The sequence below is a fragment of the Leptodactylus fuscus genome, chromosome 10, assembly GCF_031893055.1.
Source record: "Leptodactylus fuscus isolate aLepFus1 chromosome 10, aLepFus1.hap2, whole genome shotgun sequence".
NCBI classification, from domain to species: Eukaryota; Metazoa; Chordata; class Amphibia; order Anura; family Leptodactylidae; genus Leptodactylus; species Leptodactylus fuscus.
In genome coordinates this window covers 8583218-8871575 of record NC_134274.1, presented here as the reverse complement: position 1 = coordinate 8871575, position 288358 = coordinate 8583218, and the positions used below count along the sequence as shown (strand labels likewise).

Below are 288358 nucleotides of genomic sequence, written 5' to 3'. Positions count from 1 at the left end.
TGCACCCTTTCTTATATCTATATTGCCTTTTCCAGGTCTCAGTTTCTATTCTGTATACCCCCCACCACCACTATAGGCCTTCCCTTGCTATTATGCATACTCCTATATAGACTCACAAAATATAATTTCTGTACAAGAGAACATTTTAGTACCTTGAGATTATTTTTCGTCGCCTTTATCCAATGTCGCCCACCCGAGTACTTTGCATCACTACCGCCACGTCTCATGTTGCTATGTTAGGTAGGACGTTGTTGTGTCCACTTTGTAGGTTTTCTATTGCTCCCGATTACTGTCTGGATTTACATTACTGTCTGCGCCCGGCTCTCGATCAGACAATAGCTGCATTCTTATTTGTGCCGTCTTCATTAAATGCATGTCAAGGTTGTGCGCTATGAATACTCCCAGTTTCTATGGCGAACCACTTTTTAATATCATTGAACACTTTTTTTTTATTTTTTTTTTTTTTTTTTCTTCTTTTGAGTTTCTAATCATTTCGGCAAATCACAAAAGGTCAGAAATATTTTGACAACTGTACACTGACTAGATTTCCTAATGCCTTCCATAAGGTAGGATGGAGCTGTAGGGGAAACTCATCAGAGCGGATTTTTCTCTCAAACCATGTACAATATAATGATTTTCTTCCTTGCCTATTTTGTACATTATATTAGTCTTGTAAAATCTTATGTTTTGTCTTAAAAATGACATCGTAATGACCATTTTCTTAATGATAGAGCTGCAGTAGCTATCCTTGCAGAGAGGGGGCGATACAGACTTTTGAAATTACATGATCTATGCAAAAGTTATCAGAACAAAGCACAAAAAAAAAATATTAAAGGGGTTTCTCGTGACCATTAGGAATGGAAGCCAGTTCAATAGGTCATACCGTAATCCACTTATGTCAAAGGGGTTTGTCCCTACACAGTCTAATATTGTCAACGTGTAGAAACTCCCCACTGAGCCATTGGAAGGATACTTAGTGGTCCGTGTATACATCTGTTTATACATGTAGTAGTATATAGAGGATCTCTCCTGTGTGGTGTAGTATATAGAGGACCTGTCCTGTGTGGATAGTATATAGATTTTGGCAGTCTTTGGCTCTCCAGCTGTTGTAAGACTACAACTCCCAGCATGCATACTTGCTCTGCTGTTCTTGGAATTCCCATGGAAGTAAATGGAGCATGCTGGGAGTTGTAGTTTCCCAGCAGCTGGAGTTTACAAATGTCGCTGACCCTTGATGGAGAGGATCAGTCCTCTCTCATACACATTGTAGCAGATGACCACACATCAGGCCGTACACTTAGACCACAGGGCACACTGACATGTATGCGGAGCACTGAAATGCAGTTAGGTCGGGGTCACGTCCTTTTCTAGAGACATGTGGAGATCTGAGCAGGAAGTAATAGAGCGGCAGGGAAATGGCCGGAGTGATTATGATAATGTGTAACTGCAGACCTGGCAGTACGTATATCCCTGTATATAATGTACATACATGCATAAAGATATATACATGAGGTACACATTTACTGCCATTGTAATATTGACCATCTAATGTAAAAATGATAGAAAAACTAGCACATTCTTAAAGTGTAAACCAAGTATTTTCCTGTTCTCTACTCCCTCGCTGTCATGTACAGTAGTTACCTCAGTGTTTGATGTAATTCTGCAGGTTCTCACCAAGCACAATGGGTCAATTAAACAGCAAGTGTACACAGGTGCCATCTAGTGGTTGTAAAGTAGTAATACACAGGAGGCTTCTTTTCTTGTGTCAGTAAAACCAGGGACTTATTACAGGAAGGGCAATAGGGGCAGGAATCTGGTACGATCTATCATTTTGTAGGGATGTCTTAATTATACTTTTTGACTCTTATCCATAAGCGATAGAGCAACACAAATGTGTGTCTGCCTATCTGGCACACTCTCCCTAAGGGCTTTGGGGGCCGTTGTCATTCGGGCCCCATGTCAGTGTTTTAACCACCAGAGATGGGTTATTACACATCTGTCAATATATCCAGTGCCATCACATGCCATTTATTGCTTGTTTTAAACACCAATGTATGTGTAGTGATACCATATACAGTATATTCAACCTGCTGTTTTGGGTTCCCTGAATTTTATTTATTTTTTTAAAATATCTTTGGCGGTTTAGAACATGGCAGGGGGAGGGTATTGTCCTTCCATTTATCCCGGTCATCGATTTAGGAGCCTCGCAATGGAAGGCTGAGATGTCTAGATGGACATAATTTACTTATAGGGGGTTATGTAATGGAGTCAGTGTCAGCACAGGGGTGATAGTTCTGGCCACTTTCACTGCATAGGTAATTTGGTGTAAGTTTTGCTTTCTATCAATTCTTTTTGGTACTTGCAGACTCTTTTGGGGAAGGAGGTTGTTCCCACCCTCTTGAAGAACTAAGCACAGATCCTCTGATGTTGCTTGTGCCAATTTTTCAGTCTCATGTCATCACTTCCAGGACTCCACCTCCATTGGGTACATTAAATAATGATGGCTTTTCCGGCTTATTAATACCCCAAAACTATTAACCCTTCTATTTCTGAAAGCACTTTTTGCAGGGTTTTCCCACACCTGCCTAAAACTTTTGCAACACGAAAGAGTTTGTTGTGTTATAGCATCATGATGACTTTCTGTTGTGTTTTTTTTTTTTTCTTTCAAATTGCAGGATAAATAACTTAAGAGTAGTTTGGCAACCACTACTGATACCAATTGTGGATTATGGTCATGTGAAAAACTGGGTGTTTTGATTTTACTCAAAAAAAAACCAAACAAACATGCTTTCCTCATGTAGACTTAAATCTCCAATAGTTTGATTGCTGATCCATAGAGTATTACAATGTGTTGCACCAGAAACTTTTTTTTTTTTTTTTTTAAATGGTACTAGAGTTGTTAAAAAAAAAAAAGTGATCTGTGGGTTTTTTTTGGTGGTATATGTCTTCATACATTATTAGTAGCAGAAAACTTGATTGGACATACTCACACATTTTCTCTTGTCTCTCAGATGTGGCAAAGTACAATAAAGAGCAGTCTGAAACCTCCCCCGTTACTGGTTTCTTCATATGTGATTTTGCCAAGGGTAACTATACAATAGGAAACTAGGAAAAGCCCAAATGATAATTATCTATGAGCAGTTATTGATTGTTGTTTGAACATCATACTATCTGTAATCACACACAGCCAAAAGTAGATCATGTTAAAGCCCATGTATTTGTAAGCTGTCCGATTTGCAGAATCTTAGGTCCTTTGCACAGATCAACAGTTTGCAGCTGTGTGTAGTCTGTGGAGAATCTGCCCCTCGCATCTACAGTCACTGTGCCAATACAAAGTAGAATCTCCCTCACTGTGATCCTTTTACCTAATGAATCTATTGTTGAACCTTAAAGGGGCTCTATCACAGGGAAAAGTCATTTTTAACTAATCACATCCTTGCATAGGCTTTAGAAATGCTATTCCACACCTTAGTATGTAGATTGCCTCAGTGGTTTCTGAAGAAGTCTGTTTTTATTCATATGCTAATGAGCTTCCAGCCAGCACCAGAAGTTCCCAGCAGCACTCGTCTCTATTATCTCTTATGTGTGTGTGTGTGTGTGTGCAAACAGGAAGCTGAGTCATCATCAGCAGTCTCCCATAGGAAACAATAGCAAAGAGGGTGCACGATGCATGGTGCACCAGTCTAATTAGCATATGAATAAAAACAGACTTTTTCAGAAACCACTGAGGCAATCTACAAGGAAGGTGTGGAATAGCCTTTCTAAAGCCTATGCAAGGATGTGATTAGTTAAAAATGACTTTTCCCAATGATAGAGCCCATTTAAGTGGCAACAGAGAATTAGAGAGGTGAGACACCTAGTGGCAGGACTGATAGAGATTTTTAATTCCAGGGCATGTGTTTTATGAAAGACTGTTTTCTTATTCTGCTTTCAGTCGTTTAGGTTGTCCAGAACTAAACAGTGTGTGTAGCTTTGCTAGCAACAAGGTGAAGCCTGTGCAGAGGTTAATTTCCAGACAGCAGGAATTGCATTACTTTTAGGGAAGATCGTCTCCCCCATACCATATGGAGGCATGACACAACAGTGTCAGTGTGTGTACACAAGGGCCTATAGGATGTGCATTGTGCTCCTTGTAATCTTATCAAATCAAGTACTGTATGCCAAAATATCACTGCCACCTGCTGGCCAAATATTTTTCAGCAAGACAGATGCTCACTTCCCATGTATTCCTCATCCATACATTACACCAGGACATTCGGTAATGACCAACTCTGCACCTAAATGATGACATACAAGGCCTTAACGGGTATTATAGATTTATTATTGATCTGCATAGTGATTTGTCATATCGGCGCAGACAATCCCAGAGTGCACATTAAGTGCTGTTAAATAGGTTAGAAAAACAAATGCTATTTTAAAAAAAATTGAACTTTTTTTGATTATTTTTTCTCATTTATTTAACAAAAAAAAATAATAATTCAGCACTTCCCCTGATGTCAGAGGCTCATGCTTGTATTTAGTGAATGGCCTTGTATCCAGTGTCTTGAGGTAAACTTGTTTGGTTATACATAATTCTACTGTATAGACGGCTAGGCGTGGCGTTACCTCCGGTGACTCTTCTGCGCTTGTTTTAATAAAGTGTCGAAATCTAGAGACTCAAATTTACTTCTAACAGGAGCCGGATCAAAGTCGTCACGGTTAGAATCTGGAAATATGGGAGGGGGAAAAAAAATAAATGAATAAAATTCAGATCAGTGGGTCATTTTAGCCACATCCACTGTGCAAAACATCATAACATATAGTAAAGCTGGGTCAGTGACTGGCAACATGCAAGGTATTACTATTACCAGGCAACCTGTGAATTTTATCTTGTAATACACCCCATATAAACAATGCTGACATCTGCTTTACAAATGACTATTACGGTCGCTACTTACCAAGATCGGCGTAATTACTTTTACAAAACTGTCTTCTGCCTCCAAAGCAGAGATCAAAAGGCAGCTCATCGGGGAGGCGCAGTTTGTGGCCATTCTCTATAGCAGCAAAGGCCTCTCTGGTGCAGCGGTACGTCACAAAACCATAGTTATCACTGGGGGGAAAAGAGAAGAAATACACCTTAATACAGCAACTACAGAACGTAGAACAGGTCAGGAGCAGAGAGGCCTCATCAAGCATCTAGAGCGCTACTAAATTTCATGGTTTCATGTTAATTTAATGTCCAGTCAAGTCGCTTTATGAGATGTTGGGTCCTGTGGCGACTCTGATAACCCCTTTTATGAGCTATAGAAACCAGTGTATGTAATGTGTAGAGGCCTGACGGCACTATCTCAGCTCCACCTCTACTCAAATGAACAAGAGCTGATCTGTAACAGTCTCCACCAGCCAGTGTACAGAGCTGTCAGTCTGTGGCTCCATGCACAATGCACAGACTAGAGCTCACATGTAGGACAACTAAAAATCTCAAATTAAGGACCAATCCTAACTCTAATCCAAATTAAATCCACTATAATGTCCTACACAGTCATCCAGGAAAGTGGCAGATATTTCTGTGACTATTCCCTTCCTCTGACTGCCTCCACGTGCCAGTCTCCAAAACAACCTCAGATAGTGGACATTGATTTTCAGGTCTCAGAGGTTTCCACTACAAATCTGCCACATGTGAATCCCCCCTCCTCCATACTTCAACAGGAGCTGTAAAATAAGAATACTCACCCCTCTTCTCTGAAGTGAATGGTACATTCCTCTATCTCCCCAAAAACAGAGAAACGCTCTTTCAGCTCCGATCTGGTCATCTGACTGTTGATCTTGCCGATGTACACGACTCTCCTCTCCTCCTGAAATAGCAGAAACGGTCATTAACAACGGCCATAAGTAATAGTGACTTGTTAGGTTCCCCATCAGGGGTGTTTGACACCGCAAAATACACCAGACTTCAGAGCAGCGCACTGTATGACGGTATAATCACTTCTATAAAATTCTTACAATATTTAGATACTGCAAGTATGTCTGAATTATTACAGGCCAAGTAGAAATGGCTACACCCATAGCTTATAAATACACCTACAGACTGCAATGGCTGATAACAGGGAGCAACAGACTGTACGGCAAAAGTAAATCTGCTAGACCTTACATGCTGTGCTCACTACAAGGTGGCACTACATTACCCAGCCAAGGTGCCATCACCCCCATAACTAAACGCAACTTTTACTTATGCAGGTAGGAGACCGCCTTCAATTTAGGCATTAAAGGGGGTTGACCAGAATGTTAAATTTACTTTAGTTGAGCCAATGGCTTCTTCAGGATGGGCACAGGAGATCTGGAATGGTTCCATTCCCTGGGTCACATGATCAGAACCTAGGTAGGGAGGCAGGGGCGGAGCGACACATGAGACAGGGACTGATCACGTGACTAAGTGTTCTGAATCAAGGCAGGACACCGGAGTCCATTATGAAGAATCCACCAGATGAAGTAAGGTGTAACTCCGCAAAACCCCTGTAAAAGTTAAGTTCATCCAGTATAGGACTAGTAACTTTTGGAACTCCAGCAGGTGTGAAACCACAACTCCCAGCATGCATACTGATTCAGCTGTACAGGGGAATGCAGCATGCTTGGACTTGTAGTTTCACAACCAGATGTTGCAGATCCCTGCTCCAGTAAAATAGTGAAGAGTCTGCTTTTAGGAGTAGCGCCACTTTTGAACCTGGACAGTGACTGGTATTACAGCCATGACCAAGTCAATGATACAATAGCAGAGTATGGATGAGTTTGGCTGACTTTGAGCAGATTTGTAATCTGACATGCCATGGCTCTGAAGCCAATTGTGTATGGAAACCATAAGCAGCAACTCCTTTACTGACATGGGAGAAAAAACCCTGTATGTAGGAAGGACCATGCAAATTCCTAATGAAAACAAATGAATATTGACTTGCAGTGTGAACAGACCCCAAACTGCAAAGATGATCCAGTTTTGTAGATTGTGTAGTATTAGCCAAAGCCCTATTATGACCTTCCCTGACTGCCAGTACTTACTATGGCTCGCTCTTTGTGATACATTCGCCTCCTGTTGTAACTTTCCCTGGATTCGCACCTGTCAAACAAACGTCACATCAGACAGATGCAAAATATAAAGACTATCGCCTCATATCTATGTATACAAGCAAACAGAGGCTGTAAATCTCCTACAGCCATAAACCTACCTCCGGCTTCTGCTCCGGTATCTCCGCCTGTAGGGTGATCTGGATCGTGACCTAGATCGACTAGAAGAAGGAGAGTACGACCGGGATGAATAAGAGGAAGATCGAGAGGAGCAACTGCTAGCATAGCTAGATCTGGAGGAGGATCGGGACCGACATCTACTTCTAGATCTATATCTGGATCTAAGTAAGAGAAGAGACAAGATAAAGCCACATGGAACAGAAGAGAACATCAAAAGTAAGACAGTGAGGAAATGGATTGCCGACTGCCATAGAAATCAGTTTTACAGTGTCATAATGCAAGCGATATATAAGCTGGTTTATCCTCCTTGCTCCCTGTAACGACTCTTTGCACTTTAACCCCTTATTGCCTCCAGTAGACCATGTCCGAAGACCAGCCCACAGTGATCCATCAATGGCATCAAACTAATAAGGGGGTGGCAGGGTGAGGCAACCCCTTAAAGGTTTAATTTGGTTTTAAAGAGCTATACTACAGACTCTTCAGGACACCATCGTATTTGTTATCAAGCTGTCCATACTTGAAATTACTAAGTCCCTCACACCAAAACTTCAAGCACCTTTACAACTCTTTAAAGGGGCCAGTCTACATAAAACCTATTAAAAAGTTAATTCTTCTTTCTAAGTTACATTTTTCAGTCCTTTTCTGCTGAGTCTTCATCATAACACAAAACACACATCTGACTCTGCAGTCATATTTAGTAGGTGAACTAAGATATAAAGGACAGTAATGTCTGCATGGTCAGACTACACAAGTTCAGTTTGTTTTACCATGAAACATGTTATCTCCATAGAAGTTGTAGAAACAATATGAAAAGTTTAACAACCTGTTGCAAAATTGCCTTGTTTTAGACCCAATTCACAACTGTGTTCAGGTTTCCCCAAACTGAAACCTATATGCATTAAAAAGCGGTTACCTAAGAATCCACACGGACCCCATAGACTGTAATGAGGTCCATGTGGTTTCCATTTGTTCCCGCAATTATAGTCTATGGGGTAATCGCTTTTTAATGCGTATAAGTTTAAGTTTGTGGGGTTCTCAAGTGAACTTCCTGAACGGAATACGGAACGCAGATGTGAACCGGGCCTTAGATGCATACCATGTCGTCTTTTACATCAGGTAACAAGCCAGTGAACCCATTCTTGACAAGTGCCATATAGGAGGTAACACGAAATATACAGGACATGTGCAGTATTACTACTAGCCAACATGACATGCACATGTTAGATTAGATAAAACAGAAGTGATACAATAATTTGACAAACTATAAATACAAAGTAACAAACCCTAATGTTAAAAACATGACAAGAGTCGCCTCCTCCAACCCATAACACTGGGGACTATTGTTACACCAGTGACCTTAAATAACCATCTTCTGAAGTGACCGAGACTGAAAGGTCTGAAGTCAGATGGAAATATTGTGGGAAGTAATCTGCACCCTGTAGTCTGGGCCGTCCGCCAGCACCGCTGCCAACCAACTATGTATGTAAACAGTGCAGAAGTCTTCACATCTACATTGTCACAGACTAGTGTACTGTGCACAGTCTAAAAACAGAGCAGCCCCCCTCTCCTGTGCCCCAGGGTCTGCTGGGTAACCCTAGCCAGTTACATCAGAGTTCTTGGCTCTTACATTTCATACCATCTTTTTGCAGTTACCAGTACAGATGTATATTTAAGGCTCCGTTCACATCATTGATAATCTGTGACAGTACAGTATAATAGTAATATCAATAAGGAGAAGTCGGCATGAGCAAGACAACTATTAGCACTGACTACAACTCCCAGCATGCATATTTACTTTACTATTCTTGGAACTCCCAAAAAAGTGGATGGATCTTGCTGGAATGATAAAGATTGCCAACCCCTGCGACACTCCATATCACCTGAGGAGGCGCCGTCTGTGACCTGAGCACTGTAATCTATAGATAACAGCTGATCGCTGGGGATCAGAACTGCTGCAATATACCATGTGACGTGCTTAGAGACATGGGGTACTAAAAGTAGTGATCAGGAGAGTGGGGCCTCCAAATGCCCCATGTGAAGAGAGCAAACAGATCATATTGATAATTCTGGATCCTTTCATGTAGAGTGAAAGTGGTAAACACCAACTACTATAGTCTCTGGTTAGTTTTGTAGCTATACATCCTGTATGTGGATGTGGTTTGGGTGTGGGAGATTATACATTAGCAATTCTATCAATTGTAAGAGCATATTCACAAAGATGTAATGCAAAGATATCTGCAATGGTTCTAGTCATACGACCGAGGTTTGCAGAAATCCATGCATCTGCTGTAGAGATCAGCCTGTTCACAAGTATGAAGAAGACGTTATAGCAGTAAGTGTGTTTGCATGCAGCAGATTTGGTGCAGAAATTGGATCGCGCGCACAGCTGAGCACCGGCCTGTACAGACTTACAGAGCAGAGTCAGCAGTGTTATCTGGCCTTACACTAGGATTTGACACATGTCGCACGCTCTGCTTTAATGCGATCACCCAGCCTGTGGTATAGACCGGTCGGATGTCAAAACATTCAGCAAGTGGTGGCAATAGAGGGGAAAAAAAATCTGTCCGCAACTGTAAACTCCATTACCTCAGAGGATGCCACTGCTATAGAAACCAATCCTATGTCTACAAGCTACTGTTCACATACAACATTAAATGAGATTGTAAAGGTTGTAAGATTCTGTTCCACATTCCTTCGCGGGTCACATGACCACTAAAATTGGTAATTGCTGGAGAGGGACCAGTGATGTCACAAGTCACCAATTCTTTACCAGCAACCACTAAGACCAGTGACTTGTCTCAGTCATAGGAATTTATCGGCTTGTGGACCAGGACTGTATAACAGAGCTGGGGATAAAAGACTTTGACGTTTACCAAAAATGAACAACCCTTAGAGATTGTAAGCACAAAGATTCCAGCACCTTCAGTAGGATTGCCGCTGTTATTTTAGGCCTCTTTTCGCCGCTTCAGCTTTTTAGACAAACCCCAATATTACATGACAGAATTCAGCAGCAAAGTAGTCTCATGTAAATGCTCTTATAGAAAACATTCACATGTGACGGCATATATAGGATTGCTGGAGATATGACCTCTGGGACACCCCTTGAACCTGAGACCATAAGGTCACAACCCTGTAGTCACCCGGCCTTGTAGGAAGTGAATAGGGTTGTACTGCAGGTTCATGTAAAGCCAGGTGGTAGGCACTATTACCACCGCAAAGCTGTGTACGCATCATTGTTACATCTCCAAAAGTCGTCTTATAAAATTTGCAGGTTTTCTGCTTTTTCAAGATCTCTGCTTGCAGCCAGTGAACAGGAGGCTTCAGATTACAGATCAGCGAATTATGATGAGCGAATAGTATTCGAAGCTCTAGTTTCGAATACCTCGCTCCCATAGGAATGAATGGAAGCAGCTGAAAACTAAATGGTTGAGCGCCGGCCACTTCGATTCATTCCTATGGAGCGAGGTATTCAAAACTAGTTTCGAATACTATTCTCTATTCAAGATCAATTTTTATCTTGTGGAAGATGGCAATAGATGCAGATCAGAAGGCCATTTGGTGGACACCAGCAAAGAGTGGAACATCCCACTGAAATCAATGCAGGACGGAAGGCAAGATGTCATCTGAACCCCTTCCTAGTCCACACAAGGGTTCCCAGGAATGACTGCAGACAGAGACCTTGAAATTTGTCACAATTTGATATAAAAAGAGCCCCCCCGGGAACCAGAACACAACTGGACACTTACGTTCTTCTCCTCTTTGAAGCAGGTGACCCTGATCGAGACCTTGAGGATGAGGAGGATCTAGAGTCTGATCGGCTACCGCTGGACCTGCCCCTCCAGGAGGATTTTTGGGGACTGGGGGAACGCTTGTATTTCCTATAGCAGCGCAAAGCCCTCCGTGAGGTCGAGGAGCTTTCATTTTTCAGATCAGTTCTACTCTGTTCATTCTCACTACGGCAAGGCGAGGAATCTGGAGACATTAATACTGAATCTGGTGGATCGGTGACTGCAGACTCTGCCATAACATTAGTCCTGTGGTCCAGGGGATTGCTGCTAGCATTATGATTGCTATCACAAGGTGCAACTGGAGTGGCAGGGCCACTAATGGTACTTTGGTTGGGAACAACTGAAGGTGCACTTGGCGCAGATTGCTTAGGGCAGGCTTTGTTTTGCGGACGCTTGTTGAATTGCACAATAGGTTTGATGGTGATATTCTGATGGTGCTTCACGTTCCAGCGAGAGCCTTCCTCACACTGAGCTGGTGCGGCAGGAGGTGCACTGGTAGGGACAGGCTTGTTCTCTGTTCGCTGGCTGGACAATATGCAATAATCGTGGTCACCAGAGGCCACGTGGATAGGAGGCAACACCACGGCTGGTGTAGAGGCAAGATTGCGGTTTTTCAGGCGGCTTTGTGGTAATGGCTTGGGCTCAATGAGCTTTGTAGTCTTCGGAGGTGAACACGTCTTCTCTTGGCCATGCAAAGACTTGGACTTGCCAGTGACTGGCCCAGGTACCACAGACTTCCAGAGCTGATGCGGGGGAGTTGCAGGAGGGGTAAGACCTTTGGGATAGAAATGACCTAGAGTCACTTTATACCGATACAGTATTTACTACAGACATTTTTAAGAACTTTATATTGTAAATTCTTTTAGTAAAGATGAATACTTTGCACTCCTAGTATATACCTGGCTTATTTCACAGCTCATCTCAGTATCATATTTCACCTCCCACAATGCACTACTCCAGCTGAATATGTTATTACATGCCCTACAGCCTCTCCAGGCCCCAGACAAATCGGGGGAATATAGTGGGTGGCTCCAACCACCAGCAGGGGGCGCAAGGCACATATTATACAAGGGACACTCACCAGCTGTATTCACCAACTCCGGTGCCAATAGTTTGTCATGAATCTTTTTCTCCAATGTTTTCCCAGTCCTGTTAAAGAAACAGAAAGAGGCGCAACATTAGATCATCGCTCAGAAAAACCCCAACTACACGCTGCAAGCTAAAGAGTTGCTTAATGGGTTCGCCCAAGAAAATATAAAGTGCAGGCAGCAGGGGAGGGTTAGAAAATAAAACCCTCTGATGTTTAACTGCATCCTCCTCTGTTCCTGGGCAGGTCTGGCCATCACCTCCAAGGCGGTGTTTGTATACAGAGTGGCTTCACATTGATGGGACTGCGGCAGTCAGACACCGCTCTTGGCTGTATACTGCTCAGAGCGGTGAATGGCTGCGGCGCTCCCGACAATGCCGTGTCACTCTGTACACGCACAGTGGCAGTAACAACCAGTGCAGGAACAGCAGGGATCATGCAGGTAAATGTCAATGAGTTTATCATTTCTACCACCCTCCACACACACTGCATACATCTAATTGCAGAACCCCCAACAAGGAGGTCAGACACATTAGATGTCGGCTGAACCCACTGACCATCTAAATGCTTATAGAAGTCATCAGGCTCTTCACCACTAAGATTTCACCATGCCCAAGAGGCAGCACCCGAATCTCCACCGAGGACATATGCAAGCTCAGCCAAGCTTGCAATTTTTTTTTTAAGGGGTAGTAAAAATCTTGTAGAACTTAGTGACAGCCAATACAGACCAGGTATTTTGGAAAGTTGTAAAAATGTTCCATGCATGGGGAGTAGCAAAAACAAATCTAATGCAAGCTATACAGCCATGATCCCATTTACAGGGGCTCTTCAGGACGTGTCCTCTCCTGTATAAGCGGCAAGGCACTGGTATTGTTGGCAGTCACAGACACATGAATGGCAATTACAGTAATTTAAGGCAGGACTGCTAGTAGCAGTATAAAAGTATTACAGAAGTATTTCATATTTACTCCAATGTGCAATATGGCAAGTACACGTCTGCATATTGTACCGCAGGCCGCAGCGTGTAGCTGTAGGGTAACTCTTCTACTTACCCGGAGTTTCCTACAGCCAATCTATCAGGACATTGAGGGAGTCGCTCCTCCTCTTTAGCTGCAAAGAACCAAATGTGTTAAACTACTGTAGTTAGGTATGGAGGGGAGGGGGTCAAACAAAACATACTACATAATAGGAAATTTAGAATTTGCATTGTGCTCCTGAATATTACTATGGGGACATTCTAGTGCATGAACGGGTCCCTGCAGTTGTGTAAGAATATTGCCGATACGAAACTTGTGTAATGATCAGAATATATATATATTTTTTTAGGCCAAAATAAGTAGAGGAAATTAGAAACCATTTATTTATTCTTTGCTTTTCAACCACTCCTGACTTTTGGCATAAATATAATATAGATGAAGACAGTTCTAACCTGCAAGTGTGTACCGAGCCAAAGCTAAATGGATGTACACACGGCTGCCTACAGATTATGGCTAGCTAGTCCTAGTTGGGGCACATCTCTATTTTAGAATAATATACTTGATCCCTGTAAGTGCTTCCTGCAGAGCAAGCTGTTCCCAGTAAAAAGGGGCCTGTGCAGACTAAGCACATTCTCCCCCCCAAACAAAGAGGCAGGGAACAGCCACTGGTTCAGTACAAGAGACGTGTGTATTTGGGGTGGTGGGTGACACCATAATATAAAGGGGAAAATAAACTGTAAAAATATAGTGCCACACTTACCTTCAGACTGCTCAAACTGCTCGAGCAAGCTGGTAAGGTCCGAAGCCTCAATACCTACAAGAAAACAAGACCATTAACATTCTAGGCACTAGTGACCCTAGTCAAGGATGCTACAGGGAGAGTGTAGTGTTACATGGCTTATATACAGAGTAACTGCAGTAGTGATGTCATAACTATTGCAACCTAACACTGCTCTCAGCTGTATACTGTGTCTGGCTGCCGTGGTCCCTCAATGTCACGTTACAGCTGCCGCTGATCTGTATATAATAAGCACAGCAGCAGAAGTGACAGGGGGGAGGATGCAGGCAAGTATCCATGCATTTATATTTCTAGCCCAAAGAACCATTTGCATTCAACTCGGTGATCTTGGACAATCCCTTTACTAAAGGGATATTTGACTGGCAGGGGTAACAAGGTCATTTTGAATCTGTGTCACATTCTCTTCGACTCCTAACATTTTAGGCTTCAAAAGACAAATTTAGTAAAGGGGGACTGTCATAACAGGGGGTCATTTATATATGTGCAAATCCAGGAGATCACAATGGGAAAGGCCTTCAATTTTGTAACATTTATATCCCCCACAATGGTGCTAAAACCAGGCAAAATATGCAGAAAACTATTGGAGCAGTTCCTGCCGTCTCTGCCACGATGTAGCTCCAGAGCGGCGATGTATTGATTTATTTACCTGATTCACAAGTAAGACTTTTCTCGGTCTCCTTCTGATCAGATTCGGCCATCATCTGGAAGCTTTCGGCAGATGCACAGAGAGTCTCAGCACTTGGAGGGAGGACAGGACCTTTATCTTCTTGCTTCTTCACCACCCAGGCAGCTGATGGTTTAACCTCTACCACTTCTGGGGCAGGTACATTTCCTGAGGTTGGAACCTTCTCAACCAACGATGAGTCGTCTGCTTTAGACACATGGACTTCTTGTGTGGGAACTTTGTCCACCATTTGCACCTTTACATTTGGAAGCACGGCCTGCTTTGGCTGCACGGATGTTGAGGCTGCTGTAGATGGCGGCACCTGAATGCCCAGCTGGGTGTTAGCCACAGCAGAGGCAGAGGCCGGCTTTACTTGAAAACCTAGTTTATGGGCTTTTTTCAAAATTTCCATAATTTTTAAGACAACTTGGTTTGCAGATTTCAGATCTGGTATAGGAACATTTGCCGCCTTAGCATCTGCAAATGGTGCAGTTTTAGATTTCATAGCTGCTTTCACTGCCATGTCGGACACATCAGACTTGGGGGCAGTGGCTAATTTTTTGTCATGCTTGATAATTTCAGGTTTTGGAGCAGTTTTGAGCGCCATATTTTCAGACTTCAGTACTGGTGTCTTGTTGATAGGGGGAGCAGTTAGGGGTCTGCTGTCTACAGGTGGGACTACAGTTTCTTGCGGTATCTTCTGATCAGACTGTGCATGGATATTGGTTGCATTGAAAGGAACAGACTGTTCAGGCAAAGCTTCAGGCATCCCTGGTGCCATTTGAGCATTTGGCCAATAGGGTGGCCCTGCAACCCATCCAGTAGGATGTACTGGTGGCACTGCAATCGGTGGAGGCGGGAATGGAGGCCAACTCATGACTGGTGGTGGCTGTACAGGCAAAATTGGCGGAATACCACTTGGATAATGAGAAACTGCAGGCAAAGATGGCATACCAGGATAAAAAGAAGGAGGGACAACAGGCCATGCAGGTGGATAAAATGGGGGTGGCATAGTAGGTGGGTGTGTCATCATCTGAGGTGGAGCAACATCCAAAACAGCAGCACATGGCTTTTCATTTAAAGAATCTTGACTGGCCACTGGCGCTGGGGTCACTGTGGCTGGAACAGCAGCTGAACTGGCAGACACATCTTGTCCAGGAACACTGCTAGCTTTGATCGGTGGGCATGCCTTTTTGTCTATGGATGGCTTATTTGAAGGTGTAGGTACAATTAAGCAAGGCAGCTCTGCCAACTCCGTTGGGGGCTCGGGAACTGTTGGCCATTTGCTACAAGCAAGTTTCTCATTGTCGCGCTCGGGGAGCGTTTTCCGGAGCTGAAATCGCTTTCTGTATTCACTTAAGCTGAGCAACTTGGGTTTTGGTTCCTTTGGTGGCTGTGAAGAGTCTCCATCCTGGACATCTTCAACCTTCGAGGAACCAGGTTCTTCACTACTAGATGGCTCTTCTGCATTGCTCATTTCAGAAGTGACAGACACATTTTCTTTGTCAGACTGTAAACCATCAACAGCAGAATTTTGAGTCTCTTCAGATTTGGGATTCTCATGACTTGGGTTTTGCTCTACATCTTTAGCCGCCTCATCAGCTCCTATTGTATTTTTTGCTTGTTCGTCTCCTTTATTAACAGGTTTTACTTTCCTGTCCATTTTTTTCTCAGGGTTGGAAGTTTCCAAGGTTGCACGAGTTCTTGCCTTGTTGCGACCGACTCGGGATGAGCGAAGCTCCATCTGGGACTCCTTTTTCACCTGGTCCAATGTTTTTGTTAAAAAGTCAGACTCCTGCAAGGAAGGGTTATTAGGCCGGCTTGCCGGAGTATGGGCGAGACTTTGCACTGGTACTGGCTCTGCTGCATCTTGAGATTTGTCTTCAGTCGTAGATTTTGTTTTAGTTTTTGACTTTGATTTAGAGGACTGCTTGTCTTTACTCGATTTCTTCCCTTTTTGTGGTATCTTCTCCTTAGCGACTGGCACAGTCGTGATTTCTGGTTCAGTATTCTTACAGTCTTGATCTGGCACCTCCTTAGGGGCTTCATCATTTGTAGGCTTTACATCAGCCACTGGAGGTTGAGGGGATGCAGCTTGTAACGGAGGCAGAACCTGGTAGTTTACCTCCATGGGTTCATGGTTAACTTCATCAGATTTTTCTGTGCAATCCACTTGTATATCATTATTCATGTCTTCCTCTGGATCACCCAGCTCAGTTAAGGGCAGGTGGTTAGGTAGATTTTCACTTTCAATGTCCATGTCACCTGTAGACAGCAACATGTTCTCCGGTGTCTCCACCACAACAGGTAACTTTATACATTCTCCTTGGTCAGACACAATCTCGAGAAACACTGCGTCACTCAGAAGGTTTTGTCCCTCCTCGGACTCTAGGCACACGGTTATGGTAGGTAGGCAGTAATCGTGCATATACTTAACCAAGTCATTAATGGCAACGTTTTCAGTATTAATGATACATGGAGTGCCCTGCTGTAACATCTGCTCATCTCCATCATTAATATCCGCTTCTGGGTCTACACAGAAGGTTTTGTCAAGTGCAAGTAAACTAGAGTTTTTATTTGTGATATTTTCTGGACACGGCACTTCTTCATCCTCGCCATCACTTCGTTGTAGGATTTCCCCGGCTTCTGTCCTGCGAGTTAAACAACCTCTTACACTCCCATATCGGTTACGTCTCTTTGGTGTAGAGTTGAGGGTATCTGGAAAGAGTTCCCAGTTTGGCCCAGAACAGCGCCCATCAACCTGTAATGGAAGAGTGAAAAATTACCAAACTTAACGCCATTGACTTACAGCACTACAGAACACGTCTGAGAGACCTCAACAGAAAATGCAAGTTAAAGCTGTTTGACCCTATGCACATAGAGGAACACAGGTCGGTCCATACTTTATCCTGATTTCTCAGTCCGTAAGAGACCTGGACTCCCTGCACCTTAGTCATCTATGTCACCGCTGTCTGTATATATTATAGACGCAGGGAGTCTGGCTCTTCAGACTGGGAAATCCGCACAACTGGATTCCTTCAAGTTCATGAGAACTGAAAAAGGTTGTTCAGATTTTTAAAAAATAAGTGGTTTGTTTTTTTACTCAAGAAATACAGTCCTATGAAAAAGTTTGGGCACCCCTATTAATCTTAATCATTTTTAGTTCTAAATATTTTGGTATTTGCAACAGCCATTTCAGTTTGATATATCTAATAACGGATGGACACAGTAATATTTCAGGATTGAAATGAGGTTTATTGTACTAACAGAAAATGCGCAATATGCATTAAACCAAAATTTGACCGGTGCAAAAGTATGGGCACCTCAACAGAAAAGTGACATTAATATTTAGTAGATCCTCCTTTTGCAAAGATAACAGCCTCTAGTCGCTTCCTGTAGCTTTTAATCAGTTCCTGGATCCTGGATAAAGGTATTTTGGACAAACAATTCAAGTTCAGTTAAGTTAGATGGTGGCCGAGCATGGACAGCCCGCTTCAAATCATCCCACAGATGTTCAATGATATTCAGGTCTGGGGACTGGGATGGCCATTCCAGAACATTGTAATTGTTCCTCTGCATGAATGCCTGAGTTGATTTGGAGCGGTGTTTTGGATCATTGTCTTGCTGAAATATCCATCCCCGGCGTAACTTCAACTTCGTCACTGATTCTTGAACATTATTCTCAAGAATCTGCTGATACTGAGTGGAATTCATACGACCCTCAACTTTAACAAGATTCCCGGTGCCGGCATTGGCCACACAGCCCCAAAGCATGATGGAACCTCCACCAAATTTTACAGTGGGTAGCACGTGTTTTTCTTGGAATGCTGTTTCTTTTTGGACGCCATGCATAACGCCTTTTTTTATAACCAAACAACTCAATCTTTGTTTCCAAAATGAAGTTGGCTTCTCCAAATGTGCTTTTGCATACCTCAGGCAACTCTGTTTGTGGCGTGCTTGCAGAAACGGCTTCTTTCTCATCACTCTCACATACAGCTTCTCCTTGTGCAAAGTGCGCTGTATTGTTACCGATGCACAGTGACACCATCTGCAGCAAGATGATGCTGCAGCTCTTTGGAGGTGTCTGTGGATTGTCCTTGACTGTTCTCACTATTCTTCTTCTCTGCCTTTCTGATATTTTTCTTGGCCTGCCACTTCTGGGCTTAACAAGAACTGTCCCTGTGGTCTTCCATTTCCTTACTATGTTCCTCACAGTGGAAACTGACAGGTTAAATCTCTGAGACAACGTTTTGTATCCTTCCCCTGAACAACTATGTTGAACAATCTTTGTTTTCAGATCATTTGAGAGCGGGCTGTCCATGTTCGGCGACCATCAAACTTACCTGAACTTGAATTGTTTTGTAGAAAGAAATGGTCCAAAATACCTTTATCCAGGATCCAGGAACTGATTAAAAGCTACAGGAAGCGACTAGAGGCTGTTATCTCTGCAAAAGGAGGATCTACTAAATATTAATGTCACTTTTCTGTTGAGGTGCCCATACTTTTGCACCGGTCAAATTTTGGTTTAATGCATATTGCGCATTTTCTGTTAGTACAATAAACCTCATTTCAATCCTGAAATATTACTGTGTCCATCAGTTATTAGATATATCAAACTGAAATGGCTGCTGCAAACACCAAAATATTTAGAACTAAAAATGATTAAGATTAATAGGGGTGCCCAAACTTTTTCATAGGACTGTATAATGTATAATATATATATTTATTACAATTGGCCTCCCATTATGTTTGTGTATTTAAGATCTCAGTTTGACTGGATCGATGCGTTGACTCTTAGGCACTGTTCACACGATGCTTTTTGTAAAGGTATAATTTTAGTACTGTCTGCCTGTCCCAAGAACTCACTGCAAATTGTACAGCGCTGCGGAATATGTTGGTGCTATATAAAAATGTATTATGTAATCTGCTTAATTTAGTGTTAAATATGACCCTACACCCAGACTGAGCTTCCTGGATCATCTTGTAAAAAAAGCTTGTTTTACACAAAGAGATGCTAAATATCTGTGTAAAACACTCAAGGGGTACCAGTGTTCATGGATCATATACCAGTGTTCATGGATCCCCATATATTTCAGTGTATGGAGGGGGTTCAAACTATATATTGATGGTCTGTGACAATGGACTGCCAAAATAAGTGAAACTGATGTGGCCATGTGACATCCGGCAGCATGTCAGGGACATCACACAGTCAGTATTTACAATCGTGTGACTGCAGTCTTAGGGTTCCTGGCCATTTCAGTTGAGAAACAAACCTGCTCCAAGCAGACTGACGCCTAAAACTTGTGAATTGTCAGTAAGAAGTTAAAACACTAGGTCTCTTACTTTGTTGGCATTGGCCCTGCGCTGGCTGTCCACCGAGTACATCTCATGATCAGGCGGGGTACGTGATAAACAAAGTAACCGCTGTAACGAAAGACAAAACATAAACTTTAAAAACAGAACTTCCATAATAGTCCACAAAGAAGGTACAAATATCTTTTTGGAACCCCAGTACAATGGGCTCAAAACTTCTAAAGTACTTACTGCGCTGCCATCTTTATCCCTTGGTGAAGTCAATAGTTCCGTATCGGGAATGGTGTCAAACGGAGACAAATTCTCATCATCCGCATTATCCAGTATCTCTGTTATCGCATTCAGGAGAGACCGTTCATTTTCTTCATCAAAAGGATCGCTGAGCTGCAAAAAGAGGAGATACAAGCATTTATATGGGCTGTACATGGCGGCTTTCTTTCAAAAACAGCACCACATCTGTGCACAGGTGGCGTTTGGTCTCATAGCCCGACCACATTTACGTTAATGAAGTCATGGACTGTGTCATGTTTTACCAATCGCCAGTGTGAGATAGAAATTGGTGCAATGCAAACACAGATCAAATCTCTGGGTCTTACATCATCAGCCTGGGCTCCAGGATCGTCAATGATGGAAATGATGGAATTGTCTATGTAGCCCTGAAGGGTTCCCAGGATTCCTCCTGCGTCCAGAGATGACAGAGTCAGATCCGAGAGGCCATCACAGGTGTCATCTTCATCCAGGTCTGGACACTGCAAAACAATGCACAAGAATAATGTACTAACCATTGCACCCAAACACACATAGCAAGGATGGACTATATACTGTAGGGGGCACTAAAGAGACATTTCTTCCTGCTGGGGCACACGTTTTGCCTCACTGCTTGTAGGACTTTTTGCACCAACCGAATATCGATAAATAAAATATTCAGCAATATGAAAAATCCAAAAACTCCTAAGCACAATGAGCTGTGAGGCCCCTGGGATTTTTCAAGACCAGTATGTGACACCCCAAAGTCGTTTTATAGAATTAAGATAGGTCACTGACAACTGGGACCTCATGAATCATCTGGTTGCATTTGGGTATCAAGCACAGCATCACACATTGTACAGTGACTGTGCTGGATGTTGCAGCTTAGCCCCATTCACTTGAATGGGACTGAGCTACTGCAGCATGTGACTTTACCAGCACAGGCAAGTAATCGCTCACAATCACCAGCCAACTGACATTGCTTCTTGTAAGAGACAGCGATAGACCAAATGATATTGGCGACTACTTGTCACACAGTAAACATGGCCGACAGCATCAAATAATAGTCCTGCTATTCTTTACACCAGTCCTGTAGTGCCACAGAGGACAAAACTAAATGCAGCACCAGGGCAGGAATCCTTGGCAACCCAGACGCTCCAGATATATCCCAAGGAGTAATTCTAGATAAAGCCCAAGACACAGCGTCCTGGGAGCCGAGACAAGAAATACAGGTCAGACAGGAAACACCTGAAGAAGAGAGACAGATGTAGAAACCCCCGCGCTGAACATCACACAGTAAGGTAGACGAGTGAAAACAACTGGGTACATGTACTGAAGACTCTGCCTCATATGGAGGAGCTTTCATTTCAAAGTTGCTCCTGAAGATGACAGGTGGATTCTGACTGGTTACTACAGGACACCGCTCCACTTGATCTTGTCGTCCATCGCTGTACTGCAATTGTTTGCAACAGGCAACCAGACCACCTTAGCCATTTTGTAGCCCAGCGCTAGGATTGTAAGAGCAACATCCAAATCATATGTCCATGTCGTGCTCCTATAGCACCGCCATACCGCTAGCACAATTCTAAAATTCACCAGTTTGCAGACAGTCATTACCTGACTTTGAATACTGGTTTACTTACCAACACTGCTTATCGTAAGGTATAGCTATTGGGGGCAAAGGTTACAAAAAAAAAAAAAAAAAAAAAAGAGGCCCCTAGTACCTAAGGCCAGAATCCTGCAGGAATGCAATCTATAGTCGTTGACCTTCGCTCAGATCTACCCAAAAACAATGGAGATTATCTGGAATAGCCGAGGAGTAAACGGAGACTACAAACAAAACCACCATGACCTTACTGTGGGTCTGACACCAGACCCTGAATCATATCATGTATCCCAACAATACAGTATTCTGATGTGACACACCGTGTATATTCTACACCTGAGAGGGCAGGAAATGACTTATAATTACTTACCGGCAGCCATATTAGGTCTCATGGGGCTGATTTCTCTGCCACTGACACCTAAAAGCCTCTACCCACGTCCTCTCACTTCCCACATGTGCAGAGACAACAGAACAGACGATTACCCTAGAAGAGCCTGAAGAACCCCCTCCATATTTTACATTCACAAACTGCAATTTCAAGAAGAAACCTGAGGATTACACACATCAAGCCTTATTCACACGACCACGTTCCATCCATGAAACAATCCAGGTTGCGTTTTCCAGACTGTGATTGCCAAGTTATGATGAAGTTAACGCCCGAACTGCTATCAAGCTCTGTGCACATGACTGCGCACCCATAAACGTATCAGGGGCCAGGACCCCAGAAAGGTATAACAGGACAGGCAGCTATTTCTATCCATTTTGCAGCCATGGCTCTTCTAGAATTGTGTCAGATGGCACCTGCACATGCTCTAGAGCTACATACATGACCGTTGATGTGCACCAGTCTGTGAAAAATGTAACATATAACACTTAGATGATGTCACTTGAACATGCCCGGACTACAAAACAGAGAAGTAAGACATGCGCTAAATTTCCAGGTTCACAGCCCCACCCGATGCAAGGGGCAAACAGCTAGCACACTGATGAAAAACACAATTGTATGCACGAGGCCTAAATGTTGCAAAAAAAAACAATCCATTCAATGAGATCACAATCTGTAACAGCCTATGGCTCAGGATAAGCGGCACCAACAAGCCTCCCATTGGAGATAGACGTCAAACATATCTCTTATATACAAAAGTGCCCTATGTGTGTTATTATGAAGTATTTCTATAGTTGGTGAAGTTTCCTGGCCCGTATTAAGTACCGCTTATCTCGTGTGAGCTTCTTTGTATCCAACACTAACAGGGCACAAGTGATGGTCATATCAAGTGCAAAATTACACATTGCTGCAAAAGCCTAAAAGAACAGTGTCCCTTTAAGCAGGCCTAAAAACCTGAATCCTAATCCAGAGGAGCGAGCGGATGATTCATTCATTACCCGACCATGATTCATATAGAGTACCGGCTATTACAATGACTCAGGGATCCGCGATTACTATTACAAATTAGACGCGTTTAATCTTCATGGGACAGCACCAAGTAATGCTTCACTCCCTCCAGTGGTGGCGCTGCATGGAAACCGAAAACTTCTCACCAGATCCCTCCTTAAACTACAGCTGATCGCTGGGATGTCAATTAGCAAAATCAACAAAAAAAACAAACATTTTCTACAAATTGCCCTAAAGTTGGAGAAAAACAAAACAAACACCACCACAATAAAGCAGCGAATGCCAAATCTGAACTAACCCGACCTGCTGTTTCATCCAGCACACTACTAGTTAATTGTGATGTCAACAAGAGGCATGGGAGAGAAGCCACCCGCACCACCACGTGTGTGCAGCCGCAGCGCTGATGTGTACACATGGCCGGAGCCTCCTCCTAATACAGGCTGGGAGCAATCCATACACATCAGCAGTCCGTGCAGCTCCGCAGCGCCTCCCCTCACACCACCGCACTGCCACTGCTATAACATATGGACCTATTATGGACAAGTAGTAACTGATATACTAAGTCTTTGTATACATGTGTATATATGCCCTGGTAGCAGCTGTCACCCAACCAAGACTGGACAACAACTCTCAACATCACAGCAGCCTGGGAAAGTAATCAGCAACCTGTGCCACCCAGGTCACCGCTGATCAGCTGACTAAAATGGCCACACAAGTCACCAATATACAAGCTCAGAGGTTCAGGCAAGCAAACCCCCACAATCCCATCCAAGTCTTGTAATGAGACGTGCAGCGCCCCTTTATTCCAGGTCTCTTCTACGGTATGGACCTGACCACAGAAGACTCCGGTAGGGGCTCATGGACCTTGTCCCCAACCTCTGCTGTAACAAGTCCACTGCTAGGGTAGGTGGAAAACAGTCACAGATTGAGAGGGCATTGATATACACTGACTGTATATGGTCCGTGGGGGCTGTATATCCAGGACTGACCACCGCCGGGTATATAGTACATGATGCAGTGACCTCCCACATGGCCCAAATCACTACTGTACAGAAAGCTGTCATTGTAGTCCAGTAGTGAGCGGAAGCTCATTGCATCATAACCATGGCGGTTTCAGCATAAGGGTGGTGGTCCTAAGACCCCCCAATGTAACTGTATATACAGTCACGCCCTTAACAGAAACTCAGCGCTTCACCAGCTCCACAACTCCCATAGAAATGCATGGAGTAGCCACAGACACAAACACTAGTCCAAGCAGGATATTCAGGACCCCATTGTTGTGATCAGCAGGGGGCCTCAATGGGGATGACCAGACATCTAGCACAGTATAGGTGTATATGGCTGGGGGAGGGGGAGAAGGGATTTGTGGGGGATTCAGTTAAATTCTGGAGGGTGTCGCAAAATATAAATTACTCCAGTTCAGGGGACAAGCAGAACAGGAAGGAATTATTAGGCTTCATGTACAAGACCATAGTAATGACTGTAAGTCTGTGGAAATAGAAAGCACATGGCAGTGTCTGATCATCACTGACCCATCAGAGCAAGGGACGGAATGAGCGACAAATATTAGCAAGACTAGGACATGCTTAAGATTATGTGAAGGGTCTCCAGAAAAACTCAGGTCATGTGCACGGGGTCCAAGTGCAGAGAGATTATAAAGAGAAAGCAAAAAGTTATCTAAAGTTATTATAAAGTATCTCAGACCGGGAATAAGAAGATTATCAGTGTTAATATGGAGGGGGAGAGATGTCCAAAGTTGTTATAACACATTATGGGGAGGAGGGACATTATTATTATTAGGGTTGGGGGGGTCAGAGTTGTCCATTACTTATCTGGTACAAAAAATTAAAAATTACTTGCAGAAGAGGCAACAGATAGAATAAAGTCTTAGACACCAGGAATGGTGCAATAACATCCCCCCCCCTGCCCCAGGAGATTTGGTTATTATACAGTGTCACAGGTCATAGTGATGAGATTATACATTATGATATGGGATTATAATCTATAACACTCCAACCCACCTGTAGATTCTAATCTCTAGAATAGTCTGTAATAACTTCTGATCCTATACAGTAATAATAATGCTCTATTACTGATAGGCAGTGACACTGTATAGAGGGGGTGTGTATATACACACAGTATACAGCTGCCAGTGCAGCATGCTATATTACACAGCCCCCTTGCAGATATTAATATTGCACCCACTACACACGTTACAGCCTCCCCCTACAGCATTAGCCGCTGCCCCAGCCCAGCCCTCGCTCCGCGCTCCCTGCCGGCTGTTCCTGGGGCGTCTCCTCAGCCCTCCACAAACCCCCGGTCGCCTCCACGTGTGCCCCGGCCTCAGACACCCCAAGCAGCCCCGTGTGAGGACGTGTCAGCGGCCGTGAGGGAGCGGCGAGAAGTCCCGGCCTGGCCCCAGCACACACACGCGTGTCTCTCCCATCCACGTGTCACATGCAGCCGGCTTCTGCAGCGCCCTGCTCCCCTCACAGCGGCCGCACCGGGTCCGGACCGCCTCAGCCCGCTGCCGCCTCCCTAGCCACGTACCTGGAGAGGGCCGCCAGCGGTGAAGAGCTCCATTCCTCCGATGGTTAACGTCTCCTCGCCCGCTCCCCACCGCGCCGCCATCTTGGCCTCTCAGCTCCGATCCTGAGCCGGCAGCAGCAGCAGCTCCACAGCCGTCCAGGAACACGTGGTCCTTGCCGCATGGGAGGGGGCGGAGCTACGAGGCTCCCACTGCCCGGAATAGAGCGGCTGCATGGGAGGGCGGCCATCTTGGTGGTGGCAGAAGGGCTGACCATAATTTATACTGTGGAGGAATTTAATGAGGTGTCATGGAGGAATAAAACCTATTATACACGTGTGGATGTCATAGGGTGTAATAAGTAGGTAGTAGGAACATGCAGAACAAGACCTAAAGAGATTAAAGTCAAGGCACAGCGCCCCCCATAAGAATGACAGCTAGAGTGCCCCCTAAGTGACAGCTGCAGTGGCCACATAAGTGACATCCACAGAGCTGCCATAAAGTTTCAGCTGCAGTACCCCCCATAAAAGTGACAGCTACAAGGCTCCTATAGAAGTGTGACAGCTGCAGATCCTGGTACAGGCTCATGTAAGAGTGACAGCCACAGTGATCCCAAATGTGAACTACCATCACTATGACAATAACTCCTGTAAGTCTCTTACACTATTACCAGCCTCAGTCCTCCACCCTGGGGGGTTAACGGGGCATCTGGTGTCACAAAGTCACTGGTGGTTCAGTGACGACTGCAAAAACAGCCATCGCCAGGAGAGACGCCATCTCTACCAGCGCCCCAAGAATTCCTCCGCATATTACAGGACTGGGCACTTTTATATGAATAGAATTGGTAACAAAATAAAATATTACATTGATTTTTTTTGTGGCCATTCTATGATGTTTGCTTTATTTCATCTTATGTCACCTCATTGTACTGGGGAGAATAAACCCAATCTGTACAATGTCATCAACGCTTCTGGCACAGGCGACTCTGTAGGAGGTGCAGAAGAAGAAATTATACCCGATCCCTGGGGTTTGGGGGCCCAAACACTTTTCTCCCACAATTGAGGACACTGTGAGTTGGATGGGGCCCTCTGATATTGTGTTTTAGGATCCAGGAGCTTCAGCCTCTGTCCCTCATTTCAGAGCGCCCACGACTCCCGCCCGGAGACCTGGGTGTAATTATACACAGCATTTATGTGTTTGAGTCCTATATTATAGTAGGATAATTGCCACATTGTTGCACACAAGGCTCTTGTACTACACCGCACCTTGTTAGGCCGTGTTCACATGTCACCACATTCTGAGTTTGGCATCAGCTTTCCAAAATCACTTTTGGAACATTGTGGCACAACCAGGCACTGCAGCTGCAATGTGTGCACACACGTGTGATGTGTGGTGTATACAGCCCTGACCCCCTCCATACGGAGCCCCTGTGTGGCATATACAGTCTGACACTATAACACAGCACATTAGTCTTGTGTATCTAAAAATATCTGAAAAATAACTCTTAATAAATAAAGTTTCAAATATTGTTTTTTTCGATAAACTTTATTTCATACACTAACACAGCGCCGTTACAAGTGAGCCATCCCCCGAGTCCTCCCACGTAGGCGAGCATCAGTCTATCCGTGACGTCACTTGGCGCGAAAGCCTAGCGCGCACTCGGCGCTGATAGGTTGTGTCGTGCCGAAACCACGCCCAGACGCTTGTTTTCGCGCGAATTCAGAGAGATGCGTGGTGTCCCCGGGCTGGGGCTGAACACGTGGTCTGCACAGGAGGACATGAGGGGCCCATGTGACGTCACTGCTGAGTGCTGCAGCAGAGGGGCGCAGTAACCCTTACATGACCACAGTAGAAGCCTGTACAGGGGCAGCAGTACTGTATAAGATCGTGTTATGTGTAGTGCAGTGTACATCTATATTGTATATGTGTAAGATAGATGGATGGTGTGTAGCAAATTTAGCTCCGCCCACTTTCATATTGACTCCGCCCATTCTCATTAATTTTTCATGTGCCCGCACACAGTATAATCCTCCTACAGTCACCCGTAAATTATATGTCCCCCCCTCCATCTCTGCCCACAGTTTCATGTCCCCCCTCCATCTCTGCTCCCAGTTTCATGTCCCCCCTCCATCTCTGCTCCCAGTTTCATGTCCCCCCTCCATCTCTGCCCACAGTTTCATGTCCCACCCTCCCCCCTTCATCTGCCCCAGTGTCATGCGGTTCTCCCCACCAGTTTCACAGACCCCCTACATTATGTTCCCTTCAATGTTTAACACACTAAAACACTTATTCTCGCTCTCACTCATACACATAGTTGTAGGCGCGATGTGATGTCATCACATCGCGCCTACATATGCGGAAGCCGAAACTCAGCGTTAAAGCATAAGCTGAGCTGTGACAGCTCCTGCTTTAATTACCTATGTATTCAGTTCACCGGCGTCCTCTGGATGCCAGTGAGTTGAAACCAGGACATGCCTCCCGCTAACCGGGACCGCGGCACAGAACACCGAATCCGTAAATATCCCGCGGAATTCAGGTCGGTTGGGAGGTATGTGTGTGTGTATATACTGTATATATTTATGTTGTGTGGGGTATATGTATATATATATATATATATGTTTATACATAACTCCCAACTTTCAAAGCATAGAAAGGATAGTATGTGCGGTGTGTTATGCACGACACAGCAAATTTAGGTCCGCCCACTTGAACATTGACTCCGCCCATTTACATCCTTATTTTTCTTTGTGCCCCCCCTCAGTATAATGCTCCTACAGTCGCCCTAATATTATATGCCCCCACATTATAATGTTCCACTCCAGCTTGTCCTGGACTGGCTTAGGTAAGAAAAAATGCCGCCCTCCCTGGGGCCCTGGCATAGCGCCGCCTGAAGCGGTCGCTTCAGGTCGCCTCATGGGAGGTGCAGCGCTGCTGGTGTGACAGTTTAAACTGGGGGCAAATAGAGGCAGACATGTCCCCCTCCAGCTCCACAAACAGCTTAATCTTACACTCTATCTGCCCCCTAGTTTAAAGGGATCCTATCATTGGATACCCTTTTTTTCTCCTTAACTCTTAGGAATAGCCTTAAGAAAGGCTATTCATCTCCTACGTTTAAGATAAGATAAGATAATCCTTTAATAGTCCCACAGTGGGGAAATTCCAGCATGTTACAGCAGCCTAGTAATACAGGTACAGGATAATACACAGTAATATATTACAGGACACACATATGCTGAGAAGAGAAGATATACTAGGAGTCCATAGCAGCTAAGGAACAGAAGAAGAAAGAAGGAAGACTTCATCGTCATAATCATTAGTTCTCTGTGCGGAGTGATCTTCGCTTGGTCTGATGTAGATTATACAGGCTGGTCGCGGTTGGAAGCAAGGACTTGTGATAGCTCCTTCTCACACTTGGGGTGAAGCAGACGGTCACTTACAGTGCTGCCAAATCCCATAAAGGTCCCATACATGGGGTGGGAGTTGTTCTCCCGCATGGAACTCACCACAAACAGTATCCTTCTGTCACCCACCACCTGTACTGGGTCCAAGGGGCTCCCCAGGACAGAGCTGGCCCTCCTGATCAGCCTGTCAAGTTTATTTCTGTCCCTGGTTGATAAACTGCTCCCCCAGCAGGCTACACCGAAAAAGATGCCACAGAGTTGAAAAAGGCCCTAAGAAGTGTCCCCTGGACTCCGAAGGCCCTCAGCCTCCTGAGCAGGTAGTGTCTGCTGTGGCCCTTTCTGTGCAGCGCCTCCAGGTGATCAGCCCAGGCTAGTTTATTGTTGAGGAGCACACCCAGATACTTATAAGTTCTTTAGATGTCTTCTCCGCACCGCCGTTCAGTAGAAATCCTGGTTTTCCTCGGTATGCAAATGAGTTCTCTTGCAGCACTGGGCACGGTCCCCAGTGCTCAAACAGCACTGGGGGCGTCCCCAATGCTGCGAGATAACTCTCTAGCACCACCTCCATCTTCTTCTGGAACGCCCTCTTCCTTATCTTCTTCCATCCTGGGTTTCAATCTTCTAGGCCTCGGGCAGAGCCGACTGCGCATACCTGGGCCACAAGAAAATGGCTGTTTACACAGTAAGCTGGTGCAAGCGGCCATTTTATTGTGGCCCAGGCATGCGCAGTTTGGGCCATTACCGATATCTCTTCACTGTCAGAAGGGCGTTCCTGATGGTCTGTCCATAGCTCTATACTGCCAGAGGAGGCTTTCCTGACGGTATGTCCATAGCTCTATACTGCCAGAGGGGGGCATTCCTGACGGTCAGTCCGTAAATCTATGCTGCCAGAGGAGGCGTTCCTTACCACCCAGCCATGATATTGATCTGTGAGGAAAGCTCCCCCACCCAGTCCAGTACTAATCTATTGACGAGTACTATCAGGGTGGGTGGGGGGCATCATGGCTGAACAGTAAAGAATGCCCCCTCTGGCAGTATAGAGCTACGGACGGTATATCAAACCGCATGTGCCCGAGAACATGAAAAGTGCTCTTTAACCCTTTTTTTTCCTTGAAGTATTCTTACTGCACTGCATTTTGTCCCCACACACCTAAAACTTTTGCACAGGCCTGTAAGTATGCCGCGTAAAGGTCAGTTGTGCTGAGAATACTTGGGTTCTGGGCACATCACTGCCTGGCTGGTCAGGTCATCGCTGGTATATACCGCTTGTGGTGTGGAGACATCGCTGGTATATACTTGTTACCTATAGATTGTAGGATTGTGTAGGGTGAACCCTTGACCTACAGATTGTAGGATTGTTACCTTGACCATTGACTGTCTATACACTGTAGGATTGTTAATCCCCATGGGCTCTGATTAGACATGTTCTCTGTGACTTTACAATGACCCTCAGACATTACTGAGCCCCCTCCTCCTGGGATACTATGGAGTTCTGATGTCACAGCGTGGACACAACAGGCGGTTACACATTTATTACATGCAGTAATGTAAGCATGTGAACATGTTAGCCACAGGAGAGAAGGGTCAGCGAGGAGCCTCCGCCCCCCGAGTCCTAGACACAGGACAAGCGTCTGCAAGAAGATAGACCAATGTCAGTACATGTATATATAATGGATAGGGGTCATTTTGGAGGTGTGACAAGTGCCGGGCGGTCACTGACGAGATATTTATAAAGGAAATGGCACAGATGCAAGTAAGTGGCACCAAGTACCTCTACAGCCTACAGATGCTGGACAGGGGAATATACTGTACAATGGGGAGGGGTTCACAGATAAACCCACCCTTTACTCACCAACGCAATGGTTACCAAGCCCCAGTATTACTGTTGTGGCCAGGCATAGAGCAGTGAGTATTGTGCTCCATACTCGCAGCTCCCTCTCCACTTCTTGTGCTCCAATTTAATGTGCACCAGAAAAGGAAGGAGAGAGCAGTGAGTATGGGGCAAGTAATAAACACCCTCACCTCTCCGCGGTGCCCCCGTAGTGGTCAGCCTTATTTCCCGGGTGCCTTCAGGCCTCCTCTGTGACGTCAGCATCCAAGGGTCACCACTGAGGCCTGTCAATGTGCCTCAGCATACACCACATGGGGCACCGCAACGTCATCAATCACAATCCGGAGTTGAGACCTGATGTCACAGACGAGGACACAGGGGGAGCCCAGGAGTGGTGAGGACATCTGGGTTCAGAAGAGATCACACCACTTGTAAAAAACCAGACTGGTTATGGATGGGTCTGCAGCCCCTCTCCTGAATACTCTCTCTGTAAAATGCCCTGCCAGAGGGGCCCAAACCAAATATGTGTTATGTACCTGTCTGTCATAGGCATACTGCAGCGTCACAGATGAAGAGTTTATTGTAGATGGTTTACTCACAGTCTAGGTGATGGTCATAGCCGAGAGAGGCCCCGACATTGAGACAGCGAGAATACACGCCGTTACCAATATATTCACTACAGAGAAAGAAGGCGACAGATTACCAAAGAGAACCGCCAAACCTCAACGCCGTAGGGGTCTCATCTACTACTCAGAAGAAGACTGTATGTCCAACGCCTCCTTGGATGACGTCAACCAATATCAGGCACTGTGATGAACCTTGTGTAGTATAAGATTGTCTGGTCTGCATTGTTTATAACCTAGACAGTGTTAGCGCTCCTGTGTACATGGCAGTAATATAATCAGCATCACTAAACAACAAAGGATGTGATGTATATGACGTATAGCCCTAGTACATATATACTGCCCCTGGTCAGTGACTGTGAGTCAATATTAGGAGACTACACAGAGATCACTCAGCCTAAATAAATAAATCCATCCTGTCCCCCCAGTAATCTTCTAGGGGGTGTGTGTGTGTAGGGGGGTCTTGATCTTGGAGCTCAGTCACTTATGAGTATGTTGTATTCAGGAGATGGCTCACTAGGTAGGTGCTCTGGGGGAGGGGCTGGCATTTGTGGTAAGTGCACCCATTTGCAGAGGATGCTGGACAGGTCTGTGGTATCGAAGAATGTTGGGGAGGGGGCTATCTGTTATCTATACTATCTGTTATCAGCCATGACAAGAGAGGAGAGGCCGACTGTAGGACAGGAGAATACAATCTATTACTATCTGTTATCAGCCATGTCGGGGTGGGGTGGGGTGATGCAGTTTGCACTTGTACAGGCTGGACAGATTCGGACGCAGATTTGCTGCCCTTTTCTGTCTGGGCGCTGCAGGCTGTGGATACGTCGGCGATGCTGATGGTGCCATTGATGCTGTGGTTGGCTGTGAGGTCAATGGTCACTTGGCTTCTCCACACAGTTATTGCACATTATATAGGACAGTATACAGTGGTCATGTGACACCAGTGACATCACAGATTTATACCATTTTGCCTTTATCAATGTTCCATGATGGTGTCGCAGATAGAGCCCAAAAATATTCACTTAATACTAAACACCCGCCAGACGTGAGAGAGCGCAAACACCAGCCAGACGTGAGAGAGCGCAGACACCAGCCAGACGTGAGAGAGCGCAGACACCAGCCAGACGTGAGAGAGCGCAAACACCAGCCAGACGTGAGAGAGCGCAGACACCAGCCAGACGTGAGAGAGCGCAGACACCAGCCAGACGTGAGAGAGCGCAGACACCAGCCAGACGTGAGAGAGCGCAGACACCAGCCAGACGTGAGAGAGCGCAGACACCAGCCAGACGTGAGAGAGCGCAGACACCAGCCAGTCGTGAGAGAGTGCAGACACCAGCCAGTCGTGAGAGAGCACAGATACCTGCCAGACGTGAGAGAGTGCAGACACCAGCCAGACGCGAGAAAGTGCAGACACCAGCCAGATGTAAGAGACCGCAGACACCAGCCAGTCGTGAGAGAGTGCAGACACCAGCCAGTCGTGAGAGAGTGCAGACACCAGCCAGATGTGAGAGAGCGCAGACACCAGCCAGTTGTGAGAGAGCGCAGCACTAGCCAGTCGTGAGAGAGCGCAGACACCAGCCAGTCGTGAGAGCGCAGACACCAGCCAGTTGTGAGAGAGCGCAGCACTAGCCAGTCGTGAGAGAGTGCAGACACCAGCCAGACGTGAGAGAGCGCAGACACCAGCCAGACGTGAGAGAGCGCAGCACCAGCCAGATGTGAGAGAGCGCAGACACCAGCCAGATGTAAAAGAGCACAGACACCAGCCAGACACGAAAGAGCGCAGCACCTGCCAGACGTAAGAGAGCGCAGACACCAGCCAGAAACGAGAGAGCGCAGACACCAGCCAGACGTGAGAGAGCGCAGACACCAGCCAGACGTGAGAGAGCGCAGACACCAGCCAGATGTAAGAGATCGCAGACACCAGCCAGTCGCGAGAAAGCGCAGACACCAGCCAGAGGCGAGAAAGCGCAGACACCAGCCAGAGGCGAGAAAGCGCAGACACCAGCCAGAGGCGAGAAAGCGCAGACACCTGCCAGTCGTGAGAGAGCGCAGACACCTGCCAGACGTGAGAGAGCGCAGACACCTGCCAGTCGTGAGTGAATGCTTTAATACTAAAAAGTTCAGTGCTTATACAAAAAATAGACAACCAAAGGTGACATAAACAGGCAAACAGTTTGTAAAATAAAAAGGAGAAAAAAAATGAAAAACCTTATAAGTTATAGTCCTTTTGGTTTGGTTTTGGTAGGAGAAGGCTCGGAAGGTTTGGTAGCCAACTGCGCATGCGTAGAAGATTGAAAGCCAGGCTGGAAGACGACGCATAGAGGACAGTTCCTGAAGAAGATAGAGGTGGCGCTGGAGAGTTATTTCTCAGCATTGAGGACGCCCCTAGTGCTGTTTGAGTGCTGGGCCCCTCCCCCAGTGCTGTGAGAGAACTCATTTGCATAAAGACGGAAAACGGAATATCTACCGAACAGCGTCGTGGAGAAGACATCTAAAGTTAGGAGAAGAATAGCCTTTCTTAAGGCTATTCCTACGTGTTAGAAAAAAAGGGATTCTAATGATAGGATCCCTTTAAGAGACCAGTGTTACTGTTTGTGTAATGAAAAGTTTCTCCAGTATATTTTCTGTATCAATTCCTCAGAATTTTCTAGATCTCTGCTTGCTGCTGTTCATGCTGCTTACTGACCGTCAGTAGAATGAGTAACAGCAGGCAGAGATCTAGAAAATTCTGAGGAATTGATACAGAAAATATACTGGAGAAACTTTTCATTATACAAAACAAAAATATTTCTCTCTTAGACCGGGTTCACACAATGTCTTTTGGCACGTAATGTGCCACGTAAACGCCACGGGATCTTTTGCGGGCCGTATACGCTCCCATTGTTTTCAATGGGAGCCGGTACTGTATACGCAGCGCTATTTTGCGGTCGCCGCAAAATCACGGCCGCAAAATAGCGCTGCGTATACGGTACCGGCTCCCATTGAAAACAATGGGAGCGTATACGGCCCGCAAAAGCTCCCGTGCCGTCTACGTACCACATTACGTGTCATAATACATCGTGTGAACCCGGCCTAAATCCTAAACGAATACAGTGAATAACAATGTATGCATGTCTCCACTAGATGGCGATATACACAAAATATAAATACTATGGGGCAGAAATTAGTCAGACAATGAAATTTACCTTGTGTGTTTTGTAATTTAGCTTATATTGTTATACATAGTTCTTTATTTTTTTTCTGCAGTGTAACCCCAAGTCTAGGTCAGTCATAATAGAAGAGAAATACTGGGGCGTCACTGGACTGAGAGGTGCAGCATGCTGGTTTCAATGAATAATCTGTTATCCAGGCTCTTCTATTGCTTTACAGATATTGTCATTAAGGCTCACAAGTTACATTTCCCATCAGTAGGTCTTTGGAGTCTGGAAGGAAATCCACACAAACATGGGGAGAACCATACAAACTCCTTGCAGACGTTGTCCTTGGTCGGATTCTAACCCAGGACTCCAGCGCTGCAAGGCTTTAGTGCTAACCACTGAGACACTGTGCTGTTCTGACTTTGAAGCGGACATTTTTCTTGTGGCCGGTGCATGCGCAGTCGGCTCTGCCCGAGGCCTTGAAGTTTGAAACCCCGCTCCGGAAGAAGTCGCGCAGAGAGGCTGTTCCTGAAGAAGATGGAGGCAGATCTGGAGATTTCTCTTGCAGCATTGGGCCGGCCCCCCAAGTGCTGCGAGAGAACTCATTTGCATACTGAAGAAAACCGGGATTTATACCGAACGGTGGCGCGGAGAAGACATCTAGGAGACAAATAGCCTTTCTTAGGCCGGATTCACACGGAGTTACGTGCCGCGAGATTTGGCACGTAGACGCTGCGTGACCCTTTGCGTGCCGTACACGCTCCCATTGAGTTCAATGGGAGCGGGGAGCGTATGCGCCGCGCTAATTTGCGGCCGTGCATTTATTCACGGCCGCAAACTAGCGCGGCGCATACGATCCCCGCTCCCATTGAACTCAATGGGAGCGTGTACGGCACGCAAAGGGTCACGCGACGTCTACGTGCCAAATCTCACGGCACGTAACTCCGTGTGAACCCGGCCTTAAGGCTATTCCTATGTGTGATTGACAAAAAATTAGATTTTCAGGGTAATTGGAATCTCTCTAATCCTTGGTTTGAAGGTATAGCTCACCATTAAAGAGATCCTCTTGTTTTTGAAACTTTCCTGTTCATCTGAAGGTGACTTAAGAAACCCACGTGTTTGCCGCCAAAACAACCTGATTCAGATGAATGGAGCTGATTTTCACTTGTAGAAATTTCTGCACCAATTCTGCTCTGTGTGTATATTCCTTGTAGATTCCTCTTCAAAGCAAAAATCTTAATAATTCTGAGCATTTCATTATACAAAAGTATATGATAGTCTTCTGCTTCTGGAATACCCCTTTAATGTAGTCTAGCTTGTAGCACGCTGCCGCTCTGAGGGTGACATCTGGTCAGTGTATGCCTTCGGTTTCGTGCGGTTCTCCTGGCATCCTCCATCAGTCTCTGGTTTCTGGGTCTCCCCATGACACGGCTGCTATCAGTCTGCTTCTATTTGCACATCACCTCTGTATACTGATTGTATAGGATGGAACCCATTGTCATTCTGCACCATGTGCCCATTAAATGTGTATTGATTGCCGGGTGTCACTTTGCGGTCACAGTCTTATGAAGGCCCAGGAACATACTTGTAGTTGTGTCTGAGTCATTGTACTTATATAGGACATGGCTGGTGATTTGAGGCTGGATATTGATGGTCGCTGTGATGAATCACATTATATTCTATTAGAAAATGTCAGCACTATGAGATCTGCTCCACGGATTCCCTTGTTGGGGATTACTACTTCCTTACAGTGCACGTCTAGTGAATATTAGGGAATATTGTACAGATGTTCTGCGGTCTGTACGTAATGGGACCCTGTTGGGATGTCAGGCTGCCTGTGGTTCATGCAACTAGATCCATTTTAACTAGATCCTACACTCCCGTACTTAGCAACACTATAGGGGTATACCATGACAAGTAATAATTGCTGATCGTGGGGGTCCGACCGCTAAGACTCCCCCACCAATCCCATGAATAGAATCTGTACCTCTGCTCTATTCATTTCAAGGGCCATAAAAACAGCACATTGGACTATTAGCCCTATTAGACACTCTGGCTAGGGGATGAACCCCTAGGGAAAAAACCCTTTAAAATGTTAGCCTAGGAGGAGGAGGAGACTCTAGTGTGGACCACGTCTTAAAGAGGCTTTTCCATCACATACAAGGACCCCCTGGTGAAACTATGAATGAATTAATGAATGAATGGGCCTCAGCGCTAGTTATAGGGTAATGATCTGTACAGTATTTATCATTATCAGGTGGGGACGGCTTTATGGTTAGGCAGTATTATTGGTCCAGAGCAGTAAGGGTTTAGTGTCAGTAACTCTAGTGATTTAGAGCAGTAAGGGGTTAATGTCAGCATCACTGGTGGTCTAGAGCAGTAAGGGGTTCTTGTCAGTATTTCTTGTGGTCTAGGGGTTAATGTCAATATCTCTAGTGGTTTAGAGCAGTAAGGGGTTAATGTAAGTATCTTTGGTGATCTAGAGCAGCAAGATGATAGTGTCAGGATCCCTGGTGGTCTAGAGCAGTAACAGGTTAATGTCAGGATCCCTGGTGGTTTAGAGCAGTAAGGGGTTCTCGTCAGTATTTTTGGTGATCCAGAGTAGAAAGGGATTCTTGTCAGTATCCCTGGTTATCTAGGACAGAAAAGGCTTAATGTCGGCATCCCTAGTGGTCTAGAGCAGTAAGGGGTTCTTGTCAGTATTTCTTGTGGTTTGGGGCAGTAAGGGGTTAATGACAATATCTGTAGTGGTCTAGAGCAGTAAGGGGTTTTTGTCAGTATCCCGGGTGGTCTAGAGCAGTAAGAGGTTCTTGTCAGTATCCCTGGTGATCTAGGACAGAAAACGGTTCATGTCAGGATCCCTGGTGGTCTAGGGCAGTAAGGGGCTCTTGTCTGTATCATGCTGGTCCTGTGAGGTCTGGATGTTACTAAGAGATGATTCAGATGACAGACTTCATCAGCTGCATGGCACACATGAAAGAAATAGAGAATGCAGTGAATGGATTTGCGACCCCCCCCCCACGATCTGTCAGTTGTATGAATAGGCTCTAACTGCACTAACCAAAGGGATGGAGGTGACATTGTGATACCCGACCACTGATGTCATACCAGCACCAGCCTATTGGTACCAAATACTAGACAGCCCAGTTACTCATGAGCCGGATGGCGACCTCCAGTACCAGTGGATATACCCTTGTGTTCTGTATATACAAGTCTCCGGAGTGAGGTTGGGTTCTGCTTTGAAGCATGTGAAAGTGAAATAGCAGCCATCACCATCTGACTAATATTGGCGTTTTATGCAGTTATTCTTACGAGAGCTGACAGATTCCTGGAGCATCGCAGTGACTGACCATGCATACCGCCACACTAACAACCTCTCTTCATAAACAACCGCAAACCGACAAGGTCACCCCATAACACACCATTAACTATGTGTACGGGCAGCACCGTCAGCACTTCTTACACCGTACGCCAATGTTTACAGATGCCACGGCTTTATTACCAGGTTGTGTTTGTTTCACTGGAGGGATATAAAGTTAATGTTAGGGAGCTTGAGGCTGTCACAACCATGTGCGCAGGATTCGGGAAGTTGTGTGATGCATTACTAATATTTTGCGGCTAGTTGGGTAATATCTCTAGCAGATTAACCTGTCAGAAATCCTATATCTTACCTTTCCTTTACTTATGGCCTATGTGCCCCACCTCTAAATCTACTGGCCACACACCCCAGTCACTTTTTAATGGGTTTCTTGGGATAGGTGGGGTCCAAAATGTGGCACCGTCGTCGATCTGGAAGTGGTTGCGGCACTTGATCAAATACTGTCGCTGCTTCACATTCATCTGTTGCATACTCTGTTTGCAGCTCAGTCCCATTCAAATGAGCTGCAATACCATGTACAGCCTCTATACAATGTATGGTGCTGTTCTGGGTATGCAGTGAAGACAGCTCAGCACTTGTCCAAGCACTGTAGTCTCTTCTAAGAGATGATCGATGGTGGAGCCAGGGGTCAGACCTGAATCAATCTGATAATAATGACTTATCCTAAGACTAGGTTATCAATATCAGGGACCTGGGAATAAAAGGCTTTCAATTTTAGCTTGACTTCCTCCAGGGGTTTTTAGATGCCGTCCTAAGGGGTTCTAGGCCTGTTCCAAGCATGGTTCATGTGATAAGAACCAGAACTTGGTCCCCAGGTGGCTCTGCCCCCTCCCTCCTCTCCCATGTTCATCACTAGTTACATGGGGGCTGGCTTTACTATAGTTTGTCAGTGCTTAATTTTGACTCCTTATTGACCCTGATCCTGACCTCAGCCTTGTTCCAGGATATTGCCTTGACATTGGCCTTTGCATTATTTATCCAGTACCCAGGGTCGGACTGGCCCGCCGGAGCACCGGGGGATCCCCCGGTGGGCCCCCGGGCCCGGACTATACTACTAATCATTTTAGCATAGGCAGGGGCCCGATCGGGCCCCTGCCTATGCTAAAATGATTTCAATCGGGCCCCTGCCCATGTCAGAGGAGGATTAGGGGAGGCGCTTAGGGCGCCTCCCCTAATCCTAAGAACCAGCGCAAGGAGAGCTACTGATCTCCTTGCGCTTGTTCAGCCATCTACGTATCAGCGTAGGCGGTCGGACGGTAAGTATAATAACTTTTTTTTTTTGTTTTATAATAGGCCGCTGCCTGCTGGAGTATCTACCAGCAGGCAGCGGCCTATTTACCAACCCGGACCTGCTCACTGCCGCCCCCGCTTCCCCTTGTACTTTAGGCCGCGGCGGGCGGTAGTGAATAGGCCCGGGCCAGGCCGCGATCCCACTGCCGCTAATATTATACTCAGGGGTCTTTTCAGACCCCCGAGTATAATAATCGGGGCCCCAGGGGAGGTGAGGGAACATAATAAACAGTGTTACTCACCTCTCCGGGATCCGGTGTTACTCCTAGCTGGCTTCGGGGCTATATGTTAATGCCCAGACGTCACGTGGTCTGGAATATTACCATATAGGCCCGAAGCCTGTTCTAGCAGTAACATATAGGCCCGAAGCCTGTTCTAGCAGTAACATATAGGCCCGAAGCCTGTTCTAGCAGTAACATATAGGCCCAAAGCCTGTGGTAGTAGTAATAACCTGTTACTGCGAGCACAGGCTTTGGGCCTGTATGGTAACAGGCTGTTACTGCTACCACAGGCTTTGGGCCTATATGTTACTGCTAGCTCAGGCTTTGGGCCTATATGGTAATATCCCAGACCACGTGACGTCTGACACATTACCATATAGGCCCGAAGCCTGCTAGGAGTAACATCAGATCCCGGAGAGGTGAGTAACAGTGTTTATTATGTTCTCTCACCTCTCCTGGGGCTCCGATTATTATACTCAGGGTCTGAAAAGACCCCCGAGTATAATAATAGTTCATGGGTGTGCAACTGTGGGGCATAATAGAGCTTGAAAGGTCCACTGTGGCCCCTGTAACCTCTATTATGCCCTACAGTGGCCCCCCTGCAACCTCTATTATGCCCCACAGTCTATTGTGCCACCGTGGGGCATAATATAGGCTGTAGGGGCTGCTGTGATATATATATATATATATATATATATATATATATTACTGTGTATATATATATATATTACTGTGTGTGTATATATATATATATATATATATATATTACTGTGTATATATATATATATATATATATATATATATATATATATATATATATATATATATATGGTGTGGATGTGTGGAGAAGTGAGGAGTCAGAGATGTCTGTGTTTCAAACTTTACAGAGTCAAGTCACAGCTGGAAGAAGTGGTGATGGCGGTCCAAAGGGAAGAGACGGGAAATGTGGGAAGACGTCTCCTGTGAGTATTACTGCACAAAATATGACTGCATTGTATTTATTGTAATGTTGTGATTTATTGTAATGGTACTGCTAGCACCCCCAATCCCCCCGCTGTCTGAGGTGGACAATCGAAAGATGCCCCCAAATCTTTCAATTACTACAACTCCCAGCAGCTCCAGATGCCCTGGAACTGTTGAGAGTAGTAGTCCACCCACCCCATAGATGATGTCCCACTCTGTTGTTATGCTGGTGCCCTTTTCTAGAGCTCCAGCATAACAATATCCAAGTTTCAGAAACGCTGAGGACTTAGGGTATGTTCACACATCAGTATGCCATCCGTCCGTTTGAATTCAGTTTGACACTTCAAAACGGACTGATACACATACTGATCTCTACACTGTTTACAATTGCTACTTGTAATCCCCTTATCTGTCCTCTAGGGGTCGGAGAGCGTTTGCTATCAGCATAAAAAGGTGTCAGTATACAATCAGTATGTGCCTCAGTCCGTTTTGAAGTGTCAAACTGAATTCAAACGGACGGATGGCATACTGATGTGTGAACATACCCTTATCTGCCTGAAAATGGCTGACACCTGGCGGACTTCATTATGTTAATGAGGTCTGCCACTGTCTGTGTGTAACCGCCATTTTAATAGTCCACCTCTCCGTCATTCTGGTCCCATTGTGGACCTGTATGACGGAGAGCTTGCCGCTGTTGCTACACTATAACTTTTGTCATACAACCAAAGATGTCGCCCTGTGATTCTTTCACTCATGTTAGTGAATGGAGTCACATTGCAACCTGAGGGACCCAATGCGACTCCATTCACTAATGTGAAAGAGTCCCAAAGGGACACTGCGATCTTTGGTTGCATGAAGGAAGTAGTAGTGTAGCCATAGCTGTTTTGCACACTGTATTGTGCGTGAAAATGCACTTTAAACGTGTATAATGGCAAAAACTGGACGGGCGATATTACATATGGCAGTAGGATGGGCCCCTGGAAATAATCCCACTGGTGGGCCCTAGGCACCCCAGTCCGACCCTGCCAGTACCTGTTGTTCTACTCCTGGATCTGAACCAGACTCCATCATGTACTGAAAGTGAAATAATTATACCCAGGGATCTCTTCTGGCCTCCTGTGATTGGACCTCAGTGGTCACATGGGGCACATCAGTGTCAGAGTCATCCTGTGGGTCATCAAATCACTCAGGAGGCCAGAAGACCCAGAAGAAGCACCGGACGCTGCAAGGAAACCCAGAAGAGGTACAGAAAGGTGAATAAAACTGATAGTTATATTTTTACACCACCCCTGAGCCTTCACTTATTATATGTTGGGGTCTGAAGATATCCCAGAGTATAATAATTTCACTTTGAAAGTTTCAAGTTTAGGTCGACCCTGAAACTTTTGTATAATTTAGGTCAAATCTGCTTTGATCCAAACTGTTTTGCTCATCACTAGTCACAACTTTCTTAGTCAATGTTCACATTGTATCCAGTCGACCTATAGGCAGAAGATACCTACCAGCATATAGGATCATTTCTCAGTAAGTCCTTATACCCTATGGATGCTAAAAGAGTGTCCTCTGACACATCTCAAGGAGATAAATGTGAAAATCCAGGGGTTTTTTTTGGTTTATGGGAATTTACCATATAAGGTTGGAGCTTTGCGGTTGCTGAGGGCTCCTGTTGTGCAACCAAAGATGAATGAAGTTGCATTGTGACCCCGAGGAGGCTGCAAGCGCCGCTTCTAGTCACAAATAAATTGGGCACTGCTGGACTTTTTGTGACAAAATGTAGCACTGGCGACATCCTTGGGTGCAGGGGTCAGAGGGTGACACAGTGATGCTGGTCACATAACCAGAGTCGCGGCCTAAATCTCCCGCTTAAATTCATTATCCTAACGCCCATGCCTTCAGGGGTGCGCACACATACAGTATGGGCTCACTATGGTTGTGTTATTAGAGATCCGTCTTATACCGTGCACATGAGCGCTTATGATAAACAACATTATCATTATATAAGCTGCAGTCCCAATCTCTTCCTCCAGGTGGCAGTCCTGTTGATTACATCTTACATGACCCCTCCGTACATATAAAACTTCTTATTATGGCGCTGATATTATCTCCTAAAAGCCCATTACCTGCGCCATGTCAGCGATTTACTTTTATTTACCGAAGGCTAATGTGAAACACATTCCCATTGATTTGGCTGTTAGACGTGGGATTTTTTTTCCATTACTTTTTTGCTGTTTGTGCAGTTTTGCATTAAAAATAGTATTTCTGGGAAATGATATAAAGTTGTTTTAGGCCTGAGATTAAAAGTAATAAACTTTTCAATACACATATTTTTACTAAGTCGTTGCTCAGGTCTCCTCCACCAATCCTTGTTTGCGATGGTACTTGTGGATGACAGGTCATGTGACATGGCTTTTTTATCCACCGCCTACACAATGTCATGTATCGGCGGTATATAGTACATCCTTCCGATGAATATCTCTGACTTGAATGCGCCCGTATACTTTAGCAGCTCCAGTAGTGAGCCATTAGTATGGTCCTTTATATGGTACAGATGTAACCCCCACCCCCACCCCAATTCACTGATGATCATGAAGTCTACGCTTAACCCTTTTGCAATAGGAATGCGTGTAAGTGGCCGAACACCAAAGGGTTAAGCGCATCAAATATTCACTGTGTGTTCGGCCGCTTACACACATTCCTATGTGAGCGAGGTATTCGATTGAATACTATTCGCTCATCTCTAATCATAAATTCTCCAAAATGGTAAGAGGAACACTAAACGGAGGTCTGACACTAAATATGATACAAGGTATCGATTGTTTTTCCTGGAGTGTTCCTTCAAATTTGCAGATAGGTCTACATATAAGAAGATGGCAGTGATATGAGCAATGCTAGAATAGCGGGGGTGTTGAGGTGTCATCATTTGGGCAGGTGAACAGATGCGGGGATGATGTGCAGCCCTATATACCGTATTGTATCTCCTGCTGAGCTCTATTATGCTTCCTTTTAATTATTTAGGCTTCTATCTGCTTCATTGCTGTTTATCTCCACTCCAGATTTGTTTGCAGAGATTGTGCTGTCAATCAGACCCGCTCTCCTACAACACTCATTGGAAATGTTTTTTCTCTTTTTTTCAGGATCTCCGGGATAGGATAGGATGACGGGAGAATTGTTTTTCACTTTTAAGTTAATCAAGCTTAATTCTGCAACTTTATACAGTTTGTGTTTCACTTCCCAATCAAGATCTCTGCTTGTTGTCAGTAAATGAAAATGTTCTTGTTTACAACTATATGTATAACAGCTATACAGACCTCACTAGTGATAACTGTAATGTAGAAGGTGTGGACCCATTGTTAGTGACAGCCGACCCAGATGGGTCAAGAGATGATGGTGCATGAAACAGGCAGATGTGTTCAAGAGACAAGTGGAGGTTAGGGCAGGCTGAGTTTGTTTATCACAGTCATCTAGGCAGAGGTCAGGGCAGACAGAGTTTGTTCATCACAGTCATCTAGGCAGAGGTCAGAGCAGGCAGAGTTTGTTCATCACAGTCATCTAGGCAGAGGTCAGGGCAGGCAGATTTTGTTCATCACAGTCATCTGGGCAGAGGTCAGGACAGGCAGAGTTTGTTTGTCACAGTCATCTAGGCAGAGGTCAGGACACGCAGAGTTTAGTCGTCACAGTCATCTAGGCAGAGGTCAGGGCAGGCAGAGTTTGTTCGTCACAGTCATCTAGGCAGAGGTCAGGGCAGGCAGAATTAATTTGTCACAGTAATCCTGGCCAAGGTTGGGTCATGCAGGATTTGTTTGTCATTGTTTTCCAGGCAGGAGCCATGGCAAACAGAGTTTATTTGTCATAGTAAACCAGGTCGAGATCAGGGCAGGCAGAGTTCATTTCACACAGTAAACCAGGTCGAGGTCAGGGTAGGCAGAGTCAAATTATCACAGTAATCCTGGCCAATATTGGTCAGGCAGGATTCATTCACCACAGTAATCCAAGAGATTGGTGGGAAGCAGACTGTAAGGTTTAGAGTTATTGGAAGAACCAGTGCACCCTACAGACAAGGACTGGAATACAATGGCCATGGTCTGGGAGAACAATGCGGTGGGCAGATAGAGGATAATGACGGTCATGGCCAGATGATCCTACAATAAAGTTATTCAGTTTTCATAGAATAGAAGTAATGAAGATTAGTGACCCAGTAGTGCTACACAGTAATGCCCTTGGCCACCTGGAAAGTTTGCATGTGCATGCCATGTTGAAGAATACGGCTCAGATTGGATCTGGATCTTGTGCTGTTTTCCGTCACATTTCCATGAGATTTCTCAATAATTTACACATTGGGACATGCAGGATATCAGTAAGGGCTTCACAAACACGGCGTTCAGACTGTAGACTGGTACATTGACAAATCCAGCCCAATTACTCCTATATAAAACCTGTCATCAGTATAACCAATGACTGTAGTAACACAGACACGGTCTCTGCCCCCCCTCTGATCTGTCATACATGGGCGCTGTCTGGCAGATCCAATGACACGCTTTATAAATGTGCCCTATAGCCCCAATAATATTTCTTCTGTAGGACAAGTGCGACTCTTCTTCCTCCTCTAATAAGTCTGTTATTACATTTCCCTGGTGTGAGAATATTGATCGCCGGTGACGGTTTTATCAGCCATGGAAGCTCATATGCATTTAGTATGAAGTATCACACCAGCCTCCACCGATTAGCTTGTGGGCAGGTTATCAATAAGACAGTAGGGAGCCGTTCTGCGGTATAATTATACATCTGACTTCCATGATATAAATCAAACATCTTAGATCCAGGCTGCCGACATGGTTCCCGGGCAGAGAACACTTTCCAAGAGCATAGCATATGTCTCTTCTATAATGTAGGCCATGATTGGCCTGTAGGCAGCGCTCTGGTGCTGCTTTCCATTATACACCCCCATCCTGATTATGCCTCGCATCCATCCAGGACACAAGGTTGGTGGGGCACATAAGAGTTGCTTGTATGCAATTTTTTCTTTATCTGCAAATGCTCCCCTCCCCACTCCCATCCTGATGGCCGCCATTGGGGCAATACTATTATTGTTTTGGACTTGGTAGGAATGGGTGGTGTCAAAGGCCACATAGGTGGGATTAGGGGCATGACAACACAAAAAATGTAAAAAGAGTGGAATGCTATGATTTTGTCCTAACATATTACCACTTAAAAAGTGGTTTTACTTTTCCCAATTACTTAATAGGAGAGTATCTCCCTGTTAGTATCTCTCCCTTAGTGTCTGTGTGAGGCTCACGCTGTGAGAGGGAAGAGGGGATCCTTCTCAGGGTCGGACTGGCCCATCGGGGAACCGGTGAATCCCCCAGTGGGCCCCGAGCCTGACTATTAGTTTTCATTTAGCCTATCCAAATGTACTTGTCAGGGGCTCGATCGGGATGTTCAGGGGCCCTGTATGGGTAAGTTCGCATGGGGAGCGTAAGGTCGGAATTTGGCACCGAGAGTGACGCGGCCAAAACCCACCTGTCACGACTGTCACAGCTTCCGACAGTCGCGGCTTCCCCCTCCGGAGTAGGCTCAAATGAATGGGACGACTCTGGAGGTTAGTGCCATGAGACGGATGCCGCAGCTCAACGAGCTGCGGAATCTGCCTGTAGGAAGGGCAGCTCGCAACATGCCGCTCACGAAAAACAGTAACCTGGTGGTCTCCATAGACCACCATTGTGAGGGGGCGGATTATGACGTGGATTACATGCCATAATCCGCCCCCTCTATGCCCGTGTGAACTAGCCCCAATCACTGGGAGTGTGTGAAACCATTAGCAGGCCCAGGGTCTTCTGCTCCCTGCGCTGTACATTGCCGTCATGTAGCAGGACCTGTGCCGCCCCTCCCCCACACAGATCGGAGTGTGCAGGGGGAAGTCTGCCGGCTGCTGCAATGAACCAGAGCTTTCACCACTGTCAGACAGGACAGAGCTGCACATGAGCCTCCTCCATACCCAGTGCACCCAGCAATTCAGCCAAATGTAAGTTAATTTTTTGGGTAAAATATGTATATTTAATGTGTGTTATATTTGTGTAGTGTCTGATATACTGTGTGGGTCCTGTATGTTTATAGATAGGTGTATGTGTATGTATGTATATTGTATATGAATATATGTGTGTAAATATATGTTATATGTATTAGACCTGGTTCACATCTGCATTCGGTATTCCTTTTGGGACTTCACAAACAGAAACCTATACGCATTAAAAAGCGGTGAGCAATGAAACTACACGGACTTCATAGACTATAAGACTTCATAAGACTATAATGGGGTCCGTGTTTTTTGCCGTGCAGTGTCCACACGAATCACGCGGAGAGAAAAGTAGTGCTTGAAGTTCTCTTCCCACACGATTCATGTGGACACTGCACGGGAAACACACAGACCCCATTATAGTCTATGAAGTCTGTGTGGTTTCATGTTTTGGCAGATGTCATCGCCACACGTGACTGCTGAGGCCTAAGGAAAGGACACGTGACATCACAGGTGACATCATATGTGAGTGATATCCCGATTCCTTTCCTTAGGCTGCTGAGACGGATGATTGGTTTCAGTGTTTACGTGTGGCGACAGGGGGAGGAGAATCAAGGACACGTGAGTGTGGGTTTTATTTTTTTTCCTTGACCTCCTTGTAGATACCTGTAATTCCTGGACAACCCCTTTAAGGATTAGGCCTAACAGAGTGAAACTCAGCTAAAAAATCAGGTACTTATGGCCTATCCTGAGGATACGCCATAAAAATAATTAAGCCTGGACAACCCCTTTAATATACCACACACAATTTAATGTCCCCCCCCCTTCCCGCTAGGTTTTTAGCCCCCACAATATAATGACCCCATCTCTGTTCCCCATAAATAAATTAGGCCCAGACAGCCCCTTTGAAGAGGTTGCCTAAAGCATACTCATCTTTCTCCGCCTGTGTCAGTTTGGTCTCATGGTGTCGCCTCATTTCTCTACAAAATCCTCTACATAATTGGTCTCAGCGGTCACATAATGTGCAGGACTCCCAGCAAGGAGGTGCCAACACGAGGCAGAATGGACACTGGTGGCGGAGCGCCGGGGACAGGTGAGTATGCTTCTCATTTATTTTTTTTTGCTTACACCTCCTGCTCTCCACATGGTTTCCTCCAATTCCTGGACAAGCTCTTTAATAGATTCATCCATGTTTCTAATATTGATGGCCTGTCCCTCTTGCCCGACCTCTTAGGACTTCACATGGCCTACTTACATTGCACCTGCTATAGAATCCGTCCCATTTACTTGTATGGAGTGAATATTTCAGATGTACTGAGTCCTCCAGAGTATTATTTTGGCTGCAGACCTTGGTGTACTACCTCTTCCAGCAGGTGCAGACACCAAGTAACTTTTGCTACATGATGTGCCATCCTTGCCCCTCCATACTGCCAGGAATGCCCATAGGGTGGGTGCATGCCCTCTTCCTGTTTCTTAAAGGGTCAGTGAACACACCTGCAACCCTTTCCCAGCCTATCTTTGTCAATCAGAGTGTCTAAAACTCAGCTACACTAGCCACGGCCTGCTTGAGGTATGGGTCCTGCCAGATGGTATATTTGGCTCCTGATCTAACCTGTGTATTGACCTCCATCTTATTTCTTGGCTACATCCCTGTCTGCTAACCTGATCTGCTTGGTATCTGTCTCTGACCTTGGCTTGTTCCTGACCTCACTTCTTTGCTGCTTGCCCTGACAACTCACTTGTATCTGACTACACTTGAACTCTACCAGTCCTAATCTTTGGCCTGTAATTATGCTATTTCCTGACCCTTCAGTGCTGTGAACAGATGTCTCCTGTGGCCCTTGGCTGGATGTCACCTATATTAGGACCACTCCGAAAGGTGGCATACTAGTAGCTTTTCCACAGCAAACACCAGTTCCCTATAAAGGGGTTAATGGATGGTTACTTAGTAAATGCTCTTATGAGTGACCCACAGCCAAACCCGTTAGATGGTACGATGGTTCACAACCTGCTAAGTATCACAAGCCGCACTCCAGAGCACTTGTACATAGAGGAGGAGTGCCAAGAAATGGATCCATCCCAATGTGATTCCTTATGGACAGGGACTGCCTAATGGGACAACCCCTCTAAGAGATTAATCTGGGTCAAACTGAAACCTAGCAGAGATGGAAGCGCCCGTACAACGGGCAGTGAAAGGGTTACATTGCAGATATTGTATATTAAGTATGTTCATGTATTGTTATGTTGCCTACAGCAGGGTAATGTTCTGCAGATCTATGGAACGCTTCTGTAAATTAATTATCTGTCTCGGCTGAAGAAGAAGAAACAGAATTGCCCCAACGTGAAGACGACGATGCAAGTTAATAAATCAATAATATATTCCGTTTTTGAAAGATACTTCAACATCTGCAACTGTTGTGACGACCGACAGACATACTTGTTAGCCGCGATCTCGGTGATGGCATGCAATGTGTAAAGATCGCGTACTGCAGAATACACCATGTGATACAGCGCCCCAACCTGGATAGAACTGCAGTTACATAAATGCCCCAGTGGTCGCCTCTAGGCTTTGCTTACTTCCGGGCCCCAGCGGGTCAGTTTTTGCACGATTGTTGATGCCAGTGATTGACCACGGCAGTCATATGACCATAGCAGAGATTGCAAAGGACCATTGATATTTTCCATTGGAGGTTTTATTTTTTTCAAGGATTGGTTGTATTTTTTAATAGTGTCATTTAGGAGGTGCATACATGTAATGTATAGAAAAACTCATTATTTGAAGGGGGGATTGAATGGGAAATAGCTGCCAACTGGCCACATGATGAATGACCATGATATAGCCAGTGGCGTAACTAGGAATGGCGGGGCCCCGTGGAGAACTTTTGACATGCCCCCCCCCACCGAAGACCTCGACCGACCCCCTCCTACGCATTCCTGCGTGCTCTATTATGCCCCATAGTGGCCCCTGCACACAGTATTATGTCCCTTAGTGGCCCCTGCACACAGTATTATGTCCCTTAGTGGCCCCTGCACACAGTATTATCCCCCATAGTGGCCCCTGCACACAGTATTATGTTCCATAGTGGCCCCTGCACACAGTATTATGCCCCATAGTGACCCCTACACACAGTATTATGTCCCATAGTGGCCCCTGCACACAGTATTATGTTCCATAGTGGCCCCTGCACACAGTATTATGCCCCATAGTGACCCCTGCACACAGTATTATCCCCCATAGTGGCCCCTGCACACAGTATTATGTTCCATAGTGGCCCCTGCACACAGTATTATGCCCCATAGTGACCCCTACACACAGTATTATGCCCCATAGTGACCCCTACACACAGTATTATGTCCCATAGTGGCCCCTGCACACAGCATTATCCCCCATAGTGGCCCCTGCACACAGTATTATGTTCCATAGTGGCCCCTGCACACAGTATTATCCCCCATAGTGGCCCCTGCACACAGTATTATGTTCCATAGTGGCCCCTGCACACTATTATGCCCCATAGTGGCCCCTGCACACAGTATTATGCCCCATAGTGACCCCTACACACAGTATTATGCCCCATAGTGACCCCTACACACAGTATTATGTCCCATAGTGGCCCCTGCACACAGTATTATGTTCCATAGTGGCCCCTGCACACAGTATTATGCCCCATAGTGGCCCCTGCACACAGTATTATGCCCCATAGTGGCCCCTGCACACAGTATTATCCCCCATAGTGGCCCCTGCACACAGTATTATGCCCCATAGTGGCCCCTGCACACAGTATTATCCCCCATAGTGACCCCTACACACAGTATTATGCCCCATAGTGACCCCTACACACAGTATTATGTCCCATAGTGGCCCCTGCACACAGCATTATCCCCCATAGTGGACACCCATAAACAATTATTATACTCTGGGGTCTTTTCAGACCCCAGAGTATAATAATCGGAGACCCAGGGGGGAGAAAAACATAAAAAACTACTGTTACTTACCTGTCTCCGGCTCCTACGCGGTCTTCTCCGCTGCCTTTCCTCTGCCGCCCATATGGACACCCATAAACAATTATTATAATATATATATTATTATATATTATATATAATAATATAATAATCGGAGACCCACGGGGAGAAAAACATAAAAAAAACTCTGTCACTCACCTATCTCCCATCTCCTACGCTGTCGGCTCCGCTGTAGTCCATCTTCAATGACGTCAGACGTCACATGACCCGGGACACAGGACGGGGTCATGAGATGTCAGATGACTAGGCCTGAAGCCTACCCGGATCGTGGAGAGGTAAGTAACAGTGTTTTTTATATTTCTTACCTCTCCCGGGTCTTCCCCGAGTATAATGATAGTGCTTGTGGGGCCCGCGGTGTCACGTACTGATCCCGGCCTTGCCTGGATCGGTAAGTAAATAGGGCCCGTTACCAGCCTGAAGTAACTCCAGCTGATAAAGGCCTATTAAGAATTTTTTTTAAAAAAAAAAAAAAGCAGCGGTAGCGGCTGTCGCCGGGCTCCCTAATGTCCCGGGCCCTGTGGCAGCTGCCTTTGCTGCTATGGCGGTAGTTACGCCACTGGATATAGCTAGACTGTAAAGTGGGAGCGGCTCCAAGCAGCTGGTCTGTGGGGGTCCTGGGTCTCAGACCCCACTGATCAGTTACTGACGACTTATCCTAATAATGGGTCCTCAACATTTAAGACCTGTGTGATGTCACACGATGTTGCTCGAACAAAGTTGCAAGCTGTGTTTTATTGTTATCTTTTTCGTAACTAAACTTTCCCCCTTTAAAGTGATAGTGCCCTCACCAGAAGCAGTCCCTGTATATTTTCCTGGAGCGTCTCCAGTGTCTGAAAACGTTACATTCCTGTCCGAGGACGCCAACAAAAATGTCCAGTCGTAGAAAAAAAAAACGCTTTATGTGATTGGCTCGAGCGGAGCCCTCTTTGACCCCAAACACCCCACCCCTACCCCCTGCAGTATATTGCTTCTCAGCCCTGCACGATCTATTGATTTTGGATCTCATGATTAAATTTGATGATTGGGCGACATTCCTGCTGGTGTTACGTGGACTGTACCCATGGGGGCGATGGATATTAAGCGGTTAAAATGAGTGATAAACACAAGTCTCCAGTGCATGGAGTGTCTGCCAGACGGAGGATCTTACAGGGGGGCAGGTTTATGAGGTTTTTTTTTTTCTGATTTCCCGCACAGAAAGAATTTTCTTTGTAGACATCTAGACATAAACTAGTTTCAATGGCCGCGTTTGAAGCCTCCATATAAAACGACGGCGGGCTGCGCGGCGGCTACAGGAAACAATGCACACTTAATTTACTCCAGCATTAATGTGAAATGTTGCTGTTCAGCACTCATGCCTCCTGTCGGCTCTTGATAAATGGCCCCCCACTATGTGTTTTACCTGCAGTCCCTTCTTTGCTCAGCATCCCAGTCTCCATGGTTACTGGGATCTGATACCCACAAGGCGCTCTCTGTAATTGTTAACACTTTCTGTCTTTGAGGAATCCGCTGGAGTTCTCCTCATCTGCCCAGAACTTAGTTCTTACAAGGATTGTGTACGATGCAGGCAACAAAGGGTTAACGTATCACCTATCACAAGTGAGCAGTATTACCGTATGGATCGTATAGGAACAACTTGTTGCCATAACAATAACAGATCGGCCCGGGAAGTGATACCACGGTGCGCCTTGTATTCCCTCATATGTAGTGGGGGTGGTATACCTCTATTATACCTATATATGGGGGATTCTATAGTGCATGACCGCATATATCACCTACAAAGTAATGTCATATATCAGGACCATCCAGCCAGACTATATAACATCTATCTATCTATCTATCTATCTATCTATCTATCTATCTATCTATCTACAGTGTTGGCCAAAAGTATCGCCCCCCGCAGTCCTGTCAGATAATCCTCGTTGTCTTCCAGATAATGATTACAAGCACAAACTCTTTGGTAATTTCTTCAGTTATTTTGCTTGCAATGAAAAAACATAAAAGAGAATGAAAAAAAAGTCACATCATTGATCATTATACACAAAACTGCAAAACTGGTGCGGACAGAAGTATTGGCGCCCTCAGCCTAATACTTGGTAGCACAACCTTTAGACACAATAACTGCGCACAACTGCTTCCGCTAACCAGCAATGAGTTTCTTACAAGGCTCTGCTGGAATCTTAGACCCTTCTTCTTTGGCAAACTGCTCGCGGTCCCCCCTGAGATGTGAAGGGGGCCTTCTCCAAACTGCCACCAAGAGATCTCTTCCCCTCCCCCACAGGTGTTCTATGGGATTCAGGGCTGGACTCATTGCTGCCACTTTACAAGTCTCCAGGGCTTTCTCTCACCACCATTTTCTAGTGCTGACCTGAAGTGTGTTTTGGGTCCTTGTCCTGCTGGAAGAGCCCTGACCTCTGAGGGAGACCCAGCTTTCTCACACTGGGCCCTACATGATGCTGCACAATGTGTTGGTCGTCTTCAGACTTCATAATGCCATGCACACGGTCAAGCAGTCCAGTGCCAGAGGCAGCAAAGCCACCCCAAACCATCAGGGAACCTCCGCCATGTCTGACTGTAGGGGGCGTCTTCTTCTTTTTTTCCTGTAATCTCTATGTTGAGGCCTTTTCCTACTTTTTTCTCCTCTGACCAGAGAACATTCTTCCAGAACAGTTTTTGGCTTTCTCAGGTAAGTTTTGGCAAACTCCAGCCTGGCTTCTGTCTGTGGGTAAGAAGTGGGGTCTTCCTGGGTCTCCTACCATACAGTCCCTTCTCATTCAGACGCTGACGCTGGATAGTACGGGGTGACACTGTTGTACCCTCGGACTGCAGGGCAGCTTGGACTTGTTTGGATGTTAGTCGAGGTTCTTTATCCGCCATCCGCACAATCTTGCGGTGAAATCTCTCGTCAATGTTTCTTTTGCGTCCACATCTAGGGAGGTTAGCCACAGTGCCATGGGCTTTACACTTCTTGATGACACTGCGCACGGTAGTCACAGGAACATTCAGGTCTTTGGAGATGGACTTGTAGCCTTGAGATTGCTCATGCTTCCTCACAATTTTGCTTCTCAAGTCCTCAGACAGTTGTTTGGTCTTCTTTCTTTTCTCCATGCTCAATGTGGTCACACAAGGACACAGGACAGAGGTGGAGTCAAATTTAATCCATTTCAACTGGCTGCAAGCGTGATTTAGTTATTGGCACCACCTGTTAGGTGCCTCAGGTAAGTAACAGGTGCTGTTAATTACACAAATTAGAGAAGCATCACATGATTTTTCAAACAGTGCCAATACTTTTGTCCACCCCCTTTTTTATGTTTAGTGTGGAATTATATCCAATTTGGCTTTTTCACTATTCTTTTTGTGGTTTTCCATTGAAGACAAATTAAATGAAGATAATAATACCAAAAAATTTGTGATTGCAATCATTCTCTGGAAGAAAATGAGTATTATCTGACAGAATTGCAGGGGTGCCAATACTTTTGGCCAACACTCTATCTATCTATCTATCTATCTATCTATCTATCTCCTATCTATCTCTCTATCTATCCCCTATTAAGGCTTGGGCTCCATGGTGACTCTTGTAGGCCAAGCCTACAACAATCTATACCTATATATAGTTATATCATATTGGTTGTATCCTCCAGGATAGGGGATAAATTGTCTTCATGGTCAAACCCCTTTAAGGTCAGATTAACATTTATTGATATATTCATGGCCATCTTAAAGGCAATGTTCACCCTTGAATATCGTCTTGTTTAGATTTATTTCTGTGCCAAAAAGTTTCTTAATGGATCTTTATAGCAGTCAGTGCTCCGTTTTTTTTTTCTGATACACTGCTCCAAATCCCCTGCAATGTTGTAGATCTAAAAGATAGGCCATACCTTGCTGATCAGTAGAGATCAGCTAATCACGGGGGCCCCATTAAACTCAAGATGGGATGGAGAAACAAGTTGCTCATGTGCATTACTGACCCATTCACACGGGGTTCAGACCCCACTGACCTAGCCTATGGACGGGTTACACCTTGCCTTGGTCACACAATCCATCTGTATAGTGCCACCTGTAGGTCAATGTTTGACCCATTAAGGGGATTTTCTGGGACTTAGGATATGTCATAGATTGAGAATCAGCGAAGGTCCGACCTCTGGGATCAACAGTTTGAAGTATAGCGACAGTCCCTGTGTTACTTCCTCTTCACAGGCCATGTGTTGTCACATTTATTGGTCAAACAGTTTGGGACACCGTCCCATTCTACTGATTGAGCTGAGTTGCAATACTAAGCACAGCCACTACACAATGTACGGCACTGGTAAGTAATAAAGAGGCTGTGTTGCCAATCTTTACTCTATGACCCGTCTTTGCGACGATCCATTTGGTGTAAACAGATATCTGCAGAGGAATCTGGTTTGGTTAATATCATTGGTCATGCTCTAAGGTTCTTCATTGGGTTTGGACCTTTCACCAACTCTTTGCATCCTTCAATAAGCACTGTTCTGCTGGTTCCCTATTCCCCACCATTCCTGAGCAATCGGTGCTGTTATTTCCAGCACCCAATATGCTCATTAGGCTCTCTACTGTCAGGTGGGTGGTCCTTGGCCAGAGCAGATATAAAAGGGCCCGCCTACTTGACAGCAGGGAGCATATTTGCGCTATAACTAACAGAAATGATTGCTTGGGAACAGTAGGGACTAGAGAAAAAAATCCAACTGCGCCAGAATCAGCGGAGCGACGGCTATTGATGATTTCACAGAACTGGAGTGGTGAAATGTCCCCTTTAAAGGGTGGCAACCTATAGGTGGCAGTAGAGAGAAAGTTTCCTTCCTTCTGAGCTAATCTGCATACTTTTTTCCCATGGACTCCCCAAAGCGGCGGCTACTCCACAAGGAGAAACATTGCCTCCCGTTTTATGTTCACTAGCTGCAAGCAACTATTTGATGGGGATGTGCTGGGCCTTGTAGTTGTACAGTCTAGACTGTGAAGGTTATAGGTAATATATTTAATGGCCTAACCAGCTGTTACACATGACTTATGACTAAGCGCAGTATGGAAGCACCTGTTTACGGACATGTGTGTTCTTCACCCATGAGTAGTGCCTTCTGCCGCATCCCTTGTTGTGTGCCATTCCCGATGCCCGCTCCGGTGCCCGCTCACCCCCTCTCCTAATTGTGATTGCAAGACTGACAAGAGCTGTGTTTGTCAGGAAGCCCTCACCCCGCTCTGTCCTATCAGATCTAGTCGTGCTTTGTGCCAGTTAAAACAGGTCACTGGACACAGTTTTGCTCTAATTCTCTCAATCTGCCAGATACGAGGCGGTCGGGGATTGCTACACAGTCTGCACCGCTGCTAAAGGGTTCAAGTGCAGACTGGAAAACGTATATATATATGTGTGTGTGTGTAACGTAAGGACGCTGAAGTACATGAGTATTCCAGCGCCAGGCTCACTGATGACTAATTGCGGCCATTGTCTTCCAGTCTCCGGCATTGGGTACACAACGTCTTAATGTCACCAATGACAAACAAAAAAGCCAATGCGACACATTGACAGATACAATTTTTTTTTTCTTCCTTGTTTCTATAATTGCTCTCATGAGGGAGAAGGAGGGGAGACGTCTACTGAAATATCTCATTGGTCTCCAGCAGAAACCTCACCTCAAAGCTGGCGAGGCGGCGGGGGAGTCATACAATGATTAGCCCTGCCTTTTCCCTATGAGATAGCGAGGCAGAGGGTGCCTTTAGGGATTTACAGAGGTGGCTGACTAAGTAACACAAAGCCCAGGCGGCCAAGTGCAGATGTTCAGAGTTATCAGTCCAGCCAGGAATTTTTTTTTTGCTTTTTTTTTTCTTGTCCTCGCGCACACACAGTCCATCTTTATGCAGTTTGTGCAGGAATGTAATGTTCTCAGCAGCTCGACATGCAGATCCAATCCTGTAGCCAGATCTGCTCAAATATGTAGCCACGAAGGAGTCGGGTTTCAAGAGTTTAGGAACTGGGCAGTTCACTGAGTCAGAATCAAAGAATTTTTTTTTTTTTTGGGAAAAGAGAAGTCAGCGAAGTTACTCTTAAAAATAGAGGCAGCTCGAGGAGGAGGTAACAGTTACTCCCGGGTCCCTGGTACAATAAAGGGGCCCAAAGGTTGTTCAGTCAACATTGAAATGGCACATGGTTACAGATTTTAGCTCTGAGGCCCAGGAGCTTCAAGTTCTAAGTTATATAGTTGGCCAAGTTCAAAAGGGGAACTAGAAATTTTTGGGATAGGATGTTGATTTAGTTCAAGTGCCATATTTGGAGTCATGAAGGAATTTTCGCTCTGGTGAGGCAGTTAGCATCAGCCTCATGGGGTTTATTTTTACCCTCTGGTAGGTTTGGGCTCCGTTTACACGGGGCAAGAGGGGGCGGAATCCACATCCGAATCGGCCCCCTCACAATAGCCGCTAGCATTCTTTTTTCCGTGAGTGGTGTGTTCCCGCTCACGGAAAAAAGAAGCGAGCTGCCCTTTCTTCAGCATACTCCGGTCTAGGCCCACTCAATCGAGCCTACTCCGGAACGGGAAGCCGCGAGAGTCGTATTTTGGCCCTATTCTGACACGGCTTACCGCATCAGAATCAGGACTAAAATCCGCCATCACGCCCCGTGTGAACGGGGCCTTATAGGTTGGACTGAATGAACTTCTTTATCTTGTATATCTTAAAGACATTGTCCAGGACTTGGACAAACCCCTGTGGAGTCTGGGGGAGGTTATACTTACCTGTCCTCAGTGCTCCGTTGTCTTCTGTTAGCGTCCATTTTATCTCACGTTGTGCCTTCATTGCCAAAAGAGACTAATCCAAAGTGCGGGACTTCTGGTGACGCATGGAACGAAACGAAAAGAAAACTTTCAGCACCCTCTTTTGTTTTTATTTAGGTTACATTTCCCTTGGCCTCTATATGAGGTTGTCCAATTTCAAAATAATGTTACTATTATAGACTGACCATTTCGGGTGCAGTCAGTATCCTTGGAAAATTCTCCATGACAAATGTGCACCCCAAGAAGAGCCCAGTCCAAGACACTAATCAGGGCAGAGAGTGTCTCGAACCAGGACAACCCTAAGTAGGATAACTAAGAAATGGATCAAGGGGCCAAGAAAAAAAATGACTGGTTAGGATGAAAGTCGTCCACCAGGCCTCATAGACATTAGATTGTCATTGGATCCCATCCATGGCCAGTTGTAGGCTAGCCACATGAACCACATTCCTATTTCCAATAATAAGATCTCCCGGAATACATTTACATTAGGTGACTGGCATTATAATCTAATAATTGTAGTCTCTGGCAGTCTGACATGATGAGTACTGAGTATGACTAATGCCGAGGAAGCAAGCAGACAGTCAACGTGATTGTTTTGGGCAGCGCTGTGGTTGTATTTGCAGCAAATGGGCTAAGGGTTAGCATCAAAGGCACAATCGGTACGCATGTTTTCACTCTGATCATCTGGACTGAAACTTCACAAAATCTTGAAATCTTCCAGTTCTTCCCTAACATAACATTGTGCAAAAACAGAGCTTGAAGCATTACTCAAAATTCTGTCGTCTTTTGCTACACCTCTCCTATGACCCGCCCAGAGGAGCGAGTGACAACTGCCCAAAGCTCATATCTGGTTTAGGATATTGGTTGTCCTTAACTACTTTAATTGTAAGAACTTATTTCTTTTGTGACCACAGGTTTTCGGATATTGTACAAGTTCATTGCCGATAATGGGCATCTTGCCTTGTATCACATTTTGCTCAGGCTGAAAATAACGTCAAGACCAAAGACGAGTTGCTGAGCGATCAAAAACTTTGGAGCAATTGCTAGATAATTTCACAGAATAGTAGATGGCTGGGGTCTGGGGATGCATCTAATTTGGCCGCCCTCCAGTTGTCTACTTGGTTTTCGGTGATGCTCTTCTTTTTGGCAGCTGATGTCATAAACAAAACTGATCGCGAAATGTATTTACAAGTGATAGGAAAGAAGAAACAAGGGAATTTAATTGAAGCATTGATTTATATAACAGGTCTGGCAAACACTTATCTCCCAGTATAACAAAGCTTCAGACAGGTTGAGTTTCAGTCCTGCCTTCCCTACAATGGAAGATGGGAGAGAAAAATCATTCCTTGTATGAATTAGATTATTGGGTGATTCCAAATGAAACTATAATTTGATATCATCAATATACCCGAACACAATGGATGGTCTCATACAATATTGGAGCCATGCAATGGATGAGAATTGAGAATGAGACTGCTAGGCCAAAAACACTAGGAGTAAGTTAGCCAAATTTGCCACAGGCGATCTAATGTGTTTGGCGGCTTCTCAACTATCCAACCAATGTCATAGTTTCAATTTTTGCAAAAAATTGGGCATGTCTAACCAGGTTTTTACCAAACCAAGCATCCATGTTTACAGAGGAGTTTACAGGGAGATTGTGATGGCCAAAATGACTGTTCAGTTATCTAACGTATGTGGCCAGCTTTGGATAGAATAGGGTACAGTCGCGTAAATAAACAGATTTTGCCAAGATTGGCTTTCTAAACCATAAACTAGCACCAGATTCTTATTCAGACTTAAGCCACCATTACTGTGGCCGTACACATTAAGCTGGCCATACAATTGAGAGACAAGTTGGCTGGACCCACCACAGATGAGCTCATTGTAATCACCATCCTCATCATGGCAGAAGCGATAGAAAGAGGGACTGGACACAAGATTATTCCCCTTCCCCCGGTATATCTAGCGAAGTGTACAAGTTTATGGTGAAGTCGGAGAGGTATTTTTTGGGTGAATGATCAATCGTAATTGTGTGGAAAGCTTAAAAGTGCCACTAGGGGAAGTCTATACCCATCCAACATGAAGATCATGACCTAGATTTATGACATCTAGAGCCATTTACCCATTATTGTCCTTTCTTCAACTCCATGCATTCTCGATTTGTCTTGTAAACCTACTTTGGGAACACCACAATTCGAGAATTTTTAGTTCGTAGATGGGGAGATATCCATCTTTCACGCCAAGCAGCAAGTGACTTTGCTGCAAAGCACCAGACGACCTTTCCAACCCTACAACCAGAGAGATAAACAAATTGGTCACCCCTGACGATGACAGACGTCAACCACCCTTGCCATCAGAAGACAACAAGAAGCAGTTGACGTTGATCCTCCCCGAGTGCTCTTTCGATGGACTTTTTTGGCATATCGCACCTTGGGCCCTCTTTTGGCTGCCAAGCTCCTCTTAAAACCCTTTAATGTGGCGTACATTAGCGATGGGCAATGCCACTAAGTCTACATGCCATCAGAGCCGCTGTAAACCTCTTGGATGTCACCCAAACTCTGCATTAATTTTCTGCCTTGTTACAAAACAGATATCTCTATCGAGTGTTGTGCGGCGGAGCCTTCCTTTGCTCTTTTTTTTGCACGTTTCTTATGTCTGCGTAGCGCTGCTTCTCCTTGGCTTTGCTTCTCCCCCCCCCCCCTTCGTCTTTGCTGTTACGTGTGCGCTGCCTGTCTGTGTCTGTCAGCCTGTGTTAGAGCACAGTATGGAACTGAGGAGAACACACTGTGATGCAGTACGCCTTGTCTCAGTGCAGGACACCTACAACCACTTCTCCCCGTCTGCCTGTCGTCCTCTCCAATCAAACATGTCTTACTTATCAAGGGTGCAATCAGCATGTCAATGCAAGCCCCCTCCCCCCCATATTACCATATATGTATATAGCTATCTTTATATGTATGTATGTGGGTGTGCGTCACATGCTTGTTATTCATTGCACCCATTCTATCCTCTCTCTCTCTTTCTCTCTCGCACTCTCTCTCTCTTGCTTTTCTCTCCCTCTCTCTTTCACTCAGGTCACTTTGACAAGCTCTCTCTCCTCCCACTAGCATTGCAATTAGCATATTAATAAACCACAGTACTGCCAGCAGAGAGAGAGGGAGCGAGAGGGAGACACACACACACACAAGCACACATACAGAGACAGAATAAAATTCCTTCTGCCTGCTTCCTCTGAGGCCCAATTTCTGCCTTTTAGGGGGGCTTGTTTTTGTTCTTTGAGATTCTCACAAGGGCATTTTATGCCAGGAGCCTTAGCGGTGGGCAACCAGTACCTGCTCGTCTCCACACCAGGCATGTGAAGATGTCAGTGGGTTGCGCATGTCCTGGTAAGTGCTCCTTCTTCTTCTGCTTTTTCTTCTGTTTTTTTTCTTAATTAACTTGCAATCAATGAAGTCGGGTTTTGCTGCAGGAGTCGGGGCCTTTGTATTTTCTTGCAATGGAGTCCATTGAATTTTGCAAAAAGTACCTGCTTGATTTTTTTTATTTTTTTTTTTAAACCTGGTGGGGGCGACGGATAAAAATTCCCAGAGTTCCTAAATGTCAGCCAATCAGAAGTGCCTCTGGACTTTTGACCTCGGGTCAGGGGTTTAGTGTGATAGGTCCGTTTTTTTGGAAGCCCTGACAATGCTAATTGAATGACGGTGATGGATACTGTCGTAGGGCTGGTTATGGTCGCCACTTATTTTCCCATCTCTGGGCACTTAACCGTACAAGTCTAGGTTATTATCCACCCCCCTACAAATCAGGTGCCCCCCTAGGGGTTACTAAAGGTTATTGGCAGTCGTGCTGTTAGTAAAAGACCCATTTTGGACTCGGTTTGAATGACATGCTTGTGCATTTCTCTCTTTGCTATTCTAAGTTAACTCCTACAGTGCTGGAGAGGCAAGGTACCTCAGAGTCCTCCAGTTGTCGGAGTTGCCTGTTGATCACCTTAGTGTGAAAACCCTAAAAGGGTGATCCTATAGGTATTATTGTAAGGCGGCTGTTATTGCAGAAGGATTGTGGAGATTCAGTTTAAGTCAATGTAGCTTTGCTGTCTGGATCTGAGGAAGCGGTGGAGTTACTGCAGACTGGTGCACATATTTCTTGCCATGTTTAGCAAGGACACCTTTCCGGAGTGGTGTGCACTGCGCTCAGATCTGCAGGGACTCATTAGCAACGTCTTAAAGGAGAGACATTAGCGGGTCATATAATGGGGGTGCAAATAGGGGACTTTGCGTCTTTCACAATACATCCGCCTCCCTTAGGAATAAACTCTATAGCAACAATGTTACGCTGTGTTTGTTTTGGAGATCAGATGGATACATTGTATCACCTCTATGGCTGCATGCAATATCAATGTAAGCAAATAGGTTTCCTGCGTTCATGTAAACAAGTGCAACTTTTTGGTTATATGGAGTGTTTGTATGGCCCCGGATGGTTTCTTCTGATCAGAGTGAAGAGATGGTAACTGATGTGTGGTCTCCACATAATAATACCACAATTGGCTGGGGAAGACTTTGCATAATGTTATGTTGATAGGACCTATCGTGGTTACGTCTGTCTCAATAACAGTAGATTTCTCACAGTCTTTAATGTAATGTGTTCTTGTTTCTATAGTACTGAACGTCCAGGCTACAGGGCCATACGTATAAATACTTAGAAGGATTTGTGTGCTGCAAAATGGTGAACAAACATCTGTGACGTCTTACAGGAATATCACATGTAGGAATGATAGATTGTGCAATAGTCATCTCATGTAACATATGTCATGGTGGCGCTACAACAGACATCAAATACATGATAATAATAATAATAATAATAACAAAAGTTAGTTGCTAGTTTCTGGGTGTAACACAAAAGGTATTGCCCAATTTTTGGATATATTAGAAAGTTAGTGGCAATCTTTTGAGTGTATTAGACAATTAAAAGCAAATTTGGGGGCATATTAGTAAGTTAGGGGCACTTTTTTATGTATTTGATGAATGCAAGTTGCAAATTTTAAGGTGTATTAAAAACTTAGTGGTAGAATTTTGGGTTTATTCAAAAGTTAATGCCAAATACTATAAGGTAGTGGCAAACTTTGGGGTGTATTGGAAAAGCTTATGGTAAATTTCGGGTGCAATGGAAAGTTAGTGGCAAATTGGGTATACTATAAAAGCAAGGGGTAAATTTTTGGGTGTGTTAGTCCGGCTCTTGGGATATGATGCAGTGTGCCTAGTACTGTATATAAATATATATATTTCATGCAAACAACCGTAACCGCATCACCATCTCCGTAAATGAATGGTCATGTTTAGTAAGGTCTGTATTACCTGCTATAAATTTGGCTCTGCTCTCTTTCTATGTTGCCCTTGCAGCAATTTGTGGCCCTATGATTTTTAAACATGCCCCTATTATGTATTATTAAATGACTAGGGGTCCATAAATTGTCAGGTTTAGAGAACCCATGTTATAATAGACTATTAGGGAATTTGGAGGGACCTTTGGAGAAGGGACATCATCTATTAGCCAGTACACAGAGCACTGTAATGCTTCCTTGCTCCTGTGGTGGCGCTGCAGGGAAATTAAGCAGCAACCTATATTTTGCGGATGGTGTTCTTACTGGGGCATTGGTGTGACTTCTAGGCTTTCTTACGGAGTTTGTAGCTTTTATATACTGAATATACTGTACAATAGCAGAGACAAAAGAGACGCCAAAAGCAAATCTGACTCCATGTGCAAGATATCGAAACTTAAAGGGGTATTCTGGTGATATGAAATTATTCCATATCCACTGGATAGGGGGGTAACTACTAGATTGGCATAAATCCGACTGCTAGGGCTCTCAAGAATAGAGGTGCCTAATCGCCCATTTGTATAGACCAGTGGTCATGGTCGGGCATGCATGTTGCCACTCCATTCAATTCTATGGGACTACCAGAGATAGCCGAGCACTGTGCACCACCCCATTCAAAGAGGGGGCCTTCTGAACCCCATTCTGGTGACCGTAACAGTCACACCCCAACCAGTCTAGGAGTGATCCCCATAAAGTGTATAGAGGACAACTTGTTATGCCCACGACACCCATTTAAAGGGGATATTCACATCAACAATCCCTTTTGAGATAATAGTGACCTTACACACGTTGACCACTTTTACAAAAAGATTTACTACTGGGACTCCTAGAGATCAGTTGTGATCTCTCCGAACCCTACAGCGCCACCACAGGTGGAATGATGCATTACACAATTCCCATTAAAACCAATGAGCTGCCCATGTAATGTGATGACGTGCTGGGTCCGATGTAGCCACTTTCTGATGAGACATATTATTCTGTATATGGGACCCTTCTATTAGATAAAAAAAAATACCCTAATAGGGTGCATGTAAATGGTTGCACAAAACCAGAAACCCACCTTCATGTTCAGAGAGCAGTGTGGACAATGGTGTAGCTATATTGTCATATAAAATTGCGGCTCTATTTGTGGATTGTTGTCTTTTTTGCTGGCTTTGTGTCAGATAAATAAATTGTTAGAAGTCGTAGTAACACTAAGGACTCGGCACACAAGATTTTTGTTATTTTTAATGGGAAAAAAAAGATTCATTATTCTGCGTGAACTTCACACCCAAAACACTGTCTGTCACCTCTGGCTGAGATTGCTTGTGTAAGTGTTTATCTAAAATAGGACACAGAGTAAATAAATTGCTTCATTCCACCATTTGCTGTGAATATACCGAACGCTAAAGAATGTCTCATGGATCAATGGGTTATCTCACAAAGACTGTGCCTTGCCATGCGCATTATTAAAGAATGCAGGGTGCCGCCTTAGGGCCATCTCTCTGGGCAAAGGTGGGAGCCACATACAGATAGTGGGGGGACCTAACCTGTAACTATTACATGGACCAGCATGCAATACCATATTTGCCCTGTAGTGGCCGCTGTAGGAGAAATGCATGGCTAGCCCAAGTGTGATCATTGGGGTTTGACATCGATCAACTGATCATGGGGGTGGATTCTTTTTTAAAAAATAGGTTTGTTGAAATGAGGCACCCACTTTATCATTCATGTTATTAAACTGATCAAGGGGTGACAACGTCGATTCTCTGCCATAGATTATAAACCTGTATTTGAATAATCTATCTATCTATCTATCTATCTATCTATCTATCTATCTATCTATCTACTATCTCCTATCTATCTATCTATCTATCTATCTATCTCCTATCTATCTATCTCCTATCTATCTATCTATCTATCTATCTATCTCCTATCTATCTATCTATCTATCTATCTCCTATCTATCTATCTATCTATCTATCTATCTATCTATCTCCTATCTATCTATCTATCTATCTATCTATCTATCTATCTATCTATCTATCTATCTATCTTCCTGTCTATAAGGCAGTAATGTGACCCGGGTAAGGACATCACTTAGCTATTTGCTGCCTATACATTGCTATCAGTGGACTGCGACGTCTGCTCTTCTATACAGGACCCACAGACGCCTGCTCTAAAAAGCTCTCTTCTCATTGTCCCAGGCAGAGTGGCCTTTGCTTTACCTGCAGTTCTGGCGGAAGCTTTTACAGATTCTATTTTCAATACTGTTTACTGCGTCATCTTCAAGGATATGTGTCTGTAACCATATAAAAAACTAGAAGCGCTGTCTGTAGAGAGAAACTGGTGGCCAGTATAGTGCTAAAGGAAGAAACTTCTGAGGTTACCACAAATTGAGATTTCGGTATTATCTTCCTTGGATTGCATTTATATTAAAGGGTGTTTCTGGGGCTTATGTATTGATGATCTCTCCTCATCAATTTGTGATCAGTGGGGGTCCGACACCTGGGAATCTCACTGATCTCATATTGATGACCTGTCTTATGGATAAGTTATCAGTGTGTAACTCCTTTAAGAAACCACAGGAATATGCTGTATCTATCAGATTCACGCAGTCCTTTCATAGAGCAGATGTCATATAGAATGTGATGATAATTGTACTGTGCAGAATCAGTGCCTATACACATCCTGGGGCACGGTTATAGTAAGTGTCATCTCAGCAGTTTAGGAAAAACACAGGACAAATTCTGTACCAATCCGACTTTATTAAGGGTTATATAGCGCCTACCTATTCTGGAGTGCTGTACACAGATTGTCTCTACTGAGGCTCATAATCTCAAATTCCAAATCCCCTGCTTCCCTGTTTATATGCTGGCAGGGGGGCAGGCATAACAGGAAGTGTGTGTGGTGAAACTTCAGCCAATGGCTGCAGAGCAGGAAGTGATGTCAGAAAAGGAAGTATTGGTAATAGGCAGTCATTTTTATTATTTCCTATGATGTTAGGGACCTACAATGTATCCAAGAGAAAAAATAAGCGGCCCTGGTACAATGTGACTACAGTCAGAAATGTGCTGGGAGTTTCACTTTAAAAGGAGTCTGTTACCAGAATACTGCCTCCTTACTGGCTCAACCATGAGTAGGAGGCCATAGGGTGGGCAAACTATATTATGTAATTGTATTATGTGTTACATATCCACCCAGGCTCACAGATAGATAGGGTCACCTGAATCAAATGGTGTTTTTCCATTGTGAATCATTATTGACAGAAATGGCGATGTCTCGGTAACGGAAGAAATGATTCACAAGGCAAAACACCATTTGATTCAGGTAACCTATCTATCTGTGCTCCGACTTGATATGTTGGGTTCTGGTGACAGAATCCCTTTAAATGACAACTATATATTTGCCTCCTATACACGGTGGAGCTGTCTGCACAGAGCTAGTGAGGCGGCCGTATTCCAGTATTTTTTTTACAGATATTCACCTACTTTTTTACCAAACAAAGGCCCGCTGTTTATACTGAACTCTGCAACTTTATTAAACCAGATAAAAGTATAACTAAACCTATTTCTGCTGGGAGAAGTCAGGTCCAATAAGACAAAGACTTCATTTCCAGTTTATTGTGGATCCTCCTGGAGGGGGGCGCGTAGGAAAGAAAATAACCGCTGCCAATTTAGCACCGAAAATCTTTTCTTTTTTTTTTTGTTGTTGTGTGAAAGACAAAACAAGCTGATCCAGTAGAAATTCCACGAAAATCGCTCACTAATCAATCCCACCGGGACTCGGCATTCAAAGAGCCTCACGTCACAGGCATCTCCTCGCATATTGTTTCAAATCGCATTTTTGTCTGCAAGCGGCGGCCCATCTCTGATGTCTGAAACACAAACGGTTTGACTCTCAGGACGGTCGGCACAAAAACAACGCTGCTGCTTCTTCTTCTTCTTCTTCCTTTTTTTTATCTTTTAATTATTCATCTGGAAGACGACCAGGGCATTAGACTACATCTGGTATCAGACGTATTGGAATAGCCCGGCCCATAGAGAATAGTGTGATCATTCCAGGCCAGCAGTCTTAAGAGCGGGGCATCTGGACGCCGTTGCTAAGTTAACACGTTATTATGGTATACAAGTGGTGACAAAAAAGGATGTAAGGCTGAAAGATTTGATAAAAAAATAAGAGTTTTCACATTACAATGAATAGAAGTCAAGTGACAGAGAAATGTGATAGATTATTACAGTCTACTGGACAGGATAGGGAATGCTGCCTCCCTTAGAGAGCTGTATACAGAATTTTCTCTGTGTTTATATAATGTATAATGTTAGCACCCATGTATCTAGGCCTCCCTAACTTGTATGCCTTTTAAAGAGGACCTTTCACTGTCATCACCAACTCCATCTCTTGCCATCCTATAAGCGCTTCTCCACTGATTCTGGCATAGTTGGAATTTTTTCTCTAGCCCTCACCATTCCCGAGTAAGAATACAGTTATATTCTCTGTTGTCAAGTGGGCGGTCCTAGTCTGGAGCAGACAGACAGGGACCACCCATCTGACAGCAGAAAGCATAATTGTGCCGAAACTAATAGCAATGATGGCTCGGAAATGGTGGGGGTTAGAGAAAAAATTCCAACTGTGATATAAAGATCTTGAGATGGCTCTGCTAATTCTGTCCCAATCTATTGAGCAAAGCTGACAAGTGAGTAAGCAGGAACTTTAAGCCTGCAAACGGAAAAGAATAAAATATGACTCTCTCTCATTGTCACGCCAGAAGAGAACATACATGGTGTGATACCACACAACCACAAATAAGGTTCAACAACTTTTAACATACTCACAAAATTTCTGTACAAAAAGAACTCAAAGTGAAAGCACACCCTACTTCTGCCCACGTGGGGTTTTGTCCCCCTGGCTTACATATCTGGTGTTATATAGTCCACTAACTTTCATATACCGCAGTTGAATTTGTTTAAAAGCAATAAATTTTATGACATGCCTCATATACAAAATCTATGCACAAATGCTGTATAAAATTATGTGGTTAAAATACCATTGAGAATACCTATTAAAAAAGAAAAAAAAATACATCCATAAAAATATGCGCATTGCCAGCAAACTTTGCAGTACAGTTTTAACAATTTCTCTCTCTGTACTTTGCATTTCTCTCTGAGCTAGTGGTAGAGACTAGCTGGCTACTAAGTAGATGAAGCTCTGCTCTATAACGTATAACTTTGCAGGACATATATAGAGAAGTACTGTCCTATACGGATGTTAGTAAAGTAAATTGGTTGTGATAGAAAGTTCCTATTTAGCTCCAGCATCATAGTAAGCCTTTCATTCTTCTCTTATTTCCTGCACTTCCTGCTCACTCCTCCCTCTCCATAGACTTCTGTAGACATGAGTCATCTGAGTCACGTGTCCTGCAGACCATCTTGAGATGGATACAGCAAGGATTTTCACAGAGAAAATCATTTTATCAGAGAGATGGGGATCAGGGAACCAGCCCTGGCAATGGAGGCCCTAACCTATCTATCTGCAGGGCTTGGTTGATATGCTGGGTTCTGATGAAACTCCCTTCAAAGAAAACCCTCATGAGTATAATTTGCTCCATATACATGATTATTTATGTACTACCCACAGACAGAAGTGAAAGCTCATATCTTATTCTCTGGGCTATTTCCTACTGGAAAACAAAACCCCAAACCTGTATATGAGAATTTTATCGGAGTGTTTTACTGGCCAATGTGAAAACTGCAACGTTCAAGACTGTTTCCATTTAGTCACATCTAACATATGGCTCGTGATGTCACTGGTCCTGGACAGTGACTGTCCCCACTGGGTGCACGTCCACCATGAGATTTTCGATGGTGTCAGCAGTGATCAGTTTCCCACAGTCATGGCTCTTGGTAAGATCAGATTAGATATACGGGCAGTCTTTTCACTTCCTAACTTCCAGTATTCTCAGTGTGCTGAATAGGAAAGGGAAAGCTCAGTTCCCAGTGTCTATATATATCTCCCGAGCCGATGGTGTGTGAGAAGAAAAACTAGACTTTCTGATTCAGTGCCTGGCAACTCTATAGAAGGATCATTACCGTGAAAAGGATTTAAAGGGCAACTTCGTTTATATATATAAAAAAAATCTTATACCTCCGCAGGTCCATATCCATAACAGTAGTGAGTATTATAGTGGTGTAGTCAATGTGCTTGAACCACGACAACCATTTCTCTAAACCTAGATGGTGGTCAGAGTCATTGTCACTTGCCTTCCCCCACTCTTCTTTGGTAGCCTTTACAGGAAGGGGCATTGGATGATGTACTGTGGTTGTGTAGGTAGGACAAGTCTTTTACAATGTAGGTTACCCATTAACCAGCAGATCATCCATTGATTTTGAGAAAAGGGGCATGGTTCACAACTGGTGGGTAAATGAGAGATATATGTAGCCAACTGAGCTAAACTTCCCAAAGAGTCTAAAGGTGGCTATATGCTACTCCTCCTGACCTCCCTATATGAATGTATGGTGAGCTGAGCTGAGTGTATATGTGTTCTCACAGGGGAGCAGTGTATGCCATTACAACAAAGGATTGGTCATTTTGAGGTCCAACATGCCCAGTGTTGGATTGAGATTCCTGATAAAATGACTCTTGGTGCCCACCCTCCAACAAACCCTAGAAAATAGGCCATATTGAGGTTCAAATTTGGGTCTCATATGCTGGCCCATCATTCTTTTAGAGCCTGGACCCCCCAAGAAGATCCTCCGGTACTCTGATGGGCCAGTCCGACATGGCGTCAGGACTCCTCAAATACATAAGATGATTGTCGAGTCCTGAGGAACATTTAGGGGCCAGGAAACAGCCTTATAGTACAGGTGCTGCACTGTATTTGGAATACAGAAATCATGTATTTCTTGTCCAGGAAGACCCCTACAAACATGACTTGCAGAGATACTGATCTGCAGTGAGTGCAGTTTTGGAGGTTTTCTCTCTTTGTCAGTAGAGTAGGGTCTTGGTTGGCTGGGTGAGATATCTCATGTACTGACTCTTGAGCGTAAGCAATGCTCCTGGTGGAAATCCAGTTAGTAGAGTCTTTATAGGTGGAATTAGAGAGATAGATTTGTCTCCTTCTGTATAACAGCAGTCCTGCAATCCACTTGGCACTTTGAGGCTGTTTGGTGGGTACTTTGGGGGTGTGATGAGGACAGGTTGACTCCCCTAAGTAGGGACCTCTACATGATCTACATCCCACTTGTTTCCTTATGTTATAAATGTTCTAAGTGGAGTTGGCCCGAATTCCGACATCTTCATATTTCTTCACTCTAAGTATTGCTGTCTTTTCATCTGACGGTATAACACTGTTCCAAGTGACTGGCGGAGGAGCCCTGGCTGATCACCCATGTAAATAAATACGTAGTGTGGTAGCGCTGTTATGCTTTTTAACCATGTAAGACACGCCACCGGATCTCATGTATCTGAAGTCTGATGTACCACCTGTCATCTCTATACGAGCTAAGGGGATTATCAAATTCTGCAAGCTATGCCAGCTCCTTTCCTTTTCCGATCTTTCTGAAATACTGCCAACAAGTATTGGTTGTAATGAAGTTTGAAGGCTTACGTGTGGCCCCAGCAGAAGCGGAGATGATACTTATATCCACCTGTCAGCACACATACCTACGTATCACTTTTTAAGAATCTTTGGGCTTTGGCGCGACATAGTTGACCACACGTCTGACGGCACACAATATGGCCGTAGGAATGAATGGCTTTACGTTTATTGTCGGCAGCTTAGGCATGATGTATTCACGTAATACAGTCGGACGGTGAGCGAGTGGTAGGATCAGACTATGCTCGGAGATTGTTGGTAGTCTATAACCATGAAAACATACAAGTCTGTATAGAAGCTAGAAGCACAAAATAACAGGAGGTTTTATTGTTGCTTTATTTTCTGACTGTAGGTGACTTACCTCTATCATTTATCACAAAGATTGAAGGCACCCAGGAAACCTGGGCCTATAAACAGGTCCATTGGGCTTGTGGGGCGTATAGCATTCTCTGGAAACATTCCCTGTGGTTGTCAAGCGAACAATAGGGTAGATAAAAGAAGGGTAATTTTTTGTTTGTTTTTACTCGGTGTCAAAAACAGATCAAGATGTTAAATGGAAACCATCAGCAAGCTGCTGAAGATGGATCTGTTAGGTTTTATCACTTAGGGAGTATGTCATTAACACTTTCATACCCAAAGAATTGTGTCTCTACTATTGCCTTTGTTTACATATGATGACTCCACATAATAATCGGGGCGGTTACCTGCTTGCTGATGGTTTCTAGTACAAAATGACATATGTGTGCAGGGCTCTTGGGGTGAGGAATTGGGGTCCCAAGGTTGGTATGGTCTCAGCAATCATACCAATCCAAGATGTAACATATTGTTAAAGGGGTTGTCCAGGCTATGCAGGTATTGCAGCTTATTTGTAATTTAAAGGGAGACCCCAAAATCTCACCCCGCAGATAGGCTAGTGTCACCTGAATCAAACATTGTTTTACCCTTATGATTTGTTGCCTCCATTGTCGAGATATCGCTATTTTTGTCATTATGCAAATGAGCTCCTTGTAGCATCGAGGAAGCTGTCATTGCTCCAAAGAGGCTCATTTGCATATTGACAAAAAAAAAAAAAAAAAGCCAATACCTGGAAACAGAGGCAGCGATTCACAAGCAAGTGACCCTAACCTATCTATCTGCGGGGCTGGGGTGATATGCTGGGGTCTAGGGACAGACTCCCATTAAATTAGGAATAAGCTGCAATACCAGACACAGCCACGAACAGATGTGGCGCTGTTTCTGGTAACACTACATCCTTTGTCCTAATCCACAAAGATGATAATCTAATTCATACTGGGGTGACGACGGCTCTTATACCGGGTAGTAGTCAAAAGAGCTGAGCGACATATGAAATATATTTCCGCACAAGCTATTAAGGGTTTGTTGCCGTCAATTAAGTGGGAAGATAAAATTTACCTCATCAAGGTCAAAGCGAGAAGCTACTAAATCAAGCAAGTGAATCTGCAACGCCGGAACGCAGGATTGTCCTTATAATGCGGTTTCATGTCTCTTTGGTACTTATGTTTCTTCAATGGACGCCTTGCTTTAACCCCGTGTTTGCTGTGTGCGCTCACCTCGCTTGCGGTATAACGCCGGCTGCTTCTATGAAGTCTGGCGGAAATCTCATATCGAGGATCAGATGACATTATTTGTCTATAGGAAATACCGAGAGACGCGAAACAATAAGCCGAGAGATTTAAGGTGATCCCAGAGATTGGGAGATCCTGATTTGTAGTTGACCTCACCGCCGCGGCACGTGACGGATACATTAGTCACTCGGAAAATCTCTTCAGAGCATCAAGACGAGTTTACAATACAGGGCGACATGTAAGGTGTTCATAAGTGTTACTAGATAAGACTCAAGATCCGTACAAAGCCTAAGAAGACTTAAACGCACTCTTACACTAGGAAATGTCCTATTTTTAAACCGTATTTTTATGTAAAACATATTTTTAAAGACTTTTTGATATTTTTTTTTAACTATATTCTGCAATTTCCACTTTGACCACTAAGCCTAAAAATAGTCTGACACTTGCCAATTCTGTAGATTTTTTTTTTTTTTTGCAGCAGTCACCTCATTTACATTACAGATAGGATTACAATAGAAGATAAACACCTTTATAGATTAGAGGGCTGACACATAGTAAATCACTACTGATGACAATAGATGATGTCACGGTTTATCTCCTCCCCCTCTGTCCACAGAACATGTTTAAAAAACTCCCCCATAGACCTCAATAAGTTGACTTAAGTCTATTGAAGCCTAGGACGAGGAGACTGCTGTAAAGCAGATTACTAAAAGCTGTTAACAGAGCAGAGGAAAAGTTCAAAATGGCCGTCTCCATAATCATGAATAGAAAATACAATAAAAATAATGTGAAAATTAAACAGATTAGATACAGTTATATCTTTGTAGTAGCTGGCTATGTTATAAATGGACAGGCTGGGACAGAGGCATCCCAGTCAGCCATGTTTATTATTTTCCCCTTCCCTGCCCTAGACCACCAGGAACATTACCATCGCCTTTCACTGCCCTAAAGATGTTAACATTAACTTTTTACAACTTCAGCAACCTACCAAGGATGTAATCATTAGCCCCTTCACTGCCCTATACCACTAGGTATGTTTTTACTATCCCTTTCTCTGCCCTGCACCATCAGAGATGCTGTCACCAACCTTCATTACTCTCACGACCCACCAAGGATGCTATTATTAACCCCTTTGCTGCCCTAAACCATCAGGTATGGTATGTTTAACCCTTTTTCTGCCCTAGACCACTAGGTATCATGTTATTATTAATCCATTTTCTGCCCTAGACCACCAGGGATGCAACCATCAAGCATTTCACTATCCCACATATGTTATAATTAACCCCTTCACTGCTCTAGGCGACCAGCATGTTATTATTAACCGCTTCTCTGCCTTAGACCACCGGGATGCTACCATCAACCCTCTCACTATCCCATAAATTTTATCATTAACCTCTTCACTGCCATCACCCACCAAGAATGTTTTTGCTGATTCCTTTGCTGCCCTAGACCATCAGCTATACTATAGTTAACCCCTTCTCTGCCTCAGGCCAACAATTATGTTGTTGTTATTATTAACCATTTCTATGCCATAGACCACCAGTGATGCTACCATCAACCCTCTCCCTCACCTACAGATTATATCATTAATCTTTTCACCATCACAACCCACCACGGATGTTATTGTTAACCGCTTTGCAACCTTACACCATCGGGTATGGAAATATTAGCCTGTCTTCTTCACCTCTGGACCACCAGGGATGACACCATAATCCAACTCACTACCTTGAACCACTTTGTTGCCCTAGATTAGTACACCCCTTCCCCTTAGTAGCTGACATATCTTTACGTCTATGACGAGATCCTGAATAATTAGAACGTAAGATAAATTTGATACATGTCTTTGTCTACATATTATCTTTTGTCGCCGTTGATGAGCGTCTCGTTACAATGTATTTATGTCCGGCTATTCGGCTATGACTTACTGGATAAATCTATGAGCCATGAAGTCACATATCTTACTTTGCTCATTAGCTATAGGACGTGAGCATCTAGGTTGTTCCCCTGGGCTCTTTAGTATGGATTCATGTTGATGATGGGATGTTGTGCATCATCTTGACAGCAGTAAACAGACAAAATGTAATATGATAAAAATGAAAGTCAATGTAGAAAGTATTACCAGCGACGCAAACATCAAACGGGAAGACGTCAGGAATAATCCAAAACTAATTGGTTCGGGGTTTAATTTAACACAATTGACTAAACGAAAATAAATGACTGATGCCGAAAGGATAAAGTCGCTTCATAAATCTATGTCCTAATGTGTTTTATGTGGATACAAGATGACAGTAGCCGCTGTCAGGACCAAAATATAAGAAGGGCAAAGAGGCAAATGCTTCAGGGTCTCCATCCTCTCCGCCATCTACTTGGGGTTGGAAGGTTTATATGTTTCTGATCCTTAGCAGTATGGCGGTATTATTACAATACTGTATGGGATTAAAGGAGTTGTCCAAGACTCAGATGTTTTGAGGTTAGTACAGCAATAGTTTAGTCATTTAGTATTGTCATGTTATCAACATAATGGCCCGAATAGCAGCAGTCACATGACGTTCCTCCGCTCTTCCGGTGCTATCACGTATACCAGGTACTTTTGTTTGCACTTCACATTGTCCGGGCACGTCATTGTCTTATTGAGGGCTGGCTTCTCTCTGCAGTCCCCCTATCTCCTATCTGCACTATGTGATGCCACTATTACGCACTTCATAAGCACTATATGATGTTATTATTTGGGGACTGGATGGTGGTATTATTTGGGCACTGTACATTTCCATTACTTAAGTACTGTAGGGTTGTATTATTTGGCCACTACATGATGGTAATATTTGAGCACTCTATGGTGATATTATTTGGGGAATGTATGGCGGTATTAATTATCTGACTAATTTTATTATTTAGTTATACTATAGCTTTGTTATTTGAGTGTGAAGGTGCCTCTATTTGGGTACTGTATGGATGTATTATTTGGACAACGTATAGCTGTATTATTCGGACAATGTATGGCTGTATTATTTGGACAATGTATGGCTGTATTATTCGGACAATGTATGGCTGTATTATTTGGACAATGTATGGCTGTATTATTTGGACAATGTATAGCTGTATTATTTGGACAATGTATGGCTATTATTTGGACAATGTATGGCTGTATTATTAGGACAATGTATGGCTGTATTATTTGGACAATGTATGGCTGTATTATTTGGACAATGTATGGCTGTATTATTTGGACAATGTATAGCTGTATTATTTGGACAATGTATGGATGTATTATTTGGACAACGTATAGCTGTATTATTCGGACAATGTATGGCTGTATTATTTGGACAATGTATGGCTGTATTATTCGGACAATGTATGGCTGTATTATTTGGACAATGTATGGCTGTATTATTTGGACAATGTATAGCTGTATTATTTGGACAATGTATGGCTATTATTTGGACAATGTATGGCTGTATTATTAGGACAATGTATGGCTGTATTATTTGGACAATGTATGGCTGTATTATTTGGACAATGTATGGCTGTATTATTTGGACAATGTATAGCTGTATTATTTGGACAATGTATGGATGTATTATTTGGACAACGTATAGCTGTATTATTCGGACAATGTATGGCTGTATTATTTGGACAATGTATGGCTGTATTATTTGGACAATGTATAGCTGTATTATTTGGACAATGTATGGCTATTATTTGGACAATGTATGGCTGTATTATTAGGACAATGTATGGCTGTATTATTTGGACAATGTATGGCTGTATTATTTGGACAATGTATGGCTGTATTATTTGGACAATGTATAGCTGTATTATTTGGACAATGTATAGCTGTATTATTTGGACAATGTATGGCTGTATTATTTGGACAATGTATAGCTGTATTATTTGGACAATGTATGGCTGTATTATTTGGACAATGCATAGCTGTATTATTTGGACAATGTATAGCTGTATTATTTGGACAATGTATAGCTGTATTATTTGGACAATGTATGGCTGTATTATTTGGACAATGCATAGCTGTATTATTTGGACAATGTATAGCTGTATTATTTGGACAATGTATAGCTGTATTATTTGGACAATGTATGGCTGTATTATTTGGACAATGTATAGCTGTATTATTTGGACAATGTATGGCTGTATTATTTGGACAATGTATGGCTGTATTATTTGGACATTATATGATACTATTATTTTGTCACTTTATGAGATTTGAGTTGTTGAATGACTATTGATGTGTTTTCGCTATTGATTGTAACCCTTGAATACATTGTATCTGTATAATATTCATCTTTGGTCTCCCACCTGACAATATGATCCTGTTATTCCCGCACAGAGGCCGTATCTATGACAAAGATTAATAGGGTTTTATTTTAACAATAGCTGTCCTGATAAAGTGATAAACCGTCTTCTACTAGTGGGTCACATTCACATGGAAGATCTGAACCCAACAAAGGATCCTCTAGATAATGACATATAGAAAATCATTCAACCTGCGCCGAAATTCTGCCAACTGCATATAAAGGAGGCAATTCCTATAACAGCATTGTATCGGGGAATTGCTCGCCGCTCCAACCTTGAGCTGTATGTGTTGGGAGATTTGTACGACAGCGTCTTCGGCTAACAGTCCTCAGCTGCTTTATTTATCTGGAAGGTCCTGACTACGTATTTGTCTGGGGACAGCTCTATGAAAATATCCCACCTGTGTTTAGACAGACTATAAATAGGCACTAAACTACTTGTACTAAAGGGCAGCGCTGGGGCTACGAGAAGTTCAAGCCTAGCTCGTAACCGCATCATTTCCACAGCAACAGAGTTGTGAGGTCACAAGCAGAAAATCATTAAATCATGGAGGATGAACGTGAAGCAGCAGTGATTCAGATGTTACAACACGCTGCAAGGGAAATAAACCCAGCAGATCAGTATAGAGCCGCATCCCTCTAATGACTGCACCGTCTAATGCCGCCGCCGCTCCGCACTCCGCTATTGTGTCATGTAGACGGGAAGGATTTGACCCCGATTCTGGGGAGTGCGTAAATTTTTTTTTGGAACATTCGACTGGAAAAAAGGCCACATATGCATAAAATGTAATTTCCAGAGTGGTTGCAAATTATAGTAGTCAAGCTTCATGTAAAAGGCCAGGTGCAGGAGACTGTACAGCGCAACGTGGAGTGACTCCAGCTCCATAGTACTTGGCGTGCTGCCATGTGCTACTCCATTTTCTACCATATTTTCCCATCCATCCGCGGTTTGTTTTCGTACAATTGGATGGGACTGAGCTGCCAACCCCATGAATGTAATGGGGTAAAGAGGAATTGGGGCTCCGCCAAGTTAAAAACTGCTAATCTGTGGGTGTCAAACCCGCCACTGATCTATATTGAGGACCTCTCTTTAGGATAGGTCATCAGTATTTTAGTCCCAGAAAACACCTTTATGTTACCTATCCCCAGATTAATATATAACTACAAGGTAAAGGGGGCTCCAACACTGAACACATAACGCAAGTCCACATTCATGCTGCCACTCCATCCAATTCTATGGGATTTTTAGAGAGCTTTCACACGGGGCAAAATGGCTAGGAATCTGGGGCGAATCCGTGTCTGCGCGGGATTGCCGCCAGAATCCACGCGGTTAAAAAGCCTCTCAATAGAGTTCTATGGGGAGGCTTTTTAACCGCGCAGATTCTGGCGGCAATCCCACACGGAATTTTCGCGGACACCAAGTGAATTCCACACAGAGTCGCACCAGATTCCGAGCCATTTTGCCCCGTCTGAAAGCCAAGTACAAACCTATCTGGACTTTCTACTCCGTTAAATTCTATGCTGAGTACAAACCTACCTGGACCTGAGCCTGGCTATTCATACGGGGGACTGTAGATCACTATTCTTGTGACCGATGGGATTCCGAGCACTGAAACCCAACCAATCTTGCAGTTCTCCCCTATGCTGTGTGTAGGGTATAACTTTTTTTTTACTGGAATACCCCAATAAAAAAGGTATGAATATCACTTCTTTGGTTGGAACCAAGTATCATAGATATTATAGAAGTTATACCATGTAAATTACGACCTCTTAGACCCCACCGATTCTGAGATTGGTTTTTACAACCATTGAGAATGTAAACACCCCCACTGCATTCATTTCAATGGGGATGCCAGAGATAGCCAAAATGAATGGAGCAGAGGTGCAGCCTATGGGTAGAAGAAACTTATTTCTTTGATGGAATAACCCCTTTAAAGAGGACCTTTCACCACCTCCACCTCTTTAAATCCATCAACAGAAACACCTCCATTGATTCCAGGGCAGATGGAATTTTTTTTCTAAAGCCCCCACCATTCCTGAGCCATTGCTACTACTGTCAAGTGAGTGGTCCTGGACCAGAGCAGAGAGACGGGGACTGCCCATCTGACAGTAGGGAGCCAATTGGATGCTGAATTTATCGCCTCTGATTCTGTAGGAACAGTGGGGACTAGAGATAAAATTCCAAATGTGTCAAAATCAGAGGAGGAGCGGCTATTAAAGGATGCAAAGAGTTGGAATTGGTGAAAGATCTTCTTTAATGGTTGTTTTGCTAATGGTAGAGGTCTAATTTGGGCCCCTCTTGTGACCACATGAGATCTCTACAAGGACATTGAGACCTGTGGCTGAGAAGTTGCTCAATATTACAGCTGTGGTGGACGTTATGAGTTTGGGGGTGTCACACCCCATAAATATATTGATATTTAGTGGCTGGCAGTAATAAAGCTTCTATACTACACCGATTCCCACCTGAAAAAAGAAATCTCCAAGCCACATCAATCAGTAATTAGCTGTAATTTGTCTTGTGCATATTAAAGTAAGAGTCTAATTGGTTGCTATGGTTTAATGCAAAATTAGATTCTAAGTGCAATGTTTGCGTGCAGAGTAATGAAGGTGTAACAGGAACACACAAGAGACAATTATACACCCGACAAAATTATACCGCCCATATCTATTGTATGCCTTGTCGCTATAATAGGATTACATGGGGGTTCTTTTTTAACTTCTGCTTCAAAATCACAGAATTTTGCATTAAAGGAGTTCTCAAAGATTTTAACATAAATGACCTGTCCTTAGAATACAGAACTCAAATCCCCTGCAAAGTCCAAGTTAATGTAGCACCGCAGGGCAAATAATGGACATATAATGGTAACTCACCAGCAATATTCTAGCAAAGTGATTTGTTCCATCCCATTTATACATCCCCTTAAATCATGGGCAACAGGGTCATGTGATCACCAGTTTGAGCACCAGCCCAGAGCTTGTTTGCCTATGTATGTCCACTGTGTGCAGAGCTTCCTGTGAACTTCATCCACTGCTGCTGAAGATATCATTTCTGCCTAATCTATGGGAGAGGGAGTTTATTGGGACAGCAAATGCATCCACATAATGGTTACATGCAGACTTCAAACCTCCTGACTCACATTGCCTATCTGTGTTTGCTGTGTGCACAAACTCCAGTGTATCTTCACATTCTTCTGGCATAACTCGTACTATCTTGCTCTATTTATGTGAAGGTTAAAGAATCTTCTGTGTATCCTATCAGACATTATTTGATTCTGCTTTCCACTGACTCACTATCTTGCTTTGTTTATGTGTGTTTGTGTGCCCAGTGTGTCTTTACACTACTCAATTCACACTGTTTATACCATTGGTGTGCTGTGTGCATAAACTCCAGTGTGTCTTTGCCTATACCACCTGTGTGTGCTGTATGCAGAATCTCCAGTGTATTTTGTTAGATGCAACTTCATACTGTAATCACTTCAATTACATTGTCTATACCATCTGTATGTACTGTATGCAGAATATCCAGTGTATCCTATTAGACGTAGTTTCAAACCCGCCGTAGTGCATCCTATTTCTCATAGACTACTTGCTGAAAAGAGACTTTTGCATGAAATCTTTCCTACATGTTGGGCAGACTCACTAGAAAACAGACCCAGTATAGAACAGGAAGATCCCTGGGGGCCCAGGTCCTGACTTGGTAAGGGGCCCCAGTAGGAGAACTTCTCCTGACATGTCTAATTTAGTAAATAATGGTTCCTCTGTTATTCTTCTTGGATATATATGGATAAAATAACAGCTGTGCAATACCAGTTGGTGGAGTGTATAACTGTACAGACAGTGCCACACTGTATTCTTTTGAGAATAAGAATGGTAACACCCAGTTGTCAATTTATTCATGAATTTCCAGTATACGGAATTAAATTCTTTTTTCATGAGTAATACGAGTATTTATTAAAACAGACATGTCAGGAGAGGTGACAGGTTGTCTTTAAGATGCAGGACATGCTTCGGTTCAGTTCCAAATTCCTGTGTGACTTTACCCTTAGTCTTATTTCGTCTAGTTTTGGTGCTGAATATCAGTTCCACCTGAATGGGTCGTATTGGCAGCACACTTAAGGATTTCTGCAAGTCTCATACAAATGAATGGGACAGTGGCAGAAATTTCTGCAGCCAATCTAATGTATGTGAATTCACCCTTATTCTATACTGTATTGTGCTAGTGTCAGTCATCACTGTCATACTGGCATAGTATTCATTCTTTCTATGTTGGTAACTATATTGTGATAAGCCAGTTATCTATGTCAGTGATCTCTTTCCAGATCCCATAACAAAATGTCTGCACGTTCCTGTCAATCTCGCCGTCGATGGGCAGCGGTACAGTCAATCTCATCGAATAGATAGCTGGAAATCCAGGCAGTATCACCGCTAATTAAAAACTCCTAAGCTCAGATAGTTAAGATGAAAACCAGCCCGCCGCTACCGCCTTCCTAAAAACTAAAATAAGGGATGCATTTGGGACTCGGACTTAACCCTTCGTCGTCCGGAAGGCCCTGTCGCCCCGCAATAGGCTTATGCACCTATCCGTGACCGTCCTTGACTAATATCCCCTTTATAAAATTCACAGCAGGAGATAAAAGCGATGGTCGAGTGCGACAAATAAACAGCGCCGAGGCTCACGCCATCTCGCTTATTTTTCTCCTTGCGCTTTAAATTTTTGGCCTGGCTCACGAGAAAAGTCATGTGACTTTCTGCTTGAGGAAGCAGAGCGCTGGCAGCTTCCAGAGGGAGAAAGAAGTAGGAGGAAGGTGGGGGAAGGGGCAGCTTAAGCTTAATGGGGAGCAGAGCAATGCAAAAAGGAACAAAGCACAGAAAAAAAAAAAAAACAGGTTGTGTTACAGATAGGGATGCTGAATCATAGCAAAGCCGCACAGATCCGTGCAAGGAACGTGCTGCGTGTCAAGGGGGTCAATAACACAAGCCAGTGCGCTATTCCCCATAGCTTTGTATTGGGGTCAGCTGGATAGAAAAATGAGAGGCGTCGAGGGTCCAAGTGAGGGCGAGATCTGCACATGTACAGAGCGAGGGAGGCCGGGCGACCTGGGAATAGCAGCTGCTGCATACATTCTTGTAGCCTCGGTTTTTTTTGTCCTTTTTTTTTTTGTCTTCCAGTAAACTAGCACAGCATAATAGACACATGATACAGGGTTTGAGATTTGTGTGCAATGTAATCAAACTGTAAGGGGGTATTCACACACGACAAATTTGTTGCAGAAATTTATGTGATTGAAAATTAGCCCCGGTTCATCTGAATGGGGTTGTTTTGGCAGCAAGTGCATGAAATTTTGCTAATCTGGTTGAGATGAATGGAGGCGCTGCAGAAATTTCTGCAACAAAAATGCTAATGTTAATTCAACCTAAGACGCTACTGATCTGCAATGCACATCTCAGTCTGTGACCTATTCTAGAGACAAATCAGCTGTCATGGGGGGTAGGTGGCCCCACTAGCTACCATTAGGCCTATACAATCCTTATGATGGGATGATGGGGGGGGGGGGGGGTAGTTATGGCACGTGCAGGGCCCTCTGCTACTTACAGTAAAATATACCACTATTCTAAGCATCACAAGGTACGTAAGGGCCCCTAATCCTGTCACCCCTCGGATTACTTGCCACCCCATGGCCCTCAAGCTTGGTACTGCACTTGAATGGGACTGAGCCGCAATGAACTGCACTACTAGATACAGCCACAACTGGTTTTGTAGCGCTATTCCTTGGTTAACAATGAAGAGGACACGGTACTTGTTGCATGGCTGTGGCCCTTTTTTATTGATGACAACCCTGCTATCAAATATTCATGACCCATACTTAGACTATGCCGTTAATGTTAAAGTCGTGGAGAACCCCTTTAAGCCACTGGTGTAACTTTAGTGGCCACAGTTGCACTGTGGAGCCCACGTTGCCTTGAGCACACTATGACTACATACACTCCTTTGATATCTACTCCTATAGCGTCTTTCTGCTGCCGTTTCTAATAATTATTTATTTATTTAATTATTTATTTATTGATTTACCACTTTGCTTTTGCTTCCTCCTCCATTAAAGGGAGTGTCACTGGAACTCGGCATATCACCACAGTCCTGCAGATAGATAGGTTAGGGTCCCCTGACTAAAATGGTGTTTTCCCCTTGTAAATCGCTGTCTCCATTGCCTAGATATTGCATTTTTATCGATATACATATGACCTCTTTGTAGCAATGGCTGCCTCCGCATCCTCCAACAGACGTTGACAAAAATAGTAATATCTCGGCCATGGTGGAACCAATTCACAAAGGGTAAACACTGTTTGAGTCAGGTGACCCTAACCTATCTATCTGCATGGTTGGTTTGCTATGCTAGGTATTTGTGGTAGACCTTACTACAAAAGTCACCTGGTCCTTGATTCATACAGTAACTGTTATTGCGAAGGTTGCCGTAATATGGTGCTCCATTTCAATACACATTTAACGTGGGTCACCCAGCTTTCCCAGAAACAGATATAAATGTTGCAGAACAAAATTTCTGGGTCTAGATGGATGTAAAGAATAAAATGCTATGGCCAGCCTATACAGCGAGGCGTGGATGGCTGTAAGGAATGGGTTAATGACAGGTCATCAGTGCTGACAGCCCAGGCTATGCTGCATGTCCCTGGTGCTCCATCCAGGGCTCAGGCTTGGCCGCACATAGCTCAGGCACTTCAGGGAGGGAGCTAGGCTGACTGTGCAGCAGAGAAATTGAATTTAGTCTGACTTGCGGGGGGATAGTTGTACAAGATCAGCGGCGCGGGGGCTGTAGATGAAGCAGTGACCATAGACCGGACAAAGTCTTACTACAGTTACCAAGATGGACGGTGTCACTGCTCTTTATCCATCTGTCTACAGGTGCTGCAGGTATACAAGGCAACACATACAGAGCAGATCACAAGGATATTGATAGCTACACCATGCCCATTGAAACCAATGAAACATGAACAGCCAAGGTTTGGGGTAATCGTCACCTCTTACTAATTTTATAGATCATCTCTTTATAGTGATCTGATACAGAGCTCCAAATCTCCAGCTCAAACTAAATAAATGATAACTTTTTGGTTTCCTGTGGCCACCACTAGAGGGAGTTCCGAGCTGCGCACTGTTATGCATAGAGCTCAGTAATAAACCTGCGCTTGAGCTCCCCTAGAGGTGAGTGCAAGAAACAACAATCCTACAATAGAATTCTATGACTGTGCAGAGGATTTGGAGCTCTGTATCAGATCACTATATACTGAGAAATCAAACTGGACGTAATGATGAGATGATGATAATAGGATGCCCCGGCCTCTCATGTAGTGCATACAGCACAGTGTACATATAGTGGTATATATTATCTGATATAGCTTTCAGTTGCTGCTCCGCATACTTATATATGTACAATATGACATATTTTACAGCAGCTTAAACTGTACCTGGAGGTCTGGATTCTGATTGTCATGGCAACGTCCCCAGACAGATAGATTTGGCTACTGTATTAGCATTACTTTATATTAATAATACATATTATAGCGCTTCACACATGTCAGAGAGTATTTGTAGATTATATTTTTAGTATAGATTCCAGCACAGAGTATAATTGTTTACTGCAGCATTTATTAGGGACAGGCTCCTTGCAGTATTGCTCTTTGGGGCAGTCTGCTGGAAGAATTTTTTAGGGGTGATCTGATGGCAGTGTTTAATGGGACAGTCTGCTGGTAGTATTTATTGGGGCAGTCTGCTGGTAGTATTTATTGGGGCAGTCTGCTGGTAGTATTTATTGGGGCAGTCTGCTGGTAGTATTTATTGGGGCAGTCTGCTGGTAGTATTTATTGGCGGCAGTCTGCTGGTAGTATTTATTGGTGGCAGTCTGCTGGTAGTATTTATTGGGGCAGTCTGCTGGTAGTATTTATTGGCGGCAGTCTGCTGGTAGTATTTATTGGTGGCAGTCTGCTGGTAGTATTTATTGGGGCAGTCTGCTGGTAGTATTTATTGGTGGCAGTCTGATGGTAGTATTTATTGGTGGCAGTCTGCTGGTAGTATTTATTGGTGGCAGTCTGCTGGTAGTATTTATTGGGGCAGTCTGCTGGTAGTATTTATTGGTGGCAGTCTGCTGGTAGTATTTATTGGGGCAGTCTGCTGGTAGTATTTATTGGCGGCAGTCTGCTGGTAGTATTTATTGGGGCAGTCTGCTGGTAGTATTTATTGGCGGCAGTCTGCTGGTAGTATTTATTGGGGCAGTCTGCTGGTAGTATTTATTGGGGCAGTCTGCTGGTAGTATTTATTGGGGCAGTCTGCTGGTAGTATTTATTGGGACAGTCTGCTGGTAGTATTTATTGGGGCAGTCTGCTGGTAGTATTTATTGGTGGCAGTCTGCTGGTAGTATTTATTGGTGGCAGTCTGCTGGTAGTATTTATTGGGGCAGTCTGCTGGTAGTATTTATTGGGGCAGTCTGATGGCAGTGTTTATTGGGGCAGTCTGCTGGTAGTATTTATTGGGGCAGTCTGCTGGTAGTATTTATTGGGGCAGTCTGCTGGTAGTATTTATTGGGGCAGTCTGCTGGTAGTATTTATTGGGGCAGTCTGCTGGTAGTATTTATTGGGGCAGTCTGCTGGTAGTATTTATTGGGGCAGTCTGCTGGTAGTATTTATTGGGGCAGTCTGCTGGTAGTATTTATTGGGGCAGTCTGCTGGTAGTATTTATTGGCGGCAGTCTGCTGGTAGTATTTATTGGTGGCAGTCTGCTGGTAGTATTTATTGGGGCAGTCTGCTGGTAGTATTTATTGGTGGCAGTCTGATGGTAGTATTTATTGGGGCAGTCTGCTGGTAGTATTTATTGGGGCAGTCTGATGGTAGTATTTATTGGGGCAGTCTGCTGGTAGTATTTATTGGGGCAGTCTGCTGGTAGTATTTATTGGGACAGTCTGCTGGTAGTATTTATTGGGGCAGTCTGCTGGTAGTATTTATTGGTGGCAGTCTGCTGGTAGTATTTATTGGTGGCAGTCTGCTGGTAGTATTTATTGGGGCAGTCTGCTGGTAGTATTTATTGGGGCAGTCTGATGGCAGTGTTTATTGGGGCAGTCTGCTGGTAGTATTTATTGGGGCAGTCTGCTGGTAGTATTTATTGGGGCAGTCTGCTGGTAGTATTTATTGGGGCAGTCTGCTGGTAGTATTTATTGGGGCAGTCTGCTGGTAGTATTTATTGGGGCAGTCTGCTGGTAGTATTTATTGGGGCAGTCTGCTGGTAGTATTTATTGGCGGCAGTCTGCTGGTAGTATTTATTGGTGGCAGTCTGCTGGTAGTATTTATTGGGGCAGTCTGCTGGTAGTATTTATTGGTGGCAGTCTGATGGTAGTATTTATTGGGGCAGTCTGCTGGTAGTATTTATTGGGGCAGTCTGATGGTAGTATTTATTGGGGCAGTCTGCTGGTAGTATTTATTGGGGCAGTCTGCTGGTAGTATTTATTGGGACAGTCTGCTGGTAGTATTTATTGGGGCAGTCTGCTGGTAGTATTTATTGGTGGCAGTCTGCTGGTAGTATTTATTGGTGGCAGTCTGCTGGTAGTATTTATTGGGGCAGTCTGCTGGTAGTATTTATTGGGGCAGTCTGATGGCAGTGTTTATTGGGGCAGTCTGCTGGTAGTATTTATTGGGGCAGTCTGCTGGTAGTATTTATTGGGGCAGTCTGCTGGTAGTATTTATTGGGGCAGTCTGCTGGTAGTATTTATTGGGGCAGTCTGCTGGTAGTATTTATTGGGGCAGTCTGCTGGTAGTATTTATTGGGGCAGTCTGCTGGTAGTATTTATTGGGGCAGTCTGCTGGTAGTATTTATTGGTGGCAGTCTGCTGGTAGTATTTATTGGGGCAGTCTGCTGGTAGTATTTATTGGGGCAGTCTGCTGGTAGTATTTATTGGGGCAGTCTGCTGGTAGTATTTATTGGGGCAGTCTGCTGGTAGTATTTATTGGGGCAGTCTGCTGGTAGTATTTATTGGTGGCAGTCTGCTGGTAGTATTTATTGGGGCAGTCTGCTGGTAGTATTTATTGGGGCAGTCTGCTGGTAGTATTTATTGGGGCAGTCTGCTGGTAGTATTTATTGGGGCAGTCTGCTGGTAGTATTTATTGGGGCAGTCTGCTGGTAGTATTTATTGGGGCAGTCTGCTGGTAGTATTTATTGGTGGCAGTCTGCTGGTAGTATTTATTGGGGCAGTCTGCTGGTAGTATTTATTGGGGCAGTCTGCTGGTAGTATTTATTGGGGCAGTCTGCTGGTAGTATTTATTGGTGGCAGTCTGTTGGGAGTATTCTTTATTGGGGCAGTCTGCTGGTAGTATTTATTGGGGCAGTCTGCTGGTAGTATTTATTGGGGCAGTCTGCTGGTAGTATTTATTGGGGCAGTCTGCTGGTAGTATTTATTGGGGCAGTCTGCTGGTAGTATTTATTGGGGCAGTCTGTTGGGAGTATTCTTTATTGGTGGCAGTCTGCTGGTAGTATTTATTGGGGCAGTCTGTTGGGAGTATTCTTTATTGGTGGCAGTCTGCTGGTAGTATTTATTGGGGCAGTCTGCTGGTAGTATTTATTGGTGGCAGTCTGCTGGTAGTATTTATTGGGGCAGTCTGCTGGTAGTATTTATTGGGGCAGTCTGCTGGTAGTATTTATTGGGGCAGTCTGCTGGTAGTATTTATTGGTGGCAGTCTGCTGGTAGTATTTATTGGGACAGTCTGCTGGTAGTATTTATTGGGGCAGTCTGTTGGGAGTATTCTTTATTGGTGGCAGTCTGCTGGTAGTATTTATTGGGGCAGTCTGTTGGGAGTATTCTTTATTGGTGGCAGTCTGCTGGTAGTATTTATTGGGGCAGTCTGCTGGTAGTATTTATTGGTGGCAGTCTGCTGGTAGTATTTATTGGGGCAGTCTGCTGGTAGTATTTATTGGGGCAGTCTGCTGGTAGTATTTATTGGTGGCAGTCTGCTGGTAGTATTTATTGGTGGCAGTCTGTTGGGAGTATTCTTTATTGGTGGCAGTCTGCTGGTAGTATTTATTGGGGCAGTCTGTTGGGAGTATTCTTTATTGGTGGCAGTCTGCTGGTAGTATTTATTGGGGCAGTCTGCTGGTAGTATTTATTGGTGGCAGTCTGCTGGTAGTATTTATTGGGGCAGTCTGCTGGTAGTATTTATTGGGGCAGTCTGCTGGTAGTATTTATTGGGGCAGTCTGCTGGTAGTATTTATTGGGGCAGTCTGCTGGTAGTATTTATTGGGGCAGTCTGCTGGTAGTATTTATTGGTGGCAGTCTGCTGGTAGTATTTATTGGGACAGTCTGCTGGTAGTATTTATTGGGGCAGTCTGTTGGGAGTATTCTTTATTGGTGGCAGTCTGCTGGTAGTATTTATTGGGGCAGTCTGTTGGGAGTATTCTTTATTGGTGGCAGTCTGCTGGTAGTATTTATTGGGGCAGTCTGCTGGTAGTATTTATTGGTGGCAGTCTGCTGGTAGTATTTATTGGTGGCAGTCTGCTGGTAGTATTTATTGGGGCAGTCTGCTGGTAGTATTTATTGGTGGCAGTCTGCTGGTAGTATTTATTGGGGCAGTCTGCTGGTAGTATTTATTGGTGGCATTCTGCTGGTAGTATTTATTGGTGGCAGTCTGCTGGTAGTATTTATTGGTGGCAGTCTGCTGGTAGTATTTATTGGGGCAGTCTGCTGGTAGTATTTATTGGGGCAGTCTGCTGGTAGTATTTATTGGGGCAGTCTGCTGGTAGTATTTATTGGGGCAGTCTGCTGGTAGTATTTATTGGGGCAGTCTGCTGGAAGTATTTATTGGGGCAGTCTGCTGGTAGTATTTATTGGGGCAGTCTGCTGGTAGTATTTATTGGTGGCAGTCTGTTGGGAGTATTCTTTATTGGTGGCAGTCTGCTGGTAGTATTTATTGGGGCAGTCTGCTGGTAGTATTTATTGGTGGCAGTCTGCTGGTAGTATTTATTGGGGCAGTCTGCTGGTAGTATTTATTGGGGCAGTCTGCTGGTAGTATTTATTGGGGCAGTCTGCTGGTAGTATTTATTGGTGGCAGTCTGCTGGTAGTATTTATTGGGGCAGTCTGCTGGTAGTATTTATTGGGGCAGTCTGCTGGTAGTATTTATTGGGGCAGTCTGCTGGTAGTATTTATTGGGGCAGTCTGCTGGTAGTATTTATTGGGGCAGTCTGCTGGTAGTATTTATTGGGGCAGTCTGCTGGTAGTATTTATTGGTGGCAGTCTGCTGGTAGTATTTATTGGGGCAGTCTGCTGGTAGTATTTATTGGGGCAGTCTGCTGGTAGTATTTATTGGTGGCAGTCTGCTGGTAGTATTTATTGGGGCAGTCTGTTGGGAGTATTCTTTATTGGTGGCAGTCTGCTGGTAGTATTTATTGGGGCAGTCTGTTGGGAGTATTCTTTATTGGTGGCAGTCTGCTGGTAGTATTTATTGGGGCAGTCTGCTGGTAGTATTTATTGGTGGCAGTCTGCTGGTAGTATTTATTGGGGCAGTCTGCTGGTAGTATTTATTGGGGCAGTCTGCTGGTAGTATTTATTGGGGCAGTCTGCTGGTAGTATTTATTGGTGGCAGTCTGCTGGTAGTATTTATTGGGGCAGTCTGTTGGGAGTATTCTTTATTGGTGGCAGTCTGCTGGTAGTATTTATTGGGGCAGTCTGCTGGTAGTATTTATTGGTGGCAGTCTGCTGGTAGTATTTATTGGGGCAGTCTGCTGGTAGTATTTATTGGGGCAGTCTGCTGGTAGTATTTATTGGGGCAGTCTGCTGGTAGTATTTATTGGTGGCAGTCTGCTGGTAGTATTTATTGGGGCAGTCTGCTGGTAGTATTTATTGGGGCAGTCTGCTGGTAGTATTTATTGGGGCAGTCTGCTGGTAGTATTTATTGGGGCAGTCTGCTGGTAGTATTTATTGGGGCAGTCTGCTGGTAGTATTTATTGGGGCAGTCTGCTGGTAGTATTTATTGGGGCAGTCTGCTGGTAGTATTTATTGGTGGCAGTCTGCTGGTAGTATTTATTGGGGCAGTCTGCTGGTAGTATTTATTGGGGCAGTCTGCTGGTAGTATTTATTGGTGGCAGTCTGCTGGTAGTATTTATTGGGGCAGTCTGTTGGGAGTATTTATTGGTGGCAGTCTGCTGGTAGTATTTATTGGGGCAGTCTGCTGGTAGTATTTATTGGGGCAGTCTGCTGGTAGTATTTATTGGGGCAGTCTGCTGGTAGTATTTATTGGGGCAGTCTGCTGGTAGTATTTATTGGGGCAGTCTGCTGGTAGTATTTATTGGTGGCAGTCTGCTGGTAGTATTTATTGGGGCAGTCTGCTGGTAGTATTTATTGGGGCAGTCTGCTGGTAGTATTTATTGGTGGCAGTCTGCTGGTAGTATTTATTGGGGCAGTCTGCTGGTAGTATTTATTGGGGCAGTCTGCTGGTAGTATTTATTGGGGCAGTCTGCTGGTAGTATTTATTGGGGCAGTCTGCTGGTAGTATTTATTGGGGCAGTCTGCTGGTAGTATTTATTGGGGCAGTCTGCTGGCAGTGTTGTTTATTAGGGGAGGTCTGCTGACAGTGTTGTCTATTGGGGACAGTCTGCTAACAGTATTTATGGGCGCAGTCTGCTGGCAGTGTTTATTAGAGGAAGTCTGCTGGCAGTGTTGTTTATTGGGGCAGTCTGCTGACAGTGTGGTTTATTGGGGACAGTCTGCTGGCAGTTTTGTGGGGACAGTCTGCTGACAGTGTTGTTTATTGGGGCAGTCTGCTGGCAGTATTTATGGGAGGGAGGTCTGCTGGTAATGTTGTTTATTGGGGCAGTCTGCTGGCAGTGTTGTTTATTAGGGGAGGTCTGCTGACAGTGTTGTCTATTGGAGACAGTCTGCTAACAGTATTTATGGGCGCAGTCTGCTGGCAGTGTTTATTAGAGGAAGTCTGCTGGCAGTGTTGTTTATTGGGGCAGTCTGCTGGCAGTTTTATTGGGGCAGTCTGCTGACAGTGTGGTTTATTGGGTTAGTCCGCTGACAGTATTGTTTATTGGGGCAGTCCGCTGACTGTTGTTTATTGGGGCAGTCTGCTGGCAGTTTTATGGGGCAGTCCGCTGACAGTGTGGTTTATTGGGGCAGTCTGCTGGCAGTTTTATGGGGCAGTCCGCTGACAGTGTAGTTTATTGGGTCAGTCCGCTGACAGTGTAGTTTATTGGGGCAGTCCGCTGACAGTGTAGTTTATTGGGTCAGTCCGCTGACAGTATTGTTTATTGGGGCAGTCCGCTGACAGTGTTGTTTATTGGGTTAGTCCGCTGACAGTGTTGTTTATTGGGGCAGTCTGCTGGCAGTTTTATGGGGCAGTCCGCTGACAGTGTAGTTTATTGGGGCAGTCCGCTGACAGTATTGTTTATTGGACAGTCTGCTGGCAGTATTTATGGGGGAGAGGTCTGCTGGTAATGTTGTTTATTGGGGCAGTCTGCTGGCAGTGTTGTTTATTAGGGGAGGTCTGCTGACAGTGTTGTCTATTGGAGACAGTCTGCTAACAGTATTTATGGGCGCAGTCTGCTGGCAGTGTTTATTAGAGGAAGTCTGCTGGCAGTGTTGTTTATTGGGGCAGTCTGCTGGCAGTTTTATTGGGGCAGTCTGCTGACAGTGTGGTTTATTGGGTTAGTCCGCTGACAGTATTGTTTATTGGGGCAGTCCGCTGACTGTTGTTTATTGGGGCAGTCTGCTGGCAGTTTTATGGGGCAGTCCGCTGACAGTGTGGTTTATTGGGGCAGTCTGCTGGCAGTTTTATGGGGCAGTCCGCTGACAGTGTAGTTTATTGGGTCAGTCCGCTGACAGTGTAGTTTATTGGGGCAGTCCGCTGACAGTGTAGTTTATTGGGTCAGTCCGCTGACAGTATTGTTTATTGGGGCAGTCCGCTGACAGTGTTGTTTATTGGGTTAGTCCGCTGACAGTGTTGTTTATTGGGGCAGTCTCCTGGCAGTTTTATGGGGCAGTCCGCTGACAGTGTAGTTTATTGGGGCAGTCCGCTGACAGTATTGTTTATTGGGCAGTCTGCTGGCAGTATTTATGGGGGAGAGGTCTGCTGGTAATGTTGTTTATTGGGGGAAGTCTTCTGACAGTATTCTTTTTTCGAGGTGCAGGTAACAACACAACACAGAAGACAAGGAATGGATGTGAGCTGCGTGTGACTTTTTGTCATGTGACACGTTGCATGTAGTTCTACCACTAGACTATCACTACAAATCAGGGACATATATATCAAAGAGAAGACAACTTAGCCAGCAGTTAAATGGTCCCTTATCATCTTGCTGGTTCACCCCACCACCCCCATATACTAACGTGGGAGGGCCTGACACTTGTTTGTTTATCCCTTGGGCAAGTTCCCCCTCCTTGGTTTTCTAATGCTGCAGTCTGCAGATACAGGGATACATTTGAGGTTGAGGCCGACTATGGGGGCTTTTCTGTCCTGGGGCCCCACTGTTCACTCACTTGGTGAGAAGAGTTTGAAGCAGTTTTATGTTTGAGTTCCATGGCAGAACATCTGCGCTCCATCTGACCTAGCCTTGTTTACTGCCGTGTCCATCTTAGCTGGCCCTTGTCACATCTTCCAGGGCTGATACATTCCATTCACCTGATAGCATATGGACAACATGATTGTTTCAACACGCTGCAATGCAGGAAACTCGGGCGGCACGGGCACACTCACAATAACAATACAAGTTACTTCATGTCAGAACGAAATTCATCAACCCGTCACAGGGCGCTCAGAATCATATCTGTATTACGAAACTACAGGGCTCTCCTATGGTAATAAGAATATACTTCGGCCAAATGACCTAAACCATGATGTAAGGTGGGGCGGGGAGTGACAGCAAAGGGCCCTTGTGTAAGGACAGTGGGTTGTGGACCACTGTGTCACCAAACCAGTCTGGTTTAGGACCACTCCTGAAGGTGTTGTATAAATGGCCCCCCCTGGTGTTCACTAGAGAGGAGCGAACTACTTGGTAATGAGCCAGGTTCATAACAAATTTTCCAAAAATCTCATGTTTGTTACCCACGAATCATTTTTATGCTCTACAGTTTCTTGTGAGGTGTTATCAACCTCACACAAACATACAAAGGAATCAGGCAAAGATTCAGTGTGAATATAGGCCAAGGTCAGCACAGGTTTAATAGTCAGCAAACAGGCAAGAGGTCAATACCAGAAGATTAGAAGAATGTGGACAGCAGACTGGGATTAGGTCAGGAAACAGGCCGAGGTCAAGCACAGTAAACCAAGCACTTAGCATGCAGGTTCACATTTGACAGACATTAGTGACTTAGGAACCTTTGCTCAGACAGGGTGTGACAGATAAAACAAACTTTTATACCTACAAACTGACATTGACAAGGTATGATCATGCATGCTGGCTGGCTCTTTAGGTCTATAGGTATACCCAGCAACAGAAGCAGTGTGTGAAGTGGGTAATGGACAGCATGTGGAAAACGTAACTTGGCCACCATGCCTGAAATTGAAGCAGATGCACCAGGGTCCTCATGGGCGTTTAGGATCCCCTCCGCTTTGGGGGGCCCTGTACTAGATTTTGCATTTGGCCCTAGACCTTCAAGAAACACCCCGACTGTTGCACAGAATTCACAAAAATCTTTGCATCGTCTTTGTGATATGCACATTTAGATAAAGCGGGAGCATCCTCCATAGAAGATCTGTAAAACCCTCTCCTACTTTTTTTCACCAATTTTACCTTTGTTTTAGGAGCGGCGGCCATAATAAATAACCCAGCCGAAGGTAGAATCTGCATAATGGTTATTGGCAAAACAGTCGTAAAAATCTCATGCGCTGAGATTTTTTTTCCCTCCCGGAGTCACAGATTAAATATTTAGCCCTGAAAAGTCCTTGGAAGGAGCACGTCAGCGGCGGCGGTGGATGCTACTCGCCGCTGCTTTATATTCCGCATCTTTAATTGTCCTTCAGTAAATGGCGCTCGTCCTGCACATGGGTAAATAATCAATGATTTACAGGGAAGGAGCAGATAATCTGCTGCTGAATTATTTACAGGACTTGTTTATGTCAGGTATTATCCAGATTACACCATTATATGAAAGTGCACATCTTGCTGCCCGCAGAAAGACCTGGAGCCTTGTGGGCCCGTGTGCAATAATATGGAAAATGCAAGAATTGGAAATAGAAGGAGAGAGTCTGTAGGCTCCGGGCACTTTGTAGAAAGAAATATGGTAACATAGTTATATGGGGGTGCAAAACAGAAGTGACACCCTGACTCTGGTGCATTAGGGCACCCAAAGACCTCTCTGCTATTGCATTGGTACGCAGGAGCGTCACATTACACTTCTCGCTTATGATTCTGTATTAAAGGGGTTATCCGGGGAGTGTAGAATCACTTACCTGTCCTGGTCATCTCTTGATATTGACTCGGGACTTCTGGCCTAATCCCGCCTTCCCGGGTCACATGATCAAAGTAGCTCCAATCCTTAGGTCGCACCGCCACCTCCCTCCTTCCTTCTCACAGGACACCATATGCACATGGTAGTGACGGTGCATGGTATACAGATTACTCTCATTCAAGTGAATACTGTGTGCAGGGGCCAGTAAGGGACATAATACTGTGTGCAGGGGACCCTAATGGACATAATACTGTGTGCAGGGGCCACTATGGGGGATAATACTGTGTGCAGGGTCCAGTAAGGGACATAATACTGTGTGCAGGGGCCACTATGGGGCATAATACTGTGTGCAGGGGCCACTATGGGGCATAATACTGTGTGCAGGGCTTACTAAGGGACATAATAGAGTGCGGAGGAGGGGGTCGGTCGAGGTCTTCAACGTCGGTGTCGGTTGGGGGGGGGGCATGTCAAAAGTTTGCCACGGGGCCCCGCCGTTCCTAGTTACCATATGGGGTAAATAGTAAAGGAGATCTTTAAACAGCTGATTTTCAGTGCCCAGTTGTAGGACCCCCTTTCTAAGGAGAGCCTAAGTAAGCCTGCAAAACTCCTTTTAGTGTCTTTCTTGATTCCGCCCTTCTGGCGAAGTGGGCGCTCATTTCCAGAGTTGGGCAATAGGCAAACACTGTATTTTGTTTTTAGTATAACCCCTTTGATGTAGTCGTGGTCAGGACCTGCTGAAGAGGAAAGCACCAAATTTATAAATTCTGCCGCTTTTTAAGGAATAAGGTTTGTTGGTCTCCTATACCTGGTTTTCTATGAAGTTGCATCAGTCACAGCGCTTAGTACCTCACAGGGTCAGGGTCCTCTCTGTGGGATCACAGGCAGTAAATAAGTGCCGCAGGTGTATGTTGTATAAACCCCGGGGACCGCACGATAATCAGGTGATGGTTGCGTGTTATCGGTGGTAAAATGCACACGACTACCCGCTCAGGTCATAGGGAAAACATGCAGGGGCGACACATGTACGATAGTAGCCATGGTCTAAGCTGTGCCAAAATGTTGCTCCATTTTTCTGATGTAAACAGTTTAGATTGACAGTCTAACATTGCAGCAGAATTATCTTTCAGCATCAACTACTGTGATAAATCTGGTGTAGTATAAGACTGTCTAGACTAACTTTGCACTTTCTAAATTGTAGACCATATTAGTAAATCAGCCAGACTATGTAATTACATGGCATTATATACCCATGAGAAGGATTTAGGATTTATAATGGGAAGCTAAGCCCCTGACACCGAATAGACAAGGTGTTATTCCTTCCTTTGCAATTTTTATATAGTGCAAATAATAATTCAGACTCTTCTTCATAGCAGGCGTGGAGATATTCCCGGTGGTGAGATATGTCTCTAGTGTTCTTCACTTGTCCTGTGATTATCCGTGTGTCGCCAGGTGATCATGACCTTGAAAAAAGGAAATTATATCTTTAAAGAAAAGATGTCACCGGCTTCTTAGCTCCCAAGCTGAGAGCTATGTGCTTTATGCTATGGGGCACGTCTCAGAGGAAGATCACTGGAGACATTAGGGGTAGCGAGAGACATTGGTACATGAAAGAACGGTGCGATGGCTGTGGGTACATGAGCTCATTATTTAATCACACGCCCACGCCTTGAGGATCTGCTGGAATAGGAGCCTGAGTGAAGAATAAAACCCAGGTATTGTGCCTGGTTCACGTCACAGACAGAAATAAACCATAATAGGAAGTAATAGTCTGGAGATGACTCAGTCACTTCTATTGTCGTGGGCATGCTCTGTGACCTCCTGCAGAGGTCATGGTGCAGGGAGGGGAAGGAATGTGCTAAGTCCATCAACTATTGGTGGATCCTGGGTTATCTATAATCTATCTTTCATTGTATTCCTGCCTGTGTTGAGAATGAGATAACTGTTGAGAAGTGATCTCTACAGAGCAGGAGGCGCCAGCTGTGCCAACAATATATGCTGGTATTACGTGAACTCTCAATGGTGGCATTCACTACTACTACTACTTACTCCTTTAATGGGGGAATAAAGCTATAGTGTTAATATATGGAATAGTATTTTTGACATTTGACACTATATCACTTTTATTTGGACACCAGTGTGTACGGCACGTATAATAAAACAGTACAAGATCTCCGGGCACAGTTATCATAGGATCTCCTAGTTGAGGAATAAAGCCCTGTTATTATGGCTGCTTCACACCACACACAAGCCATAATAGGCAGCAATGGTCTGGAGATAATTGACTTGTATGGGAGAGTGTTGTGAGCATGCTTTGTGACCTGTACAGAGAGAGGTAGGAGGAAAGCTGTCCATTAACTATTGCCAATGATGGATCCTGATTATTGATACATAGTTGTTACTTGTCATTGTATCCATACCTGTGATAATAATGAGATGGTGACTGAAAAGTGATCTCCACAGAACAGGATGCTTAGTTTATGGTGGCAGTGCTAATTGTATGGAAGGAGTATTTGGATAACACATGGACACCGGTCTGTTTGGGGACCATGTAAGGCTCACCCTGAATATTTTTCCTATAGCTTAGTTAGATAAGGACCCCCCTGAAGTTTGGCTTTCCAATTGTCAGCTAGAACGGACTACTGCTATTACATTACTTTGCCTTTATTAGACCATCTAGCAGATAATCTGGTGTATAAGGGCCAGTCCGATGATTTTTTTTTAGGCTTTCTCATCTCAAGTCTATTTTGCAGATTCTCGTTTTTGTACAAACAGATAATAATACTAATAATAGTTTTCCTGCCATGAAGGGAAGATAAGAAATCTCCGAACGTTACAAGTGGCCAAATTACCCCATTATGTAATGAATATTACCGAATACAAGAAATTAACAAATCGAATTTCCTCCTTTAAAGTCTTTTCTATCAGCATTATAGCGGTGACTGTACCAGCGGTAATAAGACTTTAATCTACGGAATAATTAACTACAATTGTGGCCGATAACAGCACAAAATACATGTTTTTAGCTTCACGTTTCATAAACTGAATAATAAACAAACGATGCTAATGAAAATGTATACAATACGGAATGCTAAATTCTTAAAGGAAAAGTGTCTTAAAGGTTTTCTTGCTCTTCTGGGAGGTCACCCTATTTTTTTGGGAGACTCTGACATACTGGCACGTATGGTATTACAATATGTATGTTTGCTAACTCTTAGGGTGCATTCACACTGAGTAAACGCTAGCTTATTCTGAACGTAAAACACGTTCAGAATAAGCGGCGTCTAAAGCAGCTCCATTCATTTCTATGGGAGCGGGGATACGAGCGCTCCCCATAGAAATGAATGGGCTGCTTCTTTCACTCCGTGCAGTCCCATTGAAGTGAATGGGGAGTGCCGGCGTGTACGCTCCGGCATGAGCAGAGCTTGCCGTATACGCCGGCACTCCCCATTCACTTCAATGGGACTGCACGGAGTGAAAGAAGCAGCCCATTCATTTCTATGGGGAGCGCTCGTATCCCCGCTCCCATAGAAATGAATGGAGCTGCTTTAGACGCCGCTTATTCTGAACGTGTTTTACGTTCAGAATAAGCTAGCGTTTACTCAGTGTGAATTCACCCTTATACTGCAACTCTTGGTACCATTGCAGGTTCCACTCCGCTACACCACATTCACCACACTGTGTTCTGTCTGAGGAGCACAGTATATATTTACCAACATACTAGTTCAGCTGGGCCATGTTGCATTTGCTAAATGTGGCAGATATATGTTTCCCACGTCCAACACAGCCGTGTGTAAACCAATTGGTTCGGGGTAGCTTCTTCCTGTCGATCAGTTCTAGCCCTTCTATGCACCTGTTCAAGCTTGTCTCATTGCAAACTCCTCTGTCCTACACAAGGCAGGTTCCAATCTGCACAGCTGTTCCTTAGACTCTCTCTGGTCCAAGCTAAGACTATTACATGAAATCTGCACAGTACAGAGAATGGGCAAGAATATGCTAAGAAGTTCTCCTTAATGGAAAAAGAATAAACTTGCTCTAGTGCCACCTTTTAGAAGGTAGTTCCCTATAGATCAAAGAATCCTAGTGACATGATCTGGGATTTAGGGCAAACCAGAATATCTCCTCCAAATGAGAGACCCATCCGCAATAACCTCAAAACAGCTGCCTGTGAATGGGTCTCTCTTCCTCTTGGAATATCTCAAACTAGAATAAATCCTCCAAAGGGAAGAGAGCGCCCCATCCACAGGCTGTTGTTTAGGAGTTATCGCTCCTCATCAGTACTAAGCAGGGTATGCGGACGGGTCTCGCTTTCATTTGGAGGAGATATTCTGGTTTGGCTTTATTCCCAGGTCATGTCACTAGGTCTCTTGAAAACCAGGCATGATTGTGTAGGGAGCTACATTCCAATAGGTGGCGCTAGAGTAAGTTTCCTTTTTCAATCAACGAGAACTTATTGGCATATCCTTTTCCCAGTATTCTTAGCAGAGCATGTATGGTCTATAAGACTCCAGTAAAGTCCAGTAAAGGAAGTCTCCTCAAGGAGAACTAGTAACCCAAGTATCCTAAGCAAAGTAGCTCCCCCAACAATTTTTAGACAATCTTATAGGGTTAATCATTCTTTCCCTGGTGGTCTAGGCCAGGGAAGAGGTCAATGGTCAATTCAGGTGGAGCTAGATAACAGAGGGTTTAACTTTGGACAATTGCCCATTTGCCACCCTCTATAACAAGCCTTGTGTCTGTGATTTTCACTCAGGAAGTTTAGAATTGCATTGAAGTGGAAAAAAATAGTTTAAACAAGCCATCAAGATGTAAGCCGAGGCATGAAACGACACAGTGCTACATACATCCAGAGCCGGCCCCAGTCACCTTACTCCTCTAGAATAAATGCATTATCTGGTGTAAGCATTGCAAGGAGCCAGCCTCAGCACCAGATGCTTCCCGGCTCTCAGACTCGCTGGCTCCAGACTCATGTTACTACTACAGAGAGTGCACCAGTCTGGATTCCAAACTTGCCAGTCATCATCTGTAAGTTATATACAGTATCACGGGGGTGAAGATATGTAGGCAGTGTCAGACTGGCCCAAAAGAGGATCCACCAGTGAGCCCAGGCCCTAACACCATAATGATCCACCATTAGACACCTACATTTGAAGGGTTTATTTCCTAAGGTTTGGGGGCTCCCAAAATCATTTTATCTCAGAGGCCCAAGGAGATCCAGTCCCACACTGTCTGTAGGAGCTTACCCTATGTACCCATCAGGACAATTTGGAGCTGCTTACTTTCTTTATGGTCATTCAAAATACCTGCAAAGGTCTAGTGCAAGAAGATTTACTTGCTAGTGGAGACCCTTCATAGGAGTCCCGAAAGTCGGACATCACTTGGCCCCATGTAGGCTGATACCATCTGATAACAACTCAAAGAGAACTCATAGACTAAAAGTTGCAGTCTGTAAGCCAATGTATGCTAGAGGATCAGGAGACCTTCATGTGTTTGATATAAACTAGCAGGGTCGGATTTAGGATCCTTGGTCCCACCAGATAAAATGATTCTGGGTCCCTTCCTTCAACATCCCTAGGAAATAGACTATAGTGACTTTCAGATTTGGATGTCTTTTGCTGGACGACTATTATGTTAGAGCCTTGGCCCCCTGGAGGTCCGATCCTGTAAGCAAGCCCCTTGAATTACAGGGACTATAACAGCTATTGCGACTGCCATGGTAGCGCCACCTAGCTAACACAAGCATAACGCACAAAATAAACATGGACTCTTGAGTGACCCAAGACTCATGGTTTCCTATGTCAGTCCCCTGCCAAAGCATGATGCCCTGAATTATTGAGAGACTCTAGTCTCTTAAAGGGGTTTTTCAGGTAAAATATTTGATGACCTATCCTTAGGATAAGTAATCAATTGAAGATTGCTGGGTCTTACCAAGCACAGTGCCATACATTATCTAATGGTTATGCTTGCTATTGCAGCTTACGTGAATAGGAGTGAGTGGCAATCAGGCAATGAGAATTGGAAGTGGCCCTCAGGGGGCGCTGCTGATGCTTCAAACACCCTGGGTGGCAAACCCCACAGATCTTCAGTTGACCTATACTAAGGATAGGCCATCAATTAAATAGTCCTGAAACTCCCCTTTAATAATTCGGGTGCACTATGGGAGGTGGCATCAAGCCAGACATTAAACCCGGCAGGTTTTGGCACCAGCATAGTTACACATATGATAGGAAATGCCGGCCCCAGCTATGAGCCATGACAGGAATTTGCTGCTACTGTGTTTTGACACGCAGCTGTACCCATGGGGCAGGGTCTCGAGTTCTTGCTTTTTTGGTATGATGACGCCATTACCATTGCTCTCAGGTCAGTCTAAATTTAATACATTACATCTTATATATGAATTACTCAGCATGCAGAGTCTTTCTGACGCGTCCATAATTGCAGACATATTTTATACCTTGACAGTCACTGGGCTCATATAGACGTCTCCGCATCGGACACAAGATGCTGTCAGTGACTGAAGATGATCAGTGACAGATCTGTAAAACATTACATCCAATTCATGGTCTAATGTAATGCAGCTATCAGCAGTGCCGGACATATGGCAGTACTTACTTCTTATGAAAAAAAAATATCACAATGTATTGATCACTTAATGGCCATGGGTGACTTGGATTTGTGCTCGGGGCTGGGCTGTTATCTGCATCAGACTAACCCCTTTAAGATATCTGTGGCAATCTGGGTAAAAATGTTCTATACTTGTCAAACCGAGAGCGGGGAGGCTTGGTGTCTAATGTGACACTGGTGCACAAGGACTCACATACCCAAAGTCAGCCATGTCTATAGGGGCAGAGTTAAAAGAAAAGCCTTAGTGACACCTCTGACCTCAGGCGGGCTACAATTCATCAGATATATCATTTCTTAAGACTTGCATCTCCTATACCTCTCAGCTGAGTATACATGTGATTTCAAAAGGAGAATGGGGAGCTGCGGCCAGACACCGGGTAGTGGAGATCTCCCCAAAAACAAAAAGATTGAGGATATTGAATTCTAACTACTCGATCCTTTTCTCCCTGATCTCTGTTTTGGGGGAAAGTCAGGAGACAATCACATGAGATGACTGATCGATCCTGCATAAATCTGCCGGCTCCACTGATATTAATGTAATGTGTGTGGTCACCTTTAGGAGTGTGCACCCTGTGCAGTTGTGTGTTATCTGTCTTTACTGGAAGGGGCGCCACTAGTCTTCATAGCCTGGGTATGTCCTGGAGGAGGCGCCGTTGGCTGGTCGGCCTGGGCACCTCTTCTGGGTAGCTGTCCTTACTGGAGAAGGCGCCACTGTTCCTGATGTTCTGGACACCTATACTGGGCTGCTGTCTTTACTGATAGGCGCGCTGCTAGTCCTAGTCTTTATGTTCAGGGCGGCAGGCAGCTGTATTTGCTGTTTGACTGGCCCTGATAGTCCGGGTATTTCTTCTGAGTAGAGGTCTTCTCTGTAGGAGGCGGGTCCTGATGTCCCGGGCACCTGTCTTTAATGAAAGAGGCACTTGTCATGATGGCCCGAGCACCTGTCCTAGGCAGTTGATGTCCTAGGCACCTGTACTGGGCTGCTGTCATTACTGATAGGCGTGCTGCTAGTCCTAGTCTTTATGGTCTGGGTGGCACGCAGCTGTATTTGCTGTTTGACTGGCTCTCATAGTCTGGGTATTTCTTCTGAGTAGGGGTCTTCTCTGTAGGAGGCGGGTCCTGATGTCCCGGGCACCTGTCTTTAATGAAAGAGGCACCACCTTTCTTTATGGTTTGGCACCTGTCCTTGCCAGCTGTCCTTATTGGAGGATTCCCCACTTTTCCCGGTCATCTGTATCTTACCCTGTTCCCATGGAAAGCATGTAGCGCCATTCTCTGACTGGGCATTGTTATTTGAACACCACATGGCTTTAATTTGGTTCCTATTAGAGATGAGCGAACAGTGTTCTATCGAACTCATGTTCGATCGGATATTAGGCTGTTCGGCATGTTCGAATCGAATCGAACACCGCGTGGTAAAGTGCGCCATTACTCGATTCCCCTCCCACCTTCCCTGGCGCCTTTTTTGCTCCAATAACAGCGCTGGGTAGGTGGGACAGGAACTACGACACCGGTGACGTTGAAAAAAGTAGGCAAAACCCATTGGCTGCCGAAAACATGTGACCTCTAATTTAAAAGAACAGCGCCGCCCAGGTTCGCGTCATTCTGAGCTTGCAATTCACCGAGGACGGAGGTTTCCGTCCAGCTAGCTAGGGCTTAGATTCTGGGTAGGCAGGGACAGGCTAGGATAGGAAGGAGAAGACAACCAACAGCTCTTGTAAGAGCTAAATTCCAGGGAGAAGCTTGTCAGTGTAACGTGGCACTGACGGGCTCAATCGCCGCAACCCAGCTTTCCCAGGATCCTGAATGGAATACACTGTCAGTGTATTCCCGTATACCCGATATATACCCCGATACCCGTTCCAACGGTGTGCCCCCCCCACCTTCACCCCAGAAATACCCTGCAAGTCCCCTAGCAATAGAATTGGGGCTATATACACCCACAATTTTTACTACTGGTATACAGTGCCATTCTCTGACTGGGAATTCAAAGAATATATTGGGAATACAAATACCCTCATTTCTTGCTACTGCCATATAGTGCCAGTTTCTGACTGGTAATTCAAAGAATATATTGGGGTTACGTGCACCCACAATTTTTACTACTGGTATACAGTGCCATTGTCTGACTGGGAATTCAAAGAATATATTGGGAATACAAATACCCTCATTTCTTGCTACTGCCATATAGTGCCAGTGTCTGACTGGGAATTCAAAGAATATATTGGGGTTACGTGCACCCACAATTTTTACTACTGGTATACAGTGCCATTGTCTGACTGGGAATTCAAAGAATATATTGGGAATACAAATACCCTCATTTCTTGCTACTGCCATATAGTGCCAGTGTCTGACTGGTAATTCAAAGAATATATTGGGGTTACGTGCACCCACAATTTTTACTACTGGTATACAGTGCCATTGTCTGACTGGGAATTCAAAGAATATATTGGGAATACAAATACCCTCATTTCTTGCTACTGCCATATAGTGCCAGTGTCTGACTGGGAATTCAAAGAATATATTGCGGTTACGTGCACCCACAATTTTTACTACTGGTATACAGTGCCATTGTCTGACTGGGAATTCAAAGAATATATTGGGGTTATAAATACCCTCATTTCTTGCTACTGCCATATAGTGCCAGTTTCTGACTGGTAATTCAAAGAATATATTGGGGTTACGTGCACCCACAATTTTTACTACTGGTATACAGTGCCATTGTCTGACTGGGAATTCAAAGAATATATTGGGGTTATAAATACCCTCATTTCTTGCTACTGCCATATAGTGCCAGTTTCTGACTGGTAATTCAAAGAATATATTGGGGTTACGTGCACCCACAATTTTTACTACTGGTATACAGTGCCATTGTTTGACTGGGAATTCAAAGAGTATATTGGGAATACAAATACCCTCATTTCTTGCTACTGCCATATAGTGCCAGTTTCTGACTGGGAATTCAAATAATATATTGGGGTTACGTGCACCCACAATTTTTACTACTGGTATACAGTGCCATTGTCTGACTGGGAATTCAAAGAATATATTGGGGTTATAAATACCCTCATTTCTTGCTACTGCCATATAGTGCCAGTTTCTGACTGGTAATTCAAAGAATATATTGGGGTTACGTGCACCCACAATTTTTACTACTGGTATACAGTGCCATTGTCTGACTGGGAATTCAAAGAGTATATTGGGAATACAAATACCCTCATTTCTTGCTACTGCCATATAGTGCCAGTTTCTGACTGGTAATTCAAGGAATATATTGGGGTTACGTGCACCCACAATTTTTACTACTGGTATACAGTGCCATTGTCTGACTGGGAATTCAAAGAATATATTGGGGTTATAAATACCCTCATTTCTTGCTACTGCCATATAGTGCCAGTTTCTGACTGGTAATTCAAAGAATATATTGGGGTTACGTGCACCCACAATTTTTACTACTGGTATACAGTGCCATTGTCTGACTGGGAATTCAAAGAGTATATTGGGAATACAAATACCCTCATTTCTTGCTACTGCCATATAGTGCCAGTTTCTGACTGGGAATTCAAAGAATATATTGGGGTTACGTGCACCCACAATTTTTACTACTGGTATACAGTGCCATTGTCTGACTGGGAATTCAAAGAATATATTGGGGTTATAAATACCCTCATTTCTTGCTACTGCCATATAGTGCCAGTTTCTGACTGGTAATTCAAAGAATATATTGGGGTTACGTGCACCCACAATTTTTACTACTGGTATACAGTGCCATTGTCTGACTGGGAATTCAAAGAGTATATTGGGAATACAAATACCCTCATTTCTTGCTACTGCCATATAGTGCCAGTTTCTGACTGGTAATTCAAAGAATATATTGGGGTTACGTGCACCCACAATTTTTACTACTGGTATACAGTGCCATTGTCTGACTGGGAATTCAAAGAGTATATTGGGAAAACAAATACCCTCATTTCTTGCTACTGCCATATAGTGCCAGTTTCTGACTGGGAATTCAAAGAATATATTGGGGTTACGTGCACCCACAATTTTTACTACTGGTATACAGTGCCATTGTCTGACTGGGAATTCAAAGAATATATTGGGGTTATAAATACCCTCATTTCTTGCTACTGCCATATAGTGCCAGTTTCTGACTGGTAATTCAAAGAATATATTGGGGTTACGTGCACCCACAATTTTTACTACTGGTATACAGTGCCATTGTCTGACTGGGAATTCAAAGAGTATATTGGGAATACAAATACCCTCATTTCTTGCTACTGCCATATAGTGCCAGTGTCTGACTGGGAATTCAAAGAATATATTGGGGTTACGTGCACCCACAATTTTTACTACTGGTATACAGTGCCAATTTCTAACTAGGAATTCAAAATGCGCAAGGCTCCCGGAAAGGGACGTGGACGAGGCCGTGGGCGAGGTCGGGGGAATGGTTCTGGGGAGCAAGGTAGCAGTGAAGCCACAGGGCGTCCCGTGCCTACTCCTGTGGGGCAGCAAGCATTGCGCCACTCCACAGTGCCAGGGTTGCTTGCCACATTAACTAAACTGCAGGGTACAAACCTTAGTAGGCCCGAGAACCAGGAACAGGTCTTGCAATGGCTGTCAGAGAACGCTTACAGCACATTGTCCAGCAGCCAGTCAGACTCTGCCTCCTCTCCTCCTATTACCCAACAGTCTTGTCTTCCTTCCTCCCAAAATTCCGAAGCTTTACAGAACAATAACCCAAACTGTCCCTGCTCCCCAGAGCTGTTCTCCGCTCCTTTCATTGTCCCTCAACCTGCCTCTCCACGTCACGATTCCACGAACCTAACAGAGGAGCATCTGTGTCCAGATGCTCAAACACTAGAGTCTCCTCCATCTCCGTTCGATTTGGTGGTGGATGACCAGCAACCCACCCTCATCGACGATGATGTGACGCAGTTGCCGTCAGGGCATCCAGTTGACCGGCGCATTGTGCGGGAGGAGGAGATGAGACAGGAGTTGGAAGAGGAAGTGGTGGATGATGAGGACACTGACCCGACCTGGACAGGGGGGATGTCAAGCGGGGAAAGTAGTGTGGATGTTGAGGCAGGTGCAGCACCAAAAAGGGTAGCTAGAGGCAGAGGCAGAGGTCAGCAGCTTAGGCGAAGCCAGGCCACACCCGGAATCTCCCAAGATGTTCCAGTTCGTACCCAGCCCCGAAAAACTCCCACCTCGAGGGCACGTTTCTCGAAGGTGTGGAGTTTTTTCAAGGAATGCGCCGAGGACAGATATAGTGTTGTCTGCACAATTTGCCTCTCGAAATTGATTAGGGGCTCTGAGAAGAGCAACCTGTCCACCACTTCAATGCGCTGTCATTTGGAATCCAAGCACTGGAATCAGTGGCAGGCAGCAACGGCAGGACAAAGGCCGCCTGCCGTTCACGCCACTGCCACTGCCTCTGCCACTGCCTCTGCCTCTGCCACTGCCACTGCTGACTGTGCTGGCGATGCACTCCAGAGGACGAGCCAGGACACCACTTCATCTGCCTCCGCCACTTTGTTGACTTCTACCTCATCCTCCCCTGGTCCTGTCTTATCTCCTTCTCCTGCACCATCAAAGGCACCATCAGGCGTTTCTTTACAACAACCCACCATCTCTCAGACATTGGAGCGGCGGCAGAAATACACTGCTAACCACCCACACGCGCAAGCCTTGAACGCCAACATCGCTAAACTGCTGGCCCAGGAGATGTTGGCGTTCCGGCTTGTTGAAACTCCCGCCTTCCTGGACCTGATGGCAACTGCGGCACCTCGCTATGCCGTCCCTACTTCTCCCGGTGTGCCGTCCCCGCCTTGCACCAGCACGTGTCACTCAACATCAGGCGGGCCCTTAGTTCCGCGCTTTGCACAAAGGTCCACTTGACCACCGACGCGTGGACAAGTGCATGCGGACAGGGACGCTACATTTCACTGACGGCACACTGGGTGAATGTAGTTGAGGCTGGGACTGCTTCCCAAACTGGCCCGGTGTACCTCGTCTCCCCGCCTAACATTCCTGGCAGGGACACGAGAAGAACACCCCCCTCCTCCTCCTCCTCTACCGCCTCCTCCTCCGCCACCGCCTCCTCCTCCGCCACCGCCTCCTCCTCCGCTGTTAGATTGACCCCAGCTACGAGTTGGAAACGTTGCAGCACTGGCGTTGGTAGACGTCAGCAGGCTGTGCTGAAGCTGATCAGCTTGGGGGACAGACAGCACACTGCCTCCGAGGTGAGGGATGCCCTCCTCGATGAGACGGCAATATGGTTTGAGCCGCTGCACCTGGGCCCAGGCATGGTCATTTGTGATAACGGCCGGAACCTGGTAGCAGCTCTGGAGCTTGCCGGACTCCAACATGTTCCATGCCTGGCCCACGTCTTCAACCTAGTGGTGCAACGTTTCCTAAAGAGCTACCCCAATGTTCCAGAGCTACTGGTGAAAGTGCGGCGCATGTGCGCCCACTTTCGCAAGTCGACAGTAGCCGCTGCTAGCTTAAAATCTCTCCAGCAACGCCTGCATGTGCCACAACACCGGCTTTTGTGCGACGTCCCCACACGCTGGAACTCAACGTTTCAGATGTTGAATAGAGTGGTTGAGCAGCAGAGACCTTTGATGGAATACCAGCTACAAAACCCTAGGGTGCCACAAAGTCAGCTGCCTCAGTTTCACATCCATGAGTGGCCATGGATGAGAGACCTTTGTGACATCCTACGGGTCTTTGAGGAGTCCACAAGGAGGGTGAGCTCTGAGGATGCGATGGTGAGCCTTACAATCCCGCTCTTGTGTGTTCTGAGAGAATCCCTGATTGACATCAGGGATAACTCAGATCACACAGAGGAGTTAGGGATAGCATCCGATCCGTCACAGCTGGAGAGTAGGTCCACACATCTGTCCGCTTCACTGCGTTTAATGGAGGAGGAGGAGGAGGAGGAGGAGGAAGAAGAGTTGTCCGATGATGTGATGGTGATACAGGAGGCTTCCGGGCAACTTCGAATCGTCCCATTGTTGCAGCGCGGATGGGTAGACATGGAGGATGAGGAGGAAATGGAGATTGAACTTTCCGGTGGGGCCAGAGGAGTCATGCCAACTAACACTGTGGCAGACATGGCTGAGTTCATGTTGGGGTGCTTTACAACCGACAAGCGTATTGTCAAAATCATGGAGGACAACCAGTACTGGATCTTTGCTATCCTTGACCCCCGGTATAAAAACAACATCTCGTCTTTTATTCCGGTAGAGGGGAGGGCCAATCGCATCAATGCTTGCCACAGGCAATTGGTGCAGAATATGATGGAGATGTTTCCAGCATGTGACGTTGGCGGCAGGGAGGGCAGTTCCTCCAGTAGGCAACCAAGTTCTCACCGGTCCACACAAACGAGGGGCACACTGTCTAAGGTCTGGGACACCTTGATGGCACCCCCTCGCCAAAGTGCCGCCACGGAGGGTCCTAGTGTCACCAGGCGTGAGAAGTATAGGCGCATGTTGCGGGAATACCTTTCCGACCACAGCCCTGTCCTCTCCGACCCCTCTGCGCCCTACACGTATTGGGTGTCGAAGTTGGACCTGTGGCTTGAACTTGCCCTATATGCCTTGGAGGTGCTGTCCTGTCCTGCCGCCAGCGTCCTATCTGAGAGGGTGTTCAGTGCAGCCGGTGGCATCATCACTGACAAGCGCACCCGTCTGTCAGCTGAGAGTGCCGACCGGCTCACTTTGATAAAAATGAACCACCACTGGATAGAGCCTTCATTTTTGTGCCCACCTGTGTAAAGCACCCCAACATGAAACTCCATGTCTGTACTCAACCTCTCCAATTCCTCCGCATCCTCATACTCATCCACCATAAGCGTTGCACAATTCTGCTAATACTAGGCTCCCTCCAACATGATTTCCCCCAACTCTGCTGGTTAGAGGCTCCCTCCACCCTGATTTCCACCAACTCTGCTGGTTAGAGGCTCCCTCCACCCTGCTTTCCCACAACTCTGCTGGTTAGAGGCTCCTTCCACCATGAATTTGCCCAAACTGGGCTGTTTAGAGGCTCCCTCCACCATGAATTGGTCCAAACTGGGCTGGTTAGAGGCTCCCTCCACCATTAATTGGTCCAAACTGGGCTGGTTAGAGGCTCCCTCCACCATGAATTTGCCCAAACTGGGCTGTTTAGAGGCTCCCTCCACCATGAATTTGCCCAAACTGGGCTGTTTAGAGGCTCCCTCCACCATGAATTGGTCCAAACTGGGTTTTTTAGAGGCTCCCTCCACCATGAATTGGTCCAAACTGGGCTGGTTAGAGGCTCCCTCCACCATGAATTGGTCCAAACTGGGGTGGTTAGAGGCTCCCTCCACCATGAATTGGTCCAAACTGGGTTTTTTAGAGGCTCCCTCCACCATGAATTTGCCCAAACTGGGCTGTTTAGAGGCTCCCTCCACCATGAATTGGTCCAAACTGGGCTGGTTAGAGGCTCCCTCCACCATGAATTTCCCAAAACTTGGCTGTTTAGAGGCTCCCTCCACCATTAATTGTTCCAAACTGGGCTGGTTAGAGGCTCCCTCCACCATGAATTGGTCCAAACTGGGGTTTTTAGAGGCTCCCTCCACCATGAATTGGTCCAAACTTGGCTGTTTAGAGGCTCCCTCCACCATGAATTGGTCCAAACTGGGGTGGTTAGAGGCTCCCTCCACCATTAATTGGTCCAAACTGGGCTGGTTAGAGGCTCCCTCCACCATTAATTGGTCCAAACTGGGCTGGTTAGAGGCTCCCTCCACCATGAATTTGCCCAAACTGGGCTGTTTAGAGGCTCCCTCCACCATGAATTTGCCCAAACTGGGCTGGTTAGAGGCTCCCTCCACCATGAATTGGTCCAAACGGGTTTTTAGAGGCTCCCTTCACCATGAATTGGTCCAAACTTGGCTGTTTAGAGGCTCCCTCCACCATGAATTGGTCCAAACTGGGGTGGTTAGAGGCTCCCTCCACCATTAATTGGTCCAAACTGGGCTGGTTAGAGGCTCCCTCCACCATTAATTGGTCCAAACTGGGCTGGTTAGAGGCTCCCTCCACCATGAATTGGTCCAAACTGGGGTTTTTAGAGGCTCCCTCCACCATGAATTGGTCCAAACTTGGCTGTTTAGAGGCTCCCTCCACCATTAATTGGTCCAAACTGGGCTGGTTAGAGGCTCCCTCCACCATGAATTGGTCCAAACTGGGTTTTTTAGAGGCTCCCTCCACCATGAATTTGCCCAAACTGGGCTGTTTAGAGGCTCCCTCCACCATGAATTGGTCCAAACTGGGTTTTTTAGAGGCTCCCTCCACCATGAATTGGTCCAAACTGGGCTGGTTAGAGGCTCCCTCCACCATGAATTGGTCCAAACTGGGGTGGTTAGAGGCTCCCTCCACCATTAATTGGTCCAAACTGGGCTGGTTAGAGGCTCCCTCCACCATTAATTGGTCCAAACTGGGCTGGTTAGAGGCTCCCTCCACCATTAATTGGTCCAAACTGGGCTGGTTAGAGGCTCCCTCCACCATGAATTTGCCCAAACTGGGCTGTTTAGAGGCTCCCTCCACCATGAATTTGCCCAAACTGGGCTGGTTAGAGGCTCCCTCCACCATGAATTGGTCCAAACTGGGGTTTTTAGAGGCTCCCTCCACCATGAATTGGTCCAAACTTGGCTGTTTAGAGGCTCCCTCCACCATTAATTGGTCCAAACTGGGCTGGTTAGAGGCTCCCTCCACCATGAATTGGTCCAAACTGGGTTTTTTAGAGGCTCCCTCCACCATGAATTTGCCCAAACTGGGCTGTTTAGAGGCTCCCTCCACCATGAATTGGTCCAAACTGGGGTGGTTAGAGGCTCCCTCCACCATTAATTGGTCCAAACTGGGCTGGTTAGAGGCTCCCTCCACCATTAATTGGTCCAAACTGGGCTGGTTAGAGGCTCCCTCCACCATGAATTTGCCCAAACTGGGCTGGTTAGAGGCTCCCTCCACCATGAATTGGTCCAAACTGGGTTTTTTAGAGGCTCCCTTCACCATGAATTTGCCCAAACTGGGCTGGTTAGAGGCTCCCTCCACCATGAATTGGTCCAAACTGGGGTTTTTAGAGGCTCCCTCCACCATGAATTTGCCCAAACTCTGCTGGTTAGAGGCTCAATCCACCCTGATTTTCAAAACAAATGTTGGTGCCAACCTCAACTTACTACAAGGGCCAAATTCACTGCTGGTGACAAGCTCTCCTCACTGCAAGTGCCAAATACACATGTTTCAAGGTGTTTTCCTACTGTCAGAGAGGTGGTATTGAGTGTGTAAAGTGTGTAGTTGTTAGGCTCTGATGTTGGGGTAATAGAGGGTCTTTGGTGTGTTAGATGCCCCCAGACATGCTTCCCCTGCTGTCCCAGTGTCATTCCAGAGGTGTTGGCATCATTTCCTGGGGTGTCATAGTGGACTTGGTGACCCTCCAGACACGGATTTGGGTTTCCCCCTTAACGAGTATCTGTTCCCCATAGACTATAATGGGGTTCGAAACCCGTTCGAACACACGAACATTGAGCGGCTGTTCGAATCGAATTTCGAACCTCGAACATTTTAGTGTTCGCTCATCTCTAGTTCCTATATGGCACACTATAAAAGGGACGTATCAATAGAGGACATTGCACAGGGTGCCAGCCAACCTAAGGGCAATCCTGTATCTATCACATTGGAAAAGTGACTATATCTATGGAAACAGTCTGTATTGTTTACCACATTAGCTATGCACCCGTAAGCCACTCCTCCATATACCAAACCACACCCATAGCCCGTAGACCACACCCAGCCACTGAGCATCCTTAGGCTCTGCAGTGTGACGGACACAAGCTGTTTGAGGCCTCTTTCTCCTGGGTGTAGTACATTTCCACTCTTGTTAAACCTGAAAAGAACAGGATGGAAAGTGGAGAAGTGTGCGGCTCTGCGTGAGTAAACAAGCTGTTTGTTAGCTGGCGGCTTAGCGCTGCGCTCTGCCGGTACAGTAAGTACAGTAAGCGTCTCTATACCGCGCACACACAATTACAGGTTACCTTCTGCACGGAGGCGTGACGTTCCTGGCAATGTTATGACTTTAGTTAATGGGATAACTGCGCCTCTCACAGACTCCTGTAATGCTACTCCACTTAATACAGCAACGGGGTCGACACCTTCTGCACACGACTGTTTAACCCACAACGCTCCACCTCCAGGATCCTGATCTCAGGGATCACTAGTTTTTTCTTTACATATGTAGCTGCAAATCATAGACCGCCACCGATACTTCAAGCTGAAAATGGTCCCGGGCCAAAGAAGGTAATAATAGTTCTCGTGGAATTAGGATAGTGCCCATTTAAAGGGGAGCTTTCACCACCTTCACCAACTCCAACTCAATGCATCCTTCAGTAGGTACCACTTGACTGGTTCTTGCACAGTTGGAATTTTTTCTCTAGCTTTCGCCCTCCCTGAGCAATCACAGTTGTTAGTTTCTGCACCTTCATGCACTGTACTGTGAGGTGGGCGGTCCCAGACTGGAGCAGGAAGACAGGGACCGCCCACCTGACAGGAGAGGCCATAATAGTGCTGAAACTAACTGCAGTGATTGCTTGGGAATGGTGGGGACTAGAAAAAAAATTCCAAGTGCGTCAGAATCAGTGGAGCAGCATCTCTTAAAGGATGTGAACAGTTGGAGATCGTGGCAGTGAAAGGTTTTCTTTAAAGGGAGTCTGTCAGGTCCAAAATGCATCCCAAACCAATAATAGGACCATGTAGCGGACTCAAAAAGGATGCATACTATTGTGACCACAAACAATCTTGGCAAATCAGCCTGCAAGTGCACTGGGGGAGCTTGAATTATCAGATTTGGCTAGAGACAGCTGCAAGTGCTTGAATTTTCCAATAGAATCTATGACCAATGGCGCCCTGTTAAGTCAGAATTGATATTCTCACCCTCCGTCAGTATATCAAATCTGGCAAAAGTTAGTAAGTATACTATGAGAGGAGCAAACTAATAAATGCTACCTGCAAGTGACCCCTGTGACCAGTGACTGCTCACACCGAGTTGGTCCTCAGCATAGTGTAATTTAGTTTCTTTCTGGATTTTTCTAGCTTTTCCTTCCATATGAGAACTGTATTGAGTTCAGAGTAAAATGTAAGGTGACAGGAGCTACAGTGCAGGTGGATCGAGCAGGGGCTGTGCACGTCTATGAAGCCTGGGTGACTCTGTGACTAAATAAGAGCTTCAAAGATACTAACAATGGCTACAAAAAGAGGACTAGTCTAATAACAGGCTGATATATGAAGCAAATATAACTGAAAGAGTAGGAAAATATATGGAGATGGCTGGGCCCTAGAGGTGAACCCCCACTCATATAACATCTATCACCTATCCAGTAGTCTGACTTTAGCTTTTGCAGTGAATAGAGAAGAAATGCTCATAGTCCCTGCGGACTTACTTAGATGGCCCCCCTTTATGACAACGGCCCCACTGATGCCCCGCAGGGATTCTCATGGATCTATAAACCAAACACCACTGTTCCCCATCTTCATAAATTAATCTGAAAACATAAACCTACCATCTACTCAAAAACTCGTCTTCAAGATCTGATGACACACTGGCAGATTAGTACATGAAAAAATCTGCCAAAATACAGCCCCTGTTCTGCCCTCAGGGATACAGTATGCCCCAGACTCCAGCTACAGTCACTGGTTATGCCATCCATTTATCTCCTACTCCTATATATAGGAATGCAGGTCAGTGAAGTGGGAGACAGTAGTCTGTGACAACACATAGGCCTTCACAGGAGCTGTATACAGAAAACGGTAGTTTTTCCTGCACAGCATGTGAGTATTGGGCTATATTGGTGGAGATACGGCTTTGCTAGAATGTAATCCATCCATCGTAGGCGACCTCAAGAGACGTCGACCACATGATCCGTGTACAGCGCTGCACAATATGTTGGTGCTATATAACGAATAGGTGACCTTACATCCTGACAGCTGTGGCGCCCCCGTTTTCTTTACGTCTGTGGTGTTTTTGTACGGATGGCTCCACTTTTTTGTCAGCGACGATGTTTAGTATGCACACGGCATATCAGGATGTGAATGAATTCCTTGGAACAGTCTGTCTCCATGGGCACAGTCTGCACAGCTGTAGCATATGGGATATGTTTGTGCAGCGCCTGTCTGTGTGTGTGTGTGTGTGTGTGTGTGTGTGTGGTGTGTGTGTCTGTCTGTCTGTCTGTGTACATGTGTCTGCTGAATTCCCCACTGCCCGTGACGTTGGCTGCAGAGTTGCAGCGTCTCGCTGCTCACATGTATCTGACATGTGACACTATGAACAGAGTTAAGAATTAACTCGAGCCCCATTTTGTAAAGCAGGATGACCAAATATAAAGAGGACGAGAGAAGAGGTGGCAGGCTGGAGAGGGGGGAAATCGATGGAGGCCGACAACGCCGATCGCCAACAGATGTTTAGCAGGTCTGATTATAAGGATATGGACAAAGAGGGCAATAGAAAAGGGGGATATTACTTTACAAGAAACAGCACCACCATAGTCCATGGGCTGTGTCAGGTACTGCAGCATTCATGAAAATAGTGCTGAGCTGCAATACCAGACACAGCCTATAGACAATGGTGGCGCTGTTACTAGAAAAGGGTAGCCATGTTTTTTACCACTATACATGATGTCATTATAGTAAACGCTGGATTCATCACCAAGCTTTGCATGGATCCTGAATGGTACATTTATGTTACTTCTGTGTGATTCATCTACACTGTAGCTCTTGCATTCTATTTTGTTATCTTGCCCTTTATTCCAGGGCCCACAGGAGTTGCCACCAAGCTTTGCACAGACCCCAAATAACATATAAAGCTGTGTGGTTACGCAGATTTACATTTGCGTTACTTGCTACAGCTGTGAATGTGGCACTGTCAGTCTTCACTGTGGTTCTTGCATTCTATTCTGCTCTTTCTTCCCCTTATTCCGGTGTCCACAGCGTTGTCACTGAGCTTTGCCCAGATTCTGAACACTATACAAAACTATATGGTTATGCAGTTACATTTATATGAGTTCTTCTTATAGTTCTGACTCTGTCAGTGTCATTCTTCACTGTAGTTCTTGCATTCTATTCTGTTATCTTGCCTTTTATTCAAATGTCCACATGAGTTGTTACTCAGCTTAGTGCAGACCTGAATGGTATATAAAGCTATACAGTGATGCGGAATTACAGTTTTGTCACTTCTTCCTATGACTCTGAATCTGTCAGTGTCAGTTTTCACTGTGGCTCTTGCATTCTGTTCTGGCTTGTCTTGGCTATCATTACAGTTTCTACAGGAATTATCACACAAGCTTTCCACAGGTCATAAATGATGTATAAATCATTTGCTAGTGCCAGTCTTTACTGTCGTTCTTGCATTTTATTCCGTCTTGTCTCGGTCATCATTACAATGTTCACAGGAATTATCACTGCAGTTTCCATAAACTGTGGAGAAAAACTAAAGTTAAATTTGTGTCACTTCTTCCTACACCTGATCATGCGTGCCAGTCTTCACTGTAACTCTTGCATTTTATTCTAGTTATCATTATAGCTTTCCACAGATCCTGAGCGTGTAGTGGGATAAATACAGTGGTAACCTATAACTCAAGGGCGCCACCCTTCTCCATAGGTTATGTCTGATATTGCAGCTTGGCATCATTCACTCAAGTGCATTAAGCTGCAATACTAGACACAACCTATAGGGGCGCTGCTTTAGGGATACTGGCTTGAGTGTGTTCCCCTTTAACAATACAATTAAACTTCCATATAGTGAAGAGATGCGCCGTAATATTCATCTCCTGTATTAGCCCGAGGCAGTTTCTACAGTCCAGTGGTTGGAAAGATAAATTTACTTTGGATGTTTCCACTTTTCGTGTATGAGGAGAAAGTAATTGCCCCTCCCAAGGCAAAACAAGCTGCACCAGGTGGGGTGAGGAGATTTTAGGCTCCTTGTAAGTTAAACCACTCAGCACCACGAGATCCCTACAAGGCTTGTCTGAAACAATGATTTCTGTGGTCTCTTCATTACTTAACAAGCATAGCGCCGTCCATTGTGTTGTGGCTGTGCTCAGTACTGCAGCTCAATCCGATTCACTTGAATGGGACTGAGCTGCAGAGAGGCCATGTGACCAAAAGATATGATGTCACTTCCTAGTTCCAGACAACCCCTTTTCATTTATTACAAACATCACAGGCAGAAGTTCAAGGTCTTGGTCCCCAATACAAAATCTTAACAGGCAACGGTCCCAAATTTGCTAGGATTGTTCTGATTTTTAGGTGACAAAACTGGAAAATCTGGCTTGTCCGTGCCCAAAAAGGGTGGGTCAGTAACAGACTATCATGCAAGCAGAAGTAAGTAAGTAAGTAAGGAAAGTCTGTAACGGGGTCCCCATCTACAGCTGCCATTTATAATACTGGTTCTAATGTAGCAGATGTGGTGTGGGCAGTTGAACCACCCTGAAACTTTGCCACCAGGATCAGGGTGCAACCTCCAACCTAACCACCAGTACCAAGGTGCAACTTCCAACCTAACCACCAGTACCAAGGTGCAACCTCCAACCTAGCCACCAGTACCAAGGTGCAACTTCCAACCTAACCACCAGTGCCAAGGTGCAACCTCCACCCTGGCCATCAGTATCAAGGTGCAACCTCAACCCTAGTCAACAGGACCAAGGTGCAATCTCCAACCTAGCCACCGGTATCAAGGTGCAACCTCCACCCTGGCCACCAGAAATAAGATGCAACCTCCAAACTAGCCACTAGGATAAAGGTACAACCCACGCTGGCCACCAGTACCAAAGTGCTACCCACCATGCCCCAACAGGACCAAGGTGCAACCTCTAAACTAATCACAAGGACCAAGTTATAACCTTCACCCTGGCATCAATATTAAGGTGCAACCAACGCTTGGCAAAAGGCCAAGGTCCAACCTCCAAACTAGCCACCAGAGCAGGTTGCAACCTTTGCACCTCCGATGGCTACCACCAAATGTATTATTCACATGCAGCATGTCTTTCATTTCTTTTGAGACATTTGCAGATGGCACATTGCCCCTCCCCCCTTTTTCTGTCTGGGGGAGTCTGATCCAATCATGCATTCACCTGCATGTCAGGAGAGGGCGCTAATGGCTCCTCATTTCATGGGTTAATGAACCTGTACGCTCCTCATACCTGGGGATTCGGGGCTGAGCTGCTACCCTGCTCCCATGGCCCATCACCCTGGAACAGGTAGCCAGGCAACTGCCACATACAGGGAATTATGTGCAGACACAACATGCTATCTGTGTGTTACTACAGAGCTGGCGGAACCTCCTGCGTTACAATCTGCATTACGCTGCATTCTAGTGTACCTTATATGCTGCATGTATAGAGGATATGGCGCAGGTAACGTCACAATCTACACTGAAAAGTTCAGCAGTTGTTTATTATGATACCCAATCTCTGCTTGATGTCAGTGAATGGAAAAATTCTGGGTTATATTGAGAGTCCTGAGCGGGCTCACACAGCTGCTGCTTGTTACAATGTATCATGCGTATGGGTTGGTTCACATCTGCATTGGTATTCCGTCCGGGAGAGTACAATGGACTCCATTATATTCAATGGGGTCATTCAGGATCCCTTTGTGTCCATCATTTCTGGAATCCATTGCGATCTGTTCCGGTCCTCTGATAGAGCAGAGCAACGGATAGGACAACGCAGATGTGAACGTAACGTAATACGCGCAGTTTGCCCATGAAAATTGCTGCAAGGGGTGAAATCTAAAAATTTGCAAGGAAATTGCCACAAATTTCGAGATCTGCAGTTGCCAATTTTTGTTGCTTTCCATTCCCTGACAGCAAAGCAGAAATTATCAAGATGGTGACGAAATCCAAAGCGAACGCAAAGTCACCTGACCTTGTTTGGGCGCCATTTTAATTTTTTTTAATACCAAACCCCAATGCTACAACTTGATTCAATGTGGAAAATTCCTTTAAATCTACATATCCCATGTAAGGCCCCGTTCCTACGGAGTAACGCGGCGCTCATTCTGACACGTAAACACGTGTCAGAGTGAGAGCTTCAAAACAGAATCCCATTGACTTCAATGGGTTCCGTCTTAAGCGCGTTACACATTGAAGTCAATGGGATTCTGTTTTACTGTGCTCACTCTGACATGTGTTTACGTGTCAGAATGAGCGGCGCGTTACTCCACGTGAACACAGCCTAAAGCTGCAGTCAGTATTCCGCTGCAGGATTCTTGTATAATCTGCTTTATTACAGTATTTTCTCCAATTTTTTGGTTTCCTTCTAAGATCAGCGGCGCCTGAAGTCTCCCGGCAGCTACTTATCTTCTTTACAGAATCATTATAGGTTTTTTTTCCAGTTATTGGTGAATTTTATGATCGTGAAATTGCCAAAATCAGTCACACAGTAAAAGCAGTAACATCACAGCACAGTCTCCTGTATAGGATTGTAGCAGGAAAGGAGGATTTCTATCTGTTAATGAAGGCTTTGCTGCCCTCTAGTGGCAGATAATGGGGACTGTATGCGCCAAAGGTTTTTTTTTTTTTTTGCATTTTTGGCTGATCCACATGGGAGAAAAATTTTGGAAAATCTTGCACTTCACAAATATTTCCTATTACATTTGCACTTTGATCATGATGAACGATATACTAACATATTACCATGGGGGCGGCCATCTTACCTGAACTTCTCCTCTGCTCTGTTAACAGCATTTAGTGATCTACTTCACAGCACAGATATGGCCATAGGAAGAATAGTCTGGGGCTGACTCCTTGAGGTCCATGGGAGAGTTTTGTAGACATGCTCAGTGCAGGGAGTGGGAGGGGATAAACTGTGACATCATCTATTCTATCAATAGTGGATGTAATGATGAATAAGTGGTGTTATCTATAGAGGTGGTATCTTCTATTGTAATCCTGGTTAGGATGGAAATAACTGACTGCTGCAAAGAAAACCCCTACAGAATTGTCAAGTGTCTATTATTACAGTTAGTGGACAGAGTGGAAATTGCAGGTATTATATCATATTTTTTCAAGAGAATTTTATTTTTTTTATTTTTTTGGTTAATGATGGCTTATTGTTTGCAGGTCAAACTGTACTTTGTAATATCACCATTCAATATCCTGTACAATATACTGGTCAGCTGAAAAAAAAAAAAAATTCTGAATGAGGTGGAATTGGAAAAAATACACATTTGCGCCATTTTTTTTATGTGTTTAATTTTTATGGCTTTTACTATGCGGCCAAAATGACGTTACCTGTAATCAGTACGATCACAGTGATACCAAATTTAGATTTAATGTATTTTTAATGATTTGATACCTTTAAAAAAAAATAAATTAAACTTTGCAAAATAGAAAAATGTCTTTTTGCCTTCCTATTCTGACCCCTGTAACTTTTTCATATTTTTGTGTACGGAGCTGGGTAAGACGTCTTTTTCTGCGGGAACAGATGTCGTTTTTATTGATACTATATTGGGGAGGGTCTGATGGACTGATTTTATTACATTTTTATCGGAAGCAAAGTGTTGAAAAAAAAAAAAAAATCTCTTTGGCCATTTTGATTAATTTTTTTTCGTTCACCGCATGGGACAAAAATGTGATATTTAAAGAGTTTATGTTTTTATGTTTATGTATTATTTTTGTTTATTTTCATACTTGATCTAGGGAAAGGGGGAATCGAATTTTTATTTAACATATAGATATAGAAAATATGATATTTTAGAAATTATTTTATTTTTACCTCTATTTTGGGACCTTGAGCCCTAGGGGGTCTGATAGCCTATACAGTATACAGTCCAGACATCTATATTATGCCATGTACAGGGCCTAAAGGGTCCCCTCAGGCCCCACATTCAGTATAAGACCATAAAGCCGTCCCTTTAAGTGTCATTATTCCAATGTCTATTATTCTCGTTATGTACCGCCTTACTATTCTGTTCCCCTCACTTCCCCTTTAATGGTATTTTTTATGATGAACATTTCAGAGCCGTTTAGAGAAACCAATTTCATGTGTTATACGGATTCTTCATCTATCTGGCATGCAGCGTACAGTGTATTTATCTCATTACGTAGCGCATGGCTGGAAGCGGTTACATCACAAAAAAAACTCCTCAATCTGCACTAAACAGCCATGAAGACTCAATGTAATACAATAAAAAGCTGCGGCGCTGTGTGTAACGCCAGAATGACAGCTCGGGCGCACTCATTAGGGAACGCTCTTTATTACAGTGTATACTATTATTATTATCATCTCCTGTCATCAGCCCTGATCAGTCTACAATATACATGGAAATGAAGTGTAACGCATCGCAGCATTGTTTCTGATGTACGATATCTGTAATTATATGCTACCCATACAAGACAGACAGCTGGGGAGGAAGACATCATCAATAATAGGTTAATAGCAGTCTAATACACGAGTGATGAGAATATAGGTCTAATATACACAAGTGATGAGAATATAGATGAGTGATAATATAGATATAATACACACACAGTGATAATATGCATTAGTCTACCCCTCCCCCCATAACAAAGATCAAAATTGTCCCCCACTATACCAACATCAACACAATGTAGGACCCTAGAGAGGGGCGTCCTCCAGTCTTCGGCCTCCTTTGCACACCATGGACAGGACGCCTGAAGGTTTTAGGGGCCACTTAGCGGGTGTAGGAGACCCCCCTTAATGCTATCTGTTAGGGCACTCCCCACACGCCCCATCGTTTGCCATTTTTTGGCCACATTCCCTTTGGTCCAGCCTTCCCTACGTCTCATTAATGACTCACCAGCTTTGCAGCTTTTTTATTCATTGAGAGGGGAAATAATAATATTTTCTTGCATTTGATCCAGTAGAAAGGAGAATCAGTGGAAAGCTCGGCAGTCATGTAGGATTCCTATGGATAGTTCTCTGAGGGCGCTGAATGGTTTTCCTTTAAAGTGAAATTATACGCCATCGGAATCATTTAGCCCTAATTAATGAACGACCTTCAAACAATCACTTGTCTTTCCAGTCTCCATTTGTTCTGTGGCATTGAACAGCCGTGCCCCAATTATACCATACTCAACCCCTAATGTACTCACATAACACAGCGATCTATTAATGACGGCGTCTTATGTCTTCATTTCAGTCTAATTAAACACCTTTTAATCACCACTAACCCGGCCACACCGGGCAACCTGTTATTGTGTATTATACTCCAAGTCATACAGTGTCCGATTGCAAAGACTTAATTGGATTGGCATGGCCTTATACCCCTACCGAATATCACACAGTCCAATATGCACTCCATCTTCTTATATATCAAAGAAACTGAAAGCTGGCTGTGACATAACGTTACATTACTGATCCTGAGTTACATCCTGTATTATACTCCAGAGCTGCGCTCACTATTCTGCTGGTGCAGTCACTGTGTACATACATTACATTACTTATCCTGTATTATACTCCAGAGCTGCGCTCACTATTCTGCTGGTACAATCACTGTGTACATACATTACATTACTTATCCTGTATTATACTCCAGAGCTGCGCTCACTATTCTGCTGGTGCAGCCACTGTGTACATACATTACATTACTTATCCTGTATTATACCCCAGAGCTGCGCTCACTATTCTGCTGATACAGTCACTGTGTACATACATTACATTACTTATCCTGTATTATACTCCAGAGCTGCACTCACTATTCTGCTGGTGCAGCCACTGTGTACATACATTACATTACTTATCCTGTATTATACTCCAGAGCTGTACTCACTATTCTCCTGGTGCAGTCACTGTGTACATACATTACATTACTTATCCTGTATTATACTCCAGAGCTGCGCTCACTATTCTGCTGGTGCAGCCACTGTGTACATACATTACATTACTTATCCTGTATTATACTCCAGAGCTGCACTCACTATTCTGCTGGTGCAGTCACTGTGTACATATATTACATTACTTATCCTGTATTATACTCCAGAGCTGCGCTCACTATTCTGCTGGTACAGTCACTGTGTACATACATTACATTACTTATCCTGTATTATACTCCAGAGCTGTGCTCACTATTCTGCTGGTACAGTCACTGTGTACATACATTACATTACTTATCCTGTATTATACCCCAGAGCTGCGCTCACTATTCTGCTGGTACAGTCATTGTGTACATACATTACATTACTTATCCTGTATTATACCCCAGAGCTGCGCTCACTATTCTGCTGGTACAGTCACTGTGTACATACATTACATTACTTATCCTGTATTATACTCCAGAGCTGCGCTCACTATTCTGCTGGTGCAGTCACTGTGTACATACATACATGACTTATCCTGTATTATACTTCAGAGCTGCGCTCACTATTCTGCTGGTGCAGTCACTGTGTACATACATTACATCTTTATAAGCTTAATGCACAGTTCTAGCCTTAGGTTATGTTCACACAAGCCACCCATATTGCAAAAAGTGCATTAGAAATAGTGCAAAATACAACAACGAGGGCATGGTTTAAGACAGTGGTGGCTAACCTTTTAAGCTCTGTGTGTCAAAATTCGTAAAATAACCTAGCTCAGCTCAGGTGGCGTCACATCTAGTCTAGAATCTAGAAATATTCATAATTTTGTGATATTTGTATCTCTAGCAAGAGTTATATTTTTGATATATGTATTTGTATTATATGTATTTCACACAGTATATGACCCCATTTCCTGGCCCATCACACAGTATATGACCCCCTTTTCCTGGCCCATCACACAGTATATGACCCCCTTTTCCTGGCCCATCACACAGTATATGACCCCCTTTCCTGGCCCATCACACAGTATATGACCCCTTTTTCTGGCCCATCACACAGTATATGACCCCCTTTTCCTGGCCCATCACACAGTATATGACCCCCTTTCCTGGCCCATCACACAGTATATGACCCCTTTTTCTGGCCCATCACACAGTATATGACCCCCTTTTCCTGGCCCATCACACAGTATATGACCCCCTTTTCCTGGCCCATCACACAGTATATGACCCCCTTTTCCTGGCCCATCACACAGTATATGACCCCCTTTTCCTGGCCCATCACACAGTATATGACCCCCTTTTCCTGGCCCATCACACAGTATATGACCCCCTTTTCCTGGCCCATCACACAGTATATGACCCCCTTTTCCTGGCCCATCACACAGTATATGACCCCCTTTTCCTGGCCCATCACACAGTATATGACCCCCTTTCCTGGCCCATCACACAGTATATGACCCCCTTTTCCTGGCCCATCACACAGTATATGACCCCCTTTTCCTGGCCCATCACACAGTATATGACCCCCTTTTCCTGGCCCATCACACAGTATATGACCCCCTTTCCTGGCCCATCACACAGTATATGACCCCCTTTTCCTGGCCCATTACACAGTATATGACCCCCTTTCCTGGCCCATCACACAGTATATGACCCCTTTTTCTGGCCCATCACACAGTATATGACCCCCTTTTCCTGGCCCATCACACAGTATATGACCCCCTTTCCTGGCCCATCACACAGTATATGACCCCTTTTTATTAGCCCCACACAGTTTATGACCCTTCTTATACCCCCAAACAGTAAATGACTCCTTTTTTAAAGCCCACCCACAGTATATGACCCCCCTTTTACATCCCCACACAGAGTAGTGGCGATACTTTTACCTCACCTGTCCACGTTCCAGTCTTAGCCTCCCTCCACTGCCGCCTCCAATGTGCGCTGTTGCTGATGTACATAGCGTCCCAGCGTTCGTCAGCACGGTGACGTCATTGTAGCGCCTCCTTCAGGAGGCAGTGGAGGTAGGTCAAGACAGGAGTGTGGACAGGTGAGTAAAAAGTATCGGCAGCTGCTTATTGTAACAACACAATAAGTAGCTGCCGATGTGTGTCACCCAAATTGTCTTAGCGTGTCACCTGTGACACGCGTGCCATAGGTTCGCCATGAGGGGTTTAAGACTACATTCACATCTGCACCGGAGTCTCTGTCAGAGTCGCAGTGTCCGCCTGAAAATCAGTTTTAAAATGACACACCCCATTATAGTCAATGTCAAAGACTCTGCATTACCACTATTTTAGCAGTCTGCCTGTCCGTTGTTCTGATCCTCTGACTGACCAGAACATCGGAGAGGCGATACTAGGGTAAACCAAGCGTAAAATGAATGAGCTCTCAAAACATTCTTTTTACATAATGTATTTCCTACCATTGTATGTACAATATGAGCTGGAGATGACTACGTGAATCTTTACACTTTGTCAACAGGTGGCGCTCTTCCTCTTGGAGTGTATTGAGATTATGTATTCGCAGCGTGCCAGGAACACCTGATTATATCCTTGGATTTCAGATGTTGGCCATCTTGACTCACGTGCTGAAAATCTCATCATGTCCTTCATAAAACAGCGGTGTTTACGTAACTTATTACCACCACGTAGCCATATAACAAGGGGTTAATTTTAGAATGATTGACAGTAGGGTCAGTGACAATACCAGCGTCAGAACATTTGGTGTACTTGGCAGTCCCTGCTCTAGTGTCTACGTCCAGTGCCACAAAGCATTCACCTCAATACCAACATACATGACCTATAGAATAATACCGCTACATAGTGCGTCATAGTTAATGTACAGATTACAATACATGCCCACTAAGCGCGCAAAGAATTGGGAATCTGGAGAGATTTTGTTTTTGGTTACAATAAACAAAGAAGTATAAATTTATTTGTATAAAATGCTTAGACCCCCCTCCCATATCCATTGTACTGTCCTAGTCACACATACCCAATGATTTTAGTGATTCCTTTCTACCTTTCAGCGCTGGCGTTATATGATGGCATAACATCACTGTCCGTCCCTTATTCTGAGCACTTGTCAACTGTCTCTCTGGCGCCACCTATAGGTAGCCAGCTATAATATAGTTACCGCATATACTCAAGTATAAGCCGACCCGAATATAAGCCAAGACCCCTAATTTTACCACAAAAAAACTGGGAAAACGTATTGACTCGAGTATAAGCCGAGGAGGGGAAATCCACCATTGCAGATAAAAAGTCTGGTCATGTGCATTGCAGCTTAGTAACTCCATGGGAATCATAGTAATAGCAGTTAACCCCATCATGTCCCTCACATTAACCCCCTGTGTGCCTCACATAAGAGTTACTGATATGTGGGACATATGAAGGTAATAATTAGGTATCTTCATAATTAAGGTCCTTCATTAGTACTCTCATGTGTCTCACATATTAGTAACCCTTATATGGGGCACATAGAGGTTAATATGAGGGACATGATGGGGTTAACTGGTATTAATGTGAGGCACATGGAGTTACTGAAACTAAATTAATAACCCCAAATGCCTGACATTAATAGGCAGAGTAACTAGAGGAAGGTCCCTGTGTGTGTCACGTTACTGTAGCTTCCTCTCCTCCATACAGCAGACATCTTCCATAAGACACAATGAATCCCGGCCATTCATCTGCAGGGTAGATGCTAAATCCTAGTGTGCTAAAGGACCTCTGATGATGTCATGACCATGTGATCGGACTCTGGTGTGGGCGGAGCTACTAGGATTTAGACTCAACCTTGTCTGCAGATGTTACATATCAGTGGCTATAGGACCTTTGATGACATCACAGTCACGTGACCTCACGAAAGCCAATCACAGAGCAGTAGCACTAAAGGACCTCCCCCTTCCAGTTTTCTGTGCTCGTGGACCCTGACTCGTGTATAAGCCGAGGAGAGCTTTTTCAGCATTAAAATGTGCTGGAAGTCGGCTTATACTCGAGTATATACGGTAACTTCCTCTTGGAAGAAAGCTCACGCTCACTTGCACACTTTTAGTTGGCCTTGAAACACTGGTGTCAGGAATCTAAATATATCCACTCTCCTTCTTCTCTGCCCTGGCACCACTCTCTTCTCTGCAGTGCCGTTGGGACAGGTTCTGTACGCCATCTGCGTTTGGCAGGTAGCTGTTGCCTTAAGGTTGCTATGTCTACCAGTCAAACTTTGGCTGGGTCTGTTCATCCAGTCAGAGGTGTCAGGCAGGGCTGAGGCGGGGTATTGTAACCTGACGCTGTCCTTTCTTAGGTGCCAGTGACTGGGATAGTTTTTAGGCTCTGTCTTCTCAGGACTCGCTCTTAGTACCTTTCCTGTTTTCTGCTGTTATTCTGGTTTATAGTTTAAGCTTACTTTTTGGCTTCCCTTTCTCTTCCTGATTCAGTTTTATTTGTGACCTCCTGGACTTCTGATTTTCCTCTGTTTTCATTTTGACGATTCCTGTACTCTCCTGGTTTTTGACCCTGGCTTGTGTATTACCCTTTTGCCCACCACAAGGTTGGTTTGGTCCTTGGGCTTTGCACCTGTTTTCCGGCGCCTTGTTCTGAGGTTGCAACCTGGGTCCGGAGCCAATTCATCCTGCCTTGCTGTGGAGTCTGGTCAATATCCTGGGTTAGCCTTAAACTCTGCAAACCAGAGCACTGTAGGATTATAGATTGCTCAATAACTTTCTGACCGTGGGTCCTATCAGTTATTTGCTGCATATTAAGATATTGCTTGAATAACCTTTCCATTACCTTTTTGGAATTGCTTAAGCAACAATTCCATAACAATTATTTATACCATGTTTTTATTAATAATAATAACTTTATATAGTGCCAACATATTCCGCAGCACTTTCCAAATAATTTTTTTTTTTGCTGTTTGCACGTCTCAGATAATTTTTTTGACATTCGGGACCAATGTAAATACATTCTCCCTATAGCCCGGTGAACTATATATATATATATATATATATATATATATATATATATATATATCCTGATGGGATTGTATGGGATCATGTGTTGTTGATCAGCGCCTGCCACAACAAATAGATCAGAGGCCTACTTACAAAGCTCTGCTGACTTAGCCTAACTTGCTTTCGGCCCAGGGATCTACGCGTAGGGCATTGCACAATAGACTTGGCCTTGTTTTAGCACTGAAGGCTTTGTCTTTGGCGAATGACCCCCATGATCTGCGAACACATCTAGGCTTTGTACCAAGGATGGAGGGGGGGGGCTTCAGTAGCTCTTATCAATGTTGCTAATGCGGATTGCTGACTTAGTCCCTGGGGAGCCATTTCCCTCCCCCACCCCCTCGTTCTGCTGGCGAGTGAGGCTGGGCTGCTATCAGCTCTCCCTCAGGTTGGAGAGATGGTTTCCTGTGGTAGAGGGCGGGGTGTTCATACAACCCTCAGCACACAAGGCAGGCAAGACACGAGCTGTCACAGTCGCCTGGACCCATCCTGTGCTCTGTGCTGTGATGGCCCCTTGTGCATGACACTAGCAGAGAGGGGACGCCGCACGAAATACGGGTGTCTGGGCAAAGGACTCTCTCCTTCTTCCTCAGACCTCGATTTTTGTCATTGATGTGAAGGAAAGTGCAGGACCCTTTAACAAATGGCTGAAGACTTTGACATAGCAGGTAAGAAAAGTGATGGCTTCAAGTATTCCGTAGCTATAGTCAAGAATTGGATCATGAAATGGTTAACCGTGCCTCGTACCATCACCAAATTATTAGTATTACATTATCCAATAACCTATAGCAAGGGGGTCATAATTCCAGACAGGAAGGACGGCCAACAAAAGCGTTAAAATGAGGTTTGTGCCCATCTAAAAAATGACTTGGGAGGATGGTAATAATGATAAGGGGTCACATGACGCTGTTTGTTTACAGAGTCTCTGGCCTCGTAGGAGTTTATTATAAGTGAATGGAAGAGGTTAACGTCACCGCCATATATCCCAGTGGATGTAGCGGGCCGAACGTCAGCACAATATTATATTCCAAGAGGAGGACGATCCCGGAAATTGCAAAAGTTTACAATTTGCTGAATCACAACTTAGACATTTGTACGTAAAACCTGGGATGATATTGTAAAGCGCCATTGTGTGCACTACATCGCTGATATGAGACCAAGTCTATATGAGGGTCCATCTAAACAGGTTGTCCAGTTACTTCATCATTACTAACCACCAGTGTTTCTGGATCAATACGTCTTCTCCTGCTCCATTCAGCATAGTCTTCTCTATAGTCGTACATCCGTGCCGATTCTTGTCTGTGTGCTGTCCACTTTTTTCACGGATCCATTGAATTTCGATGAAAAAGTGGTCTCTGTGAAAGCACAGCCATCAAAAAGTAGAGCATGCTTTTTCCGGGACGTGGCCATGAACTTCAGTCATGTAAACAAGAGCCTAAGACTCTAATTCGCCAGCCTTCTGGTGTAGCGGGATCATATGGTGGTGCACATTTGGCTCAGGCCCTATGGTGCGCCCCAAGGCCCAAACCGTGTTTTGCGCAATATTTTGCCTATGTGGGCGATTTCCTTGGCCCTCCAGTTTTCTGGCCTGAATTATAATGGATATCGACACCAGTTCCTATGCCGGGATGCCTGGGTGATTTATGAGAAGCTGGAGATTCTTCATAAATCACTTGTTGCCATTTAGGTATGATACGGCAGTATTAATAAATCTGCTCCTGTATGGCAGTATTATTTGGACATTGTATGGTGCTGAAACTGTCTGGCAGTATTATATGTACACTATAGGATAGAGTGATGTGAATAATGTATAGAGGTACTATGCGAGAGTTGTATGATGGCATTATGTGGACATTGTATGGCGATGTTATTTGGACACTGAATGGCGGTATTGTGTAGTGATTGTATGACAGTGTTATGTGAATGCCATATGGTAAAATAATGCAGATATTGCAGAGAAGTACTAGTTGGGAACTGAATGGCACACTGAGACTCCAGTAGTATGCCATGTGATGTATGAGAAGTATATGGCGATATATCATCTAGAACCACAGGTCTCAGCATGACCTAGCACCCAACAGCATGTGACTACTCTTGTCTACAACTAACTACTACTATGGCAAGTACTCTTTAGCCATGGCATCCCCCAAAACACAGTGCCCATTGCTGCAGAGGAGTATTCTGTGACTCTTAGCCCCTATCTATGTTATGAGCATGGCATCTAAACACACGTGTTGCAGGGAGATAGGCGTAATCGTGTACGGAGCAGCTGCTGATCTTCTCTCCACCTACAAACCCAGTCACGATCTGTTTCGGGCCAGGACTGATAGTGTTTTCTTCACTTCATGTCTTTTAGGCTAAGGCCCCATGTAGCAAAAAAGCGATGCAGGAAAAACCGCAGTGGCAACGCATCATGGTTTTTCCCGAAACATTTTTGGAAATCTCGGTTTCCACTGCACATAATTTTCCACCATGTGTGGATGGGATTCGCTAGACTTTGCAGGACTGTATAACGTCTTTTTTCGCTGAGGCATTTACGCTCACGGAGCTCCGGCCTGATTCAGTATTGGGCTAAGTTCACAAAGCAAAATTTGAGCTGTTTTTCCGTCTTACATTACTCTGCAAATTTTTTCTTCCCCAAACAGCACCACACCTGTCCATGGTTTGTGCCTGGTATTGCAGCCCTGATAAAGGGGTTTTCCAGAGCTAAAATATTGGATCGGTGAGGGTCCGACACCTGGCACCCCAACTGATCACTTGTTTGACAGAAGTACTTGAGCACTGCGGTCTCTTCACACCGTATTGTGGCCATGTTTGGTATTGCAGCTAAACCGCATTCATTTGAATGGGGCTGAGCTGTGATCAAACCATGTGACCAATCAACATGATGTTGCATGGCCTGCGCTGCTCATGGAAGCATAGTTAGCACCTTAAATATCTGATCACTGTGGGCCCGAGTGTGAGACTCCTGCGTATCTCACATTAATGACCTGTCCTAAAGATAGGACACCAATATTTTAGTCCTGGAAAACCCTTTTAAAGTAAAAGGGGATGAGCTGCAATTCCATTCACCACATCATTCACAATCAGCTCTGATCATAGAGAACCTGCAAACAGGTACACGTTATTACTACAGTGGCCACTACATGAGGAATGTGGTATTACATGAACCCCAATCAAATCAATGGGTGGCCATGTGACCTATGCCCCATCTGAGTCCTCCAAAATAAGGGCAACTCTTTTTCATCAACTGGCTAGTGGTGTCATCTGTGCCCTAATGGACAATGGTTGCTCTAATAAGACAATAGCTTTAAATCTGTAGAACCTATATACATATTTTATGTACGGTACATAAATAACACAATACTGAATAGTATATCCTGCTCAATCTATTTCTGATATTGATTTGTATGGATTGTACGTGTCTCTGTGCGCTATGTGTACACATAATATAGACATGTACTGACTTATGGTGATTGACAACTTTGAGCAGAGATACTTAAAGGGATGAAAATTCTTCTAGGAAAAAAATAAATCCATTCTAGGTATCCATTAATGATGTGATATGGTCTGGGGAATACACATGTGAGCTTAAGGCTGAAAACTTAGCTGCCATGTTATAGTCCAGGACCGCCAATGCTTCTTATTATACACGTTTATTAAGTAAAATCCCTTTAATTCACATAATGTATCTAAAATAGAAGCAGCTTTGTACATAGAGTTGACTGAAAATTCCTCCAATGCAGAGTACTGTGTCTCCATGATAACAGACTACAAACAAACCCTGTGTGTAGTCTGATTTCAATGGGAGCCGCTCGGTTTATTTTTCCGGGAGCCTTTTCTTCCGGCTCCTGGAAAAAAAGCGACATGCTCATTCTTCAGGCCGTTTCGCCTTGCGATTCGGCCTGAAGACACACCCTCCTCCGGACTAGGCCCATTCATTGGGCCTAATCCGGAGCGGAGTGCGTGGCTGGATGCCGGTGAAGTGCACCGACTTTCAGTCGAGGCTACCCGGCTTTTGGCCTCCGCCTCAGGTTCTGGGCCATAAAACTCAGTGTGAACTACTTACCCTAAAGAGTGGCCAAGAGTGTATGTGTTTTGAATTGGCAAGGGGAATAAGCATCTGTCAGATACCCGTTTTTTGTTTTTTTTTTTACTAAGAACAAAGGGAATCTTTCCCCAGCCTTGTCTTGTCTGGTTTGTGTTTGTCTTCCCTGTCTCCCCTTTTCTTTTTGTTTCTACCTAGTTTACCATTTGTAATTTCGTCATTTTCTATTGTACTGCTCTTTGTGATCTCCTTTGGCTTGGTAGACATGTTGTGTTTCTTTATTGTTACAAATTTTCATAAATAAACAATTTAAAAAAAAAAAAAAGAACAAAGGGAATCTAAAAGCCTGATCTTGCTTTTCCCCACATTTGTTGTTGGGGTAAAGTTAAGTTACAGCCATGCACATTCGATAGGTAGCTCCCTCTGTCTAATAGAAGAGGAAAGAGAATAATCTACAGTGTGACTACAGGATCTGACTACATACATAGAGATGCATAGGTCTGCGCAGGAGCTGTAGGTTTTTTTTTTCTTTATTAGGGAGGGTTCACACGGAGTTACGTGCCGTGTGATGTGGCACATAGACGCCGCGTGAGCCGCAAAATAGCAACGTGTATATGATCCACGCTTCCATTGATATCAATGGGAGCATGAACGGCCTGCAAAAGCTCACGCGGCGTCTATGTGCCACATCACGCGGCACGTAACTCTGTGTGAAACCTCCCTAATTACATTGTATTTTTGTTTTTTGTACATATTCTATAAACCAAACCTCAAGATGCCACTGACTGCATGTCCATGCTATTGGCATTGGGGGGGGGGGGGGGGATAAGAGTGGCTGCCGGACACTCCTGGTGCCTCTTATGCGCATGCTAATGGTATTGGGGGGATAAGAGTGGCCGCCGGACCCCTGGTGCCTCTTATATGTGCATGCTATTGGTATTGGGGGGATAAGAGTGGCCGCTGGACCCCCTGGTGCCTCTTATATGTGCATGCTATTGGTATTGGGGGGATAAGAGTGGCTGCCGGACCCCTGGTGCCTCTTATATGTGCATGCTATTGGTATTGGGGGGATAAGAGTGGCCGCCGGACCCCTGGTGCCTCTTATATGTGCATGCTATTGGTATTGGGGGGATAAGAGTGGCCGCTGGACCCCCTGGTGCCTCTTATATGTGCATGCTATTGGTATTGGGGGGATAAGAGTGGCTGCCGGACCCCCCTGGTGCCTCTTATGTGCATGCAATTGGTATTGGGGGGATAAGAGTGGCTGCCGGACCCCCCTGGTGCCTCTTATGTGCATGCTATTGGTATTGGGGGGATAAGAGTGGCTGCCGGACCCCCCTGGTGCCTCTTATCTCTAGGGGAAATAACGTTGAAACCACCTGGTTTGTTTCCTTCACCAACACACCAGGAAGCATCTGGTAAACCCTAAAGACACTAGAATGAAGACGGATGTTGGTGATAATGATTTCTTGCACTGGGATTAGTTGTTGAAACTTTCTTAATGGATCGGAAAATCCAGATGACTGACCGTCACGTTGGTCCTGCTAATGCTAGTCTGCAGGTGAATACTCTATTGTCCCCTGGTATCAGCCATTCTAGACTGGAGAGAGGCAGTCTGTTATGGTTTATGTAAGATGTAGAGAAATCCCCGGGCCCCTGGGATCACAACTTTATGCCACTCAAGTGCTGAAAATCGAGACTGGGGAACCACGTGGCAAAGGTGTGGCGAATCCCATCCACACCTTGTGGAAAAATACATGAAGCGGATATGCTGAGATTTCCAAAACCATTGCGGTTTTGGAAATCACAGCATGTCAATGATACCTACTGAAACGCTGGTATAATGGAAGCAGAAAGTCTGCACTTCTGTGAAAGCGCTGCAGGAAAATCTGCGATGCGTTGCTGCAATGGTTTTGCTGCTGCCTATGTGAGGCCTAAGCCCCAGACACATTGTTTCCCATCAATATGTGGCAAATAAATTAAAGGGGTCGGCCAACATTTAAAAGTTATCACTAAACCCCAAACTAGGATAACTCCTTTAGACTAAGGTCATACATAGCGTGCCACAGCAAAAAAGCGCTGTGCTTTCTGCCTCCATTATACCTATAGGGAAACCGTCAGCATTTCTTGAAAAAGTTCTCATAACTCGATGAAATTATTCACATTTTGTCACCTTACAACTACGAACTTTAAATGTATTTTATTGAGATTTTAAGTAGCTGATGATTGTGAAGTGGAAGAAAAATGATACAAGGTTTTTTTTTAAAAAAAATAATTTTTAATCGAATAAAAATCTGAAAAGTGTTACGTGCAAAAGTCTTCAGCCCCCCGTACTCTGCTACCCTTAAATAAAATCCAGTGCACACAATTGCCTCCAGAATTCACTTAGTTACTAGAGTCCAGCTGTGTGTAATGTAGTCTCAGTATAAATCCACCTGTTCTGCGAAGGCCTCATTGGTTTGTTAAAAAGACACTAGTGAACAAACAGCATCATGAAGACCAAGGAACTCACCAGACAGGTCAGAAGTAAAGTTTAAAGTAGGATTAGGTTATAAAAACATATTCCAAGCTTTGGACAACCCCAAGAAACACTGTTCAATCCATCATCCAAAAATGGAAAAAGTATTCTACAACTGCAAACCTACCAAGACATGGCCGTCCACCTAAACTAACAGATCAAGCAAGGAGAGCACCGGTTAGAGAAGCAGCCAAGAGGCCCATGGTCACTCTGGAGGAGATGCAGAAATCCTTAGGTACAAGGAGAATCTGTCCACAGGACCATCTAGAAGTCATGCAATTCACAAATCTGGTCTTTGTGAAAGAGCGGCAAGAAGAAAACCATTGTTGAAAGACATAAGAATTGTCATTTTCAGTTTGCCACAAGCCATCTAGAGCAGCGGTCCCCAACCTTTTTTCCACCAAGGACCGATTTCAGCAAGACAATTTTTTTATGGCCCGGTGGGGACGGGGTTAAGCATGGGAGTGTAGATTAGAATCATGTACATATGAAAACACAAGAGAAAGTGCAAACTATATAATTTTTATTATATTTAATGTGACTCAAGTCACCATAAGTCAGAATCAGTGGGATTTTGGGCAGAGGTGTAACTTCAGTGGGCCTAAGTGCGCCTAAGATGGCTACTGATGATGGGCACTGCAGGTTATGAAGATGGCTACTGATGACGGATATCACTCCTAATGCTGCTATTAACTTCACTACAGCCTCACTACAGCTACATTACAGGTCACAGGGACAAGTGACATGTAATGTAGTTGCCCAAAGTTTGGTAGGCGAGTGCGGGGTGGAGCCACAGACCCGCTGCAGTCCTGCATAGTACTAGAATCCAGTGGCGTAACTAGGAATGGCGGGGGCCCCGTGGCAAACTTTGGACATGCCCCCCCCCCACCCGACCAACACTGACGCCGAAGACCTCGACCAACCCCCTCCTACGTGCTCTATTATGCTCCTTAGTGGCCCCTGCACACAGTATTATCCCCCATAGTGGCCCCTCCACACAGTATTATCCCCCATAGTGGCCCACACAGTATTATCCCCCATAGTGGCCCCTGCACACAGTATTATCCCCCATAGTGGCCCCTGCACACAGTATTATGCGCCATAGTGGCCCCTACACACAGTATTATCCCCCATAGTGGCCTCTCCACACAGTATTATCCCCCATAGTGTCCCCTGCACACAGTATTATCCCCCATAGTGGCCCCTCCACACAGTATTATCCCCCATAGTGGCAACTGCACACAGTATTATGTCCCTCAGTGGCCCCTTCACACAGTATTATGTCCTTTAGTGGCCCCCTCCACACAGTATTATCAACCATAGTGGCCCTTGCACACAGTATTGAACCCCATAGTGGCCCCTGCCCAAAGGATTATGTCCCACTGTGGATACCCATAAACAATTATTATACTCTGGGGTCTGAAAAGACCCCAGAGTATAATAATCGGAGACCCAGGGGGGGAGAAAAACATAAAAAACTCTGTTGCTCACCCATCTCCCGGCTCCTATGCTGTCGGCCTCCGAAGTAGTCCATCTTCAATAACGTCAAACGTCACATGACCCGGGACGCAGGCCGGGATCATGAGACGTCAGACAACTAGGCTGAAGCCTGCTCGGATCATGGAGAGGTAAGTAACAGTGTTTTTTATATTTCTTACCTCTCCCGGACCGCCGATCATTACACTCAGGGGTCCGAAAAGACCCCCGAGTATAATGATAGCAGCGGTAGAGGCTGTCACCGGGCCCCTAATGTCCTGGGCTCTGTGGCAGCTGCCTCTGTTGCTACAGCAGTAGTTACGCCACTGCTAGAATCCTGGACATACAGCGGGTTCCGGCTCAACCCCCTTACTCACATTATCCCGATGAGCAACAACCAAGCGTCAGTGCAGCTGCTGACTCCTCGCCGCCATTACGCGGACCGGTGGTTGGAGACCCCTGATCTACAGGACACAGCAAACATATGGAAGAAGGTGCTCCGATCAGAGGAGACCAAAGGGAAACTTTTTGGCTTAAATGCAAAGTACTATGTGTGGCAAAGAAGTAATCTTACTCATCCCCCAAACACACCACCATCCCCATTGTGACACATGGGGGGGGGGGGGGGCAGCATCATGCTGGGGGGAGGCATGAGGGTCAGGAAGGCTAGTCACAGTTGATGGGAAGATGGAGGGAGATAAATACAGGGCAATCCTGGAAGAAAATCTATGGGAGGCTGCAAAAGACTTAAGACTGGGAAGGAGATTTACCTTCCAGCAAGACAATTACCCTAAACCTACAGCCAAAGCTCCAGTGGAATGGTCTAGATCAAAGAGCATTCATGTGCTAGAATGGCCCAGTCACAGTCCAGACCTAAATCCTATTGAGCATCTGTGGCAAGACATGAAAATTGCTGCTCACAGACGTCTCCATCCAACCTGGCTGAGCTTGAGCTATTTTGCAAAGAATAAGGGACAAAAATCTCAGTCTATAGATGTGCAAAGCGGGTAGAGACCGAGCCCAAAAGACTGTCAGCTGGAATTACAGCTCTACAAAGTATTGATGTAGGGAGGCTGAAGACATTTGCATGCCACACTTTTCAGATTTTTATTTGATTAAAATTTTGAACACTTTGTATCATTTTCCTTCCACTTCACAGTTATCTGATACTTTGTGTTGATTATCACTGGAACTCTCAATACAATACATATAAGTTAGTGGTTGTAAGGTGAAAAAAATGTGACAAAGTTCAACGGGTATAAATACCAATTGACATGCTGCGATTTCCAAAAATATTACCTTTTTGGAAATTGCAGCGTTTCTGCTACCCGGATTTTTCTGCAGCGTGATTAAAGAGACCATATTGTATGGAATCATTACTGAATACCAAGCATAGTACCAACATTGCATAGTGGTTGTGCATGGTATTGCAACGAAGACCCATTTACTTGAATGGAAGTGAGCTGCAAAGTGGCCTCATGGTGAATGAACGTGATGTCACTGGCTTCTGAAGCAGAAGTGGTGCTTACATGATACGCAGAGTGCGCCCCTAGTGTTGACAAAAAGCAAATTATTTAAAGCATATTTGTCTGGACTGAGGGGCATTTTGGATACGTATGACCTAGCCTTATTATTAGATTGGTGGGGGGGTCTGACACCCAAACCCCACATAGATCAGATGTGCCATGTATCCTCCAGCACTAGATCTTATATCTGTCCACTGTGTACAGTCTTACTGGAGTACTGCAGCTCTGCTCCTATCCACTACAGTTCAGGCAGGTCACCATTGACCCCCCAATGGGCATTTGCCCAGATCTGCCTTGTACTGACACTGGTCCTACCAATATAGAAGTAACCAATGAATGCTCTGTATATCAGTTTACATGGCCCAAGTATTATAAGCTGGCATCCTAAAGTTGCACACATTTACTTTACCCACCAGTAATAGGATAAGCAGCATAGCATTCCCTTGGCAAGTCCCCGCTCCATTACCCGGACCCAGTCTCCTTTTTCGGAGTGGTACAGGAATAAGGGTTGGGGGTTATTTTTCCACTGGAATAAGGATAGTTCCTTGGTGAGGATTTGGCCCTTTGCTCCCTCTCCTACCGTCAGCTGCCCTTGTATTTACACCTTTATGGCCTCTCTGACCACTTGTCCAGAGGATGCACACACTTGTGTTATTTATTTATTTGGGAGCCATCTGTCCCTTCTTTTTTTTTTTTTTGTCACCAGATCGGTTTCCCTCCTCTGCCTGTGAACACGGATTACTGATGACCTAAAGGCAAATCTGTTGCAGGGGTTGGGATAAGACAGACTGAATAACAAAGGATAAAAGTGTGTCACATCCTTCTCCGCTTATACAGACCCATCCTGATGTTACCAGAAGGGTCCTGGGTCCTGCTGTGAAATATTTAGGATATACTAATCTTCATGTATCCTATGGCCATGTTGTTCCTATGGTATAGCCAATCTATTCTAGTGTTTACAACATTGTTTTCTATTACCTTGCTTGTATGATGCCAACATAGGCTGCAGCACTGTACAGCAGATCCATCACAACTATGGTGCTATACTCATAGTAGCAATGCATGCAGTTTACTCGCAGTGCCAACAATTTGGTGACACTTCCGTTCTTTACAACTGGAATGGCCTGCACCCCAAACACAGCCATAGCTACCGTCCCCTCAGTTAAGTCCGTCCTAGTCACAGCCATAGGTCTCCATTCGTAGCTTTGTAGTTTCAGTCCACACAGTACAGCCATAGAGTCCCCTTCACAGCTACAATAACAATAGTGCACTGACTACAGCCACAGAGCCCCCATCATGGCCACAGTGCATGCAATAGAGCCTTCATAGCCACAGTACCTTATTTATAGCAATAACACCCACCGCACAGCCACGGTACCCCATTCGTAGCCCTTACAGTAGCTCCATTGTAGCCACAGACTCCATAGTACAGCCATAGTACCCCCTGCATAGTTATAGTGCCAACATTATAACTAGTCAGCCCACAGTACAGTCACAATGTAGTGGCCACAATGCATGTAGTACAGTCACACTAACTTCAACATAGCCATAGTACAGCCTCAGTAGCCACACTGTCTCTATTATAGCCACAGCACCCTCAGTACAGCCATACTGCAATATTCACGGTCACAGTGCCCCATCACACAGAATCCTATGACCAGTGCCCCCTACTGTCAGGACGTGAGATCAGAACGGACTCATATCTCACATCTCGGGACACTCCTGGAGGATCAGAGAGAGTGACTCACATCACTCCCCATCTCCAATATGACTCAAAATCTGATCTCTGCCTCATACACACACCAGGGCCAATTTGTAAGGCGGCCAGTGAAGCCATGAGCATCATTTTGGAGTGTGGGAGGAAAGCTAAGCAACTTTGGAGGGGAATATACACAGCCCATGCAGATGTTGCTCTCCGCTGCAGGGATAGAGGGCTGCTAACCACTTAGCTGCCATGGTGCACGAATAAAAAGCACTGACATCTTGTGGGATTCCAAAAGTTCTCCATCACCCTTCACGCTAGGTTCACACCTGCGTTCAGGTTTCCGTATGGGGGTTCCTCCTGGGGACCTGGAAAAATTTTGCCCATGTTCCAATCTGAAGGACAAAAAAAAGATCTTGAATGATTCAGGGCACATACTGAATCCTTACTTATATACAGTATTGTGCACAAGTTGCAGGTAAGTGTGGAAACATGCTGCACAGTAACAAAGCTTTCAGAAATAGAAGGGTTAATAGGTTATTTTCAGCAATTAATAAAATAAAGCGAATGGAAAAGAGAAATGGAGATCCCATCAAGATTTGGTGTGACCTTTGCCCTTAGGAGGAGGAGTCCTGGAAGTGATGATCCGGCCCCCACTGATCTCAGCATCGTCCAGTCTGTCTGGGATGACATGTAGAGAGAGACGGATTGGAGCAAGCAACAGCCACAGAAGATCTGTGCATAGCCCTCCAAGATGGCGGCGGGGACAACCTCCCTGCCAAAAACTGTCTGCAAGTACCGAGAAGAACTGATGGAAGGCAAAGGGCAAAGGTCACACTGAATACTGATTTCGTTCACTTCATTCTGTTAATTGAAAAATTACACTATTAACCCTTCTATTCCTGAAAGCATTCTTAGTTTGCAGCATTTTTTTCCGCGTTTGCCTAAAACGTTTGCACAGCACTGTACGTAGCAATCCCCTATCTCTATGGCCAGCGGTATTAATAACCTCGAGTATAAGTGAAGGGGGATGTACAGATTTGGTATTTTGGTCATATAGAAGCCTCATTGTACCAAATCACACCATTTAAATTGACAGAAGTCCCAGCGTGTTGCCATGGTAACTACAGCGATTTGCATCAACTAAGGAACTGGCATAAAACTCCGTGGAGAGGGAAATCAGCAAGCGGTGCACGGCACATGGAGTGCGCAGGACTACTCGTTATTACACTCAGTTATTGCTTACAGCTTTTTCTAACATGCATAAAATCTTATGGGAATTTTTAAGGTGCACCCAATAGGATATTAGCCGTAGAGTCATTGGACGACATAGCCAGCAGGGGGCACTGGAGGTGTCTTGGTATAGAGGGTGAGTTTTTAATCACAGAGGAACTTCGTCATGAGGGTGACCTTGTCTCTTGTATGTCACTGACCTTAGATTGGACGGTGCCCAATGCATAACTACAAGCCACCCCACTCGTCATGGGATTGTACCACGAAAGGGTCCCAAAGTGGGTGTGGTTTATGTAAATACAGATAGAAGTGGGCGTTAACAGGTAGATCAGGGGTGGGGCTTGTTCCAGCAGAAGACCCCGCTGCATGTGACCGCTGTGGCCAGTCAGTGGTCTCAGTGACCTAAGGAAAGGACACATGACGTATTGCCATGACACAATATTGATGCAGGCTATTGGCCTTCCTCTGCTGACTAGGCCCGGATGAATGGGCATAATCGGAAGGGACTCCCGAGCCCGAATCTGATATCTTTCAGTGTCCTGCACCTACATCTATACTACATAGATTTCATGGATCATTCATACCAATGGTCATAAATCTGGTGCGGCCGATAGCTCCACTTATGCCTTCAACCTTTCCACTCCCCCTTTCAGAAAATTGAGAAGTGGCACAAAAGTTAAAAAAAATGCACATTTTTGTGCAAAAAACAGATTTGTACAGAAACGTGTTACTTTTTCATGTCTTGTATGCCCTAAAATAAGGTAATATAAAGGATTTGTATCTGCATTGGATTTCCATTCTAAAAATTCAGAAATGGTAATTTGGACATCAACGGACCCCACTGTCTATAATGGGTTCCATCAGGTATCCGCCATTTTGCCTGACATAAAACTCCTACATCCAGGGGCGTAACTACAGGGTAGCAGCGGTATTGGCTGCCACAGGGCCCGGGACATTACTTGGTGATGTCACACGGACTGGGGCTTGCGTCCTTGTGTATCGCGACGCAGGCCCAGTTCACGTGACGTCTGGTCCATCATTAAAGATTGCCGACATCACTGGGGAGTGCACTGGAGCCAGGGAGAGGTAAGTAACAGTGTTTTTTTTATGTTTGTATCCTTTCCTGGGTCTCCGATTATTATACTCTGGGGTCTGAAAAGACCCCAGAGTATAATAATTGTTCATGGGTGGTCCACAATGGGGCATAATAGTATGTGCAGGGGCCACTGTGATATCACATAGAAGCACCCCAAATAACACAAAAAATGGCCATGAAAAACATCATCCATAACACCACGGAAAAAGCTCAAACCAACACACAATCCGATTTGTTAAAAAAGTTTTTAAATATTTATTAAATATTTTGGCATGTAATTGCCACTTAAAATTCAATAATGTACAGCAGGGCATTATTGCTGTACATTATTGAATTTTAAGTGGCAATTACATGCCAAAATATTTAATAAATATTTAAAAACTTTTTTAACAAATCGGATTGTGTGTTGGTTTGAGCTTTTTCCGTGGTGTCAGGGGCCACTGTGAGACATAATACTGTGTGCACGGGCCACTATGGGACATAATACTGTGTGCAGGGGACACTATGGGACATAATACTGTGTGCAGGGGCCACTATGGGGGATAATACTGAGTGCAGGGGACACTATGGGATATAATACTGTGTGCAGGGGCCACTATGAGGCATAATACTGTGTGCAGAGGCCACTATGGGGTATAATACTGTGTGCAGGGGCCACTGTGAGGCATAATACTGTGTTCAGGGGCCACTATGAGGCATAATACTGTGTGGAGGGGCCACTATGGGGGATAATACTGCGTGCAGGGGCCACTATGGGGTATAATACTGTGTGCAGGGGCAACTATGAGGCATAATACTGTGTGCAGAGGCCACTATGGGGTATAATACTGTGTGCAGGGGCCACTATGAGGCATAATACTGTGTGCAGAGGCCACTATGGGGTATAATACTGTGTGCAGGGGCCACTATGAGGCATAATACTGTGTTCAGGGGCCACTATGAGGCATAATACTGTGTGGAGGGGCCACTATGGGGGATAATACTGGGTGCAGGGGCCACTATGGGGTATAATACTGTGTGCAGGGGCAACTATGAGGCATAATACTGTGTGCAGGGGCCACTATGGGGTATAATACTGTGTGCAGGGGCAACTATGAGGCATAATACTGTGTGCAGGGGCCACTATGGGGTATAATACTGTGTGCAGGGGCAACTATGAGGAATAATACTGTGTGCAGGGGCAACTATGAGGCATAATATTGTGTGCAGGGGCCACTATGGGGGATAATACTGTGTACAGGGGACACTATGGGGACATAATACTGTGTGCAGGGGCCACTATGGGACATAATACTGTGTGCAGGGACCACTATGAGGCATAATACTGTCTTCAGGAAGAGGGGGGGGAGGTCCATGCCAAAAGTTCGCCACAGGGCGAACCACTGCCTACATGTGTACTCCTAATGGAGCCTCTGACACAAATGTGAATATGCCCTAACTTGGCTTTCATAAATCCACGTCCCATATAGGACCTCCCACCCCCCTCTTTGTGTCATGCACTTTCAGATTGGCATATAAAGGGCCCACGTTATATATTATATATCAGAGGGAGATTTGCCAACTCTTCTGGGATGCCAGGAGATCTCCCCATTTTTGTGGGAGCCTCCTGGACATTTTGGGAATGTTGGCATGTATACAGTATTATGTATACAGTATTATGATGATCGACGTTGTGCTATAATGGTCTCCATTACAGTCAAATGGGTCCATCAGGATCCAATGTGCCTGTCTTATGATGAATCCGTCTCCATTTTTCAATTCCTAGATCTCAACAGAAAAATCAGAAATTCCATGTCTGAACCTAATACTGATATATTTTTGGTGGGTGGTGTGGTCCTGCCTAATACAACGCAAGAACTAGGTGTCAATGATCACTATCACTGGAGAGGCTGCCAAATCATCTGTATTGATCACTATGATAAAATCATAAATTAGATCCTTCATTTTTACATATTGTTTTAGTAGTACGGTGAATGGATGAAAGTTTGCAAAAGAGGCCTCATCAGGTCCTCCAAAAAAGGAGGTGCTCAGGGCTCTTTTAAGGGAATTCTCTTTATATTGCCCATACACCCTAAAAGGACAAATAGAAGGAGCGCTCCAGATGGGGTAACATTTGCTGGAACCACACATTAGACATTTCACCACAAATTTAAGGAATTATCCAAAACACATACAGTCCCTAAATGTGCACCTCCTCCACTTTAAGGCAGAACTCCACCAACTGCAACTCTGTATATCTTTTGATAGGTACTGCGTCACTGATTCCAGCTCAGTTGGAATTTTTTCTCTAGCCCCCACCATTCCTGAGCAATCAGTGCTGGTAGTTTCAGCACGCAATAGCTAATCATACTCTCTTCTGTCAGGTGGGCGGTCCTAGACTACCTGCTCCAGCCCAGGAACACCCCCCTGATAGTAGAGAACCTAATGCATACTAGATACTGAAACAAATTGGTTATTAAGGGACTGTGGGGGCTAGAGAAAAAATTCCAACTGCGCCAAAATCAGTAGGAACATACCCTTTTTCTTAAATTAGATTTCGTGTGGATGCCAATTGTCTGTCATAGTGAATAAAGCTGAAGAATCAGGTCTATTTGGATCTGTTGGGTACTTGGGTCTGTCCATACACAGCGTTATATGGTAATGTAGTATTTTATAGACTCTACCGTCTGTGCACAAACCATACGGTAGATGAAAAATTGGTGATATACATCCTGGTTATTCTGCCATACTGGGGAGACCCCTTGTGATCATTGTTCACCATAAGGCTGTATTCACACAGAGTTAACGCCGCGCTATTTAGCGGTGGCGTTGCCCGGCGTTAACGCGGCGCTATGTGCAAAAAGCACACAAAAAACGGCTGGCGTTACTCTGTGTGAATACAGCCTAATAGTGATTGAATTGGGAATATTCCTGTGCAGCTGAGATCATTGTGACCAGGGTCGACCAGGAACTTCTGTCTATCCAAACAGAATTACACCATAAAGGGCCCTTTTGATCACTATTCACTATCATAATGATAATAGTGACTGACCCTGGAATACCCCTATACGGTAGGGATTATTATTTCAAGTAGCAACCAAGATCTTCAGTCTATCCAAACAGAATATCATACGGTACTGTAGTATTTTATGGACTGTATCGTCTGCACACAAGTCCTTTGGTGGACGAAAAATTGGCAGTATACATCCCAGCTATTCTGCCATAATGGGGGTCCCCTTGTCATCATTGTTCACTATCACAGTGATTGCATTGGGAATATTCCTGAGCCACTTGGACCATTATGACTTATTAATCACCTTAGGTGTAGGACAGAGAGAATTTAGGATTCTGCAAATATTGACAACCATTGCTGGTCAGTGACAGTATAGTAACATTTCCTCTGCACTACCCCCCTCCCACCATCCTCTCCTCTGTGTACACAATGAGAAAGCAGAGGAATAACCTCTCTCTCTTGTCTTTTGTTGTCCTCCCAGCCTATGACTGCTCCAGCTCCCTCCCAGCCTCTTCCTCCTCCTCCTCCCCCTCTCCTGTATTCATGAGAGTCAGAGAGAGAGAGGAGTAGCCCTAGAGAGCAAGTAGCAAGAAGGAGGAGGAGGAGGGGGGAAGGGTGCAGGACAGGCCACCTCCTGGGCCTCTTTGTGGGAGACACAGAAAGGGGGGGGGTTAATGTGGGAGTGAGTGAGAGAGCAAGCAAGCACTCTGCAAGCTCCAGCACTCAGGACTTCTACAACAACCCATCAGAGGGCCCACAAGCCAGCAGCCAGGAGCAGGGCAGGCGTTTGCAGGAGCAGCCATTGTTGCATTGCAAACAAAGAGGGGGGGAAAAAAAAAAGCAGGCAACCTTCCTCCACCTTTCTGCCTTCCTGTTCCCCTTAGGCTGCCATTATCAGCAGCTCCAGCTAGGCCTGCAGACTCCGGCGCCTGCCTGCAGCTTTTACATGACACTTCTCCTTGGCCTGGATCTCCGTACAGACATGTTTTAGCTTTTTTTTAGAATCCCTTTGGTTCTTTTTTTTATTTTTTTTTACCTTCTCCTGCTGTTTTTATTTCTTCAGGTAAGTGCGTGCCTGCTTGGCTCTATAAATAACGGGGGTGGGGGAGAAGGGGTTAATACTTTAAATATTGGTGTATTTTTTTGTTGTTTTTGTGTACGTTTTTTGATTTTCCTTTATAGTTCGCATAGGTGACAAGAGGCCTGCAACACATTGCTTGGTATGTAATGTCTTCCAGGCCTCTCTTACAATGAAGGAGGTGTTATCATTTTATTTAAAGGGACAGTACACCCTTCCCCCACATACACGTTTTATGGTTTTTGTTCTTTTACATTGTTACCTTTTTGTAAGGTTTGTAGAAGATACTTTGTTGCGATCCCTGTTTATTGTGTGGATCATGTAGTTGATGTGGCTGGTAGTCGCTTGCTTTCTACAGCTTTAGGTTATTCCTATATATTGTGAGTTCTCCTTTAAATTGGAATTCTCTTCTTCTTCCTTGACCCCCTGGGTCACCTTCTGTTGGCCATTTCATTAACCACTTCTGAGACTAATAGAAGTCAATCCGGCTACAAACTTTACTCCCGATTCTAAAGTTGACCCTTCCTCCCTTCTATATTTGATATTTGCTTGTCGAATTGTGTTTACCCCATCCGCTCCTGTACAGTGGCCTCGGCCATATGTCCATGTGAATTGTAATTCATGTGCATATTGTCTGCTGGAAGTAGGCCAGGCATGAAAGGGTTAAGGAGAGCTCAGAGGAAGCTGATGATAGTAACACCCCCCTCTTTTTTTTGGCCATCCCATCCCCCTTCCTTTACTGTTGCTTTTACAGCTTTGATAATCTCTGCTTGCTAAAACAAATGATTGCTTGAAAGAAAATAAACAGCAACATCCTGCCTGAAAACACCGAAAAATCATCATCTAGAAATGGGTTATGGGGTAGTTAACACCCGCGTGTTGTAGGCGTGCTATAACTGCGGGCAGGTGGTGTCATGTGTGTGTAAAATAGTCTGAATCCGATAAATGGAAAGTTTTTGGGTTTTTTTATGGACAATTTTGATTATTTTTAATTTTTTTGTGTATTTTTTATCTATTTTTTTGCATTTATTTTATATTTTATTGCTACTTTTATAGAAATCTTTTATTTACCAGGTATTTGTTTCACCATATTCTCACTATTACACTACTCAGTATTTCTAATAACTTTTGTTATTTTACGTGGGGTGTCCATCTGGTGCAGATCCGCCTAGGTTCACATGTTCGCAGTGTCCATTGACGATTGATAGAGGTAAAAGTACTACATGGAGGGCATTTTCCTCACCGGTTTCAGATTAAAAATGATGGGCACCCAACGGACCCCATTATAGCCAATGGGTTCTGTCGGAGTCCTCTGTTTTAGCGTTCCACCTCTCTGTTGTTCTAGTTCAGGTGAACTTAACGTACGATCACTGACCGATTAAAGTCCGACAAGTTTTCACTTTGTATTCCACTGACTTCAGTTAAACATAACGAACGTCTGACCGATGCCCAACAAACCCCATTACAATCAACCCTTGGGTTCTGTCCATGGCCATTATTTTTGTGTTCTGTTTTTCCGTTCTTCAATGGATCAGAACAATGGAAACCCAGCCCAGATGTGAACGTAGCCTTACTTTTTGATACTGTTGTGTAGAGGGATATAATAAGCCTCTATGTTAGGCCGGGTTCACACGATGTAATGTGGTACGTAGACGGTGCGGGAGCTTTTGCGGGCCGTATACGCTCCCATTGTTTTCAATGGGAGCCGGTACCGTATACGCGGCGCTATGTTGCGGCCATGATTTTGTGGCAGCTGCAAAATAGCGCCGCGTATACGGTATCGGCTCCCATTAAAATCAATGGGAGCGTATACGTCCTGCAAAAGCTCCCGCGCCGTCTACGTACCACATTACGTGCCATAATACATCGTGTGAACCCGGCCTTACATTAGCAACCACTTGGGCTACGTTCCTATCTGAGCCAGGTGTCCGTCCAATATGGAGTCCATGAGAAATCCCAGAAGACGTTCAGCAAGCCCAACTTCTTCATCTGGTGAGGTTACAGAAAAAATAAGACTCACGAAGTCAAAGGAGTCCTTTGTGATCTGTTAGATGGGGAATTTTTTCATTCTTCTGGTTCTACAGCGGACCATAAGAACGATGCAGATAGTTACGTAGTAGATGAGGTTGGATAAAGACATCAGTCCATCAAGTCCAACCTATAACCCTACAATCCCTACAGTGTTGATCCAGAGGAAGGCAAAAAAAAATAACCCCGTGAGGCTCCTGCCAATTGCCCCATTTCAGGGGAAAAAAAATCCATCTCGACTCCAATCTGGCAGTCAGTATGTAAACCCTGGATCAACGTGTCCTTAAAAAATAGTCCATAACTTGTAATATTGTTCTCTTCAAGAAAGACATGTGACTGCACCCTTAGTCACAGGAGAGGGTTACACTTCTAAAGTTTTCTGAGACAAAAACCTCTGCTGTTCTGGCCATCAAAAAGCCCCAGACACCTAATGAAACTTTAGAGTGAACACACAAGGGCCAAAATATGGCTCCGTTTTAGCATCTGTGCTATGGCTGCTGACCCCTGAGTCTAATGACCCGAAGTAAGAGCGGTATAGTGATCTGTGATGGTGTTAGTTCGGGTCATTAGACATAAGGTCAGACCAGGACTTGTAGCTGTAATACGGATGCTAATATGTATCCACATAATGGTCGTCTAAATGCGGCCTTGGGTTGTGTTCACAGTGTGGTCAAAAAGTGAATATTATTTGACCACACATTTTCTGTACGTCTTTTAGCAACACTTATAAAAAACACTTTACCGTATGCATAGAGGGGGGTGGGGGTGAATAAAAATCTATATGTCTGAGAATACACATTGTGAATTCAGTGCTGAGGTTTTGTAAGGTGTAATTCAGTAGTGTGTTCACCTGAAAGCTGCCGTGGCAAAAATTGCCTGATGTCGGGTGGTTTGTTTGCTGCCGTGCACCTACAGGAATCCAATTCAATCTTTGCTTTGTAAAGCCCATGCAAGAATGTAGTGCCACAGAATATGCAGTAGGTACAACATATCCTCCACCCTAATTGACTTTAGCTTGTGTCTTGTATGTCTAGCTTTTAGGCCGGGGCCCCACTGGCTGGAAACGCCTCAGTATTTTAAAGTACTTGTAAAGTGGATGGGATTCATGCGAATCCCGTGCCCACTTTGAGGAAAAAATCGCAGAGCGGACACACTGCGATTTCCAAAACCGTCGTGGTTTTTTTAAATTCTCAGCAAGTCAATTAGATCTACGGAAACGTCCTATAGATATAATTGTAACAGAAAGTCCGCGGAGGAAAACTCTGTGAACTTTCTGTTGAAAGCATTGCAGGAAGAACCGCAATGCGTTCACACCGCGGTTCATCCCGCAGTGCTTTAAGCGCTGTGTTTCCGCCCAGTCGGGCCTTAGCCTTAAAGTGTTTTTTCCCATCTTAATAACTTCTCTCTTCCGTGCAAGATCAGGGATAAGCTGCAGATTAGTGTGAGTCTGACGTGTGGGGTACCAACTATTCACAAGAACTGGGTTGCTTTGCTCCCCCTTCTAAAAGTGCAACACTTGGCTGTCTCTGGTGGTCCCATTGAAATGAATGAAGCAGAGATGTGCCTGTCTGACCACCGTTTCATTCAGAACAGGGAGCTAAAAAGCCCATTTCTTGTGATTGATGGGGGACACAGAAGCCAGACTCCCCCCCCCCCCCCCCCCTTATTTGAAAATGAGCCTGGGTGGTAATATTATTCAACTGCTTACAGACCAAATTTTTGAGAAGTTACATGCTCCTCTCCGGAGCACTGGCCTTCTCTCCCCTGCCTCCGGTCTCTTAATAATTCTGGCTCGTTGTGGGAGGACCTGTGTGACAACCGAAATCTACTCCGCTCAGGTACTGGTGTAGATTTAAGATATCAGTTTTTTGGGGTGAGGTATAGTAAATCTATTGGGCTGAGATATTCTCGATTTTCATCCTTGCCCTACTCTGCCCATTTTTCCGAAAAGGTTGGAATATTCACAAAACGGGGCATGTTTTGGTGCAATTATCTCCACGTTTGCATGATCAGCGTAGTAAATTCCCCCACTGTGTGCGTCAGAGGAGTATAGAGGAGTTCAGCGCTCCAGAGGGGAGCACATAACTTCACAATAAATAAAGTTGTCAGTAAGTTATTCACTAACATCACACTACACGCAGGAGGAGACAAAAGTTTTACTGTAGTGCTTCTTTACGCTAGGTTCACAAACTGTATAATTGCTATAGAATTTCATTTGCATAATCTGTTCCAAAATGCTACAAAGAAGTACAATGCAATGTAAGTGATTGTAGACTTGCGGCACATCTGTAGCGTAAATGACAGAAGTTTTCATTGCAGATTTCTTGGCTGGTCCTACAGTGTAATATTCATGCAGCATGTGAACCTGACCTTAATAACACCAGCGGTATTTCTGCTCAATGCCATACTTGGGTCAGTAAGGTCATGGTCACACACTTAAGAATTTTTTTTCTTTTCCCTGGTAAAAATCTTTGGTTATATCTGGCAGTAAATGTGGACTTGAGCTCAGTATTGTACATGATTTCTCATCTTTCGATCGTGACTTTTGTAAAGGATCGGATATATTATGCCGTTGAGAATAACGAGGGAGTCCGTGAACGAGAGATGAGTCACCGACCACGGGATTTGCAGAGATCTCGCCATGTATGGCTGGCTTCCTATGTATTTGTTGGACCTACCTTTTAAAGGATTCTCTGGGATTTAGAAATAGCTCAGGGACAAACAGTCAGTGTGTACTTTACAAAGGTTTCGAGACTTCATTTCCTGAAACAAGACCTAAGACATGCAAAGTCTTCTGTAAAACATGGGTTAGGCTTTCTGAGAGCTCTAGATCTCAAGCATGCAGAAGAGCGACATATACAAAGCCAAGAGATCGGCCCATAGGGTGCTCAGGACTTTGTCGGCGCTCTGTCATATGGTGCCTCTGGATGGCCACTTTTTTCCACCTAGTGACCTTTGTGATATCAGCGGGTGCGTACTATAGTTTGTGTTGTCTAATTTTGTATTACTATAACTTCCATATGAATAGGTGCCATATTACGGCTCCTTTAGGCCTCATGCATCCAGTCATTGTGCTAGGCGTGCACACTGACCCAATAATTTAAATGACCCTTTACATACAATCATGTATTTTCACGTTCCGATGTTTGGAGCCAGAAGTAAAATTCAGTACAGACCGTCCTCACTGGCTTCAATGAATGGGGCCGCAGAAGTATGAGCAGCACACTGATGACAGCCGTGTACTGTTCAATCACAGTCCGGTGACACACTCAGTCGTCTGCATGTCACCTTAGTAACATGGACGTGTGCGTGGGGTTTAGACCCGTGCAAATGAGCAAATTGTATAAAAATTCCTAACCGTACATTGCCCACATTTTTCGGACTGAATGTGGTTCGTAGACCAGGACTCTATGATTCTAGGAGTCCTGGTCTCCTGACTGGGTCCAGGCTGGGAAATCTGTCTGATTAACGGACTGGATTTTCTGGGCTGCAGGGGGCCTAAACGTGTTATCTAACGTTATTTTAAACAATTGGTGGCCTACAATATTAGATTAGTGTGGTTCCCTTTTATTGTTAACAGCGGGTGCTGGCACTGTCAGTATTCAGAACACCATACGTCTTGTAGCAGCTGTTCTGGGTACTGTATTGTAGTCCCATTCCAGTGTACGGGCCAACAACTGTTCTCTCACGTGGCCAATACCTCTGGCGACAACTTATCTCCCTCAGGAATAAGGGTTCGCTCTTTTTGAAACCCTTCATATCCGATCCCTCTCTATGAAATCTGCAGTCTCTGAAGATTTAAGAGACAACCCCCTAAAAATTGTCCGGTTTATGTATGACCTTTAAGTCAACCGTTTCTTTGCTTTTGCACACGCTACACTAGAAATAGATAAAATGGTGTTATCTAAGTGGATGAGACAATCGGGTTAGAAGCCTTAGAATATGGCATGTTTCCTTCAGTAGCCCATGTTGGGCGGCCGTGACCCTGTGACAGTTCTCGCCAAGATCCAATAAAATGTTCTACTTTCTCGGTTGTTACTGGTGAGTTACGTTTGATTGATGTCCAATAATACTTTAATGCTTCACGGAAGGTTTTTGGAGCCGCCTTATAGGCTGGTGCGTGCACCTAAGGCACGGCCACAGACAGTCTAAATGTAGTTAGGTAGACTTCTCAAAACACCCATACCTCTCTTTCTGGTCAAGAAGTTTCATAACCCCTCAAACTACCCAATAAGTTAGTAGCTTCCAGTTTTTAGGTGTATTGGGGTCCTGGTCCTATAGAAGATGAAAAATCTTTCAGGCTAGTAGTTACCACCTCTTCTTTAAAGTCTATGTTAGATGGAAATTAACCATAAAAATAAGACGTCGCTCCTACAATTGTCTCAGAATAAAAAACAAAACAAACAAAACCCTGAGAAATGATGCAGTAATAGTGGTTAAAGTGGGACTTTGGCTGCAACTCACATGACCAGCCATGTTTTTTACTTTTCCAATAATGTAAGTGAATGGAGTTGCATTACGACAGGGCAATCTTTTAGTTACTTGATGGAGTTGTGAGCAAAGTTGCCATAAAACCTTAGCCTAAGTAACAATGGGCATATTTAGCTTCTGCATGCTCTCTAGTGGTGATATACAGTAGCAGCACAGTGCCTGAACCCGCAGCATGCCAATTATTGCTGCAGGTTGTACCAGTGGCTTTGCAATGCAATGGGTAGAAGAGGCAGTATTTCCAAAGCTATTCCCCCAATTTTGGTTGTTTTTTTGCAGCCATAACTTTCAGGAAAACATGCTTCTGCTGAAAATTCAGCGTCGTGTCCTCCTTGTATGCCCCCAGCCCAAGGGGACAAATCTGCTGTAAAACTTGCTTCTGTTTCATGCTGACGATTTCATCCTATGCATTGCAAATGGTGAGATCTGCAAAATGTCTGCAACAGCATGAACACGCTATAGATTTGTGCAACCTGAGCAAATCCCGAAATGTCATGTATGAAGATGGTTTTAATGAGAACTGGGTCATGCTGTGTGTGGGCTTTAGGACGGAGCTGTGGCCATGATCTAGAGTACACGTGATATCACATGTCTCCCAACTACTGGACTTGCCCAGATTTCCTATTCCCAGTGTAGATCAGGAGCTCTGTGTTTACTGACGTCTTCCTGAAGAGCAAGCTTTTATAGCTGAGAAGTTATAGGATGCCAAAAATAAATCTGCTCATCATACGAGACCCTCCCACACTCTGCTCCCTCATGTGCTCCGTGGAAATTCTGATTTCTACAGCTTGTAAGCTACAGGGGTATTAAGTAGAATTAATTTATCGATGCTGGGAAGCTACTCAAGGTTTGGGCCTACAAGTCCATTATTTCTTTGCTAATAAGAAGGTTAGAACATGTCTCCATTGGGTTCTAACGTTGTGGTTTCTATTAACAGTGTCCCTAACTAGGATGGTGATGGGTGACTTGAGCTGACTAATCCATCTTTTATCTAAAGGACCTCCATAGAAGCTGCTCAGCACATGGCACCACCTGACCATGGCTGCCTTCTTCCCTCTGAATCCCAACTCGACTAAATAAACCTGTTATTTCCATAGTGAGGTGAAGATGGGTGACTTATCAACCCATCTGGTGCTACTAATCCTGAGGTGCTGGGGGATCGATTGACAGTCAATCTGTCCAGTTGCCAAAGTGAGAAGTCTTAAGAAGCATCTAGCAGTACCCATACACTTGAAAAGGGGTTCAGTGGCAAAGATCCCATATGTATCAAGACTCGTGCACATGGCCGTTGTACCTCTTGTACATCCTCTGGTGGTAATGATGTTTTATATTGGTGTCCATTAGTCCTCTGTATGCCTCTACCATGGTCTGTTTCACAAGCAGTGTGGTTGGAGTCAGGAGGTGATGAGTAACCAAGTCCACCTTCTAAGTAACATGATTAATTTTTATTTACCGGTATATTGTACAATTTCTCTTTGCATTAGAAGAGCTTTACTGCGGCTCCTCAAGGCTGTCAGCCATTTATGAAGGAGTCAGGATGTGGTAAAATAGGAGTTGGTGGTTTGGCCTGAGCAGGGCGCTGTATGGGACCGTACATTAGTATACGGAGTCCTCTTCCATGAGCTTGACCATAATCTGTAGGATATGGAGGTGAATCCAGGAAATTCCATAGAGTTTTGTCATTTTTTACGTTGTTGAATTTCAGTCGATCTTCCCTTTCTACTGTATAATTAATTTTGTTTTATCAACTTGATTTCATTTGCTTTGCTGAATGGAAAATGAACCGATAACTAATTTATATATTAAACAAAAAAAATAAAAAAATACACGAAGAATGATTATGGTATTTTTGATTTTGTATAGGCAACCAATAGAACCTCTGTTGTCCTCTCTGCTCTGACTCTTTAGCGTAAGTTCACACGGGGTTTTTTGGTCAGGATTTTGAGGCCGTATCCGCCTCAAAATCTTGACCAAAAAGATGGTTCTTTTTTCCGGGAACCGTTTGTTCCGGCTCATTCTTTCAGGCGGATTTCCCTCTTGACATCCGCCTGAAGACACTCCCTCCTCCCGACTAGGCCCATTCATTTGGGCCTAATCTGGAGCGGAGTGCGCGACTGGATGCAGGTGCACTGCATCCAGTCGAAGATACCCGTATTTTGGTCCAGAACCTGAGGCGGCCTCCAAAAAACCCTGTGTGAACTTACCCTTACTCCTCCACCATCATACACCTGCATGCCTGGCATGTGTTCTCAATAAAGAGAGAGTGGAAATAAGCTATTTCCAGTGACTCCTCTCACTTAGAACAAAATGACCTGGCATGCTGAAATCCAACAAGTCTGACTTGTCTTCTACTGCAGCATTTGCCATCGGTGGAGAGTTGATTTACCCCCATACACATTAGACGGTGGGTAGGTCCGTTTAATATTTATCTAATATGTATGGCCAGTTTAAGCAAGTCTTGGTGGCAACATAAGTTCTTACATCCGCTCTGCTGTAGGACACCAGTGGTGATGGGGTGTGTATAAGTGTGTGCAAGTGGAGTCAAGGAAGAGTAGACAGCTACTGAAGATTTGTGGTCCTCTAGCTATCCCAGATTTTTTTTTTCAAAAATTCCCAGTAGCTTTTGTACCCCAAAGAGTGCAAATATAACCATACTTTTTTAGCACTTTTAGTTTTTTCCTGTTTGAAACCTCTGTGTCTTGGCTGCAGAGACCCCTCACCCCTCCAGGGCTCCTGCTATCTTGGTCATATTTATTTTCAGACTTCCCATCTTTCCATTAAGGACAGCTGCGCTCTCATTGACTCACTGCTGGCAGCAACGTCTCTCATCTGGTCAGAACTTGCCTGTGACCGAACCCTTACTTAAGAGGACTGTCCACAGTAACTGTACATGGGACTGATTTTGGGAGCTTGGAGTGACTTCTGAGGGTACAGTCATATACGGTAGCTGTAGCATAATAAGCGCAATATTACAAACTAAATGAATGGTAAAGAATTTCTACGACCTTGTTCGCACCACTGTGTCTGTCTCTTAGCTCAAATAAAGCTAGGCCCACCCAAATGACGGAGAGCTGACTATTGACTAGAAATGGGTCGGCTGGGTGTCTGCCACTTTCAGTATGAAAGCGGAGAGAAAGTCCTCCGTGTAGCTCTCCACCGGTTTCTGGGGTGGAATCAACTTCGGCGCAGATGTGAACTTAAGTCTGTTTTGTTTATAGCCGTAGTGTATTTGTTCTGCCTCAGTTTTTCGACCTTACCACTGATCAGTTTTTAACAGCTGTCACTCTGATACAAATCCGTTTTTGACTTCAAAGATGGAACCATGTGGCTCTCAAAATGACCAAAAATAGGACTGCCTTGTGCATAACCCCCAGAAGTCACTTCATTATGGTTTGTCCAACAGATTTCAAAGCATAAAAAGTTGGGCATTTTTTTTGTGCAAATTTTATTTTATTTTTTTGCACCGCCTTCGCCAATTTCCAGATTTATTAAATTAACACTAGAAATCTGGCTTAAATGATGTTGGAAATCTATGACAATTTTATTATTATTTTTTTTAAAGACCGCTGTCGCCCAATTGTTGTCATGTGAATAGAGCCCCATGTTGCGGAAACGCAGCTTTTTTTTGTTGCAGATTTAGTTGCGTTTTTTTTTTTTTTTTTGAGCCAAAGCCGAGAGTGGATTGAGCAAAAGGAAGAAGTATAAGAACTTCCTCTATATATCACATTCCTTTTGTAGCCATTCTTGGCTTTGGCTTAACAAACCTCAACAAAATCTGCAACATGGGACCTTAGTCTTAGTCTCCTTAGGCTAAGGCCCCACGTTGTGGAAATGCAGCTTTTTTTTTTGTGTGTTTTTTTGAGCCAAAGCTAGGAATGGATTGAGTGAATGGTAGAAGTAGAAGTTCCTTCCATTATGTTTCTCATTCCTTTTGTAGCCATTCTTGGCTTTGGCTCAAAAAACCGCAACAAAATCTGAAGCAAAAACCGCTGTATTTCCGCCATGTGGTGCTTTAGCCTTAAAGTTGTTAGCCACAAGATTGTAAACGCATTGTCTACCTGGTTTCAGGGTTTATTCAGGTCACTGCCGACTACTGGACAAACAAAAATTTTACATGAGTTACAAACTTTGCCAAGAAAAATAATTAAAAAAAAAAAACCAATCCCTGACAATCTGTGGTTTGACCTAGGTCTATAAATCTCTGTGCCCTGTAATATTACGTATCCGTGTAGCAGTCACGTGTGAAACTTTAATTATGTGTTTCGGCCTCCATTTATCTCACCACCATCTCCCTTTAGGGGAAATCCGTCCATTTTCTAATTACTGTATGTGAGGTTGTGCATATTAGTCAGGCATTGGGATGTTCCCGCTCCATACATCTCACCAGCTTTCCTGCTTTCCCATGGAGTATTGGGTTTATATTTGCAGAAAACCGCATAGAGTTAATTTTCTAAAGGTTTCCGGTAGTAATAAGGAAATGGACAACCAGCTAATGAGCTGCGGCTCCCCGAGGACTGCAGGGGGGTGTGCGGTGTACTTCACTCATTTGGAGTGTATTGTGAGAGTGTGTTATATTATAGTGATATCACTTTATATCCTATATATAATATAATAATAATAATCTAATTTTTTTTTTTCCACACAATTTATTTATTTATATTTTTTAAACCTTGAAGTATTTTCATTTCTTCGTATTTATAGTAGAAATAAAGATATAGGGCGATTTATTTGTGTTCCATGGTTCTTTTCTGGGAAAGATCAATTTTTAATAATCATTGAATATTAGTGTAATAATGGTAGTTTTATTTTGGGACACAAACTAATGCAGAGTATGACTGACCTCTTATGATGGGAATGGGAAGATTTTTTTTTTTTTTTTTTTCCCCTTGGCAGACTTATTATTTGCACCAGAAATCTGGCATAAATTATAATCCAGGTGCACTGACCAGGTGCATGGCCCAATGGAGGGTGCACTGACCAGGTGCATGGCCCAGTGGAGGGTGCATGGCCCGGTGGAGGGTGCACTGACCAGGTGCATGGCCCAGTGGAGGGTGCACTGACCAGGTGCATGGCCCAGTGGAGGGTGCACTGACCAGGTGCATGGCCCAGTGGAGGGTGCACTGACCAGGTGCATGGCCCAGTGGAGGGTGACAAGACCATCCACTGTCGGGGGGGTTGTTATGTAGATTGGCGTTTAATAACACCATTCATGGTCAATCTGTTGTACCCTGGATTACCCCACCACCTTCCTCCGCTTTTTTTTTTTTTTTAAAATAACCTCGGTTACAAAATAAGATTAGTTCTGTTTTTGTCTGTTTTTCTGTCTTGATGGATCCAATGCAAATCTGAGGGATAGATGAGATAACAGATGAAAAATATGACACACGGACGGAAAGCGACCATTAAAAATGGTCCATTGCATCTGTTTTGAGGCTTTAAGCCTGGAACTGTTTTGTATTGGAAGCGATCTGGTACCATATAGTGGGAATTGGGCTTTAGGGAGGGGATTACTGGTGCACCATCAGTCTGAGTCATTATTGGGGTCTTCGCAACCAGATGACCACCGATCAGACCCAGTTTGCCTTACTGATCAGCCGATCATCAATGTCTATTGTGTAAGTGAAAAACATCATCTGTGAAGGCCAGGGTCTACAAAACATGTTGACGTCATGGCTTTTCAGTAATGCATACTGCCAGATCTTCCGTATAGTAGGCGATTACTCTGGTCTCTAGAGGAGCATATGGAGCGGCTGGTAGACACGAGACATTCCTTGGAAAAAAAAATTGTGCTAATGTGTCATAATAATAATAATACATTTTATTTATAGGGTTCAGATACAGACATACATAACAAAGAACGTCATTTCACACAATGGGACTGAGGGCCCTGCTCAAAAGAGCTTACAATCTATGAGGTAGAGGGGGTGACACAAGAGGTAGCAGGGGCGGCATTGCTTATAAAGTGTTCAGACAATTTTGTGCATTAGGAATTGTGATAGGCTTGTCTGAAAAGATGCGTCTTTAGTTTGCGTTTGAAACTGTAGAAGTTGGAAGTTAATCTTATTGTCCGGGGTAGAGCATTCCAGAGAAGTGGTGCAGCTCGGGAGAAGTCTTGTATACGAGCGTGGGAGGTTCTGATAATAGAGGATGGAAGTGTTAGGTCATTGAGTGAGCGGAGAGCACGGGTTGGGTGGTACACAGAGATGAGGGAAGAAATGTAGGGAGGTGCGGCATTATGGAGAGCCTTGTGGATGAGAGTGATAAGTTTATATTTTATTCTATAATGAATAGGCAGCCAATGTAGTGACTGGCACAGACCGGAGGCATCGCTGTAGCGTCTAGCCTGATAGATGAGCCTGGCCGCTGCATTCAGAATAGATTGTAGAGGGGAGAGTTTAGTGAGGGGAAGACCGATTAGTAAGGAATTACAGTAGTCAAGGCGAGAATGAATCAGAGAGACAATAAGTGCCTTTAGTGTATCTCTGGTAAGGAAAGGGCGTATTCTGGAGATGTTTTTGAGGTGGAGGTGACATGAACGTGCGAGTGATTCAATATGAGGGGTGAAGGAAAGGTCTGCGTCAAAGGTCTGTGTCATTTTTATCGCTAAGGGCTGAGGTTTCAACGCATGGCAAATTCAGGTGAAAGGAATTGAAATGACTTCCTATAAAGTCCCACATGGGATAGAATTGCTGCAAATTTTTCTTGCAAATTTTCACTGTACATTTTACCCCTTTCGTGTAGTAGGGGAGAAATATGCGGTAAATGTTCCAGCTATGCTTGTGGGCTGCGGGCCCCACTGCAAATTGGGCTAGGCCTTTAAAATGGAACGGAAAAATCAGAGTGGTGGTCCGCAGATACCACAGCCTGTAGATGTGAATCTATATGTAAGGCCAGTTTATAATAAAGGAGCAAGTCCCTGTCCTGTTGTAGGTCCTATCGCTTGAGCCAAAACTTGTCATCGTAATTTGGACACGCAAAATGGGCCCACCTTGTGAAACTAGTGCGGTTCGATTAGACACTATTATGTTTTGGTTTTTTTTAAATCTAAGCTGCTATTGTGAAATTAAAAAAAAAAAAATGTGTAAAAATGCTTCATCTAAATTAAATAAATTGTGTGAAATTTTATTTTTTGAGTCGCAGAACCTATCACATCCATGGTCTGTCTGGTCTTATATCCTGATGTCCTTGTGGATAATATTGGAGGTTGGATGTGACAGAAATGAACCAGGAAAAGTCACCTGGCGCCATCTCACACTTAGGGTGCATGCGCACGATATAGAGCGGCACTGATTCTTGCACAATAACTTGTGTCAGGATCAGCGCTGCAAAACAGAATCCCATTGACTTCAATGGGTTCCGTTTAGCGCGCGCAACACATTGAAATCGATCGGAGGCTTTTTAACCCATTGATTTCAATGTGTTACGCGGGCTAAACGGGACCCATTGAAGTCAATGGGATTCTGTTTTGCAGCGCTGATCCTGACACGAGTTATCGTGCAGGAATCCGTGCCGCTTTACATCGTGTGCATGCACCCTTAGGATTTTCAGCTTGTATTATTCATCTAAATTTTTTTGAAAATCTGTATTAGACGGAGGAGCCCCTTAATGCAATTCAGTTTTTTTACACTGTAATATGAACTTTAGTGTTTTTTTGTTTTGTGTATACATATTTTTAGTATTTCTTCTTTGTTTTAAGTTACCTGTAATGCTGCCCTACCTGACTATACGACATAAGGCCTGTGGCATTCTGCACGTCTTTGCTTTGATGATTAGCAATGAGTTTTGTCTTGGTAAAAACTTTAAAGCTGGTTGCACACGACTGTTTGCTAACCGTCAGCTGTGATTGAACGGCATGGGTGGCACATGGGTGACAGACGGGTGTCATCTGTGTACCACCCGTACACCAGCTGTGCTTTTATGGTCCCTTTCTTTAGATGAATAGGAGTTGGGGAAGCAGGGCTGCAAAATCGGACCTCTTCTATATTTTGTGGCCCAGACTGTCAGGTCACACATGTGGCCATGTTATTTGCGGTCATTTGTATGGGCCCATAGAAATTAATGGGTCAGTGTCTGGATAGCACACTAACCAGTCATACAAGGGGCTTCAGCTGAGGTCCTACATTGCAGAAACAGCTTGCAGGTCTTTTCTCTCTGCATTTTTAAGTTCTGATTTTTTGGGCTGGATTTTGATGCGGAATCTGCATCAGAACCTAGCTTAAAAAACTGCCTCCCATTGAAATCAATGGGAGTTGGTAATTTCGTTTTTCTGCTTGCGGAAAAAAGAAGCGACCTGCCCTTTCTTCAGTTGGATTCCGCTGCTGATTTAGGCGCGGACGTCCACCTCGCTACACTCGCTCCCATTCATTTGGGCCTAATCCAGAGCAGAATGCCACAACTGGATGCAGTGAACTGTATGCACTGCACTGGAATACAGTCGTGGCTAGCCGTTTTTTGGACCGGATTGTGAGGCGGCCTCTGCCTCAAAATTCGCTTCACAAAACCCCCATGTGAACTTGCCCTTAAGCGGATTTGGGGACGGAAACCATGAACATAGCCTTAGGGGGCATTCACACGCCGGCATTACGGCAGACTGACGAACACTTCCCATTCACTTCAATGGGAGTGCTCGTAAACACCACTGTTACAAGCGCTCCCATTGAAGTGAATAGGAAGTGTTCGGCAGTCTGCCGTAATGCCGACGTGTACGGCTGTGATACATGCCCGGCGTTACTCAGTGTGAATGCCCCCTTAGCCTCAAGACTTCTCTTATAAGGAGAATAATGCAGATAGAAGAAACGCCAAACATCCCAAACATTTTTCAAGGTGCTTTTTTTTGTTTTTCAGAACATTGTGTTTTTTGTTTATTTTTTACTTCATGCAGTTTATTCTGTATTGGATAACCCACAATTTCTGGCTGTTATTTTTGATAACTTTTCTTTTTTGTTGTTGTAGCCGAATGTGCTATAAAAAGCGTGGTTAAAAATGCCCTAAAACTTAAAAATTTGTCTGAAACTAGCCAAAAGCTACATTCATACAGCAGTTTCTTGGCCATGTGGTGCCCGTAATCCTTGAGTGTAAAAAAAAAAAAAAAAAACCTGCACGTGCCCTATTATAGTCTATGATGCACATGGGCTGAGCCTGATCAATTTTTGTTGTCTGATCTCACTCCTGTGTTGCTTAGATGTTGTCCCTTTGATGTCTTTTTGGTTATTTTTTTATGTTTTGTGTTTTTTTTTTTTTTGCAAAGAAATTTAGCATTATGTAAAGTCAGAATGTTTGCTGCGAAATAGCGTCACCTGTGTTTTTCTTAGATTGATTGGATATGTGCAACAGAGCAAAGTGCCCGGGACGTTGGGCAGATGAATATTGATGGTGGATTGTCTGCTAATCTGTGTGTAGAGCTTGTGGCCGGGCGACGGCTGTTTTTTTTATTTCCAATTGAAATTCAGCTGTAAGAAAGACAAAAGGCTGAGAGTGGTGTCCCTACAAGCCGCCCTGCCAGGGAACAAAGGATGTGGGTCACCCCGCTGGGGGAGGGGTAACCTCAGTCTGCTGCATGCCATGATAATGTGCCATGGACTGGTGACTTTTTATTTTATGATTTATTTATTTTTTTTTAAATTTAATTTTTTCCTGTCTTTGAACTAGATATAAATACAGAGGAATACGTTTTACTGGCATCTGCACATAGCTATAGTTAACATTTTGGTGAAATATTTGTATTTGCGGGACAATATTTTACCTACTTTTGTCACACTGTGCATTGTACTCTAAACATACCTTCTGATGGTGCGAATTTACCCTTAGTAAGAACTCAGACCCGCCCACTTACACTTTGGCTCCACCCATTCCTATCAATGGCCTCAGTACAGTATGCCCCTAAATGATGTCCCCCTCCTGTTGCGCCATATAACAGCGTTGCTTTTATCACTAAAAGTGGTGAAGAAAAATGCAACGTGTGCAGGATTTTTTCATCCGCCATCAAGCAGACATTGCAGCAAGTTTGTACAGTGGTGATTGGAGTCCTTAGTTTAGTACCCTACAGCCATAGATGTTCCATGTGCCGCCATATGGTGCCTTAGCATGGCATTATACTAAGGTGGTAGCCACCTCCTTGTGAATAGGTTCACAACACTGTATCCTCAGGTTTCATACAGATCCGAGAGGAAATAACCTGTATATGAAATGTGAGACCTACAAAGTTCCACTAGAGCTCTGCGGGGAGATTTATGAAGACTGGTGCCTGGGTACATACAAGCTGGCTCGTAGCTGGGGCGATATCCAGCAAATAAACCTGGCTGGCCTTCGATCCCTCTGCTTGTGCGTCCTCACAACCGTGTGCAGCCATGTTTTTCATGTCTAGCACACCAACCCATACATTTCTATGGCCCAAGACAGACAACCAGGTATGTTCATGGTCTGATGTATGGGGCTGTGAGCTGAACTCAGGACAACTCCTATTTCTGTCCATTTTGCAGACCATGCTCACTGGCCTCAATGAATGGGGACGCAGAAGCACGCCCGGCACACTGATGGCATCCTTGTGCCGTGTAGTCATGGCCCGGCGACACGCTCATATCATGTGCGTGTCACCTAAGGCTGAACTTATGATATGACCAGGTTGTAGAGCTTGTACACATTATGATTCAGTTTAATTCGTCATCTCCATCATCTATGTAGGTTCCAAAAATAAACGCCAATAACCCGTGTCCTTGTTCTCCTCCTAAAAACCTGATGTGATAATCGTAATATAAATCCAAAACCTCATTACGGGCGTGGACTGCAGTTATTGGGTGTGGTGGGTCACGAAAACAGGATTCCTTGTGGATGGAGTAAGACAGCTGTTGGCTGTAAATTTATTCATTGTGATTGGCAAAAACATGGCGGTCTGGTTCATTTCAGATAGAACCCGTGGGTGAGTGTGGAGAAATTTTTGGGAAACAAATGGCCGTATTTTTTCTTATCTGCAAAGAAATAATATACCCTTGTGTGTGAGGCCTTAATGGTGGACTCTCGCTGTTTTACAAATACTTGTTATAAGGCTCTGTGACCGCCATTCCTCGGCGCTCAGATTTAATCTTGTGTTATGGGTTTGTGTATGTATGACATTTTGCTTTCTTCTATTTATACAGGCTGTTCCTCCAAGTCATTCAAACTGTACTCGCCAAAGGAGCCCCCGAACGGCAACGCCTTCCCCCCCTTCCACCCAGGCACAATGCTGGATCGAGATGTGGGGTAAGTACTCTCCTTTGCCTCACTATTCATGGATAGGTCTGAGCTGCAGTACCAGGCACAGCCACACTCATTTAAGGCGCTGTGCCTGTGTCAACATCCGGCTGTCACGGTTCTCAGTGCAGCACTACTTCTCCCTTATTTTGCTGACTGACCCCTTATTTATGACCATGTATTATAATGGGTATGTGTGTGGGGTGCCATGAGCCTGTGGGCAAAACTGAAGGCGGATTTATTTTGCTTATGAATGAAATGGGTGCATGGAGTTCTTGCTGACCAGTATGTGTTCACGTACCTATAAGCGAAGACTCTATTGACCAGTCATAATAGAAGGCCTCACACCATATCACAGAGGTATTCTCATCTCTATTATACATGATGTGACGACTGATGTAATCTGACAGGGGAACCATTAACAGGGGAGGCCTATGATGGCACAGTGCGGCCTAGTAGACAGGGTGCCCATCTGTCTTGCTAGTATTATGTTATGAACGTGTTATATGGAAATAACATTGGAACGTGATGTCATTTTTGCCGCCCTTAGTGGTTTGGAAGGGATTTCTAGTTTGTTATTATATAACATTTTATGTCTAATATTTAGTGAGTGATCTGCTTTTTATTTGGTGACTTTTCTCAACCCAAAGGTTTATTTGTGACCATCAAGTCCCAGTGTATCTGCACCTTAAAGGTGACCTCCAGAAATACTGAATGGGAGTCCCAAAACCTTGTTCCAGAGTAGTATAAATGTAATGCTTGCCATGTTTACACCCTGCTGTGCCCTTCATTGTGTTCAGTCCTATAGATCATATTTTCCAACCTCTGACAGGCACCATCTAGGAGAATGACATCCAAGGGAGTGACCATGCCCCATTTAAAGGGGTATTCCCATTTACGTGAGATAAGCTACCATTAAAAGCTTAGTTCCCTTTCTCCCAATTACAAAATATGCACCCGCGGCTGAGGCAAGTGTGTATGGGGGAAGGCGGGTCTGGAGCAATGCTTGTCGTTGAATGAGTGTTTGGCTGCCAGCTATAGAAAGTGTATAGGCAGCTTCATGTAAGGATGAACAAGAGCCATTTTGTGTATGGCCGATTCTTGGTTAGACCTGACAACTTGACGTATGTAGCTGAAGAATTTGTGGTGACGGGTTGTCAGTTCTCCAGTTTTGCTGCATTTAAGAATATGCTGCTGTTCTCCTTTCAGACCGACTCCGATGTATCCGCCCACATACCTGGAGCCTGGGATAGGGTACGTACATTAGGATCTCTCACTCATTTATTCGTACAAAAAAAATAAGTAAATATATAGAAATTTAAGCATTACAGGCCCAGATAAATAATATTGCAAAATTGCTGACCTGGTTGATAAATCTGCCCTGGTGTCAGTGTCTCTGTAGCATAGCATTGTATTTACTAGTATGAATACAGTGAAAATATCCCACTTTTATTCCTATAGGGTTGAGTTTTGCTTAGAGCGCTACCTTAAAGTTTATTTTTTTGTTCTGATTTTTGTTGGTTCTGCTACCAGGAGACATACGCCGTATGGGAACCAGACAGACTACAGAATATTTGAGCTGAACAAACGTCTCCAAAATTGGACAGAGGTAAGACATCCCAATCCTTCCTCGTTTTTTTTAGGATGACCTATAACTATATAAATTCTCCTTTCATAAGGACTTCCTTTAAGTAATCTGTACTTCCGTTTACAGGAATGTGACAATCTCTGGTGGGACGCCTTCACCACAGAGTTCTTTGAAGACGACGCCATGCTGACCATCACTTTTTGCTTGGAAGATGGACCAAAGAGATACAGTGAGTCTTGTCAATATAGCTCGGGCGAAGTTAGTGATGTTGTCGCCTGTTTTCTCAAAGGGAGCTTAAGAAGGCAGGGTTTCTTTTTTGCCTAAACGGCGCCAGTCATGCTCAGTGGCTGTGTGCGGTATTGCAGCTTATGTGAGCGTTGCTGAACTGCAACACCTGACACAGCCCAAAATATCATGGTTTCTGTGGGAAAGCAGCCACGCTTAATGGCTGACGCATCTGATCGCCCTCCATACACATGCACAATCTCTCAATGGCCCTGGTTTACATAAAATTGTCCTGCAAGATTGGAGCATTGTATTGAAATGGGTACAAAAGTTTCAGGAAGGTTTTGTGAGTTCACCTTATACATATTTGTTGAAACTGCTTTTACGAGTGGGAGGTATTCAGTAATTTTTTTGGGGCTGCTAGAAGACTCAAGACACACTTAAAGTTGTACGCTTTTGCTCTAAAATCCGCACCAATTCCACAAGCAGATTTTGCATTGAACTTGTCGCAGATTTTGTTCTTCGCTTCACCCCTCTTTTTACGTGTTTTATCCATACTGAAAATCCACACAGGCAATGGATGTCCTGCAGATTTTACGCTGTGCACCAAAGTCAATTTTGACCTTGAAAATTAAGAAAATCTCTGATTCAAATGCTAATGGATTACAGTGCATCTTTTCCGCATGCAAATCTGCAGTGTGTATGTACCCTAAGGGTATGTGCATATAGTTAGGATTATGTGCGGATTTCAATGGGGATAATCTGCACTGTAATCTATTAGCATTAAAGTTGATGACCTTCTATCTCTCATGCATATCACAGATCTTATCCGGTGGGAATTGACCTATGGTGCAGTATTAGAGTATCCACTCCAACTGGTGCCTGTTTTTCATATATGTACATGTTGGTTTTTGGCTTTTTGTGTGCATATAGCCTAAGACACTAGTGACAGTAGACGGTAGGTTTAGCTTGGAAGAGGGCTACCTGAACTCCAGTGCAAAATCTGTAACCGGCCCCCACCTACCAGGTGGTAGTTATAGTACTTATAGGCAGATTGGGTGCGAGCGTTACCGTGACGTATTGTACAAAGAGTATGACCACTAGACGTGAAATAACCCGGTCTTGTTTTCTATCCCTTTAGCAATCGGACGGACGCTTATTCCCCGGTATTTCCGCAGTATATTTGAAGGTGGCGCCACAGAGCTGTATTACGTCTTGAAACACCCTAAGGAGTCATTCCACAATAACTTTGTCTCTCTTGATTGCGATCAGTGCACAATGGTCACACAGCATGGCAAGCCCATGTTCACACAGGTAAGGGTGTCATGTCGGGGACAAATGGTCCATATACTTTATAGTCCCATGTCTGCTTGATAGCAGTGACAAACCATCTGCTAAAAATCAAAAACTTTAAGTTTGTGTTATTGTATCCAGCCTAATACTAATACACTGAAACAAAGCCTCAGCATATGAGAGAGATTCTTGCTGAGTATTTTCGATCGGAGGTGATTTCCTAGACTGGATAGAATGTGCAGCTCTTTAATGTATTTGGTCTTTGGAAACAGACAAGAGCGTTCCCATTCCAAATATCAAGTATATGTTCACATGTAGCAGACAGGTTGCAGATTTTCCGCTGTGGAATGGTCTGGGAAAGCCGGTACTTATTACTGTACCAGCAAAATGGAACAGTTTTTTTTTTCCAGAAGATTTTACCTATAGAAATCAGGTTAAGGATATCGCAATAAAGTCACCATGTGGTGCAGGTATTGCAGACTGAAGGGTCTAGGGCCCACCAGAGGACCTTGTTCTGGGGCCCCCACCCAATAGCTTTCTGCTAATAGTTTACACCACAGCTCCTTCACTGGCACCTTACATATGTGCTGCCTATGTGGCATTACTGAGTGTGCTATATGGCCATACTTTATAGTACTGTGCAGGCCCCAATAGCTCCATGGCCGCTTCATACACAGCACTGTATGGGGAATGACACAGCCGTGGTGCACTACATGTATGTGCAAGCTTATAGTGAGAGCTGTGATGCAGACATAGCACATATATAAAGGGCAATCGGGCATACTGCACATACATACACTATGTGATCAAAAGTATCCGGACACCTGGCTGAAAATGACTTACAAGTAGGTGGCGCCCTCCATCGGTAATGCTGGAATTCAATACGGTGTTGGCCCACCCTGTGCCTTGATGACGGCTTCCACTCTTGCAGGCATAAGTTCAATTATGTGCTGGAAGGTTTCTTGGGGAATGGCAGCCCATTCTTCACAGAGTGCTGCACTGAGGAGAGGTATCGATGTAGGTCGGTGAGGCCTGGCACAAAGTCGGCATTCCAAAACATCCCAAAGGTGTTATATAGGATTCAAGTCAGGACTCTGTGCAGGCCAGTCCATTACAGAGATGTTACTGTGGTGTAACCACTCCGCCACAGGCCGTGCAGGATGAACAGGTGCTCCATCGTGTTGTAAGATGCAATCGCCATCCCCGAATTGCTCTTCAACAGTGGGAAGCAAGAAGGTGTTTAAAACATCAATGTAGGCCTGTGCTGTGATAGTGCCACGCAAAACAACAAGGGGTGCAAGCCCCCTCCATGAAAAACACCACCACACCATAACACCACCGCCTCCGAATTTTACTGTTGGCACTACACACGCTGGCAGATGACGTTCACCGGGCATTCGCCATACCCACACCCTGCCATTGGATCGCCACATTGTGTACCGTGATTCGTCACTCCACACAACGTTTTTCCACTGTTCAGTCAAATGTTTATGCTCCTTACACCAAGCGAGGCGTCGTTTGGCATTGATCTGCGTGATGTGTGGCACCCAATCACCTGACCACGTTCGAAGTCCGTGAGTTCTGCGGAGCGCCCCATTCTGTTCTCTCACGATGTCTAATGTCTACTGAGATCACTGATATGGAGGACCTGGCAGTAGGTGGCAGCACAATGCACCTAATATGAAAAACGGATGTTTTTGGGGGTGTCTGGATACTTTTGATCACATAGTGTACATACATAAAGATATGAGCAGGCTTATTACATATATAAATGTATCGCCATATCACATATAGATTGGTTATGTCTGTGTATATAATATGTATAACCACAGCACATATAGATTGGTATATGTGAGCATATTACATATATAAATGTATAACCTTAGCACATATAGATTAGCATGTCTGAGTATATGTATAACCATAGCACATATAGATTGGTATTTGTGAACATATTACATATATAAATGTATGACCTCAGCACATATAGATTAGTATGTCTGAGTATGACTTATATAACAGCATATATAGATTGGTATATGTGAGCATATTACATATATAAATGTATAACCTTAGCACATATAGATTAGCATGTCTGAGTATATGTATAACCATAGCACATATAGATTGTCTGTATATAGAACATACTGTATATGATGTATAAGTCACACAGCAATGTACACTAGTCTGCCACTGTATACTGTGAGGTACACTCTCTCTAATGGATACGGTTATACTGACAACCACACACAGGAACATTTTATGCCCATAGGACACTATTTGAGTGAAGTGGGGCCATCACTACAGATAGGGTGTGACTGTGAGCTCTCCCATGAGTGACCAGAGCCTTACTGAGGAGCCTCCTCCCCTAGTTATACATTTGCTTACAATGCTGGCTGGGCCCTCAGTAGGTGCATGGGGGTGTGGGAAGACTCCTCAGTAAATGTATGAGTGGTGGGGAGGGGTCTCATTATGTAGGGGGTGTGGACAGGGCTCAGTACTTGTATGGGGGGTGTGGAGGGGCCCTTACTTCTGAGTGGTCACATATATTGGGAACTCCTTCAGTCAGTGTATGGCGGTGTGTGTGTGTGGGGGGGGGAGGCCACATGTACTGTCTGAGGTGACCATCTTGTGTGGAGATTTTCTACATTAGTTCCAGCTGATTCATCTGTACAATAATAATATAATGAAGTACCTCAGTCAGTCCTCACTGCTGCTGCCTCCTCATGTCGCACTTCTCTCCTCTTCTCCTCAGCCCTCCATCATTGTCAGTCAGGACTGGTGCTCTCTCCTGTCACTTCCCTCCTCTTCTCCTCAGCCCTCCATCATTGTCAGTCAGGACTGGTGCTCTCTCCTGTCACTTCCCTCCTCTTCTCCTCAGCCCTCCATCACTCAGTCAGTCCTCACTGCTGCTGCCTCCTCTCTCCAGTCACTTGTTTTTTCTCCTTTTTCCTCTTCTCTTCAGTCTTCACCTCAGCCCTCCACCATTCAGTCAGTCAGTCAGGACTGGTGCTCTCTCCTGTCACTTCTCTCCTCAGCCCTCCATCATTCAGTCAGTCAGGCCTGTGCTGTGTAGTCTGATAACAAGGCTGCAGCTGATTGGTCGAGGCTTAGCCAATCAGCGCTTGGCTTCCCATCAGCAGGTCTAAGCTGGAGAGCACGTGCAGTACGGAGAGCTGCAGAGTGCCGGCTCCACCACTAGGGGGCAGCTGTGACTTGAGCCCATTGTACAGTAGATATTCTGCTGCAGAAAATCTGCTACTAATAATCCAATGTGAACACGACCTAAGGCTTAGGCCACACAAAGTGAACATGCAGGAACTTTGAGGAGTGTTTTCCAATGTAAAGACACCTGAAATCTGGGGGTAAAAACCTCAGAATAAGTCAATGGGATTTGATTAAAGCATGTCCGCTAAATAAACATATATAATCTCATACATACACATATATATATATATATATATATATATATATATATATATATATAATCTCATATATATATATATAATCTCATATATATATATATATATATATATATATATATATATATATATTATACACACACACACACACCTCTGCCCTAAGAGAACCCCGCTATACCCCATTATATAAGGACCAGATTGTGCTGATGCCATCTAGTGGTGATCTGTGAGTACAGCCACTGTATATTTCTGTGTTTCCTATCCTGTATACATAACCAGATCTGTTCTCCTCTCTATAGGTGTGTGTAGAGGGGCGGTTATACCTGGAGTTCATGTTTGACGACATGATGAGGATAAAAACGTGGCACTTCAGTATCCGACAACATCGAGAGCTCATTCCTCGCAGTATCCTCGCCATGCATGTAAGTCCAGAATATAAGATTTAGAGATTGATGACATCATCCAAGCTTAGTGATGTCATATGTTTCTATTAATATGGTCATGTTCCGTATCTTCAGAAGAGGGGACCATTTCTTACTTATAATTCCAATTGTTTTGGGTATTTTTAGGCCCAGGACCCCCAAATGTTGGACCAGTTGTCAAAGAATATCACAAGATGTGGACTCTCAAACTCTACGCTCAACTACCTCCGGGTGAGCATATGATGGCGGTCTAGTAGTCAACGGGATGGTTTTCTGTTGCGGTAGGAGTGGGATCCAGTGCAGACCTATAAGCGATACCCGCCCCTGGACCACAACTATCGATAGAGCTCTGTCTATTTGGAATTTGTGACCTAATTTTTTGTCTTCTCTACTTGTAGCTGTGTGTAATTCTGGAGCCCATGCAGGAGCTCATGTCCCGGCACAAGACGTACAGCTTAAGCCCCAGAGACTGCTTAAAGACGTGTCTATTTCAGAAATGGCAGAGGATGGTAGCGCCACCTGGTGAGCATTCATAAGAACTGCATGCCTGCCATTATTACAAGACCCCCGTACCATTCTGACCTCTCTTGTGTCGTCCCTGCAGCTGAACCAGCCCGACAGGCTCCAAACAAGAGGAGGAAAAGGAAGATGTCTGGGGGGAGCACAATGAGCTCTGGAGGGGGCAACACAAACAACAGTAACAGCAAGAAGAAAAGTCCGGCCAGTACCTTCGCCCTCTCCAGCCAGGTACCTGTAAGCATCACCTTTTAATTTTTTTTTTCTGTTTTATCTGCCTGCCCTGGTTAGGAGGTAATGGTGCTGAGCACGGTGTGGCGAGTTTATAAAGGACAAAAATCGTTACCAAGGCCATATAGCATCCAAGTCTGTAATTTTATCGGTCTTGTAGGCGAGCGCGCAATTTTTATTTACGGTAGGATGTTTTTTTAAGAGTCGGCGCCTCTTCTGACAAGGGAGCAATAAATGTCTTATAATGACTGGTGGGGGTCAGACAATGGAGACCCTGTTGAAGGGGATGCAGCACTGTGACCCCTTCACAGTTTACATCGCACTTCATCTGCCTCATAGTGGCCGTGTGATGTTATTACAGCCTGATCCCATAGAAGACAATGGGATGAGGTTGTAAGTACACTGCATGGCCGGCATATGATGTAAACAGTAAAGGGGTCACAGCGCGTGCTTAAGTGCTGCAGCCCCTTCAAACAGCTCTGCTGGAGGCCGAGCTCCTGACATCAATAAGTAGCTGCTAGATTTGATCCCTTTTATAATGCTTCATGTATGGCCTGCTCTCCCTCATGTCAAAAAGTGGCGCCGTCTCTCTAAATCCATTGATTTGCCCTTGTAATCTCTCTGCAGGGTTATACACATTGCTAGGATTAGTAATGGTGATGGATTCTTCTTTAGCCCCAATTCTCTGCCTGCAAACGTGTGTAATGTTCTCCAGAACCAATACCAGCAGCAGAGCCCGATCTGCCCTGATGGACGGGGTCTCCATTACTCTAATCCTACTCCGACATTCTCAGTCTACTTATCCCTTATTATGGGAAACTGGATAACAATTCCTGGAAACATAACGTCAGGTCATTGGCCGCCAAGCAGCTTTGTTCTCGGCTCTGAGCAGCCAATGTCTTACATCATGTAGGTGGCGCTAGTGAGAGCTTCCAGCTTGCTAGTCTGTCCAGTAGCAGGGACATACAACCACGGACTCTCTAGCTGTTGTAGTACTACTACTCCCAGCATATTGTAGAGCCACAAGCTACAATTGTACTACACAGTTTAGTGGCAGACGTCTGCTGTAAGTATTGGTTCTGGAGAATCCCATCTTAGTATTAACCAGTTATTTATGATCTGTGTGTGTACTGTGGCTTAGCAGAGCGCTGTAATGTAAGCCAGACACAGCCAGATCCAGGATGTATATTCTGTTATATACATGTTATACAGTACCATGGACTGAAATGCAGGAAAGTCCTTCATATCTGATTAATTTCTCTACATTTTAAGGACTTTGTGAAATCTTTTGCACAGGTAACTGTTGTAGAGATCTGTCCTAAATCTACTACGTTATATCTGCTTTGGACAAGGTCTTTTTGTTAGCATAGTGTTTGCCTGCTGGGACTCCCAGGATTGTGGAATGCAGCGCCACCACAGGAGAAATGAAGCATGACATGGGGTTCAGTCAAATCAATGAGCTGACCAAGTATTGCAAGGACCTACTGGACACTTTCAAGTCTTAGACACTTTATCACTGCTCCTTGCTCTGTCTACAGTCGGCGTCAATGGACGTTTTTTTGGGTTTTTTCCCCAGGAGATATGGACTGGATGTTGTCCATATTTCCTAGACCAAACCCTGAGCGGGGACCCAGACCCCCAGCACCATATCTACCTATACTACTAGGTACCTCTGTGGCCGTACAGTCCCATACTGTAACTGTGTCTTCACTACAAGACAGTACAGATTCACGGACGCCTATCATCATACAGGACTATGATGTTGGGAGTCCAGGTCCTGGTTCAGGGCTCAGTCTGGAAAACGTGGCCGATGTTTGGATCAAATCCATCCACATGAACCCGGCTTAATAGAAACTGGTCCAAAATGGACAATCCGAAATCCCCCTAATGGGTTTTTATACCACACAGCTGGTCTTGCAGCAGACTTCTAACCTTTAAACACTTTGAATAATGTATACTGTATATGGACATAACATGACAAATGTAGTCACTTTTACTGATCCCAAGTTATACTTCAGAGCTGCATTCACAATTCTGCTAGTTGCTATTGCAAGCTATTGGAAACCTAACACTAAGAACATACTGTAAAGAATACAATTCCCACCGTGCCTTTGGTTCACGCCTGCCAGCACCATTACTCTAGGTTATTTGGGTTTCTAGTAACCTTGGAGGATTTCTAGACTGTGCAAAAGTTTACAAAGTGCCCCATGGTTTACCCCATATTAGTAACCTCCTTGTTATCTGCATTTGAGGCCATGTTTTTAGAATATACACCTGGCCGCCGTTCTCTTGCAGACGGAACGTCATTGTTAGGTGGTGGTGTTAGGGTAAGTTCACATGGGGTCTATTGGACCGGAACCTGAGGCGGCGGTCCAAAATACGGGTAGCTGTGACTGGATGCTGGTGCACTGCACCGGCATCCAGTCGCGCACTCCGCTCCGGATTAGGCCCAAATGAATAGGCCTAGTCAGGAGGGAGTGTCTTTCAATGGGAGCCATCTTTTGGTCAGGATTTTGAGGCGGATACGGCCTCAAAATCCTGACCAAAAAACCCCATGTGAACTTACCCTAAGATATGTGGCTGTTTATGTGAAAAGGGCCCACATTGTCGATATGGAGTTCTTGGTATCATTGTAACGGTTATGGTGTAACATTGTCCGAAACAGCAAAAATTTTTTTATTGAAAGCACAATTGACATATTTTTAAATAAAATTTTTGCATAAAACAAAATTGTGATTTTTTTTTTTTTTTACCCAAATATGTTTTGGACTATTTTCTCTATAATTAGTATCGACGATCTGGGCCCTTTTCACGTAAACAGTCACATATTATTATTAGTCTAATAGAACTGTTACAGGACGGTATAGTGATAAAATGGGGACCTTTTAGGTCCCGCCCCTGCTTACTCCTAATCTGAGTTGGGTGGGAACATGCCTGATTTTGACAGAACTGTTTTATGGAAATTTGGGACAGTCCCAGCAAATTTGGGAACGTTGGTATGGTATTGGGGGAGGTGGTGGTGGGGGGACGATAGTAAGCTCAGGCAGAACCTGCATCCATGTGACAAGCCCCACATCAGGTTCTTAGCAGGAGTAGATATGGGTAATGCATAACACATGCTGCTTTGTAATGACTGTGGGGCTTTAATCCTACATCCCTTACGTTACATGCATTTTTGCAGGCCTCAGCTTTCCCCTGACCTCCGAGAAGCCGCTTCTGACCACGCGTAGTAGTGGAAGGAAGGGACACGCCTCTGCCTTGATTATGTTTCTGGAACTCTTCCCTTTCAGGATGTAATGGTGGTGGGCGAACCAACCCTTATGGGAGGAGAATTCGGGGATGAAGATGAGCGACTGATAACCCGCCTGGAGAACACTCAGTTTGATGCTGCCAATGGAATTGACGATGAGGATAGCTTCAATAACTCCCCCGCACTAGGCGCCAACAGCCCCTGGAACAGCAAACCACCTTCAAGCCAAGAAAGCAAATCGGAGAACCCAACCTCACAGGCTTCACAGTAAAGATAAAGCGAAAACAAAAACAAAAAACAAAAAAAAAACATAGAATAAAATATATATATGTGTATAACAGGCCGATGTGGAGGAACAAAATGTTTGTTTTAAAATAAAAGACGAGAAAAAGAAAAAAAAAGTTGAAACTTATCTACCTGTAAATTGAAATTACAAAAAAATGACATTTTAAAATGAACCCCTTTGCTACAGGCCATACCCTTATAGGAAAGGGGTTACCGCGAGAGGAACGGAGGTACTGTGGAGAAGTAACTGCAAATGAACAAAGTTTGGGGGGGAGGGGGATGTGGCGGTGGTGGGGGGGAGGGGGTCTGGTTTGTAAATTTAAAGTCTTAGGGTGGGAGCGGGTTTCATTGTCAGTACTAAAATGCCAGTGGGCCGCTATGCTGCGGCCTCGACCTATTGGGTGTATGGACGAGTGACCTCGCAAAGGGTTACTAGTCCAGCTCTTCTTATGTCCACTCCAACAAACCCCGGACACAAATCATCTGCATTGACAAAAATGAAAATTTTAGGCATAAGTAAGGAAATTTATCTGATGCGTATAATGGAATCCAGCCCTAGAATAGTTAATGCTACAGAAATTTACTAAATTAACTATAGATGGCGCTGTGGTTCCAGAAAATCATGTACCTGGATTTCTACATTTGACCAGTAGAGGGTGCTCGGTCACCCGTGGCCTTTACTAGTGTATATAGATCTATCATAGCATTGGATTCCTATGGAGGCAGCATTTGTATATAGCGGAACGGCTCCAAAAATGGGCAGCGTTTTAAAGTTCGGTTTTAATTTTATGCCCCCTTCATTCTAGGAATGAGTAAAGGGCGGGTAACGTTCAGGTCCCATATAATAATTTCTTATTAGATTATTTATACAAAGTCAAATGCAATCTAAGACTGTCAGCACGAATTAAAGGCAATGTCTTCAATTGCACAAAGACCCTGATTTATTTGATCCCTTTAAAAGTAACCATCTTTTAACACCGTGATGGTTTTCCCTCTGACGTCCTGTGCTATAGCAATTTCTTATATATCTTTATAGCGATTGGGGCTTTGTTTTTATGACACGTGACTTCAAGTATTAAAATTCTGCCTACCTGCAGTCACCAGTAGAGGGAGCTCAGGAGCTTACTGCGTACGGTTTCCTGAGCTCCCTCTAGAGGTAACTTCGGGTAGCCAGTTTTATCATTTTTTCGTATGTGGGAACTATAGTTTTTATGTAGTATAGGGCAGCTACATTAGACCATTGGGCCTATGCAAATACAATCATATCTGCATTAGAGATGAGCGAATACTATTCAATCGAATACCTTGCTCCCATAGAAATGTGCGTAAGCGGCCGAGCACCAAGGGGTTAAGCGCAGTGAATATTTGATGCGCTTAACCCCTTGCTGTTCGGCCGCTTACACGCATTCCTATGGGAGCGAGGTATTCGATTGAATACTACTCGCTCATCTCTAATCTGCATAGGTGATAGTGCTACGTAGAAATGCCATAGGTAGGTAAGGACATATAGACGTCTCTAGTAAGGGTGGGCATTGGGGACAGGACAATAATAGAGCACCCCTATAATTTATAGTGGCTGGGCAGAGCTATGCAGGTGTAAAGCGGCACTTTTTATCGGGTAGCGTGGCATGACGCGGGCATTTAGTTTATTTTTTCCCTCCATTCCATCTCATTGTACATACTCATCCTCTTTCTTTCACCGATATCCAGCAGTTGAGACCTCCACAGTGCCTCGTTCTTTCTCGCTTTTCTAATTTTTTTTTTTTTATTCTGTTTTTATTTTATTTTTTTTTGTTTTTTATTTTTAAATAATATTATTAAAAAAAAAAAAGTAAGTTAAAAAAAAAATGCTGTCCTGATTTTGTACTGGCTTATTCTATATCTCTGGGGAATCTTGTTTTATACAGTTCCAAAAGCTTCAAACCAAGGAAAGACTTTGCCGAATTCCTTTGTAATCCCTCCGAGTGGAAGAGAAGAGGCCGATAAGGCCGGCGCTCTTCCCTTCTATGTAAAGTTGTGTGATTATACCTCCCCCCCCCCCCCCTCCTTACCAACCTGTTCTCTCGCTTGGGTTTCTGTATCTTGTGCCTGTACATTTCCGCTCAGTAGAAGCCGTGTGTAATTCTAGTCTTAATGTATTTTATCATTTAGAAAAGCTTCATTTTATTTTTATTTTAATTTTATTTTTTTTAAATCTGTATAGGTAATACGATATTTGGGAGGGGCGGGGGAGGGACGTTCTTGTGTCCCCATAATGAGGACTGTAATAAATGGGGGTTTATTTTTGGTCACCAGTTCTGTCACCATGTAATGTTCAATGGTCTAGTTTGCATCCATAGGTGTGAGGGCCGAAGCCCCCCCCCTTTTTTTTTTCTTTCGGGGGTTCAGTCCAAATCAAGAGAGTGAATGTGGTAGCCTTCAATTTAAAGGGGTACTCTACGATGGCTGCTATACCGTCCCTTGGCATAGGGATTGGAGCAGCTTTGTCCATGGAGACCTCGTTTACACCCATTAGCAGCAATTGTGAAGAATTCCTTTAAATTTAGGAACTTTGTATTGTATAAAAATAGCTTCAAGTGATTTTTTTTTTTTTTTTTTTTTTTTAATTTATTTTGTTTTTTTAACCTTTTACGTTTGCCCTTGGGTACGGCTCAGAACTGCTGAATATACAGTGGTGTCTGATGCAAGTCTGTGTTGTGTTCAAGGACATTAAAAGAGAGAAAACCAGGAAGAAAAAAAAATGTTTTTTGTTAAACTTATTGGTTGTTCTAAAGTATTCCTTGTAATTCTGTTAAGTTTGTGCCCCCCCATGTCTCAACAGGCACCATATTGGTGTTAGGAAGCCATTGGGGTCACTTCCAGCCATGTTGGATATACCTGGCCATAGATTTCAACAGGGAATCTAATTGTAGAGTAAAGAGTGTCCCTCGCCTTGGAGGACCCGACAGGACTAGATAAACGGGGCCAAACAGTGAAGGGCCCATGTGCACGACTGTTAGAAAAGCAGACGTGATGGATGTTCTTTTGGTCCAGATTTAGAACATTGGAAGTCAATGGGTACATCAGGTGTGTTTTGTTTTTTTGGGTTTTTTTTTTGGTCTGGTCCCAAAAAAGCCTAATATATCCATCTCACAGACATGAGGCAGACCTTGACCTAACTTACAGATTTTAGTGGGACCAGAAAACCATTTCTTACATCTTATGGTGGTTAGGGTAGAAGAAGATTGGTCATGTTGGATATGAACATGTCCAATCCTTTATTCTCAAGCAAAAAGGTGCAGTCCATCAGTTCATTCCCATCTACCCACTGGAGACACAAGCATACTCTGCCATGCTGACTGTACATGTATATGAGTTGGGGAGTAAGGGAGGGTATGGATAAATGTTTTGGCTAACAGCCCCTCTGAAACCTTGGTCACACTTATTGCCCATTAGGCGCAGGATTTTGCAGTTAATCATATGGCCATGGAGTTGAGGTAGCTGGAGGATTGTCCATAGGTAGTCAGTCACAATGTATATCCATACTCTAATAGCTTACGGGAAGGGTCTGAGGGATCCAGAATTCCTTTGCCGCTCCAGTTTAGTCCCCGAGAATGTCATTTTTGATAATAGGGACTTAGATTTGGCAGATCATAGACCTTCTAGAGTAAATCCTCAATCACTGGGGGGGGGGAATTTTATTAAGAATTATGTTTTCTACGTCAGTCTTAACCCATTCCATCACAGGCGCTGGACGCACTAGAAAAATATCAAGACGTTCCAGCCTCAAGGACTGGCGTATAGGAAATCCGATGGACTGAGATTTCCCCGGATTGCCTAGGTTCCCGTCCTGCTCCACTCAGGACGGGAGCCTAGGGCACCATCGTGTGCCTAAAATGTGCCAAATTGAGGCTTAGTTTTGGCCATTTTCTTGCTAAAGTTAAGTTCAGAACTGTAGTCTGGCACCCTAAAATCTAACGGTGAACTAAATTGCCTACATTTTATTTCATGTAACTTTTTTTTTTTTTTTTTTAACAATTAAGATTTCCCCATATACTTTCTCCTATAAATAGATCAGGACTGTTTTGGATTAAATTTGTTGTTGACCACTAGGGTCCTCCATTGTTAGAATTTTACATCCCCCCCCCCCAAAAAAAAAAAAAAAAAAAGTCTTCTGCAGATAACTGGTCAGACCCTGGCTTATAAATGGGCACTTTGTGTTAAAGGATTTCATAGGAGTATTAGGAGACCCCTCTCAGTCCTGGATAGCTGTTCATTAAAGGTGGTCAATGTTGAAGGCCCTGGATGAAGGAAATGGATTTAATAACAAAATGTTTTTTTACATTACTAGGCAAAGATTCGGAGATGTGGGTAAAGTCTTGAGGTCTGAGAGCAGAGCCTTAAGGGCTAGTTCACACGGGTCGGATTTTGACGCTGAATCCGGTTCAAAAAAACGTCTCCCATTGAAATCAATGGGAGCCGGTCATTTCCTTTTTCCGCGAGTGGTTTGTTCCTGCTCGCCAAAAAAAAAGTGAGCTGCCCTTTCTTCAGGCGGACATCCGCCTCGTGACACCTCCCTCCCAACTAGGCCCATTCATTTGGGCCTAATCCAGAACGGGAAGCCGCGACAGTTGTGGCTAGCTGCGGCAGGCGCATTTTGATCCGGATTCTGATGCAGCTTCCCGTGTCAAAATCCTGACCATTTACTTCGTGTGAACTAGCCCTTAGAGTGGAGCAGTTAATTATTAGGCCTCATGCACACGAGTGTGACGGCCATATATTTACCTATCCGTTTATCTAACGGACCATGAATAACATCCGAGACCCGATACAAATCCATGGGGAAAATTTAGTAAAAAAGTCTGTTTTTAAAAAAAAAAAAATTCACCAAAATTGATTTGTATAAGAGTTTTGGGTGTTTAAAGAAAATAAAAAACATCCATTCTTTTAATGAATATTTAGAACCAGATGGAAAATGGACCTTTAAAACACCTTTTCATCTGTTTTAATGGCAGTTTTTGACACCGTTCATGTGGCCGTGAGTCAACCAATGATGTCATCAGTTCTGGGGAAAAAACACAGTGATGTCATCCGCTTCTTCTATTTTGATTGGCTATATTTCTCCTAGTGTAGGTAAACATATTCTGGAGCATAAGGTCTTTCTTCTTGGCCTCTCTCTCTCCATTTTTCTATATGTGGTGTTGGGTATAACTTACTTTTTCGATATGACGTCTAGATGGCGGTTTTGATACTACCCACATTCACTCTTTTGCTTCTAACCTGTTTTTTTTTTTTTTTTTTTTCTCTTTTCTTTGGTTCTGTCTTCCCTATTTGTAATCTACAGCAATACATTCATTGTAAACCCATGTCATATTTCTATGTATAGCTCACCTGGGGTGGTAATGGAGGAGACCTGTAGAATATATATATGTATATATAAATGTGTGTGCGTTATATTTTTTTGGTTCTTACGATGTACAATGAGGTCAGAAAAATGCCATGAACCCCTTTCCTGTTTAGGAATTTTATGTTGTGAAATGGTGACATTTTTGACCCTTGCCCCTCTCCCACCCATCGCCCTGTAGACTTTGCCAACGATCAGCGCACTCACATGACAATGCGTAGTTTGTGCCATTGAGTCCTGTATGGTACCAATAAATAAAAAAAAAAAAATATCCAGTTTCATAATGTTCATTTGAATCATTGTACCCCACCCCTTCCCCCTCATTATTTGGGCCTCTGGATCGGAGGTTCTTCTTCTCTGGTTTCTTTATATATATATATATTGTATAATAAACTCTACCTGGGTTTCTATGTGTGAACGTTTCCACTCTGGTTTCCTCTTTTATTATTGAGTAGGTTAATCCTTGTGTCATCTGTGACTGGATTAGTGCACGTGATCGAAACGTATTTGTAATGCAAACTATAGACCTGGAACACTACACCACCCAGCATAACCATATACAGGACATGGAACGCTAGACCTCCCAAGATGTCAGTACATAGGACACGATTGTAATACAATTCTATTATATTCTCTATAGAGAACACTACACCTCCCAACATAAGGGCTAGTTCACACGTGAGTATAAGGGGAGGTTTTTGACAGCGGATTTCGCGTCCAAAACCTCCCCTTATAATGGTGGTCTATGGAGACCGCCGGGCTTCTGTTCTCCGCTAGCGGCGAGCTGCTGCTAGCGGAGAAAAGAAAGGACATGTCCTTTCTTCAGGCGGAAGCCGCGCTGTCTCAGTCGCGCGGCTTCCGCCCCCCGCAGCTCCCTCCTATGTCGGCTCATTCATTTGAGCCGACAGCAGAGGGTTAAGCCGCGACAGCGATGGTTGCGGCGGGCGGGTTTTGACAAGAGAGAGACGTGGCTCGCCGCGTCTCTCTCTGTGTCAAAACCCGCGCGGGCAGTTCACGTGTGAACTAGCCCTAACAATACATGGGACACAACACAAATCTATAAGGGTAAGTTCACATGGAGTTGTTTGGTCAGGATTTTGAGGCCGTATCGGTCTTAAAATCCTGACCAAAAAGATGGCTCCCATTGAAATCATGGGGAGCCGCTCAGGTCTTTTTTGCGGAAGCCGGAACAAACAGAGAGGCTCATTCTTCAGTTGGATTCGCCTTGCTATTTGGCCTGAAGACACTCCCTCCTCTGCACTAGGCCCATTCATTTGGGTCTAATCCAGAGCGGAGTGTGTGACTGGATGCCGCCACACTGCACCAGCATCCAGTCGCAGCGACCCGTATTTTGGACCGGAACCTGAGGCGGAGGTCCAAAAAAAACCCCCCAAAAACCAAAAAACCCAGTGTCAACTTAACCTTATACTTTATATGTAAAACTCTACAACCACCAACATGTCCATAATACGTTTGTTATACTCTGTACATCGAACAATACACCTCCCAGCATGACTGGACCGGACAACGTGATACGAATACAATTGAATAATATTGTATATATGGGAAACTACATCTCCCAACATGTCCCTAATGCATTTTTGTTATGTTATGTGCATAGACCGCTACTCCTACCTTCATGACCCGACTTTGTGACATGATGTACTACAATTCTATTATGCTCGGTACATGACCTGATCACTGGACATCACCAGGATCGAAAACACGGTTTTGTTTGGCTCCGTAAAGCAATACATGTAAATAAGTAACAGCGCAGAAACTATGTAGGGATCATTGGCAGTTCTCCTAGTACACCTATGTCATGATACATACAGTATATAGTCGAGTATAAGCCGACCCCCCCCCCTAATTTTACCACAAAAAAACTGGGAAAACTTATTGAATCGAGTATAAGCCCCGGGGGGGGGGGGGGGGGGGAGAGAGAAAATGCAGCAGCTAATTTCAAAAATTAAAATGCTTTTTGGGTGCAGTAGTTGCTGGGGAAGGGGAGGGGGTGTTTTGGTTGCCTGTCTGCCTCTTCCCTAAGCTTGAGGAACACACACACACACACACACACACACACACACACACACACACACACACACACACACACACACACACACACACACACACACACACACACACACACACACACACACACACACACACACACACACACACACACACACACACACACACGAAATTCAGTCTGGCTGAATATAGGGGATCTGCAGTGCTCCTATTAACCCCTTCCCGACGGAATAGCAGCTCTGCAGATCCCCTATATTCAGTAGACCTGGTACTGTCAGACACAGGGAGACCTAATGTGTTTGTGTCTCACAGTCATTTTCTACTTTTATATGTATTCTAGGGAAAGGAGGGATTTACAACTTTTACTTTCTTTCTTTTTTTTTTTTTTAAAGATTTTTTTTTTTTTTAAATTCAGCTTATACTCAAGTATATACGGTAACAGATAACAGACTGGAGCAGCTGTCAGATGAGGAGCCGCGCCTTCTACTTTCAATGAAAAAGAATTAGACATTAACGTGGAACCCTAAAATTCCTACAGTGTTAGTGTAATAAAAACACTTGCAGTATTTCAGTCCTCCTGAATTTCTCTATGTGCAGCCATGTTCTGTACAGACTTGCTCCCTCTCGTATCTTGAGGTGGGACCTGCAGTCTGATGGTGAACCCCAAATAACGCAGAAATCACACTGGTCACCACTGAACCGCTTGACCCAATGGAATAGAAAAAAGGCACTGATTTTTGGGCAGAAAGGATCATACAGAAAAGGTAACAACTACACATCTCTGTCTCTGTACAGGATCCTCATCTCTTGACCGAAATGCAAAGAAGTTACCAAAAGTGTCTCTCGCTCTGGAGGACTTACCTTGTCCTGTGTCACACAGATAACCCATTGATTTGAGTGGACGTTGTGTAATGCTTCATCTCTCCTGGGATGGCGCTGCAGGGAAATGAATCACTTAGGTTAACCGTGGTGTTTTACGTGGGATTCAAGCTATTGCCATCCACACATTGCACAAAAATATGTGCAGCGGAAGTAATGCAGTTTCTATAACCGTTGTGCTTTTGGAAATCGTAGCATGCTTTCCCGATAGGTATAATTGAAGCAGAAAGTCTGCAGAGGTTTCTGTGAAAAGTGTTGTGGGGAAAAACATGATGCATTTCTGTTGCTACATGGGGCCCCAAATCCATATCTATGAAGGTCTTGGGGTTCAGACCGTCACAGACCTTCAATTGATGATTGATAAGTAATCCTGGAAATCCACTTTAAGGCCCGACATAGGAAGCTGCAGCAAAAAAGAGATCTGGGACAAAAAAAAAAAAAAACGTGGCGGAAACGGATCACGTTTTTTCCCGCAGCTCTTTTCACAGTACATCCGCAGACTTTTTGCTTGAAATTTATCTATACGGAAAGCGTTAACGTTTGCGTAAGTATGTCTGACCTGCTGCGATTTACAAAAATGCAACGTTTTTTTTTAAAATCGCAGCATTTCCTCTGCAGATATTTTTCTGCATTGTGTGGATGGGATTAGCCATAACCCAACTACTTTGCAGGTACTGTAAAGTACCTCAAAATTGTGGCATTTATGCTACATAGGGCCCTGGCCTAAATCTCATCTACTATCCTGCTACTGTACAGCGCAAAGGAATAGTTGTTGGCGACTTCTCTGCGGTAACCCACTACGGCTATTGCCTGTCTGACCTCTGCCTTACTGTCAAAACTGATGGTTTTGAGGACTCACCAGTGGGAAATATTGTGATCTTCAGGTTATGACCCCATGTCTCCCATTTAGAAAGGCTGCCACAGTCTATATAAGAGCATGTGATGATTTTAGAAGCAATTTTTCAAAAATCATTAAAAAAAAATTCTGCACAATACCGTATTTTTCGGACTAAAAGATGCACTGGACTATGAGACGCACCTAGGTTTTAGAGGAGGAAAATAGGGGAAAAAAATGTTGAAGCAAAAAATGGTAAAATATTTAATATATGGGAGCTGCAGTTTTGCAACAGCTGCAAGGCCACATTGTATTCTAGGGAAAGGAGGTGATTTAGAACTTATTTCATTTTTTTATTATATATTTTTAAAGCTTTTTTTTTTTTTTTTTTTTTTTAACTATTTTATTAGTTCCTAGGGGGCTTGAACCTGCAATCATTTGATTGCAAGTCACATAGACGGCAATACAACTGTATTGCCGTCTATGGGACATTCTGTATATTACTATTATGGCTGGTCATAGACTAGCCGCAATGGTAATATAGCAATGACAGGCCTGGGAGCCTTCATTAGGCTCTCGGCTGTCACCCGAACAGGTCGACTCCTGCGATATCGCCACGCAGGAGCCGGCCTGCAACTTTACAGGAATGGGGCCGTTGGGGACAGGCCCCGGGGGGGGGGGTAGTTTACACTACAGACCCTGGATCCACTGTAATAGGTGGATGCCGGGGAGGGTTAGACGCTGGCATATGTGCTGGGGCCTGAGACATTGCTACGCTCCTGCCCTGCATGAAGCCAGCAGCAGCAGGAGTGATGCTGCTGTTGCGGGGAGGGACGGAGGAGCGGAATAGCAGCATCACTCCTGCCGCTGCTGGCTTCATGCAGGGCAGGAGTGTAGCGATGTCTCAGGCCCCGGCACCTGTGCCGGCGTCTATCCCTCCCCGGCATCTGCCTCTCTATTACAGCGGATGCCGGGTCTGTATTGCGGCCACATTCGGACTATGACGCACCCTTCTTTCCCCCCCAAATTTTGGGGGAAAAAAGTGCGTCTTAGGCTGCATTCACACAGAGTAACGCCAGGCGTCATTTGTGTGTAATTTGTGTGTCTTTTACGGCCGTCATAAAACGTTTACATAGAGTTCTATAGGAAAAGACGGCCGTCATTTACAGCCGTCATTTACGGCCGTCATTACAATGACGGCCGTAAATGACGGCTGTAAATGACGGCCGTCTTTTCCTATAGAACTCTATGTAAACGTTTTATGACGGCCGTAAAAGACACACAAATTACACACAAATGACGCCTGGCGTTACTCTGTGTGAATGCAGCCTTATAGTCCGAAAAATACAGTAAGTGATATGACCATAGTGACAATGACGGAGACGTCTGCAATTATGAAGTTTTTAGTCCACTTTATATCCCGTGGTGGGAGTTAGTATTTATGTGTCCAGCCTATGGTAAGGAGTGTGTATATATGTATGTGTATATATCTATATATATAACAATATACATATATATACATCTATATGTGTCATGTCGTGTGTATGTGTTGCTATTTGCAGGTGATACCTTTTGCAGGAATTGTTGTCTCTAGAGATCTAGATTTCTTCGAACATGATGCTACAAGGAGAATCTCATCCCCAGAGTCCTCGGCATTGCCAAGGTGACTCGGTAATAATGGTGCCATTTGCACAGGTGACAGGTACCTATGGAAACCAGATAAATTTTGCGTCCTGTTTACCTGAAGTCGCCGTTGCTCGGATCACGCTCTATTCAGCTAGATTGTCGGTCTGTTCACATCCTGAATCACGGGCGCCTCAAGGGTAAGTAGATAACGTCTCCTCAGCCATCTCGGCCTCTGGATCTTCACTAGTGCAGTCTGCGTGGCTCTGAACCGGGTATTGTATCATACTGAAAGGGCAACTGCAAATTCAGCAAAAAAATATGAATACATGATATATATGTTGTACGTGTTTCTGTCGGGCCACACACAGCAAATACATGGCACATTATTTTCTTGAAAAGTATAATGACCTTGTGGGAAATCTGTGAAATCTCCCAGGTCTACCATTTTATGTGCGAGTTGGGCAAAAAAGGGGCACGAGCAGCAGTTTTTATGCCCATGTCATAAGACAGACAACGCTGTTGGATAGAGGTGATCAATGAGGCCTAACTTGTATATAAGACATTATACACACAGCTGACCATGACAGAGACTACAGCTTACACAAAATGGAGCCCCACTCAGGGCCGGCGTTAGGGAGGACAGACTGGGCCATTGCAGCAGATAAATCATTGGCAGATTCAGGGTCTGCTGAGGTAAAAGCTTCCTGTGCCGCCCCTCCCCCTCCTCACAGTATCGCAGTGTGAGGGGAGACATCCTGAGCGATATCACAGAGCTGCACATGAGGCTCCTCCATGTCCTGTGCCCCAGCAATTCAGACAAATGTAAGTATATTTATGGGCAAATTCTGTATAGATGTGTATATGTGTTTCCATGATGTGTCTTATATCCTGTATGTGTGTACATAGGTGTGTATATATTGTATATGAAGGGTATATGTGTAAGTATATACAGCATACCAATGTCTATCTGGCTGTATTTGCTTCTATACATCTCTACCATTACACATACTAGCATTGTATTTTATAATATGATGCTCAGGCCCTGTTCACATCTGCATTTGGGGACCCCCTGAACGGAAACCTAAAAATAAAAACATAAAAAACCGCTTACCTAAGGAAAGCCGCGGCCCCCATACACCATAATGGGGTCCTGGAGTTTTTCACTCGGTTTCCGTGCTGCTTGTAGGATAGGAGGAAAGAATGGCCTGAACGCAGATGTAGAGCGCGCCTCCGTATATTAGGATGTTACAGGGGTTGTCCAGGAATTACGGTTTTCTACAAGGAGGTCAGGGAAGGGGAAAAATAAGAAAAAGTGAACCCACACTCCCCTGTCCCCGGTGTCTCCCACGGCCGGCAGCTCCCAGTTGCGGTTTTGAAAATCGCAGCATGTCAAAGCCGGCGGTTTTCCCATAGATATAATTGTAACATGAAGTCCGTGGAGGAAAATTCTGTGAACTTTCGGTTCAAAATGCTGCGGGAAGAACCGCAATATGTTCACGCAGCGGTTGTTGGTGGCGGTTCCAGCCCGCGGGGTCGTAGCCTTCAATGGGTTTCTAACCTAAAACCTACAACCTCCAAAGATGTTTTCTTTGTTGCAAGTAAATCCAAAAAATATAATTCATTTACATTTTAACCAATAAAAATCTTTACAACTGGGGATTCTCCGTGCTGTTTGTGTCAGACTGAGGTTTCTTGGGCCCCGTAGAGGTATGTCTATTTTTTAATACCGGCAAGCATACATTTTTTTTTCTTTGATAGGTGCATATGGGAAACGTGACGGCAAATACTCCTTCAATGTTCCCTGCTTTTTTTTGCAAACATAAGCGACGCTTTTTTTTTTTTTTTTGCAAAAAAATGTGCGGAAAAAAACGCAACATGGTTTTTTTCAGCTCATTCACTTTACAGGAGGTGAAAACAGCCTGGCTTTTTTTTAACCCCTATCCGCCGATGGCATTTTTTGATTTTCGTTTTTCGTTTTTGACTCCCCTCCTTCTGAACCCCATAACTTTTTTATTTCTCCGCTCCCTGAGCCATATGAGGTATTAATCTTCACGGGACAAATTTTTCTTCATGATGCCTCCATTAATTATTCTGTAGAATGTCCTGGGAAGCAGGAAAAGAGTTCAGAATGGGGTGGATTTGAAGAGAAAATGCATTTCTGCGACTTTCTTACGGGCTTCGGTTTTACAGCGTTCACTGTGCAGCCAAAATGACATGTCCCCTGTATTCTGTGATTCGGTTATACGGTGATACGGTTCCAGGGATACCAAATTTATATGGTTTTATTTACATTTTAACCCCTTAAAAAAAATCCAAAACTGTGTTAAAAAATTTTTTTTCTAGAAGTCGCCATATTCTGACAGCCGTAACTTTTTTATACGTCAGTGTACGGGGATGCATAGGGCGTCTTTTTTTCTGGGGCCGGGTGTACTTTTTAGTTCTACCATTTTCGGGAAATGCTATTGCTATGATCACTTTTTATTCAAATTTTTATCAGAATCAAAACTTTTGACTATTTTTCCCGCTACGGCGTTTACCGTACAGGAAAAATATTTTTTATAGATTTGTAGAGCGGGCGATTTCGGACGCGGGGATACCTAACATGTATGTGTTTCACAGTATTTAACTACTTTTATATGGGTTCTAGGGAAAGGGGGGGTGATATGAATTTTTAATACTTTTGTAATTTTTTTTAGATTTTTTTTTTTTAAACTTTATTTATTTATTTATTTATTTGCATTTATCAGACCCCCTAGGGGTCTTGAACCCCAGGGGGTCTGATCACTAATGCAATGCATTACAATGCTAATGCATTGCAAAAAATCATCATTTCTTTTGCAGGCTGCATAGACCAGCCTGCTAAAGAAAGGGGCTGCAGACCATGGGGCTGTCATGGAAACGTGACGTTGGCCCTGGAGCTTGCTCCAGGCGCGGGCGATCACCGGCATAATGGCGGTGCCCATGCGCCGCCGGGAAAATGGCGCCTCTGATGCCTTTGACCGCGGCGCTGGAGGAGTTAATGCCTCCGATCGGTTCGGGGACCGATCAGAGACATTAGAGCCGGTTGTCTACTGCGTAAAGCAGTAGACACTCGGCGACTATGGCAGCCGCCCAACTCCTGGAATCCACGTCATAATCTGCCTCCATATAATGCTAGTCTATGTAGAGGGCTAGCTATTTTTTTTTTCGCTAGCGTTTTTTAACGCTAGGCGAAAAAAGAAGCGAGCTGCCCTTTCTTCAGGCGGAAGCCGTGGCGCGCTGAGCCGCGGCTCCCGCCTAGCGGCAGCACCCTCCTATGTCGGCTCATTCATCTGAGCCAACTATGGAGGGGAAAGGCGTGACCGCGATGGTTGTGGCAGGCGGGTTTTGACCTGAGAGTAACGCGGCTCCCGCATCACTCTCTGTGTCAAAATCTGCCCCCACCGCCCCCGTGTGAACGAGCCCTTACGGCGGATGTCGGGAAAGGGTTAATACTGTATGTCGCCACCAGGGCTGGTAGGTATCGGCATACATTTTTTCTTTGATAGGTGCGTATGGGAAACATGGCAGCAAATACTCCTTCAGTTTCCTGTAGCGATGAAATCATAGATTTTTATAATTTCGAAACCGTCTATTTTTAGTAAACTGACGCGTGCCATGGTTTCCTGGTGACATCACATTCATGATAGGATGTGGGCGAGAACCAGTTTTTTCACTTTTTTTTATCTTGATCTAAATCTATATGTACACCTTTCAGCATTGTGCCACAGCCTGTGTTCATATTAGCAGTATTGTTTTTGTTTTTCTCTCCCGTCGTACATAGAAAACCAGAAATAAAAGAGTGGCCAGATCTGACATGGAGCAATGGCGATATGACCCTCGCTCACGCGGTATGTGGTTCTAAAGGCCCAAAACTCGTATATTTTTTTATTTATTCTGTTGCGTCCTCTCCCTTTATTCCTCCTAGAACAATAGTCGAAAAGAATACAATATTTTGTAGCGTTATAATAGCCCGAGTACATGAATCTAGTAGCCAATAAGCGATAAGACCCAAACAAAGAACCAGAGAATGGCAGCGGTATTGTACGGGCATCTCCGGGCCGCTTGTACCTCCTGACCTAACACATCGCCCTTTACTACACACAAAGAAAACCAGGTCGTGTCCCCGAGTAGAATAGATCTGAAGCAGCAAGCGGATCAATAAAGGGCAAACAAATCCAGACGCACCCAGGCCGACCCTGGCAACATCACACGGGTTTCATCTCTGACAGGCAGCTGTTCTGTGCAGGACACAAAGGGGATATTACCAAGCAACTGGGTATGGAATTCCTCTTATGATTTATGTAATAGAGGAATAAACTTGTGATCGGATATTCGATAATTAACATTTGTGAAGTGACAACTTATTGACGACTCCTTAGTCTTATGCCATGAGGACAGGCTGCTCCTGGAGTCTGTGCAGGGGTGTAACTACCGGGGTAGCAGCGGTAGCGGCTGCCACAGGGCCCGGGACATTAGGGGGCCCAGCGACAGCCGCTATCGCTGCGTTTTTTTCTTTCTTAATAGGCCATTACCGACTGGAGTAACTCCAGCCGGTAACGGACCCTATTTACTTACCGATCCTGGCAAGGGCCGGGATCGCTAAGTGACGCCGCGAGCCCCACAAACACTATAATATAATGTTATCATGATCGGAGACCCGGGAGAGGTAAGGGAACATAAAAAGTAGTATTACTTACCTCTGCGAGCAGGCTTAGGGTCTAATTGTGCGACGTCCATGACATCACATGACTGGGACCTGTGTCCCAGCTCATTTGATGTCCCGAGTCACCGAGGACTGCAGCGGAGTCGGAGATAGGTAAGTAACAATGTTTTACCCCAGAGTATAATAATTGTTCATGGCTGTTTACAATGGGACATTATACTGTGCATAGGGGCCACTATGGGGCGTAATAGTATGTGAAGGGGCCACTATGGGGCGTAATAGTATGTGCAGGGGCCACTATGGGGTGTAATAGTATGTGAAGGGGCCACTATGGGGTGTAATAGTATGTGCAGGGGCCACTATGGGGAGTAATAGTATGTGCAGGGGCCACTATGGGGCTTAATAGTATGTGCAGGGGCCACTATGGGGCGTAATAGTATGTGCAGGGGCCACTATGGGGCTTAATAGTATGTGCAGGGGCCACTATGGGGCGTAATAGTATGTGCAGGGGCCACTATGGGGCATAATAGTATGTGCAGTGGCAACTATGGGGCGTAATAGTATGTGCAGTGGCAACTATGGGGCATAATAGTATGTGAAGGGGCCACTATGGGGCATAATAGTATGTGCAGTGGCAACTATGGGGCGTAATAGTATGTGAAGGGGCCACTATGGGGCGTAATAGTATGTGCAGGGGCCACTATGGGGCGTAATACTGTGTGCAGAGGTCACTATGGGGCGTAATACTGTGTGCAGAGGTCACTATGGGGCGTAATACTGTGTGCAGGAATGCGGGGTGGGGGGGTAAGGTCGGTTAGGGTCTTCGGTGTGTGTGTGTGTGGGGGGCATGTCAAATGTTCGCCACGGGGCCCCGCCATTCCTAGTTACGCCAATGTGTCTGTGGTACCTATTGCTCTATCCCCCTTCCATACTTTACACTGCAGTTTTGCTTCAGTAGACCGCTGATTATAAGCTTGGTGTCAGCAGGAGGTCAGTACATGGTGAGAGAGTTTCCATAACAGCAATGACAGAACGGTTATAAAGCATAAGCAACACGACTATCAGGAAGGAGAAGGGGACAAATAAGATCCCGTCCCCTGGCCTGGGGGAGTCCTGCAATGAAACGTTCTGATAAACGTCTCCCTTTTGTCTATCAACAATAAGAACTATGCTGTAAGGAAATCTTTCTACGTTGACACTTCCCCTTTAAACCGTTTTTGATCACATGCATTCATTGTATTATTTGATTCGCCTGACATACGGCCGTGCACTGTGACAGTCGTGATCGTCACTAGGAGAAGGATCTGCAATTTGTCTGCTGCGGGCGATAATCTACACAATGGTAGAATATGTGCCTGCAGTAATGGGGAAGTATATCATAGCATGGCGGAGACAATGGGGTAAGCTCCGGGGTAAGGGCATTGTGTTTGTTTGCTTTAGAGAATTGTGAGACACTTTGTCTGATGTTCCTTGTGTAATGTTACTTACCGCAACTCACCTGTTTCTTCACTTCCTTAACTCCTGTGTTACCAAATAGTGATACAGATAATATCTAAGTTGTATGGTGTAATAATACAGTACCCATAGAAGGTTATACAGAGGCATACGGTGGTATACAGAGGTACATGCAGTGCCCAGAGCGCTATAGTACCTACCTGTAGGGACAACATAATGACTAAATAATGTAGCTGTTAGTAATACCTGGTTTGGGGAACACTAAGTGGTAACCAGTCACTATCGCAGCCCCCCAGTACTGCTACGTTGTAACCCAGTATGCTAAATCTGCAATGCCGACAACATATTTTGTCTCTTCTTGAGCCCAGACCTCAGGATGTGGTATGATCAGAGGTGTAACTTTAGGGTGCAGTCACACCCAGGTCTCAAAACCTTATGGGACTCATAGGTGTAGCTATAGGAGTTGCAGTGATCGCAGCCATGGGGGCCCACAGGTCACCATCAGCACATTAAGGACAATTAAACTTCTGATGATCTGGGATAGGAAAGCGGTAAAATGGTAAATTTGCATTAACCACCCCACAAAGCTAAGCACTGACATAACTATAGGGATCACAGCTGCGACTGGGCCCAGAAGTCAGGGGGGCCCAGAAGTCACCTCCACAAACTAAGGCTGATTGAACTTGTTTGATCTCCTTTCCGATTTCCTTTGATAACTTTGTAAATCTATCTCCCCTGCCCTCTAGTGCTCTGGAGTGAGATGATTTATGATACACAGCCACCCACTGTCAGAAAGGAGAAAACCTTTTAATGCTATAAGGAACAGTGGTCATCAACAAATAGTCAAGGAAGGATTCTGTGGGGGACAAAAGGAGGGCATCGACTGCTCTAGAACAATAGTTAAACTTTCCATCTCTATCGGTAAAGACTCCTTTTTCTCCCTGAACCCCGTATCTAAATACCCTCGTCGAGGGAGACTGATTTGTTGTCACCGGTCCCCCAACATTAGGCCCTACCTGCGTATGCTACTTCTAGAGACCACAACTGGCACTAAAAGTGTATAAAACGAGTAGAAACCCCAAACTATAGCATAGCAAAAAATATAAGAGAAAAAAATTGGCCAAGCCAGAAAGTGACGCACCCATGGGAGCTTACATTCTGGAGATCAGAAAAACGTTTATGCAAATACAGAGTATCATTTATTAGACATTTATAATAATTAAGGGACAATATTACAGATTTTATTTGTTTGTTTTTCTCATTACGGTCTAATGAGTGGAGAACATTCATCGGTACAGAGAGATTTCCTTGGCAGTAGCCATGTCTGGACCTTTCCTCTTCGTCAGATCCTTATCCAGGCTTGGTCTGGGAGTTTCCCTCTTATCGTACTCCGGCAGATTCTTTTACGTTTTTGCAGTTTGTGGTGTAATTGTTGTTAATATAGTTTTTAATTATCTGGGCAGCCGTGTACCTGCAAAGGGCTTGTCCCTCCATTGCTTGTCAGCTAATGTTGCCGTCCCTGTGGAGGGCCGTGCAGGTTTAGAATCCCAGTGATGAGGGACAATAGAGTTTTAGTATATTTTTTATATGTGACTATTTATATACAAAAAGATCCAGAAATATTGCATTTCTCACATGGGCCACTAGAAAAGATAATAATGGAATGACATTTCCACCTTTCAGATCCTCACTTGGCAGCTTTGCTGTGTGGTCTGGGACAGAGTCAGCAGAGTCACCTCATTGTTAGTATGATAATGATGACACACATTTGTAATGTACTTTTCTCAGTGGAGTAGGAGAGTTATTGTCTGCCATACAGGCACTCATCCCCTGAGCCTAAAGGGTCAGATGTTTTATCAGAAGCAAATTTACCTACAGTGTAGGCCAAAAGTATTGGCACCCCTGCAATTCTGTCAGATAATACTCAGTTTCTTCCAGAAAATGATTGCAATCACAAATTCTTTGGTATTATTATCTTCATTTAATTTGTCTTCAATGGAAAACCACAAAAAGAATTGTCAAAAAGCCAAATTGGATAAAATTCCACACCGAACATAAAAAAGGGGGTGGACAAAAGTATTGGCACTGTTTGAAAAATCATGTGATGCTTCTCTAATTTGTGTAATTAACAGCACCTGTTACTTACCTGAGGCACCTAACAGGTGGTGGCAATAACTAAATCACACTTGCAGCCAGTTGAAATGGATTAAAGTTGACTCAACCTCTGTCCTGTGTCCTTGTGTGACCACATTGAGCATGGAGGAAAGAAAGAAGACCAAAGAACTGTCTGAGGACTTGAGAAGCAAAATTGTGAGGAAGCATGAGCAATCTCAAGGCTACAAGTCCATCTCCAAAGACCTGAATGTTCCTGTGTCTACCGTGCGCAGTGTCATCCAGAAGTGTAAAGCCCATGGCCCTGTGGCTAACCTCCCTAGATGTGGACGCAAAAGAAACATGGACGAGAGATTTCAACTAAGGTTGTACGGATGGCGGATAAAGAACCTCGACTAACATCCAAACAAGTCCAAGCTGCCCTGCAGTCCGAGGGTACAACAGTGTCACCCCGTACTATCCAGTGTCAGCGTCTGAATGAGAAGGGACTGTATGGTAGGAGACCCAGGAAGACCCCACTTCTTACCCACAGACATAAGCCAGGCTGGAGTTTGCCAAAACTTACCTGAGAAAGCCAAAATCGTTCTGGAAGAATGTTCTCTGGTCAGAGGAGACAAAAGTAGGAAAAGGCCTCAACATAGAGTTTACAGGAAAAAAAGAGGCCTTCAAAGAAAAGAAGACGCCCCCTACAGTCAGACATGGCGGAGGTCCCTGATGGTTTGGGGTTGCTTTGCTGCCTCTGGCACTGGACTGCTTGACCGTGTGCATGGCATTATGAAGTCTGAAGACGACCAACACATTGTGCAGCATCATGTAGGGCCCAGTGTGAGAAAGCCGGGTCTCCCTCAGAGGTCAGGGCTCTTCCAGCAGGACAAGGACCCAAAACACACTTCAGGTCAGCACTAGAAAATGGTGGTGAGAGAAAGCCCTGGAGACTTGTAAAGTGGCAGCAATGAGACCAGCCCTGAATCCCATAGAACACCTATGGGGGAGGGGGAGAGATCTCTTGGTGGCAGTTTGGAGAAGGCCCCCTTCACATCTCAGGGGGGACCTGGAGCAGCTTGCCAAAGAAGAATGGTCTAAGATTCCAGCAGAGCCTTGTAAGAAACTCATTGCTGGTTAGCGGAAGCGGTTGTGCGCAGTTATTGTGTCTAAAGGTTGTGCTACCAAGTATTAGGCTGAGGGCGCCAATACTTCTGTCCGCACCAGTTTTGGAGTTTTGTGTAAAATGATCAATGATGTGACTTTTTTTTCATTCTCTTTTGTGTTTTTTCATTGCAAGCAAAATAACTGAAGATATTACCAAAGAGTTTGTGCTTGTAATCATTATCTGGGGGACACCGAGGATTATCTGACAGAACTGCAGGGGGGCCAATACTTTTGGCCAACACTGTATCACTATACTTATGGCATGTGGGAGGAAACACATACACACAGGGAGAACATACAAACTGCTTGCAGATGTTGCCCTTAGTTGGATTTGAACCTAGGACCCCAGCGCTGCGAGGCTACAGTGCTAACCAATAGCAGAGTTTTTAGTGACAGGTGACCACTAGAGATGAGCGAGTAGTATTCGTTTGAATACCTCACCGCCATAGGTATTCATGTAAGCGGCCGAACACCAAGGGGTTAAACGCATCGAATATTAGATGCGCTTGACCTCCTGGTGTTCGGCCGCTTACACAAATACCTATGGCGGGGATTTATTCGATCGAATACTATTCACTCATCTCTACTGACCACTCTATTGTACCGCTGGGGGTACTGAGGCTCACCAGTGCAGTGCTATCTGGTTACGGTCACCTGTGTCCTATTTCTGCCTGCCGCACTGCTCTCCTATAGTACAAGGGCTGTACACCAGCTCTTACCTATTGGTGCCCTGGCCTTTTATGAAGTTTATGCCTTTCAGTCAGTTTCCAGCCAAATTACTGTACCTATGAGCTATTTAGGGCACTAGAAACAAAAATTTTCCTAGCTTGCTACATCCTGTTAGTGTATTTTTTTCTTCCTGTTGCATTTTCTGCTTACCTGTGTTTGACCTCTGCTTGTTACCTGACTCTGACCTATTGCCTGATTAACTGTATTGCACAAACTCTGCCAGCCCTGACCTCGGCCAGTTCTCTGACCACATCTCTGTGCGATGCTTCTGTACCACATATTGGTATTTCTCGATACACTTGGACAACTGTCTCAGGTGGTAACCTGATGGTTTTCCAGCAGCAATAGTCCATATGGAGGTAAAAGGGTGAATACCAGGGGACCAGTTAGACAATGCCTTTAGGAGTAACCCCATGTCAAATCTGTTTTACAATGTGAACATCCACCTTTAACATTGTTATGATTTTTGTTGTTACTGTTTAATCTCAAATAATTCTAATTAAATCTTTTAATCAGACACTGTGGCGCGATTGTTAGCGTCGGTCCGTTTGCTATGTCATCATAGGATACGTGATATTGTATTGTTAAGAATATCCTTCTTGGTTGACACCAATGGGTGGCTTTGATATATGGGATAATATTTGGTGTCTAGGTCTATAATTACCTCTGTGTACATGACATAGAGGAACTTTGCGCACACAATGGAGACTTCAGCTTCATAATGAGCATTCTATCTCTGGGTATGTGTGAATTGAGTCTCATGTGACTGCCATAAATTGGTCGTCAAGGGAAAAGCGTTTCGCAAACAGCGAGTCGACCTGAGTGTCTCTTCTAAAGGATTAGAGGGGTATCAATGCTCCACCAATGCTGTGCAGTCATCATCTTGTTTTTGGGTCCAAAATCCAGTTCTGATTATTTTCTTAGCATATCTCTATAGCTTTGTTTTTCTGATACAGATCTCCAAATATTGTGCATGGACATAAGAACTGATTCATCAAGAGCAACGTATTTTACGCCCCCTTACTCCGGTGTAAGGAGCTCCTAATTCATGATGAGGTCTAGGCACAAATTTGCACCGACGCTGGGGCTGCTGGATAGGCTATCGTAGTTTCCACCACTTTGAGGTGTAAAGGTTGATGAATATGGCATGGTGGTTGGTGGCCCCCTCCATTATTGGAAAAGGAATATAAATTTTTTTCTGTTAATGGCCTGGAATTGGTTCGGGCAGAGACAGGGGGTGTAATGAAGGACCCCCCCCGTGTCTGGATGTAGGACAAGGAAACTGTTATTGCTGCTCGAGCTTGTTAGTGGATCCAATAATCCTCTCTTCTGGTGGTCTGCCTGTTCATCCTGTGTTCATAACTAATAAATGACAACCATAAATTGAGGGGCTCTGTTTTTCCTTAGGAATGGTATAAAGAGTCTTGTAGGCCAGGCAATGCTCCTTGAGGATAAAAAGGGTATGCAAATCAACAGGGCCTCTAGTGCCACCTGTTGGAAGATATCAATCCTTTGAGTCAATGCCCCTTTCAACAGGTCATGGATAGAGATGGATGAACCCGACTATTTCAAGTTGTTTGGTTTTTAATGAAATTGAATAATTGGGGATTTGCCTTGATGAACTAAAATGTGCAGCCACAACATGTATTGTGGTAAATTTATACTCTGGGCTCTCTTCAGACCCCAAAGTATAATTGGTAGTGGCCTGGGGGTGGTTTAAAATAAAACCCAAAAACCAAAACGGTTATACTCGCCTTCCCTCATCTCTTTTGGGCCTTCTTGTGGAGTCGGGTGATTTTCTGGTGACGTCATGGGCCCGGGGTTACTACTGAGGCCTGTGACTGGGCACGCTGAGTGCCGGATTCCATGAGGATTCCCAAAATAGATAGATAGGTTAGTGTCACCATAATCAGCATACCACCCAGCTCTGCAGATAGATAGGTTACTGTCACCAGAACCAGCATATCACCTCAGCCCTGCAGATAGATAGGTTACTGTCACCAGACCCAGCATATCACCCCAGCCCTGCAGATAGATAGGTTACTGTCACCAGACCCAGCATATCACCCCAGCCCTGCAGATAGATAGGTTAGTGTCACCAGAACCAACATATCACCCCAACCCTGCAGATAGATATGTTAGTGTCACCAGAACCAGCATATCACCCCAGCCCTGCAGATAGATAGGTTAGTGTCTCCAGTATCTAGCATACCACCCAGCCCTGCAGATAGATAGGTTACTGTCACCAGAACCAGCATATCACCCCAGCCCTGCAGATAGATAGGTTAGTGTCACCAGACCCAGCATATCACCCCAGCCCTGCAGATAGATAGGTTACTGTCACCAGAACCAACATATCACCCCAACCCTGCAGATAGATAGGTTACTGTCACCAGACCCAGCATATCACCCCAGCCCTGCAGATAGATAGGTTACTGTCACCAGAACCAACATATCACCCCAACCCTGCAGATAGATATGTTAGTGTCACCAGAACCAGCATATCACCCCAGCCCTGCAGATAGATAGGTTAGTGTCTCCAGTATCTAGCATACCACCCAGCCCTGCAGATAGATAGGTTACTGTCACCAGAACCAGCATATCACCCCAGCCCTGCAGATAGATAGGTTAGTGTCACCAGACCCAGCATATCACCCCAGCCCTGCAGATAGATAGGTTACTGTCACCAGAGCCAGCATATCACCCCAGCCCTGCAGATAGATAGGTTACTGTCACCAGACCCAGCATATCACCCCAGCCCTCAGATAGATAGGTTAGTGTCACCAGACCCAGCATATCACCCCAGCCCTGCAGATAGATAGGTTACTGTCACCAGAACCAGCATATCACCCCAGCCCTGCAGATAGATATGTTAGTGTCACCAGAACCAGCATATCACCCCAGCCCTGCAGATAGATAGGTTACTGTCACCAGACCCAGCATATCACCCCAGCCCTGCAGATAGATAGGTTACTGTCACCAGAACCAGCATATCACCCCAGTCCTGCAGATAGATAGGTTACTGTCACCAGACCCCAGCATATCACCCCAGCCCTGCAGATAGATAGGTTACTATCACCAGAACCAGCATATCACCCCAGCCCTGCAGATAGTTTACTGTCAGCAGAACCAGCATATCACCCCAGCCCTGCAGATAGATAGGTTACTGTCAGCAGAACCAGCATATCACCCCAGCCCTGCAGATAGATAGGTTACTGTCACCAGAGCCAGCATATCACCCCAGCCCTGCAGATAGATAGGTTACTGTCACCAGAACCAGCATATCACCCCAGTCCTGCAGATAGATAGGTTACTGTCACCAGACCCAGCATATCACCCCAGCCCTGCAGATAGGTTACTGTCAGCAGAACCAGAATATCACCCCAGCCCTGCAGATAGATAGGTTAGTGTCACCAGAACCAGCATATCACCCCAGCTCCCACTGCGGAGACCAGAAGATGCTCACAGCGGGCACTTTGCAAACCCATTCAAATGAATGGGTTTGAAAACTGACTGCTGGTTTCCGTCTCCTTTCCAGTTTCTCGGACAGAAGACGGAAATCCAGAAAGCAGAGACCAGGCACAGGTGTGAACACATCCTCAAATGGTGTTTTCCCCATGTGAAAATCTGACTCCAATGCCGAGAAATCTCCAATTTGTCTAATGCACATTCTAAGAAGAATCCGTAAAAATAACAAACAAACAAACAAAGATTAAACTTCCTCATGTAAATGTTATAAATATTCTGCACATCAGACACAAGGTAGACTTGTCCTATGGCAATATAGTTCCATCTAGTCGATGCCTGCCGCTGCCTACCTGCTTATTGTAGAACCTGCAGAACCTGTAATTCTATATCAAAATTCTCTCCAGATACAAGAAACGTGAAATATATTATTTGGTGTAATGTAATAAAGGAGAAATATTATATCAAAAACTGGTCAGAGGGGCATAAGAAAATAAATCCCAGTCCTGCTCACCTCCACCGATCTCCCACCACCCTGTTCCAAGGTTGCCCGGACTCTTATGCATTCTGCGTCCTGTGTGTTGAGCCCTTAGGCCAGGCCAGGCAGTGTCAGAACAGAGTGGTGAGTTATGGGGGAAGGTGAGTAACACCGCTTTGCTGATATCCAATATATTGTTATCCCTTGAAAACCACAAGAAAATGGTCGCTTACTTACTGTGTAAGCGGCCATTTTTCTTGTGGCCACAGGCATGCGCAGACGGCTCTGCCCGAGGCTTAGAAGTTTGACCCCCAGCGCCGGAAGAAGACATGTGAAGAGGCCATTTCTGAAGAAGATGGAGGCGGTGCTGGAAAGTTCTCTCGCAGCTTTGGGGACACCCCCAGTGCTGTTTGAGCACTGGGGACCGCCCGCAGTGCTGCGAGAGAACTCATTTGCATACTGACGAAAACTGGGATTTCTACCGAATGGCAGGGCGGAGAAGACATCTAAAGGTAGGAAAAGAATAGCCTTTCTTAAGGTTATTCCTGCGTGGTAGTCACAAAAAACTGTGTTTTAATGATAGGATCCCTTTAAAGGGTTTATCCAATTTTTTTTTAAATTAAATATGGGCCAAATAACAGGACGCATCAATACAAAACACTTCTAAATGTATAGCCTGGTTAAATTCTGCATCGTTTATCTGATTTATTTTCAGGTCATTGACCTCAGCTGTGACTATTCGTTTGCAAACTTACTACCCCTCCCTGTGAGCAGTTCATTGTGATTTTTCACACTGATTTTGGCACATTTTTGGTAGATAAATTGTTTAAAGAAAACGATGGGGCTCTCACCGAGTCCCATGGTTTTCAATGGGAGAAAGATTGGCAGGTTTGTGGTTTTAGTGCAGAAACAGCCTGAAAACGTGATACTGTATGTGGACCTGCAGCAAATCAGAATGCTAAACCACGTCAGATATCTGGGACTCAGCAATGAAATTCTGCCTTAGATTCCACCACAAATATGCAAATCTGGGGCAGATTTTATTCACATGTATTTGCATGTTATGTGAACGGAGCCTTAAGGCTATACATAAACAGTCATACAGTCATGCTAGGATTTTTTTTTATTTTTTTTATGGCCTATGAGTTTACAAGTATTTACTAAGACACGTCAGGAGAAATGATTGATCCTCTTTAAAGAGGACTTGTCACCAGGTCTGAAAAGCCCAATGCCATAAATCATCTGATCGGCGCTGTCACCCTGAGCATTTTGGTGTTTTATTTTTCCAAATCTGTTCAGCCATTCCAAAGATAAAAGCCCTTTCATGGTGAAGCAGATTGGGGTCTACCAGCCAAGTGGGCGGTGCATGACCTACAGCACACAGAGACCCCGCCCTCCCAGAGAAACCACATCATTTGAATCGACCCTAAAAGGGCTCATATCTTTGGAATGGCTGAATAGACATTGATAAACAAAACACCAAAATGCTCAGGATGACAGCGCCAATCAGATGAGGTCAGTTATTGGGATTTTCAGACCTGGTGACGGGTCCCCTTTAAATCTACCCCGATACTGTTAGAGCAATGTATGCCATATGACTCACATATTTCTATTTGTTTACACTATATTTTCCCATAAACTTGACTCTAGAAATATTTTCCACCCTCCTTTTACCGTCTTACACGCCATCGTGGTTTCATACACACATCATAGTGAAGTTTCACAACCAGAGTGCAAATGGATAAAATGCAGTAGCCAGAATATTTTTTTGTACAAAAACAGCGCCACACTCGTCTATAGGTTGTGTCTGGTACTGCACCCCGGCTCCGTTAAAGTAAGTGGGACTGAGCTGAATACCACACAGCGATCGTAGACCTCTGCGGTGCTGGTTTTACAAGAAAACCGCCATGTTTTTATATATCTCGTAAACCCCTTCAGCTCTGTGACCGAGTGAAGCAAAGCAGGAACAATGGTTGATTATTAACAGTATTCTGTAATCCATTGTACAGGCCGTTAAGTCTCGGAATGTAAAAGACCCCACCTCAGGATGTGAGGGAACAACCTAGCGATGAGAATATCTGAATACCTCCCCCTCCTCGTATATCATCAGCAATGAAAAGTAGATTCAGTTTCTTACTTTGCAAGTTGAAGAGATTGGATAAACATGGCTGTTTTCTTCCAACACAGCGCCACACTTGTCCACAGGTTGTGTCGGGTATTGCAGCTGAGCCTAATTTATGTCAATGGAGCCGAGCTGCAATACCAGATGCAACCATTATCCAATGATGGCGCTGTTTTTGGAGGGAAGCTGCCATGTTTTTCTTATCCTGGATGATCCCATAACTAGCGCGACTTTTCTTGTGAAATGTCACGTCCTATGGGCTATTCCCTAATGTTTTTAGACGCGCTCCTTTTATGCATGGGAACAAGTAGAATAGTAACCCAGTGGGAAGTTGCAGAAACTAGGCATTCGGCCATGACAACAGCTGCCATAGCAGAAGAAAGGCGCCATCTACTGCAGCCTGTATTCTGCTAGTAGGTGTATGCTATATACTACGCTAGGGCCAGGGGCGTAGCTATAGGCGGTGCAGAGGTAGCAGCTGCTAGTGTCCGGGGGCCCAAAGGTAATTGGGAACCCATTGCAGATTTTGCATTGGGGCTCAGGACCTTTAAATGAAACCTCTGGTGAGACTTTAGCTGCGACTCCTGTCATGTGACCAAAAGTTGCTATGTCACCGTATGACCCCGCCATTCACTTACATTAGTGAAGGAGTCACAGGGTGACACGGCGATTTTTGATCATGTGACAGGAGTTGCTGTGTAGCCCTACCCTTACAGTCTGCAGAAGGGGGTCAATATTCCATAAAAAAATATATCTGCATTGTATCAGTATGTCATCCGTAATTCGTAAGACTTGTATGATCTCATAGACCTGTATGGAAGAGTCTGTGTCACAAATGCGGACAGAAATCCATATTTTGTGGATGGTTTTTATGGCCCAGGCGCGGCTCTGTAAAATGGATGTGTGTATAGAAATGGCTAGATCTGTATACAGATATGTAATTGCAGACAATGTACGGAAAACAACTACAGTCGTGTCCATGGGGTCTAAGAATCTTCTTCTAGTATGTCCATGTATTGCATGACTTCAATGGACAAACTGTAATGCTTTGTTTCACCTGTGGTGGCGCTGCAGAAAAATTTAATCATCTAAAATAGCGCCACCTAGCGTGATTAAATTATCATGCCATAACACCAGTCCTTCTTTCTAATGTAGTTATTTGTACTATGGGCCCCCGCAGTATTTACACCCCCGTTGTCTCTACGGGGCACAATTCGGTGCCATCTATTTCTTACGCTACTAGAAAGCCACTTTTAGAAATCCTGGAGGAAAACAAAAGGCCAAGTAATAAAGCGTCCAAGCTGCAAACCTGCCAGAACTTATTAACCGCTTGTGAACTGGAACGAGGAGGGGGAGGAGGAAGGGGTCTTGGACAAAGTTTCACATCACCCCGAGGCTGAGGCTGGGAGTTCTGTCACATCCCTTGAAATCACAAAAAGTCACAAGTCCTGCCCCCTGCCCTGTTGGGGGGGGGGGGGGGCCACACCAGGGAGCTGTTAATAAGCAGAGCCGAGCGGTTTCCTCCTCACTAGACCTGTGCAGCTGAGTCACATTACACAACTGTGCCCAGGGTGCAACCGTCACACAATGCTCCCCATACACTAGCAGGCAGGGTGAGTACCTAGTGTACTGTCCTAGTGCACCGCTCCTCCATTGTTCTCCTTACTCGTGCCCTTCATTGTATTCATTGCACCATTTGCTGTTTTTCATGCTTTAATTTCCCTCTTAAAATGAAGACAATGGCCCCGGGAAATGTTGTGGAAACTTTTCTCGATTCCTTGGGAGTTCTCTAGCTTGGGGATATGGGATTCTCGCTGCTCCTTGGCATAGTCAGCCCTTCTTAGGGTTCTGGGAAATGTCACAATTCACTCTAAAAATGCCGCCTTTTGTTTACGTCCAATAAATATTTAGAATTTTTTTTAGTTTGATTTAAAAACTTTTCTCATTGGATACTTGTATCTTCTCTACAATACAAAAATATCCCCCAGTGTATGTCCCATTCACACAGCTGTTTAAGGTTCGGGCGACACATCGTGAGTCAGCTATAATAAAAAAACAAAAAAAAAATAAAACAACGCAGTGGGAAAAAAACATCAAAAAATTCTGGTATCTGCTTTTGAGCTGCGCTTTTCATTTTAAGACCAAATGTAGCAAAAACCTTTGTATTTTTCAAAATGAAATTTTTCAATTTAGACTACCCCCACTATGCAGAAAAAAATGCCAGTGAAATTAACCAAAATTTGTATAAAATGCAGAATTTTCTGCAGTGTTTTTTTTTTTTCCCGCAAAACAAATTCGTTAAAATCTCAGCACTTTAAAATGTTTTGGTTTTTTTTTCTCACTGCTTTTCCGCAATGTGTGACTTTTTTTTTTTTTTTTACCATTGTGAAAGTAGCGACTGCCACTAATTTTTTTTTTTTTTATGTAGCAGTCAGACTTTGTTCACCGCACTGTTTTTTTTTATTTTATTTATTTTGTTTAACAAAAAACCTAAAAAAAAATACCAGTATTGCGTGTCATTTTTGGCATTTTTTTCCCATATAGAAATTTTAAATTTTTCTTCTATAATGAAAGTAAATGAATACACGCCAGACTTGGAGAACACTGTGCTTTAACGAAAATAAAAAGCAGAGACATCATGTAAAGGTGAGGGGAAAAATGCAATGTATGTAGGGACTGTGACGTTTCCTCCTGTAGGGTGAGACATTTTGGTTCATATATCTTGTAACTTTATTATTCGTGACCCCTGGCATGTCTTTGCTGCATGTCTGCTTCTTATAGATTGCTTCTTCTATCATAGCGAGAGATCATATATACTTGTCATATGACATAGGGATGACACAGTGATGCGTTGCCACCGCAGTTTTTCCCGCAGCGCTTTTTGGTTGCAGAACGTCCTGTGGTGCCTCATGTGCGCCCGGACTCCGCTTTGCAGGTTTCTGTCTTCTGCCCGACAAACTGGACAGTAGACGGAAATCGGCAGTCAGTTTTCAAACCCATTCACTTGAATGGGTTTGCAAAGTGTCCGCCCATGAGCGTCTTCTGTCTCTCCTGTTTTTTTTTATCGGACATGCAGGACTTTGTGTCCAGTTTAAAAAAAAACAGGAGAGACAGAAGACGCTCACGGGCGGACACTGCCTGGTTTCTGTCTCCTGTCCAGTTTCTCGGGCAGAAGACGGAAACCCACAAAGCAGGTGTGAACCCGACGTTAGCCTAAAGGTGTTTTCTGGCCCCAAATCGATATTTCATACTGATTATCTATCCACAAGATGGGTCATTCATGTGTGATATGTGGGGTCCAATACCCAGAGCCCAGACAGATTATCTGTTGTAGACCCCTCCAGTACCAGAAGCTGGTGCAGGGAACGAGGAGCAGAAGCAGCTCTGCATCTATTCAAATGCTAGAAGTGGCGCAGCAATTCTCCAAAGCCATACAAATCCCCATGTTGCGGACAGCTTTTTTTATTGGAATTTTTTTTTTTTTTGTTTAGCCAAAGTCAGAAGTGGATTGATCAAAATTGTAGAAGTATAAGAACTTCCTATATATTTCCCATTCCTTTTTGTAACCGTTCCTACCTTTGGCTCAAAAAATCGCAACAAAATCTGCAATAAAAAAGGGCTGCGTTTCCGCAACGTGCAGCCTTGGCCTTAAGCTGCCTATTACATATATTGCTGGAGCCTGGCAAGTTTTGATGGCTTCTACCAACCATGTAATGTGTATTGGGATCTCCCAACTCTTCCCTCAATGGTCTGAGGAAATCTCAGGTCACTGCACATTGACGTGTGCTAATTTGGTGCGGGAAAACTGACCGGTATAGGACATGATTGGGCCTTATTCACATGGCTGATTTGTAAATGGGTCTATTCACGTGTCCGTTTCTCTGACACATGTCCATAAATAAAACCTGACCATGTTCTATCTTTGTCCAGGATAGGGGAGAAGTGTCCGACCGTCAGTTCCCCTTTCGATGAGGAGAACAGAGGATTAAAAGCCCCCCCCATACCTCCTCCTAATGAGTGGTGCACTGGTGTGACTGGTGCTCTCTTCACTGCTATGTGGCTGTTGCAGATTATAGTTCTGGCAGCCCCATAGAAGTGAATGGAGTGCTGGTCATACAGGGGTACCGGTGCACCATTCACAAGGATGAGGCAAGTGAAGCCGCTGAATATACCCTAAAAATGTAGCTGACGACACTGCTTTTCTGTGGAGTTTTACATTTTTGCCTCCATCCATATGGAAAGTGCAATGATTTGGCGTTAACCTGCTGCATAATGTGAGAATGAGGTTAAAGAGGAGCTTTCGTGTCCTCGGTCACATGCGGTTTTATGTACCGCTAGAAAGCCAATGATGCACTGAATTCAGTTCACTGTCGGCTTTCCCGCTACGTTCCCTGGGCTGAAGATATCGGTGCTGTTACCTATCTCTCCCCACTGTCAGAAGGGCGTTCCTGACAGTCTAGCTGATAGGACTTGTCCATAGCCTAGTACTGTCAGAGGGGGAGCTCAATACCGCCCAGCAATGATGCTAAGCTGTGAAGAACCCCCTCCCCAGTGCAAGTCTATGGGCGAGTACAGCTGGGTGGGGGGCGTTCCTCACAACTTAACGTCGTCGCTGGGCGATAACGAGCGCCCCCTCTTACAGTACAGGGCTATGGACGAGTACTATCAGGGGGCATTGCTGCCACGGTTTTTCCCGCTTTTGCTGCGCTTCTCTACATGGGGCCTGAGCGTAAAGCTCTGTAAGAAATGACAGCAAGCAGAGATAAAATCTACCAGAAAGTTCTATAACTAATGACACTACACCTATAACTGTCTGGGGTCGTCTCCATATATTGTTTCGCCTATTGTTCTGACAACTCTTGGCTGACAATTCCTTGGGGTGACGTCACAGCCCTGCAGCTCGGCTCTATAGAACATAACAGGATCTGACCGCAGAGTACAGATCAGCCCCCCCCCCCCCCCGCCTGGGATCCGTAGAGTGAAAGTGAGCGAGAAATGTGCAAAACCTATTTCTTAACCTAACTTCTCCTAAGTTAGTGGAAAATGGGAATGTTAGTAAATGACTCATGTCAGTAAATAATGCCTTGCTAGATCTCTCTGCTTACAATTCAGTTTAGTGTATTGTTCCTGGTGGAAGGTCTTGAGTTAACTTTGCAGCCTTGTCTTCAGGGTTGTATTGACTTTTATTGCTGTGACTTATTTGTAGAACCTTGTGGAAACAGTAGGTGCGGGTTTTATAGCAGTAGCTAGGATTAGAGAGCCAACCAACATCTGCCACCCTCCAGCTCCCCACCCCATAGGCGACAAAGTAAATTTAAAGAAAAACAATATGGAGGTGCAGTTGAGTTGCCATACACATGTTTTCACAGCGCAAAGGATCCACTTGGGCCCCTGCCAACTTTTCCTCACTCTTACCATCGGAGTCAGTCGCGTCCATAGTTTCGACAGCACCTCCACCAAGTGCAGCTCTTTAGATCAATAATAACTGCGGCTCTGCTGATTCTGGGGCAGTTGGAATTTTTTCTTTAGCCCCCACCATTCCTGAGCAACGAATGCTGTTATTTTTGGTGCCTGATGTGCTATTTAAAGGGGTATTCCCACCTCACATACTCACCAGTTTTCACTCCTGTAAAATCTTCTTTCTTCCTGGTTTCTTGCATCATTTGGTGGGCGGGGTTTAACATGCAACCTGCCATTTAGCTCTGCCCCCAAATTCGCGTGTAGCTCCGCCCACCCACATTGGACTATGAAGTACAGGCAGCAGCAACTCCATTCTGTGTTACATACAGAGACTGCCTGTCTCTGCCATAATGAACACAATTGAATTAGCTAGCCTGATAACTGGGAGAACAGAAGAAATGAAAGCAGCTCCTCTCCCCTATCTGAGAACAGGAAGCTAGGTCACATGGTGTAGACACAGGAATAGCTAGATACACAGGCTCGCTCCCTGCACTAAGCCCCTCCTCCCTCCCCCCTGAGAGCAGCAGATACATCACTTGACTCATGAGCAGATAAGTCAAGGGCTGTGGCCACAAAGAATTGAATAAAGTAAGATAGTGGACAAACAAAGCAGTTTTGCTGAAGCAGTGTATTTAGGAAAAGTCTTTCATCCACATTAACAAGCAGTATAGATAGGATCCTTGTGATGGGACAACCCCTTTAATCTCTGTACTGCCAGGCAGGAGAAGACAAGGGGTGTGACTCTGAGCTCTGACACTGGATGCCACTGATTGGAGCTTTGAGTCCCGCCCCCCCCTTCCTGACACCGCCCTTCTGATACTTAAATAGCACATCAGGCAGCAAAATTACATACGCTTGTTGCTCAGGAATGGTGGGGGCAAGAAAGAAAATTCCACTTGCGCTGGAATCAGAGGAACAGCGACTATTAACAGATGATAAGAACTAGAATTGATGGAGGTGGTGAAAGGTCCTTTTTAAAGGAGTTGTGTCACCCACCCTATCACCCCATTTTTGTCAATATGCAATTGAGATTTTTGGAGCAATGAGGCGATTACTGCTTAACTCTTTGGAGCAACAACAGCGCCCTCATTGCTCCTAAGAGCGCCTTTAAAGGGATCCTATCCTTAAAATGTTTTTTTTTTTTTCTGACTAACATGTGGGTATAGACTTAAGAAAGGCTATTCTTCTCCTACCTTTAGAAGTCTTCTCTGCGCCGCCGTTCGGTGGAAATCCTAGTTTTCTTCTGTATGCAAATGAGTTCTCTCACAGCACTGGGGGCAGGCCCCAGCGCTCAAACAGCACTGAGGGCGTCCCCAATGCTGCGAGAGAACTTTCCAGCGATGCCTCTATCTTCTTCTGGAACGGCCTCTCCCCGCGTCTTCTTCTGGCGTTGGGGGTCAAACTTCTACGCATGCGCAGAGCCGACTGCACATGCGCGCGGCCTAACAATGCTCGCCCTATATCAACGAGAACTAGAAATTCTAGAAAAGCTCTTCTGATACTGACCCATCCACCAGGTTAATAAATACCCAGATGTCCGTTTTCAAAGGTCTAATACGGATATTTTGCAAGACAAACTTCCATCTCATCGTAAGTCGTGGTCAAATGAAAATGTGCCTTGTATGATTTTAATATACAAGTCTGTTCCGGAGCTCAATATTAAAATATCAGGCAAACTTCCACCCGACCTCGGCTTGTCTAATATCACTTTAGTATTCGTCCTCCGGACCACACCTGTATTTGTAGGGCTTTTGTGGCTTGCAGGGTCATCGTTTTGTATTAACCCCTATTTTCCTCAATGACTTTGACACGGTATAAATTTTTATATAGGGATCACAATCTACATTTTTACCTATCAGTATGTCTTTTGTAGTGTGGGAGGAAATCCAATCCAATGCAAACACGGGGAGAACCTACAAACTCCTTGCAGATGTTGTTCCTGTCGGGATTTGAACCCAGGACTCCAAGCGCTGCAAACCTACAGTGCTAACCACTGAGCCACCGTGTTGCCCCCCGATACGGTATAAATTTATTATATAACCATATAACTTTTAGGCAGGTGTAGAAAAAAAAAAATGATGCAGAGTAAGAAAGCGTTCAGAAATAGAAGGGTTAATGGTTTATTTTTGTGAATGAAGAAAAGAGAAAATGTAAATTCCATCAAGATTTGGTGTGACCTTTGCCCTTCGGAGGAGGAGTCCTGGAGGTGATGATTTGGCCCTCATAGATATAGCCCTGATCTCAGCTTCAAGATGGCGGGAACAACCTCCCTGCCGAGTTCTACCAAAAACTGTTTACAAGTACCGAGAAGAACTGATGGAAGGCAAAGGGCAAAGGTCACATCGAATATTGATGAGATTACATTTCATCTTGTTAATCAACAATAATAAAGTATTTATTCTACGTATTAGTCAATCACACCTACATTAGCAAACAAGAGTATGGGAACTGTATTTGCCCCAAGGGTTGTAGGCCGGTCACAAACAAGCACCAGGCAGGGTCCAGTTACATTCAGGCCCAGGATCCCGAGGAGCTTATAAGGTGTCTGTTTCCAGTATAAGGAGTGTAGAATAAACACACTATAGTTGGGGGGGGGGGGGGGGCTGGTATAAATTTAGCGCTAGGTCCCAGGAGCTTCATGTTACACCTCTGGCACCGGGCCCTTTTGGCCTGTGATGGCGAGGTATTATATTAACCAGCAAAAGAAGCTGGAAGTCAAGGTGCGCCCGTCACATGGAAAACGTCATCCAGTCTTCAGGCAGTATGATACAGAGCAGGAGAAGCCGATATACTGATATATGGTTATATGGTTAGAAAAGTTTAGTCTAATTTGCCTTTTATGCTTGGGAGTCCACTGGGCGGTGCTAATTGGTGATTGACACCGCCCACTGGACTTAACCTGGAAACATATACATATTCCTGCTCTATAACATGGCGCTTTCAGGTGAAGCCATATTTTAACATGACCGTTTCCCATAAATTTTTGCCATAGGGCCACAGATGTTAATACGGGCTTCTCCTGCGCTCCTCACAAAATATATCTCCACTCATGTTATTTACTACAGATCGGACTCCTTTGTTTTCAGAGAATGAATACCGCCATTACCTGTTGGAATAATCTAACAGGCAAAGGTGGAATATAGGAGTCCTATAAGTGGGCAATGTACTGTGTGGCGGGCGGCCAAAAAAGGAGTTGTTATACTGGGTGGGGGGCCAGTAAAGGAAATATTCTGAGGGGGTCAATACACTTTATTGACACAACTTTATTAATTGTGGGACTTCACATGGACCCACAGTAGTGTTCGATACTGCAACCATCATTCCTTATGGACCCAAAAATCCCTCCTTAAATATATAGAGTGGACCGACTGCCATTTATGTCATTAAAGGGCTAATTTTTGCCTTTCTGCCAGTGGAAGGCTGTGTATCCCAAATCTTCATGTCTCACTCCAGTGCACCAGGGGGCAGGGGTGATAAACTTAAGATGAACAGACTGATGGCCATCAAGGAAAATCAGAAAGGAGATCAAAGAAGTTTAAGTTATGAGCTACCCCCCCCCCCATCCCTGTTGGCCACTGCAACCCCTATAGTTACGCCACTGCTTGGAGGTTGGGTCAATGCAAATTTAACATTGACCTCTTTACTGTCTTTGTCCACAAGGGGACGCCGAACCCTTTCCCCGGATTAGACCACCACACAATATAACTTATAACTAGAGTTTAACCCTTTCTTTACCAGGCTTATTAAACGAGAAGAAAAACGGTCTAAACATATGAGCATGCTGGTCAGGGTTAGTCGTGATAGGACAACCCTTTAAAGGGATCCTATCATTAAAACTTTTTTTTTTTTTCTGGGTACCACGTAGGAATAGCCTTAAGAAAGGCTATTCAGCTCCTACCTTTAGATGTCTTCTCCGGGCCGCCATTCGGTATATAATCCGGTTTTTGTCGGTATGCAAATGAGTTCTCTCGCAGCACTGGGGGCGGGCCCTAGCGCTCAAACAGTACTGGGGGCGTCCCCAATGCTGCGAGAGAACTCTCCAGTGCCGCCTCCATCTTCTTCAGGAACGGGTCTTCTTCTTTTCCGGCGGTGGCTTTAAACTTCTAGGCCTCGGGCAGTCGACTGCGCATGCCTGCCGTCCACAATAAAATGGCCACTTACAATACTGTGAAAGCGGCCATTTTCTTTTGGCCGGCGGGCATGCGCAGTCGGCCTTGTCCGAGGCCTAGAAGTTTGAAGCCAACCCCCGAAAGAAGATGCAGGAAGAGGCTGTTCCTGAAGAAGATGGAGGCGGCGCTGGAGAGTTCTCTCGCAGCATTGGGGACGCCCCCAGTGCTGCGAGAGAACTCATTTGCATACAAAAGAAAACCGGATTATATACTGAACAGTGGCTCGGAGAAGACATCTAAAGGTAGAAGATGAATAGCCTTTCTTAAGGCTATTCTTACGTGGTACCCAGAAAAAAATGAGTTTTAATGATAGGTTCCCTTTAAGGTGGATTTCGACTTTCAGCTTAGCTAAAGGTGATACTAAGAATAACCCGCGCACACCTATTTACAGGATTATTTCTGATTAAGCCATTCATGTGACGTGAAAGTGATCTGTAAGGAATGAGTCATGACGAAACCTTCAAGGAAGTAAATATATAACTTGGACAACGGCGGCGTCCGTACGGCATTGTGGGAGAGCTGCACTGTCTGCATTAATCTGCATCTTCCTTGTCTTTCGCGGGTGCTTGGGTTATGGACAAGGGGCTGAAGGTTTTGGGTTTACCTGGTGACATGTCCTTCACAGCAGGAAACAAAGTCTTGAAGTTTTTCTCCTTTGTTTACTGTGATTTTTGAAAGTGATAAAATCTTCTCCCACCCCAGACCTCTCTGGATGTTTACCCCTAGGAACGAAAATAATTAACCTCTAAATGGTCTTGCTTGTCCTTCGATTAAAGGGGTGTACACGACTTCTTCTTTTATTTATGGCCTATTCTTAGCCTAGGCCATACAGATCTGGTTGGTGGGGGGGACAACAGCCCACCCTGCACAGATCAGCTGTTCGTAGGTCCCTAAAGTCTATGTACTATACAGTGCACAGAGCTGGAAGCATAGTGGTTGAGTGTCTATATTACAGTACCGGCCCCTGCTTCTGGCTCCATGTGCTGCGGAGCAGATATATTAATCTATCACATATTTTCCGCAAGATCCTTTTATGTGCCATACATGTCCCTCAAGCACTAATATGCGCCTCGCCCGCCACATTATGAGAATTTGGGTGAGGCAGGAATGGGGTAAGACGAGGTATCTTAGTTATTATAACTTGCACTGCAGGTCCCTTCCTTAGCTGGGCCATTTACTAAGCCAGTCCTAATAAGGCTGGGTTCACACAGGGTTTTTTGGTCTGGAACCGGAAGCGGAGGCCACCTCAGGTTCCGGCTGGATGCCAATGTAGTGCATCGGCGTCCAGTCACGCGCTCCGGTTTAGGCCCAAATGAATGGGCCGAGTGCGGAGGAGGGAGGGAGTGTCTTCAGGGAGATGTCGTGAGGCGAATCCACTGAAGAATGAGCATATCAGTTCTGATTTCAATGGGAGCCGTCTTTTTGGTCAGGATTTTGAGGCGAATTCGGACTCAAAATCCTGACCAAAAAACCTAGCCTAAATTTGCCCCATTGTATGGTACATAAACCCAAGGCACCTTGGAACAGCTGATCTGTGTGAGGGCCAAATGGCGCTCCCCACTGACCAGATATGGCCCACAGGAATGTGGCAATGCTGCAGGCCCCGGCACCTGTGCTGGCATCTAAAAGGGCTAGTTCACACGGGGACATGGAGGAGGATTTTGACAGCGGAATCGTGAATGAGAAGCGGTTTTTACCGCGCGGTTTTTTTTGCAAAAAATCACGTTGCATGTTTTTTTTTATACTAAAACCTGTGCGGTAAAAAACGCGTTGCGTTCTTTGCGGCCCATTCTCTTAAAGGATGAGAAAACCGCCTGGAAGCGGTTTTTACAAAAGAAAAAAACGCTCCACAAAAAGCGTGCCAAGGTAATTAGGAAGCGTTTTTTTCCGGTGCCAAAATAAGCCACACGTTATTTACATGTGAACTAAGCCAAACCCTTCCCGGCCTTCGCCATTCTATTGCCAGGGAGGGATTGATGCCGGGTCTGTAAGAATAATGGCGGCCGTTATAGCAATCGGGTCTCCGCTATACGCGGAGGCCCAAAGCTAATGCCCGCAATTAGACTGCTCTGACATAGCGCGATTTTCTGGTTTAGAATCTCAGAAATATTTTGCAAGCTAAAAAAAAAAATCGTCTGTTTCCTGGTAGATCTGTAGCACGCGCTCTCTACCTGACAGATGTCATCTTTGTCCGGACTACACCGAGTGCGGGAATTATCCAAAAATGCTTCATCATACTTTAGAACATTTGCATTTCGGTTACAGTAGAATTGTATTCACCCCTGAGCATGTTGAGTTTGTGACTTCGTCTATAATGTGGTGCAGAAATGCATCCTAATATTACCATGGAATTGTCACCAAAAATAGCCCATATATATAAGTTTTTATGTCAAAATTTTGGCTTTTTTTTCATGTCTTTTACGTGTGTTATAAAAAAAAAAAAAAAAAAAAAAAAAAAATTTACATCCTGCAACTTCAACTCTGACCTCTAAACCTAATAATAAACTGACACTTGCCAATTCTGTTTAGGGCTTTCATTGCACCAGTCACCTCAATTACTTCTCACACCGTATTACAATAGAAGATAACACCCCTACAGATAACACCACTGAGCCATCATTACATGGCTACTGACAATAGATGATATCACAATGTATCTACTCAAGGAGTCCGCTCCAGTCTATTGTTGCCTATAAGGGCCCGTTCCTGTGGTCTCGGAGTGAGCCAGCGTGCAGGGCAGCTTGTAGGAGTTTGATAGCTCCGTGCCAGTTTACGCCGTCTACTCATGTCTGTCCAAGGATTATGTAATTGATTTAGAATGAGGCTGGCTCGGGCCATGCAGAATCCATCGCAGAGTCGAGGAAATTGTCTTCTACAGATGAATCTTTCCTCTGCTGGATTCAGTTTAAAGACAACAGACACCCAATGGATCCCATTATAGTCCATGTGAGGATCTGGTGGACTCTTCCCGATCCTGGTGGACTCTTCCCGATCCTGGTGGACTCTTCCCGATCCTGGTGGACTCTCCCCGATCCTGGCTGTCGGTGATAAGAGCAGCACCCTAGTGACGTCTCTTACAAATGGCAGCTCTCCATTCTGCCATGGAATGTGATCATTCTTACAGCGATGGATACAGAGTAGCTCAATGTTCTTATTTCTAGCGGCGGGCGCAGTCCATGCGTTTCGTATACGGTGTTCCATTAAATATTTCCGGGACTCCAGCTCTTGTTTTGTCAACACATAAACTGCGCAGTACCTGATACCGACAGGTTTAGATTCCTGGAAACCTTTGACTTGGCGCACGGCCATACAGCTGTTCATCTACGTAAAGCAGGCTATATTCTTAAATCACCATACTGAGGATGAGGGGGCAGCGGTGCTGGGTTATGCTGGGCCTCTTAAGTTTTCGGTTACTCCCAGCCACCTGCTGTAGCCGGCCATACTCTGTGACTGGTAGTGCTAGGGTGTAGGGAAAACTGATTTATTATCAGGATCAATGATCATATTACATAACATTATAGGGTGGTGGTACATTGCAAATACTACGTGATTTTATAGTACCTGCAAAGTGGATGGGATTCTGGCTAATCCTATGCACACAATGCAAAATAATATCTGCAGTGCAAACACTGCAATTTCAAAAATCATTGCGTTTTTGTAAATTGCACTATGTCACTTATACCTGTGGATTCGCTGGCGTTTTCCGTATACTTGCTGGTACTATAAAAGACAACACCCCTGCAACGTGTGGCCTTAGCCTGAGTGTGCGATATAAGTGACATTCTTCCATTCCTATATAGATATAACATTCTATTCATTTTACATAACTTGCTTTGAGTGCTGATCTTAGTTACATCCTGTATCACCGCCCACAGCTGCCTTCACATGTTGGTGCCCTGGAGCTGAAATCTCTCATCACATTTTTGCAGGGTTTTGCTCTAGTGTTTTGCAATCTGGGAAATGTCGTCTTCACACCAGACCGTGTACAGTAAGCTGATATGGGAAAATCTAATGATAATGGCTATTGAGTAATCTGTAAAATCTGAACATAATGGACATAACTTGAACCCCCCAAAAAAACCTTCCCTTGCCCATAACTACTACATGTATTATAGCTCTAATATTAGAAGCCTACTTGTATACGGTATAATCTTCTAACCTCCAATAATTGCTTTGTGCAAAGTTTTCAGAATGCCAATGAGATGTTTTTGCTGTCTCTCCTAATTGTCCTATCGGACCCTCTGTGGAGCCTCTGGCCGTGAGTGAGGAATGTGGGGTGGGGGTGGGATTCAACCTTATTTTATCTTCTAAATTCTTCAAGTTTCTCCATTGGCAGATAATACAGGGATGAGCGCCTTCTGTCCCTGGTACGGCCCGTACAGACCAGGAGAAGGAAGAGCTCCCTTTTTTTTTTTTTTTTTTTCCCCTCGTTTTTTAACATTTTTTTTGTGCTTTTGCAGGAAATCCTAGACTTCTTTGGAAGGAGACCCCACCTGCGTCGAGGCAGTGAACACATCTTGCAAGCTGTAGAACTTTCGCCTGAGAATAATTTCCACCTTTCTAGCAAACATTTCAAAAAGTTCTTTCGAAACTTAGAAATTTGAACTGAAAATTGAAGATTTCCTCCTGTGGTGTTATGAGAAAGTTTTGCCTGAAAGACAGCATTGGGTTACTGAGGAATTTGTCTAGCCACAATAGATTTACCATTGTCAGATCTTCACCGTGACCTCAGAGCAAAGTTTTCTCTAAACAAAAGAACGGGTTTGGTGACTCAGGAGTTTCTGTAGAACCCGAGCTTTCTCCATATATAGGTTACTGCGGGATCTATATTCTCCGGGAGCCTTGACACAAATCCGGTTATTTTTGACTACCTCTGAAAATATAAAAATGGAGTACGGGAACCTTTCAAACCCTTCATACAATCCAGCAGCTGCCCCCGAAACTGGGGCGATGCAAGTCTTTAGCAGCATGGTCCACTCCTACCTGGACTTGGTTCAGAGGAACGCCTTCCCGCCTGGTAAGTAACGTAATAATTCTTTATTTTTTCCTATCAGTATGTCTTTGTAGTATGGGAGGAAATCCACGTAAACACGGGGAGAACATACAAACTCCTTGCAGATGTTGTTCCTGGCAGGATTTGAACCCAGTACTCCAGCGCTGCAAGACTGCATTGCTAACCACTGAAACACCGTGTTGCCCGTAATAATTCTGTATTATTGGCAATGCAGAAATCTTAGGTCTTGACCTCTCAGAAGTCTCTATTGGTCGGTCCAGGAGCAGAATTGCTATAGGTTGCCCTGCTGGAGTCTCCGAGCTAAATGCATCCAAAAGGGCCCAATGGGGTATCTCAGGACCTGAACCCCTAACATGTCAATATGGCATCTCAGAATTTTTGTAAAGCTATAGATACACTTTTTAGGTTCAAAAATATTTATTGTATAACCACAAAAAAGTCCAGTGTACAGGTGGAAAAATGACATTGGTATAAATAAGAAGTAATGCAAATTGTACATAGAGGAAAAGAATAAGGCAACCCAAAATATTAAGCCTATGGAGTCTTGAGTGAAAACAAAGAGATAGAAGCAAAAACGCAGGTCTAGTTTGATGCTGGAGCTGAATAGGAGCTTTCAATTATAATCAAAGTACTTAGTATTTGTTCACCTGAGTACAGGTCAGTACTTCTCTCTATATGTCCTGCATAGTTTCTCAGCGAGGGACCATTGTGAGATAGGCGCTCTTCTACTTGCTGTCCCTACTTACTGGCCAAGGATCTGAAAATCTCAGGGTATCCTCTTCTGTCCTGAGTCTGAAGTCGACCTCTTGGTATCTGTTTTTAGATTCCTTCTTCTTTCTGGCTCTATTATCAAACCTTTCAAGAGTTATTCCAGCCTGAGGCCTACAGCCTAATCCATGGGCTAATCTCACTGAGGACTACTACAGGGGACCCTGGTGTCTACAGCTCTGATGGGAATAGTAGTTGGACCCCCACTGATATTTTGGCTAGGTGTTAATCCCTCCAGGCTAGGCTATCCCATCATACGGCACATTTTGTCTTCAGCGAAATTAAGATATTTGGTTACTTCCTTGGCATTGCTGCAGAACTTTCCGTTCGTGTCCGATTTCCATCCCACATTTCCATATATTTCTTGGTCTTCTTGTCTGACATGCAAATATTTAGGACATATTAAAATCCTGTTGAGGCAGCCATGTTCTATTAAAGGGATATGAAGCCGTCTACTGGGGGGACTCTGCTCTAATTTATGGAGGCTCTAAACCATTACAGGGTCCTGCTTACCTACAGCCTTTATGTCCTATAGGGGGGGCCTACCAAGGTTGGGACTCCCAGGAACAACCATTTACCTTTGTTACAGTAGATCACACGAAACGTAAATGTACCAATCACTCTTGACCCTCTAGACAACCAGGGATCATAAAAATTGCAAGAAAACTAAAATTCAATTGACATTTCTTCTTAATCTGAAGCTGCATCCCCCCCTTCTCCCCATCGTTTCTGTTTAGTAGATGGATTTTTTCGTAGCTGAGGAGAGGTAGATGACTTTTCCCACTTATAAAGTTTTCTGCATTTGTTGCTTCTGTATGATCGCTATAATGAGTTAAGTGAGAGAAATGACTATTTACAAGGTGACGGTTGTAGATAAGATATTGAGATAAGCCTTTTCTTTCTGCTATTTCATGGCTGATGTATTCCTTGAGTCTTGGTTATAAATGAGTTCTCTCTGTGTCACAGAAGGCAAACAGTACAACAATGCCGCCATACACAGGTGTTATAAGCCGCATGTAAATGTGCAAACAACCATTGAGTAATGTGACCAGCAGCGTAGACCGCAACTGCATTTATAACACCGTAATTATGGGAAAACACCGGGCCGACCATCACAAGCTTCCGTGGATATATTGTGTAATACCTAGTGCGACAGGGGGCAAAACAGGATCAGACGGCAGAGATGAGTTTGTAGTCTGTAGTTATGGAGACATGGAGAACGGTTGCAGATTTTTAGAGGATGAGTATCGGCAATGTCACCCGTCATACTCGAGTATAAGCCGACCCGAATATAAGCCGAGGCCCCTAATTTTACCACAAAAAACAGGGAAAACTTATTGACTCGAGTATAAGCCGAGGGGGGGAAATGCAGCAGCAGCGATGGGAAAATTTCAAAAATTAAATTGGTGGGAGTTTTTGGGTGCAGTAGGTGCTGGGGGAGGGGAGGGGGTGTTTTGGTTGTCTGTCTGCCCCTTCCCTGAGCTTGAGGGCTGGGTTTTTTTTCCCCCCACTTGGAGTTCAGCCTGAATATAGGGTATCTGCAGTGCTCCTATTAACCCCTTCCCGGAACAGGAGCATTGTAGATCCCCTATATTCAGTAGACACAGGGAGACCTAATGTGTATGTGTGTCACAGTCATTTTCTACTTTTAGATGGATTCTAGGGAAAGGAGGGATTTACAACTTTTATTTACTTAATTTTTTTATTATATTTTTTTTAAAGCTTCTTATTTCTCACTATTTTATGGGATGTTCTATACATTACTATTGGGGCTGGTCATAGACCCCTCCTCCCAAAAACAAAACAAAATTTTTTTTTATTTTTTTTTTACTTGACTCGAATATAAGCCGAGAGGGGCTTTTTCACCACAAAAACTGTGCTGAAAAATTCGGCTTATACTCGAGTATATACGGTATATTCCAAATCTAAGACAAGTACTGTGAGTGCACAAGGGTGAACTGGCTAATCTACCCTGTTCTCTATACTGTGAGTATCCCTGGACCATGTTTGGCTCGTATAGACGGGCTGCCGGTGGTACCATTGTATGACGGATCCAGCTCTGACTCCTGATATAAATGGCAGTCCTGGCACAGATGTGAACAGCGGCTTACTCAGTCAGTGATGAAGCATTGAATCCCTTATCTGAATGTCTCTATTTCTTTGCAGCATTTCTCGTAGACCTGATCAAAACTGGCAGTTACAATGGTCAACCCAAAGACGTAAGTGCTCGTCACCTTATATAGTCTATTGTAGCTGTAAAAGCAGCGCAACGATCACAAGATGTCCAAGATGAGGTCATGGCTATCGGTCACACAGTCGTGTATGTCCCCTAGTGGCCAGAGTTAAGCCTAGCAGTGCTGACCTGCCATGTTTGTGTCTTCAGCTGCTTTGCTTGCTTACGAACATCAATATAAATTTTTGTTTAGATTTGAATATTTTTTTCAATTTTGTTAATCTTTCAAAACGCAAATTGAATGGAGAAAAGAGAAATGTGAATCCCATCAATATTCGGTGTGACCTTTACCCTTTGGAGGAGGAGTCCTGGAAGCGATGATCCGGCCCCCGCATATATAGCCCTGACTGCAACATCATCCAGTCCGTCTGGGATGACGTGAAGAGACAGATGGATTGGACAAACCTACATCCACTTAGTTCTCCAAGATGGCGGCGGGAACAACCTCCCTGCCCAGTTCTTCCAAAAACTGTCTGCAAGTACCGAGAAGAACTGATGGAAGGCAAAGGGCAAAGGTCACACCGAATATTGATGGGATTTATACTTCTCTTTTCATCATAGACAAAAAAAAATAACCTATTAACCCTTTAGTTTCTGCAAACATTCTTACCCTGCAGCATCTTTCACTTTTGCACAGTATTGTACGTTCGATGTGTCTCTCCAGACAGAGGAATCCTCAATCTCTTGTACACCATATACAATTTTAGTGCTAGAAAACCTGCAGATGTTTACATCCCCCTCAGTCCTATAGACATTTCCCAGTCTCGGGGCCACATCCTCTCCCTAGACACGGCCGCAGAGTCACCAGCTGCACCCTGGCTTCCCGCAGCGAGCCCTGCACACAATGCCCTGACACACTGGGAAAAGGAAATCTGCATCTTCTGCCCTGGGATCCATTGTTGGTCACCGGACGTGATGGTTTCCCCCGCACCTCTAACAATGGCGTTACTTCTGTCAGGTGCAAGAGGGTCGGCAAAACACACAATGCATTCTGGGAAATGTACTTTGGTTCAGTTATCTCCTATGTATTAGTAGTAAGGGTTTAACCCCTACATTGCTTTATTATTTGCCATTTATTATATACTATATATTTGTGATTGGTATTGCAGCATTAAGATCTATAGGGTTGAGCTTCATTACCAACGGCCGTACTTAGAATCATATCTTTGTCCCTTTCCCTTGCATGGGACTGAGCTGCAAACAGGCCATGCGACCAATAAATGTGACATGGCATGGGTTGTGAAGTGGAAGTACATGTGATCCTCGGTGGTCTTGGGTGTCGGACCCCCACTTATCTCCAAGTGATGACGTCTCTAGTGACTATATATATATATATATATATATATATATATATATATATATATATATATATATATATATATATATCCCCCGCTGGCCTATTAATCTATCATGTTTGGTTGCAGGGAGTCTGACCATCTCAATACTAAAGTGATAGCTTTCCTTTGTCCCAATTTTAATAAAATCTCCTCCATTGTGTAGAAAACATCGCTGGTATTTTTATTTTTAGCGGTATCCCGTAAAGTCGGAATAGTGATTTATTTTGTGTCCTTTAGTTCTCCTTAACCCTTTCACTGCCCGGTTTCCTGTTGCCGCACTCTGTCTCGGTGCCCTCCATTGTTTCGCGGGTGTATATTTGTATTCAATCTGTAAATATTTTACCCAGTCAGCGTCCTAAGACTCCCGACCATGACTTGTATTGTCAGATAACAAAGGTCCGCTTTCTTGAGAAATGGCTGTATAAACAGAGCGGTGACTAGTCGTACTCATTCGATATGCATGGCGATCCTATAGAAAGGCAGGGGAGACGCAATTCGTGCCTGTGCCAGAAAGCGTTGCTCTACTTGGTTAGGCCCGTCCTCCTCTGGGCCAGGGTAAGGCACTGAAATAAGTAAAATGGTGTAAATGACCTTAATGGCTATATACATGGTAAGCGTCTAGCACCCTGTTATATCCTATTCCTGTTCTTGCAGATCTGTATCCTCCTGTTTGCTTACGGTGATGTCTTGTTTCTAGGTGCTGATATACGAGGTGGGCTACCTGGTCGCTCTGGCCATCGGCGCGGTCTTCATCGTACTGATGACGCTGGTCGGCTTATTTTTCTGTTGCTGTCGCTGCTGTGGGAATTGCGGCGGGAAAATGTATCAGAAGCAGACGAAGAACATGAACTGCAAGAGGAGGTTTCTGTACTTCTTCCTCCTCATCATCACTCTCGTCATCCTGTGAGTATAGACGTTGTACATGACGCGTGACGCGACACATACGGTATATTGTAGGTTGAGGAAATCCCAAGAGGTGATGACTTTAATTGAGGAATCCAAAAAACTAGAACTTTCCATTACGTAACAAATCCATTTTATTTGCTGAAACGGGAATCTTCTCTTAAATTTAGATTTCATGACTTCCTTTACGTTCCGCTTTTCTCCTCCCAGGGCCGGGAACATTTGTGCTTTCTATAGCAACAGCAAAATGAACAAAGCGGTCGACAACAGCTTCACGTCCTTAAATAACACGATAGACAACCTGAGGACTTACGTCAGTTCAGTGCCCCAGGTACGGTAATCACTACCACTCCCAGCCAGCCAACTAGGCAGTATGTGCAGCTATAAATCTCAGCTCGTGTCCTTTATTGAACTGTACCATCTGGTGAGTCCATGGAAAGATTGCACAAGGGTTTTATGGCCACTTACCAGCCACATGGAGGAATAAGCTGTAAAGATTTTATAGGGGATCTTCAAGAAAAGACGATGACCTGATACTACAGCGATAAACCTCAATGTGACTCGGGTGGGTGGATGGGAAAGTATTGACGTATTATTACGTGGCCACACCTGCAGGAAGTCTCACCACAATGCACCTTGGTACGTTAGGAAAATTAGCTATATGGCTGCCATGTTTTAAGATTGAACATTAGCTTGTACAGTAGCCAGTCATAGGTTACACTAGAGCAGTCTTTCTCAAAGTGGGCGATAACGCCCCCTTGTGGGCGCTGGAGGCCTATAGGGGGGCAGTAAAGGGCACAGAGAAGATTGGGGGGTGTTGAAGCGGTTTAGGGGGGTGATGGCTAATTTAAAGGGGTGGTATCATAACAATGATTCTATCTATACTGCTTGTTAATGTGGATTTAAGACTTTTCCTAAATACATTGCTGCAGCAAAACTGCTTTATTTGTCCACTATCTTACTTTATTCACTTCATTATGGACACTAGCACCTGGCCCCCTGCTCATTGCTGAGGGAGCCACATGACGTAGCTCCCTGCTGTGTGGGGGGAGAGAGGGGGGGGGCTGAGTGTACGGAGCCAGCCTGTGTCTGCACCACACATACACATCACATACACATCACCTAGCTCCCTGCTGTGAGATAGAGGGGGGTGTGTGGAATAAGTGCTGCTTTCTTATATAGAGCAGTCTAAATCCTACTGGGCTAAAGGACCTGGTCTCTCTGTTCACTAGGATAAAGCTTTATTATATAGAGCAGGCTGCTAGTGGGCAGAGGAGCCAGGTCCTTTAGGAAACTCTGTACAAGGTAAATCTAAGTCTACAGGACCTTTTGATGACATCACAGGCCCTTCAGGCCGGTTGCAGATTACCGAACGCGGTGACTTACGGCTGTTTTTGAGTAAATTCGAGCCTGATATTAACAAACTTGTTAAAAATCATCACATTCATCCTTCACATTAGATTAGTTTTAAAATTAAAATTGAAATGTTTGTTTTAATAATATGAATAAAAGTTTTCCTAATATTACAAAATGGTGTTTTACATTACCCTCATCAGAAAGTCTTATTTTCACATGACACACATAATTTAATTATTAACATAATGACTGCGATTGTGATTCTTAAGATGTAGTAAAGTAAAAAAATTTGGGGGGGGGGGGGGGGGCGCTAGAAAATAATTAATTCTCAAAGTGGGCGGTAGACAAAATAAGTTTGAGAACCTCTGCAGTAGAGAGACAATTGTCTTCCTCTTGTAGGAGAGGTAATTTGCAAAAATGGGTACGGCCAACTCATACAACTTGGGGAACCACTTGTGGAGGACTAATTCAATACCTACCGTATTTGAAGAAACGATGTACCAATAACCAAAATGGTGGGACTCCAGTACAAGGCCCCAATCACCAAAACGGGGAGACTCCAGTACAAGGCCCCAATCACCAAAACGGGGAGACTCCAGTACAAGGCCCCAATCACCAAAACGGGGAGACTCCAGTACAAGGCCCCAATCACCAAAACGGGGAGACTCCAGTACAAGGCCCCAATCACCAAAATAGGGAGACTCCAGTACAAGGCCCAAATCACCAAAACGGGGGACTCCAGTACAAGGCCCCAATCACCAAAACGGGGAGACTCCAGTACAAGGCCCCAATCACCAAAATAGGGAGACTCCAGTACAAGGCCCCAATCACCAAAATGGGGAGACTCCAGTACAAGGCCCCAATCACCAAAACGGGGGGACTCCAGTACAAGGCCCCAGCTCCACCAATCTAACTGCAGTGAATTAGAGAGAGGTCGAGTATCAGTGCTGCAAATTTTAGGGTGCTATTAAGGCAGCCAAGTGAGGGCGCTCTTATCGGTAAGCTGAGATTCCTGGTGCTGTTTGATGGAGTCCTCACACTATAGATCTGAATTAGATAGTCCCGCCTAGGACCTGGAGGGAAAACGGAGACCACTCAACATTACAAGTGCCATGAAAGGACCATTTTAGGCTGCATCAGGTCCACCTAAGAACACCCACAAGACCTCCCACCCTTTGGGTGCACGTTTTCATAGGATCTGAGTCCTTTCAGGTTTTTTTGTTGCCAATGGAAAAGCGATGTTAAAAAAAATAGTATGGATGGCTGAGGGTTATGGCCAGGGGTACCTGTACCATGTAGGACAACCCCTTAAATCCCAGCGCCCTAGATTATGGAACTGTGATGTTACAGGTTTCCAGTATATTTAATATAAAAATGTCAAGTATTTCTAAGCCGCTTGGTAAGAGTTGATGTATGAACTTAGGGGTTAATAAATGGATTTTTATGTATATGAGTAAGATTGCTGAATAAATTCTGTTTTACACTTTATTTTTCAGGACGTTGACATTATTATCAATGCAAGTAACACACCCATTAACTCGGCCAACAGCAGCATTATTGGTAAGTCCATGGGCACCAGCGGTCAGGTTACTGGTTCTTCACCAACATGCAGGTCTCCTTCTCAGACAGACTATGCTTGGCTGAGCATGCATGTGTCCTTAGTTAGTAGAGGAGAGTACGCTGCTTCTAGACCCCTCTAGTGGGGGCTTATTTCCTTTGAGAACTGACCATATTGAAGGTTGGTGGCAACTTTCTTTAAGGCTCCTTGCATATGTCAGATTTGAGCCTAGCCCAGGATCCCAGGGCTGTAAGTCAACAGTGCTAACCCCATGACCTCCCCATTATACAGCTGTGTACCCTTCCCCCTCCAACCGTATGACATGGGCCACATCATTTCATTGTTTGGAATGATAAAAAAATTTACATGTCCCAAATAAGCGATCGTGAACAACTAGAAAGTTCTGACTTCAAAGTAGAAAATGTGAGTTATAAATGGACTTTTCTTTGTGTGTTGTACAGGGATCGGTCCGGTTCTTGGAGGGATGATAAAAAGTAGTATCGAGGAACAAGCAAATCAGACGCTGAATACCATTCAAGCCACTGTGAACGGTAAGAACTTGGTGTATTGGCTGGATACAGCTGCCATACTTAATGTCACGTGTACCACAATCTCCGTTAATGAGATATTGGTGTACTGTATGCAAGGTTCAGATTTGTGACGTCATCGGAGCTCCACTTAGTCATCTCCAGAGCCATTAACCGCCCATGCACTTCAGGGATTAGTCAGCAGAAGAAGGAAATGGCCATTTCTCTCAACATCTTCCCTACACATGGGGGCTGGGCTTGACTCTGCATGCATATAAATATGAGGCAATTGTTGGCACCAATCATAGTCAGCCAGTCCTGATGAAATGAGTGGGCTTGACTGACTGATACTCATCTTTTATCATCTCTCCTGGGATCTCTTGCAGTGATCCGTGCTCCCTCAGGACCCTCTATGGTGGTCTTCCAACCTCCTGGATGAAGTCCTATACCACAGAGGGCCACCAAGGACTCCGATTGTGTCTCAGAAGACTGGTGGGTTGCGCCGACATAATGACACTTGCATTAAAGTGCCATGACGTCAGCGTGCCCCATGTGATCTCTGAGATCTAATCACCGTCCACATTGGTGCCCCAGGACTCATGACCACACCCAGAACGCCAAAGGACAACGAGGCGGACAAACCTCATAAATATTCAGGAAACAAATCTTGCAAGGTTCACCCATCTTTAATGGGCAACAAAATTAGATTGATGGGGGTCTTATACTTATTAGTTATGTGACAGGACTTTGGGGCCCAGTGATGAGTGCCGCCTCCTAGACAATGGTGTGTCTTTCGTGACCAATGCTCCATTCATCGCTATGGGGTTGACAGGACTGCAATCTGTGGCAGCCCCATAGTGGTGGATTCTGTATATCGGGAATAAGTGTCCTTAATGGCACAACCCCTTGAAACCCAATCAAATATATACCGTGAAGATAGATGGTTTAATGTAAATAATGGAGAGGCCATGGCTGAGCATTGTGGCACCTTCAAGTACCTGACCGGCACGGGTGCCCCATTTAGATTGGTATCGATGACTTATTATAACAATATCAATTTTTATTTATTTTTTGCTTCTTTAATGCTCTTGGAAAGGGTTAAGTTGCCGGCACAGCTCTTGCAATGCAATAATAGCCGGCAATTAACTCTCTAACTCTCTGTTGCCGTCTTTGTTCCATTGGACAGCTGTTGTACTAGTTTGGGAAGTTGTGTACTTATAAAAAAAAAATAACCTTGGTTGGCAAAACCCCCTCTTTTACGACATGCCAATTAGACAGATGAACTCATCCCTATCCCAATGAGGAATTGGCCGTCATCTATCATCTATTACAGTCTGCAGTGGTTACGTTCATCCCACGCAACGCTCAAGTATTTTTACCACATAATTCAAAGTTGTACAGATCTATAAAAAAATAAAAATACCACACTGAGGGTGGATCTGACAAATCTTCGCCCCGGTCCGGTTATAGACACAGGTTAAATATACATTTTGCTACTTCCGTAATTCCATAAATCCAGCCAGAGTTGAAGATTTGGCCTCCAACTCTTTTGTGTGGTCTTGTACAACACAAGACAAGGTCAAACACCGCTTCTACTTCTATAGATTGAGCGATATCGTCACAAGGAACCTACAAGATCTGTAGAACCTCCGGATCCATTGTAGTTTGTTTTAGCCCAATGATGGTCCTTCCGCTAATAGTCTATAACGCATACGTTCAGTAGGACCTCAAGATGTAGGGGACAAAGGGATCCAACACATAGGTCTCTACTCTAACCTAAACTATATACAAAGTTGATTCATTTATAAGTATTAAAGTCATATAAAGATGGCTGATGCCTTTAATCTTCGCTCAGACGAATCTACCCGTTTGGTTATATTTTAGTCTTTTTGACTGTTTTATTATCCCTCATGGAGAATAATCCATCCTCTGTGAGCTAATCCTTCAGCAAACCTTTGTATCAAAGAGATTGTGTATCACGCTTCACGTAGTTACAGTATCTGAGATTACGGCTAATACCGGCTATGTGTTCTTTAGAATATTTACACAATGTACACGGAGTTTATAGTGAGCAATGCCAGCGATGGTGACCATTGACTTCCTATTCTTCCTGGCAGGCATGGCCGATGGGTTACACTGGCTCACGCCCCTCCCGATAACATTCACGTCTTAATCTGTAGGGTGTGTGTGTTCCTTAGCTGACGGGAGGTAAAGGGTCCATACATGGGTCTCGCTCCTTGTCCAATCCATAGTGGTCTCTGATGATAAAAACGCCTTCCCTCAGTGCTTATTCACACAAGAGGTCTTGACGACCGTGTGCTAGGTAGGATCTGTGATTGTACACCCTGCCATGACAAATACCGATCACGTGGCCCTGTCGTAGCCTCTTAGGCTTCCTGCTTAGGTGTACCAGATTACCCGTCTTTGACCCTGGCTTGGTACTTGACCTTACTCCCGTGCTACCTGACCTGTATTTCGCTGACCCCTGACTTATTACCTGACTGTGCTGCTTGTCCTAACCTCTTGCCTAGACCTTGACCTCAAACATACTATGCCAGCCCAGACCTTGGACATTCTCTTCCTGATCAGATCTGTGTCTCTTGACCTATCAACCAGACATATAACTCCAGTCCTAGAGGTAAGTAACCAGGCGGTCCTCTGCACTGACGAACAGATCCCTTTTATAGACAGCATTGTTAGCAGTAACCCAAAGGGAAACCATTTAGACGACGGGTCCACACCCGCAGCATCTGTAAGTACATGGAGTAACCTCTTTTCCGTGAAACAGCCCACAGGAACCGGGCTCAACTGGTCACATCAAAATTTCCCGTACCCTCCGGCTCTGCTTATGTATGACAACTCAGACTCTTAGATTCTCTGAATGCCGAAGGACAATGTGAAGTATTTATCCACAAACCATTTATTTAGCATTTACAAGAACTGTACAAGGGCAAACCATTTTAGGAAGGATTATCTACGGTAAAAATAGTTCAGATGACGAATGCCTACAACCTTCAGAAAAAAATCTTTAGAAGGAGATTGTTATAGGTAACATTATAAAGATATAAATCTGGCTGCAAGTCTCGACCACCAGCAGGACTTAAAGGGGTTGTCCAATGTCCACAGAACAGGGGATAAGCATCCGATTGCCGGGTCTACCAGTGATCAGAAGGCAGGAGACCGAAAGTCCCCTTGTGACTGACATGCCATTCCCTTCTATGGGGCTGCAGTCCCGGCATTATGCCCATGGGAAAAGAAACCTGCTCTAGATATTAGAGGATAGTATGTCCTTACAATCTAGATGAATCCACCAATGTAGACTACGTTTGGCCAACTATCTGCTGGTAATGGTGGAGTCTCGATACTCACGGTGGTAGAAAGCTGATCTTAGGCATACCGGATATCAACTTGTACAACGCTTTGTTCCTCCAACCCAGAAAAACTTGTTTATTTCCAACCTTTCGGCTAGTTTGTGGGATCTACAGCAACCCCATTGCGGTGCCTAAAATGATAACCCAATGCTGGTGGATAACAGGAAATGGGTCAGAAGGTTTCTAGAAAACGAAAACTATTGGAACCTCTGAAGGTTGTTTGGTTAGTTATACGCGAATTCTACGAAGGGGTTAAACAAAAGGGTCTGTTATCAGGAAGTAACATTAGGAAAAACATAGGCAGTCGTGTACAGAGGCGATATCTTTCCTGGAACATAGCGTGAAATCAGATCTGACCGGAATGTTTTACACGTTGTCGAGCTGGTCAGACTGGAGAACGTCTCACACAAAAGATAAACAGATTGTTATAACACCGTGAGATCGCAGGTTTGTGTTACACCAGTGACATGAATGTAGCTACTGTAAAGTCTATCAGGCAGAACATGTTGAGCAATTTGTATAGATCGGAAGACGAAAATAATTTATTTGGCTAGGAACAGGCAACGACAGCAGATGACGCCCCTTGGTATACAACCAGAATGGGGGGGGGGGGTTCAATACAAAACTGTCGACTTGTAACCACTCGGAACTGGGGGATCTGGTGCCTCCAGCTTTCTTTACGATTTTTGTACATTTTTGCAAACCGCACCTGTAGAGACCATGACTCTTTATTACCTAGACTAGACCACCTTGGAATGGACCCACTCCTGTCCGGAGCACTAAGGAGTCACATGGGTTTCCTTTGATGTGTGTGGCTCCTAGTAATGGGTTTTTATGGAGAGCCATGAAGGAAGTTCTCCATCACCAATTGGTCATCAAGCATATTCGATAAGTGTTGGTGGAACAGCCCACTATTGAATGTGTATGGGCGGGGGGGGGACTCTTTCATCAGGGGAGATATTGGATTTCAACAGGCCTGACGTTTGTGTTCTCAAGGGGTGATAAACTCGCTCTGCCGATTCTACTAAAAACGCTCATCCGAACCATGTCACAGGAAGAAGGACTGTTATTTTTCTTTCAACTTCATCTTCATAGGTTGCACAAATCTCATATCTTTCCCTTCATTGGGTTGTAATTTTTCCATTTTTGTGACCTTCTCTTTCATTATTAATGTGAATTCTATTTTAGATGGGCAACAGATGTATTACATGGTGGCCACTGGATGTTACCCAGAATAAGCTACTCTCATCATGACGCTCTATAGAGAAGTGTATGAAAGCTTAGGTGTTACATTGGGTGAATAGGGGCAACCATGATTAGAATACAACCTAATTATTACCATAGGAAAAACAAGAGTGTAGACAACGCTCCAACAAATCACGGAAAAAATCTCATGTTCACTGGTGACCATCTTTCCCATAGTAAAGCATTCAAGTTATGTTGAGGTTGCGATAATGTTCCAATTTTTCCAGAAGGTATTGCTGAATATGTCTCCCACCAGTCTACCATTTATGACTGTTCTTTACAGTGTTCAGATCTTGTTGCTGTAATTCCCACAATAGCTGTTTGTGGTGGGAGAAGCCGCCTATTGTCGAAACTCTACCATCTCTTGTCTTTAGTGCCTTCAGGGGCCCCAGCAGGATCTCTGAAAAGACATCAGAGCACATTTACTAAAGGTGTCCAATTTTACGACATCCAATTTCCTATTTATGTGTCTAAATTTCGATGGACGTGCTGTTTATCTTGTATTGAGTTGACTTTAAAGGGATCCTATCATTGGATTCCCTTTTTACTCCCTAACACATAAGAATAGCCTTGAGAGAGGCTATTCTTCTCCTCCCTTTAGATGTCTTCTTCGCGCCGCCGTTCGGTAGAAATCCACGTTTTCTTCGGTGTTCAAATGAGTTTTTTCGCAGCACTGGGGGCGTCCCTAATGCTGCGAGAGAACTCTCCAGCGCCGCCTCCATCTTCTTCTGGAACGACCTCACCCTGTGTCTTCTTCTGTCCTGGGTTTCAATCTTCTAGGCCTCGGGCAGAGCCGACTGCGCATGCCTGGGCCACAAGATACTGTGTAAGCGGCCATTTTCTTGTGACCCGAGCATGTGCAGTTGGGTCTGCCTGAGGCCTAGAAGATTGAAACCCAGGACGGAAGAAGACACAAGGTGAGGTCATTGCAGAAGAAGATGGAGGCGGTGCTGGAGATTTCTCTCGCAGCATTGGGGACGCCCCCAGTGCTATTTGAGCACTGGGATCCGCCCCCAGTGCTGCGAGAGATATCATTTGCTTACCGAAGAAAACCTGGATTTCTACCGAACGGTGACGCGGAGAAGACCTCTGAAGGTAGGAGACGAATAGCCTTTCTTAAGGCTATTCCTACATGTTAGTCAGGAAAAAAGGATATCCAATTATAGGATCCCTTTAAAAATATCATACAAACTCCCTGCACAATCCGGAAATAAACAGCAGGAAACTTTACTTGATATAATTATTGTATTATTTATATTAAACATTAAGATATTTGACTGTTACAATGTCTAGATTTTTATCTACATTACTTTTCTTTTTTTTTTTTTTCCTTCTCAACACTTTGGGCATTTTTACACCAATTTTAACATTGTTCTCAATTGTAGCGGGAAAATGATTTATTAGAAATTTCCATAACTCTGCTTATTTCTATGACAAATTTTGGCCACACCCATTTTTGACTTTTAGAAGGTAAAGTGTTGGGCGAATTGCACTTCCTGCAGCTTTTGCCAAAATTTAGCAACTCCTACTTGTACTGGACAACGAACCCTATTGTCTTAAAGCAGATAATCCCTTTAAACTGGATGTTGTACCTGCGATCGTTTTTATGGCGGCATTATTTTACTTTCAGTGTGTAATGGGTTAAATAATAATTCTTAGCCTTCGTCTTGTCTTCTAGATCTAAATTCCATGGCAAAAGCCTTAAGATCTGTGAACGATTCCTTTGCCACCCTACAAGCCACCCAACAGCAGCTGGAGCAGAATCTCACCGCCATCCGGGATCAGATCAATCAGACGCTCACGTCATGCGGCAGCGCCTGCTCTTCGGCTCCTTCAGTCAGCGACTTGACCTTCGACATCAAATTCCAGAGTGTAAGTGCCATTTGACCATATCCTTTTCTAACTTGCACTCAGTTCACACTGGAGTTTGGGTTTCCATTGGGGTCCTGAAAAATGGAAACCTAATCTGCTTAAAAAGTGGTTAACTGCAAACCCCTTAGACTATAAAGGGGTCTGCTGGAAAAATTTGGAGAGAAAAGTCCTGCTAGTATCGCTTAGAAAACACAGGAAATGTAGCAAAAAGTTGCAGCTATCCTTGTGACTCTGGCCTCCCCCTGGCTGTTGTAATGCTATAGTCACATACCCTAGGACAGTGATGGCGAACCTTTTAGAGACCGAGTGCCCAAACATCAACCCAAAACCGACTAATTTATCACAAAGTGCCAACCTTAATAATGTGCGGATCTACAATTGCACACAACTACAGACCTGCAAAATATGGTCATACGAATGGGGCTTTATAGAGCTTTCTGCTCCACTGTGACCCCCACACAGTCCAATCTGCTCCACAGTGGCCCCCACAGAGTATAATCTGCTCCACAGTGGCCCCCACAAAGTATAATCTGCTGTACAGTGGCTCCCACACAGTACAATTTGCTCCACAGTGGCCCCCAAAGAGAGGGCTCTGAGTGCCACCTCTGATACCCATGCCATAGGTTCGCCCTCACGGCCCTAGGATGATAACAGCCGACTGGTGGAGGTTACAGATGCCAGACCTGAAAACTAGTCTGCCATAAAGGGTCCAGGGCGATGGAGTTGGCATCAGGGTCATTTTTTTTTTTTTTTTTTTAATGTAGATTGTGAGCCCCACATAGAGTTCACAATGTACATTTTTTTTCCCTATCTGTATGTTTTTGGAATATGGGATGGAAATCCATGCAAACACGGGAAGAACATACAAACTCCGTGCAGATAGTTTTTTGCCCTTGGCGGGATTTGAACACCAGGACTCCAGCGATGCAAGGCTAACCACTTAGCCACCGTGTGGCCCCGCATCAAGGTCATTTTTGTGTTGAGGATACGACTCCACAGCCCGGAAGGGTCTTGTCCGCTTTACTAAACCCCATTCACATTCACTATATGGATTCGATGCCGATTTTCACTCTAGTATTAGCATGCAACCGTACAGTATATATCTAGCACCATGTCTCTAATTTCTAGGTTACAGCACCCCCTACTGGTTTTCTAACTTTATTAACTCTTTACAGATCCCAGATTTTACAAACCAGCTGAAAAGCATAAATGATTTCTTAAACTCCGGAGTTGACGGCAGTATCCAGAAGGTAAGTTTAGTTAAGGTCACGTCTAATCTACCGTATGGTAAATATAAGATTCTATCAATTCCTTCCCAATATGTCAGTGTATAGTCCGCTCAACCCCACAGTATGGAGATCATTCGGGGAATATTCACGAGGTTTGTTCACCTGTTTTGTGCTATTATTATACTCTGAGGTCTCTTCAGACCACCGGAGTAGAATAATCGAAGGCCCAGAGAAGGTGCCGCTAATTTTTTTGATCATTATCTGGCCTCCTGGGTGTTGTCACCAACCCTGGGTCCCCACTGTGCCCTGTTCTTGGGTCTGTGGTGGTCACATGGGGCACGCCGTCTACCAATTTGTACTTGGATCGGATCGGATCCATCTGTCAGGCATCTTATTACAGCAGCAGCTCTCCCCCACTGCTCTGCCTGCAATAAAACCTGTGACCATGTGAAGGATCAGCATTAGATTAACCCTTTTTACAAGGCTATTTCTTTCAGAGGAATTCCTGAGACTGACACACACGATGAGGTCAAGTCTTTGTAGTTTACTGCCATCACTCATTTCTAGGGTTTCTTTTCCTGTAATTGAATGTATTATGGGTCCGTGCCGACCGCTGGGCAGGGCCTTCCTGTCTAGAACAGGTTCCACAAGCCCTATTCATTTACTTTTCGTGAGTTCCTGATGGCTCTGTATCAAGAAAAACACGCGTCATTTATGTTGGAAATTAAAGCTATAGAGCAAGACGTTGTCTAGTCAGGGGAGAGAAGCTCTGTCAGGGGAGAGAAGCTCTGTATGGTGGAGAGAAGCTAGTCAGGGGAGAGAAGCTCTGTGAGGGGAGAGAAGCTCTGTATGGTGGAGAGAAGCTAGTCAGGGGAGAGAAGCTCTGTCTGGTGCACAGGGAGCCGCCATAGCCAGGTCCTGGTTGATTCAATGGCAAAAATATCTCCCGACAAAGTAAGGTGCAACAAACCCTTGCATCTTCCATAAAATAATTTGGTTCCTCTTGTTATTCCTCCTGGAAATATATGAATACATTGATAAATAGGTGTGTCCTTGCACAGACTGAGTGCTAGCAATGACGTGAAGGGAAACCTTAGACATTCCCCTTAAAATAGGAAAAATTTGTATTAAAGAAAAGAAACCATTCTTCTTACACTTATAATGTTACTTCTGTCTTGTTCCGCCGCTCCTTGATGGGTCTGTGATTATACTAGGCCTTGAGCGCTGGATGTGGTCACCCGTACTGGTCTTGTGGGGTGAGAAGTGGGAAAGGTGAACAATTCTTACCTTAAAGTATGTTCGAATCTATTTTCTTGATTCTTACAAATTTTGTTATTTAGGGGACACATCCGATCTCCAGGCGACTTCCTTCTTCTATAACGTATAAGATGTTATTTTTTTTGTAATTTGGAATATTCCTATCATTTGACCGCAGGCTCGCCAGACGCTGAACGACATTCCGCAGACCGTAACCAACCAGACCAAGAAACCTGTGCAAGGTAAGACGATCCTCCACCAACATCCCGGAGCACGAAACGCCAAACTAGAAAATTGTCTTGAGCAGAAAATTTTTTAAATTCTTTCAGTTGAGGTCAGGGATCATTTCTCCCAGTAAACCGGTATTAATATCTGTAAATCAGGCAGGACCAGTGACCCCACCGAATCCCTTCCCTCGCCCCTTTCCAGGAATGAGAATGATGCAACAAGTGCAAAAGCTTGCAAATTTTTCCAAAAACTTAAAAAACATTTGTGCAAAAATTAGCAACTTTTACATGCCTTGTAAATCTCTCCCAATGAGTTTAAGGATTATTCCCATATCACAGCTCTGCCTATGACGGGCAATGGACAAAAATAACAGTAATGTGAATGTAGCCTTAGTCAGACATTACCATACCTGGATGCTTCCAGCCTGTCATGGGTGATAACTGAAAAGAATAGAGCGCGATTAATGGCACGGCGATGCTATAGGTGACATCACGAGACACACGATCCTTATCCCTGTTTTGCAGACGTGCAGGCTCAGCTGACAAATATAGGACAGAAGATTCAGGACGTCCGCAGCAGCATTGCTATTGTGGATACATTGAATTCCGTCAATTCTTTTTTCGATATGGTCACCGGCAACGCCACAAAGTATCAGGGCGACGTGGTGAAATATGAATATTACAGGTGAGATGGTCCATTTTTCTTTTTTCCTCTTTTTATGACCGACTTGCAAAACAACCCATAAAAGGAGTGCATTTTATGTCAAATATTCTGAGTTTATAAAAAAAAAAAAAAAAAATTGAACAGAAATGAACGTGACCCTATACCGTGTGTGCCCCCTGCAGGTGGATAGTTGGGATCTGTCTCTGCTGCCTCATTCTCCTGGTCGTCGTATGTAACCTGTTTGGCTTGCTGCTCGGACCCTGTGGTCATAAAGCACACGTGGACCCCACAGACCGAGGTTGTCTATCCAATTCTGCAGGAGACTTCTTCATGGCGTAAGTAAATGGGGGAAATAAAGTCCTGAGACCAGCCCTCCACTAGAGGGAGCTCAGGAGCATGGTGCACATTGTGTTCTTTATTGACTTCAATGTCATTTCATTAAATGATGTCCAAGTACTACCCTGCAGCCCACACTAGGTGGCAGTATAGGTCAGATAGCGAGTTGAACTAGTCTGTGACTGTCGTTTCCTTGCAGAGGAGCCGGATTCAGCTTCATTTTCGCTTGGCTTCTCATGTTGGTGACCGCAGTGCTGTTTGCCGTGGGAGGAAATATCTACACGTCTGGCTGTAAACCGTGGGCCAGTGGGCAGCTCTATCAGGTGACTCTTACCTTCTGTAGAGTATACGGCATAAAAAGGCCTAAATACCCGCTAGGACTCAAGGAAAAGTTGGGTGACAACCTGTAATGGCGCTCCTACTGGTTATCTGCCAGCCTTCCCAGATAGAACAAAGACCTAGTAAGCCTATTAGACAACGTTACATCTGTGTAGGAGCCGCCGTTGCAGAATTTGCCAATTTAACCATTTGCTGACAATAATTACAGCCGCCATATTTCTCTACTTTCCAGGTTGTTGATGAAAACGTCAATTTAAGCAAGTTGTTGAGTATGGATCTCAACAACCTGAACCTGACCACCCTCTATCGGTACGTATACCACTGGGGTATATACAGAAATTATGGGCTCCAGCCTCCACTAGGGGGAGCCCATTACACATGGATTTGGACAGTATGGATGGCGTAATTGTATAAAGTTGTATGCACTGAGCTCTCCCTAGTGGTGACTGAGGGTTAGTTTTTTTTCACAAGTTCATTTAAAGGGGTTTTTCAGGCTAGAGGTAGTGATGAGCACTGACATCAGGTCAGTCGGGTTGTGACACCCTCATGTTCAGCTGATCTCAGCCTCTCCTCTGAATGCTGTGATCTATTCAAACAACTGATCGGTGGGGTCCCGGGTGTCAGACCCCTGCCAATCTGCCATTATTGACCTGTCTTAAGGATGTGCATGTACAGGATATTGCAAGTCCTATGGGCAGAGAATGACCACACTAGATATTCCCAGTCTCTGAGGTGTTGTCGGTGCAACCTTTTGCTATGTCCCTGTTCAGTTCACCACTCTGCATTTTCTTATTCCCTTGCAGGGACTGTCAGAATAATGATGCCCTGTGGACTACACTGAACCTGAACTCCATGTACAATCTGGACTCCTTTCTGAATATCAGTGAGGTGAGTACGACCAAATCTCCATAACCATACACTTCTATAATAATGAAGTGTACGGTTAGAACCACCTTGTAACTCCTCAGATACTCCTAACCAGCTGGGCATAGATGTAATACACCGTTATGGGAACATCCAATTTTGATTGTCCCCATTTGTTACCAGGGTTCTTTTCAGGTTGTCCTGGTGCTGTGAGCCATAATTTAGGAGCACAATGACATTCTGGGGGCTTCATGCAGTGAGCAGTGATCTAGATTATTTACTCACCGCTCTGCTCTGGGCCCCGAGGGCTAAAATCAGATCAGACCCTGGAACAGAGCAGTGAGTAATGAACCTACCTCATCGCTTGCTCCCTGGACAATACACAGTGTTATGGGGCCAATGTATAGTGTGCAGGGCGCATTTCGGCATTATACTATGTGGGAACAACTAAGGGGGGCATTATACTATGTGGGAACAACTAAGGGGGGCATTATACTATGTGGGAACAACTACCGGGGGCATTATACTATGTGGGAACAACTACCGGGGGCATTATACTTTTTGGAGGATATAAAGGGGGAGTATGAGGAAGCATTAGCACTGGTGAGGTGTTGTGCAGTACCCAGCAGAGTAGGAGGCAGAATACAGGTGATGTTTTTTGATGTTACAGGGACATTTATTTTTGAAATGCTGCTGAATTTTACCGGGGTTTTGGGGATTTAGTTACCTTTGCTCGGCCTGTGTACGAGGTCCCGGTCCTTTTCTTTTGTTCATCTTCTTTGTTTTCTGCCTAAGGCAGAAATGAGAAAGTTCAGTTTGCGGGCTGCCTATCTGGTCAGTTAGCCGCAGTGCGGCCTGGTTCGGTTAGGCTCCGCCCGCTTGTGGTCGGAAGACCATAGAAGACGGAAATCTCCTCTAAGAAGAGGCATCAGGCCTGCGGTGGATGCAAAATTCCCCTGCCCTTTTTTCTTTCTCTTTACTAAGGACATCAGGGATTCCATTTCCCACATCGCCAAGAAATGGCGCACTGATAGGCGCTCTTTGTCCTTGCCATCGCTGGTGCGATTAACCATGGACGACCAAACTGTTTCTTTGGACGAGGATGTCAATTCCAGCAGACCCATACTCCCCAGGGATAAGATGGGGGAAACTGCTGATGTCCATCCGGTCAGGTGACTAGGATGTTGATGGGGAAGCCTCCTCGTCCACCTCTGGGGGGTGGAGGACCTTCCATGTGGACGCAACCCTAGCCAGGTTGATGGAAACTGAATGGAAACATCCGGAAAGAGCTCATCTAGCCTCCAGAGTATTTAGAACCCTGTATCTGATCTCAACATCCCAGTTGGATTGATGGGGCCCTAAACCTAAGGTGGATAAGGCCGTGGCGAAGCTCTTCTGCCGTACAGTGGTACCTCTGGAGGACGGCTCTAATTTGCAAGACCTGCTGGAACGACGCGTGGACGGGACCCCCAGGAAATGTTATTCTGCCTGCTGTGCGCAAACTTCGGTGGTCATATCATCCACCATTATGGCTGACAGTCTTCATTCTCGACTTCAACAACGTGAACGAGATATCGATTCCGGGGTCCCTAGAGATGATATTCTCTCTCATCAATGTCCTCCGTGTTAACTACTGCCGATTATCTGGGCATGGCCTCCCGTCAACAGTTAAATTAATTTCTGATTAAAATATTCCATCTGTCCTACCAGCACGCAGGGGCAGAAATACCCACATTGTGCTGCTATTAGGATTAAGGGAAACCAGTTTATCTACATAAACCACCACGCTGCCCCATCTCCAGCTCTTAGTGCAATCATTATTTCCGTGTTCATCACATTACATCTTGAGGCTGAGAGGTTTCCTTAATGTCTATGGTTGACCACGACTGACTTGTTTTTCTTTCTATTTCCAGTACACGGGTGAAGTGAATAAAATCCTAGACAACACCAATATCAACATCCCGAATATCACTTTCCTGAGCAGCAGTCAGAAAGACCAAATCACTAGCGTGGCCACATCCGGCATAGACACTTACAACTTCTCTAACTTTAACCAGCAGGTATGGAAACCGCAGACATCCTGGAGTATACAGTATGTGCTGGGTGATAGTGGATAAAGGGTTAATGGGTATAATTAATAATGATCTGACCTTGGCCAGGGGCCGCTGCTTCCTCTTCTATGTGTGGTTTGGCATCCCTCTTTCTATAGGGGGCCGTTATACCCCCTAGTGCAGCTGTGGCGGGGTATGTTACAGACTGTAAGCTGGTTGGGTACAGCACGGACATCACCTCATATCATTCCCTGTCTAACATGTTGTTCTCATTTCAGGCGGTAAAGAACGTCACCAAAACGAGCCTCTTATCATTTGCAAGCCAATTGGATACGCTGGCGGGGGTAAGTTGTTAGCAGGTTCCACCATTGTACTGGGGTTATTACTTTTATTTGGGGTGCAGTACCTCTTATGGCCACGGGCTGAGTGTGGCGCTGCAACATTTCTGAGAAAGCAGGCAATCCTTTTGCCACCTTGGTGTAGAGCACCTATGGTATAGTCTCCTGTTTTCTTACATAATAAGGACTACTTTCTTACAAGGCGCACATTTTAGGCAGTAAAGTCACCTTAGTTATAATGGCGGCCTATGGTGATTGTCACCTCTGACCCTTCTCTTATCACACCTGTATAGCTTTAGTCTTATTAAGTGTCTGATTTCTTCTTCCTTAACAGAAAGTTCCGGCACATTCAGCTGCTCTCACCAATGAGGCCAACGCTCTGCGCAATCTCCAAAACTCTATCGACACCATCCTGGTCCCGCAAATTGTTAGTACTTACTATTTTATCTATAGTCTGTGTATTGTTCTGGTCACGTATGGATATAATATATGGCGGTGCAGGGACATATGGATGATGAGATGTCTGACCTGTAGGATATTTACCTTCTATATGGCCTCTCCTAATTTCTGTATCTTTACTCTTCAGAACAACCTTACTACAGATATTAACAACCTACAAGCAAAAGCCACAAAGTTACCGGTAAGATCTTCATCTATTAGTAACCGTACACTGGAATGAGATGGTAACGGTGGAGTCTGGTGAGCCCATATACACCGGGTGGTTGGCCCGACCCTATTGGCAGTACGATGATACTTATCCCATACTGGCACGGTGATAGGACACATCCACATCTATCCATGGGTTGTGTCTGGTACTGGTCCGCTCCAGCGATGTGCAATATCCTACATAACCAGTGGACAGGTGTGGCGCTGTCTTTCGAAGAAAGCAATTGTAGCCATTTTTATTATTATGTTGAGACTATATTACCTTTAGCCCTGTGTTGGGGTATACACTCATGTAACATGTTTTTTCTTTGCAGGACTCTTTAAACAAGAGCCTTCAGAGCATTATAGACGCCCAGAAGTTTGTGGACACCCAAGTGGTTGGCATTATAAAGAACGTAAGTTCTGGAACAGGGTGAATATAGTATCAGATGTAAATATGGTATGTCAATGGCAAAAATATTCATATATACAGTATGTGTGTGTTGGGTTGTGTCACCTATACAAGTCTTTTCCTTTTTCGCTTCCTACATAACTTCCATCTTCCCATGTCTATAATAGGACACCAGGATATATATAAATAAGATAATCGGATATTTCGAGTCCTACATCAACTGGACAAAGACCATGGTGAGCGCCAGTTTATTCTTTCTATTACAATTTTCGACTGATTTTTCTGAAAAAAACTGAAGATAAAAGTGTCTTTTCTGTATAATTCAGTGCCCCGAACCCTCTGTATTTACCCTCTCCTCTTTTGCTCTCATTTTATCAGCTGACACAAAATCTGGCTCGGTGCAGACCCATAGCCAGCGCTTTGAGTTCTGCCGAGGTCGTCGCCTGTCAGTATCTTGTGGACACTGTGGTAAGAATCCTTCAGAGCTGTAATTGTAATTGTATCATAATGGAACATTCCACAAGTAGGAGGAGTCTGCTGGGTGCAAATATCTGCCCCTTTACCCACCAGAGTCCATATCATGAAAAACACTAACATGTTGGTTAGGTCTGGTGTGGACTGACGGAGGTGACCGGCTTCCCTGTGACGACAAGTCCTTTTGTAGTCAGACATCATAGAGGACCACTCACAGGGCCACTTCTTAAAAACGGTTCTCACATCAACCAAGTAAAAGACCAAGAAAAAATGTCCATGTTTGAAAATGAGCCCGTTGCTCTTGTGGTTACTGAATAACAGATTGATGGCTTTGTTGTGAAGTTATGTGCTCCCCTCCAGAGCACTAACCTCTTCTGATATAGACAGTGGTCCAAATTTACTAACTGGATTGGGTCAGGAGAGTACCGTATATACTCGAGTATATACGGTAGCTAGTTTTAGGTGCTTGATGTCACATCTCACTCAGTGGCCAGAGCAAGGCAGGAATACCAGCCAACTGGGGGTGTCTTGATCTATCAGATTTGCAGTAGATTTTAGTGCAGGACATGGGGGATCTGCTAAACGAGTCTCTTGCTCATTTTTCCATGTTTAGAGCCTGTGGGAGAATAGGTTAAGACAGACATAGGAAACCTCACTCTGAATATATTTCCCCCTCACCCCATGAATAATGAATTTTTTTCCCTCCTAGAATGCCTTCTGGTTCAGCCTGGGCTGGTGCACGCTTTTCTTCATCCCCAGCATTATTCTAGCAGTGAAACTGGCGAAATATTACAGAAGGATGAAAATCTCAGATGTGTACGAGTAAGTCATCATAAAGAGGTTTGTTAACGGGTAGAGATGAGCGAGTACTGTTCGGATCAGCCGATCCGAACAGCACGCACACATTGAAATGAATGGACGTAGCCGGCACGCGGGGGGTTAAAGCGGAAGTACCAGGTGCATCCATTCATTTCAATGCGTGTGTGCTGTTTGGATCGGCTGATCCGAACAGTACTCGCTCATCTCTATTAACGGGCTCATGACCAAAGATTTTGGTATGGCCCTGCCATACATATTCGATATGTGTCCTGTTATTCTCATACATAAGTGTCCGATCAAAATATGATATTTCCCAGGGCCTGATGGGTTGGATATTATCCCTTCTGCTTAATCTAGGTAAAGAATATATAAATAAGACCTCAGTGGTGGCAAAAGAGCAATGAACTCCAGCGCCCCCTTTAGGAGGGTAGCTCCCTATCATGCATAGTTTAAGGCAACCTAAGGGTTGGTTTACACTAGCGCTTGTATTCCGTCCGCAAGGAGACTCCCCCGGACGGAATGCAATCGCAATTGCAAGCGATGTGCTTGCAAAGCACATGGAGCCCATAGACTATAATGGGCTCCGTGTGCTTGCTGCACGAATGAATTGTGCGGGCAGTGCGCGGCAAGCACACGGAGCCCTATGGACTCCATGTGCTTAACTGAACATCGCTTGCAATTGTGATTGCATTCCGTCCAGGGGTTCTCCAGGCGGACAACTTGCAGACGGAATACAAGCGCTAGTGTGAACCAACCCTTAGGCCATACCCCTTCTGACCCCTGTCATACTGTTTGACCATTAGTCAGTGACCAAAGAATCGAATTGTAGTTTTAACGTTAATATCTGTCTTTTTTCCACAGCAACATCAATGACCACATGGAAATGTAAGTGCTACATATCTGTTGTATACTGTTATATCAAAGCTTTATTAAAGTTTTTTTGGATGCCCAACTTAAGGGGAACCTGTCGCATGGAAAACACAGTCTGGAGGTAGCATGTTATAGGGCAAACCAATATAATAATTCCCAAAAAACTGAAAAGTGTGATGTCACTCAGAGGTTGCCATGACCGAGACACTATATAACCCCATTTTAGTGTGATATGAAGCATACGACTATCACCATGTGTACAAATGGCTTCCTGATAGCACTTGTTACCACCACTAGGGGGCAGAATGACCTAAAACATTGGTAAGTAGAAGCCACATGGGAAATCCCAGTACCGTTTTGGTTTGGTGCACTCCTTTCAGTCTGAAATCCCCCGTTGTTCTGGATTATAATTAGATTATGTAGAGGCAGCAGTTTATCCTGGACGTCTGCCCAGAGCGACGGCAAAATCCTGAGCGAATATAAAGAGGAATTCAGAGACGCTGAGCCCCAAAGCACAGGAGTTGTGGGGCTCCATCAGTGCTGAATGCCCCTATAAAATTAGGACGGGGGACCCTTCACAATACAATGTGGGGTCGGGGTAAATGTGCGCAGCCTTGAGCCATAAAGGTGATGTAATAGCCCAGTTCCTTTAAGACACGGGCTAGAATTTGTCTTAAAGCAGAACATTCCTAGTAAATGTCTTTCTCCTTGCAGGACAACCACCCACTCGCAGCAGTATCTAATCCCAAGAGTGACTACAAAATCATGAGGCGCTCGCCCCCATCTGCCATGAACAAGACCCGACCAGGCACTACAGACACCCGGCCGCCATCTTGTCCGCCGCCCTCCTGGAGAGTTTGCTGTTCCAAGATAATCTATTTATTGAGGAGACTATTTATTTTCTTATGACCTGTGAAGAATTGCATTGTGGGTGAGAAGAACCTACAGATGTGAAAATCGTTCTGGAAACTTCTGATTTCTTTGTGGGGTGGAGGGTTCCCCTGTATACGTGTACAGAATACGGTGCTGCGCGAGCCGCCAATGAAGGTAGACTCTGCGGACGGAGGGTCGCCGCAGCACCTCTGACCTGTGAATTGATTTTTATACTGAGATGTAAAGTATTTTTTTGTGACTTGTCAATTTTGTTTTTTAGAATATAAAAAAAGATCATTTTAAGTTATTTGCAAAAGTGTTCTGGATAAAGCGCAACTTTTGTGTATGAACTGTATTTTTTTTTATTTATTTACAACGTCTTAAATTCATCTGTGTGGGGAATAAAGAAACAGAGATGGATCGGTCCGGACCAGACCTATCCATGTGTTTCATGGACAGTCATCTACTGCAGTATAATGCTGTGTACTCAGACCTAACTAGCCGATCACCAGAAATTAGAGAGATCTGATCCTCGGCGATCAGCGGAGCACACAATCAACTAACCTGCAAACGGGAGACAACCCCTTTAAGGAAAGCTACAAGCAACACAGTTACTGCCCAATCCTAATGTACACTGTATTATTTCTGGTGCAGGGTCTGAGAGGTGGAGCCTGAAACAGACCACACCCCTTTTGTTTCTTGAATCTCTGCCCTGCACTAGGTATAAGTGTAGCAAAAATCTTGAAGTATTTATTAAAAGGGGTTAACTAGGATCAGAAACCCTTTTAGGAAGTGACATCACACCTGGTCATAGGGCTGTGCTGCAGATTGGCCATGTGATCTAGGGTTGTGATGTCACTTCCTGAAAAGAGTTTTGGTTCAAAAGAACAGACACCAGACTAATCCCATTATTGTTAATGAGGTCGGCTGACTGATTCCACCAATGTCAGCAAGCTGTCCATTAAAAACAGAAACCATTGGGCTAGTTTCCCTCCCCCATACACCAGCAATCACATCCTCTACTCAGCTGGGAGCAAACACTTGCAGTCGTAGTCAGTGTGTGTTCTCACGTAGCACAAGAACTTTACAATACAGCAAAATCGGAATAGCAGAGGTGAGTGTGTGTCCAGGGGAAAGGCAGTCACATCTTCTATGCTACACAGTCCGAATAATACCAAAAGCCTTTACATAGTGCCTAAGTATCACAACATGAGTATATAGCTGCCACATAGTGACTGAATACAAAACAAGTTCACTGAGACCGACATTACTGCCGTATAATGGCAGCTACCAGTCATGGAGCTCCTATGGATGGTTACAGTACAATTACTTTCAGTGTCTCACAGGAGACATCTCTGAAGAGAGATCTTTACTTTGCCTTTTCCTCTCCATCTTGCACAGACCACCATGATTGTTTAATATAACAAAAAAGAAAAATCCATCTCACCAATAGTTCAATTTCAAACAACCGTGATGCACGAGACACTGACGGACTTCAATCAGTAGACAATATGTAGTTTCCAAGAAAAAGGCATGCTACATTGCCATTCCCTTACAAATGCATACTCATTTTATATGAAATTTAAAGGGAATCTACCACTAAAACACATTTTTTTTCTAGTTACCACGTCGGAATAGCCTTTAAAAAGGCTATTCGTCTCTTACCTGTGGAAGTGCTCTCCGCCGCGCCGTTCGTTCAAAATACCGGTTTGTACATTAGTTCTCTCACAGTGATGGGGGCGTCCCCATTGCAGCTCGAAAACCGACCGCAGCGCCGCCTCTCTGGTCTTCGGTGTCCTCCCCTTGCTTCTTCAGCGTACTGTTGGACGCCTGCGCAGTACGCTCTGTTCGGCGAAGATTGCCGAACGTACTGCGCATGCGCGAAATTGCGGTCCCAGCCATAGTGCGGGCACCACACTTTCGCGCATGCGCAGTACGTTCGCCGAACAGAGAGCATACTGCGCAGGCGTCCGACAGACGTTGAGACAAGGGGAGGACACCGAAGACCAGAGAGGCGGCGCTGCGGTCGGTTTTCGAGCTGCAATGGGGACGCCCCCATCGCTGCGAGAGAACTAATGTACAAACCGGTATTTTGAACGAACGGCGCGGCGGAGAGCACTTCCACAGGTAAGAGACGAATAGCCTTTTTAAAGGCTATTCCGACGTGGTAACTAGAAAAAAATGTGTTTTAGTGGTAGAATCCCTTTAAATAAACGTTAATTTTTTATTTATCATCACCTGTTTGATGCTGGACTTACCTTTTTCTTGGAAACTACCATGATTGTTTCCCTGTCCTCATACCAGCAGCACAAGTGTGGTATTCTGCCCCTGTGTGCTGGTAGGACAGATGGAATTTTTAATTAATTAACCAGTCACAACCCGGCCCTATGAGAGGGCACAAGGACCTCCCACCTGCGTGTTATTTTTCTGTCCTGTGATGGTGGGACAGGTGCAGGAGGCCTCTGTGGTCTCCTGTATGGTTTGGAAGAAGGTGTTTGCAAACCACCTTCGTTTCCTTTTTATTTCTTTCTGAGGAAAGATTTAGGTTTATATTGCAGCTGCGTTTTCTGAGTTTACGCCCAAGGTGCCTTCCCTGGCAAACTTAAATCAACTGATCTCCTTATCAACCTTCCTGCCAGGGCCTTCCTCCCCTGAGGAGGTTAGGCTACATTCCTTGGATTTAGGCAGATGCCTCTGGATCTACCTAGACCGGACCCTGTTTTTTTTTTTTTAGGTCAGAGCACCTCCTGAGTAATTTAGCCGGGAGATTTAGAGGTCGGATTATGAAAGATAATCTGTTTTCCCTTAGTCATAACAGCAGCACAAGGCTCCCTCCCTATTATTATTATGATTGCATTGTTATGAGCTGTATAAATTATGTACCCTTGTATTAACACGCAGGTGGGAGGTCCTTGTGCCCTCTTGTAGGGCCGGGTTGTGAGTGATTGATTAAAAATTCCATCTGTCCTACCAGCACACAGGAGCAGAATACCCCACTTGTGCTGCTGTTATGACTAAGGGAAAATAGATTATCTTTCATAATCCAAGCTTCTCCCAGTCCTGACACTGCCACCCAGACAGCTTGGTCTCCTTACACTTCCCAACCTCTTCACAACACTTCCCATTCTATGGTCCCTTCAATAATATCATTTTGCTTCTTTCATTACATCCTCCTGCTGCTCTCTATAGAAATCCCTCCAAACAATTAGAGCCGCCCCTTTGTACTTTAGTTAGTAATATAGTGCACCCCTGCTCCGTTCCCCTAGAACTCGCCTATACAGTGTTGGCCTGCTCTTTCAGTGGTGTGACGCAGGCAGGGGTTATAGGTCAGGTTACTGTGTTGTACTGGACTATAGAGGTTATACAGCAGGACAGGGAATCCGTAGCACCCTTGTATGCGCGTGATGGGAGCCATTGCTGGAGCATGTACATGGATTACTGTAGATCAGCAATATATATGTGCCGTGTGTGTGAACAGGACTTTGCTCATACATACAACCCTCTTTTGTATTGCTTATGTTGACAAGTGATCTCTGGGAGAGCGGCAGATGTAGCATCACACAAAAAGTTGAGGTTCCACCTCTTCTGAACATCACCATGCCCCCTTTCTCATGACTCAGGCACAAAATGTGCGGGCCATACCCATATTTTTTTGCCAAAGAGATTCAATCCAAAATAAAAATGACAAGTCCAGAAGATTTGCCCGCTCTGCGGTGAGGTCACCCCTTTTTTTGGAGTCCTCCTGGACATTCGCAGAGAGTGGGCGATTCTGTATTACAGACAGTAGCATTCCGCATGGACATGTTACTTTACAAGTTCTTGTAGCTATTTTTGGGCATCCTTCTCTTTCCCCCTTTGATTTCATCTGAGGCGTGTGCTTGTACATTAGTTGGTGGAATGTAAGGGGTGAAGACTCCGCTGCGGGCACTTTACTGTCAGAGTCTTATTGTCTTCTCGTAATAAAGAGCCGATTATGTTCCGCAGCCTCTCACCCGTGATGTCTCATGTGATCCTCAGAGCAGATTTCGGCAATGAAATCCATCAAGACTAGTAACACACAGAGCATCTGTATGCAAAAGTAAAGGTCGTGTTACACTGGTCATTCCAAGCACCTTCCGAAACACAAAAATTGCTCCTTGTGTGCATTAGTCTGGTAATGGGAAAGGGGTATGTTGCAGGTTTCTTACACCATTAGTGACAAAAAAAAAAAAAAGTTTCCAAATATGGGGTCTTAGCTTAAAGGGAGGGTTGTCTAGTCCATGACAAGAGACGACGACACCAAGTGCATCACACAACCATCACCAAAAAGGGAGGGACTAAAGAATGGCGCCATCTTGGGATCGGGAAAATCCAATGTAAGTAATTATAATTTTCTATTCTACAATAAGTCACATTTTCCCCTTTTGCCCACAAGACACCAGAGAATGAAATAGGAAAATTGAGGGCGGGACGACCACTTATACTAAAAAAGATCATTAGGTGCTCTCAGATCCAACCTGTACCAATGGAAGAAAGTGGAGGGTGAAGAGCAGGTAGCTGTCCTATACATCCACTCTACGGAGACATACATCTCCACCCAAGAAGTGGCAAAGTCTCTGGTGGATGAGTCCTAAAGCCCAATGGTGGAGCCACCCCTGAGAAACTGTAGGTCAGGGAAATTATCAAATTCACACATCTGGCCTTTACCCTTGTCCATACCTGCAAAAAGCACAACAAAGGAGACAGAGCTCCCCGAAAACCTTGGCTTAAAGAAATTTCTGTCCAGGCTTGCGGTGGCCATGTTAGTGTTTAACAATTTATCTATGTCTTCTACAGGAAAACATGCCGATTTACTAACCTCTGCTTCAGAGTTGGAGGAGGAGGCGTCTGAAAGCTCAGCACTTTCGTTACCCAAGGAATTTTCATCTGTAGAAGAAACTACATCTAGACTGGAGGAAGGACCTGACTTCTTTTCACTGCCAGTTTTAAGTGTAAGGTAACTTATAACTTCTTGCATACTAACACTAATACCTTGCAACAAGTAAGGGGATTCTTTGGTAATAGTACGTTCAATACAGGCCACTACCACCCCCCCATCTATCCTATCTATCTACAGGGCTGGGGTGATATGCTGGTTCTGGTGACAGTAACCTATCTATCTACAGGGCTGGGGTGATATGCTGGTTCTGGTGACAGTAACCTATCTATCTGCAGGGCTGGGGTGATATGCTGGTTCTGGTGACAGTAACCTATCTATCTGCAGGGCTGGGGTGATATGCTGGTTCTGGTGACAGTAACCTATCTATCTGCAGGGCTGGGGTGATATGCTGGGTCTGGTGACAGTAACCTATCTATCTGCAGGACTGGGGTGATATGCTGGTTCTGGTGACAGTAACCTATCTATCTGCAGGACTGGGGTGATATGCTGGTTCTGGTGACAGTAACCTATCTATCTGCAGGGCTGGGGTGATATGCTGGTTCTGGTGACAGTAACCTATCTATCTGCAGGGCTGGGGTGATATGCTGGTTCTGGTGACAGTAACCTATCTATCTGCAGGGCTGGGGTGATATGCTGGTTCTGGTGACAGTAACCTATCTATCTACAGGGCTGGGGTGATATGCTGGTTCTGGTGACAGTAACCTATCTATCTGCACGGCTGGGGTGATATGCTGGTTCTGGTGACAGTAACCTATCTATCTGCAGGGCTGGGGTGATATGCTGGGTCTGGTGACAGTAACCTATCTATCTGCAGGGCTGGGGTGATATGCTGGTTCTGGTGACACTAACCTATCTATCTGCAGGGCTGGGGTGATATGCTGGTTCTGGTGACAGTAACCTATCTGTAGGACTGGGGTGATATGCTGGGTCTGGTGACAGTAACCTATCTATCTGCAGGGCTGGGGTGATATGCTGGGTCTGGTGACAGTAACCTATCTATCTGCAGGGCTGGGGTGATATGCTGGTTCTGGTGACAGTAACCTATCTATCTGCAGGGCTGGGGTGATATGCTGGTTCTGGTGACAGTAACCTATCTATCTGCAGGGCTGGGGTGATATGCTGGTTCTGGTGACGCACTCTTTTACGAATGATGGTGTCCATAGCATTGCTCCGGCACAGCACTGTGTGTAGCTAAAGTGATTTTCCTGCACACGTTCAGCAGTCGCACATTACACGCTTGAGGACACGCTAACACCAGATGAGAATGGTCATTATATGGACCCCAATGTGAGGTGTGAACTTGCACATCCCCCTCGTCCCCACCACAGCTCTAGGAATGTTAAAGTGTGACTTCCGGAGAACTGGAGAATCTGAGCTTGTCAATAGCTACTCAGCGTGCAAGACCCCCACCACATCACATAATATGACATAACTATGTCTCAGATTCATGGACTTCAATGAGAGGGGTGGGTTAGTGAAAGCCATACCCCTCCCCCAATAAAACAAAACAAAACAGGCATCCCAATATGTAGCATCCTGACACCATGGGGTTGCCCTAGCTGTGCTACGGGGATTATAGGGGGTTTAGTACAAGAGAGACCATCACAAATAGCACCTGCTAGCCCCTCATTTCTATTACAGCCATCTGCAATGCCCCCCTTATGTCCAGTATGGTCAGTAGTAGTGTTGCACTGTGAATGAGGTCAGGGGGGAGGTGGCAGAATTTAGGGTGGAATGTTATAAGTCAGTGTGACATGTGTCTGCTATTTGAGAACATCGGACCCCCTCCCAGAGGCAGCAGCGGGGGCTGGGGATATTATATAGACAGCACTCTAGGGCCTACCATACATTCATCATCAGTCAGGCGGCATCGATCCACACACACTATGTCCTCAGCCCGTATTCGCAGCCGTTCCTTCCCATCCATTGATTTCAGGTCACATTTCCTGGAAACCAGATCCGATAATAACGGCAGATAATGGTTATCTGCTCCTTGTAGAAGGTCACATTATCTCATCGCTGGCGACTGCTAATACAGCCTGGAGGATATAATCTGCTATGTAATAATACCGCCTAGAGAAGCTCAGCACTATACCCCCCCTACACCATACAGAATGGGAGCTAGAGACTAGAATAGGAACTGAACAACCCCGCATAGACTAAAACTACAACTCCCAGCATGCCGCTTTGCTGAGTGTCCAGGCTATGTACCCCCAATAGCGCCATTACTCAGAGACACATCACATACCAGAGACTTACAATAAAAGAATTTATTTCTCTTAATACCATAAAATACTGCAAGGTTAAAAAAAAAAACAAAACAAAAGGTGCGAAATCTACAACCGACTGCATGTACAGCACAGCCGGACTCTACCGCTACTACACCGCGTGCTGCTAAATGTATAACCCACCGTCTAATATCCCATATCTATGCTGGGTTAAAAGGCATCAGGCCTTAAAGGGGTTTTCCCACAAGACGTAACCCTTAATTCCCTCCTATGTAGAGGACTGAGTGATGGGCACAAGGACGACCGGTCCCAATAATCAGACCCTGGCGATTAGACTCCTAGGGATAGGTGCAGTTTGTAGGAAAACCCCTTTAGTGCAACAAAGGATTACCACCTTAAAGGGGTTGTCCAAGGAGTTTAGATTAATTTACCTGATCTGACAGACTCTGGACAATGGACCCAGAACTTAAGTCCGTGTCCTGACATTGGGTCACATGATCTGAACCAGTATTCGGACCCCTGGCTTTCTCCATTCCTTCCATGACCACTGCTATGGGGGTGGACATAGTCAGCCAGCCCCTATGAGATTGTGGTAGTAGGGGGAGGGGGCAGTGCTGGTTCTGATTACATGACTCAGCTAACCCCCCCCCCCCCCCCCCCCCCCCCAGACAACCCCTTTAATAAATCTCTATAGGCATCATTGTCATCCGCGTCTATCACCCATGTGTACGCTCCAGACGTCCAGTAACAGTCAAGTAAATGGCCCCAAAGACCAAACCTGGGCTCTACTGGTTGTATGTAAACGAAGCTCCATGGTCTTATCTTTCTAATACACTTTATACTGCAATTTCTCATCCTGTTCAGTATTTTCGGTCAGAGAACAGACCTAACACAGCTGAGGGTTTGCTACAACCGTTTCCGTGCTATGCAATCCTCCGTTAGTCAGGGCTCCATACTGATCCACCGCAGCAAACTATCAAGACGGGAGACGTTTGTGCAGCTGCTGATGTATTCGAGCAGGATACAACTGTAACAATCCTGCAGCTGTGAAGTATTCGCCTCAATACATAAAACAGGAACATTTGCAATTCGCTGACAGCAAGCCGGGATCTTGATAATACAATGGTTAAGCTTCATTTACATCACACTAGATTGAAATACAAGTAACATAATACTGATCTACAGAGGTGCCAGCTCATCTTTGGAGTATACAGGTTTAGTTTGGGCACTGCCATGTGTCTTTGTACCAGCACCAGGTAGAGCCATTCACTTCCTAATATACCAGAGCTCAGTGTCTGACACAAAGCTCCGAATCCCCTGCATAGACAGCGCAAAATAAGACAATTCTCCACTACGGGGAGCCAAGAAGCTTAGGCCGGGTTCACATCTGCACTGGAACAGTCCAATGACCCATTTACTAGGACAGTATTGATCAGATATCAGTTGTGCTTGACAGAAGATTTTAGGCTGTTCAGATCAGTCCGAGCCTCCGATGCAGATGTGAACATCGCCGTGTGACATACAGTGGGTACGTTCCCTAGTGGTAGCTGAAACCTTATCAGAAAACTCATCTAACCAACAAAAATCAAAGCTGAAATTTTTGACCTTAAAAAACATTTAATTAGATTCACTTAAAAAGGGATTTTTCAGGACTTCAGATCAATAGCAGGTCATAAGAGACCAACTCCAAGTAACTCCCCCCGATTTTTTAGCCTAGGTAATGTTTGCAATCACATGGATAGGATCAAAGTGAAGTACCACTTATGGCCACTACACAATGTATGGCGCTGTGGCTGCTTTCTTCCAATCGTATGATCGATGGGAATTCGAGGAGGCGGATCCTCAATCGATAATGAATATTAAAGTCCTGGAAAAACCTCTTTAGGACCTGTATTAACCCCGTGCATGAGTACAGTACAGAACCTACATGACTATAGAGCCAGACAAGTACAGATCAACAACTGGAAGACTTCGGTGAGAAACGATTGAAATGTACAGGCGACTGGTTCTGCAGCTGTAGCAAAACCTTATAATCAGAGCTGTGTTTTTGCATCCTCTGGAGAGTCGCAGGTCGGAGTCCCCCTAGTACAGACACACAAAGCCAGACTCCATGCAGCAGAAAGTGTTTTAGTAGAGCGCCCTCACTGCTATAAATACTGCAATAACTTAGAAGCCATTAGTGGAGTAGAAGTCAGTGGGTGACAGGTCGTCCCCATTCAGGACAGGACCTTGGGTAACAGACTTGTCCGTTCGCTGCGGCGTTGCTGGGGGAAATCTTTGCGTTGGGAACTTTTGATGTTTCCTGATCTGGTTCAGTAATACTTTATTCAGGATAGGTTTCAGCAACCCGACAGTCAGATGTGCAACGCCGCTACAAAACGGGGGTGGATCGGCCTCAGTGGTGGGCAAGTTATGGAGGATAATCCTTAAGAGGTCTGTGGTGGTGAAATCCTCAGGGCAGATCTGGCACAGCTGCTGGACGTAGGGGTCCAAGTGTCTGTGTTTAATGAACTCTATTAACAGGGTGATGAAGATGTCCTTAGTGATGAGCGGGCTGAGCTGCGAGAACCTCAGAGTCTCCTCAATGACCCTTGGCCAGCGCTGTAGAGCGATAAGTATATGGATGGCCTGGATGATGGCCTGCGGTCGCCCGCTGCACAACAGGATCTCCATCTCCAGGTCCACATTAGTGTTTTCCTTCCGCTTCCCCAGAACGGACAAGGCCCTCTTATACAAGGGCACGCCATCACAGTTATCTTTGGCAGTGAAGTTCCAGGACAGCCCCGAGCAGTCCTGGGCGTGCTGGACAAAAGAAGGAAGCCACTTGGGTTTAAAGGTACATAAAGACTGACAGATGACCTCAAATAGAGGGTAGACCCCATTAGGGGAGCCATCCTTTGCCCCCAATGGGAGTGGACTCAGCACTTTCTTCCACAGCTCGGCCGTGGCCCTGATAACAAGTTTTCCATCTCCGTTGTGAATAAACTGAAAGTTATTCCTTATAGACATCCAAGACGCCTTGGGGAAAGTGCTGAACAAAGAGTTAATATAGAGCAGGCTGTCGCGGTCCAGGTCCATCTGAAGGAGCCGCGTGATCTCGTGGTCCACCAGCTCCTCACAGTACTTCTCAATGTCTTCTCCGGGTGCACTGATGATGCAGCTCTTGAGGACTTCCAGACTCATGAAGCTTTGTAGCTCGTTGGTGATGTTGCTCAGCAGATCTTTGTACTGGGTTTGGCCTTTGGATTTGCCATTTTTCTGGTAGTGGTTGAGGATGGCGGACAAGGTGATGGGGGCCTGGAACATTTCGCCTTTCTTTAGCTCCGTCACTGTCAGCTTAGTGTTGCTCAGGCTTCTTCTTTGGTAATACTTACAGGCCTCTTCATACACCATGTCTAGCAATGATGGCTCAGACTTTCCATCATCTTCAGTGCAAACAGAAGACCCAAAGGTGTAGATGCCGTTCCTTGAGAGCAGCTGGACGTCTTCAGTATCTAATACCCTCAGGAAGAACAGCTCCTCGCTATCGAGTAGGTTCTTTCCCATCAGCCTGCCGGTATTCATGTCTATAAGGAACACGGTTGTATCTAGCGCACAAGCCAAGGTCTTACCAAACATCTCCATCTTGACTTGAGTTTCAGCCACAATATCAGCTTCAATATCAAAGACATGCCTGACACCTCCATGATCATAAAGCAGATAGATCTGCCCAGTGGTTGTCATAAGAAGCAGGTGGCCGGCCGTGGTGACCACTGAATGCTGGATCGCTGGGGACATCTGAGAAGAAAGGAAGCTGGCATACTCCAGAACCATCTTCTTAAAGTCACTCTCACTAAGAGCTTTGCTGTGAAGGAGTCCTGTGGTTGGAGTAGCCATGGACACCTTGTCTTCTAGGAGAGAGTATATGAGGAGGGGATGAATGCCGCTGTCCGGGACCATGAAGATGTGGTTAGGCGAGGAGAGCATGGAGTACAAGGGGCTGTGATGGAGGACAATCTTCATACTGCCCAAGGTCACCTAGTGTCCAAAATGACAGGAAAAAGGGATAAAAAAAAAAAAAAAAAATTAATAAAAAAGTCTGAAGATCACATCAACTTAAAGTCTATGCAAGACCTCACAACACCAAGGAATGAAGGAACGAATACATAAGTCAAATTACAAGCTACAGACTTGGTGCTAGAGTGGAGTCCCCAACATCCACCATACTATTATACGGCAGATGTCTGGAAGGGTTTAACACATGATTTAAGGATCAGACTGAGGGGTATATTTGTAGTCTGTTACCACAGAGAACACAAAGGAGTGAGATGGAGTCAAATATTATAACCCTCCTCATTATCTAGAATGTCATTAGTTATCACTGTATTAGGGGCGACCCAAAGCAAAGAGTCACTGACTGGCTCCACAAACCCCAGGAGCAGTGCAGACTTCGCTGTGCACAGGAGGGGTGTACATGTGAGTTTTAAGGGACTTTCCATACCCCCTATTAGGTAACTCTTGTTTGATGGGGGATGGTCCTTATCTCTTGACATGAGTGGACTGAGGTTACAAAGAGGCCTATTGTCCAGTCCTGCAATAGACAGACAACCAAATGATGTGAATGAACAAAGTGTAACGTTTAACCCTTTCCTTTCCCACATCCTGGCGGAGCGGCACATCAGTAGCTAAGAACGTACATGGTACGTCTGTCACCAGTGCCAAAATCTCAGGATCTGCATGATGCTACAGAGCTGCAGATAGAAGCAGTACAACCTGTAGCCATTCTGGCATCACATCACTTTATCATAGGTGTTTGCAAATAATGGATTGATACCAACGGCATGCAAAAATGTTCAGATGCCTTGACCAGAACCAGCTTGGAACTCCCAGGTGCGGCACCTAAAAGCCGTTAAGGAAGTATAAGCGGCCTCCTGGAAAACCCCTTTAATTTGACCTGTATGAGGACGGCCAAGTCTCCGCCCTGCAGCAGATATCCATGGAGATAAGCATGAGGAAGTTTGATATGAACATGCTTGATATGTCTGCACCTTTACTCCCTCTCCCTGCTTAGCTGAGTGTGCATGGAGGGATGTGGGAAGGGGTGGGGGGAGTTGATAACATATCTACAATGTATACAGGGGGAAGGGGAGGGAGGTGGTCCCAGATTAAAGCAGCCTGCAGGTATCCGGTACAAAAAAAGATAAGAAAAATAGTTTTTCCTCCTCAAATATTGGTCAGCACTGACCCCTTGCAACGCTGCAGCGGAGTATGGTGGCCCTAGATGGCAGTGCATGCAGACAGATGATGTCACCGTCAGGGCTAGAATTTTGTGTGACTTGCACAGGGATCACAGGGTCCAGGGAGACTCCTCCATCTACATTACTAGTGGTGGCCCCGGTCTTGGGCTTTGTTCTCATTGTGCATTTTGTTTACCTTTATACACTATATAAATAAAGCAGCAGGCAGTGACAGGATTAGGCTAGTAGGTTCACACTCTCCATTGTTCTGATCCATCAGGTAGAGGTTGATCACTAAAACAGCGGTAACAAATGGAGTCCGATGGGCCCCTAAATGGGATCCCGTCCTAAAACTGGTGCAGTAAGAAGCCCCCGTGCAGGACTTTCTCCTCCACCGATTTTCAGGCAGACGGAGATGTGAACAAACCCAATACACAGGAACGTCATAGCTATAAAGGATTGGCCTGGAATAAAAGACATCACTGCAGGATCCGACTACACAGGGACGGAGTGTAGTCTGTTACATGACATCTGTTGAGTAGGGCTACCTTCACTTCTGCACCAGGCTCTGTGTTGTTCTGGTCTGTTAGAACAAGGGGCACGACCCATAATATAAGGGCCCGGTGCACCACACTCACTATAAGGGGGCAGGGGTAAAACAAATCTGTGTATTCAGCCGTATTCTGCAATGCAGATGTGAATGCAGCCTTAGACTTACCCCTGACAATTAGGTAAACAAGGTCCTTACACCATAGAGACTCACCTGCTGCCCAGACACCCGGAGCGCCCGCCGGCAGATGCAGTGCATGTAGGGGTTAGGGGGCCCCTGGGGTCTGGAGGGGCCCCTCTCCTCACACCACACCAGGTCCCCGCCATTGCCGGCGCACACAGACAGCACCCGGGCCCGGCCGCTGTTACACAGCTCCAGGGACTGCAGGAGGAGCCAGGTGTTGCCCGCAGCTCCGCGGGGAGGGCTCCACACCTCGGCCCGGCCGTTCTCCCACACCAGACACAGCAGCCAGTCCGGCGGGCAGTGGTAGAAGAGCAGGCCGGAGAGCGGAGGGGTGTCCCGGGGCCAGCTCTGCTCCAGGTAAGCCCCGGGGAGCGGAGCGCCGGGTATCACCCGCGGAAAGGAGAGCAATCGCCGGTGCTGCGGCAGCCAGAGGAGCAAGTGGCGGCCGTCCGGGCTGCAGAAACCCCGGCAGCCCCCGCTCTGTAGCGCCTCCCGCAGGTGCTGCTGCCGCCCGAAGTCTCCATAATCCGAAGCTAGCTGCGGAGGCCCGAAGTGCGTCATCCCGCTGTCCGGCCGCCTATCCCGGCATGTCTGTTCCAGTCAGCGCCCTCTCCTCATCACAAGACCGACCCCCGCCTAACTTCCGGATCACCTGTGTACAGTGGGCGGAGTTCCCAGCAAGGCTTCACCTGATTGCACAAGGCGGACCAATCGTCTTTGACTTACGTCACAAGCCGACCAATGAGGTTTCGGTTTTATTAGATTAGGAGGCGTGGTTTGGAAAAAAATATTTTGTCGTCGTCACATCAGAGGAGCGGCTGTGAGGATGACAGGAATGTACCATTAGGATGGTAAACAGGGGGGGCAGCGAGTAGATTGGCGCTGCGAGTATAGGCACGGTGACGCGGATCACCCCTCTTCCTTGACTTGCTGGGATCCAGTGCTGTATCCTGGCTGATGCCCGGCTGGAGGGTGTGCGGCCACTGAGGGGGTGAGTTGTTATTGGTGCGGAGTCTGCGGGGGTCCGGATGTGGAGTGGGCAGCGGGGGGCTGCAGGGCACCCTGTGGAGGAGCTGGGGGCCCGGGCAGAGGTAGTAGCCGGGTACTGGGACGTGTAGGCCTCATGTGGACAGGATGTGGGCACAGGGAAATATGCTGGGTAGTGTCTGCAAGAACCACAAGTCACAGCTCTCTGTTGTTCACCGTTATAAAGTTTTCCATTTGCTATCAGTGCCTGAGAACCGGCCTGCTCACAGCTGAGAGTTTGTGACACTGTATCAGGCCAGATCATTTCTTGGAAGTGATACATTGTATCTAATCTGATGTATCTACAGGGTGCATAGACCAAATGTGCTGAGGGTTTGTTACTCTGTATCAGTCCAGATAAGGAAGTGAACTGCCTGGATTAATACATTGTATCTTATCTGATATGTATGTAGGGTATATACGCCATATGTGCTGAGGGTTTGTTACTCTGTATCAGCGGTTAGCACTGGACAATAACTGCCAAAGTTTCCGTTTTTTTTTTCTTACTGTATGGGATAGTCCGGTTCAGGTATCCACTAAAAACCATATTCTGTGTGATATACGTCTCATAAAAGGGTTCGACTATTAAGGACACTTTCTCCTGTCCAGCAATATTATCCTTCATGGCACAACCCCTTTAAACATGGATTCCTCTGTGTTATCCCTTTAAGGCATAACGTCATCTGGACATGCAATGAATGACAAGGAGTTCGGGCAGCACATGCTACACTCCATGTATATCAGTGGGAGTACAAGAGATAGATTAGTGCTGCACCTCAGGTATCTCCTGCTGATCAATAACCGCACAACCATTGCTCTATTCAGAAAGGGGGCCAAAAATTCTACATTCTGCTAAACAGTGGGACCCCCACCGAGCTGCAAGATAGCTTGCCCAGAGGCATAATCCCTTTAAGAGGATCTTCTCTGCAAGGCATTTGTATGTTCTTCCTGTAGTTGCACAGGTTTCCTCCCACACTGCAAAGACTTACTGATAGGAACTGTAGATTGTGATCCCTATATGGGACTGATAATATCTGTAAAGTGCTGTGGAATGTGATGGCGCTATAAAAGTAAGCATAATAAATACATTCTTATCCTGTAAGCCAGGGGTCCTCAAACTTTTTAAACAGTGGGCCAGTTCACTGTCCCTCGGACCATTGGAGGGCCAAAATATAGTTTAAAGGGAGTCTACCATTAAAATCACATTTTTTCTCGATAATACGTAGGAATGGCCTTAAGAAAGTCTCTTCTTCTCCTACCTTTAGATGTCTTTCTTAAGGCTATTCCTATGTGTTATTGAGAAGAAACGGAGATGAATGCAACCATGGGGTGGAGGGGGACACTCAATTTTCATTCTCAGGGGGCGTTCACACTTATACTCGGTGTCTGGTGTCTGCATTTCGTCGGGTTTCCATCTTCAGTCCCAGCGAAACTGGACAGGAATGGGTTTGTAAAGGTGACCACCAGTATCCGCCTGTGGCCTGTCCACGGGGAAACTGATTTTTTTAGCCAAACACAAAGTCAGACATGCATGACTTGTGTCCGGCTTACAAAAAACGGTTTCCCCGCAGACAGGCCACAAGCGGATACTGGTGGTCACCTTTACGAACCCATTCAATTGAATGGGTTTTAAGGGCCCCTTCACACGGAGGATGCGCTGGCTGATTCTGAATGTGTAAACGTTCCGAATCAACGGTGTTTAAAACAGATCCCATTGCTTTCTATGGGAGCCGGCATACGTGTAGGGCTGCTTTTTTCCATTCATTACTATGGGGAGAACATGTATGCCGGCTCCCATAGAAAGCAATGGGATCTGTTTTAAACACCGTTGATTCGGAACGTTTACACATTCAGAATCAGCCAGCGCATCCTCCGTGTGAAGGGGCCCTGTCGGGTTTCCGTCCCCTGTCCAGTTTCGCTAGGACTGAAGATGGAAACCCGGCATACACCGGACACCGAGCACAAGTGTGAGCGCCCCCTGAGGTGTAATTTATCCTACAGTAAGATATTGTACTGCTTACTTCAGGGGGCACAGGTGGGGTCCGTCCAGGAAGGCAGCAGGCACTAAACCTGACTGGTGAGACCACTGCTGTAGTATGATAGTGGCTTTGCTTACTGTAATTTGGGCTGCGTCAGGTCAGGTCAGGTTGCTAGGGTGATCTGACTGAGGAAGTGATGGAGGGGCACAGTTGACTGTATTGGGCCAGGCCATGGAGACAGCGCGCTTCACTTTACCTATTGGAGGGCACCACTCCCGATGTCTGTAAGACCTGCGCTGCCTCCGATGTCTGCCTGTCACATCGCATGTATGTGATGTGAGGAGGATACCGGAGGCAGATCAGGCCACACAGACATAAGGAGCGGTGCCTCCTGTATCCTCCTTACATCGCATACAAGCAATGTGGCCGGAGAACACAGACAGATACCGGAGGCAGAGCAGGTCGCACAGACATCGGGAGCGGTGCCCTCCAATAGGTAAAGTGAAGTGCGCTCCATGGCCTGGCCCGATCTCCCCAGGAGCTTCATTATAAATGCACGCCTGCCAGCGTTGTCGGCGGGCCGGACAGAAGTGCTTGGCGGGCCGCATGTGGCCCGTTGGCCATAGTTTGAGGACCCCTGCTGTAAGCCATAAATGCCCGACAGATGTAGATCCTGTCCCTAGGACAGACTTCCCTTTTGAGGATTAGGTGCCGCTGGACACAACTTTTCATATTGGTTGCAGTACAGGGGTTTGGGGAAGCCCCCTATACTGGCATACGGATCTGCATATACCGTACTGTGCAGCCATTAAGTGTTCATTACAGATACAGGTATATAGAGGATCTGTCCTCTCTCCTGTGTGGTGTAGTATATAGAGGACCTATCCTGTGTGGTGTAGTATATAGAGGACCTGTCCTGTGTGGTGTAGTATACAGAGGACCTGTCCTGTGTGGTGTAGTATATAGAGGACCTGTCCTGTGTGGTGTAGTATATAGAGGATCTGTCCTGTGTGGTGTAGTATATAGAGGATCTCTCCTGTGTGGTGTAGTATATAGAGGACCTGTCCTGTGCGGTGTAGTATATAGAGGACCTGTCCTGTGTGGTGTAGTATATAGAGGATCTGTCCTGTGTGGTGTAGTATATAGAGGATCTCTCCTGTGTGGTGTGGTATATAGAGGATCTCTCCTGTGTGGTGTAGTATATAGAAGACCTGTCCTGTGTGGTGTAGTATATAGAGGATCTGTCCTGTGTGGTGTAGTATATAGAGGATCTCTCCTGTGTGGTGTGGTATATAGAGGATCTCTCCTGTGTGGTGTAGTATATAGAGGACCTGTCCTGTGTGGTGTAGTATATAGAGGATCTGTCCTGTGTGGTGTAGTATATAGAGGATCTCTCCTGTGTGGTGTAGTATATAGAGGACCTGTCCTGTGCGGTGTAGTATATAGAGGACCTGTCCTGTGTGGTGTGGTATATAGAGGAGCTGTCCTGTGTGGTGTAGTATATAGAGGAGCTGTCCTGTGTGGTGTAGTATATAGAGGACCTGTCCTGTGTGGTGTAGTATATAGAGGATCTGTCCTGTGTGGTGTAGTATATAGAGGACCTGTCCTCTCTCCTGGGTGGTGTAGTATATAGAGGATCTGTCCTGTGTGGTGTAGTATATAGAGGACCTGTCCTGTGTAGTGTAGTATATAGAGGATCTGTCCTGTGCGGTGTAGTATATAGAGGATCTGTCCTGTGTGGTGTAGTATATAGAGGACCTGTCCTCTCTCCTGGGTGGTGTAGTATATAGAGGATCTGTCCTCTGTATACCTATTAACTATATTTCTTATGCTGGTGAATACAGTCTACTGTTCCCTGTTATCCGCCATGTGGTTCCCTATAGTGTTCCGCACAGACCTTCCCGTTGCTCTTTTCTCGGTCACGCTACTCTCCGGCCTCTTTATTACATTTGTATTATAGGATTATGTGATATCATTATGTGGGGTATAATTTAATCTCTGTACAATAATCCTCTGTTCCCTGTAATTGTTGTTCTGACCAAACTGTGCGGTTACTGGAGAATACTCTCCGTATAAATGTGGGTATTGTGTTATCGGGAAAGGCCCATGGAGGGGGTTATATAGGGAGCCTATAGGGAAACCTATACTAGGTCATTGCCTGTAATACACATGGGTAGTGTGCTGATCTGTGCTGTGTATGTAAGTTTATCATGTATGATACTGAGTCACAGCCACACAGCTTACATTCACCATCTGAAGGGTTGTCAAAAAGGCTCCAAAAGAGATTTTTTGGGGCCACACGTACGTTATGAAATAGCCCTTGTGTCCTGCCTGAGTTCAGATAAGCAGGCTGCCTCACTGGTCATAGCACATGGTGATGTCATGATATTTCAAAGACTATTGGCACCTTTGCATTGAAATTTTTATTGTTCCTTTGCTTCCTAAATGCAAAATTCAGAAACTTTTTAGGTAGCTTTCATCCACGTCTACCATTTTGCAGCTATAGAGTCTGTGTAACTCATTCACATAGCTGGCTGTGCTGTTGCTTCTGACATAGTTCGCTCACCACACTACTCCAGCTATCTTAGCCTTCTCTGCTTTCTCCTTTATCTCAGTTTTGCAGATATTGGGGAGGAAGATGTGCAGGGAGAATCAGATCTGGGTGTGGGGAGGGGGAAAGAATGCAAGTTATCAGCAGATCACGTAGGCTGTACTGTGTATAGATGAAGAGGAGACCCTGCAATCTGTCAGGGGCTGACTATATATCTGTGTAGAGAGAAAAAGGACCCGTGCAGATCCTGCAGTGAAATGTCCTACTCCTCAGCATCATTGTCTGTCGGCACTAGGGAAACGAGATTGATATCTGCTGTAGTAGGGAGATCAGTCCAGGAATTAAGTTGCACCGATATGAGAGCAAGTGCAGGCAGAAGCATTCTGGACACATCATATTCTACTGGAGGTGAGCACACCTAGCAGATGTACAGGGGGAGGGAGAAGAAATCATGCAATCCTCAGCATCAGTGTCTGTCCAAAAAGAATAAATCACTTTGAGTGGTAGATAGAAATCTGTCCAGGAATGAAAGTGCACTATTATATGAGAGCTAGTGCAGGCAGCAGCATCCTGGATGCAAGCCTCACATCATGGCAGATCACACAATCCTCAGCATCAGTGTCTGTCAGCACATCTGTATAAAGAAATCAGTCCAGGAATGAAGCTGTGCTGATATATGAGGACTAGTGCAGGCAGCAGAATCCTGGACACAAGCCTCACATGAGCATGTACTACTGGAGGAGAGCATACATGGCAGATGTACAGGGGGAATTGCACAATCCTCAGCATCAGTGTCTGTCAGCACATCTGTATAAAGAAATCAGTCCAGGAATCCTGGACACCGCTCACATCCAGTGTGTATTTAGCAAGTCATTTATTCAGCGGCTTTAATTCTTAATTCTTTCATTGCAGATTATGCTTAAACCATGGCGCAAGTAGAGAAGAAAGTGGGGTTGCTCCGAAAGTCTTCGGCCAACAAGAAACCCCTGAAAGAGAAGGTGGTGCTGATGTACGATGATATCTTCACGGTAAGCTGCTGTTTTCTCCTTAGTGTGGCGCTGGTGTTATCGTCTGTGCCCAGTTTTGTGGCGCGCCCGCTGACCTGTAAGTGCAGGAGGGGTCTTAGATTGCTGTAGTTTTTGGAGAAATCGCTTTTATGTAAACATTTTCCTGGGGAATTATAGAATTACCTGCGACATAGTCAATGAATGTCTTGCAATGGAATACAGAGAAAGACTTGGGCTCACTGAGGGGTTGTGCAGGCTCCAACCCATTGAATCTGACATAGAGGAGACCCTCAGGTTTTGGAAAAGTGTTTACCTAAAGGTCCAAATCAGAGGTCTGATAGTTTGCCAGTGCTCGGCTATTTTCGGAGAGCCTGACATGCGCAGGGCGCCCTTCTTGCCAGTCACAGCACCATTGGCACCAGGCACGTGAAGCATTCGGTGGGCGATGATAACATGCCGCGTGCCTCCTACCTATGGGTGCATGCTCTAGATGGATTCCTATACATACAACATTTAGTATTATTGAGGTTGCCATGGTATCCTTTCATTATTAAAGAAAAGAAAGCGATCTCCGGTTTGATGGCGCGCACCCTGATAATGAACAGATTGTTTCGGGATTTAGAATTGGCGTTGTCCTATAGTACCCAAGCAGTGACCTGTGTCTATACAAGGAGGGGAGCTGCTGTCCTGTGTGCGTTCCTGCTGGTAATTACCAGGCGCGTTTATCAGAGCGGCAAGGAGGAATTTCAGCAACGGCAGGAATCGGATACACCGATGGGTGCGGAGATCTGATCTCCTTGTGGCGTCATGAAGTATAATGCACTTTGCATGGGACACAGCTGAGATGTTGGTGCCGTTCAATCATTTGCATGGGCGGTTGTGGAACTGTAATGCTCAGCATGCCCTCACATCAACATTCTCCATCCAAAATCCCCAGCACACCTTCTATATCAGGGGTCTCAAATCCGTGCCCCTTTCCTAAAAGTACAACCTCCTCAGGCCTGGACACATCAATGATGTACAACTTGTGACTCTCCAGCTGTTGTGAATTGACAACCTTGCCACTTATAGACAGATGATCTATACCAGGGGTAGGGAACCTTCGGCTCTCCAGCTGTTGCAAAACTACAACTCCCAGCATGCTCCATTCACTTCCGTGGGAGTTCCCAGAACAGCAGAGCCAGTATGCATGCTGGGAGTTGTAGTTTTGCAACAGCTGGAGAGCCGTACGTTCCCTACCCCTGGTCTACACCGATCATTATGTGATCAGTGGGGATCTGACCTCTCAAGCCCCCCTACTGATCAGCTGGTTGAATAGGCCGCAGTGTTTGGGTGAGCGCTGCTGCCTCTCCAGAGAATACCAAGCAAAGTGCTGTATCTATTATAGGTCACCTGGATGGGGCTGAGCCGCTGTTGCACCTTTTGATCAATCTATGTGATGTTATTGGCACAGTGCTTGTGGCCTATCCTGAACATGGGTCATCATAGGGTTTTCCACCATATTTATGGCATATTGACTAGCAGACCACTAAACTGGCCAAGTGCGTCTTCAAAGGGGTGCAAAAAATTTGAGTAGCATAGCATCCCGACAACTGTAAGGGCTCGTTCACACGTGTACGCCGCGTTTTTTTATGGTGCGCACATACGCCGCGTTAACGCCGAGCTGGACACATAAATGCCGCTGTCTTGTAGACTTGGCCTTCTGGATTCGTTCACCAGTTTAAACCTATTGTCTGTTTTGCAGAAAGAAGATCCAACCAAATCCAACCCCCGATTTTGGGATGAGCTTTTTCTTATGAAGGTAATAACCTCTCAAGATTACAAATACGACCCCAAACCTTACAATATCCTTACCTCAAACTTCTGGCATCCTTAACCCTTTGTAACCTTGCTTTGACCAGGTCAATCTGGAATATCTGGAAGCCAAGTTAGAGTCACTAGATGGGGAGGAATTAATGAAGATAAAGGACAATATTAACAGCCTGTTCCAGCATTGTATCCAGGCCCTGAAGGCCGAGCACCAGATACGAGTGGTCAACTCCTTACAGGTAATGTAGTGATATCTGTATACTAGATGGGTGTATACATATAGGTAGAGCTTGTATACAAGATTACAGGGCTGCTATTCTCCATTATTTTACTCCTAACAACCTGACAGTGTCCCAGCTAGCCAAGGGCAGGATAGGACAGAGGGGAGATGCTGAACTCGGGGATATTCTGTAGTTCCAAAAATGTAGCAGCTGTTTGAACTCATATAGAAAGCCTGTGAGTCCTGCGCCCCCCACCACTCATATATAAAGCCTGTGAGTCCTGCTCCCCCCACCACTCATATAGAAAGCCTGTGAGTCCTGCTCCCCCCACCACTCATATAGAAAGCCTGTGAGTCCTGCTCCCCCCACCACTCATATAGAAAGCCTGTGAGTCCTGCTCCCCCCACCACTCATATAGAAAGCCTGTGAGTCCTGCTCCCCCCACCACTCATATAGAAAGCCTGTGAGTCCTGCTCCCCCCACCACTCATATAGAAAGCCTGTGAGTCCTGCTCCCCCCCCCACTCATATAGAAAGCCTGTGAGTCCTGCTCCCCCCACCACTCATATAGAAAGCCTGTGAGTCCTGCTCCCCCCACCACTCATATAGAAAGCCTGTGAGTCCTGCTCCCCCCACCATAATATAGAAAGCCTGTGAGTCCTGCTTCCCCCACCACTCATATATAAAGCCTGTGAGTCCTGCTCACCCCACCACTCATATAGAAAGCCTGTGAGTCCTGCTCCCCCCACCACTCATATAGAAAGCCTGTGAGTCCTGCTCCCCCCACCACTCATATAGAAAGCCTGTGAGTCCTGCTCCCCCCACCACTCATATAGAAAGCCTGTGAGTCCTGCTCCCCCCACCATAATATAGAAAGCCTGTGAGTCCTGCTTCCCCCACCACTCATATAGAAAGCCTGTGAGTCCTGCTCCCCCCACCATAATATAGAAAGCCTGTGAGTCCTGCTTCCCCCACCACTCATATAGAAAGCCTGTGAGTCCTGCTCACCCCACCACTCATATAGAAAGCCTGTGAGTCCTGCTCCCCCCACCACTCATATAGAAAGCCTGTGAGTCCTGCTCCCCCCACCACTCATATAGAAAGCCTGTGAGTCCTGCTCCCCCCACCACTCATATAGAAAGCCTGTGAGTCCTGCTCCCCCCACCATAATATAGAAAGCCTGTGAGTCCTGCTTCCCCCACCACTCATATAGAAAGCCTGTGAGTCCTGCTCCCCCCACCACTCATATAGAAAGCCTGTGAGTCCTGCTCCCCCCACCATAATATAGAAAGCCTGTGAGTCCTGCTTCCCCCACCACTCATATAGAAAGCCTGTGAGTCCTGCTCCCCCCACCATAATATAGAAAGCCTGTGAGTCCTGCTCCCCCCACCACTCATATATAGAGCCTGTGAGTCCTGCTCACCCCACCACTCATATAGAGAGCCTGTGAGTCCTGCTCCCCCCACCACTCATATAGAGAGCCTGTGAGTCCTGCTCCCCCCACCACTCATATAGAAAGCCTGTGAGTCCTGCTCCCCCCCCCACTCATATAGAAAGCCTGTGAGTCCTGCTCCCCCCCCCACTCATATAGAAAGCCTGTGAGTCCTGCTTCCCCCACCACTCATATATAAAGCCTGTGAGTCCTGCTCACCCCACCACTCATATAGAAAGCCTGTGAGTCCTGCTCACCCCACCACTCATATAGAAAGCCTGTGAGTCCTGCTCACCCCACCACTCATATAGAAAGCCTGTGAGTCCTGCTCACCCCACCACTCATATAGAAAGCCTGTGAGTCCTGCTCACCCCACCACTCATATAGAAAGCCTGTGAGTCCTGCTCACCCCACCACTCATATAGAGAGCCTGTGAGTCCTGCTCCCCCCACCACTCATATAGAAAGCCTGTGAGTCCTGCTCACCCCACCACTCATATAGAAAGCCTGTGAGTCCTGCTCACCCCACCACTCATATAGAAAGCCTGTGAGTCCTGCGCCCCCACCACTCATATAGAAAGCCTGTGAGTCCTGCTCACCCCACCACTCATATATAAAGCCTGTGAGTCCTGCTCCCCCCACCACTTATATAGAAAGCCTGTGAGTCCTGCTCACCCCACCACTCATATAGAAAGCCTGTGAGTCCTGCTCACCCCACCACTCATATAGAAAGCCTGTGAGTCCTGCTCACCCCACCACTCATATAGAAAGCCTGTGAGTCCTGCTCCCCCCACTCATATAGAAAGCCTGTGAGTCCTGCGCCCCCCACCACTCATATATAAAGGCTGTGAGTCCTGCTTCCACCTGCTCATATCATAGAACCTTGTAGAGGGAGATTAGCTCGGAGGGTCCCCACAGATCAGACATTCATGGTCTACCAGTTCCATATCCCATGTTATTCTATGGGAATGTGTCTGGTATCAGTGGTGTCCATTATTCCTTCTGAGGTTACCTGCTGTATTTTCATTGTCTCTGTAGACGCTATGCGCCCTAATTCGTGGAGTACATCAGAAGAACAAGCCGACATCTGGCTTTGACATTATTAACATGCTGATGGGCTTTGACAAGGCAGAACTACGTATGAAGGTGAGAGGGGATAATAATGCTTGAAGGGATTGTTTAAAGATTAAAACTTGTCCACCTATCCACCCCCGCTGGTCACAAGAACAGGGCTCCCATGTCTACTACCTTAATGGAGTGGCAGTCGAGTATGCTCTCTTCTGGGATACAGCGTCACCCTTACTCATGGACTGAATGCAGACTGAGCTGCAGTACCAAAGACTGCCCAAAGGCAAGGGTGGCACTGTTTCTGTAATAAAAAGAAGACCTTTTTTATATTGAATCTTGCACCTTGTTTACTCACAAGCTGCTTCTGTAAGAAAGTTGCTGCATCTTGGATATTATTACAGTTTGCTCACGCTGGGACATGTTACTGTTAATGTCTTCCAGCACTTACAGTGTTAATAACTATAAATATTCTAATTATTGTAGAAATTATATGACTGTAATATTAATTTTTTTCCTCCTTCAGAATTTGATGGAGAGTCTGGATATTCTGCTGTGTGGCGAGGGCTCCGAAAGCCTGAAGTGTCTCTGCCTGAAACTGCTTCTCTGCTTAGTCACTGTAAGTGATCTCTGTCTGTACAGATGGTGGAAAAACTAAGTGAACCCTTCAGAATGACCTAGAATTTCTGCAATGGTTATCTATATCTAAGTAATGATGTATAAAAGTCATTGTGTGATGTTGATGGCTTTTATTGGGCACATCGAGAAAACATCCAAAGTGCACAAAAAACAAGTAAGTGAACCCTTTGGTTAATAATTTGCATGAGTTTCCATTGAGGAGATGAGATTGGCAGTGTCTGTATTACAGGTGCCTTCCCCATTAAATAAAGGCACACAGTGCCTGGTTACTGACAAATTGGTTAGTGTAATTGGTAAGGGTTCACTTACTATTTCTTTTAGCAAGTGTAGGTAGATCAACATTTACATGGAAGTTCAGTAGTTGCCGGCAGATCTTAGTCAATGTATTGTGCAAAGTCTAGGAATTATTATACAAGGCACGGAAGAGCTGGTGAACGCAAAGGGCAAAAGTTCTCGCAAAATCTCTCTAAATACCATAAAGTAAATGTATAACCTTGTCCAGACAAAAATCAGTCTCCTATGTGTGTTCTGACCCCACATGAAGGCGATTGAAGGTGTAACTAATAGTGGCAGGAGTTCAGGATAGATGGATTCAAACGTAGACACGATGATATGATGAACCAACGTGGGTTTATTTGACCCAAGAACAGTGACAAGCGATAACACAATACTGTAATAGCCTTGGTTGTAGTGGTATTGATGCCGTCCTGTTGGTGTCTTTCCTGAGGCTAACTGCTGGTCAAAAACTGATGCCTTCACAAGCCCAAGTATTAGCAAGTCCTGTCACACAGCTATGAAAAACTAAAACGGCTGCAGGGAGTGACATGGACCAGGGCTTTGCCTAAAACCACACCCAGAAAGAAAAAAACTTTATTAACAAGAACAAGGGCCTGCAGCGTGCAAATTCTGGCCAGCAGATGGCAGCAACAACAATGCATTGAAATAACATGAAAAGGAATTAGTAATACAGGACATTTAACTAATAAGTATGAGGAGAACAGCACAATGTGAGGTCCTGCTCTCCTCTGCCTGAAATAGACCTATGGATACAGCCAACCCCAATACTGCACAAGTGATCGTGTCCTCGGTGCTCCTGTACTACAGATTCCCAGTCCATCACAAAATGTTTATCATTAGCTGGATGTATACCTGCTGCCCAGAGGAACAGGTTAATATATAGTCTTAGGGGATCCCCGTATGGATTTATGCTGTTGGATCTAGTTGAGGAGTGACGGACTGTGAATCCTCTGCGCAGGAGCTCTGCAGACAGATAAGAGCACTTGTGCAGCGTTGCCTCCAGGGCTGTACCTCTACTTTGGCTGGAGCAGATCAGGGACCTGTCCTGGACCCGTAGGGTGCAATGTACATGGGAATGTTATTGAAAGTGTCAGAAACAGAAGGACAGTGAAGATGGAAGTTACCAGGTTGAGGCCCTGAAGCATAGAGACATGCTGCTGGTTTAGGGGGCCCCAAATCTGGTGGCAGATTCCCGTTAAAGCAGCACTCCAGGCTAAAGTGATGGGTTGTGCCTTGTTTAGGACCTGAAAAGAAGAGCTTAAGGAGCCGTTCACACAGCGGAAAGTGAGGACAGCTTGTGCAATCAATATAACCCAGGGCATTCGTTACACCCAATCTTCCTTAAAAAGAGGTTTTTGCATTTTATTATAATAATTTTTGTTCCTTTGTTGCAGGTGACGGATAACATCAGCCAGAACACCATTTTGGAATATGTGATGATCAATAGTATATTTGAGGCCATCTTACAGGTAGGTTCCGTATACGGTTTTTCTTGACACACTTGACTATAGATCCACCCTATGTATAGATCCTGACCCCTATATATGGCCGCCTGTTTCCTGGAGGGATCTGTTAACCACTGATCACCATCCCATACAGGCCTAGGAACACGTTCATGGGAACACTTGGGGAAGTCCTAGAGTTCTCCTATAGTGACCTCTATGAATTGTTATACTTCTTATTTTAAGTTGTTTTTCTTGTTGTTCAGATTCTGTCCCATCCTCCAAGCCGCAGAGAACATGGTTACGACACTGTGGTATTGCTGGCGCTTCTAGTGAACTACAGAAAATATGAGGTGAGTGATCTTCTATCTTCATATAGACTCGGATACTATAGATTGCATATCATTGGTACTGCTAGAAGGGCAGGAGGCAGACACCGGGTTATGATGGAGGTCGCACAGGATGGTGGATACTTAGTGCCTTCAGTACACACAAATACCATGTTATAGACTGAAGCACCATCCAAAGAAGTCAGGGGGCCGGCAGAGGGGGAGGGGGGGAATGAGCCCTGCTAAGTAAGTAGCACTACATTAATAGAAAGAAAATCAGAAAAAAGTGAATTTATTTGGCGGCCATCCCCTTTAAGGCTTAGTTCATCTAACATGACTCCATGCTTGGTAATAACTCACCTTCCTTCCTAGTCTGTGAACCCGTACATTGTGAAGTTGTCCATCGTGGATGATGAGGGGACCCTGAATGTGAGTATTGGCGTATTCCTAATCCTACATACTGTATATATTGATATCATTCATGTCCTGTATGGTTGTAATGTGTTTTCTTTTTTCCTATTCTAGGGGATGGGGCTGGTTATCGCCCGGGCGTTGTTTGAATATAACACGTATGTACACAGCAACACGCCAGTGCTTATCTGTATTGTTTATGTCCATGTCTGTAGGAAGTTGAAGCCATTTTGTCCTTGTGTTTTCCACAAGGGATCAGACAGCCCCTTGTGGAAGGCTGAGGTAGGGTAAATACTCTTTTGGGGGCTGGTTGACAAATACTAATCCATCAGTAACAAGATCCAGTGCCAGAATCCAGACGTGGCAAAGTCTGCAGCGGTTTCTGTGCCTAATGATTTAAAGGGATTCTACCACTAAAACACTTTTTTTTTCTAGTTACCACGTCGGAATAGCCTTTAAAAAGGCTATTCGTCTCTTACCTGTGGAAGTGCTCTCCGCCGCGCCGTTCATTCAAAATACCGGTTTGTACCGGTATGCTAATGAGTTCTCTCGCAGCGATGGGGGCGTCCCCATTGCAGCTCGAAAACTCACCGCAGCGCCGCCTCTCCGGTCTTCGGTGTCCTCCCCTTGCTTCTTCAGCGTACTGTCGGACGCCTGCGCAGTACGCTCTGTTCGACGAAGATTGCCGAACGTACTGCGGGCACCGCACTTTCGCGCATGCGCAGTACGTTCGGCAATCTTCGCCGAACAGAGAGCATACTGCGCAGGCGTCCGACAGACGCTGAAGAGGCAAGGGGAGGACACCGAAGACCGGAGAGGCGGCGCTGCGGTGAGTTTTCGAGCTGCAATGGGGACGCCCCCATCGCTGCGAGAGAACTCATTAGCATACCGGTACAAACCGGTATTTTGAACGAACGGCGCGGCGGAGAGCACTTCCACAGGTAAGAGACGAATAGCCTTTTTAAAGGCTATTCCGACGTGGTAACTAGAAAAAAAAGTGTTTTAGTGGTAGAATCCCTTTAAAGGGGTTTTCCAGGCTCAATAATTGATGACCTAGCCTATGAATAAGTCCACAATTAAAATGTCTCAGGGATTGTGTCCCGATGACTGATCCTTCTCCTACACGGCCTGATTTCAAGTCGTGTTATAAGACGTTAAAGAGCTTTCTAGGAATGATATGAACGGAACGTTCCCGTTTCATAGAAAGCAAAAGCACGGCGTCTTGTATTTATGTGGCAGTAGAGGTTTGAGAGGTAAAGTAACCCAGCCTTTTCTTAAAGGGATTGCTGAATAAATATGGAGTACACAGATCGGGGCCGACTTTTTCTAATTCCTTTCCTGATTCATATGATTTTCTTATGTTTGTTTTCTCGCAGACAATACAGGGACAAGGAGGAGGAGAACCAGACAGGCTTCTTTTCAGCACTGACAAATATGGTGAGTGACATGGGTGACAGTGGGGTAATGTCCGTCACTGGATCGGAGCCTTTTTATGCCTCTCTTTGATTGGAGGTATTTCTAAAATCGGGTACTGGGACTTGAAGGCACTATAGAGATCATGTCATCTTAGGGAGGGTTCACATGGTGTAACGTGCCGCGTGATGTGGCACGTCTACGCCGCGGGACCCTTTGCGGGCCGTACACGCTCCCATTGATTTCAATGGGAGCGGGGATCGTATGCGCCACGCTAGTTTGCGGCCATGATGTTGCGGCCACAAAATCACGGCCACAAACTAGCGCGGCGCATACGATCCCTGCTCCCATTGAAATCAATGGGAGCGTGTACGGCCCGCAAAGGGTCGCGCGGCGTAGACGTGCCACATCACGCAGCACGTTACACCGTGTGAACCCTCCCTTAAAGTGGTTAAGCAGAAACTGCTGAAAATCACAGGAGAGAAGTCCTGCACGAGGACTGACTGACACCCACAGTCCCCATTATAGTCTATGGGGTTGGCAGGGGTCTGCGCGTCACCACTGTTTTAAGCAGTTCGCGTTCGCCAGGGGAGAGCCCAGCGCAGACGTGAACTTAGTCTTAGAAAGTCGACTTTTCCATTGCTAGGAATGCAATGAAACTTTGTATTTCCCACAAAACTGCTAACGCAAATTAAGCTTATTCATTGTAATGAAAAATTTCCAAAAACCTATTACATGTTCCAATATACTTTCTGTATCACTTCAAGACTTCTGCTTGCTGTCATTCTGTAGAATCCTATATTGTCCTCGCCATGTGACCATATCAGGGTGCTCAGAAGCCGCAGGCCCAGACATTCCCTTATAGTGCTATTACATAGTTGAGCCATAATTGCAATTCTCTCTGTTTCCACAGGTGGGCAGTATGTTCATTGCAGATGCGGATGAGAAGATCTCTGTACAGTAAGTTTTTGCTATTTCCTATTCTATCACCGGTTAGCGGCGTCGCTCCTGTCTCTGTAACTGGGGCTGTTTTCTCTTGGACAGAACTAATGAGGCCATTTTACTAGCACTTTATGAAGCCGTGCATCTCAATAGGAACTTCATCACTGTCCTGGCGCAGGTATGTTATACTATAACCCCATAACCTAATTTGCTTGTGGTGACCACTAGGGGGCGCCGACTGCAAGTGGTTTTCACATTGAACATCATATTAACTCTATCTGCAATACACTCCTAACTCCCCTAGTGGGGGGCTTGTCCCTGTTTTTCAGTAACGTTTTTCCAGGACATGTTTTTGATGTAAATTTGGTATGTATGTATACTTCTTTAATATGTCCTCTTCCCTTAGAGCCATCCGGAGATGGGGTTAGTTACGGTACCAACCACCCCTCTCACACCGACCCCCACAACCCCACTGGGGACCACTCCTCCTTCCTCAGATGGTACGGTCTGCCTATATACCCTGCCTTGTCTATTCTATACAGTGATTATGTGGCTGATCTTATGTATCCTCCCCGCAGTCATCAGTCCGGTGGAGCTGCCGCTCGATGCTGACGTCCAGACAAGTAACCTGCTCATCACCTTCCTCAAATACAGCTCCATTGTCATGCAGGACACCAAGGGTAAATATACACATCTTCTTGGAGAGGCGAGTTCCTCTTTGCTATAAAGCAGGTGTGACCCCCCCACAATATATTCTGTATGCGTGCACCGAGGCGCCACGCGCTCTCATACAGCAGCTTCTGACTTCCCGTATTCACTTCCCATCTCATGTCTTGTAGATGAACATCGGCTTAATAGCGGGAAGCTCTGTCTCATCATTCTTACCTGTATCGCTGAAGTAAGTCACATCTCTGACCCTTTTGTAGTCCAGTCACTTATTTTGCTGACACTGAGGAAGGTTCAGTCTCCTCATATCAAGTAGAAATACATTGTTGGAGAGGATTCTTACCTGTCAGTGTTACTTTCCCATCTTATATAGTGATGGCATATTATGAAGATATTTTATAATCACTGGGGGTCTTATTTATATTATTATATTATATTATATAGTATTTATTTTTATTATTTTTATTATTATTATTATTATTATTATTATTATTATTATTTTTTATTTATTTATTTATATTTTTTTATTATAAATGTGAAAGACTGGATGTTTGTTCCTCAATCACGCGTAAACAGATGAACAGATTAGCTTGAAATTTCCCACACACATTACTTGGGTCCGGGATTGAAAGTTAGGTTACCTTAAATGCACGTACACCACCGGACTCCGCCGCCGCGACCGGTGATTTTCACGGAGTGATTCGCTGAAAGACCTGAGATGACATCATGACGTCATCCCAGGCCCTTCAGCCTTTCACTCCCTTGGCTGTCGGTACTGCATGGGTGGCGCTAGCCTTCGGGCAGCAAGCAGAGGAGCATGGCGTCTCGCACACCTCCGGCGCGTTCCGAACAAACTGCCGTAGTGTCTGGCCGCCACAACTTCATCGCCTGCGCTGGCTGTGTGCACTTACCGGGGGTCTGAACTGGTCCCACGCACGTGTACAGGAGGTCGTCTGAGCCACTGCCGGAAAACTCTGTTCGGCCTGCTGTCCCGCAGAGGCCTATGGAGTCTGTGTGCCTGTGTCTGCACTCGCGCCCACTGTGGAGTTCCAGGCTTAGTTAAGTACACAGTGTTATTCTCACGCGGGGAAGGGGGTGTCATGGCAGGGGATGTTGGGGAGGGGAAGGGGGGTTTGCTCAGGGGTGGTGGTTGCGGGGGGTGCCTGCCAGGTGGGGGCCACAAGAGGGGGGGAGGTTAGATTGGGGGTGCGGGACAGGGAGCCTGAGGAGGGAGTGCCAGGGGGCTGAGGAGGGACAGCCGGGGGGCCGAGGGAGGGAGAGGGGAGCCGGCACGCCATGACAAAGGGCGCAGGGAGAGGCAGGTTCCGCAGGGAGTGCCCTGGGAAGGGAGGGGCAGGGCCGTGAGATACAGAGGGGGGACGCAGGACAGGGAAGGAGTATCATTGCGGAGGACAAAACGGGGGGGGGGGGGGGGGGAGCCAGAGCAAGGAGGTAGGTAGAGAGGCCGTCGGGACAGGCGAGGGCCAAATGGAGTCAGGGCGCGCAGGGGTGAACGTGGTGCCACACAAACAGTCCTGACCAAACACCAATTCCTAAAAAGAAGGGGCACAGCGCCAACGCCAACCCGCAGACGAAGTTGCGGGCAGATGCTAGTTGGATATAATGGACCAGTCTGTAGTGATATGCGGCCCATGGTGATGTAGCCCCCCTGTCCGAGATGTGCAGTCATTGCAGGCCCCAGGGACATGATCCATAGTGCACGGCCTATATAAACGCAGGACGTAGCTGAAGCCTCTCCCATGATCTAGATACACTGACCTGTAACCATCTGCACGTTTTGTGTCTGCACAGGACCAGTACGCCAATGCCTTCCTACATGACGACAACATGAACTTCCGTGTAAACCTCCACAGAATGGTGAGTGCGATCAGTAAGAGCGGAAATCTATGGAAGTAAAGATCCTCCTTCTATTTTGGTGAAACCTTCTTTCCTCTAGCAATGCCCCTTGTTATAGACACAGTCCTGGGTATGACTATTAACCCCTGATCGGCCTCTGCCCTTTGCGCCCATACAATATGAGGTGTATATTCTATGTATTGGATGTGTAGTGGAGATTTTTCCGTTCCCTGAGAACTGCTTTGGTCTTCTCTGCTACAGCCAATCTACAAAGCGGCGCAAGGCTGAACATGTCTCCGCGCTGACTCCGTTCAATCTGTTTCATTTACTTTTCTGTTTATTCTTTTTCAGCCCATGAGACATCGGAAGAAAGCAGCTGACAAGAACATCCCCTGCCGGCCGCTGGTGTGCGCGGTCTTAGGTGAGCAGTGAATATCTGACCATGAATAAAACCCTAATCCTATACTGACATCCCATGGATCAGCCCCAACGTTTGGGAAGTTAGAAAATTTGCAATAAGGGAGAATTTTCCATAAAGGATGGCTCATGTTTTTTTTTCTTTTCTTGCAGATCTGATGGTGGAGTTTATAGTCACCCACATGATGAAGGAGTTTCCTATGGACTTATATGTGTAAGTATCACACAGATGGGGTAATGTCTGTATGTTGTGCATATAGGTTTGTTGGTGTCCATATTGACAAGGGCCCCTTGCAGACAACTGTGGGCTAGGTCAGTCTGCTGTCCGGATTTAGCACTCTGACCCCTTCATTGCTATTGAGCCATGCACACCACGTTGTATTACACGGATCAGTGTATGGCTGCAAAACTCGGGACTGGTTCTATTCCTGTCCGGTTTTATGGCCGTGCTTTTGTAGCTCCTATTCATTGTATGGAAGCATGGCCAATACTTGTTTTGGGCCATCAACCCTGCCAAATGTATCTCATTTGCTCCAGAAAACTGCTGCAAATGATACCAGCAGTTATGAGCCCAATGAAGGGGGTGCCTAATATATGTGAAGGCGTGCATCTTGTCATATATATGGCACACCGGCCAGGGGCGATGCGGTAATGAAGATTTGTGTTAACCTGCTGTATCTATGTAGACGCTGTATACAGATTATCCACAAGCTCCTGTGTTACCAGAAGAAGTGCAGAGTGCGGCTACATTACACCTGGAGAGAGCTGTGGGCAGGTAGGTTGCAGCCCCTGCAGTATATTTCTGGGCACCGTGGTGTATATGTACATAAGGCCATGTCCATAGTGCCGCTACATTGTTCTGCTGAATGTCTGGATACCCACCATCTATAGACCAGAGAAGCCCTTTAGGCCGTCTGTCTTGTTGATGGGGGACCAATAATGCAGTATATGTGGAGTCGTCACCATTCCCTCCCCTAATGCTTTGAGAATTGGGAGGGTGAGAAATGATAAGGAAGCGTCAGGTGAATTATTACAATACAAAATTTAGCATTTAGTGGGATTTTCCATTCTACATGTGTCGTATTATTACACTGGTCATTTGCTCCATGTATCAGTTGGACAACCTGATTCATGGAGATTCCTGGTATTTGTAGTCCCGCAGATACTTCCTTAGGTATTGTACTGCTCTTATTAATATCCACTTTATCATTTCTTTCCTTTACAGCTCTGATAAACTTATTGAAATTCCTTATGTCCTATGAGACCGTTCTCCTGGCTAAACACAATATTTTCACCTTGGCTTTGATGGTAAGTCGTGTATCTGCACTACCCTATAGTCATCCTCCATGACTTCATAGTCACATATCATCTCACAGCTTGTATTATGCACGCTACTTCTGATACTTAAAAGGGATTTTGTACTGATCTCCTCAGTATGTGATCTGTGGGGGCCAACGCTGAGACCCCACACAGATCAGCAGTTGCTGCTAGTGGATGGGCAGCGTGTGCAGCACCGCTCACGTTCAAGTAATAGGAGTGATCTGCAATTCCCTGGCAGCACCACTATGCAGCGGACGGGGATGATGGACTGCTCCTGTTACTTGAATAGAAGCGGTACTGCACATGCTCCCTGTCCACTAGAAGCTTCTAGCACGCGGTGGCTGCTGCAACGGCTGATCTGGGTTTGGCTGTCGGACCCTGACATACCCCAATCTGTCCCTGTGAAAACTCGATTTGGCCCCGGAAACCCCTTTAATGCTGTACTTCTTCTCCTTTGCAGGTGGTGAATTTGTTTAATATGTTTATCACCTATGGAGACACTTTCCTTCCCACCCCCAGCAGCTATGATGAGTTGTACTATGAAATTATCCGGATGCATCAGATATTCGACAATCTTTATTCTATGGGTAAGAACTAGCATTGAGGTCATGATTATATTTACAAGGTCCTCACATAGAGCTCCATCTGAGACTTACAGACATATATTTGCTGCACTATATCAACATGTTTGCAATAGATGATGGTCATCTGGCTACAGTTCTGTGTTTAGCCTCCCCTGCTCCATTTTTTTTTAGCACATCACCAACTTTGCTCTAATGTGACCACATGTCTGTAGATCAGAGTCTGTTTTGTGACCGAGATTTGGAACATCAGCAGGGGAGGTTGAGGAAGAAGATTTCTGCAAAATGTACCATCGCCATGTTTATACAGTGCCCTGAAAGAACTGTAAAAAGTTTGTCCAGCTCCTCTCCCAATTGAACCCCTTCCCAACATCTTTCCTACACGTACAGCGAATGTCAAGTTCTTAAAGGTGACGTCTGCTCAGGACGCGTGGACGGTGTATGTGATTGGAGACAACGCTGTCAACAGACAATGAAACACTCATATGCTGTAGTCTAATGCAACCATTGCATCTGTGACATTATTTTAGTGGTGGGGTTCCAACTTCCAACCATTAGACCCTTATAACCTATCCACAGCCTAGTGTATAAGTGTCTGTTTCGGGTCTACCCCTTTAAATAATTGCTTTTATGATTTACTCATTTTGGTTTTTTTTTTTACTTAAATGATTTCCTTTGTCATTATTTTTGCAGTACTTCGTCTTTCTACCAATGCAGGACAGTGGAAGGAACCAGCCAGCAAAGTGACCCATGCACTGGTCAATGTCAGGTAGGGGGCCAACGAGGTTTGTTCATGTTCATGTAGTGTTCTACATGACGGGTTTGGCGTGCCCGTTCCCTGTCCATGGCTACCTGTCAGGTTTGGGCCATACATGATGCAGATGTTCAGTAACTTTTCTATGGTTGATCCATATTCCAATAGAAGTGAATGGGAACTTTCAGGCTGCGGGAGGGAAGCAGCTTCATCCTATTACTATGTCATATATGCATTCATTCACCTATAGTATATGCCATTCCTTACTGAAACCAGCAATGCATATCTTAAAGGAGATGACCCTTTTATTCATCCATATTTTCCAGCTGTGTATGCTGGGAATAGACTTGTATTTATATAAATCACTTTTTTTTAAATTCTTTATCCAGGGCCATTATAAATCACTTTAACCCTAAGATAGAGTCCTATGCCGCTGTGAATCACATCTCACAGTTATCAGAGGAACAGGTAAGTCCCGTTTAGTTCTCTCTTCTAAGCAGGGGCGGGGTTTCTTGCTCGGGGGTGTAACCTGTGGGATAGAACTTCCTGTTTCTGTATCTAATTTTACAATAGTCCTGTACACATTCTCTATCTCTTCCTCATGGTGTATCTGATCACTATACAGGGGTCTTGTCTTTTATAGTCCTGTAATATATTCTTTGATAGGTATTAGAAGTTGTTCGCTCCAACTACGACACCCTGACCTTGAAACTTCAAGATGGTCTGGATCAGTATGAGCGATATTCTGAGCAGCATAAGGAAGCCACTTTCTTTAAGGAGCTGGTGAGTATTGTAATATATTAGGGGTGTCTGGTCCGCTACACAGGGGGGAGGGGTACCCCAGAGCACTCCCAAATATTGTGGGTGAGATTTACAGGCCGCAGCTCGGGGGGGGGGGGCGGTAGTGCAGCTTTGCACGCATTGATTTGGCCCGTGGGCCTTTTATTTGACACAATATCCCACCTGCTCATGTGACGTATTTTTCAGGCTCGATCAATCAGTATCAACGTACGGAAAAACCTCGCCTTCAACACCCTCAGCCAAGAGACACTACTGAAAGAATTCTCCACCATCTCCTGAGACCTCCCATAAGGTGCACCTATCGGGACTAGTGTCCATCATCCTACACTAGGGGGCAACACTTGTGTTTATCACTCCTTTATACCTTATTACGGACAGACCAGTATTGAGGGCGCCCCCCCGTGTGTCGGCCCTGAAGATGTGAAGGACACTGGGAGTCATCTTAGGAGGGGCTTGGTTTTTTATTCCTTTTGTTTTTGAGTTTTTTTTACTATAAATGTGATTCCTTAAGAGGCTTCAGTGCGGTGAATACTGAGAAGATGGCCGATCAATCCGCAGCGTATTAGAGGAGAGCTTGTTCCCTTCTGTATAGTCCTAGATAACACCTCCTTATATTTTGTGAAGCTTCTGCCTAAAAGACTAAAAAAAATGTTTTGCTTTTTGTCTAAACTAATTATTTCCGTAAACTCCATGACAGCCAATGACTTGTAAGTTTAGTGAATTCTCATAGGTTGTATGGGCACTTTATCCTCAAGGCAAATCGGGCCTGATGTGTCCCCCGCCATATATGTGCTGCCTAGATTAAAAGGGGTCTGTGCAGACACTTCCTTCTTTTAAGGGTTCGGTTCCAAGTCTGGGTTACATGACCGAAACCGGCTCCCCTCCCCTCTCAGTCACTGCCTCCTCCTTCCCCTCCTGGGTACTATGGTGGCTTTACATTGATCTAGTATACCAGATCATAGTACAGGGTATAAACATGGGAGAGGAGGAAGGAGATGGATCAACATGGGTGCCGGGTCTGATCATGTGACCAAGAGTCACAACCAGCCCCAAAGCCTGATGTAAGTTTTAACACGTTTTCTCAACAACCCCTTTAAAAGGGCTACCCCCTTCCTTGAGGCTTAGCTAAAATAACAAACTGACTGATACTCCTCTTACCGATTCCTCGCTGTCCCATGCCGCGACCCCCTGAGGTCAGTGATTGGCTGCAGTGGTCACATGTCCACGTTATGACCTCTATTGCCATCTTTGGCCACCTTAGACATCATTTACCCAAAAATCCAGTTTGGCTGATTGACCCCCCGATGGGAAGGGATGTCCAGTGGGTTGTAGCGGCCCCTATACATTAAAATCACTGAAAACGAAATGAGTGAACACCAGTCAATATTTATAGCCGTGTCCTGCTGCACCTGGCGAGTGATAGGGATGATCCCTACTCTGGAGTATATTGTGCTATTTACTGTTATTCCTAGTGCTGAGCACAAGGAGGTGCTGTATAATACAGAGCTTTAAAGAACACCAAAAATAAACCTTATGTCACACATCACCTCCCCGGTATACAGCACAGTATAATCCAATGTCGGGATCATCCCTATTACTTGTCTTAAGGCAGCAAGAAAGGATAGATCTGTAATCACAAGCCCAACACTGTGACTGGTTCTCTGCTGTGTGTGGTTTGTAGACAGATCAAGGTCCATGTGGGCAGTATATGGTCTGTATGAACAGTATATGGTCTGTATGAACAGTATATGGTCCGTATGAACAGTATATGGTCTGTATGAACAGTATATGGTCCGTGTGGACACTATAAGGTTGTTTGGTCAGTATATGGTCTGTTTGGACAGTATATGATCTGTTTGGACAGTATATGGTCTGTTTGGACAGTATATGGTCTGTATGGACACTATAAGGCCTGTTTGGGCAGTATATGGTCTGTATGGACAGTATATGATATGTTTGGTCAGTATATGGTCTGTATGGACAGTATATGGTCTGTATGAACAGTTTATGGTCCGTGTGGACACTATAAGGTTGTTTGGTCAGTATATGGTCTGTATGGACAGTATATGATCTATTTGGGCAGTATATGGTCTGTTTGGGCAGTATATGGTCTGTATGGACAGTATAAGGTCTGTTTGGGCAGTTCATGGTCTGTATGGACACTATAAGGCCTGTTTGGGCAGTATATGGTCTGTATGGACAGTATATGGTCTGTATGGACAGTATAAGGTCTTCCAGCTGCTCTTCTGCGGACTGTTAATTTATTATTTGTGTTGCTTTTACGTTTTCTGTATGTTCTAACCAATTCTTCGTTCTGGCAGTGACGCCATCTGCAGGTGGGATCGGAAATATCTGCTGCTCTTCATTCTGTGTAATGACTTCTCAAGAAAATGGAAATAAAATCAGAATTTGTGTTCTAGCTGCTCTTGTCTAATGATATGTATGATGGGGGATCTCTCCCTTTTACAAGTGCAGGATAGGGATATACAGGGTTTGTTCGTAGTCATTTTCCATGGATACACACAGGTCTGTATAGGAGCTGCAGACGTGATACATTTCTGTGCTTGGATCTGGACTTATCCCGCTGGCCGACCATAACATACCTAAACAGTTGCAGTTCTCTCAGGCTCCACTGGAGGGCAGTGTGTTCTCAGCAGATGTACAGGAGAAGCGGTGTGCGGTAAAAGTTCTTAAAAGGGTTTTATTCCCCCCCCCACTTTATGTAATAACTACAATCCAAAGCTTATTTTTATACAAAAAAGGTCAAGTTTAATTAAGACGTGAATCCCGTGGCTGTCACTAAGGCCGGACCCTGGGGAGGATGATCTTTGTGGGATCATTTTGGTCCTTAAACCTAGCAACAGATACAACTCCAAAAATGACTAAGTTAAATCTACCCGGGTAAGTAAACTGGGATTTATGAGATGACTTTATTCTATGCTAAGACAATTACCATTAATCCGTAATGATATCATGAAGCCTATTACTGCACTAGACCACCAGGGATATTATCATGAACCCTATTACTGTCCTGGACCACCAGGTATGTCCTCATGAAGCCTATTACTGCTCTAGACTACCAGGTATAGCATCAAGAACCACCACCACTTCTTTAGACTACCAGGTATAGCATCAAGAACCCTGTTACTGCTCTAGACCACCAGGGATGTCATCATGAGGAATATTACTTCCCTGAATCACCTGGGATGTCATCATGAACCCTATTACTGCCCTGGACCACCAGGGATGGTATCAAGAGCCCTATTACTACTCTAGACCACCAGGGATGTTATCATGAACCCTGTTACTGCCCTGGACAACCAGGTATGTCATCATGAAGCTTATTACTGCCCTGGACCACCAGGGATGGTATCAAGAACCCTGTTACTGCTCTAGACCACCAGGGATGTCATCATGAACAATATTACTGCCCTGGACCACCAGGGATGGCATCAAGGACCCGATTACTGCCTAGGAACACCAGAGAAACTCTCATTAACCCCTTTACTGCAATAGCCCAGGGATCTCATCATATGTCTGTTTTCCGAGCTGCCAGGTATGTTCTCATTAACCCCTTCTGCACAGGATCCTTGTGGTATTTGTGTCCATCACAGTTTAAGTCTATAAGTAAACTAAATTTGTGCTTGGAGGCGGACCTACCCTTTAATAATGAATCTGGAGATGATGGCAATGAATTATAGATGGTGGTTTCCTCTTTTATTTCCTCACAGTGATTTGTCTCTCTGCTTTTTGGAAGACTGCGGTGTCTTTGTATAAATATCCTGCCTGTTGAATGGATTTGGCACAGTGATGCTTCGCCTGCAGTCATCTATCCCCTTTATTAGACAGATCTGGTACCAATGTTGATTCTGGCATCTTCAATTAATGTGAGATTAGGGTTTTTTTGGAAGTAGTATCCATTTTATTGAAATAACATCCTCCTCATCCTCCTGACATTGTCATTGGAGCGCTGGGCTTTGTGGCTTGTATGAGCAAAGCTGCAATACCCTGCATTGCCATTACTAAACAGAACAAAAGGGTGGCAGCACTGAGCTGAATACTGAGGCAGTTCTCACATTTAAGAACGCACTCACTTCCGCAAAGCAGGTCTACTTCACCACACTCATATCTGCACTCTCTCACAACCCCAAACAGCTATTCTCCACCTTCAACTCCCTCCTCCGTCCTCCTGCCCCCCTCCGACATCACTTATCTCAGCTGACGACTTTGCCTCCTACTTCAAAACTAAAATTGACACCATCAGAGACAGTCTCACCCTACTCCCGCGACAACCCCTCTACCCAACTACTTACTGTTCCTCATCCCTGACCTGTTTCTCCTCCATAACTGACGAAAAACTCTCCTCCCTAATCTCCAAATCCCACCTCACCTCCTGCGTGCTCGACCCGATCCAGTCACATCTCATCCCCAAGCTCGCTGAAGTCATTACTCCAGCCCTAACCCACCTCTTCAATCTATCCCTAACCAATGGATCCTTCCCCTCAGCCTTCAAACACGCCACTGTCACTCCTATACTTAAGAAACCGTCCCTTGACCCGTCGTCTCCAGCCAACTATCGTCCCATCTCACTGCTCCCGTACGCCTCAAAACTGCTTGAGCAGCATGTCCACTCCGAACTCTCCTCCTATCTCTCATCCAACCTGCTCTTTGACAGACTTCAGTCAGGCTTCAGACCCCGGCACTCCACTGAAACTGCCCTAACAAAAGTCACCAATGACCTGCTAACCGCCAAAGCCAAGCGCCATTACTCTGTCCTCCTCCTCCTCGACCTCTCCTCTGCCTTTGACACAGTTGACCACTCCCTCCTGCTAGAAATTCTCTCATCCCTTGGTATCTCAGACCCGGCCCATTCCTGGATCTCCTCATAACTCTCTGACCGCACATTCAGCGTCTCCCACTCGCACACCACCTCCTCACCTCGCCCTCTCTCTGTAGGTGTCCCCCAGGGCTCCGTCCTAGGACCCCTCCTGTTCTCCATCTACACCCTTGGCCTGGGCCAACTCATAGAATCTCATGGCTTTCAGTACCACTGCTATGCCGATGACACCCAAATCTACATCTCTGGACCAGACATGACCTCCCTGCTGGCCAGAGTTCCAGATTGCTTAGCGGCCGTAGCCTCCTTCCTCTCCTCCCGCTTTCTCAAACTCAACATGGAGAAAACGGAGTTCATCATTTTCACTCCACCCCGTATGGCCCCTCCACCTGACCCATCTATCAAAGTTAACGGAACCACAATTACCCCTGTCTCACAGGCCAGATGCCTTGGGGTAACCCTGGACTCTGACCTATCCTTCAAGTCACATATTCAAACCCTCAACACCTCTTGTCGCCTCCAGCTCAAGAACATCCACCGAATCTGCTCCTTCCTCACCCCAGAAACTACTAAGATGCTCGTCCAGGCCCTCATAATCTCCCGCTTAGATTACTGCAACACCCTTCTCCATAGACTCCCGGCAAACACCCTCGCCCCCTCCAGTCCACCCTAAACTGTGCTGCTCGCTTAATCCTCCTCACTCCCCGATCCTCATCGGCTGCTCCCCTCTGCCAGTCCCTCCACTGGCTACCCATAGCCCAGCGAATTGAGTTCAAGCTACTAACGTTAACATACAAAGCCATCCACACCCTGTCCCCTCCATATATCTCTGACCTCACCTGTCCCCTCCATATATCTCTGACCTCACCTGTCCCCTCCATATATCTCTGACCTCACCTGTCCCCTCCATATATCTCTGACCTCACCTGTCCCCTCCATATATCTCTGACCTCACCTGTCCCCTACATATATCTCTGACCTCATCCACAACCTGTCCCCTCCATATATCTCTGACCTCACCTGTCCCCTCCATATATCTCTGACCTAATCTCCCGCTACCTGCCCACACGTAACCTCAGATCCTCCAATGACCTCCTACTCCGCTCTGCTCTCATCCGCTCCTCACACAACCGTCTCCAAGATTTCTCCCGTGCATCCCCCATACTCTGGAACTCCTTACCAAGTCACATAAGACTGATCCCCACAATCACAGGCTTCAAGAAGGCCCTGAAGACTCCCCTATTCAGGAAGGCCTACACCCCCCAATAACACTATCACCGCACCGCCATCTGTACAGTCTCCCCCTCTCCTTCTGTCTCTACCACCTTCCCCCATAGATGGTAAGCCCTCACGGGCAGGGCCCTCTACCCCACTGTGCCAGTCGGTCATTGTTAGTATTATATCTACCTGTATATTCTGTGTACTGTATGTAACCCCCAAATGTAAAGCACCATGGAATTAATATAATAATGTACAGCACCATGGAACTAATATAATAATGTACTGCACCATGGAATTAATGGTGCTATATAAACAATAATAATACTGTGGCCCCTTTAAATAGATGATTGGTGCTGGTGCTAAGTCTTTAACCCCATCTGACCTGGTATTTATGGACTGTCCCAAGGCTGTGCCATTAATGTCTATGTTATCCAGTTGAGGTTCTGCAGGTGGACCTGTGACCCTGACCAGCAGGGCGACACCCACAGGGATGCTGACCAGCAGGGTGATCCCGACCAGTTGGGTGGCGGCCATTGTGATCCCGACCAGTAGGGTAGCACCCACTGTGATCTTGACCACTAGGGTGGCCCTCATAGTGATTCCAACCAGCAGGGTGATGCTCTAAGCAATCCTAACCAGCAGGGTGTCACTTGCAGCTTCCTTCATTGATTTTCACCCTGTGGTTTTGAACAATGCTCTTTCATGTTGTCAATTTTTTTTTTTTTTTTTTAAATATTCTATTTCCGTTGTTTCTTAGGTTAGACCTGTAGTCCGTCCTGCCCCAGCGGGAAGAAGAGTCATGTAATATAGATGCGGAGACCCACTGATCTGTCCTCTATAATTTAGCAGGGGGAATCAGTTTATTATTCATTATATTACGGCTTCTCTTGCTTTTCTGCAGCTTCGGTTATAAAATCCCAGGCTCTGCAAATAGTAAAGGAATTACGGGTATGACAAATTCAGCGACTCCTCACCATTTGCAAGATCTCTGCTTGCTGTGGACCAGTGGCCACTTCACCCACCTGGTTCTGCTTATTTCATGACTTGAGATAGTTTTCAGAACTCGATATGTTCTCATTGACTGAACAAACTTTCTAAATCTAGGACTCTATTGATTCCTCTAGCCTGGATATGAGATACTGCAGAAGATGGAGGTATACAGCGTCTCTACCTATAGATCCTGCACACTCGTAGGTTGGTGATATCCCAGCTGGTCCCATGACTATGGAGGCTTCATGGGGACATCTTTGTTCTTGTCAGTGCTTTGTTGAAGCATGTCTAGCTGTCAACCATCTCTCACCAAGAGATACACTACCCAAAAGTAGCCAGAGAGCCTTTTTATAGGGCCGTATGGAAAACACTTTACTGCCCTCTTGAGGCAAGACCCAGTATCTGCTTAGAGCGCACCTCTAATCCTTTACACATCTGCCTGAGGCAGAACTACAGGACGCGTTTTGCAACAATCCGACATTCCTATGTTCTGTATTTTTTTTGTCAATGAGTAGAAGTGTGTATCCGGATAGTCAGACATCTCCCTATGAAGCTAGCGGCCCTCGGCGCCCGGAGTTCAGCGTTGCAGGTTTTCCAGTATTAAGTAATGAGCTTCATTCAGAGAAACACAGGCAGAGCTGCTACTCCCATGCTTATTTTTAGCCTTTTCGGTTTCCATGGAAATTCAGCGCCCCCCCCCCCCCCCTTCTTCCCTGGACCTTTTCCTCCGATGAAAGCTGGGGGTTTATACAGTAATCCTGTCCTGAAATTGTCTTACGTATTTAAAGTGAACCAAGTGGGAGTTGTATATTATATCCATGGTCAGGGACTCTGTTCGGTGCAACCTATGCTTGGTACCAGGGATGTTTGATGGAACAGAGATGAGCATACATGTAGTGCGGCTGAGGATTGGGGTCATACTTAGCCCCCACCACTTCACATCTTGAAGACGGTGGAATCTACATGGTGTAAGGATTTGGTGCTATGGATTTCTTATGGAAGAAGTCACCAAGGAGGTCAGGAGGACACAACACGCTAAGAATAGCAAAAACGTTGTCAGGAGAAATTTATGTTCTTCTTATCTTTCTTTGGAGCTGAGATTGCCCAACTACCCTGTTGTACAACTTCAATACCATCTCCAATCCTTGTGTAAATCCTTCCATGTTCAAGGGTCGTGCTTTATTAAAGAAGGGTCCGGGCAGTGACCATCTGTCCACAAGGAGGACGCAGACGAGATGGTTCACTTTCAAAGGGTTTCCCTATCATTGGGGGCATAACTTTGGGCAATGCAGAAGTAGCAGTTGTTTGCACCAAGGCCCTAGAGCCAAAGAGGTCCTAAACCACACCCCAGATCTGTTAAAGGGGAAACCATTTGACCACCCACAAATATTGCAGAATCATGAGTGATCAAATAGTTTCCCCTTTAACAGAACAGTTGCAGATGCAGTGGGTAAAACAGAAACATGTTACATCACATGACTGTGGCGCAACGTGCCTTGTGGTTGCAGATCTCACAGAAGGCACAGAAGCTTAGCAGTTGCAGTTCACTCTAGGTGGCTTTTGTAGATGAACATTCTGGAAAATTAAGTCTAAAGAATACATGGCTATACTTCTCTCAGGACAGTGTTTACTTCACAGTGCCTCTGTGGTCACTGCAACTTTTGGCCCCATTCCGAAGAGCCCTTCTCAAATCGTCCCTGTAACTGTTCTGTAACAACCTGTCCTCGATGGCACATCTGTGGGTAGGGAGTCTCCCTCCTCTCTCACACATACTCTGCTTTAGTATAATGCAACAACTTGACAAACCTGATCTTCTCCATCTCATGACTTGTGTGCAGAGTCGTAAAGAGTTTGGCATGGCGTCCGGGCTAAGCTTTTGCAGCAGATCCTAGACCTCTTTAGTTACGCCCTTATTGGAAAGTATAATGACAAGTATGTGAGATGGTGTTTTGTATCCACACAAGGTCTCCATGTACATACCACATGTCTGAGATCAGTAGGGCACATGTCATGAGAATCTGTGAGTAGTCTTAGGCTTTGGGCCTAAGTCTAGAAGCAAGATCTTTAAAAGCATGTTCACATATTTTCTGTACGCTAGCTTGCTGTGGTTTTCCAAGAAATCCCAGCAGGTAAAGGCAATGTTATTACCGTACGCGCTCTCTTTCATAATCTCGGCTGAGGTGTTTTCTAGTCATTTTTTGCTTCTTAATATTACACTATTTTAACACTTGCTCAAAGTCGTCTTCTTGTCGGGATGAAGCCGGCAGCTGCGCCACCAGTCATCAAGTAGCATCAGACAGGCTTGGTGACAGATGGCGGTTATATTATACTGGGTTTGCGGCGGGCGATGGTGTGTGGAATTGGTGACAGATGGAAAGCAATCTTGTGTGGAATACATGACGGGATCGGGGGAGGGAAGGATTGGGGAGAAACGTGGAGTCTGTAGACAGGACATAACGTTGAGCGGTGTTTACCTTCTGGACCACTAGAAATAATACACGGCGCACTTGAAGTGAACAACCGGCGTATTATTAGCAGAAACAACGGAAGCAATGGCGCGAAGTGGCAGCGAAAAAAAATTCTATGATTTGTTAATAAGAATGAAGTGGGATGGTAGATGGAGCTATCCAAAAACACAAAGTCAAAAAGTTTCTTCTTCCTGGAGAAAGCAATTCATGAACAACAGTAATCTCCAATATACAATGATGCGCCTATCCCGACCTCAACCGAATGTGAGAAGTGAAGGCATCTTTGCGGCAGTCTTCCACTCCAAATTCCGGCCTTGTGTACCCTCAGAGCAGAGTTTTGGCTTTCCACCATGGTTTTGCTTCGCCATGGGTTCTTTGCCTGAGTCAGTCATGAAATCTTTGGGAAGATCGAGCAGGACACTTCTTTTTTCAGCGTCCCAAAAGCAATGGGATCAGATTTCAGCTGGATTTGGAGAGTAGATGGAATCTACATCTGTGACAATGGTCCAATATTTAATGAAAGCTACTGTGGATCTAGGATCAGGGGATATCTGGGGGGCAAGGCAAATTTGGTCCAACCATGCCCTCTGTCCACCAGCCATGACCCCTCTGAACAGGTCACATTGGTAGCACAACCCAAGGAACTCAAAGAAGAATCAATTTAGGGCTCCCAATCTCCAGGGACGAGGGAGACCAGACTGGGCTCTATATTGTCCTCTTATTTCTCTTCCATGTGTTCCCGTACCTCGGCACGGTCCTAATGCTACAGGTGCCTTCAGACCCAGTGCATCATCCCTTGAAGCTAAAGAGGATGGGAAACATGAGTAGGGTAGGTGAGTATATCTCCCAACTTTAAGAGGACAGGGAGAGGAACAAACCTTATGGCACCATAAGATGAAACTGATCGGTGGCGGTCCAACTGCTGGCACCAATCGCCAGAATGTAGGTCCTTTGTGCCTTGAAGGCAGGTCAATGCTCCATTAATTTCTATGGGACTGCTGGAAATAGCGCTGTACTTAAAGGGGTTGTGCAGGACTTCGAAAACATGGCTGCTTTCTTCTTCATGGGACTGAGCTGCAGTATGGCCATGGGACCTACAAACATGATATCACTTCCTGAGAAGACGAAACTAGCCATGTTTTCGAAGACCTGCACAACCCAGATGAATGGAGTTGCAGGGAAAATGTGCAGACACAGCTGATTTCATACAGATCGTGAGGGATCCCTCTTCTTGGAGTCTTAGTGATGGGGCCCCCCGATTTGACACTTCCACATGGATAGGATATAGTAATTGTAATTTCCAGAATATACTTCTACGGTGTGATGAATAAAAAGAAGCAAGAATAGCAGCGTTGAGTTTGTCACTTGACCCAGCTTAGTACTATATCATGTCTCTGATCACATCTCCATTTATAATGGCGGTCGTAACGCAATGCCTGACCCATCATACATTCTGCAAGATCCTTGCTGATTTATAACGGTGTCCATTGGGCTCCAACAAGATGATGCAAAGCTATGGTGTCTGTCAAATGTGACAGAAATGCAATGGAGGCTTGACACAGGACTGTAAGGAAGCTCGATAAGTTATCACGATGACAAACTTGACTCTGTTACGTCTGTATATAGTTTTATAGGTACAAGTGTCATAAAGGCGTACTGCGGTATACTGTTTGTATCGTCTTCATTTCCTATGATCTGGTTTGTACAGAAACATACGAGGGTGAAGACACAAACACTCTGCATTATTCATGGTAATTGCCGTAACCCTAGTGCCGACCTCCGACGCACCTTCCAGCTGCACTTCATGTAACCAGTAACTCCATTCTCCCAATGTGCCGCCCCCCCATACCCTGCACAAGAGGAACAATGGAGGGGATCAGCCAGGACGATTAAGCGTATTTGATCTCATAAATTATGTAATCCCGCATCAACCCACGGAAATCTCTTTAACAGATGGTAGTGATAGCCATTTATACTGCCATTCTA

General features: G+C 44.9%; 5 protein-coding genes across 11 annotated transcripts; 3 read left to right on the top strand and 2 right to left on the bottom strand.

Moving 5' to 3' along the window:
- Nucleotides 1–4309: 4309 nt before the first annotated feature.
- On the bottom strand, nucleotides 4310–25782 carry PPRC1 (PPARG related coactivator 1). The gene is made up of 14 exons (XM_075258512.1): nucleotides 25639–25782; nucleotides 20440–20592; nucleotides 20075–20227; nucleotides 19874–19954; nucleotides 14513–17291; nucleotides 13828–13881; nucleotides 13143–13200; nucleotides 12085–12152; nucleotides 10962–11778; nucleotides 7197–7376; nucleotides 7030–7087; nucleotides 5713–5834; nucleotides 4938–5089; nucleotides 4310–4705 (listed from the first exon to the last, which is right to left on the bottom strand). Exons 1-14 carry the CDS (start codon nucleotides 25717–25719, stop codon nucleotides 4602–4604), a joined length of 4860 nt encoding a protein of 1619 aa, XP_075114613.1. The 5' UTR covers nucleotides 25720–25782; the 3' UTR covers nucleotides 4310–4601.
- A 34476-nt stretch (nucleotides 25783–60258) lies between these two features.
- Nucleotides 60259–172917, top strand: LDB1 (LIM domain binding 1). 5 transcript variants are annotated; one of them, XM_075257872.1, is made up of 11 exons: nucleotides 60259–60655; nucleotides 161320–161422; nucleotides 162623–162667; nucleotides 162947–163022; nucleotides 163128–163230; nucleotides 164368–164540; nucleotides 168241–168363; nucleotides 168511–168594; nucleotides 168762–168885; nucleotides 168968–169110; nucleotides 172401–172917. In XM_075257872.1, the coding sequence occupies exons 1-11, from the start codon at nucleotides 60631–60633 to the stop codon at nucleotides 172629–172631; spliced, it is 1230 nt and encodes a 409-aa protein (XP_075113973.1). In that variant the 5' UTR covers nucleotides 60259–60630; the 3' UTR covers nucleotides 172632–172917. The 5 variants fall into 5 exon arrangements, with proteins under 5 accessions (XP_075113973.1, XP_075113975.1, XP_075113976.1 ...); XM_075257874.1 differs by having other exon boundaries at nucleotides 60260–60655; nucleotides 168968–169116; nucleotides 172292–172426; XM_075257875.1 differs by lacking the exon at nucleotides 172401–172917 and adding an exon at nucleotides 172292–172324 and having other exon boundaries at nucleotides 60260–60655.
- A 16497-nt stretch (nucleotides 172918–189414) lies between these two features.
- LOC142183594 (prominin-1-A-like) lies at nucleotides 189415–241064 on the top strand. 2 transcript variants are annotated; one of them, XM_075258734.1, is made up of 25 exons: nucleotides 189415–189483; nucleotides 213683–214239; nucleotides 217171–217223; nucleotides 219272–219477; nucleotides 219688–219808; nucleotides 222330–222393; nucleotides 222853–222942; nucleotides 229213–229406; nucleotides 230582–230656; nucleotides 232071–232134; nucleotides 232645–232804; nucleotides 232966–233118; nucleotides 233319–233442; nucleotides 233691–233767; nucleotides 234262–234346; nucleotides 236236–236382; nucleotides 236652–236717; nucleotides 237046–237138; nucleotides 237298–237351; nucleotides 237692–237772; nucleotides 237936–238004; nucleotides 238147–238236; nucleotides 238952–239064; nucleotides 239923–239946; nucleotides 240646–241064. In XM_075258734.1, the coding sequence occupies exons 2-25, from the start codon at nucleotides 214110–214112 to the stop codon at nucleotides 240698–240700; spliced, it is 2388 nt and encodes a 795-aa protein (XP_075114835.1). In that variant the 5' UTR covers nucleotides 189415–189483; nucleotides 213683–214109; the 3' UTR covers nucleotides 240701–241064. The 2 variants fall into 2 exon arrangements, with proteins under 2 accessions (XP_075114835.1, XP_075114834.1); XM_075258733.1 differs by lacking the exon at nucleotides 189415–189483 and adding an exon at nucleotides 201101–201206.
- A 6913-nt stretch (nucleotides 241065–247977) lies between these two features.
- On the bottom strand, nucleotides 247978–254561 carry HPS6 (HPS6 biogenesis of lysosomal organelles complex 2 subunit 3). Its single transcript, XM_075258470.1, has 2 exons — nucleotides 253930–254561; nucleotides 247978–251967 (listed from the first exon to the last, which is right to left on the bottom strand). The coding sequence occupies exons 1-2, from the start codon at nucleotides 254458–254460 to the stop codon at nucleotides 250117–250119; spliced, it is 2382 nt and encodes a 793-aa protein (XP_075114571.1). The 5' UTR covers nucleotides 254461–254561; the 3' UTR covers nucleotides 247978–250116.
- A 148-nt stretch (nucleotides 254562–254709) lies between these two features.
- On the top strand, nucleotides 254710–279275 carry ARMH3 (armadillo like helical domain containing 3). 2 transcript variants are annotated; one of them, XM_075258358.1, is made up of 26 exons: nucleotides 254710–254890; nucleotides 260368–260483; nucleotides 262207–262263; nucleotides 262364–262510; nucleotides 264961–265068; nucleotides 265514–265606; nucleotides 267318–267392; nucleotides 267632–267718; nucleotides 268067–268123; nucleotides 268220–268263; nucleotides 269482–269542; nucleotides 270432–270478; nucleotides 270563–270638; nucleotides 270867–270960; nucleotides 271039–271140; nucleotides 271300–271358; nucleotides 272939–273004; nucleotides 273335–273404; nucleotides 273554–273614; nucleotides 274087–274175; nucleotides 274626–274708; nucleotides 275181–275307; nucleotides 275995–276070; nucleotides 276445–276523; nucleotides 276722–276838; nucleotides 277043–279275. In XM_075258358.1, exons 2-26 carry the CDS (start codon nucleotides 260382–260384, stop codon nucleotides 277133–277135), a joined length of 2070 nt encoding a protein of 689 aa, XP_075114459.1. In that variant the 5' UTR covers nucleotides 254710–254890; nucleotides 260368–260381; the 3' UTR covers nucleotides 277136–279275. The 2 variants fall into 2 exon arrangements, with proteins under 2 accessions (XP_075114459.1, XP_075114460.1); XM_075258359.1 differs by lacking the exon at nucleotides 254710–254890 and adding an exon at nucleotides 259807–259863.
- The last annotated feature ends 9083 nt before the right edge of the window (nucleotides 279276–288358 follow it).

Excerpts from the sequence above, each read along its gene's own strand:
- PPRC1 (XM_075258512.1), bottom strand. The coding sequence starts at position 25,719 with ATGGCGGCGCGGTGGGGAGCGGGCGAGGAGACGTTAACCATCGGAGGA. Across the intron at positions 11,779-12,084 it reads GGAGTTGGTGAATACAGCTG|GTCTTACCCCTCCTGCAACT; the intron begins GTGAGTGTCCCT and ends TCTATCCCAAAG. Across the intron at positions 7,088-7,196 it reads TACCGGAGCAGAAGCCGGAG|GTGCGAATCCAGGGAAAGTT; the intron begins GTAGGTTTATGG and ends TTTGTTTGACAG.
- LDB1 (XM_075257870.1), top strand. The coding sequence starts at position 60,631 with ATGTCAGTGGGTTGCGCATGTCCTG. Across the intron at positions 161,423-162,622 it reads ATGCTGGATCGAGATGTGGG|ACCGACTCCGATGTATCCGC; the intron begins GTAAGTACTCTC and ends TTCTCCTTTCAG. Across the intron at positions 168,886-168,967 it reads GAGGATGGTAGCGCCACCTG|CTGAACCAGCCCGACAGGCT; the intron begins GTGAGCATTCAT and ends TCGTCCCTGCAG.
- LOC142183594 (XM_075258734.1), top strand. The coding sequence starts at position 214,110 with ATGGAGTACGGGAACCTTTCAAACCCTTCATACAATCCAGCAGCTGCC. Across the intron at positions 219,478-219,687 it reads ATCATCACTCTCGTCATCCT|GGCCGGGAACATTTGTGCTT; the intron begins GTGAGTATAGAC and ends TTCTCCTCCCAG. Across the intron at positions 234,347-236,235 it reads CCTTTCTGAATATCAGTGAG|TACACGGGTGAAGTGAATAA; the intron begins GTGAGTACGACC and ends TTCTATTTCCAG.
- HPS6 (XM_075258470.1), bottom strand. The coding sequence starts at position 254,460 with ATGACGCACTTCGGGCCTCCGCAGCTAGCTTCGGATTATGGAGACTTC. Across the intron at positions 251,968-253,929 it reads TCCGGGTGTCTGGGCAGCAG|GTGACCTTGGGCAGTATGAA; the intron begins GTGAGTCTCTAT and ends TTTGGACACTAG.
- ARMH3 (XM_075258358.1), top strand. The coding sequence starts at position 260,382 with ATGGCGCAAGTAGAGAAGAAAGTGGGGTTGCTCCGAAAGTCTTCGGCC. Across the intron at positions 262,511-264,960 it reads GAGTGGTCAACTCCTTACAG|ACGCTATGCGCCCTAATTCG; the intron begins GTAATGTAGTGA and ends TTGTCTCTGTAG. Across the intron at positions 273,005-273,334 it reads GTGTAAACCTCCACAGAATG|CCCATGAGACATCGGAAGAA; the intron begins GTGAGTGCGATC and ends ATTCTTTTTCAG.